At 35.9% G+C, this 288,358-nt stretch overlaps 11 protein-coding genes and 1 long non-coding RNA gene across 13 annotated transcripts in view; 6 read left to right on the top strand and 6 right to left on the bottom strand.

Annotated features, from left to right (window-relative positions):
• Positions 1–46,512, bottom strand: part of LOC6054206 (relaxin receptor 2) — a 108,896-nt gene extending 62,384 nt beyond the window's left edge. The window contains exons 1-2 of one of the 2 annotated variants that reach the window (XM_038264669.1): positions 45,523–46,512; positions 28,705–29,221 (exon numbers count right to left, since the gene is read on the bottom strand). In XM_038264669.1, the coding sequence (XP_038120597.1) occupies positions 28,705–28,789 (85 nt within the window). In that variant the 5' untranslated portion in view covers positions 28,790–29,221; positions 45,523–46,512. Of the gene's footprint in view, positions 1–28,704; positions 29,222–45,353; positions 45,379–45,522 lie in introns of those variants that run through there. The other variant, XM_038264670.1, reaches the window with a different exon arrangement.
• Positions 46,513–76,752: 30,240 nt separating this feature from the next.
• LOC6052121 (intraflagellar transport protein 56) lies at positions 76,753–78,624 on the bottom strand. The gene is made up of 2 exons (XM_001868404.2): positions 78,573–78,624; positions 76,753–78,514 (listed from the first exon to the last, which is right to left on the bottom strand). Exons 1-2 carry the CDS (start codon positions 78,573–78,575, stop codon positions 76,859–76,861), a joined length of 1,659 nt encoding a protein of 552 aa, XP_001868439.2. The 5' UTR covers positions 78,576–78,624; the 3' UTR covers positions 76,753–76,858.
• Positions 78,625–144,950: 66,326 nt separating this feature from the next.
• LOC6049023 (centrobin) lies at positions 144,951–147,354 on the bottom strand. Its single transcript, XM_001865819.2, has 2 exons — positions 146,449–147,354; positions 144,951–146,391 (listed from the first exon to the last, which is right to left on the bottom strand). Exons 1-2 carry the CDS (start codon positions 147,222–147,224, stop codon positions 145,065–145,067), a joined length of 2,103 nt encoding a protein of 700 aa, XP_001865854.2. The 5' UTR covers positions 147,225–147,354; the 3' UTR covers positions 144,951–145,064.
• Positions 147,355–152,073: 4,719 nt separating this feature from the next.
• Positions 152,074–162,062, top strand: LOC6052122 (isopentenyl-diphosphate Delta-isomerase 1). The gene is made up of 3 exons (XM_001868403.2): positions 152,074–152,534; positions 153,027–153,173; positions 161,567–162,062. Exons 1-3 carry the CDS (start codon positions 152,241–152,243, stop codon positions 161,873–161,875), a joined length of 750 nt encoding a protein of 249 aa, XP_001868438.1. The 5' UTR covers positions 152,074–152,240; the 3' UTR covers positions 161,876–162,062.
• Positions 162,063–185,169: 23,107 nt separating this feature from the next.
• Positions 185,170–248,395, top strand: LOC6049016. Its single transcript, XM_038259800.1, has 5 exons — positions 185,170–185,806; positions 213,136–213,204; positions 241,547–241,939; positions 242,004–242,179; positions 247,461–248,395. The coding sequence occupies exons 3-5, from the start codon at positions 241,578–241,580 to the stop codon at positions 248,084–248,086; spliced, it is 1,164 nt and encodes a 387-aa protein (XP_038115728.1). The 5' UTR covers positions 185,170–185,806; positions 213,136–213,204; positions 241,547–241,577; the 3' UTR covers positions 248,087–248,395.
• Positions 248,396–252,220: 3,825 nt separating this feature from the next.
• Positions 252,221–252,583, bottom strand: LOC119768762. Its single transcript, XR_005278214.1, has 2 exons — positions 252,446–252,583; positions 252,221–252,371 (listed from the first exon to the last, which is right to left on the bottom strand). It is a non-coding gene; the product is annotated as an uncharacterized LOC119768762 (long non-coding RNA).
• A 327-nt stretch (positions 252,584–252,910) lies between these two features.
• LOC6049017 (toll-like receptor 6) lies at positions 252,911–267,862 on the top strand. The gene is made up of 2 exons (XM_038259799.1): positions 252,911–253,447; positions 266,052–267,862. The coding sequence occupies exons 1-2, from the start codon at positions 253,434–253,436 to the stop codon at positions 267,772–267,774; spliced, it is 1,737 nt and encodes a 578-aa protein (XP_038115727.1). The 5' UTR covers positions 252,911–253,433; the 3' UTR covers positions 267,775–267,862.
• Positions 259,794–261,934, bottom strand: LOC6049018 (serine protease gd). Its single transcript, XM_001865813.2, has 3 exons — positions 261,226–261,934; positions 260,814–261,169; positions 259,794–260,757 (listed from the first exon to the last, which is right to left on the bottom strand). Exons 1-3 carry the CDS (start codon positions 261,463–261,465, stop codon positions 259,950–259,952), a joined length of 1,404 nt encoding a protein of 467 aa, XP_001865848.2. The 5' UTR covers positions 261,466–261,934; the 3' UTR covers positions 259,794–259,949.
• LOC6049015 (serine protease gd) lies at positions 263,959–266,045 on the bottom strand. The gene is made up of 3 exons (XM_001865812.2): positions 265,268–266,045; positions 264,856–265,205; positions 263,959–264,795 (listed from the first exon to the last, which is right to left on the bottom strand). The coding sequence occupies exons 1-3, from the start codon at positions 265,517–265,519 to the stop codon at positions 264,009–264,011; spliced, it is 1,389 nt and encodes a 462-aa protein (XP_001865847.2). The 5' UTR covers positions 265,520–266,045; the 3' UTR covers positions 263,959–264,008.
• A 2,764-nt stretch (positions 267,863–270,626) lies between the features above and the next one.
• Positions 270,627–273,447, top strand: LOC6049029 (CLIP domain-containing serine protease B15). The gene is made up of 3 exons (XM_001865810.2): positions 270,627–271,347; positions 271,952–272,433; positions 272,498–273,447. The coding sequence occupies exons 1-3, from the start codon at positions 271,108–271,110 to the stop codon at positions 273,288–273,290; spliced, it is 1,515 nt and encodes a 504-aa protein (XP_001865845.2). The 5' UTR covers positions 270,627–271,107; the 3' UTR covers positions 273,291–273,447.
• A 4,879-nt stretch (positions 273,448–278,326) lies between these two features.
• Positions 278,327–280,464, top strand: LOC119770684 (coagulation factor IX-like). Its single transcript, XM_038266011.1, has 3 exons — positions 278,327–278,834; positions 279,099–279,556; positions 279,616–280,464. Exons 1-3 carry the CDS (start codon positions 278,610–278,612, stop codon positions 280,406–280,408), a joined length of 1,476 nt encoding a protein of 491 aa, XP_038121939.1. The 5' UTR covers positions 278,327–278,609; the 3' UTR covers positions 280,409–280,464.
• A 2,460-nt stretch (positions 280,465–282,924) lies between these two features.
• LOC119770580 (transmembrane protease serine 12-like) lies at positions 282,925–285,318 on the top strand. Its single transcript, XM_038265750.1, has 3 exons — positions 282,925–283,444; positions 283,653–284,254; positions 284,321–285,318. Exons 1-3 carry the CDS (start codon positions 283,223–283,225, stop codon positions 285,108–285,110), a joined length of 1,614 nt encoding a protein of 537 aa, XP_038121678.1. The 5' UTR covers positions 282,925–283,222; the 3' UTR covers positions 285,111–285,318.
• Positions 285,319–288,358: the final 3,040 nt, after the last annotated feature.

The following is a 288,358-nucleotide window of genomic DNA, read 5'->3' as shown; positions in this document are numbered from 1 at the left end:
GTTGATTGAAAGGCACGGCGTCGGGTAATGATATGATCGAAAGACGCGCTAACATTTTGAATCGTCGAGATAATAGTGGAGTAAAATAACTGTGTGTGAGTGATTTTGTGTGTTAACCAGAAAGACCTTCCCATAGCGTCGTTGCTCGGAAGTCATCGAAAAGCCAATACCTTATCCTACTAACCCAAAAAAATATTTATCACGTAATGCTTGAAGGAGATGTTGTGGATTCAACGGTCTCATGCGGTATCAACAGGTATATAGCGAAAAACTATGTGCTTGATGAGTCTGCAACTTCAACTATCGGACTAACATTCCTCCCTTTCGTTGAACTGCAGGCTTCTTGGGAGGGCGCCGGTATTGACTAATAAAGTAGGGATCTTCAGAGGTTAAACAGTGAACGGATGGTTGGCTCCCACTGATCATTTTTGATTCATTGTTTAACTTCAGCTGATCTATCAATAACGGAGTAGCAGCTCATTGGCAGTCAACCATGCTCATGCTCATGCAAAATGATCAAAAGTGGGTAAGACTGGCACACACAATAATAATGCATAAATTACTTTTTAAGGGGTTACATACATGTACATCGACAAAAATGTAGGAGGTTGGTGTGGGCACACACTAAAACTTTTTTAAATCTGTTTTAAGGGCATTAAAATATATATATTCAACTATTATCAAAATGAATTTGAAGATATTTTGTTGTATCATTGCCGAGAATTAGCCATTTCAAGTTAGTGGTTTCAAAAAACGGGTGCCACGATATCTCCACACTGATTTGACCAAATCGGCTCAAAATTTTGGTGAAGTAGCTACGTCATGCACACATGATATGTCTTGCAAGTCTTCATCTCAAATTTCAGCCAATTTGGTCCATCCCATCTCTAAATATCGTGGCACCCGTAAATCAACTTGGTGTTCGGAGAAAAACGCTCAGAAAGTTCGACAGTTCGCTTTGCGCATGGCAAAATTTTGAAAGTAAATTGTCTCGTACTCAGTATAATCATGAAACTTTCAAGAGTGATAGTAAATCATGTTTTGAGTGGATTTATTAAATTTTCTGAAATTTGAAATTATTGATTTTGTACATGTATGTAACCCCTTAAGAAAAAAATAAGTTTCGACTTTTGAAATAAAATATTTGTGCGTTTAGTTTTATTATTAGATTTTCTTTACTTAAAACACTTTTTTAATGTAATCACAGCCCAAAGTTTACTAAAACATATTTGGAACGAGTTTTTGAAATATGTTAGAATTTTTTGTGCACCTTTCAATCAAAAAGTAGTTTTTGATATTGATTTTTTAATTATGTTATGGTTTCTGTGACATGGTGTTAGACTAAATTAATGTTGAAATTATTTTTCATACCGCAAAAAAAAAAATGTTTAAAATCAGTTAACATAATTCTACAATTAGCCTTCAATTTTGTTCATATCAAACCTCCCAATGCCTAAAATGTTTACTTCAGGATGAAATTTCTCTTAAATCATAAAACGAATTGTACTACTTATTTTTGTAAAGTACTATTTAAGATATTTAGTGATAACATTTCAAATTTTATTATTTGATAATTGTAAACAAATGCATAATAAATCTCGATTTTCGCTTGATGGGAAAGGGTTATCTTTTACTTAAATTACATAACATCAATTATTCTTTTAAAACTCATGTTCATTAATTTACGTGTAATTTTGCGTATTCCTGGGACGCGAAATTGAATGCTCTAGCATTTTGGAAATTTAACCGTTAGTGAAGTGAAAAAAACGGATTTTCAAACTTTTATACCTTTTTTCTGAAAAAAGCCCTTATCATAACCAATCGTAACATAGAATAACCAATGAATCATAGATCTTCCAATTCATATGTCGTTTCTGTAGTACATTTTGTATTATATCGAGACTTGTATGAAAAAAAAACCTTATCATATAAAATGAATTGTTTTGACTTAGGGAATAAATCGGCTATGTTTCATCAAATTTAAAAAAATACAAAATTTAAATTCTACAAAATTGCGAAATTAAAGAATTTTTTTTGAAAACTCCACTGTTGAAAATTGCTGCCTTTCTTCATATGAAAGAAATTTCAATCATATCGTGCTATCTTGAGACAAACCTGAAAATTGCTATGAGTGCTACAATTAGTCAAAGGGATTTCTGGTCAGAACGCGTTTGCCACACGTACATGCCCGACTACCGTTAACTTTTGTAGTCGTAACTCGGGGTTCCGTTATCCAAATCCAACCAAACTTCGAAACAATGCACAGAATTGTCAGCCAAACAAAACGTGTTTGTTATTGTTTACATTGCATTCTCTTTTTTTTTGTCTATACACGGAAAAACGTATTTCCTCGGAACGTCTAAAAGCGACGTGCCATAAGATAGCACGACAGTGTCGATTAATTCGTACTGTCTATATCTTCTTTGCCTGTATGAGAAAAAAACGCATAATGTTGAAATTTCACAAATTTTCAAACAGTTTTGTAGTGCACAATACCAATTTCAGTAACCCTGCCCGGCACCAGCCAATATTTCCGCGTTTATTTGTTCCGGAATTTTCCAACCAATTTCCAACTATATTTGCGTAGCGAATGCCAATTTCAACAATCTATTCTCGAAATCGGGAAAGCAGAGGATTTGAAATTGATTGGATTATGGTTTTGGTAAACATTTACCCAAAGATTTTGTGTTGATTTGGATTGCGTTTTAAATCTTTTTTTTATTTTTAAACAGACATGATTTTTTCTATAAATTGTCTGCATTTTTCCCCCCACAGGAATGGGCGAAAAAATGCACTTTTATTCCCACTGCTTCATTCCATTTCAGCAGGACATTTTGCCATTAAATATTCACCAAGCCCGGAAAATAACAGCCAATTTAATGTGAATTATTATCATCAATTATAAACACCATCGAACTAAATCAAAGCATCCGACAATAGTGCCACCACAAATCCACAGGTTCATTCCACCAGTAATTGCGATACTGTTACTAACACTGCACTTCAGCAAGAGGAAATGTGAGTTCGAGTGAATGTGTGTGTGTGCTTTCGATGTGTCACTACTAACTAATGTTGCATGCCTTCCGGTGTTCCGTTGTCTGCATGCTGACCGGGGAAAAATGAAAGCGATAGTCATATGACACCACCCGCCTCTCAATACTAACAATCCCTACCCCATCCCACCACCCACCTTTTAAGCACTGATTGTGCTGGTTGGATTAGGTTAGTTATCGTTCCGACTGGGCCGACCAGGCGTCGCGTAATTTTGTAATTGGACAGCCGGGTGCACACATACACTGCTGGTAACACACTAGTTACACACAGTAACAGAGAGCGAGTGCAATGATTACATTAAACCGGTGCCACTTCACTAGCGGCTCGAAAACCAAGTGTGGTGTGTTGGTTCTGGCAGAGGGCGTGAATCCTGGTCACACACCCTGGAAATGGTTTACTGCCCCTTGGTGATGGTCCAGGGTTTGAAACAGCGTGGACCGGAAGTTGAATAATATCCTGCAGGAACCTTCTTTCAATTTAATAGTTTAATTCTGAACTTTTCAATTACCGTAAACCGGGGTGACATTGATAGGATTTCGAATTATTTTAGAAATATTTTTCAACTGGTAAGCTCCGTATAAAAAAAAAAACAATACAGTTTAAAATAGATGTTCATGCAACAAGTTCAACTTTTCAGCATCCATTTCAGTGCTGAAAAGTAAAACTTTTCAGCATTTATTTTGAAAAGTGCTAAAATTCGATTCTGTAATTTTTTGTACAGAAAAGTAGGCTTTTTCGTCGTTCAACAATAACAGAAAATGTAAGCAGTTTCACGACGGAATTGCAAAGCAGTAGTTTATGCAACAAGTTGCAAAAAAAGAATTTTTTCAGCACGAGTCGTACATTTTCCCAACGAGGTTCACCGAGTTGGATAAATACGAAGAGTGATTAGTTTAAATCAAAAAAATGTTGAAAAGTACAACTTTTCCTGACAAGTGCTGAAAAGTTCTACTTTTCAGCATTTGTTTCAGTGTTGAAAAGTAGAACATTTCAGCATTTGTTTGGAAAAGGGTTACTTTTCGATTATGTTTTTTCGTTCGTCGTTTAAGAATGACAGAAAAAGTAAGCAGTTTCACGACGAAATTGCAAAAAAAAATAGTTTCGTTGTCAATTTTTGTTTTAAATTCGGGGTAACTTTGATAGTCATAGTTTTTCTTGATTAAATCAAATCAACTAATTGTTAAATTTTATTTTAACGTCATATGTACGAAATGAATGTATGACAGAAGGTCGAAAGACATGAGATGGAATAAACAAAAGGTCGAATGCCAAAAGGTCGAATAGACAAATAGTTGAATGGACAAAATATCTAAAGTGGACAAATGGTCGAAAGGACAAAAGGACGAATTTTTTAAATATTTTTTTCACCGCAAAAAAACATTTGATGTGAATGATGTGATGTGATGTGAAACGCAGCTATGGAAATTTGTTTTGAACGGTTCTCATTATTTCACTTCTATATTTTTTTAAAACTTAGAGCTCTTCTGAAGAAAAACTTGCCCTCGGATTGTTGAAGGCTTTTTAAAATACGATCGAATGTTTTATGTATACACATATTCTTTTGAAGTCACATGACCATGAAGGATAGATTGGAAAAGGATAGACAACTTGCAACAATATTTAAGAAGCAAACTTTTGCATTTTTCGAAACTGTTTATAATTAGAAGAGTCACAAAAGCCACTAAAATATTCTAGCGATTATTTTTATTATAGAATGAATTAAAACTTACAAAATATTTTAAAGTAGTATTTAAAAAAACCGCTAGTATTTAAAAGAATGAAAAAAACAATCACAAAAATATTACGGCTGTCAAGAATAGATTTCCAAAAATTAAATAAAAGCTTAACCGCTCAATTTTAAGAATGGAAGGTCACAAAAAAATACGACAGTGAAGAACACGTTGTTAAAAAACCTTTAATAATATTTTAGAGGTCGAACCTTTTTTTTATAGAACTGTTCATGTTTGAAAGAGTGGAAAAACTTTCAAAAATATTACGACAATCAAGAAAACGTTTTTTTTTTTATTGAAGAAAAACTAAAAAAAATATTTTAGAAGCTGATTCAATGGAATGGATGAAAAAAACTTTTAAAATATTTGAGAAGTCAAACATTTCTTTAAATGCTCATGTTACTCACAAATATATTATGAGAATCAATAATAGGTTGTTTTAAAAAATAAAAATAAATATCCAAAATATTGTGTAGGTAATGTTTGAAAAAGTGGAAAAACTCACAAAAAAATAGCAAGAAAAGGTTTTTGCCTTCCTCACTGAGAAAAGGCTATAAAATCCCTCGGAAAATGCCCTTTTCAATTTGACCTCCTAGACCCACCTTCATTTATATTTATCGACTCAGAATCAAATTCCGGGATACGGGAATCGGTCGGCGGTTTACTTCGAGCAGGGCGAGCAGCAGATTGCCGCTGGCCGTTCGAAGGTTCCAAGTCCGCGGATGGTTATTAATGTGGACATCAAGCCCTCCTGGCCAAAAGAATAAGGTTTGATCACCGGAGAATCCTGGTCGCCGAATAGGACTTCAATCCGGGGACGTGATTATGTGCGGAACCGCTGCTGACGGTGATTGACTTCAAGCTGTGCTACGAAAACTGCGGAGTCAAGTTCAGCAACAGCTTGATTCCTTGCCCGGGCTGCGTCTTCTTCATGTACTGCGGCGAGGAGTGTCGGCAGAAGAGCTGGAATCTGTGGCATCAATTTGAATGTCCGGTAGCCCCGAAGCTGCGCAATTTCTCCAACTTTAATCTGCTGAGCACTCCACGTCAGTTTTTCTACGATCTTTTCCTGTTCGATGACAATGGATTTGATGAATCGATTGATTATCAAAACACAAAAGTGTAGGTGTAAAATCTAAAGTGCAAGAGGAAAATATTCAGTTTATAAAGAAAATTAGCAAAAGCTTGGAATAGCTTATTGAAAAGTCTGCTAAAAGTGTTTACGGTGATATAAATGTGAACGCGTTGAGCAGTACAGATTGTGTGAGAACATGTGTTGTGGTAAACAGTTTGAATCGATAAAAGTGTTGTTATTTTGTTTTCTTGGGGGTGGTGTAAGGTTTGATCGGGTTGTGAATTATTAAAAACTTAAATGAATAGTGTTAATCGGGAAATTGTTGCTGTAGCTGTAGATTTAAGAGATGCTTGTTGAAACACAAGTGTCTATCCTTCTTAGTTTTGAATCTTAGTCAATGCTTTTGTAATTTTTAAGTACGATTTATTGGTAAAGTAACAAAATGGGGGGAATTGGAAATAGTTGTATTGCTTGATAAAGTTAGAAAAAATTTTACCTCGTGAACTTTTGAAGCCAACGGCACGATGCTTAAGTGTGGACAAGCGTATAATTGCTACATGTTTTTAGTGGTATGAGTTTAAGAGCTACTACTTTACAATGAATGTCGACGCATAGTGCAGCAGAGGAAGTCAATCTCAAAGCATTCGGGAGCTATGGTGTGGTGTTATTAACGGGCGATAACGGAAAGCTCATGCAAACGTTGGTGTTTTAGACGGAAAAGCATACCTTGGTGAGTGTCTTATAACTGGAGAGGTCAGCGTGTTTTATGCGACACTGGGAACCCTGGGTGAGTTTGCTTGTGTGCATGTATGTGTGAGTCGAGTGATGTGGGTGCATGAATAGTTTTGTGAAGAGTCATTTGTGAGTTTCCACAATTGGTGAACTCTATCATTTGGCTCATGTATGGATGGATGTTATTATAATTTTTTTTATTGACCAATTTATTTTAATGTATCAATTTATTTTAACTTATTCATTTCAATCTATCTATTTACTTTAATTTATCCTTGTATGTATCTTAAATTTTACATATTTTTGCCCTCTTTCCCTCTTCTTTTTCTTCTTGCCTTCTTTCAAGTCGAGTAAAAAATAATATACCGGTCGTTAAACGAGAATGTATAACTCGAGTTCATGCGTCGTTTTTACGGATTCGTTCTCCTCTTACTCCGATCTTATTTTTGCCGAGAACTATAAATATAACGTAAAAGATATAACTACCTATAACGACTTTGGCTTAAAAATGCACCATTCGTAAAAATGTACCATTCGTGATAGTGTCACTTTATTAATAACTGCTCGAAACGAAAACTTTCAGTTACTATTTTTCGCAATTCTGTCGGTCTCGTAGATTACTATTTTCGGATCATTTCGTCTTAAAATCCTGCAACACGATGAAATCATTGCAAACCTCACTATAAAGTTTTGATATAATTCATTTGGAAATAACAGAAAACACAATTTAATATATTGCTTGAATAGTAAAAGGAGGAGCCCTTCTCACAGCGTCGTTGCTCGGAAGGCACGCCGACGGGGGAATGAATGATAATTTGGCGCCGCGTTCGAATTAAAACTATTTCTAAATCAATGATTGTGTATCTTTCCGCAGCCGGCTGCCTAAGATTTTTAAAATTTCAAAAGATAAACAAATTGCTTATGATCGCATCACCTACCACAGTGAATCCTGACCTCATACCCATCTTACTAACCCCTCAAAACTCATGTGATACTTTGTCGGAGACGCAGTCGATTTGGCGGTCCCATCACTCAAGTATTGGACTAACATTCCCATCCACTTCCCCGTGTCTTACCACTGGTCGTGGCCGGCGTCGGTATTGATCAGCATGATAGGGATCTTTGAAAATTGCGAAGGGGTGATGATTGGTTCCTACTTTTCATCTGTGGTCCACGGAGCAATGTTTGGGGGTCCTGGTCAATAACGAAGTAGCAGCTACGGGTAGACACCAATGCTATGCTATACTATGCTAGAATCAAATTCCGAACAAATGTCTGTGCGTGAATGGGGATGTTGATATAAAAAATATGCTCTTGATTTTCGCGGCTTTGGCTGAAAGAATATTGTCCAGATGTGGTCCACTCGGTTCATTTTAAGGTCTTACAGCTTGGTATTGAGAACCGTACAGTTTCATTTCGTCAGTGAAAAATTATGATAAAAAAGCTATTTGGACAACTACAAAAAAGGGTGATTTTCAACATAACCTCAAATGGCCGGGTCTGATCGCCACGAAAAAGTCATGTGCAGGGTTGCCATTTTATTCATAGGCGGTGTCTGTATATTCATGACAAGAAGTCTGTATGAAGATTGACTTTTTTTTATTCATAACTTATTTTGATTAGGACCATTTAGGTGAGAGGAAGAAACTAACCAGTAATGGATTAAGTAATGTTTTTTTTTAAGAAACGCTCATATTTAAAAGAATGAAAAAATCACAAAAACATTACGAAAATCAAGAACACATTGTTCTGTTTTTTGAATGAACTGCAATGGAACCATGGAATGGAAAAACTGAGAAAAATATTATGACAATCAAGAAAGGTTATTTTTAAACGTAAAAATAAACTCCGAAAATATTTTGGAAGTTGAACTTATTTTTCAAAGAACTGCTCATGTCTGAAAGAAAAGGAAAAAGTCACATAAATATTGCGACAAGCAAGAATAAGTTGTTTATATTTCAGATTATTCGGTTTATTTGGAATAAACTATGAATACTTAAAGGATGGATAAACTCACAGAAAAAAAAACCCTTTTTCAAAAATATTCAAAAAGTTTATAATAATTATTATTTGTTTCATTTTTTTACATTCGACCTTCTGTCCACCTTCGACCTTTTGTTCATTCTACCTTATGTCTTTCGATCATTAGGCAATCGACTTTTTGTCGCACATCCCATCACTAAGGTTGTTCCTTTGGGTTTTCATAAAGAAATAAAGGTTTTTATTTATTTAGTTGAGTTTATAAGCTTTTTAACTCAACACATATAGTTTTATATGAGTATAAGCAACATTCCAAGAGTTTTCACATTTTATATAAAGTTTGTACTACAGTTGATGTCAAATCATCGGGGTTTAGTGTAAGTACTTCCCAAATCGAACAATTGAGTAAATCTGGTCAACTGGTGTATGTAAAATAACATCTTTTTCGAAATATTTAACTTTAAAATTATTATAATTCGGGAAAAATGCAAGCCAAGTTCTTTTGCTTCTTATTTTTGACTGCTCTTTAACTTTGTAGAACATTGCTACACTCTCATTAAATAACTCTGCAAAGTTATAATAACCCGACACTTCTAATTGAGAAAGTTTGTTGCAAATGAAAATTTGATCTCACTTGGTTTTTGTAAATTTTGAAAAACATGAAACAGCGGGAACGGAAAATGGCAGCTAATTAAAATACTTCCTTTGATTTTTATTACAAAATAATTAAAATATTACAATTGTCAAAGTTGTAACTTTAACAAATAAAATTTCAAAACCTATAATAGTCTGAAAATTCAGTACTTTAGACTCTAAAGTTTAGAGCTCTTCATTCTAAAGATTCTAATGATTTTTGAAGTGTTACGCGAATTATAAGATTCAAGAAAGGTTAATTAATTTAGTTAATTTAGATTAGGTGGAGTAGAAACGAATAAATACAAAATAAGATTCAAAATTTTTCAAGCCAAAAAAAATGTCAACCACGAAATGATTTTGCAGAGGTCGCATAATTCTCATAGAATTAGACAAAAGTACATAGCAAAAAACGCACCGAGTTTCCAAACTCATTTCAACTTCTTGGAGGTGCCGTCTGTTCCGTCTCCGCTCTGCGGTTACAATAACCATCTTCACACTCACACACACATACACGCACTGCTCAGTCTGCAAAAAGGCTGGAAACCGGAATGCAATTGCCACATATTCATTCTGTGTCTGTGCAACATCAGTAGAAAACTCGTGGACCGACGCCGAGTCTGCTGCAACTTTACCCCGGAAGGCAACCCAAAACGAGCTACCCAATGCACAATCATTTGATTTATGTGACTTCTATGCGCCCCATTTATAATCCTTCGCACCAAATCACACACACACTCAAACATTAGGCTTTGAAGGACACAGTTAAAATATCATGATTTTCATGTAAATTTTATAAATGCAAAATGAAATTGTAGGTCATCATGGTCAAATAGTAATTATTATTTGAATATAATTTTATTTTTAATTTCCTCTGTGACTATTTTTCCTCCAAGCAATTAAGGCCCACCATCAGCTCCACTGATAATATGGTACCGGAAATTTGCCATCTCTCGGCATCAGCTCAAAAATGAGATGAATTGAGTGTTCAACGTTTTGGACGTTGCTGGTCCTCGGGCTCGTGACCCCAAGCAGGGCAATGAATTTTGCCTGGAAGTGATTTCCTAGCAGCAGGACCGTCAGCTACACACCCAGACGGACCAACAGTTTCCAGGCCAATCCTTTCACACTTTTCCTAGGGTAGTCGGGAAGGCATAACTGTCCCATTTTAAACTTTGTATTTTTTTTTAATTGTCAAATTTCCACTCATCGAAATTGAAATCAGTAAAAATTGTCTTGTATCAAAATAAAAAACGTTGACGTAGGACAGTTATAACTTCACGACCAACAGAGCCTCAGATGCACCAGCAACAGCCTGTGCACCCTCTCGCTGATGTAGCTGGCGCTGGTGCTGCTGTTCGGGAAGTTTTATGAGCTTTCTGGGTTGCACCAAGGACGGTTGACCCGGGTCCGGGTCAGTTCAAGGCCTCTTGCACTCCACTAACCGGGATTGGGTTGTAAGTGTAACCATAAGACTTACGACACTCCGTTATGGAAAAAGTGCTCTGACGATTTTTTAGTTGTTGGTTAGCTACACATTAAAATTTCAAGGTAAAAGGCGATTTTCGAAAATGTTTTAAGCTCAAAAAAAAAATGTTAAAAAATTCAAAAATGAATTGAAATACAGTCGACTCTCTGGCTGTCGATCTTCTCGATATCAATATTGCTCCATCTATCGATGAATTCGCCAGTCCCTTCAAACTGCATACTTCGATTGGCTTTATTCCTTGATATTTTCTCTTGCTTGAAGGATCTCTTCCTCGACGGTCCCTTGGATTCTGTTTGCTTTAAAAATCTCTTCCGGGTGTCAATATTGTCACTATCTCATGGCTTGCATGGACATTTTTCTTTGCGAAACGAAGCTTTGAAGGGTGTTTGACATTAGTTTGTTTTTGTTTGCTGGACGTTGCCATGATTATCTCCCATAGCTGGGTACCAAGAAAAACATATTTTCAATCGAGTCTTCATTTTGCATCGTTCTATAAACTGATGATTCTCTTCCTCGACGGTCCCTTGGATATTGACAACCAGAGAGTCGACTGTAATTAAAATTCTTTAAATTCTTCAAATTCAAATTCTTTAAAATTCTTGAAATTTTTGAAATTCTTGAAATTCTTGAAATTCTTGAAATTCTTGAAATTCTTGAAATTCTTGAAATTCTTGAAATCCTTAAAATTCTTGAAATTCTTGAAATTCTTGAAATTCGTGAAATTCTTGAAATTCGTGAAATTCTTGAAATTCTTGAAATTCTTGAAATTCTTTAAATTCTTGAAATTCTTGAAATTCTTGAAATTCTTGAAATTCTTGAAATTCTTGAAATTCTTGAAATTCTTGAAATTCTTGAAATTCTTGAAATTCTTGAAATTCTTGAAATTCTTGAAATTCTTGAAATTCTTGAAATTCTTGAAATTCTTGAAATTCTTGAAATTCTTGAAATTCTTGAAATTCTTGAAATTCTTGAAATTCTTGAAATTCTTGAAATTCTTGAAATTCCTGAGATTCTTAAAAATTTTGAAATTCTTGAAATTCTTAAAATTCTTGAAATTCTTGAAATTCTTGAAATTCTTGAAATTCTTGAAATTCTTGAAATTCTTGAAATTCTTGAAATTCTTGAAATTCTTGAAATTCTTGAAATTCTTGAAATTCTTGAAATTCTTGAAATTCTTGAAATTCTTGAAATTCTTGAAATTCTTGAAATTCTTGAAATTCTTGAAATTCGTGAAATTCTTGAAATTCGTGAAATTCTTGAAATTCTTAAAGTTCTTAAAATTCTTGAAATTCTTGAAATTCTTGAAATTCTTAAAATTCTTGAAATTCTTGAAATTCTTGAAATTCTTGAAATTCTTGAAATTCTTGAAATTCTTGAAATTCTTGAAATTCTTGAAATTCTTGAAATTCTTGAAATTCTTGAAATTCTTGAAATTCTTGAAATTCTTGAAATTCTTGAAATTCTTGAAATTCTTAAATTTCTTGAAATTCTTAAAATTCTTAAAATTCTTGAAATTCTTGAAATTCTTGAAATTCTTAAAATTCTTGAAATTCTTGAAATTCTTGAAATTCTTGAAATTCTTGAAATTTTTGAAATTCTTGAAATTCTTGATATTCTTAAAATTCTTGAAATTCTTGAAATTCTTGAAATTCTTGAAATTCTTGAAATTCTTGAAATTCTTGAAATTCTTGAAATTCTTGAAATTCTTAAATTTCTTGAAATTCTTAAAATTCTTAAAATTCTTGAAATTCTTGAAATTCTTGAAATTCTTGAAATTCTTGAAATTCTTGAAATTCTTAAAATTCTTGAAATTCTTGAAATTCTTGAAATTCTTGAAATTCTTGAAATTCTTGAAATTCTTGAAATTCTTGAAATTCTTGATATTCTTGAAATTCTTGAAATTCTTGAAATTCTTGAAATTCTTGAAACTCTTGAAATTCTTGAAATTCTTGAAATCTTGAAATTCTTGAAATTCTTGAAATTCTTGAAATTCTTGAAATTCTTAAAATTTTTGAAATTCTTGAAATTCTTGAAATTCTTGATATTCTTAAAATTCTTGAAATTCTTGAAGTTCTTGAAATTCTTGAAATTCTTGAAATTCTTGAAATTCTTGATATTCTTAAAATTCTTGAAATTCTTGAAATTCTTGAAATTCTTGAAATTCTTGAAATTCTTGAAATTCTTGAAATTCTTGAAATTCTTAAAATTCTTAAAATTCTTGAAATTCTTGAAATTCTTGAAATTCTTGAAATTCTTGAAATTCTTGAAATTCTTGAAATTCTTGAAATTCTTGAAATTCTTGAAATTCTTGAAATTCTTGAAATTCTTGAAATTCTTGAAATTCTTGAAATTCTTGAAATTCTTGAAATTCTTGAAATTCTTGAAATTCTTGAAATTCTTGAAATTCTTGAAATTCTTGAAATTCCTGAGATTCTTAAAATTTTGAAATTCTTGAAATTCTTAAAATTCTTGAAATTCTTGAAATTCTTGAAATTCTTGAAATTCTTGAAATTCTTGAAATTCTTGAAATTCTTGAAATTCTTGAAATTCTTGAAATTCTTGAAATTCTTGAAATTCTTGAAATTCTTGAAATTCTTGAAATTCTTGAAATTCGTGAAATTCTTGAAATTCGTGAAATTCTTGAAATTCTTAAAGTTCTTAAAATTCTTGAAATTCTTGAAATTCTTGAAATTCTTAAAATTCTTGAAATTCTTGAAATTCTTGAAATTCTTGAAATTCTTGAAATTCTTGAAATTCGTGAAATTCTTGAAATTCTTAAAGTTCTTAAAATTCTTGAAATTCTTGAAATTCTTGAAATTCTTGAAATTCTTGAAATTCTTAAAATTCTTAAAATTCTTGAAATTCTTGAAATTCTTGAAATTCTTGAAATTCTTGAAATTCTTAAAATTTTTGAAATTCTTGAAATTCTTGAAATTCTTGATATTCTTAAAATTCTTGAAATTCTTGAAGTTCTTGAAATTCTTGAAATTCTTGAAATTCTTGAAATTCTTGATATTCTTAAAATTCTTGAAATTCTTGAAATTCTTGAAATTCTTGAAATTCTTGAAATTCTTGAAATTCTTGAAATTCTTGAAATTCTTAAAATTCTTAAAATTCTTGAAATTCTTGAAATTCTTGAAATTCTTGAAATTCTTGAAATTCTTGAAATTCTTGAAATTCTTGAAATTCTTGAAATTCTTGAAATTCTTGAAATTCTTGAAATTCTTGAAATTCTTGAAATTCTTGAAATTCTTGAAATTCTTGAAATTCTTGAAATTCTTGAAATTCTTGAAATTCTTGAAATTCTTGAAATTCCTGAGATTCTTAAAAATTTTGAAATTCTTGAAATTCTTAAAATTCTTGAAATTCTTGAAATTCTTGAAATTCTTGAAATTCTTGAAATTCTTGAAATTCTTGAAATTCTTGAAATTCTTGAAATTCTTGAAATTCTTGAAATTCTTGAAATTCTTGAAATTCTTAAATTTCTTGAAATTCTTAAAATTCTTAAAATTCTTGAAATTCTTGAAATTCTTGAAATTCTTGAAATTCTTGAAATTCTTGAAATTCTTAAAATTCTTGAAATTCTTGAAATTCTTGAAATTCTTGAAATTCTTGAAATTCTTGAAATTCTTGAAATTCTTGAAATTCTTGATATTCTTGAAATTCTTGAAATTCTTGAAATTCTTGAAATTCTTGAAACTCTTGAAATTCTTGAAATTCTTGAAATCTTGAAATTCTTGAAATTCTTGAAATTCTTGAAATTCTTGAAATTCTTAAAATTTTTGAAATTCTTGAAATTCTTGAAATTCTTGATATTCTTAAAATTCTTGAAATTCTTGAAGTTCTTGAAATTCTTGAAATTCTTGAAATTCTTGAAATTCTTGATATTCTTAAAATTCTTGAAATTCTTGAAATTCTTGAAATTCTTGAAATTCTTGAAATTCTTGAAATTCTTGAAATTCTTGAAATTCTTAAAATTCTTAAAATTCTTGAAATTCTTGAAATTCTTGAAATTCTTGAAATTCTTGAAATTCTTGAAATTCTTGAAATTCTTGAAATTCTTGAAATTCTTGAAATTCTTGAAATTCTTGAAATTCTTGAAATTCTTGAAATTCTTGAAATTCTTGAAATTCTTGAAATTCTTGAAATTCTTGAAATTCTTGAAATTCTTGAAATTCTTGAAATTCTTGAAATTCCTGAGATTCTTAAAAATTTTGAAATTCTTGAAATTCTTAAAATTCTTGAAATTCTTGAAATTCTTGAAATTCTTGAAATTCTTGAAATTCTTGAAATTCTTGAAATTCTTGAAATTCTTGAAATTCTTGAAATTCTTGAAATTCTTGAAATTCTTGAAATTCTTGAAATTCTTGAAATTCTTGAAATTCTTGAAATTCGTGAAATTCTTGAAATTCGTGAAATTCTTGAAATTCTTAAAGTTCTTAAAATTCTTGAAATTCTTGAAATTCTTGAAATTCTTAAAATTCTTGAAATTCTTGAAATTCTTGAAATTCTTGAAATTCTTGAAATTCTTGAAATTCTTGAAATTCTTGAAATTCTTGAAATTCTTGAAATTCTTGAAATTCTTGAAATTCTTGAAATTCTTGAAATTCTTGAAATTCTTGAAATTCTTAAATTTCTTGAAATTCTTAAAATTCTTAAAATTCTTGAAATTCTTGAAATTCTTGAAATTCTTAAAATTCTTGAAATTCTTGAAATTCTTGAAATTCTTGAAATTCTTGAAATTCTTGAAATTTTTGAAATTCTTGAAATTCTTGATATTCTTAAAATTCTTGAAATTCTTGAAATTCTTGAAATTCTTGAAATTCTTGAAATTCTTGAAATTCTTGAAATTCTTGAAATTCTTAAATTTCTTGAAATTCTTAAAATTCTTAAAATTCTTGAAATTCTTGAAATTCTTGAAATTCTTGAAATTCTTGAAATTCTTGAAATTCTTAAAATTCTTGAAATTCTTGAAATTCTTGAAATTCTTGAAATTCTTGAAATTCTTGAAATTCTTGAAATTCTTGATATTCTTGAAATTCTTGAAATTCTTGAAATTCTTGAAATTCTTGAAACTCTTGAAATTCTTGAAATTCTTGAAATCTTGAAATTCTTGAAATTCTTGAAATTCTTGAAATTCTTGAAATTCTTAAAATTTTTGAAATTCTTGAAATTCTTGAAATTCTTGATATTCTTAAAATTCTTGAAATTCTTGAAGTTCTTGAAATTCTTGAAATTCTTGAAATTCTTGAAATTCTTGATATTCTTAAAATTCTTGAAATTCTTGAAATTCTTGAAATTCTTGAAATTCTTGAAATTCTTGAAATTCTTGAAATTCTTGAAATTCTTAAAATTCTTAAAATTCTTGAAATTCTTGAAATTCTTGAAATTCTTGAAATTCTTGAAATTCTTGAAATTCTTGAAATTCTTGAAATTCTTGAAATTCTTGAAATTCTTGAAATTCTTGAAATTCTTGAAATTCTTGAAATTCTTGAAATTCTTGAAATTCTTGAAATTCTTGAAATTCTTGAAATTCTTGAAATTCTTAAAATTTTTGAAATTCTTGAAATTCTTGAAATTCTTGATATTCTTAAAATTCTTGAAATTCTTAAAATTCTTGAAATTCTTAAAATTCTTGAAATTCTTAAAATTCTTGAAATTCTTGAAATTCTTGAAATTCTTGAAATTCTTGAAATTCTTGAAATTCTTGAAATTCTTGAAATTCTTGAAAATCCTGAGATTCTTAAAATTTTTGAAATTCTTGAAATTCTTAAAATTCTTGAAATTCTTGAAATTCTTGAAATTCTTGAAAATCTTGAAATTCTTGAAATTCTTGAAATTCTTAAAATTCTTGAAATTCTTGAAATTCTTGAAATTCTTGAAATTCTTGAATTCTTGAATTCTTAAATTCTTGAAATTCTTGAAATTCTTGAAATTTTCAAAATTCTTGAAGTACTTAAATCTTGAATACTTAAATAATTCTGAAAATTCTTGAAATATTTTAAATCCTCAAAATTCTTAAAATTTTTAAAATTCATGAATTTCTTTAAATTTCTGAGATTGTTGGAATTCTTGAAATACATTTAATACTTTTAATACTTGAAATGCTTGAACTGTCAAAAAATACCACATTGTTGATATTACAAAACAAAAATATAACTGCGAAACAAAACTATTTAAATTATCGATTTTTAGTGTATTTAAGATGAGTAGTAAGTTGTAGTGTTTTGTAATATTTTAGGCAGAATGCAATACAAATTCTTGTGTTGCAGCTAAAACAAAGATACAAAATATGAAAATATAAAAAACATTATTTCAAGGAAATTGCCTCATTGTATTCCTTGTTTCCCAAAAAATAAATAAATAAATAAATGCTTTGCTGCTACTTTTGCATGACTGAGGAAAAAATGTAATAAGGCTTGAAAGTCAAACATAATTTTGCAAAATGGCTTGTGTTGACTCAATTAAACCGAAATATGACAGAACTTTCTAGGAAGAAGATGAGAATGGTTTAATATCTACACAGAAAATTCATACAGCCTCAAAACTGAAAGAAAAAAAATTATCAAGCATGTTTGCCAAATTATATTAATCTCAAGAAATCGTTCTACTTTGTTATTGACTAAGTTCTACAGTCAAGAATGCGAGCACATTATTGAGTTAATTACTTCCAGATAAAACATAGTTTTGAACTATACATAGCCTTCCACGGTATGAATCCCATCCGTAGCTGGCAGGGCAGTCTTTAGGAAGTTTCGCATTTCCCAGATTGAGTTTAACTTGGACAAACTGGCGCGGAAACTTGAGCAAACTCTGCTCTCGCCAAGGCTGAACCCTTCATTCACTGGCTCATAATGTAGGGTTATCAAATATTGAAGTCTTCCTAGTCTACGCTGGTACGAACATGGACAAAATGGAGCCCAAAACAAGTCCCTCCGCCCTACAGTTGAACCACCCTTCTCGGCTGTCAAGTTAACAAACGTTGAGCTGCCTGGCCCAACAGCTGGCGGCCTTTTGCCACATCGGTCATCGTTAGAGCTCATCATCGTTCGTGCCAGAACCCTGCAACCCCTTGGACCTTCAACTTCCGGTGGTCCATTCTCGCTTCCAGAGTTATTGCCGAGATATATTCATATTCTGGGTGGACCACGTGACGCACGACGACGACGACGACGACGTGCTGTTTATTGTTGCCCCTTGGTTGTGCTGCATTGTAGTGTGTGTAGTGGTTTCGGGCTATTCTGAGCTGGCAAGTGGAAGGAAGCTTTTGACAACACGCGGATATGAGAATAAGCTGGCAGCCCTTCCGGACATTACGGTGATGAGATTATACCGCACCCCCCGCACGAACAAACCCTCATAGACACTGTTCATCGTGCGGGGCGTGAAGAGAATAAGCTGCCCGGGAGATGATGCTGGAACTTGTGTGTTTGTGGTTAGGATAAACATCATCGAGAGCTGATTTGGGTTAGAGAGCAATATCCTTGGGCAAGTCTTTAGGTTAAATTGCTCAAGTTGAAAAACAATTGTACTAAATTGATTTCTTTTCTTTCCAAAAGTCAAATTACGAAGCAAAAAAAATCTTCTACCGCGCATCCAATTTACAATAAAAACACATTTCCTATAGCTATAAACGACAGCATATGTTCCAATTACGACCCTCAAGTGCCCTGAAAATGAATGCATCGTTTAACATAGAATTATCTAATTACCCGAACAGACGGTAATAACTTAATTCATGCCATTTCAATAACAAATACTGTTAAAATAACAGAAAGTGTTATGGAATAATCATGAAAAATCCATTTTTGCATAAGAGTTCAATAACAGTTTATGTTATCATTACAAAAATTGTTATTGGTCTGATATTGATTGACAGCAAAAACAACTTGAGAATAACATTTTTTGTTATGGAAGAATAACTCCAAACGTTATTGGGATGATCGGATTAGTTGTTAAAATAACAAAAAATAATAACAAAGATTTGTTCGAAAAATAACGTAAAATGTTATTAGTCTGTTATTACAATAACAATCCAATAACAAAAAAATCATAACGGCGAATAACAAATCTTGTTATAAATAACATAAAATGTTATTGGCCTAGTATTTTCAAATAACAAAGAATGTTATTCCCAAGTTATTTCCGTCTGCTCGGGTAGTGTCGGGCTGCCACTCAGTCGCTCGATGGGGAACATTAATTTTATGACAATATGTTTCACAGGCTATTTTTCTAAATTAATTTGTGCACCCTGCTGGCACATTGTGAAGGACAATGCAAATGAGGCGGTTTTTGCACTGATTAATAGTAAACAATTGACCTGGAAAGAATTCCATTTCACGAGTCAATTTGAGCAACACTGATGCGAATTTCTGTTGAAGTGATTTGCAAATGTTTGCAGTACAAGCTTATCTAGTTTTATGTGATTTGCGCCATCTCCATCATTTCGAAGCGATCGCTCTATCTTCACAGAAAAAAAATGATGGTAATATTCATCAGGAAATGGTGACAGATTTTGTGGCAAAATAAATGATAAATTTTGAATTTTCAACAGTTTTTGATGAATATTCAACAGGTTCACATTTTTACTAATTTTTTATGTAATATTACACAAATAAAGAGGTAATATTCAACCTACCAAATTTTTAACATTCCAAAATTCAACTTTTTTTTCTGTGTTGTCAAACTCTTTATTCAAATATAAATTTTAAATTTTAATTTTTTTTAAACAGCAAATTTTGCCCTTTGGACACTTTTCTACAAAGAAGAAATGAAAAAAGTTGTAAGGTGACCAGCATCCAATTTGCAATTTTGACTAATTGATTCCTCTGTGCTAAGCTTACTGGTTTTCCGATATAGTTAGCATACGAAAGCACAGAGGCATCTTAGGAATAAAAAAAATATCAAAAAATAATTGTTTAAGAAAAGCTGATTTTTTTTATTATTATTGTTTTCAGAAAGATCAAAAAATCAAGTTTAATCTCTTAACATAGAAAATCAAATAAATAGGATGTTTTTTTAAATTTTTTGCAGCGTTTTTTAAATTTGTAATAGTTGCTGGCGGTTTTAAGTTGATAATTAGGGGAAAACCAAAAAAAAATCTGTATCTTTTTTTAAAGCTCAGAATTCAGATATCCGATTCTCTCTGATATTTTAAAAAAAAAAAGATTTTTTTTAACATTCCCAAAGATAAATTCAAAGGTGTCAACCATGGGCACTTTTTGAAAATGTCAAATCCAATGTTTATCTCCAAATCAAAATTCATTTTTCGACTGTTTTTTCAATACTTGCTATTTGTGCCCTTAATTAAATAAGTTATTTTTGTTTAAAGTAGTTTTTTTTATCTTTATTGATCCATTGGCTGTATTTCAAAAACTTCTGTCTTCCTCCTTCAATATACAACCAATTGGTATCATTGCATAAATGTCATAATTTTGATTATGTTTTTTACAACATTAATTGTTTCTCACTCGCAACAATTTACATTTTTTTAATAACCTGCTCATAATTAAAGGAATGCAAAACCTCACGAACATATTTGTTTAATAATCTTCTTACAAATGTTCCTGTATCTAGCAAATGCAAAAAGTCGCAGTTTTATTTTTTTATCAATCACAGACAGATATTTTTTTGGGAAAAAAGTTAAAAAAGTAAAATGTCAAATAACTTTTAAAAGACATTTTATTTGACACTCGATTATTTTTCAAAGTAATATAAGGTGGGGCCAAAAAAAAATTTTTTTTCCAAAAACTTCAAATTTTTAACGGAATTGTGAGTGTAATAAGCTTTAATTATGCTAAATTAAGCTTTATTTATGCATTTCCCTGTGTTTATTAACATTTTTAACATGTTCAGATTTGTTTAACAATATTTAAATCTTTTTGTGAAATTCCGTTGTACAACGCGGCGGGAAAAAAATGCCAACATATACTTAGATATTTTGAAAACTAATAATTGCAAAACATTAGGGCTGACGTAAATAGTAGTTTATGCAACAAGTTGCAAAAATAGGATTTTTTCAGCACGAGTCGTACATTTATCCAACGAAGTTCACCGAGTTGGATAAATACGAAGAGTGCTGAAAAAATCAAGTTTTGCAACGAGTTCCATACAACATTTTTTTGCAATTCCGAAAAATACCCATTGAGTGAAATTTTAAGTAAAATTTTCATGTATTTTATCAATAAATCGTTTAAATCAAAAAAATGTTGAAAAGTGTTGCTTTTCGAAACAAGTGCTGAAAAGTTCAACTTTTCAGCACCCATTTGAGTGCTGAAAAGTTCAACTTTTCAGCACCCATTTGAGTGCTGAAAAGTAGAACTTTTCAGCATTTATTTTGAAAAGTGTTGCTATTCGATTCTGTTATTTTTGGTACAGAAAAGTAGGCTTTTTCGTCGTTCAAGAATGACAGGAAAAGTAAGTAGTTTCACGACGGAATTGCAAAAATGTATTTTAAAACACTTTTTTCAATTAAATGTTGGCTTGTGAAATTCAATCAAATTTTGGCTTGTGATTTAAATTTTTAAACTTTTTTTATTTAATTTACGGAACCTCCCATTTTTTTTTCGACAAATATCTATGAATTTTAGTTTTTATCAACTATATTTTTAAAACACCTACAAAGATTAAATCCAAGAATAAGAGAATTGCTGTTTTATCTTATAAAATTAATTTACATATACTCAAATAAACTGGCATGCCACGGTTCAGGACCGCATATGGTGGTGGACTGAAGCACAGAGCTTATGGGATTTGGGCTAAATGGGAGACATTGGCTATAAATCTATGGAAAATCATCCAAACTTTGAAAAATTATAGTGTTTTGGAATCGGGATAATGTCAGCTATCCATTGCAATTATAATTATATGAATATTTTAACAAAAATATTTATTTTTTCAGTATTTGAAAAAAGTAATATTTTCGTGAAAAAAACGTAAAAGTTATAGTAATTTCAATATGGGTATGAAATACAGTATTTTACAATTTGAATAAGAAATGATCAGGATTTTTTCAAACATTTGAAATCAATAACACACATTTTTGGAAATACTGAAATTTTTCACAATATTACGCATTTTTGAAAACATATTAAAATATTTTAAAATATGGATATCGAATGATCGGAAATTTTCCCTACATTCCGATAGAAATAATGTTTTTTTTGTAAAATGCTCAAACTTTTTACAAAACAACGTGATTTTTTCAAATAAGTATACAAAAAACTTTGATAATTATATTTAACACTCAATAATTTTGCAGAACTACTTGGTTTTGAAAAAATATCAAACTTTTAGTTGTATAGGCATCAATTTTTTTTGTTAAAAAACTGAAATTTGAAGAATTATTTTTTAACGTAGTTTTGAGAAAATTTTGAGTGTTTAAAAAAAATGTGTTATTTCTTTTGAAATGTAGCAAAAATCACAACTATTTGATACCCATATTATAAAAAACTTGTAGTTTTACTTTATTTTAAAGAAAATATGTAGTTTTGTGATTTCTCAAACTATTTTCAAAAATTTTCGTCTTCAAATTTTGAATGTTTCAAAAATCCCAATCATTTGATACCCTTACTGTAAAAATCTAAAATATTAAATCTCTTTCAAAAATACGTAGTTTTATGATTTTTTTTAGTTTTTCACAAAAAAATAATTATTAGTATCGAAATGTATGAACAAATCCAGAGCATTTGATACCAAAGCAAAGAACTCAGATTTTTAGTACTGGGTAATTCTCTACCTACTCACACGAAATCGGGAAAAGTTGCCCCGACCCCTCTTCGATTTGCGTGAAACTTTGTCCTAAGGGGTAACTTTTGTCCCTGATCACGAATCCGAGGTCCGTTTTTTGATATCTCGTGACGGAGGGGCGGTACGACCCCTGCCATTTTTGAACATGCTAAAAAAGAGGTGTTTTTCAATAATTTGCAGCCTAAAACGGTGATAAGATAGAAATTTGGTGTCAAAGGGACTTTTATGTAAGATTAGACGCCCGAGTTGATGGCGTACTCAGAATTCCGAAAAAACGTATTTTTCATCGAAAAAAACAATAAAAAAGTTTTAAAAATTCTCCCATTTTCCGTTACTTGACTGTAAAAATTTTTGGAACATGTCATTTTATGGGAAATTTAATGTACTTTTCGAATCTACATTGTCCCAGAAGGGTCATTTTTTCATTTAGAACAAAATTTTTCATTTTAAAATTTCGTGTTTTTTTTTAACTTTGCAGGGTTATTTTTTAGAGTGTAACAATGTTGTACAAAGTTGTAGAGCAGACAATTAAAAAAATTTTGATATATAGACATAAGGGGTTTGCTTATAAACATCACGAGTTATCGCGATTTTACAAAAAAAAAGTTTTGAAAAAGTTACTTTTTGCGTTTCTCTTTGTTTCGTCGTCCGTGTCTGTCGCGGGTGACCATGAATGGCCATGATCGATGACGACCAACTTTTTCAAAACTTTGTAGAACATTGTTACACTCTAAAAAATAACCCTGCAAAGTTAGAAAAAACACGAAATTTTAAAATGAAAAATTTTGTTCTAAATGAAAAAATGACCCCTCTGGGACAATGTAGATTCGAAAAGAACATTAAATTTCCCATAAAATGAGATGTTCCAAAATTTTTTACAGTCGAGTAACGGAAAATGGGAGAATTTTTAAAACTTTTTTAGTGTTTTTTTCGATGAAAAAATACGTTTATTCGGAATTCTGAGTACGCCATCAAATCGGGCGTCTAATTTTACACAAAAGTCCCTTTGACACCAAATTTCTATCTCATCACCGTTTCAGGCTGCAAATTATTGAAAAACACCTCTTTTTTCACATGTTCAAAAATGGAAGGGGTCGTACCGCCCCTCCGTCACGAGATATCAAAAAACGGACCTCGGATTCGTGGTCAGGGACAAAAGTTACCCATTAGGACAAAGTTTCACGCAAATCGAAGAGGGGTCGGGGCAACTGCTGTGTGAGTTGGAGGAGAATTACCCTACTTTTTTTTTCAAAAATACATAGTTTGTTTTTTATTTTGTAGTTTTGTGAAAATTAAGAGTATTTTCAACAATGTGTTTTATAACTCTCCATATGCTCCCCTCCCACTAACATTCACACACAAGATCCTTTGTAATTATTAAGTCAAATGTAATTACAAAGCCGACTCGGTCCTAACCAGGTCCCAGTACCGAAAAGGACCTAATATAAATAATTTTATGAAAAAAAAATAACTCTCCATATGTGTTAAAAATTTCGATAGAATAATTTTGGAATTTTTTTCGAAATTCTGGGAAAATACGCATTTTTCAAAGTTTGGATGATTTTTCATGGTCAGTGTGTTTCAGTTAAGCACTGGGCCGTGCTAAACCGAGGCAGCTGAACGAATCATAACCAGGGCATGACTGTATTGTGAGTTTTAAGAAGTTGAAAAAAGTCCTGCTAAAGTAATTCCAGTAGAAAACAAATTCATACCAATGTCACTCCAGTTTACGGTGTGACGAATTTTGTTAGGTTTTGTTGACTAGAAAATAGAATTAAAGTCAATGGGCTGAAATCTGCATTTGAGCAGTTCTCTAGGATTTCGGTCATTCGATTTTTTTTGTATTTTTTAATCCGACTGAAACTTTTTTGGTGCCTTCGGTATGCCCAAAGAAGCCATTTTGCATCATTAGTTTGTCCATATAATTTTCCATACAAATTCGGCAGCTGTCCATACAAAAATGATGTATGAAAATTCAAAAATCTGTATCTTTTGAAGGAATTTTTGATCGATTTGGTGTCTTCGGCAAAGTTGTAGGTATGGATACGGACTACACTGGAAAAAATAATACACGGTAAAAAAAATTTGGTGATTTTTTTATTTAACTTTTTATCACTAAAACTTGATTTACAAAAAAACACTATTTTTAATTTTTTTTATTTTTTGATATGTTTTAGAAGACATAAAATGCCAACTTTTCAGAAATTTCCAGGTTGTGCAAAATATCACTGACCGAGTTATGAATTTTTTTATCAATACTGATTTTTTCAAAAAATCGAAATTTTGGTCGTAAAAATTTTTCAACTTCATTTTTCGATGTAAAATCAAATTTGCAATCATAAAGTACTTTACTGAAATTTTGATAAAGTGCACCGTTTTCAAGTTATAGCCATATTTAAGTGACTTTTTGAAAATAGTCGCAGTTTTCATTTTTAAATTAGTGCACATGTTTGCCCAGTTTTGAAAAAATATTTTTGAAAAGCTGAGAAAATTCTCTATATTTTGCTTATTTGGACTTTGTTGATACGACCTTTAGTTGCTGAGATATTGCAATGCAAAGGTTTAAAAACAGGAAAATTGATGATTTCTAAGTTTCACCCAAACAACCCACCATTTTCTATCGTCAATATCTCAGCAACTAATGGTCCGATTTTCAATGTTAATATATGAAACAATTGTGAAATTTTCCGATCTTTTCGAAAAAAATATTTTTGGAATTTTCAAATCAAGACAAACATTTTAAAAGGGCGTAATATTGAATGTTTGGCCTTTGTGAAATGTTAGTCTTGATTTGAAAATTCCAAAAATAATTTTTTCGAAGAGATCGGAAAATTTCACAAATGTTTCATATATTAACATTGAAAATCGGACCATTAGTTGCTGAGATATTGACGATAGAAAATGGTGGGTTGTTTGGGTGAAACTTAGAAATCATCAATTTTCCTGTTTTTAAACCTTTGCATTGCAATATCTCAGCAACTAAAGGTCGTATCAACATAGTCCGAATAAGCAAAATATAGAGAATTTTCTCAGCTTTTCAAAAATATTTTTTTTCAAAACTGGGCAAACATGTGCACTAATTTAAAAAAATGAAAAACTGCGACTATTTTCAAAAAAGTCACTTAAATATGGCTATAACTTGAAAAAGGTGCACTTTATCAAAATTTTAGTAAAGTACTTTATGATTGGGGTAATTCTCCGCCAACTCACACAGCAGTTGCCCCGACCCCTCTTCGATTTGCGTGAAACTTTGTCCTAAGGGGTAACTTTTGTCCCTGATCACGAATCCGAGGTCCATTTTTTGATATCTCGTGACGGAGGGGCGGTACGACCCCTTCCATTTTGCACATGCGAAAAAGAGGTGTTTTTCAATAATTTGCAGCCTGAAACGGTGATGAGATAGAAATTTGGTGTCAAAGGGACTTTTATGTAAAATTAGACGCCCGATTTGATGGCGTACTCAGAATTCCGAAAAAACGTATTTTCATCGAAAAAACACTAAAAGTTTTAAAATTCTCCCATTTTCCGTTACTCGACTGTAAAAATTTTGGAACATGTCATTTTATGGGAAATTTAATTTACTTTTCGAATCTACATTGTCCCAGAAGGGTCATTTTTCATTTAGAACAAAATTTTCATTTTAAAATTTCGTGTTTTTCTAACTTTACAGGGTTATTTTTAGAGTGTAACAGTGTTCTACAAAGTTGTAGAGCAGACAATTACAAAATTTTGATATATATACATAAGGGGTTTGCTTATAAACATCACAAGTTATCACGATTTTACGAAAAAAGTTTCAAAAAGTTGGTCGTCATCGATCATGGCCGTTCATGGTCACCCGCGACAGACACGGACGACGAAACAAAGAGAAACGCAAAAGTAACTTTTTCAAAACTTTTTTCGTAAAATCGCGATAACTTGTGATGTTTATAAGCAAACCCCTTATGTCTATATATCAAAATTTTGTAATTGTCTGTTCTACAACTTTGTAGAACATTGTTACACTCTAAAAAATAACCCTGCAAAGTTAGAAAAACACGAAATTTTAAAATGAAAAATTTTGTTCTAAATGAAAAATGACCCTTCTGGGACAATGTAGATTCGAAAAGTACATTAAATTTCCCATAAAATGACATGTTCCAAAATTTTACAGTCGAGTAACGGAAAATGGGAGAATTTTAAAACTTTTTAGTGTTTTTTCGATGAAAATACATTTTTTCGGAATTCTGAGTACGCCATCAAATCGGGCGTCTAATTTTACATAAAAGTCCCTTTGACACCAAATTTCTATCTCATCACCGTTTCAGGCTGCAAATTATTGAAAAACACCTCTTTTTCGCATGTTCAAAATGGAAGGGGTCGTACCGCCCCTCCGTCACGAGATATCAAAAAACGGACCTCGGATTCGTGATCAGGGACAAAAGTTACCCCTTAGGACAAAGTTTCACGCAAATCGAAGAGGGGTCGGGGCAACTTTTCCCGATTTCGTGTGAGTTGGTAGAGAATTACCCATTGCAAATTTGATTTTACATCGAAAAATGAAGTTGAAAAATTTTTACGACCAAAATTTCGATTTTTTGAAAAAATCAGTATTGATTAAAAAATTCATAACTCGGTCAGTGATTTTTTGCACAACCTGGAAATTTCTGAAAAGTTGGCATTTTATGTCTTCTAAAACATATCAAAAATAAAAAAATTAAAAATAGTGTTTTTGTAAATCAAGTTTTAGTGATAAAAGTTAAATAAAAAATCACCAAATTTTTTTACCGTGTATTATTTTTCCAGTGTAGTCCGTATCCATACCTACAACTTTGCCGAAGACACCAAATCGATCAAAAATTCCTTCAAAAGATACAGATTTTTGAATTTTCATACATCATTTTTGTATGGACAGCTGCCGAATTTGTATGGAAAATTATATGGACAAACTAATGATGCAAAATGGCTTCTTTGGGCATACCGAAGGCACCAAAAAAGTTTCAGCCGGATTAAAAAATACAAAAATTAAAATTGAAGAAAAAAGACCGATTTCGTAGAGAATTGCTCATTTTTTTTAATATCTAAAAATATGTGATTCTTGTTAGTGTGAGACAATTTCCTACAAGACAATATTATTTTCAAACTCATGGAATATGGTAATTGCAACCATTTAGTGATATTTGAAAGTGGATTTTGAAAAAAAAATCCATTTAATTTAACTTACCCCGAGCAGACGGAAATAACGTGGGAATAACATTTTCTGTTATTTGAAAATACTAGGCCAATAACATTTTATGTTATTTATAACAGGATTTGTTATTCGTTGTTATGATTTTTGTTATTGGATTGTTATTGTAATAACGGACTAATAACATTTTTAGTTATTCTTCGAACAAAACTTTGTTATTATTTTATGTGATTTTAACAACTAATCCGATCATCCCAATAACAGTTTGAGGTATTCTTCCATAACACAAAATGTTATTCCCAAGTTGTTTTGGCTTTTAACCAATATCAGACCAATAACAAATTTTGTTATGATAACATAAACTGTTTTTCAACCCTTATGCAAAAATGGATTTTTCAAGAAGATTCCATAACATTTTCTGTTATTTTAACAGTATTTGTTATTGAAATGGCATGAATTTAGTTATTACCGTCTGCCCGGGACAGTCAAAATATTGTCAAACGGCTTTATTTTCTTATGAAGTTTACTTTTCGAATTCATGATAAAAAAAAAACATGATTTGAGATCTCAATTAATTTCAAAATGCTCAAAACAATTTAATTATTTTTTCTTGGTCGATATTCAATCCAGTTTGCTCACAAAACTTTGAACTTGTAGTTTGAAGAGTGATTGAAAGTGGCAAGTGCAAATAAAACAAGATTGATGAGACATCATTCCAACCCAACGTTTTATTACAAACAACCATGCGTCTCCCCCCAATATGAGTTGGACCTGTGGTTTCCAAGCATCACTCTTGAATAAACGAGCAGTATATGCCAGTAAACCAAAACGCCGGGTATATTTATTGCACAAACTAATCGTGTACGATAAACACTACAGGAATCCCTTCTGGAAAGCAATTTACATTCCAGCTGGGCCGGCCTTTTTACGGACATCGTTTCAGATAACTTTATTTCGTTGTTGATGCAAAAGAAATCGATTTGTAATTTTCTATTTATAAATTTAACTATTAAAAAAATAGATGAAAATTCGCAAGTCAAAAATATTTGTTTTTTTTTACCGTGACAACCATTAATATTCGTTTACTTGCACTTACCGCGAAATACGCAGACCACCAGCAGTAGCCAGAACCCAATCACGGCGTCCATCATTTGCCAATTCCGTTCGATTCTCGCCATCATCGAGATTGATCGCCCGGAACGGTTCAGAGATGAAAACTTGCTTCCTCACAGCTGATTTTCATCGACTTCGTCATTCGACCACATAATCTTCCCTTGTAGGTAATGAAGTTTTCAACTTTTCTCACTGTTGTCACACAAACTGCACTTTTTCCACTTTTTCCAACCACTTGAACATTTCCTCTTTGTTAATTAATTGAATTCGCCACACGTTTCTGGCCGCAGAAAATTAGCCGCTGAAGCTCGTTAACTTAATCCACAGAAGAGGGGAGGGGGGGAAATCCCATTTCACCTGGAAAAAGGACCCGTTCCACTAATCGAGCTCGATGGTGTAATCCAATTAGTTGGCTTTACTTCCTCTGCGCTCGGGTGAAGTTGTAGATCTGCTTTTCACAATTAATTTGTCATCAATTGTAGTGACGTCAGAACAGTTTTCTGAAATTGAAAGCGAGAAAAATTGATACAAAATGAGAATTTGATCTGACTTATAGAGATTATTTCTAAATAATTTTCTCGAATTGCTTTGAGGGACCAAAATTCTAACACCCCCTAATTATTTCGTAGTTTGTCACTCTAAGCAAAGTTACTTTCAAACAACGAAAACGTCCAAGAAACTTCTCCATCACGTAGGACGACGTTTTCGCAGGAAAACTTGCCGGTTCCAAAGATAGAAGCACCCACGCCTTTATCGTCACCTGTGGCTTTAAGAGCTCACGCTACAAAAAGTTTACCCCAAATCTGCATTACTGTCAATGTCACGGCGAAAGTCAAAGTCACGGTTTTCTGTCATAATAGATAAGCTCCCTGAATCAGGAGTTGTCGCAAAAAGTTAAAGTTTTTAACGCTGCTTTGTTTGAGCTGTGCACGTGGAGCTCTCCAGCGAAAGTGTTGTTTTTGTCTCGAGGAGCAAATTAAGCTAATCTAACGTAACACCGTCACGTTTAAGAGAAGGATCATTTGGGAGATTAAAATAACAACAATAGAAGTTAGTTATTACAACGCAGGGCAACATTTCATCACGAGTCGCTCTATTCTGCAGCTCACGTTACCTGTTTTCCATGAGAAAATTGGATTTTCATGGAATGTATTGATAGGATTTGGCTCGACGCACGGTCCACTCTGGGATGGATGGTGGTCCGAAAGCAAACACCTCAGCCACTCTGACCACCGGCATCAGTGACTGATTAGCTTACCACATGGACTCAATGAGGTGGTGCACAGAGTGGTTACATCATAAAGGGAAACTATCGTGTTTTAAAAATGAGAAATAAGGAAACAATCTTTTTTTGATCTCAAATAAACACATGTAAAGAAACATATTTTTCACAAAACCATAAGTTTACTAAACACTATTCTCTCCTATGTTTTTTGTTTATTGGGCATGTCTGCGTTACGGAGAAGACTCAATCCAATTAATTAATAAAGCCTAGCTGAAAATCACATCTAAGATTCTGGGATGCCTAAGAGATCGAAGATTCGGTAACAGTGGAATCCTATATTCCAATAAACTGGAGTATTTTTCTGAGAAACACAGCAAAACAACTTGAATTTTGGAATGTTGAAAATTTTGTAGGTTGAATATTACCTCTATTTTGAGTAATATTACCGAAAAATGTGTAAAAATTTGATCCTAATGAATATTCAACAGAAATTGATAATATTCCTCATTTTCTGATGTAATATAACACATTTTTTTAACACAAAATCTGTCACCATTTCGTCGCCGTCGTGCTAACTTGTCGTGCATTTTGAACCAAATTGATCTTCACAGATCCCCAAAATTCGATTTCAATCCTGAGATATTCAACGAAATTCGAAAAAACTCTGTGCATTTTTGTCACTTTGAATATGAAAGTAGTTTCAATCTTGTCGCGACAACTGGCCAAAGGGATATTAAGTCAGAACGCGTTTGACGCACGTACAAGTGAGACTACCGTAAACATTTGTACTTATAACTCAGGACTGCAGCAACCAACTTCAACCAACTTATAGACAATGCACATTATGGTGAGCCAAATAAAACATGTTTGTTATTGTTTACATTGCGTGATTTCGTTTCTGTTTATTCAAGGTCAAAAATTAAAACGCGTTTTTCTCGGAACGTCGAAATGGCGGGTGCGACAAGATAGAACGACGACGTCGATTTCCTGGTAAATATTGCCATCATTTTTTTCAGTGAAAACTGATTTTTGTAGACTCCCCCTTCCCCCTTCAAAATCGGTACGAAAAACCAGTATTCATAAAAATGTTTTTTCTTCAATACTTTAAATTTTGTATGAAAATAGAAGTAAATTCAATTGCAAACATGTTAAAGTCCATTTTCCTGCGTTGATAATCATATGAATAGGCTTAGTGATTTTTCACGCTCGAAAATTGCAAATTTCACGGGGACCTCAATTTCAAAACACCAAATTTTACGCAAATTTCGCGGAACGTGAAAAATGTTAAAATAACTCTAAAAGTCTTATGTTTCAATCACAGAAACTACTTTTCATGCTTCATTAAATACTATTCTTCAATAAACAAAAAAATCTTTCATAAATTTGAACAAAAAAATCTCCTTATTTTCAAAAAAGATTCCAACTAGTTTATGGATGGGCTCTAAATATATTCTGAAACAAAATGTAAGGGAAACGTATTCTCATTTATTGTTCTGCTTTTTTAATATTCGACTTATAAAGATAATAAAATTTCGCTGATTTGCTTCATTTAATTGAATTTCATATCAAAGCAAGATTTAACAATCTTGTCCAGCAAAACTGAGTGAAATAATTTGAATGTTTTTTGCAAATTAAGCAAATTAACATTTTTGAAAGGTTTTTATTTCCGTTTACAAAATTTAAATTTTAAATCAAAGGTAAAAAATAACTTAATTTTTAACGAAATCAAATTTTTTATACAATACATGCCATACCCGACACACTTAGGACAAACTTCGTTCTGCCTTTTTTACGTTTGTTGAGGTTTTTTTGCATTTTTGCTTATTGAGTCTCCTGTGATCAAAATTAGATTTTAAGTAACTTTCTCCATACAATTTGCCGATGCTTCGGAATAGGATTCGGAATCGGATTCCAGAGTGGCCAAAATTTTCACTTTTTTACGTAAGAACATTCCTTGGACTCTTATATAAACCCAACGCAACAAAGAGCGCTCCGATCTGACTTTCCGTTACCAACTGATGCGCGTTCGAACAAATTCGTCGAAATTTATATATATATAGATGAAAACATATCAAGCTTTCAAATGAAATTTAATAAAATTTACTTAAATAGTCTGTATAGATGAAATAAGTATTATGTTGTTATTTAGAATAACAAACATGAATTGAGAAAATTGATAAATTTCATGAATTTCATCCAATGTTAGTAATTGAACAAGAGTATTTACTCACTTAATTCTACAGTAGTTCATAAGATTATGTTTATTCCTATTTGAGTTAGATAAATCATTTGGAGAAAAATCGTTACAGTTTCACACAAACATACAATTTCACGGGATTTCGCGGAAAAAGTCAAATTTCACGGATTTCACGCTGTCCGCGAAATCGTGAAATTTCATTAACCCTTCATATGACGCATGATTGAGTTTGTTTTAAGAGATTTGAAATTTTTGTAAAATTTGGTGATTTTTTTTCCTCAATACTCAATTTAATGAGGAAAAAAAAAATTTTTTTTTTCCTCAATACTTAATTTAATTGTCCGAGCCACGTAGCCTAGTGGTAACGCTTCCGCCTCGTAAGCGGTAGATCGGGGATCAAATACCGGCTCGGACCAACACAACTGGTGATCTTTTTCCCTTCTGGATTCGATTGCTTAGTAAAGGGAAGGTAGTGTATCGTCACAAACTGGACCTTATCACGACACCTTAGGGAGGCGACCTATGGAATGTTAACATTAACCTTACCATGTTAACATTACGTTGAGAAAGAAACTGCCACTGAATCCGCTTTGTAAATGCCGGCCCCGATACTCTTCAAGGGTGTTCCCCTCAGGAACTGGGAAAGATTTACTTTTTACTTAATTTAATTGAAAACTGATGTGTGTGATAAAACCAGACTGGTGTAAAATCCATTTTAGAAAACTTTTTTTCATTGAAATGTTGATACTATGGGTTCTCATAAGCATTTTGACAGCTGCAACTATTTTGCAAAATCAAAAACAACAAGTTACTATTTAACAAACTGTTGTTCAGAGGTAACTTGGCAGAACAGCTTCTGTTTTGAACTTTGAATTTTGCGAAAAAGTGTAATGAAGCTTGAGAATTAGCCAAAAGTTCAAATTGCCAAAATGCTAATTCGGCAATATATCGTGTTGCTCCTGAACTGTTAAATTCAAACAACACTATTTTTCAATTAAAAAAATCATGAGTGCATTCCATTAAAAGATCGCATATGATAGTCCAGTGTTTCTCAACCGGTGAGGAATTCCCCCCTGAGGGAGAATTTGGCCATTCTAGGGGGGGGGGGATAAGGATCAATTGTAATCTTGTGCATTTGAGCATGAGCATGAGCATGAGCATGGTTGACTGCCAATGAGCTGCTACTCCGTTATTGACAGATCAGCTGAAGTTAAACAATGAATCAAAAATGATCAGTGGGAGCCAACCATCCGTTCACTGTTTAACCCCTGAAGACCCCGACTTTATTAGTCAATACCGGCGCCCTCCCAAGAAGCCTGCAGTTCAACGAAAGGGAGGAATGTTAGTCCGATAGTTGAAGTTGCAGACTCATCAAGCACATAGTTTTTCGCTATATACTTGTTGATACCGCTTGAGACCGTTGAATCCACAGCATCTCCTTCAAGCATCACGTGATTATTTTTTTGGGTTAGTAGGATAAGGTATTGGCTTTTCGATGCCTCCCGAGCTACGACGCTATGGGGAGGACTTTCATAACAGACCCGTCGGCGAGCCTTCCGAGCAACGATGCTATGGGAAGGTCTTTCTGGTTTACACACAAAATCACACACACAGTAATTTTGCTCCACTATTAACTCAACGATCCAAATTGTCAGTGCGTCTTTCGTTCATTATATAGAATTGGCTTTTTCACCGCAAAAAAAATTAAACCTTATTCGAAAAATTTAAACACAATCCACCCGACGCCGTGCCTTCCGATCAACGATGATATAGGAAGGGATTTGAAAATCACAAAATAAATCACTTTTCACTCCGCATATTTTTTACGACCATGCGCTCCCTTTGTCAATTATGCACTCTGCACTCGAACAGCGACACAAAAGAGATGGAAAATAACACGAAAAAACAGGACTGCGCGTCCCACAAGCACCGCACTACTCAATTGTAATCTTGTGCATTTAATTGACGAAAACATCAATATATAATCCAATGCCATTAAATGTGTCTGAAACCCTTAATTCGTATCTAACAATTTCTTTGGAACATTCATTTTGAATTTTCATATTTTCTCATACGCGAGCAGTTGTTCCTTTTTTCTTGCTTTGGATGAAAAATGAGTACCTATTCCTACATTTTTTAAAGCAAGTATTTTCAATAACTCCTACGAGTTTTCACATTACTCCATAGTTCAAGAAATCATAAACAAGATTTCCAAATATTTTCTTGATTTTTTTTTAATTTGTTGAAATATTTAAAAATGTTGAGACAGTTTGTTTATTTTATGAATGAGATATTTTTTATTTATCTGTATTTTGATTTGATGTTGAACAAATATTTAAAATAGATTTTGCATTATAATAATTATGTGCATAGCATATGCATATTTGTTATAATATTTGCATTGTTTAGTTTGGCATGCAAGCTGCATAATTATATGTTTCAAATGTCTGTAATCATGAAATTTATGCATTGATACTTATTTTGTAAGAAGGGGGTAATGTGGTTCCTGAAAATTAGTCAAGGGGGGAATGGGACGTACAAGGTTGAGAATCACTGTGATAGTTGCATGGACTTTTTGAGGAAAAATGGTTTGCGGGGACTTTTTTTTTCCTTAATATTTTGAAGTTTTTTTGAAAAAATATTGTTTTGCCCTCTAATTTTTCAGATAGGGGTGACATAATCTTTGAAAAATATTTGTAATGGCCTTATGCAAAAGGGGGTTTAATGGAATATTGATAAAGAACGAACTGAACGAAAAATATGATTTTTTGACCTGACAAAAGATAGACCTGGCTGAAGTTATCCTGGACGGTTATCCTACGGCCGCTAACGGCGGCCATCTTTATGGCATCCAGGATAACTTCTGGTTATCCTACGGCCGATTATAACAAATAAAAATGATTAAAGGAAGTAAACATTATTTAAACAATTGCAAGGTTCAGTGTTAAAAAAATATAAAAATGAAAAACAAACAAATGATGCAAAATTTGAATTTACAAAAAAAAAAATCTGAAAAACGTAAACGCTCCCAAAAAGAAAAATGAATGAATGAAAATAAAAATTCAAATCCTCGTTAGGCCAGCTATGAGAGGTTAATACAATTATTTCAATAATGCAGAACATTATGACCTAGTTCTACAAGCATGTTTTTCAATTCGGCATGCTGGCCAAGTAATTTTAAAAATGTTTTCTGAACATATTATAATAAAATTTGGAATAAATTCAAAGAAATTCTCAAAGAACCTCGTAGGGCCAGCTATGGGAAGTTGATAAAATTATTCTAAAAATGTAGAACATTATTTCCAAGTCCTACAAGCATGTTTTTCAATTCGGCATGCTTGCCAAATAATTTTAAAAATGTTTTCAGAACATATTATAATAAAATTTGGAATAAATTCAAAGAAATTCTCAAAGAACCTCGTAGGGCCAGCTATGGGAAGTTGATAAAATTATTCTAAAAATGTAGAACATTATTTCCGAGTCCTACAAGCATGTTTTTCAATTCGGCATGCTCGCCAAGTAATTTTAAAAATGTTTTCAGAACATATTATAATAAAATTTGGAATAAATTCAAAGAAATTCTCAAAGAACCTCGTAGGGCCAGCTATGGGGAGTTGATAAAATTATTCTAAAAATGTAGAACATTATTTCCAAGTCCTACAAGCATGTTTTTCAATTCGGCATGCTTGCCAAGTAATTTTCAAAATGTTTCCTGAACATATTTTAATAAAATTTGGAATAAATTCAAAGAAATTCTCAAAGAACCTCGTAGGGCCAGCTATGGGGAGTTGATAAAATTATTCTAAAAATGTAGAACATTATTTCCGAGTCCTACAAGCATGTTTTTCAATTCGGCATGCTTGCCAAGTAATTTTAAAAATGTTTTCAGAACATATTATAATAAAATTTGGAATAAATTCAAAGAAATTCTCAAAGAACCTTGTAGGGCCAGCTATGGGGAGTTGATAAAATTATTCTAAAAATGTAGAACATTATTTCCAAGTCCTACAAGCATGTTTTTCAATTCGGCATGCTTGCCAAGTAATTTTAAAAATGTTTTCAGAACATATTACAATAAAATTTGGAATAAATTCAAAGAAATTCTCAAAGAACCTCGTAGGGCCAGCTATGGGGAGTTGATAAAATTATTCTAAAAATGTAGAACATTATTTCCGAGTCCTACAAGCATGTTTGTCAATTCGGCATGCTCGCCAAGTAATTTTAAAAATGTTTTCAGAACATATTATAATAAAATTTGGAATAAATTCAAAGAAATTCTCAAAGAACCTCGTAGGGCCAGCTATGGGGAGTTGATAAAATTATTCTAAAAATGTAGAACATTATTTCCAAGTCCTACAAGCATGTTTTTCAATTCGGCATGCTTGCCAAGTAATTTTAAAAATGTTTTCAGAACATATTATAATAAAATTTGGAATAAATTCAAAGAAATTATCAAAGAACCTCGTAGGGCCAGCTATGGGGAGTTGATAAAATTATTCTAAAATGTAGAACATTATTTCCAAGTCCTACAAGCATGTTTTTCAATTCAGCATGCTTGCCAAGTAATTTTCAAAATGTTTTCAGAACATATTATAATAAAATTTGGAATAAATTCAAAGAAATTATCAAAGAACCTTGTAGGGCCAGCTATGGGGAGTTGATAAAATTATTCTAAAATGTAGAACATTATTTCCAAGTCCTACAAGCATGTTTTTCAATTCGGCATGCTTGCCAAGTAATTTTAAAAATGTTTCCTGAACATATTTTAATAAAATTTGGAATAAATTCAAAGAAATTCTCAAAGAACCTCGTAGGGCCAGCTATGGGGAGTTGATAAAATTATTCTAAAAATGTAGAACATTATTTCCGAGTCCTACAAGCATGTTTTTCGGCATGCTTGCCAAGTAATTTTAAAAATGTTTCCTGAACATATTTTAATAAAATTTGGAATAAATTCAAAGAAATTCTCAAAGAACCTCGTAGGGCCAGCTATGGGGAGTTGATAAAATTATTCTAAAAATGTAGAACATTATTTCCAAGTCCTACAAGCATGTTTTTCAATTCGGCATGCTTGCCAAGTAATTTTAAAAATGTTTTCAGAACATATTTTAAAATGTTGAATAAATTCAATGAAATTCAAAAAAAACTCGTGGGACCAGCTATAAGAAATTGATAACTTTATTCTAAAAATGAAGAACATAAATAATTTTTCTAAAAATATTTTTCAATTTACTTGGCAATTAAGCATGCCGAATAAAAGTACATGCTAATAGAACTTAAACATTGTGTTCTGCATTTTAAAATAATTTTATCAACTCCTCATAGCTGGCCCTACGAGGTTCTTTGAGAATTTCTTTGAATTTATTCCAAATTTTATTATAATATGTTCTGAAAACATTTTTAAAATTACTTGGAAAGCATGCCGAATTGAAAAACATGCTTGTAGGACTTGGAAATAATGTTCTACATTTTTAGAATAATTTTATCAACTCCCCATAGCTGGCCCTACGAGGTTCTTTGAGAATTTCTTTGAATTTATTCCAAATTTTATTATAATATGTTCTGAAACATTTTTAAATTACTTGGCAAGCATGCCGAATTGAAAACATGCTTGTAGGACTTGGAAATAATGTTCTACATTTTTAGAATAATTTTATCAACTCCTCATAGCTGGCCCTACGAGGTTCTTTGAGAATTTCTTTGAATTTATTCCAAATTTTATTATAATATGTTCTGAAAACATTTTTAAAATTACTTGGCAAGCATGCCGAATTGAAAAACATGCTTGTAGGACTTGGAAATAATGTTTTACATTTTTAGAATAATTTTATCAACTCCGCATAGCTGGCCCTAGGAGGTTTTGACTGTTTAGTTAAATCCTTTCATTTATTTCTGAGGAGCCTTGGGATTTTTCAGAATGTTTGAATTTATTTAATTTTGAATCCGTTATCCAAATTATTCACCTTTTTTAAGATTTTGGAAAACCAAACTTTGTTATTGTTTAAACAGTGTTTAATTTCTTGAATCATATTTATTTTTCATAATCTGCCGTAGGATAACCTAAAGTTATCCTGGATGCCATAAAGATGGCTGCCGTTTTTAGCCGTAGGATAACCTCCCAGGATAACTTCCCATCTAAGAGGAAGATGGGAAGTTATCCTTTGACAGTTATCCTACGGCCTGCGGCCGCCATTTTTATGGCGTCCAGGATAACTTCCCCGGGATAACTTCCACGATCTAAAAGATAGATTGATTTATGGTTTAAGTTATTATTTGCATTTGCATATTTTTAGAAATAACTATTCAATTTATGCTTTCAAAGTATTACGTGGCCAAAAATATCAAATTAATTTGAACGTTGACAAAATCGGGAAAAGTTGAAAAAATTCTTGTCAAGTCGGGTTTGGTCAAAAATGGGATGGCACTGTATTTCTAAACAATATATTTAAAAAAATAAGGAATCTGATGAAAATATTTTCAGACAGCTAAATTTTTGAAACTTCTTACAATTTTTCCCAAATAGCCAAACTAATCCCTTTTTCTTGTGCGTCTAAGACAGCTAAAATCGGATGAAATGGCACGGAGGTATTATTTTTGAAACAATTGCAATTTTTCGAACCACCGTAGCACGATGTTGGTCAAACTAATGACCAAACAAAAAACGGGTCTAATTATTTTGGCCATGAGCCCGATCGGAGAATTTTTTTTTGGTTTAGGCTCTTTTCAAATATATATAGATTTGAATTTTTAAATGATAAAATATAAAATATATAAAAATATAAAAAGATACATTTTATTATTTTTCGTAATTTGCCCTATTCCACTTTTTTCAAATGATTCCTTGCTTGAATCCGAAATAAAATACAAATTTAGTCTCCTTAGATTTGATTTTAATGCCAAATTTTATGAAACATGTAATCTACAAGGGAAATTTATTTTATCATTTCTAAGCCAAACCAACTCAAAAGGCCTTTCTTCATTCAACACAGACATATTCATTTCCAAATTAGTGTTTGTTTGTAAAAAATATAACTTTCAAGCAGAGTTGCCAGGTTGCCAGAAATATGGGGGGATGCCAGATTTTTCAAGTGTCAGCCAGAATAAAGATTCTTCTTGTCAGTGCCAGATTTTGTTGGATTTGTAATAAAAACAAATTTTAATTAATTATTAATTATTAATATTAATATTTTTTTTTTTTATTTGTTGAAAACAAAAATTTTCCTGAATAAGCCAAATTTATGCTTATATGTGCGCATAATACAAAAAATAGTGCTTTAACATCCTGTCGTTTGTCGTTGATTGAATTGATCAATAAAGCAGGAGATTTTTTAGAGTGAGTAAAAATCCACAATGTTTATTTAATCAAAATCATAAGCCAATATATTTACGGCATCACACTTTTGTAAGCCCAGCAATAACATTACTTTGTTAGCTATTCAACAGCAGCTGTACTCAATCAAGTGTCACGATGAAAATATTTGCATATCCAAATTTGTTTGTACCATGCTTACTCGAAGGTGATGCGTTGTTTTGATTGAGTAAATATTGAGTAAAACATCAGAATGAGACGCATTGGCAATGAGAGTCATGGATCATGAAAAAATTAACATTTTTTGTGACTATATGGCGTTCTTGAAGATAAACTTTAAGATAGTAAATATGGCAAATCTTCATGCTTATTGTTATGATTCAGCTTATCCATATGATTTCACACCAATAACCTCACTTCACCATCTTGTTTCCAACAGAAATCCATTAATTTTCCCCACTTACTTGAAAATTTTCCTCCATTACTTTTTATGAAGCCAACGTCTGTTTTTCGTTTCTCCTCGCTTTCCCCATAAATGCTAATAACTATTCAATTTATGCTTTCAAAGTATTACGTGGCCAAAAATATCAAATTAATTTGAACGTTGACAAAATCGGGAAAAGTTGAAAAAATTCTTGTCAAGTCGGGTTTGGTCAAAAATGGGATGGCACTGTATTTCTAAACAATATATTTAAAAAAATAAGGAATCTGATGAAAATATTTTCAGACAGCTAAATTTTTGAAACTTCTTACAATTTTTCCCAAATAGCCAAACTAATCCCTTTTTCTTGTGCGTCTAAGACAGCTAAAATCGGATGAAATGGCACGGAGGTATTATTTTTGAAACAATTGCAATTTTTCGAACCACCGTAGCACGATGTTGGTCAAACTAATGACCAAACAAAAAACGGGTCTAATTATTTTGGCCATGAGCCCGATCGGAGAATTTTTTTTTGGTTTAGGCTCTTTTCAAATATATATAGATTTGAATTTTTAAATGATAAAATATAAAATATATAAAAATATAAAAAGATACATTTTATTATTTTTCGTAATTTGCCCTATTCCACTTTTTCAAATGATTCCTTGCTTGAATCCGAAATAAAATACAAATTTAGTCTCCTTAGATTTGATTTTAATGCCAAATTTTATGAAACATGTAATCTACAAGGGAAATTTATTTTATCATTTCTAAGCCAAACCAACTCAAAAGGCCTTTCTTCATTCAACACAGACATATTCATTTCCAAATTAGTGTTTGTTTGTAAAAAATATAACTTTCAAGCAGAGTTGCCAGGTTGCCAGAAATATGGGGGGATGCCAGATTTTTCAAGTGTCAGCCAGAATAAAGATTCTTCTTGTCAGTGCCAGATTTTGTTGGATTTGTAATAAAAACAAATTTTAATTAATTATTAATTATTAATATTAATATTTTTTTTTTTTATTTGTTGAAAACAAAAATTTTCCTGAATAAGCCAAATTTATGCTTATATGTGCGCATAATACAAAAAATAGTGCTTTAACATCCTGTCGTTTGTCGTTGATTGAATTGATCAATAAAGCAGGAGATTTTTTAGAGTGAGTAAAAATCCACAATGTTTATTTAATCAAAAATCATAAGCCAATATATTTACGGCATCACACTTTTGTAAGCCCAGCAATAACATTACTTTGTTAGCTATTCAACAGCAGCTGTACTCAATCAAGTGTCACGATGAAAATATTTGCATATCCAAATTTGTTTGTACCATGCTTACTCGAAGGTGATGCGTTGTTTTGATTGAGTAAATATTGAGTAAAACATCAGAATGAGACGCATTGGCAATGAGAGTCATGGATCATGAAAAAATTAACATTTTTTGTGACTATATGGCGTTCTTGAAGATAAACTTTAAGATAGTAAATATGGCAAATCTTCATGCTTATTGTTATGATTCAGCTTATCCATATGATTTCACACCAATAACCTCACTTCACCATCTTGTTTCCAACAGAAATCCATTAATTTTCCCCACTTACTTGAAAATTTTCCTCCATTACTTTTTATGAAGCCAACGTCTGTTTTTCGTTTCTCCTCGCTTTCCCCATAAATGCTAAAGTTTTGATTTGTGCAAATCATATCAGCAGATTTTCCCGTCTGTTTGGTAACTCACCCACCCACCATATGGAGAGTGTTTTTCACCCCTATCATTTTAGGAAATTGGTGTTCCAACCAATAAAAAAACCAAACTGTTTGCGAATAACGCAGCCGACATGGGAATCGGTATCTGTGGTCTATAATGAGATAAGATAAACAACAACACAGCCTCTCCAGACTGAAGGTGCACGAAGGCATTCCGACATTAACCTGTCAAAATGAACACCGAAAAGTGACAGTTGCCAAACGTGCCTCCAGATAAGGGCACGCTATCGCGTAATTGCTTCGTGAGCCTCGGAATACCACCTACGACGAGGTATGCTCAGTTTTACACAGTTACAAAGATCCTTCTATTATAATTATAAGAAAAGTCTTTAAAACTTTTTATGTATTTCATTCTTTTCCGAATTGTCAAAACTTTTTGCCAATATCAAGTAGGCTGTCAATTTTCTAACTGTGCTTAGCTAAAAATGTCAATCATCCATTAGCGATTCGCAGCGAACGTTGAGCGATGACAATTTATGACAGCCATCGCTGATGGCGATAAAAATGGCCATCGATTTTGAATTGACCAATAACTCTATTTTGATAATTCGATTATCGCCGACGTAGATGTCGTTTCGAAAGAGCTTCAGGTCTGGTAGGTCCAGAAGTTGAAATAAATCTTTTCCGCGGAACAAAGAACAATCAGCAGTATTAGCTTTTCGGTGATGATTATTGTAAACCAATCGTTCCATCATTCACAGTTTTGTTTACAATGAATCACGTGTGAAAATAGAATAAAAATTATACACTATATATTGATGCAAAGGGAAAAACCATTGTTGACCATTGGATGGAGAGTAAACAATCGGATATTGATGCCTTGCAGAAATTGCTTCTGGTTTCCGTCTTGGCGTAGTCCGCAGACATCAAACATCTGGATATTTTTGCTTCTTTCGAACTCTGCTATTTCTCCGTGACCAACCTGTTAGAAGGTTGTCTAAACAGAGACAAAATCAATTACCCGTCCTTGGAGCGATTTGTTTAGTTTAAGTGCGATTTGAATTCTGTTTGTTCCTACCGCTCTCGCTCACTCGTCTTAGTATTATGACGAGCTTTTAGCGATTCTTCTTAGCCAAATAAGACTTCCAGAGCATTGGAATATTCAAATGTTGGTCGTAATGAAGCTTTAAAATTATTAATGCTTTGAAACTAGTTTAAAATGAGATTTCTGGTAATATTTGAGCAACTCTGTACAAAGTCGGCCGATTTCGACCATTTTTATTTTTTGTATTTTTTATTTAGCTCAAACTTTGTGGGGACCTTCCCTATGACCAAATAAGCTATTTTGTGTCATTGATTCACCCATACCTACAAGTCTCCATACAATTTTGGCAGCTGTCCATACAAAAATGATACGTAAATATTCAAACAGCTGTAACTTTTGAGTGAATTTTCGGATCAATTTGGTGTCTTCGGCAAAGTTGTAGGTATTGTTGAGGACTACTGAGAAAAAAAACACGGAAAAAATTTTTTCCACAAAAACTAAATTTCACAAAATACAAAATACATTTTCGAGATTTTTTTATATGTTTTAGAGGACAAAAACCCCCAACTTTTGAGCCATAGAGAAACATGGTCAAAAAATCTTCCACCAAGTTATGAATTTTTGATTTTTTCGAAGAGATCCGAAAATTTTACGAATGTCTCATATTTTGACATTGAAAATCGGACCATTAGTTGCTGAGATATCGACATTAGAAAATGGTGTTATGGTGAGACTTAAAAACTTCCATTTTTCTGTTTGTTTTTCTTTAAGCGGCTGCATTTCAGCAACCCGAGGTCCAATCTTCAATGTCTCTTAGTCAATTTTATAGCAACATTTCTGAAATTTTCAAAAAAAAAATGGTTAGGAATGGTCACGCATGGCCACTTTTTAAAAATCGAAAAACTGCAAATTCGCTGATATCAAACTTTCGGTGGCTATATCACGTCAAATGTGTTTTTGAATAAAATTTCTATTTTTTTCAAAAATCACATTTTTTTCAAAAATTTATAACTCGTCGGCAGATTTTTTGACCATGTTTGGCTCGAAAGTTGCAAGTTTTTGTCCCCATATCATATATACATATCAAAAAAATCTCGAAAATAAAAAAAATACGTATTTTGGGAAATTGAGTTATTGTGAAAAAAAAGTTGATTTAAAAAATCTGCAATTTTTTCCGTGTACCTTATTTTTTTCTCAAATTAACACCAAATTGATCAGAAAATTCTCTCAAAAATTACAGCTGTTTGAATATTTACGTACAATTTTTGTATGGACAGTAGCCAAAATTGTATGGAGACTTGTATGGGTGAACCAATGACGCAAAATAGCTTATTTGGTCATAGGGAAGGCCCCCACAAAGTTTGAGCCAAATAAAAAATACAAATAAAATCCATTTCCGGTTTTGGTAGAGAATTGCTCATTTTTTCAAAAGTGGTACGAAAAATCAGGAGGCAAAAAATGTGTTTTCTGAAAACTGTTTTTTTTAAATTGAAATCTTGTCAAGGAACCATCCATAAACCACGTGGACACTTTTTGGATATCTCAGACCACAAACTCACAGCCCCCACCCCCCTCCCCCTCCCTCCTCCCTCATACCTTAGTGTGCAATTTCCAAACAAAACCATTTTTTTGTATAGAGTGTGGACAAACGTTGACTACTAAAATGTTGAGTAATTGTAATATGGATATCAAATGATCGGGAATTTTTGAATATACCAAAAAATAACAAAACTAAGCATTTCTGAAAAAAATCTTTAATAGTTTTTGTCAGAATGGATATAAGATGATAGGTAATTTTGCGTACATTTCAATAGTTATATTATTTGGTGAAATACCTTTACTACTTACTTTTGAAAAAAAAAAATATGTTTACAACATGGCTATCAAATGATCCATATTATTTTTATGCATTTCGATGTTTTTTTTTAATATTCTTAAATGTTTACAAAGTTACTTATTCAAAAAAAATGCTGAAATTGTGGTTCAAAATATTGAAATTTTCGTCATTCTTCGCAATTTTTTTTGTTATGTCATGTTTCCGAGGAATCCAATAAAAATCTTTTAGACGTAGGCGCTTTGGTCCAGACACGGTCAAAACGCCATTTTAAGTTTTCATACGACTTTTTCAAATGTTAAGGTAGATTGTTCAAGCTTCTTATTTTTTTCCCAACAGCTCAAATCGGATGAAATTGCGCGAAAAATGAAAAAAAATGCAGTTTTTCGAACCACCCTTGCACGGTGTATATCACCCTAATGGCCAAACTAAAATATACGTATAACATGCTGTTTCCTTTGCCCGTTTTCAGCACGTTCGATCCTCTGTGATTTTTTGACAGCATTCAATTGCCAAAAAAAGGAATAGCTGGCCAAAATCGAGATTTGTCATTATCAGAGCATTCCTTTATAATTATATTAGGGTTTCAAAAACGGATTCGCACTATTTTTAGGTGTCAAGTTTCGCGATGATTACAGATACAAAAAAGATTTTTTTTACAATTGATAACGATGCATGGCAAACATTATAAAAGAAATGCATTCGAAAAAAATGAATTGCCGAGTCATTTGCCAATCGCAAAACATGTTCAGAACCGATAAATAACACCCAACATGATCAATGCATGCGGCATTCTCCCTTTTTCACTCTTGTTCGACATTGCAGTTGTACAACAACTGTTCCGCATAAACTACAATTTCCCTCATTATCCACGCAACAATATTTTCGCATTAAACTCACGTGTGATAGCTTCAAACCCATCAGCCCGAGCATCTTGATTTGTGGTCTACCAGTTTCTGGCAGTCGCGCCAAAACGCCAAGTTTCCGAACCTCAATTAATTATCATATTGCACACACACACCAATTTCGCAAACAAGTGCTGGCACCGATTTGATAAGACGATCCTCACCTCACCGTCCAAACTGTGTTGGCTCTGCTCTCCGGTTTCTTCGTGACCAGGATTGCCACTTTAATTAATTGAAATTTGTTGTTTTTCCCTCCTCGGGCACCGATTCACCCACAATCACACCAAATGCACGCCAAATATTACAGTTATTGAACTTTATTTTCTGCTTCTTGCTACTCGGTTGGTGTTTTTTCTCCCCCGTGTGGAAGAAATGATGTGTAAATCCTCTAATTAAAAGCTTTATTTATCACAACGACTCACAGCACTGGGAAAACTTTTTTCCCAGAAAAGGGGAAAACTTTCGTTTTGGACGAAAAACAATTGCAACAATACTCTTTCTTTAGATGGTGACGGAGGATTCGAGGAAAAATTGCGGTTTGTTTTTCTTTCTCTTTGGGAAATTAAATTTTCCTCGCTCGATGATTTTCTTCGGACGTTGCTCCTAATCCAACACTGCGATGTTACCGGCCTCAAAAGTGGTCATAAAAATCTAGCACTTTGTAAACACTTAACACACTTCATCGACCATTGAACCGCTCTTCACTTTATTTTTATCCAATTAATGCTTTTTTCCACTGTATCAGATTTCCACCACGGTGATGATGGACCACACTGAAATTCTAGATTACACTAAGGATAGACGGTGACTCACAGCACAGCAACAGGGAATAAGATTTGCGGCCTCGATCTTCACGTTCACAGAGTGATATTCCGTTGGTGAAGAAGACTACTAGACACTACCAGAGTTGAAAGTTTTGGAGAAAAATACGACGCTTATCTTAGAACAACGACAAAGCTTTGTACAGTTAGCTCGTGAAAAACACTAAGTACACACACTAAAAACACTACAGAGAGAAGAGAGGGTGACGTGGGCTAAGAATTCCCACCCAAAAAAAAAACAGTAAGAATTTCCCGGACTTTGCTGCCACTACCGGTGGAACTGGGTGGAACACTCCCGGAAGAGGAAAAGGCGCAGAAAGCGAACCGACAGATTCCACGGTCACGGCTAGACTGAAGCAAACGGATGTGGGAGCTCAAACTTGAACCCAAACAGACCAGCCACAGCCACCGTGTACCTTCCTCACTGTGTCTAGCTGTGTCGTTGCATAGGCCACGCGAGATACTGTGCTGGAATGCTTTGAGCACTTGGTCTACTGGAAATTAGGACATAGAGTTTAATGTTGTCAAAATGACAAAATCAAAGGAAGCAAAAAGGTATTAAGAGGCAGTATTTGTAGATTCTGCTCGGTTTGTTCTAGAGGTCGTATCGAGGTGCTCCGATTTGGATGAAACTTTCAGGGTTTGTTTGTCTATACATGAGATGAACTCATGCCAAATATGAGCCCTCTACGACAAAGGGAAGTGGGGTAAAACGGGCATTGAAATTTGAGGTCCAAAAAACATGAAAAATCTTAAAATTGCTCGCATTTCCGTAAAACTTGATCAATTCCAACTCTCTTAGATGCATTCGAATGGTCTTTCGAAGCCCTTCAAAATGTGCTATAGACATCCAGGATTGGTTTAACTTTTTCTCATAGCTTTTGCAAATTGCTGTTAAAATTTGATTTTTTTAAAACCATAATATCTTTTTGCAACAGCCTCCAACACCCATACTCCCATAGGTCAAAAGATAGGTAATTTCATGGACTATAAGCTTACGGTATTAACTTTTTGGCCAATCGCAGTTTTTCTCATAGTTTTACGATTTTTCTAGAACAAACATTTTACAACGTTGGTTTTTGCCCTGTAGGCCAAGAAACCGGCACTTTTTGGTCTCAATTTTGTCATTTTCGGAATCCTTGGTCAATTTTACGTAAGTTAGAAGTATTGGAGTTGTAATTTTGATTTAAAAAATAATTAAATAAAACATTTTTGAAAAAAGAAATAGAACTTATTTACCCTAAGATCAATACGTCATATGCTGTATCAAGTAGGCGAAAACTTGTTTTACAAAGTTTTATCCGACAAAATTCTAAATAATATTTTAATTAATTCTAAATGGCATTTTTTCCAATCAAATTCAAAATTACAACACTTCAATCTAATGTAAAATTTTCTGAGGATTCCGAATATGACAAAATTGAGACTAAAAAGTGCCGTCTTCTTAGCATACAGGGCAAAAACTAACGTTGTAAAATGTTTGTTCTAGAAAAATCGTAAAACTATGAGAAAAACTGCGATTGGCCAAAAAGTTAATACCATAGGCTTATAGTCCATGAAATTTCCTAACTTTTGACCTATGGGAGTATGGGTGTTGGAGGCTGTTGCCAAAAGTTATTAAGGTTTTAAAAAAATCCATTTTTAACAGTAATTTGCAAAAGCTATGAGAAAAAGTCAAACCAATCCTGGATGTCTATAGCACATTTTGAAGGGCTTCAAAAGACTATTCGAATGCATCTAAGAGAGTTGGAATTGAGAAGTTTTACGGAAATGCGAGCAATTTAAAGATTTTTCGTGTGTTTTGGACCTCAAACTTCAATGCCCGTTTTACCCCACTTCCCTTTGTCGTAGAGGGCTCATATTTGGCATGAGTTCATCTCATGTATAGGCAAACAAACCCTGAAAGTTTCATCCAAATCGGAGCACCTCGATACGACCTGTTTCACATCGGTGAAAAACTCGCTCTTAACTTTCTAAACGAAAGTAATTCTATAAAAATATCAGCTTTGTAGAAACTTTTTGGAAACATCGAAAAAATACAATTTCTGAATATTTAAAAAAACCCAACGTAGTATAAATTGTATTAAATTTGTATTCAAATCCCGGGCAGACGGTAATAGAGCAGTTCTCTAGGATTTCGGCCATTCGAATTTTTTTTTGTATTTTCTAATCGGACTGAAACTTTTTTGGTGCCTTCGGTATGCCCAAAGAAGCCATTTTGCATCATTAGTTTGTCCATATAATTTTCCATACAAATTTCGCAGCTGTCCATACAAAAATGATGTATGAAAATTCAAAAATCGTATCTTTTTAAGGAATTTTTTGATCGATTTGGTGTCTTCGGCAAAGTTGTAGGTATGGATACGGACTACACTGGAAAAAATAATACACGGTAAAAAAAATGGTAATTTTTTTATTTAACTTTTTATCACTAAAACTTGATTTGCAAAAAAAAACTATTTTTAATTTATTTTATTTTTTGATATAATTTAGAGGACATAAAATGCCAACTTTTCAGAAATTTCCAGGTTGTGCAAAAAATCATTGATCGAGTTATGATTTTTTTAATCAATACTTATTTTTTCAAAAAATCGAAATATTGGTCGCAAAATTTTTTCAACTTCATTTTTCAATGTAAAATTAAAATTGCAATCAAAAAGTACTTTACTGAAATTTTGATAAAGTGCACCGTTTTCAAGTTAAATCCATATTTAGGTGACTTTTTTGAAAATAGTCGCAGTTTTTCATTTTTTTAAATTAGTGCACATGTTTGCACACTTTTGGAAAAAATATTTTTGAAAAGCTGAGAAAATTCTCTATATTTTGCTTCTTCGGACTTTGTTGATACGACCTTTAGTTGCTGAGATATTGAAATGCAAAGGTGCAATGCAAAGGAAAATTTATGTTTTCTAAGTCTCACCCAAACAGCCCACCATTTTTTAATGTCGATATCTCAGCAACTAATGGTCCGATTTTCAATGTTAATACATGAAACATTTGTGAAATTTTCCGATCTTTTCGAAAACATTATTTTCAAAATTTTCAAATCAAGACTAACATTTTAAAAAGGCGTAATATTGAATGTTTGGCCCTTTTGAAATGTTAGTCTTGATTTGAAAATTTTGAAAATAATGTTTTCGAAAAGATTGGAAAATTTCACAACTGTTTTATATATTAACATTGAAAATCGGACCATTAGTTGCTGAGATATCGACATTAAATAATGGTGGGCTGTTTGGGTGAGACTTAGAAAACATCAATTTTCCTGTTTTTAAACCTTTGCATTTCAATATCTCAGCAACTAAAGGTCGTATCAACAAAGTCCGAAGAAGCAAAATATAGAGAATTTTCTCAGCTTTTCAAAAATATTTTTTCCAAAAGTGTGCAAACATGTGCACTAATTTAAAAAAATGAAAAACTGCGACTATATTCAAAAAAGTCACCTAAAAATTGATTTAACTTGAAAACGGTGCACTTTATCAAAATTTCAGTAAAGTACTTTTTGATTGCAAATTTGATTTTATATCGAAAATGCAGTTGAAAAAATTTTACGACCAAAATTTCGATTTTTTGAAAAAATCAGTATTGATTAAAAAATTCATAACTCGATCAATGATTTTTTGCACAACCTGGAAATTTCTGAAAAGTTGGAATTTTATGTCCTTTAAAACATATCAAAAATAAAAAAAATTAAAAATAGTGTTTTTTTGCAAATCAAGTTTTATTGATAAAAATTTAAATAAAAAAATCACAAAATTTTTTTTTACCGTGTATAATTTTTTTCCAGTGTAGTCCGTATCCATACCTACAACTTTGCCGAAGACACCAAATCGATCAAAAAATTCCTTAAAAAGATACGATTTTTGAATTTTCATACATCATTTTTGTATGGACAGCTGCGAAAATTATATGGACAAACTAATGATGCCAAATGGGTTCTTTGGGCATACCGAAGGCACCAAAAAAGTTTCAGTCGGATTAAAAAATACAAAAATTAAAATTGAAGAAAAAAGACCGATTTCGTGGAGAATTGGTCAATAACAAAATTCGTGCCATTTCAATAACAAATACTGTTAAAATAACAAAAAGTGTTATGGAATATTCTTGCAAAATCCATTTTTTTCCATAAGAGTTTAATCATAGTTTATGTTATTATAACACAATTTGTTATTGGTCTGATATTGGTTGAAAGCCAAAACAACTTGGGAATAACATTTTTTTTGTTATGGGAAAATAACTCCAACTGTAATTGGGATGATCGGATTTGTTGTTAAAATAACAAAACAGAATAACAAAGATTTGTTCGAAGAATAACTCAAAATGTTATTGGTTTGTTATTACAATAACAATCCAATAAAGAAAAAAAATCTCAACGGAGAATAACAAAACTTGTTATAAATAACATAAAATGTTATTGGTCTAGTATTTTCAAATATCGCAAAATGTTATTCCCAAGTTATTTCCGTCTGCTCGGGATATCAAGGCTAACGTTTGAAAAAGCATAATTAACTTTTTAAATACCAATCTCGATTTTAAAATTCATCAATATTTTGTGAACACGTTTGAAAAAAAGCACAATTTTAAAAAATATCGGTCTTTTAAATGTTTCTAAAACATAACTTTAAATTTTAGCCAGATTTTAAAAATTTCAAAGCAAAAAGTTTCGTACGAAAAATACGTTATAAATCATTACAGCTATGCTACCATCAATAACATGCAAAATATCTATTAATTCCTAAAAATATATGTTTTTCCAAAATTGTTACTTTTACTGATCTGTGGTTAAAAAATTCAAACTTTGATGAAATATCAAAAGTCATTTTTGATTGAAAATGCAGAAATAAGCGTTGCACACTCCATTCTGAATAGTTTGCAATCTATTTTGCAATAATTATTTCAATTTCAGTGGATATTTATTTTTTGACTCCTGATTTTTTTAAGGAAATATTGAAGAGGAAGGGGGGGGGGGGGTTTCTTAAATTAAATTTGTATTGGCCTTAACAATCGAAGAAAGACGAAACACCTAGGGATTTTATTTTAAATTTATTCTTTTTTTTCAATGATTTTATGATACTTTTTATTACAATACTTTGAAAATAAGGATTCAAATTTGAAATTTCGTTTCTTTTACATGTTTTTCAACCTTTTTTCTTCCTTATTTCTCGACCACTCCAGAGCTGAGGGACAACAACTTTGAATAAAATTCCCTCTCCACCCCCCCATCTCCCCCTGCATAATTTCTCAAAAATTCAGGGCCAAATAAAATAATTTTAAACTAAAATTGACATTTTCATTGAAAAAACTTGTAAAATAATTTGTGCATTTCAAATAAAACAAAACTAATAATAATTTTAATCATTCTACAAACTTTCAATTTTGGAACAAAAACGAAAAAAAAATATTAATAAGCATAATTTTGATGATGTAAGAAGCATTGTGTGACACTTTTCGTTATTTTATTTTTTTATCAGGCTTAAAATTTGCAATAAGAGTTTTCTTAATTTAACATTTTCGTAAAAGAAAATCCCGTAAATGATGTTTTTTTCTAAATATAGTTAAGACACAATTATCCGAAGAATAATCGAAGCACGAAAAAAATAATTTTCGATGTCTTATTTTTAATTGTAAAACTTAAGTATGTCCCACAATTTACTTTAAAATAATTCAGAATTTTTAATTCAAGATGCCAAAATGGCGGTGATAACATGTTGAAAAAATGCAGTTTATAATTTAAAAATCAATAAAAATGCACAAATTCACAAATTTTTGCGCGCCCAAAATGTGATGTTCATCATTGTAAAGCAAAATTTTTTTCTCGTCTTTTACAACCATTAAGATCATTGAGATTGATGCAGAGAATTATGAGAAATAATGGATTTTGTACTTCAACCCGGCAAAAAGGCATACGTATTTTGGCAAGTACCTCACAAGTGGCACCGACTAAATTTGAAACACAGTCACACTGCAGAACATCAATTAAAACATGTTTTTGTTAAGAATTGGTATAAAATTTTTAGAAGCATACAGTCATCCCTCATATTCGGAACAGTTTACAGATCAGCCAATGTTCGAAAAATCATAGAAAATCGATAATTGATCATAATAACTAGCTTCTACCTGCATGTGACAGCTTTTCTTGCAATCTATCGATTGATGTATTGACCGGCTGTACATTTTCACATTTTATATCAAGTTTTCAAAGAAAAACATTGACCCTTGAAATCCACAAATTCGGAACACTTTTTTCTTGCAAATGTAAACAAACTTTGATTCTCTCCAGGAGTACATATTTTCTACAAAATAATGACTTCATACACTGGAACCAATGAAACTCAAGCATAGTAATGTTTTATGAATGGTCTTATAACTTTTTTGAGAAAATATCTGTTAAATTCAGGTGTTCCACAATTGTGGGAGGCACAATAACATCCCACAGTTATGGAACAGGCAATTTGGAGGTTTTGCAACTCTGAATAAAATAGTCTTAAAATGCAGTTTTTGTTCAAAAAGAACTGTTTTTGCTAGTGAAATAGCAAGAGAATGTCCAAGTAAAGGTCCTAAAAATAGAAGGGTCGCCAAGAAAGATGCATTTGGCATTCTATTGACAAATTAACACAAAAGTGTTCCGAATTTGTGGGTGTTCCGAATAGGGGAAGGTGGGGCAAGACGACCATATGGGGCAAGAGGAACAATCGCTCCTACGGCCGTAATTTGTACAATTTTGATTATTTCCAGTATGAGGAATTGTTGCTAGCAATGCAATTAATTGATTCTACTACCACATAACCGCCAAAATGACGTAAACGCCACGGGGCATAAGATTTAATGAAGTTTTATTCGAAACCTTTGTTTTCTTATAATATTTGGAAAGTACAAAATAAGGCTTAGGGTTCGTTTTAAGGCTCATTTTATCAAAATGGTATTTTTTCTAGATCAGTAGTGTCCCTACAAATGACATGCACCTATTACAAAGTATGATTTAACTTTTGGTTATTTTTGTTGAGAGCTTTTAAAAAATCTTGTTCAGGTGGGGCAAGTGTACCATATGGATTTTTAGTATGGAAAAAATTACGAATTGCTGCAACAACATATTTTATTGGGAAATAAATACATGAAAGTACTTAAAAACTGATAAACAATCGTTAAAAAAATTGTACATACAAAGTATAGTGATATTATGAAAATTTACTATTTATCATCGAAGTAGTATTTTTTTTTTCGTAAAAACGATAAAATTTTTAGTAAAATATTATTATTCAATCTAAAAATGGAAGAAACCATTCAAATACATTCTAATCTGATGTATCTAAGTGATAACAGTTCAATTGTTAGCAAATTACCATATTTTTTTCATGCATTGTTCCTCTTGCCCCAACGGGTTGTTCGTCTTGCCCCACTAGTTGAGTAGAAAATACAGAAAATCAAAAATTTTAAAATCAATTTTTTACACTAAAAAACAGGATTTTTAAAAAACTAGTTCTAACAAAGTCTTAGTCAAGACCTAGAATAAGATGATTATAATAAAATCCGACAGATTTTTTAACTTTTTAATGGGTTATAACGAGCATTTCCTAAGCTTGTTACACTTGCCCCACTTTCCCCTATGTGGGATGACTGTACTAATTTTAACAACTTTTTGACAACATCCAGATTTGCATGAGCAATCTTTAGAATTCATCGTGTAGAGATTCAAAATTCGCGCCAAACACATTTTGCTCTATTCCTTCTACTCGAGAGAGATCGTGTAGAGATTCTCTTTCCAGCTGAAAAGTTATGCTCTCGCTCTCTCCAAATTCTCCCCGTTTGAAAATCCATCCAAACAAGCCGGTTTGTTTGGGCTGTGGCACGTGGTTTGGTTCGCGATGTTTGTTTACAACGCCACCTTCACTCTCTCTAGAGAAAACTCTACCCTTTCTCATTGCCTCTCCCAATTCCCCACCCTCACCCAACACCGCCGATGGTGGAAAAGGAAAACAAACGGTCGTTGTGACGCCGCCGCGACGACCGGAATTTGCTGCTGCGGAGGGAAGAGAAGAGTAGGTCAGGATACCGACTGCCAGGTGCACCTGTTCCTCTACCTGTATGCAGCTGGGCTGGAGTTACATCGTGTCGGATGACCCTTCAGGTAATCTAGATGGTGATGATTTTGCTGGCGTAGCACAATTTTGAGTGCACTTTAAGGGAAAAAGAAGATTTTATTGCACTCAATATTCAATTTTAAACCTCTCTTGAAAAAATATATCAAACGTTCAGCAAAGAAATAGAGGTAAGAAATAATAAATATTTTTACTGTGCACACTTGCTCATATGAAGCACCATTGTTCTGATGGCATTATCCAGAGGTTACGGATGGAGAATCAGAATGGTACATTATGGTGAAGTTGGATAAAGTGATACAACGAGAGCTTAGAGTGTAGCACAATGAATCGCAATTATCGTGCATTATATCTACAATCTACATCCATGCTCGTTTACATGATGCTTGTGATTGAGAAACAACAATCAATAGTAAAAGACCATCTGGTAATACCTGAGGCTACTAACTGTACGGAGGAGGACGAGGAGGAGTCAAACACCCTTCACATTTGTTACGCTTCTTTTACGAAGGGAGACGGAAAAAGTTGGGGAACAGCATCTAATTCCAGCGTGCCTCTAATGTTGGCAGGTCAGAGCTTTGACATTCAATTAAAGCTAATTAAAAGCGTTTTCAACTAACATCGAGTGATAAATAGCTCAATAAGAAGTGCCCAAGCAAGTTTCTATCCAAAGTCTTGCAAAATTATTTGTTTAAATAGTGAAAACCAGCAAATTGGACGGAGTTACACACTACGAAAAAAATCGTGTAATTTTCCGTTAAATTAGATGCACATAACTGTAGCATCAAATGAGACATAAAATTACGTCAAATTTTAAATTCCACGATCCAACCCACCAATCGAGGTCGTGTAAAATTACATCCCACGCAATTTTGGTGGGACGATATTCTTATTGGAAATTACAGTTTCTTATAAGACGAATAAACACATGTTTAGCTTGACCAAAACCGATGTTTTATTTGACCTCATTATTATTAAATTCACATTTTGTTAATTCACAACCACAACAATTCTTTCCGGCTTTTTTTCCTTATTTGTTTGAAATCACTTTGTATTTTATTGCGTCCATTCACCAGATATTGTTGGTCACCCTGCTGAAGGAATCCGCTGTTCATGGGAATCTGCTTCTATCATCACTTTTCACTGAATCTTTCACTTTGCGAGACATTAAATTCTTCGACCGGATAGTCTGCTTTAAAAACCGAGATCCACGGCGTCCAGAACTTGGTTCCTGGTCAACCGGCTTTCTGGAAGATGTCTGAAAGAAAGTAAACAAAGCACCACCTGTAATGAGAACCCGAGTTACCTAATTGAGGTTTAATTGATCCGATTTATACAGAAATAAAGTATATTTACCTTTGCTGACTGCTTGAAAAAGCCTCCGTTGGTCGTTTGATGCAAATTCCGTCACAATACCGGCAAATAGGGTAGAGGACCCAGAAATCGCCCACTTTATAGTGGCAATCTAGGAAATTTGATGAGAATTTGATGAAAATTTATGGTTTTTGGTTCTATTTGTTGTAGAACGTTGATAAACAATTTGATTTTAAGTTTCCACAAGGTTTTTATCATTGATGGCCTATCTACAATCACTTAGCTTAGAATAGTTAAGTAAAGTAAAACTTAGAAAATGTACACAACTTACGGCCGTCATCCACAATCAACTTAGAAAATTTGCTGGGCTGATATACGTTGCTATGCAGTTGTTTGTTTACCTTTGATATGGAAACGTCAACTTACCGTAGATTTTGAAATTTTCCAAACCATACGTCAAGTTTCTAATTTTATTCCTTTTCATTGTAGAAGATCAGATTCATTTCCATTGATTCAAACTCCTAAGCTAAGTGATATTTTCTAAGTTAAGTGATTGTAGATAGGCCATGACATGTTCATTTTTGATAAAATTTTGCGTTTTAATAAAGTGCTCTTAAGAGCCTATTTTCGCCCCCCTGAATCCAATTTTCGCCCACCCTTGGAACCAGTTTTCGCCCACGACAAAAATCAAGAAATCAAATGAAATGATGACACAAAATTAAGCAAATATGGTCTCCTATTGATATACAACATGTTCCCGAAGCTAAATTTCATTGATGTGCACATATTTTGTCATACATATTATAAATTGAGGTTCAAAAAATCCTAGGAGTTTTTTTTTCAGATACCCTACTTATTTTGAGATTCTCAGTCTATTATAACTAAAACCAAAAAATGTTCTCACTCTCACAAAAAAATATGACTGAATCAAAATTTGTTATAGAACTCATGTGTCCCTGTTCACCCAAGATAAGGGCACACAGTTACAATTAGCTCCATGTTGTTGTTGATTTTGTTAGGGGAGCTTTAACCCTATGGGTCATTTGCTCCCGAATTGACTCAATATAAAACATCGAGTACCTCTTAATAAAAATATTAAAGCACATGTGTAACTACTTCTCCATCTTCTGCTTAATTTGTTCTCCTATGTACCAGTAAACTTTTACAACATTTGAACCAGAACCCCTTATAATGAAAGTAATTAAAATGATTATTTAGCCTTTAAAAATAATCTAGAATGTTCCAAATATATTTTCAAGCACATTTCGCTGCGATTAGAAAAGTTTTTATGGTAAACGAAAACTGGTTCTAGATAATATCTTAAAACACAATACTAGATTTCGCCCTGGTCGAAAATTGGATCGCATGTTTTTTCATGACCCCAGAAATCGCCCACTTTATTTTATTGAAATAACATTTGGTTAACGTTTAAAACAGGTAAATAACTAGATTTTCATGAAATTCAGACATACAGTGAACTAATGAATTATTCATTTACATTATTTTCGGACAAAATGAGTTGTTTTCCTTCATTAACATTATTACCCGCTGTAGTCTAAATTGACAAAAATATGGCGGCTGCAGTAAGGCTTTTTTTGAAAAGCTTATAAAAACTTAATAAACAATAGAAATTCATCAGGAAAGTTTCAATTAGTACTAGAAATGAATGAAATTGTGAACCTGCATAATAAATTCAACCAAAAAGTGGTATAAGTTAGCTAAATATAGATTAAATCCAGTCGATGGGCGAAAACTGGAGCAGGGCGAAAACTGGGTCCTCTACCCTATTGAGGGGAAAATCTCCAGTCACAGCTACTTCCACGATTTTCAATATGGCTGTCACTTTTTTACACAACACATTCGGCACAAGTGGAATGAAAAAAGTGCGTGATATTCTGTTTTATCTGATGTAAGATTACATCTTAAACACGCTCCAATTATGTGTATCAAATTTAATGTAATATTAGGTTAAACTTAATGCTTTATTAGATTTCGCATAATGTAATATTTGGCAAAGGCATGACAGAGTAAATTTGGGCTGATTACGTCAAAACAAACCTAATTTCACATCAAATTCTCATTTACATGAACAAATATTACGTCAAATGAGCGGTTCCATTAAATGTAATATTCCAAATTTTTTAGTGTGTAGGAGCGAGAGCTTAACCTGCCAAACATACGAGAATTTCCCCTATAAACGAAATTGAAAACAGTCGATAATATCGATTTTATTACAATTTGATTTTTCGGACAGAATTTCTATCCATGTACAAGTACAAAACCCTGAAAAATTTCATTTTTTCATCTTTCTCGAGAAAGATTGTGAAATTTTAGATAACTATTATATTTCACAGAAAAAAATCGATTCCCGTAATCGTGAATTAAGTTCACGAATGTGAGATCCACGAAGGAATTTATTCATGAGTATGGTGCATTTGCACCATAAACGTGAATATATTCCTTTGTGGGTCTCATAATCGTGAACAGGCTTCACGGTTTCGAGAATTGTTTTTTTCTGTGTTATGTAAACTGCTTCAAAGATGATTTCGAAAGAAATTTTGAAAAGTTTTTTGTTTAAATTTGGAATAAATTCTCCCAGGCTGTATGTTAAGATTTTTTATGAAAACTAGTTCGTAATCATGAAAATTTTATCAAAAACACTTCAAACTAATTATGAAAATTCAAAATTTAAATCTCAAGCCATGTTTCCAATAATCCAAAGAAAAACGTGTTGTAAAATTTTGTATAAACCAGTTCAGTTGTTAAAAAGTTATTAGCTTTCGAAAAAAAACAAGTCAATGTAAGAAATGATAACCAACGCAGACACATTAATTTTAAATTGTTATCCGTTGATTTCACTTCTATTTTGAGCGTTCAAAAACAACATATGGGGTCGACATAAATTTGAAAAAAAAACAACAGGGTCAAGCCATAGCTTTTTAATAATATTACTTCTCAAAATGGTCAGAAAAAATCCGTTCCTACATTTTAGGAACTTTTCTATGATTTTGGCAGAAGCACAAACAAAACCAGCTTTGAAAAATTATTTGAACATTTGGCCTTTTTTGCCTTTATGTTTTTTTATTTTTTTTTTTTTTATAAATACGAAAATCACTTTTTACATTGAAATCTTCCCTTTTATCACAAGTTAACACCGGCAGCCGAAACCCATAAAGTTATCAGCCCGCATTCAGCATAACCGGACATCCACCCAAAATAATATCCTCTACAATAAATTTGGGTCAGCTTGCAAATAAAATTGATTTTTGATCCTTCCCTCCCAAAGGGAGGTCCGCCAGTCAACGCGTTCGTTACGGCCAACGGTCATAACTTTCCGTGTTGGTGTCGCCAAATCGATTTCGGGAGTAAAACCATCGCGTGAAAAAGCCCATAAAACTTACGTTCGACCGGAAAAATCGTTTCGTGTGCATGTCCTGTTGAAATTTCCGGAAGGAGGTAGCAGGCAAATAACAAAAAACTGCACAAGAATGGCAAATTTATGATAAACTTTGAATGAGAAATTTTGGTGGGGGTGTGAAAACCCCAGTCGGTGAATGTTTTCTTTTTTCTGGTTGAGTTATTACTTAACTGTTTGGCGCGGTACACAACTCCACACGATGGTGAAGTCGCGGTGAAAAATGGATTCTGGCAGCAAGGTCGTGTTTGATTGTGAGAGGGGTAAAGAACACAATTCGAGTATCTTTGGGTCGGAATCAGTTGTAATCAGAGGTTGTAAGCTGGGTGTAATACTTTTCGGTACCCAAAAACTCCCTGATGAGTTTAAGTTGTTGTAATTTGTTTTTCTTTCCAAGAAATATCGAAAAAGTTTTAAAGGTTTATGATAAAACAAAATACAAAGCATAAACAGTTGAGTACGAAACCTACATTTGTTTGAAGCAAACTAAAAATATATTTTAAATCCTGTTTAAATTTAATCCCTATTACATTTTCTTAAACATTTTACCCATCAAGCAACTGACTGCAGAAGCAATTCTCCAACAATCTTTTCCTGAAAAAACATTCGAAATGAAACTACTCAACCTCTTCCTGTTTCATTACGAGCAAAAAATATGTACCGTTGAAAATACATCTTGACCCAGCAGACTGGTTGCGGGAAAACGCAACCAAACACCCAAGAGCTCTTGATTTGAAGTTCCATCGTTTTGGTGCCTCCAAAATCCTAGACCTTCTACAAAAACTGCACCGTAAACAATCGATTTCGAGCCGGGAAGCGATGTCTTCAAGCTACGGGAAGAGTGTGATTTATTGCTTTTCCGCAACAGATTGATTTTTTGCAGCATTTCGTTTTTTTTTTTTTTTTGGTTGAAGCAGATGCCAAATCTTAAGAGGGAGTGTAACGAGAAGAGAATTTATTTAAATAAGACATTTCGGTTGTCTTGGTGAACTTAATTTTGAAGAAAAACTGCTACTGATCTGTAGCTTTCACTTAAAAGGCAACCAAGACGAATGTTTTTAAGGATTACGAATGAAATGTCTCCATGATTACAATGCTTGCTTTGAAAGCAACCTTTTTGTGTAATCGGATTGTGTTGGAAAATAACCCCTTCATAGCTTTTGAGAAATACGGTATGGTCACAGATAAAAAATAACGGAAGGTTTATCATGGTTTTTTTTTTTTTTTTTTCATTATATGTAGGGTTAGTGAAATTTCACGATTTCGCGGACAGCGTGAAATCCGCGAAATTTAACTTTTTTCCGCGAAATCCCGTGAAATTGTATATTTGTGTGAAACTGCAACGATTTTTCTCAAAATATTTTATCAAACTCAAATAGGAATGAAAATAATCTTAAGAACTAGAGTAGAATTAAGCAAGTGGATACCCTTGTTCAATTACTAATATAGGGTTATTGAATTTTGACGATTTCGTGGACGGTGTAAAATTCTTGAAATTTATCAATTTTCAGAAATTTTATTTTTCAAATGTGATCATAATAAATATTTTTACCACAGAGGTTATTTATGTAATTGACAAGCTTACTTTGAACCATTTGAAGAATTATTCAGATTTTTCAGTTTTTTAGAAACTAACTAAATTTAGTTTTATTTTTATTCGCTGTAGTAAAAATGTTACTACTATTTTATTTGAAAAGTATAATTTAAAAATCCACAGCACCTAAAAGGACAATAGAAGAAAAATAATTTCAAAAGAAATCAAAAGATTAAAGCTTTGTTTTACTAAAAATAAAATGTAGAGTATTTTTTAACTATAAAATCACATTTGAAAAACATTCAGATTTTTTTTAGTGTCCTGTTAAATTTTAACGTTATTTGATTGTTTGGGTGGATGATTCCCGTGGAAGTTGAAAAATTCCACCTTTTTTGTTTTCTGTTCTCATTCTGATTACAAATTTCGATTTCGTCACAAATTATAGTATTTTTGCCTATTGATTTTAAATTAACTTTTTGAAATGAGATAAAAACCTTCAAAATTATTTTGAATGAGTTAAATGTCGTAGAAAATTCAAACTATTTTATTCATTTTGGCTGGACAAGATTGTCAAATATTGCTTTGATATGAAATTCATAAAATGTAAACTGATAAAACAAAAGCAAATCAGCTTAAATTTTCTTATTCGTCGAATATTTAAAAAACAGTTCAATAAATGAGAATAGTTACGCATGCCCTACATTTTGTTTCAAAATATAAAAAGAGCCATAAACTAGTTGAAAACTTTTTTGAAAATTGGGAGATTTTTTTGAGGCACGTTCAAATTTTGTGAAGATTTTTTAGTTAAGTTAAGAATAATGTATAATGAAGCTTAAAGAGTAGTTTCTGTGATATAAACCTATGATTTTCAGAGTTATTTTAAAAATGTTCACGTTCCGCGAAATTTGCGTGAAATTTGGTGTTATGAAATTGAGGTCCCCGTGAAATTTGCTATTTTCAAGCGTGAAAAATCACTAAGCCTAATTAAATGGTATCAAATATCAAGTTTTTCGAACGGTCAAAAACTTACAGATGTGTATAAAAAAATAACATTACAAATTTACTTGAATAGTAAACTTTCGATTCCAATAGATTTCAAATAAAGATTAGAGTGGTTCAAATTCAACTTTTCATCGTCCATCACAGTGCAAAATTTTTAGGATGTAGGTACTGTGCCTAAATCCCAAATGTGAGCACAATTCAACAAAAACTCGACCATCCCACATGGATAAAATCGCCAAAACACGAAATTCAAGCATTCAAGGATATTTTTATGATTTGTTTTTCAAAGCGTGAACAATTCACGATTTCATGATAACAGTTCATGATATCATGAATAAATTTCAATACGAAAAAATACTAAAATACTAAAATACTAAAATTCTAAAATACTAAAATACTAAAATACTAAAATACTTAAATACTAAAATACTAAAATATTAAAAAAAAAACAAAAACACTTAAGATTTAAGATCCCAATAAAGTGTCCGTTGGAGAAGTTCAGTCTGTTTGCGAGTGCAAAATAAAGTTTGTGTTTTACGAACTCCGCGGTGTTTGATTTCCTCCGGAACTCTCCAGAGTGATCCGGCCCCATCCGGTTCTGTACATTTTGGTATGTGATGGCGTACTCAGGATTTCGAAAAAACGTATTTTTCATCGAAAAAAACAATAAAAAAGTTTAAAAAATTCTCCCATTTTCCACTGTAAAATTTTTTGGAACATAGGAACTCAGAAGGGTCACACATTGGAACCCAGAAGGGTCATTTTTTCATTTAAAAAAAATATATTTTAAAATTTCGTATTTTTTCTAACTTTGCAGGGTTAATGTGTTAAAATGTAATGCAAAGTTGTATAGCAGAAAATTACAAAAAAATTGATTTATAAACATAAGTGGTTTTTGCTTATAAACATTACGAGCTATCGCGATTTTACGAAAAGAAAACCTTTTTGCAATTCCGTCGTGAAACTACTTACTTTTCCTGTCATTCTTGAACGACGAAATAGCCTACTTTTCTGTACCAAAAATAACAGAATCGAATAGCAACACTTTTCAAAATAAATGCTGAAAATTTGAGTGCTGAAAAGTTGAACTTTTCAGCACTTGTTTCGAAAAGTAACACTTTTCAGTATTTTTTTATTTAAACGATGTTTTGACAAAATACATAAAATTTCACTAAGTGAGTGTTTTTTGGAATTGCAAAAAATGTTGTATGGAACTCGTTGCAAAACTTGAATTTTTCAGCACTCTTCGTTTTTATCCAACTCGGTGAACCTTATTGGATAAATGTACGACTCGTGCTGAAAAAATCCTCTTTTTGCAACTTGTTGCATAAACTACTATTTCATACTCTTTTTCATTAACCCTTTCAGGCCTGATGGGTCATATATGACCCATACCGAAATTCGGTTGTATAAAATCACACAGTGCTCAAAACATATAACATTGTTCAGCAAAGTTGTAATTTATGAGTTTCTCTACCTGGGAAAAAAAATTTTGAGTGGTTGTTGATGGCCTTTTTGACGACCTAGAATATCCTGAAAACCTGAAATTTGGAAACTTCAGAAAATGTTGAAGATAATTCAGGGTTACAACGATTTTTCAAGGCAAATGAAGTTTAGTTATTACCAGTCACATCCTCACGACCACTTGGGAACACTTCGATCCCTTTGGATCTCTTTTGGGATGATCTAGGTCCTCCAAAGTGTCCTGGAATACAGATCTTGGAGTCTACCGCCGCAACAACACGATTCTACCAAGTTTCCTATTATGGTTCATATTCAGTGATGTCCCTGGGACCCTTTGGCAACCTTCTGAGCTATGTGGCTTGGTATTTCGATTTTTATATTTTTTTGTTAAAATAATTTTTCAAATGTGCTCCCATATTTCTGGAGCTTAGATGAGTGACCAGAAATCGAATAATGTGTTATCCTCAAAAAAAAATTGTTAGGTAATGGTTAAATCACAGAGTAACTCTGTGGTTTTATCTCCGTAATGAGTCATCAGTCAAAGAAAGTAACGTTTTTAACAAAAGAAACCCGCGTATCTCAAATTGAAATTAGTTAGCAAGTCACGCTAATGTTGTTATGATATTGGAAAATATTTTTCTAGAAAGCTTTAAATAACCTTAGATAATCAGCTCCAACGTGTAACCAATTGTTGAACAATCAAAAAACAATCATAATTTGCACACATTAATACTCCAGTTTCGGCACAATCGTCGGTCAGTTCGAAATGACACGCTGGACAAAAAAGTTCAACCTCGGATGGCCTCTGCTGCTGGGGCTAGTTGGTTCAGTTCTAGTATCTCTTTCTCAAATAATTGTTTTCAAAGAAAATTGCTCAAACCAGTCGATTTCAGGCCTCAATGGAAGTGCTCGAGAGTCCCAACAGTTTGGATGGCGAAACGTACTCGGAGGCACCCATAACGCTCAACGCAACTTTGAGCACGGGGCAGTTCGTGGAAGATCCGGAGACAACGATTAGCGGAGATTTGATGAACTATACGGAGCCATTTGCTAATCAAACTGAGATTTTGGGAAACGAAACCGTAACGACCGATGGAAGTGAAAGCGAAACTGTAGTGGAACCCATTACGGAGATTGTTGATTCCCAAACATACGGTGGCAGCTTGAACATTTCACCTGATTTGCTACGATTGGCCACCGAAGACCCTTTGTGGACCCCCGGAAATAGCACCGAACAGGAGTCTCACAGTGACAGTACGACGGCCAGTGTGCAGAATGCAACCATGCTAGCCGGGGAAAATTCGACCGACTGGCAGAAATCAATGCCCGTTATCATCCCCGTGGGAGAATTTCATGTCAACAGCAACGATTCTTCATCAATTCCAGATGGTGCGCAATTCGCTCCCCCTATGGTCCTCAACTCGGATTTGGAGTTCATTCCAATGTTACGGGTAGCCACATATAGGTTTAGTTCAGTGCAGGATTCATCAGTGTTAGGAAACGTCTCGCTTACTACAGATGATACTCAAGGCAAGGAATTCGTAACCTCCTGTAACACAACAAAAACCCCTTTGAAAACGGATAGAAATCCTATAAGCAAATCCGGTAACACTGTGTTGTTGAATTCGACAACATGGAAATGTTTTCAAAATCGTTTTCAAGATCCCACGTCGATACTTTAGGTGGGGGAGGGGGATGTATGACGATTGTCTACGATCCGTTAAAAAAACCCACGAAGTGGAGATGTTAGAAATTTCCCAAAAAGTGTCCACGTGGTTTCTGGATGGTCCCTAAAATTGTTATTGAAAAGAGAAAAATACGTTGACGATTTTGGAAACATTTCCATGCAGTCGAATTCAACAACACAGTGTTACCGGATTTGCTTACAGGATTTCTATCCGTGATGAGGGTTAGCTCCAAGCTAGTGGCCAACACAGCGAATCTTTTTTTCCAGACCAATGGACACACATGGCCCCTCGTGGTTTGAGTTCTGTGCAGGATTCAACAGTATCAGCAAACGTCACGTCAACTACAGTTGATAACCACAGCTCGGAATTTGGAACCTCCCGTAACACAACAACAACCCCTTTGAATTAAGGGGTTTAGCTCCAAGAAAGTGGCCAACATAACAAACCTTTTTTTCCAGACCGAATGTATAGCCCATGGGCACGAATGGTCCCTCGTGGTTCGAGTTCTGTGCAGGATTCAACAGTATCAGCAAACGTCACGTCTACTACAGTTGATACCCACAGCTCGGAATTCGGAACCTCGACGCGTGATCCAAGGATACAGCTATTGTTTTTTGCAAACGTTCCCAAAGTAACAGTACCGACAACCTCAACACCAAAAACAACAACTCGAAAGAAGACCAGCTTCCGGTCCAAAACACCGCCCAAGAAACCATCAGCAAAAATCACCCAAAAGCCAAAGGTTCGCAAGGTGGTCAAAAGCAAAGGCAAAGCTGCCACCACTAGCAAGCCAAAAGCCAAAGGATTTCGATCGGTACGGAAGGTTAAATCCGTAGTCAAGCGCAGGTTCCGGCAGGTGGTGCGAAGACGTCGCGCCACAACCACCAGGCTGGCGGTTAGGCGCCGCCGCAGGACGACCCGACTGGTGAGGAAGACGACGATGGCGACTGCGGCCGCGTTGACGGTGGAATGAGATCTTTAAACTCCTTTTACTAAATAAACATTAACATCTGTAAATATTAACTACTAAGGCATGTTCTCCTGGAAAGGCCGAAGCAAAGTTGTTTTTGCTTTTTGCTTTTTGCTTTTTGCTTTTTGCTTTTTGCTTTTTGCTTTTTGCTTTTTGCTTTTTGCTTTTTGCTTTTTGCTTTTTGCTTTTTGCTTTTTGCTTTTTGCTTTTTGCTTTTTGCTTTTTGCTTTTTGCTTTTTGCTTTTGCTTTTGCTTTTGCTTTTTGCTTTTGCTTTTTGCTTTTGCTTTTTGCTTTTGCTTTTGCTTTTTGCTTTTGCTTTTGCTTTTGCTTTTGCTTTTTGCTTTTGCTTTTTGCTTTTGCTTTTGCTTTTGCTTTTGCTTTTGCTTTTTGCTTTTTGCTTTTGCTTTTGCTTTTTGCTTTTTGCTTTTTGCTTTTTGCTTTTTGCTTTTTGCTTTTTGCTTTTTGCTTTTTGCTTTTTGCTTTTTGCTTTTTGCTTTTTGCTTTTTGCTTTTTGCTTTTTGCTTTTTGCTACTTAAATATACTATTTTTCTATTAAAAAAACACAAACCGCTCGAAAAAAAAACCAGCAATAAGCTGTGTCCCATAAAAAATCCCTTTAAATTGTCATTTTAATACTACAGTTGATGTCGCGCGATTACACGCTGCGAATTGTCCGGAATAATCGTTAAAACATCTCCACATTAATGCAGTGTGTGTGTCCGAATAATCACCGGTTGACCCGAGCCCTGACGGTTGGCCTCTGGCCAACACAATCCCCCATTCCAGAAGACCTCCCCAGCATTTGCCCAGGTCAGATAAAGGGTCTCCCGCGCTCGTAATTGGAATGTCACGGTGAACCAGGTAACTCCGGAGTGATTCCCGCAGGCCGTTCCCGCCACCATCCCCGAACTGATTTCACTTTTGATGTAATTATTTCGGAGCGGGGTAACGAGGGACAACCGCGGAAGGTCCCCGGGGATCAAGGATGGGAGGAGCAGGACGACAATATCGACGACACTCTGTCAGGGCCCATTGTTGCGTGAAATTTATTGGGTGGGGACGCCGTGGCTCGGCCGGTCGGGTGTGAAAAAGGATGTCCCGGTGGGACTGATTTTTGGCTGTGTGGACCCACGGGTATAAGGTGGCGTCGAACAAATGGGACTATTTTTATGGCACGAAGGAAAGAAACAAAGAAAACGGGCTTCATTTGGAGCAGTTTGGAGGCAAATTGATTGAAAATATTTTAATTGAGTGCAAAAAATCAGCAGCCTGTGAACAATCGCGATTGAGGTTTTTATCGAGCTAAAATCAATATGTGTGATTATCTATTGACAATTAAATGGATTGACAAAAATAAAAAATGAAAAATATGTTTGATATAACACAGACAATAAGGCTCATCAAAATGACCTTGAATAGACAGAAACTAGAGTGCGCAATGTAAACAATAACAAACTCGTTTTGTTTGGTTCCGTGCATTGTTCTGAAGTTTGGTTATGATTAAAAATGTTTACAGAAGTTGAGCTCGTACATGTGTCAAACGCGTTCTGACCTGAAAACCCTTTGCCGTTTGTCGCACCTACATCAATTTTCAAGATTAAAACTTCTTTTTTGCAATTCCGTCGTGAAACTACTTACTTTTCCTGTCATTCTTGAACGACGAAATAGCCTACTTTTCTGTACCAAAAATAACAGAATCGAATAGCAACAATTTTCAAAATAAATGCTGAAAGTTATACTTTTCAGCACTGAAATGGGTGCTGAAAAGTTGAACTTTTCAGCACTTGTTTCGAAAAGTAACACTTTTCAACATTTTTTTGATTTAAACGATTTATTGACAAATACATGAAAATTTGACTTATAATGTCACTCAATGGGTGTTTTTCGGAATTGCAAAAAATGTTGTATGGAACTCGTTGCAAAACTTGATTTTTTCAGCACTCGTCGTATTTATCCAACTCGGTGAACCTCGTTGGATAAATGTACGACTCGTGCTGAAAAAATCCTCTTTTTGCAACTTGTTGCATAAACTACTATTTTATGAAAAGTGACAACAATGCACGGAGTTTTTCGGTTTTTATTGAACATCTCAGGATTGCAATCCAATTTTGAGGCATTGTGAGCTGCACAAAATGGCGTTAACGTTAACTCAATTTGACCCAAAATGCACGTGCGACAAGTTAGCACGGCAGCGACAGAATCACGAAACAGTATTATTTTCAGCATCCACTTGAGTGCTAAAAGTTCAAGTTTTCTGCTCACTTTTCGATACTGTTTTGGAGCTGAACACTTATCTTGACGGCACATAACATTCAAGCATGAAATAATAGATTCACTGACCAAATTCCATTAAAAGCGTATTTTCCAAAAAAAATGAAACTCTTGGCAAAACTCGATTTTTCCAACACTTAACGTATTTATCCAACTCGGTAAACCTAGTTTGTAAATGCAAGACTTGTGCTTAAAAACAACAACTTGCAACTTGTTTCAAAAAGACTGTATCAAAACGAAGTGTCAAACAAGGAAATCTGTAGCAAAATAAAAAAAACGGTATTTTTTATTCCTTATGAAAGCATTTTATTGATCAAGTTATGCTTGAAAATTGGACACATCGGAAGCATTTTAATAAAGTTTAACATCATCTTACGTCTCAATCCAATGCGTCTTTCTATCTCTCTCTCTCTCTCTCTCTCTCTCTCTCTCTCTCTCTCTCTCTCTCTCTCTCTCTCTCATCTCCACCGCGCCTCAGGAACGAGGGAAGGGATCTGGAAGACGGGAAGTATTGATGCTCCACTTTTTTAAGAGGACAAGGGAAAATATCCACGGTGTCCCCAAGTAAGTTCCGCTTGGAGTTGGACGGTTTTTGGAAAGGTAGAAGGTCTAGGATACGCTCCAAGCAAGCGTTGCGACCATTGGCATAACGTGTTTAAAGTGTTATAGTTTTATTCTCAAGGCAAGCAATCGGCTGCTGCGCTTTGCAATAAAACAACAAAACAGACAATTTTACCAGCAATCAAAAGGGCGAAATCAATAAAAAAAAAACCAACCGCATCCACCTACGTAGTTGGTGCCTTCTTCACTTGGAGAAAACGAGTTCCCAAATTCGTGAACATGCGTTCATGAAAATGGGAACCACGAACAAAGTGTTTAAATTGCATGGTACGTTTTTCATGTTCACGATTTTGGGAGCTCTTTTTTCTCCGTGCACAGCTTATCAAATATGGGCCACACGAAAGGTTTGGAAGTAATTTTCATCTGTATTCAAAGTTTTTTGATTGTGCGCAAAAAAACAAGGTTTTAGTTAAGTTAAATTAAGGTCTAGTAACTAAATGTATTGCCACAGTTGCCATTCCTACGATATTTTGGACTCATTTGTACGGTCTTTCGATTACCTAACCAACGATAAGTAGGATGCTGGATCCGAACTTAATTTTCGTACAGATAAGTGAGATTTTGCTTCAGAAAGGTACATAAATATTACTGGTTATAACTTGAGACAGGGTTGTCTGATCTTCAATCTTTTGAACTCGTTTGAAGGTCTTTTGATTACCTATCCTCCTCATCGAAGAGTGTCACCTTGATCGGGATCGTTGCTCGAGTGTTGTTTTTATCCTTGGGGAACAGCCGCTTCGCCTCCTTAATAGCTCCCTCTGGCAGGTTATATCCCACTGAGGTGGCAACCTTGCGCACCAGATCACCCACATCCTCGTCCTTCGTAGACGCGTAAGCCAAGAATAACCATATTGTTGGTTAGTCCAGCTCTGACGAGGCGGTCCACCTCAAGCTCAAGCTGACTAACCTTGGTGTTTACAGTTTGGTGTTTTCCATAAAGGTCGCCAACATTTTTAGTTAAATTGTTATGATCCTTCTTCAGGACGACCATCTACTTCATGAGCTTGTCGAATTCACCAGAAATGAATGTTTGTGATTTTTCGATTTCTGTGACAGTGTTTTTAATGCCCTTCACCTCCGACATCAGCTCATTCATACGATTCAACAGCTCTGCATCCACAGCTGAACTGCGCGGTACACTTTCGGCTTCGATCGTAATTTTGGGATTGCCTTCTCCAAAACATTTATTCATTTGAAGTGCTCCACATCCAATTTCTTTTTTTTTGGGTCACAATTCTTCTTTTCGCAGCGAGCACAAATGATTTCTTCCTCGTCAGACATAGCGAACAGATCAACAACACCGCCGAGCACCAACAACAGCAAATCGGCAGAGTGACGGCACGGGTTACGATTTTTTAGTGACAGTAGGCTAGTAGGCAAGCACAACAGTAACGGCTGAATGCAGTTTAAATGCAACAGGCTATTATAGCACCAGCTCGGACCAGTCTTTCCTCTGGTCTATATACAAATTTCAGATCAGATTTATTACCTGATTTTTGGTAGGGTTGCCGGGATAACATCACCACATCCAGGTTGCGTTGTCTCCTCTCCGCTGGCAGGTGATTTGGGTGTAAAGAAATCCTAGTTTCGTTGTAATTTCACAATTTCCACAGAGCTTATAGAGGTTGTTTGTATATCACAACACAGTCGGCTATCTAACCGTCTTATTTAAACCTGGTTCAACGCCAAATAGGTTTCTCGTACGTCGTTTAAGGAATTTGCTGTAATACGGTGTATGGGAAACATACACGTACATCGGTGTTGATCAAGTCAATTTCATAGCGGCGAGATAGCCGAGAGGGTTGGGGGGCGGACTTGGTAATCTGGAGATGACTATCACCGGATTGATGATATTTTTGGGGCGTGCGAAATCTTTTTTTATCCTTGCGTACATGCTTTTTGTGTACACGTTTTCTCATGCAATATTACATGCTTTTGCTCACAAAGGTGATGTGCATGCTTGTAGATGCGATTTTACACGGAAATTTGTTGCTGTGTGCTCATTTATCTAGTATCCGAATATTTGCAAAAAACACATTTGTATACATAACTTTTGAACTCCTTATCAAAACTTAAATTTTGGTTGGAACTCATTCAATGTGACTCTAAACTAAGTCAAATGAGACCGGTTTGGCCTAAATTGGTTCAGCCAGTGCCGCGAAAACTAAGTGTTAATTTTAAGGTGGGTTGGGTAAAAAGTTCATTTAGAGAGCAGGAACCTCAGTGAGGAAGGCAAAATATACTTACAGAAAAGTAATGATCAAACATTATCAAATGAAAAACGTTACTTAATCCACCGATGGTGATTGGTGCCTTCCTCACAATTATGTACATATTTGTTTCTGTAGTAAGAATGTCAAACCTACAAATTTTATCTAAATTTTACTTCTTATAACATATCTACATGGAGTATGGGTCTAGAATCCCAAAAATCGTTGGACGTAATATTAGAACAACACCTACGGGGCTGTTTCATGAAAATTGTTCACTTTCAATAGTTATATTATTTTAAAGTTTTTAAGCCTTAAGGCAGTAAAAAACTATATCTGTTCATTATTCCCGGGAGTTTCAAATCAACAAAATCCCGGAAGCCAGATCTCCGGATAGATCCGAACAACTTTTTCATCAAAATATTTGAGATCCGGCCTCTAAAATGTGTACAAATGACACTTAGGTGCTCATAACTTTTGATAGGGTTATCAGATCTTCAATCTTTTGGGCTTGTTGGAAAGGTCTTTTGATTACCTATCCAACGATGCGTCGCATGATAGATCCGGACAACTTTTTCATCAACATATTTGAGATCCGGCCTCTAAAATGTGTACAAATGACACTAAAGTGCTCATAACTTTTGATAGGGTTATCAGATCTTCAATGTTTTGGGCTCATTAGAAAGGTCTTTCAAATATCTCTCTAAAAATGTATGAAAAAAAATGTGTGTACGGGTTTGCTAACAAAAACCATCCTTTTTACAATCTTTCAAACTTTAGCCAGAATCGTTTTTTTAGCATAACTTTTGAAGTACTTATCAAAACTTCAAAATATTAACTAGGAACTTGTGGGACCCCAAGACGGATCAAATGAGACCAGAACGGTCCAAATCGGTTCTGCCAGTCCGGAGATAATCGAGTGCATATTTTTCGGTGCACGGACTTACAGACACGCACAGACATTTGCTCAGAATTTGATTCTGAGTCTATAGGTATACGTGAAGGTAGGTCTACGAGGTCGAATTAAGAAGTTCATTTTTCGAGTGATTTTATAGCTTTTCCTCAATAAGGTGAGGAAGGCAAAATCTTTTATAACTTGCAACTATTGTCGCCGTCAACTGAAGAAGCTGACAGAACAACTCATGATACTTACCGTAAACGGATCGGTTGTTTTGCAACCGAACCGATGTGCTCCTGCCACTTCATTTTACGACCCAACCGGAGCAGCAGTTTTCAAAAATGGGAAAAGTTTCCTAGTTTGCAATGTACACAAGAGAATGATTGGCAGGAGGGAAAGCAAAAGTCAAGAAGTCGTTTATTTGGAGAAACAATGCGGTGTTATTTGTAACTTTGAACGCAATTGAATTGCATTTGGTCGTACATGTAACTTTTAATTCAACGGCACGCGAAACACACGGAAAAAACACTTTTAAACTATTTTTTGCACTTGCTCAACGAAAACGCTGTAAAAGTTCATTAAATTAAAGCTAATGCGATGCAAACGGGCCTGGAAAAGCATGTTCTCTCTGCCACGGAAGAAAAGAGGTGGGAGCGACTGTACGCGCAGTAAGCAAGTTTAGATCTTAAATTTTCACGCTATCCGTGTTTATGTGTGGCTTCTGGTATAAACACACAGACACAGACACACACACGCGTGCAAATACTTTCGGAACATATGCTGGTGGCGGGAAAAACAACCGGAAAAACTGCACTCCGCAAAACATAATAAACTATGGCCGCGAGACGGGTTGTAGCGAGAATTTGAGTTGGGATGCCACAGTTTCTTTTATTTATGAGTATTTAAAAAATACATTTTAATTTTTTTACTAAGAAATTTGAGTAAATGTTTTGAAAAAGTATTACAACAGACAGGAGGACACCCCCAATTTCCTCATGAAAAAAAAAGAAAAACTTCCGCCCCAGACCAGCGCCTGGTGATGCTCTTTGGTCTGAGTGATGTTGACAGTCGAAACCTTCGCCGGAGCCGGAAAGTCTCATCCGCGTGGAGAGACCGCTTCTTCACTTAACCGTCTGCACCACCGTTGAGTGAGTTTGGAAAATAAATAAGGATGAGCACGTTATTGGTGGGGTTTGCATGTGGTGTGGAAGTTATGAGTGAACTGCACGCGCAAGGTGTGTAGCCTTCCTTAAATTAGATTTGCAAGAGTAGAGCAATACTCTGAGATTTCGGTCAATCTTTTGGTGCCTTCGGTATGCCCAAAGAAGCCATTTTGCATCATTAGTTTGTTTATAAAAATGATGTATGAAAATTCCAAAATCTGTATCTTTTCATAGAATTTTTGATCGATTTCATGTCTTTGACAAAGTTGTAGGTATGAATAAGGACTACACTGGAGAAAAAAAATGATACACGGTAAAAAAAATTGGTGACTTTTGTTTTACTTTTTGTCACTGAAACTTGATTTGCAAAAAAACACTATCTTTATTTTTTTTCTGATATGTTTCAGGGGACATCGAATGCCAACTATACATAAATTTCCAGAACAGGCAAAACATCTTTGACCGAGTTATGCATTTTTGAATCAATACCGATTTTTTTCAAAAATCAAAAAACCGGTCGCAAAAATTTTTCAATTTCATTTTTCAATGTAAAATTGTAATATAACTCTAGTGAAATTAAGATAAAGTGCACCAGTCATTTTTAGGTAACTTTTTGCCTTTCTTACTAAAGAAAGGTATAGGTTTTACTTTAAGGCTGGACGTGATTTCCTGCTTCGTAAATATGTCGATTCAGCATGAATTTTAATCCGAAAAATCGCTAAAAAATCACACTGCATCGATTTTTGACGCTCTATCGATTCAACTTGACAGCACTCGTCTATCTCGAACCCTCGAATTTTGAGAAAATAAATTCCGTGGAGGTTGAGTGATGTTCGTATGTGGTAAAATTTTGCAAAATTTTGTGTCGCGCCGTTCTCAGCTCCCATAAATCCGATTTCGATTCTACTAAATGCAGATGAAAGCTAGTGTGCTGAACCTGGGCGAGTTGTCGCGCAAATTTAGAATTATCCATCTGTTTTCGGATGCGGCCAGACTTTTCAACAAAATACACAGTTTTCAAATGAAAATATGGTCCATTTTTTTCTTTTTCATATCTTTTATTTATCTCAAATATTGCATTTTTCGAGCTCTACAACCTCCCAAATTTTCATCCAGATTCATAATATGGTTCTGGAGTTAGAGCCGTTTGATTGACGTACCATAAGAAAAAAAATCCCTAAAAAAAGGTAAAAGCCCACCTGGTGACATTCGCCAACATTTTTCATTTCTGATTTTATCCAAAATTTCTTCCTACATTCATAGTACAGACCATGAGTGAGCATCTGAAACAAATTCGACACCGATCGGCAATTCCGATCAATTTTTAGAACGATTTACTTTTTGCCTTTCTTACTAAAGTCAAGTTGAACTTCGAATACTGGCGCGAGAATGCTGGCGCATTTATGTTTTGGCTCGACTTATTCTCGTTTGTAGTAGCTTGTCTACCGATGTTTCCTTTAACTTGTAAGATATCGTAGCTTTTCGGTTTCTTTTGCTCTGTCCGTTTTTGCATAACTGTCCAATGTTTATGCAAAAACTTTTTTGAAATAGGACATTCATCCGGGTACAAACAATTTGTTTCCCGTGTGCTCCTTAAATCGCCTTTAAGTAGGCTTCATTTGTCGTGTCGTTTTATTTATCAGAGTTCATTGGATTCCAATAGGAGCTTTCGAAGCTTCTAAGCTTTATATCGTTTTCAAAGTTTTCAATGTACGCGACGCTAATGGCTATCTACCTAAGGTATTGCGATTGAGTGTGTAGTGGTGCTGTTGTAAAAATATCTATCTCTGACTCTCTCACTTTCGTAGACGCTGAATGGCAAGCTTCCCACTGTGCGGTTAACTCGGTTTTGCTTTGCGCCTGCTTTGTTCGGTTTTGGGCTCGTACCAAAACTAGAAAACCAAAACCGCGGTGTGTGTCGTCACTTGCGCATTGGAAGCTAGCTATGCTAGCGTTTGTCATAAACGCTTGTTTGATTAAGAATTTGTACGATTAAAAATATTCTATTGGTGAAAATTGCGTTTTCAATTTCTTTTAGAATACACATCATTAATAATACCTTGCTTTCATCATAAGATTTTTTGTATCAAGTCGATGTTGTGAATTGAAAGAAGTTATATTCTTTAGTAAGAAAGGCTCTATCTCACCCCTGGTGGGATTATCGGGTTTTTGAAAATAGTCGCAGTTATTCATTTTTAAAATTCGTGCACATGTTTGCCACTTTTGAAAAAAATATTTTTGAAAGGCTGAGAAAATTCTCTATATTTAGCTTTTTTGAACTTTGTTAATACGACATATTAGTTGCTGAGATATCGCCATGCAAAGGTTTAAAAATATGAAAATTGATGTTTTCTAAGTCTCATCCAAACAACCCACCATTTTCTAATGTCGATATCTCAGCAACTAATGGTTCTATTTTCAATGTTAAAACATGAAACACTTGCGAAATTTTCCGATCTTTTCAAAAACAATATTTTCAAGAAAAAATAAATCAAATCTAACAAATCCAAAGGGCGTAATATTGAATGTTGTCTTGATTTAAAATGTTTGAAAATATTGTTTTCGAAAAGATCGGAAAATGTCAAAACTTTTTTTTGTAAAATCGCGATATTTCAGGTTGTTTATATATCATATATTGTTTGCTCTACAACTTTGTAAAATACTGTTACACTCTTAAAAATAACCCTGCAAAGTTAGAAAAAACACGAAATTTTAAAACGAAAAATTTTGTTCTAAATGAAAAAATGACCCTTCTGGGTTAATGTAGATTCGAAAAGTATCTACATTAAATTTCCCTTAAAATTACATGTTTCAATTTTTTAACAATTGAGTAGCGGAAAATGGCAAAGTTTTTAAAACTTTTTTTTATTGTTTTTTTTTCAATGAAAAAAAGTTTTTTTCGGGATCGGGCATATAATTTTATAGAAAAAACTCTTTGACAACAAATTTCTATCTCATCACCGTTTCAAGCTGCAAATTATTGGAAAAAAACTAATTTTTCGAATGTCCAAAAATGAAAGGGGTCGTACCACCCCTCCGTCACGAGATATCAAAAAACGTACCTTGGATTCGTGATCAGGGACAAAAGCTACTCCTGAGGACAAAGTTTCACGCAAATCAATGTTTTTAAGGTTTATAAGTGTTCTGGATTTGTGAAAAAAAAAAACAGTTTTTTAAAGGAAGTGCCTCGCATCTTTCGCATTTTTTTATATTATTACAGTCCAGACTCGATTATCCGAAGTAATTTTTTGAATCAAATTCAAGTTTTTCGACCCCATTTCAGTCAAATTTAACTGGTTGATTGTGTTAAGAATTACCAAATGCATTTCCTCAACAATTCTTCACCACCATTTTGGCCGCCATCTTGGATTTAAGAATTATGAATCACTTAAGTTTAGTTTAGTGGAGAAGGTCGAGTGCAAACGATTCCCTACACGAATAGAAATCCTGTAAGCTGATCCGGTAACTCTGTGTTGTCGAATTTTATAATATGAAAAGTTTCCAAAATCATCAACATTATTTCCGATTTTGAACACATTTACAGCGAAATCGAGAAAAATGTTGACGATTTTGAAAGCATACCCATGTTGTCGAAATCGACAACATAAAGTTACCGAATTAGCTTACAAGATTTCTATCCGTGTAATTGTCATAAAATTGCTTTAATTGTAAAAATCCCTTACCAATTTCGAGAAAAAAGTGCAAATGAAAACAAGAAAATTAAAAGAGATTAAGTTTAATTCCGTCTTAATTGGCAAATGCTCGCTCAGGAAACTGACCAACATAAATCCCGATTTAATTGTAAAGAATTGCACCCCGGTAAAACGAAGCTGTTAAGCTGATTTCGAAAGGTAAATCGAGTCGAAGGATGATACACTGCTATGGCAACTGAAATTTAATTTTCGTTTTCGTTCCAGAGCACAAACTTTCCCAATTTCACGGCAAATCAAAGTGAAAAACTTTATTAAGAGTCATGCGAGATGTGTACCACAATCGATAGGAAACTTTTGCTCATTAATCTCTCCTTCGCGTTCATTTGATACTGCTGGCAAATCGTCTAATCGTCCGCAGCATACTCTCCGCCTGGCTGTTGGTTGAGTCCCGCAGTAGGGCAATCACCTCGGCAACGCCACCCGGTGGAGCACCACTTGACCGCTTGGCCAGGATTGCCTGCACGGCTCCGGCACAGGCGCCCCGCTTTCCCTCCCAGTACTCGGGGTTGGGGTCCAGCTTTTCAAGGGTATCGAACGCCTTGGCCGCCACCCAGAACTCCCCGACGCGGTAGCTATCGTTCGCGATCAGTTGGAGCAGGTTGAACGCCTCCGGGGTTGAATCTTTCGTGAGGAATATGTTCCAAGCCTGGTCAGCGTGCCCCGAGTGGATGTGGCACTTGGCCAGGACCATGGCGTACGTGTGGTCGGTTTTGATTCCGATGTCGTGGATTTGAAGAAGCAGCTCTTCGGCCTCTTTGTAATATCCGGTGGCGGCCTTTGCTTGGGCGTAATTGTAGTTGAAGGTGTCGTCGTTGACGAAATAGCTGCGTATCGAGTTCAGATATACGAGCACTTCTTCAAATTGTCCGTACAGGAAGAAAGCGGAGGCCATGCTTTGACGACCGGGAATTGTGTCGCACTCGGAGGCGGATCCACCCACTAGGTGAAGACACTGCTGTGCATTCTTCATGTGCTCTTTTGAACCGGTTTCTTGTCCTAAGGCGGCATGAACCACCCCCTTTAAAATGTATTCCTGTGGAACGGATGGTTGAACTTCCTTCATCAGTTGGTGTGCCTCTTGGATCTCTCCACGACGCAGATAATGAATAGCCAGATTTAAACGAGCTTCCGGTACAATATCGATCAGATGCGGTAGTATTTGAAGAGCACCTTCACCATTCCGGAACACCACCAGGTTGTGCTTGATCAAATCCGCTCCAAACGTTCCGTTGTCCACGATGTTCTTAATCTCCTGCTCGGCAGCTCGACCGTTAAACAGCCGGAACCTATTACAAGCCTTCAAATTGATCGCGATTGTACTGTCCGGATGGTGGTTCAAGTACAAATCCAGCACTTCCTGCGAGATGTCGTAATAATCCAACTTGTAGTAACAAATCGCAATGTAAACATTCAACGCCAGCAAATCCTTATTATCCAGCAAGACTCGCTTATAAATATCGATCGCCTCCTGGTAGTGCGATCGCAGATAGTGCATCCCAGCCAAACTCAACTGATCCTCGACCACATCGCGCAGCGATCCGTGCAGCTCCATCAACCGATCCTCCTCGCTAAGCTTGTGCGCCAGATGAAACAACAGCCGAATCTTCAGCGGACTCTCCGGCAACTCTTCGACCAACTTTTGCGCCTCCTCGTACATTCCAAGGTAGAACTGGCAAACGCAGATATTCAACGCCACCTCCTTCTCGGTGCGATCCTTTGCGTGCATGGCCTCGTACTGCTGCAGTGCCTCCTTGTAGTCCCCGATGTGGAAGTTGCAGAACGCAACCCACAGCTCCTTGAGCGGATCCGGCACTTCATCGTAGTCCTTGGAGCACTGCAGGACCGTTTTCGCCCCCACGTAATCCCGCTTGACCAGGAAGTCCTCGAAGCTCGGTATGGCGGCGGTCTTGGCGCTGCTCGAACCCGCAGAATTGCGGTTGCCCTTTGCCGACTCGGATTTGGTGCGGGAGAGAATCTGCGGAAAATGTTTGTGAAATTACAATAAATTTAAGAAGAAAATACGATTTTCCTACCATTTTGATGCAAGAAACAAACTGAATTGCGGTGTTCTGGCCAAATGTTTGTTCTGGCGATGCCGCTTAGCAACGGGACACCGTCGGAGCGCACGCGCACTCGTTCAACCGGAACCGGTGTTGAACATTGTTGCATTGCTTAGTTGGTTAGTTATTACATACTGGGGTAATTGAGACAGTTTTTTTATAAATAACACAAAAACAAAAACAAAAACAAAAACAAAAACAAAAACAAAAACAAAAACAAAAACAAAAACAAAAACAAAAACAAAAACAAAAACAAAAACAAAAACAAAAACAAAAACAAAAACAAAAACAAAAACAAAAACAAAAACAAAAACAAAAACAAAAACAAAAACAAAAACAAAAACAAAAACAAAAACAAAAACAAAAACAAAAACAAAAACAAAAACAAAAACAAAAACAAAAACAAAAACAAAAACAAAAACAAAAACAAAAATTAAAATTTTAATAAATTTTTGCTGATTTTAGCGTGACGTACTTCATGGATGAAGCCTAAATATGGTCGTACAATTCCAAACTTGAAATTTTTTTAATGAGAATTGTTATTTTTTTAAAAAATAATATCTTTGTTATTTTCCAGAGTAAAAATATATACAAAATTAGAAATTAGGACAAATATTTTGAAAGGGTTAAAACACTAATATTTCAACAGCCACATTTGTAAGAAGACTAGTACGGAATAAAACCAGAAAAAACTAGTCATGTTGTGAGGGAATGAAAAAAAAAACAAAATTTTATACAAAGAAAATAAAGCTTATCTAAAATTAAACGGCTAAATTCCAGTAAATTGCTCATAAAGCTATTTCTTCAACACAACCATCTTCATTCACCTCAAATGTACCTCCGTAACGAAAATAAATTGCTACCGAAAAAGTTAAAACCCCGTCTTCCCGATGGTCACCATGGCTTCGGTCGTAAATAGTCTTCCACGAAGAGGTTTTCCCTTTTTAAACTCCTTTTCCCGCCACCGGCACACATAATTTCGATCGCTCCGAGCGGAAAATTGTCATCCTTCTCGAAGAAGGGCGGGTGCAAATGCGCTGCCGCGTCTAGCTACTTAAATGTCAATTTATCACTCTGGCAACACTGCCAGGGCTGCTGCTACCCATGGGATGGAACGGGAATAAGAACGAAACACTAAACGGTTTGTGGTCGCGGCGGTTTTTTTTCCGCTGGAGAGCACTTTTCACCGAAAACCACAATACTTTACAGGAGTGCAGGATGGTTTTTTTTTTGTGCGCGACCACAAACGCTTGCTGGAGGAGGCACTTTCCTTGAGTGGAGAACACTTGGCGGGGAAATGAGTGCTGGGGCAACTTGATTTTGGGAGCGATTTTTATTAATTTGATCAAGAGTGTGGTTTGGTTGAGAGTGTTACATTTTTATTATTTGTATTTTATACATACTTGATGTTTGGTAGAAATATACATTTTGTTTCGTGTGCATGCTTTTCAAAACTGTACACAGCTAAAAAAGTAGTAATCCAGCTGCGTGTAAAAGGCCTGGGTGTAAAATAAACATTGCATTATTTTATGAAATTCTGTGTAATATTACACCCTGAAATATGCAGCCCATCAGTATGGAAAACCTACTTGACCGAAATGTCAAGCTCATATATGCGTTCATCCTTACAGCTTTACATCGGTCTGATGGCCTAGTGGGCTAAGGCGCCAATCCTTACTGTTGGTGCTGGGTTTGAATCCCGTCGGTTGCAACTTTTTTTTGTGTTTTCAAAAATTGTACATGCAGTGTGTAATATTAAGTGTTTATTTTGACGAAGGTGATGTGCATGCTTTTGCATGCAATTTTACCATCGGATTTTTTGCTGTGTATGCTAAACTTTTTGGCATTGTGCTGCTATTTTGATGTTTAGAAAGGATGGAAAATTGTTCAAGCCGAAGGGAACAAAGATAGTCAAAAGCCCGGCAGTTGAAGAGAAAGAAGTTTGCCTTTCTCACCAAGAAAAATAATCAATAAAAAAAATTAACAATTTTATTGTGTATCGATTTACATTTACATTCTTGAATCACTTTGTGAATTCAGTTTGGCTGCTTCAATATAAATTGTTCAACAATATACTCTATTTTAATATTTTGAACGGTGCACAAACAACATTTTCCTAAATGGACCAGAAAAAGAAGAGCAGACTGCATTTAGCGATAAGCCCATAAAATGGCAGCATATTTGGAGTCTTGACAAAAAGCAAGCTTTTCCAAGAATTTCCATGGCAGAAATCTGGACTTTCACTGTCACGGCTCTGCTCCGTGGGCGCCATCGGAGGCCATCCTTTCCAGATATGTTCCGCTTCTGTGGCTATTTCAAGAATTTGAATCGTCTTCCATTCTTGGCGGCCCAGATAGAGTTCTGTGGGAAGAAAAGTTTTTGTGCAAAGAAAGGCAGAGTTTGCAATGTTGGGCAAGGGTACATATTGTATCCACTGAGTAGAATACATTTAACATTGCTGAGAAAAGATGCAATTAACAAAGAAATGGTTCTCAGCTTTACAGTTTTTTAAGCATTTCACCAAGTTTTATTGAATTACTCTAACGTACAAATATGTCTGCAATTCATTGCCATAAAAAGACCCTCTAACTAGCTAAAAGTCTAAAAATATTCCAACAGCTTTAAGAAATACTTCCTGTACCCAGAATATCCCTTAAATTGGCCCTTGAAAAAAGCAATTCAAAGTTCCCAAGACAAAAACCCCGTGAAAAAGAAACTATACCGAAAGTAAGAGCACTTGTGGCACCAATTGGCTGCTATAATAAAACTTTTCCCCCTTTCTTCACCTTTCTGCGCCGTAACGATAGCTGGCGAGTCAGCACCAGGTGCCAAATGCAGTTTGAAGTGGGTTTCCGTGCAGGTTGGACGGTTGTTTTGGTTTCCCTCGATTCTCTGGAAATCCTTCGCCGAGAGTTGCTCCAAGTTCTTGGCGAAAAGAAACAAAAAGTTCCATATACCTACTTATGGGGGGAAGTTGAACAATTGAATTCCGAAGCCACTTAAAATTCAAATCGAGTCATAACGATAAACTAGGTGCTGACGGAAGGTGCAATAAGATGCGAGGAAGCGATGGGCTGAAGGTGATTATTTTTGGAGTTGGCTGTAAGGTTTATGGGACAAAGTAGTTAAATTATAAAATTGTTTTTAAAAAATAAGCCATGAAATACAAGTTAACATTGGGTCCTAAAATGAAGCTTAGATTTGTGATATTATTGTTCACAATGATAAAGCTTATTTTTCTGAGTACAATGAGGACCGAAAAGGATTTAAAATGGATTTTAAATCAATTTTGAAAAATAACTTCACGGCCCTTCTTTGTATCTAACTCTATTATGTATTTAGAGCCGGTCTACCAAAGTGTCATGGTGGAACTGTCAGTCAGAGCAGTGCTGCCAACAATGTCCAAGTCTATTAAACGACCATGCGTCTACATGTCGCTCTCTTTCATCCACGGACCGTGGAGGTGCAGTCTTGTCTAGTTCTAACCTAGAAGTCGTAATAAATTGTAAATTCTAACCAAGTGAGTTCTTCAATTGCGCAAGTCCAGAACACTTCATTCTTGACAGAAAACAGGGGGATGCCAAAGGCCTTGGGTGATTGAGATTGATAACGCGCGCAAATTTTTTATTAATAATTCAATTTTGTTTATAAGAATTACTGTGGTAAAAGTCAAATTACACAGTAGTTAAGTTAAACGTTTCATGTGATAAAAGTACAACTTTGAATGAGGCCATCGGCCTGATGAGTGCTTAATAATCCCAACTTTGGTGGTTTATTTTGCAAATAAATTGATAAAAATCACCTCAAAAACATACACTAACTTTTAAACGTACATTGCGGTAAAATTTTTCATAAAAACAAAAATTACTTTATTTCTATTTTAGGCCTGCAGTTTTTGTACTTTTTTTACAGTGCACAGTTGCTTTGTTTTGGTTCCGTAACGAACAGCTGTTTTTTGTGCTGGCGCCGTAATTGACAGCTCCCTTTTATTAGGTTTTACAGCGTGACGTCACGAGTGCACACGCACACGCATTTTTACTGAGACACACGTGCAAAAAAAGTAAACAGTGCAGCCAAGCTGTCAAATTTCTAACCTAAAAACCGAGTCGGCGTAAAACCTAATTCTGGTACCGAAGTTGACAGTTTGTGTTGGCTGCGGGCGAGCTGCCTGTAGTGAGATATAGATGTCGCCCCCCTGACAGAAAAGGTCCTACTTGACAGCTCGCTCCAAGGGGACATTTTTTTATTTGCATTAAAATTTACAAAAGTGATCAGAAATGGTTTCTAACAGTTTTTCTACCGTTGTATATAAAAAATTTAAAATTTACTGAATTTAATTTAAAATTTAATGCAGGGCTTACGAAACTTCCAAGGGAATGATGGGTATAGAGAAATTTCAAATCCTCATAACCAGCGATGGAATAATCATCATCAAAAGAAAATCATTGGACGTTCATCAAGAGAAAAAATCCGAAGGGAGCATGGCTCTCCTCTCTCGCGCACGAAAGATCGGTAAAAGGAATCTTAAAAAATCATCATCTTGATTGTTCGGCAGAGCATCTTATTCACTGCTAAACTTGCAAGTGTGACGTCACACGTCGAAAAACGATCTGTCACATTTTGTAGATGGGCAATGTGTGTAAATAAAGTGAAATAAATACTTTTAAGTGGTGCTGACATGGAAATTCACAAAAAATCATCAGCAGATTGATTTTCTTGAAGAATTTCGGGAGCGATTTTCTTTTGCGTGATTTGCCTCCTCTCCCTTTCGCGGGTGAAGAAAGTTCGCTAGCGAAATTGATTTTTTTGCGATTATTCCATCCCTGCTCATAACTAATTTCAAGATTGTTCAGGTGAACACCAAAAACGCCACCAAAAATTAAACTGCACGAATAAGGTTCCTAACTGCTATATTCAAATGGTTTTGTACAGGACGCCGAATTATTGAATCATATTCTGGCGTAAAATGAATTTTGTCGCTTAAAACCAGTTAAAGAAATGAAATAAAATATTTTTGCTAAAAATTTCCTTCACCTGATTTGTGAGTACCTACGTTAAAAACCAAGATTGTTTATTTTTTACTCTTTGGTCTGACAGCTTTATCATGGATTTTGGTCTGGACAAGGCGAGGGATAGGTAGAGCGTCCAATTTCCCGGGGTTACAGAAATCCCGGGAAACGGGAAATTTTTAACAAATTTCCCGGGAAATCCCGGGAATTCCCGGGAAATTTTAAATTCATCGAAAATTGTTCTTCAACAAAATTGTATAAAATATCAGTTTAATGATCATAATTAGTGCGCTTGCAAATTTTTTTTTAAGAAAATATATACATATTCTAAATTTATAGGCTTGCAATTCGTAAAACAGTGTTGTAAAAAAAATAATCATTAGTATTTTTTGAGCAGTATTATTTTTCTAATCACAGTGTTTGGACAGCGAGTGAAATCAATCCATGCTTCAAAACCATAAATATGCAATTAATTATGGAGTTGTAAACAGTTTGAGAGAACATGATAATGAATAATATTGAGATGACGTTGAAATGAAAAAAAATCATGTAGAAAATATGGATTTGTTGACAAATCTTTTTTCCCATAACAAATCATACGCATTGAATTCACCTTAAAACTGCCTTTTCACTAAAAATATTTCTTTTATGAAATCACAACTCAAAGTTTTTAAATATTTGGAGCTAGATTTTTAAATATGTTTGCATTTTTTGTACACCTTCTATACAATACGAAGTAGTTTTATAATGATTCAGCTTAAAAAATGAATTCGGCTCAAAGAATTTTCAAAGCAATAAAAGTAGTTTAGACGCTGTTTCATATTAATTCCGCTAACGGTCTGTTAGCTCAAGTGTAAATTCATTATATTAAACTGTAAACACTTAAACAAATTAACCAAATTCTTCTTGCACAACTCTCTTTGAAACATCAAATGATATTTTTTTCAATTTTCATTCAATTTGGCTATGGTAAACATAATCGTGAAAAAAAACTTAATTTTGATCTTGGCAAAAAGAGGTTCCATATTTTTAGATGATATAACAACAATTTTCGTTTAAAAAACTAACCAGAATTATAATTGTTAATTTTCATTCCAAAATATCGTAATTTTTGTTGCTTCACGAATAAACAAGATCCCAGTTGTAAAAGCTTCAGAAACCAAGTCAGAAACTAATATTATCTGAAATATTCCTTGACGTGAATTTTCAGACGAACTGATAAGTTATAAGAACATGAAATTGAATTTAACAAAATAAAATTGAGTGTTTTCATTTTTTATTTTTTTTTGTAAATTAAAAAAAAATGTGCCAAGAAGTTAGGAAAATTTATACTTCCGCTTGAATTTCGGGAATTCCCGGGAAATTTACAAATTTCCCGGGAAACGGGAAATATTTTTTTCCGGGAAATCCCGGGAATTCCCGGGAAATTTTTTCCCGGGACAGGAAATTGGACGCTCTAGGGATAGGACATGGAAATTTCGACTTTGTTCGTGATATTATCCGCGCACCACCAAACCGAAGTGCGCATCTCTTCTGTTGCGCGAAAAATCTATTGCGCCGTTCAAAAATTGAGTGGTTTGTCGTAAGCGTGTACATCATCCTGTGGCGCAACAGGCTTTGACAGGTTGCGGACGTATTTTGATTTTTGTCTGCCTTCACAATAACCTCATGATTCGAATTCCCGGATGCTTCGAAACCCAGACATCTCATCTTGTTTTATCAATTGACTGGATATAAGTTCGCATTATGAATGTCAAAACTGTGTTGTTTGATAAATTTTAACATCAACTTTCATTTCAAGTTCTTTTGGACGCAGCAGTTAATGCCAAAACAATAAAATAAAATAAAATTATAAGTTTACTAAAACTATGAAACATTTCACTGAAATATTTCATACGCATCCGAAGCACCTGGAAGGCAAAGCAGAAATTTATGGTTTGATTTCCTTAAATTCTAGCAAATTTTTATATGAACTATCGGTTATTTTCATGTTAACAGCTTATTTTTGATTCATTTCAGTCCAAATTTGTGCGATTCATAAGCAAAATCGAGTGTACGGAATTCAAGCAAAAGTTTCCGGATTTCGAATCAGCTTTTAGCAGTGTCCGGGATTCGAAGCACAACAAGTCATTTTAATTTTAAAATTCTGTTAAAAAAAATGTTGGAAAAGACATCCTTACATGCATTCTCTTAAAACTGACTTTTTATACCACATCCTGATGATGTTTCTACATTTCCAACTTATTACATGATTTTTTGCCAGCTATAACAAAAATGATATGCTACTATTTAAGTTCCCGGATTTCGAATCATGACGTTAGGTGATTCCAATCGTCTTTACCACGACAACCAGATTTTGACATTCTACCTTCGTTCGTTTCACACACACAATCGAATGAATGCTACGCAAAGTCACTCCTACAGCAATTGACTTCCCTCGAGAAATACATTCGCTCAGAGAATGGTCGTTTGACATTCTGCGAGATTCCGAACATCTCCACCACACAGCAAACACAAGGAAGAGAGAGAGAGTCGAATATCGTTTGGGCAGCTGCTTGAGTGGTGCTCATTTTTCGTTAGTTTCGTCTTTGTGTTTACAATCTTCGACCGTCTTCGACGCTCTGACGATCATGATAGGTGCTTGGTGTGAACGATTAAATCTCGTTTTCGGAAATGATCGCTGACAGATAGTTCTTCAAAATATCGAGCAATCCAATCCAGTGACAGATCCCTTTTCAAGCATTGGTTATATCTCAGTTGATTCTAGTCCAATGTGCCGTTTAGTTGTTTATTGATTAATTTGTTAGGATATTTACGTCTGTTTGTATGTAGTACTACATACAAAAAACATTTCAATATATTTTTTTAAACTCCAAGTTTGCTCAATTTGCAAGTATTCTTTTTTAATTCAGTGCTATCCCCTTTGAAATATTGATATTTTCAATGCAATGAAAGTCCCACAGATTTTTTTGTTTTATAAAGTTTCCTCATTTTACTACAAATTATGCGGTCGCTGCATAGTTTCCCAATTTAATCGCTCATTTCCACCTCATCACTCAGCTGGACACAGATAATTTCTGACAGTCCTGGACCAACTCGTGGACCAACCCAGCGACCTCGCCATCATCAGCGTGGCCCAAGTGGATTACCACTGGCCCTTACCACAATCGAGGGAGAGGCGAGCCAACACGGTGGCCACCAATTCGTCGCTGTCGTGCTAACTTGTCGTACGTGCATTTTGGGCCAAATTGAGTTAGGAACGCCATTTTGTGCAGTTCACAATGCCTCACCTTTTGACCTTCAAAATTAGATTTCAATCCTGAGATATGCAATAAAACCGAATAAAACTCCGTTCATTTTTGTCACTATTCATATGGATGAAATTTCAATCTTGTCGTGCTATCTTGACATAGCCTAAAAATTGGTGTAAGTGCGACATTTGGCCAAAGGGATTTCAGGTCAGAACGCGTTTGACACAGGTACGAGCTCGACTACCGTAAACATTTTTAATTATAACTCGGGACTCCAGCAACCAAATTCAACCAAACTTCAGGACGATGCACAGTCTGATCAACCTCACAAAATGTATTTGTTATTGTTACATTGCGTGATCTCGTTTTTGACGTACGACAAGTTAGCACGACGGCGTCGAATTGAGTTCGGGGCGCGGGATATAATAAACGGTTGGTCGTGTCCGTATCGATTAAACGACCTACGAAACGTGATTCCACACCGGTCATAAATTATGTGCGCCGTCCACAAATAGCCGTTTATCATCCTAAAGTCTATTCCGGTAAGCTGGGCCGGCCAGAGATTAGCGAAGTGGTGGCTGGAATTAAGCTTAATGAACTTTAAGGGATGTTTGCAAGGATGGTAATTGGACATTTTGATCCTGACCTGTTTTCGGAACGAAGTCTCATTTTACCATTGAACACAGTCATCAATCCCGTTCAAAGGAATTTTCAATTAGCAATCAGTTTCCGACAATCGCTGCAGGTTCATCGAATATGACTCAACGCATCCAATTGGCGATTTTAAAGACTAACCTCAATTCAAAAAAAAATCGAACACGCAACAGTAGGAGGGAATGTTTCACGGAATCACCGTACAAACAACAACAAAAAGCGCCACATAATTTATCTTGCTTCAATTACGGCGCCATCGGAAAACAGCACGAAACTGAAAATCGACGTCACGTGGCACACCCACCACCACAAAGCCGGTTGGGAAACGGTATCGCATTTCCCGAGACCTACCGGCCACACGTGCCTTGAGTCAGATTTTTCGTGGAATCGCGGAACTGAGCTGGCTGAGGATGATTTTTGGTTGCTTGTAATAGTTTTAAAAATTACCGCAGTGAATGCAAAATTTTGGTTGAAATTGGTTTGTTTTGAAATTGAAAAATATACCAAGAAGAGGAACCGAGTAATATTTCCCAAGGACTCTAAGCACGTTGTCAGCCTTTATTGACCTAGGACCTACGGCTGCACCCTAGTAGATAGATCCTAAAATGATATCTTGCCAATTTAATTTGTTTGCATTGAAATGAAAAAAAAATAATGTTTTTTACCGTTTTACATAGAAAATTGGTATAGATTTTTAAGGCCATATTGGAAAAAATCTATTAAACGTAAGGAATTCAGCAGATTTGATAAATATTTTTGCTTAGCCAAAAACAAGCCATGTAAAATTATCATAAACTCAAAATAGGGGAAATATACCCATTTTAATCACTCTAAGCCATTCGACCAATTCTCATCACTTTTTTTGTTTTCCGCTATTGAATCAACATTTTCAGATGTATCAACAATGGAAAGTTGCTTGCTCACTTTTATTTGAGCTATTTATTACTTTGGAACAGTCAAAAACCCTTTATGAAAGCTGTAATTCGTGTTCAAAGTGCTGATAGGCCGATAATAGAAACAGGCTGATAAAGGGTATAGTCCCGAGCATGGGTAAATAACAAGGGAAATGCATAATAATACCTTTCTCTGGTATCAATACCAAATTTTGGTGTTCCTGGACCCTTTAAAATTTGTCTTGAGGATTATGCAAGAGCAAAGTGTGGTATCATACCAATTTAAGGTATTGTTTTGATATTGCAAAATTGCAGAATTTGTCAATGGTCGAACACCACATTTTGGTATTATTTTGTTATTACAGTGTTTTATCAAATTCCTTTGAAACTATGAGAAAATTTTGACAAATTTTGACAAAATAATTAATTTTGCGCTAAAATGATGTCTCAAAGCGAATGCTTTCATTGAAAACCGGAAATTTCAAACTTGATTTTAAACATTTTTGATATAAGGCTTTCTAGTCAGAAATTTACCAACACATTCAAAGTATGTTTACATGACAGCTGGACATTTGTTTGCATCAGGTTTCCTATCTCTTTCTAGCAAAAGTTTTTTGTCAGGCGACTTCTAGCTGGTTTTTTTGACTGACTGCCCGATATGTCAGCCAACATACTTCGCAGGGCTGTGACAGCTACAGCTCGATTATTGTTTGCATCAGGACACTGTGACGAGGAGTTCGTCATTTTTGAGTTAAATTATATTTTTTACACTGGGCCTAGAAAGCCTTATACCCCCTAAAGAAATGACTTGACATTGTGGAAAAATTTCGAAGTCAGGATGCCACATTTTGGTATTATTTTGGTATTGAAAGGTTTCATCAAATTCTTCTGAAACTATGGGATTTTTTTATAAATTTTGATGAGATAATTAATTTTGCGCTAAAATGACTTGAAACCCAAAAATGTTAAAGCTGATTTTCAATTTTTTTTATATACCCACTAAGATTTTTTTAAAACCTTGAAATTTCTCTAAGTTGGGTTAACTAAATACTTTGAAAAACAAGTTAATCGACAGATTATAGAATGTTTGGGAGTAGCGTCCACCCTTGGATGTACCCCTGGTCAAACTTATATTCACCACTTTTGATACCTTCGATCCTCTCTGGAGAGATCAATGACGTCACCTAGGATTAGCTCATTATCTCCGGATTTTGGTGCTAATATGCGTGATATGGATCGACTTGTGGGTTGAAGATGATCTGTAGGAGATTTAGGTTTAAACACACACAGTCCAATATACCAAGTTGAGCCGATAGGAGATCGCCAACAGGAGGGCCTCTGGCCCGCGCTGCGAGCGCAATTTACTTGTACTTTGTTAGATGTTAAGTGTTAATAAAGTGACGATTTTTACACGGTTATTTTAATCTAAAACCCGCGAGTTGTTACTGTGCGATATCCGGTGCGATCTAACGAGTTCTCGGTGGACTCTGGGAAGAATTGGCCGCTGCTGTTCCTGGGAAACCGACTCCGAGTGTACACTGGACTTGTACACCCCCTACCTGCCGCACCTACCGGTTCGTGTTGGGGTCTGGTAAACGCTGCTCAGGTTCTATCGAAGGAGGATTTCAAGGTGAGAAGGACCAACCCCAACATTTGGTCCTTCGAGCCGGATGGTGCATGGCCTACGGACAGTCTGGACATGGTGAGGGTACGGATACCCGCGGAAAGGATTCGCGCCAAGTTGGAGAGTCGGTGCAGCAGCGATGGTGAAGGTCGCCATCTTCTCGCGGAAGGACAAAGGTCAAAAGGACAAAAGGACCTTTGGGAATGGTCGCCATCATTGGAGGTTGGCGTACTTCAGGACTGGACATCGGTACCGGGAATGGTTCGCCAGGTTAGTAGAACCAAGAACAATATGTCCAGCCGAAGCATTACATCCAGTCGCTTTACTAACACCCACACCTTTTCCGAATTCACTTGGACGGCAATCAATCAACCCATCGTCAACGGTGACGGTAACGGACCACTGGGAGTGGTGGTCATGGACATCTACGGTGCGAAACGGGAACATCGCACTTCCGGAAATCGTTTGGTTCGTTTTTGGATATTCGAACCACCGACCAATCAATGGAAAATGGACTCGCCATTCATCGGTAATCTACAATGGACATCCGCCATTGTCCGTGTGAGAGTAACCACGTGTGGAACGGTTGCTACCTGGTACGAGATTCGACGGCTCGGTCTCAACAATCACCAACGACCTGGAGCGTCGTGAAAGGAGCGTACGGATTGGCAAGCTCGGATTTCATCAATTAACTTCACCCGGAACGACTGATCCAGTGAGGATTCCTGTTCTCTCAGGTAATTTGGAATAGATCAGTATATGTTTCCGCCGAAGCTTGGGCAATTACCGCATACTCACACAAATATTCGTTCTACAACTCATTCCGAACGCGAACGACCTGAACAATTCCATCTTCCTCGGGCGAGGAATCGATGACGTCAATGGAGCACTACCACGTGGTGAACCGCTTGGTTCAGCGGTGGACGGGGCCTACCTGAGGTTACCTGTTATCATCAATACACACCCCATCACGTGGACAACACCACCTAATTCACCACCCCACGGAAGGCTGCGAAATGGTTCGCGCTGACGAATCCACCACGCGATCGTCACCCGACAGGGTCACCACAACAACCCCACGAAGGATGAGACTAAAACCTGCCAGACCACCCACTCTGGCAACCCACTCAACTCGAGGTCACCAACCATGCATCGGAGCCGAAGAGGTGGCACCATGGACTTTTCTTTAAGGTAAATAGCACGTTGCACGGTATATGCCTTGCCGAGGCATTACACTCTGGATATTACACCAAATCCTCTTCTCTCGATTGCATCATCAACCAATTTGGAGGCACGTCTCGGATCGGAGATTCCCGAGATGACGAAACAACTCGCTGATGACGTCAACCCCATCGTGTCAGCTGATCGCGGTTAACAAAGGGATCGCCAGCCAGGGCAGCGAGGACAAAAGGCTACCACTCCGTGGAAAAGCAGTGGAGCAATCAAAAATGGTTCGTCTAGACCATGACGTCATCAACGATCGGGTTGTTTTGAGGCAGTAGGAAAGGTAGTCGCAAAAGGCACTAACACACTTGTAAGCTGTAACATTTACACTTGGGATCAAACTCTGGCATGCTTACACAAACCAAAACCAACTGTCGATTGCTACCAACACACATGAGAGTTGATGGGGATACAACCACACACCAAAGCGTGACGTCACGGGACGTCGCCAACCATCTCGAACCTTCGAATGGTCGCCGAGTGTTGCGTCATCGGGGCGAGACACACCTACCACAGCGTGACGAGGGATGTTACGTTGGTAACCAAGGAAGGATGCAGTCAACGGAACTCCACGAAGCACGGGCTTCGGTACTCAACTGTCGACAGACATGGTCTCCTAATCCAACGAGCAGCCTTGGATCTTGCAACTTCCGTCTGGGACGACGGAGCAATGGTTTTTATGAAGGAAGCAGTCTCGGATGCACTGCGGGTTACAACAAGGCATCACTGGGACGTCTGACCTACGGAACGGTCACCCTAACCAAGGATCTTCAACACTTTTCGGAGCGGTGACGTGCATGCATGTTCAACACCCATTTGGATCAATCTACCACCCCAAGGCCGGAGCAACGGGCTCCATCCACGGCCTATCCGGAGCAGGGCTCCAAGGAATCATAGGGACCGAAGCATAGGGCTTCAATCATGGTCAAGCTGGAGCAGAGCTTCACATTCCCACCCAAGGCCGGAGCAACGGGCTCCACCCATGGCCAAGCTGAAGCAAACCTCCACACATCCCAATCCAAGGCCGGAGCATAGGGCTCCACCTACGGCCAAGCCGGAGCAGGGCTCCCCATGGACTATCCAAGGTCGAAGCATCGTTCTTCTTCCACGTCAACCCAAGGTCGGAGCATCGGGCTCCTTCCACGGTCAACAGCGAAGGAAATCACCAGCTGGAGAAGGTCTCCACATTTCCAACCAAGGTCGGGGCAACGGGCTCCACGTACGCACAACCAGAAAGCTGAAGCAGGGCTTCACAAGGGACCCACGGGCGGTCACACGGAGGTGCAGAGATTGTGCACAGTCTCACACCTAGCGGACGATACAAATCGTCACAAGCACTCACTTTGAGTCAACATAATTGGTTTTTATTTTTAATCCACTCGGGAAGCTGAACACCAAGATCATCCAGGTGGACGATCAGGCAAGGTTGGGTATAGACAGCAAGACGTCATCACTCCAAGATCGACGTGGCTCAGTCACGCAGGAATCGCGGCAGATGTGCAGGTGCACAATTCTAGGACGGTCTGTTTCCAATGTTTAATCCGATCACAATAACTGCGGGGCAATTACGAACGATCGGCAAGACCATTTCAACGCAACTCACAACCACATAGGATCGAATTACAACGACATCGACAGCGGTTTGTCGATGGTGGGTGAGCTGGTATGCACACCACAGGAACGGTTTGGACAAGATCGCAACGATCAACACGACGGTTTTCACGACTGCTGTTTGCAGTTTGGGTTCGCCATGGGCACGCTCACATCCAGGATCGAGTACGGCGAACTGGACTTCTTTGTGTAGGATACATGCAGAAGTACTAGGCGATGGTCAACGGTGGGTGAGGTTCGGAAACACTCACACTCACGCAGGACACGAATCCAACCAGGAAGACCAACTCAGCGTGGACACGATCTGCTGGAGCTGGTCAGCAGTACAAGGAAACAACAACATCCCGGGCAAGCAGGCAGCACATCACCATTTGGTTTGGTTTGGTCAACAATTGGTATTGGTTTCGGGGTAACCCTTAAGCTGCCATGGTACGGAATTTACACAACGACACATGGTTAGGAAAACACCAGATTCGGGAGTTTTGGGTACTTGGCTTGTCGTGGTCCCCAATCACGACAGTCAGTACATGGGAATTTTGGTTGTTCAGAAATTTTAGAAATTTCAGGGTGGGTGAGGATGTTTGGGAGTAGCGTCCACCCTTGGATGTACCCCTGGTCAAACTTATATTCACCACTTTTGATACCTTCGATCCTCTCTGGAGAGATCAATGACGTCACCTAGGATTAGCTCATTATCTCCGGATTTTGGTGCTAATATGCGTGATATGGATCGACTTGTGGGTTGAAGATGATCTGTAGGAGATTTAGGTTTAAACACACACAGTCCAATATACCAAGTTGAGCCGATAGGAGATCGCCAACAGGAGGGCCTCTGGCCCGCGCTGCGAGCGCAATTTACTTGTACTTTGTTAGATGTTAAGTGTTAATAAAGTGACGATTTTTACACGGTTATTTTACTTAATTCCCGCGAGTTATTACTGTGCGATATCCGGTGCGATCTAACGAGTCCTCGGTGGACTCTGGGAAGAATTGGCCGCTGCTGTTCCTGGGAAACCGACTCCGAGTGTACACTGGACTTGTACACCCCCCCCCCCCCTACCTGCCGCACCTACCGGTTCGTGTTGGGGTCTGGTAAACGCTGCTCAGGTTCTATCGAAGGAGGATTTCAAGGTGAGAAGGACCAACCCCAACATAGAATTTTGATGAATTTCAATCCAGTTTCATTTTAATAACAATTATTTTTCAATCTTGTTATTTTTCAGAATCTTCAAGAACTGACAAATGCATTCAATGTGGTGAAGAATTTCACTAAGAACAACATGGAATCATCAGGTGAGTAGATTTGGCTGTTGCATATGGATCATTTCAGTTTTTTTCACTAACTGCAACTGTTGCACTAAAAATGGTATGAAAATACCAAATTTTGGTATTACTTGGGCAAATAACAGGGACCAAAATGTGCCCCTGGTTGCCCAGTAATAGATGGTAAAATACCATGAAATCATACCAAAGTCTTGTATGTAGAAGGGCACAACAATACCAAAATCTGATTTTCCAAGGGCGCGGGAATACCTAAAAATAAAACCATGGCAATACCAGGTTATGGTATTCAAGCAATGTTCAAAAATCCAGAAGACCTCATCTTGGTATTGAAAAGGTTTTATTTTGAGGTATTATTTTACCCTTGGAATAACATGGTTTGGTATTGTTGTGCCCTTTTACATACAAGACTTTGGTATGATTTTATGGTATTTTACCATCTATTACTGGGCAACCAAGGGCACATTTTGGTCCCTGTTATTTGCCCAAGTAATACCAAAATTTGGTATTCCCGTGTTATTTACCCCTGCTCGGGGTTCCCCTATAACCAAAAATCGATATTTTGACACATCGTCTCAATTCTGAGGGCAGATTCGGGGGCAAAATCACTTGGAAAAACAAATAGTTGGACAATTTTTAAATTGGCTATGGTGGTCCCAAACACTTTTCCCTAGAAAATTAAACATTTTCAAAAGAACATATCTAGAGTTTTTTTTTAAAAAAAGGTCCTATAAACCAAATTTTGAATTTTTGCTTTTTGGGTGTTTTTAGAACCGCCTTGAGTCAGTGGTATTCAAAAACACCCAAAAAGCAAAAAATAAAAATTTGGTTTATCTGGATATCTCGAGTTTTAAAAAAAACACCCCTGAGATTGTTTCAACGCTGTAGTGCGACGCTTAAAATTTGGTCTGTTTCTTTTTGAGATATTTATGTTTTAAATTTGTATCTTTTTGACCTCAACTTTTTCCTCTTAAGTCAAAATTTACTTGTTAAAAAAAACGAGGTTTACTGAGTTGGATAAATACGTAGTTTAACTTTTCAGCACCTAATTCAGTGCTGAAAAGTAGAACTTTTCAGCACTGGTATTGAAAGGTATTAAATTTCCATTCAGTTATTTTAAGTAGGGAAAAGTAGGCCGTTTCATTTCTCCAGAAGGACAGGAAAAGTTGACATTTTCACAGCGGAATTGCAAAAATAATCTTTTTTGCAATTCCGTCGTGAAACTACTTACTTTTCCTGTCATTCTTGAACGACGAAATAGCCTACTTTTCTGTACCAAAAATAACAGATTCGAATAGCAACACTTTTCAAAATAAATGCTGAAAAGTTCTACTTTTCAGCACTCAAATGGGTGCTGAAAAGTTGAACTTTTCAGCACTTGTTTCGAAAAGTAACACTTTTCAACATTTTTTTTATTTAAACGATTTATTGACAAAATACATGAAAATTTGACATAAAATTTCATTCAGTGTGTGTTTTTTGGAATTGCAAAAAATGTTGTATGGAACTCGTTGCAAAACTTGATTTTTTCAGCACTCTTCGGTGCTGAACCTCGGTGCTCGGTGAACCTCGTTGGATAAATGTACGACTCATGCTGAAAAAATCCTCTTTTTGCAACTTGTTGCATAAACTACTATTTAGGTTTTTAAATATTTAAACTTAATATATTTTGAACAAAAACAAAATGCCGGTACAAAATATTTTTTTAACGGATTCATGTGATTAAAAACCCTTAGGCCGATGTAAATATTTTTCAAAGTATTTGTCTCTTGGCTCTGGCCGGGGTCAAGGAGGGGGGGAGCAGTAAAATAAGAAATATAAAAATTGAAATAACAAGCTATAATCTCAACATTTAAATGCAAAAAGCGTTTTAAAATGCATTTTACACTTGTTCAGTTGTTTTGCAATCATTAGTTTTCAAAAAAAAAGTAAGATTTGACGAAAACAAAAAAAAAGCGAAAAACAAACTTTTTGTGATACTAAACATCGAAAATTTTCAAAAATTCAATAGATGTTTAAATCCACCCAAACATGATAAAAATTATTTTAAACGCAGGGGAATGCCATTTAAATTAATTTTAGCAGATTGCACTTAAATTTCCATTGAAATTTTTAAGTTTTTTGAAATTTTTTTTTTTGCTTCCCAATTTTTGAGGCCATTTTTGGGAAGGGGGGGATGACAAAAACTTTAAATAAAATTTGTACCAATCTTATCAGCCAAACATAGTTGGATGTTTAGCTTACAATTCATGCAACAAGTTCATAGTTTTGTGAGAAATTAAGAGAATTCTGTGTAATACAAAAAAGGGGATCAAGTCTCCCCATTCTCCCCTTCTGATTCAAAATGATTCGTTTCATTTTCATAGATCGACCTTTCTTTTTTTTATTTGGATGAAAATCTCCCTACAAAAAGCCGAACGAAATGGGCATGTGAATAGTTTTTCGTGACTTTAATGTTCTATTTTTTTCATTTTTCGACGAAAAAAAAATATTTCTCTAAAATCTGAATTATGTTCAAACTGGTACAACCATGGTATCAGTGATTATAAAAAAAAAGTTTTATAGTTTCAATTGATTTTATTTTTATTTTTTTTTTCTTATATTTGGATAATTTCTTAGTTACAAGCAATAAATATTCCAAAACATAAATAATTGTATCTTGATTAATCACCAATAAAACCTAATTGAAAATTTATCACTAATTTGAATACAAAATTTATGTTTTAATTTTGATTTTTTTATGTTTTAGGGGATCAACAAAGACATCTTCTACACTTGATGTGATGATAGTTTAAAATCTGAAACTGGAGTTGAAATATTCCGAAATAATGACGAAAAGCACTTTTTGATAGCAAATTAGATTTCACATCGAAAAATGAATTTGAAAAATGTTTGCGGCCAATATTTCGTTTTTTTTAAATCAGTGTTGATTCAAACATTTATAACTCGGTCAGATATTTTTTGCCCATTTTAGAAATTTCGGGAAAGTTGGCATTTGATGTCCCCTAAAAAATATAAAAAAGAGTTTTTTGCAAATCAAGTTTAAGTAACAAAAAGTGAAATAAAAAATTACCAAATTTTTTTTTTCACTTTGTATATTTTTTTCAGTGTAGTCTTTATCCATACCTACAACTTTGTCGAAGACACCAAATCGATCAAAAAATTCCTTCAAAGATACAGATTTTTGAATTCATATATCATTTTTGTATGGGCATTCGCCAAATTTGTATGGAAAAAATGCTCAACTTTAAAGTATTTTACGAATGACAATTCAATTTTGCCTTAAAAAAAATTTTCAATATGTTTTTGTCCAGGTTTTCGATACTTCCAACAATCACGTTTATTAAAAAAAACATATCTTTTAAACAAGATTGTGCACCATAACGCACTATGACTCAGAGGATGTCTTTTTTAGTCCCCTAAAACTTATCAAAATATCTCGAATATTAAAAAATACGTATTTTAGTAATTTTAACTTTTATAGTAATGATAAATTATAATTTCAAAAATCAGATTGATTTTCTTGGCCCTAATTCAAGTTTGAATAAAAATAATTCAAAATACAACTTCATTTGTCTTTTAAATTTTAACACGTTTGCAGCTGCCCCCAAACATTTGATTTGTAGCGGGTTATACACCAAAATAGTTTTGTGGAGTATGATTGATCAACTGAACAGTACTAGCATTCCTTCTTCAAGGAATGCACTCGTACCCCCACGAAAGATCATTCCCAGCGTCAGACATAAACAAACACTCCACCGGGACGGAAAATAGTTTACGACTTATTAATTCGTCCCCGCAGAACGGTTCAAGTTTATCTTTTTAACGGCAGCCACAGTCCAAATCGATTGGCCCAACCAAGCATTCCTCCCGCACTTTCCACTGCCAAAGAGAAGTCGTTCAGAAAATCCCGGAAACCCCCGGCCGGTGTCTTGTCAAGTCTCGCAGCCAGATAAATATTTTTTATTTCCTTCACGAATGCGTTGGCCATCCTCAAACGGAGTTCGTGTGTGAGTTCCACCAACCCCCCCGAGCAAACATTTAAGTCCGAAAGAGTTATTGATAGTGAAGACCAACAATTGACCATTTTTTTCGGAAGCTTAGCATTGACAAGATTTGATAGTGTTGGGATGGCTGAATTTAAAAATATTTGCTGGAATTTTAAATTGACAATTTTAGTTCTAAAAATTTACAGTTTTTCGATTTTCAAACGCTCATTTAACATTATATTAAATAAATGAGCATTCCTAACAACAGAATCGACGATTTTCTTTTTTTTCGGTCAAAGTTTATGAGCGTTATAAGAGTTATGATTGCGGTGCACATTGTAGCTGTTGGAGGGTTTATCAAATGGCCCGGGATGGGCCACTGTGTCTACCGGATATACTTCGCTATCATCTTTTCCGATTTTGTTTCCAAAAGGCAAGAGAAACTGTTATAAAGATGTATTGTGTCAGTATGTCAACTGATCCAGCGCTGTTTATTGCTATATTTGTCGAGCGAGTCTATCATCATCTTGGGTTATTACACTTTTGTTGAGTGTTTTGAGATTTTTGCTTTGTTGCTAGTTCTACCTCCAGACATTTTTCATTTTAATTAAAGTTATCATAAAATATTTCAATTACGGTACCAAAAGCTACCGAACTAATTTAAAATTTTCTCATTGTCAACGTGAAATTCAATTATAGCCTAGCCTGTATCTCGTCAGCATGTGGGTTATAACATTAGCTTTGTTGTAGAAAGTTGTTCGAAATTGTCTAACACTCATTGTAAGAAAACAATTAATTGTATGATTAACTTATCAACTCCAAAACTCATAAGCATTTGACGTTAAATTTATCGTCATACTATTTTATAATCAATTGTTTAAAAAAGTACGTTTAGGGATACTTGATCACTGCATTTTTACAGTCACTGGAATTAGCCTCAAGCTTAATTAATTGGACTGGATTTTCGTACATAGTTTCCTTTTTGAATTTATAAGCAATTTCAGTTGAACAAATTTCATGTAAAATGTGAAAACTTGTGATTCGTGCTTCGAATTCTGTATAAAATGCAATATAAATCGAAAATTTTACAATCAAAACTAGTTTTAACAAATTTAAGGCAAAATTCTGACTTTTTAACCATTTTACCTAGAATTTAAATGTATTTTTTAAAAGCTTATAAACTTAGTTAACTAAATAAAAACATTGATTTTTTTCTTAAAAACTATTTCAGCTACTTTAGTGATGGTAAATATAACGTACAAATAAAGTTTGAACATCTTAAATATAATTTCAAAAAGAAAAACTATGACCATCAAAGTCACCCCGGAATTTAAACCAAGAATTTTTAACGTAACTATTTTTCTAAACACCACTGAAAAAACTTGTTTTCCACAATAACGTCATGATTCGAATTCCCGGACGCTTCGAAACCCGGACACTTCATCTTGTTTTATCAATTATTTGGATATAAGTTCGCATTATGAATGTCAAAACTGTGTTATTTGATGAATTCTAACATCAACTATCATTTAAAATTTGTTTGTACGCTGTTGTTAATGCCAAAACAACTAAATTAAATAAAATTATAAGTTTACCAAAAATGCGAAACATTTCAACGGAAATATTTCATAGCACCGGGAAGGCAAATTTTTTTTTTTTTGATTTCCTTACATTCTAGCCAATTTTTATATAAACTATTTATTGTTTTGATGTTAACAGCTTATTTGAGACCTAAAAAATGCCATTCACTAACATTTCATTCCAAATTTGTGAAATTCATAAGCAAAATCGAGTGTCCGGAATTCGAAGCAAAAGTGTCCGGATTTCGAATCAGCTTTTAATAACGTCATGATTCGAAATCCGGACACTTAGTAGCATATCATTTTTGTTATAGCTGACAAAACATCATGTAACAAGTTGGAAATGAAGAAATATCATCAGGATGTAGTATTAACAGTCAGTTTCAAGAAAATGCGTGTAAAAAAGGTCTTTTCTAACAATTTTTCATCAGAATTTTAAAATTAAAATGGCTTGTTGTGCTTCGAATTCCGGACACTCGTTTTTACTTATTAATCGCACAAATTTGGACTGAAATGTTAGTGAATGGCATTCTTAAGGTCTCAAATAAGCTGTTAACATTAAAACAATCGATATTTTATATACAAATTTGATAGAATTTAACGAAATCGAAACCATAAATTTCTGATTTGCCTTCCCGGTGCTTCGAACGCCTATGAAGTATTTCAAGTGAAATGTTTCGCATTTTTTGTAAACATATAATTTAATTTTATTTAATTGTTTTGGCATTAACTACAGCGTTCAAACAAACTTTAAATGAAAGTTGATGTTGGAATTCATCCAATAGCACAGTTTTGACATTCATAAGGCGAACTTATATCCAAATAATTGATAAAACAAGATGAAGTGTCCGGGTTTCGAAGCGTCCGGGAATTCGAATCATGACGTTAGTGTCTGGGATTCGAAGCACAACAAGTCATTTTAATTTTCAAATTCTGATGAAAAATTGTTAGAAAAGACATATTTTGCATGCATTCTCTTAAAACTGACTGTTTATACTAAATCCTGATGATATTTCAACATTTCCAAATTATAACATAATTTTTGCCAGCCATAACAAAACTAATATGGTACTAAGTGTCCGGATTTCGAATCATGACGTTAGTGCATGGACTTTGTGTGGCCTACCCCAGTAACGTCATGATTCAAAATCCGGACACTAAGTAGCTGGCAAAAAAATCATGTAATAAGTTGGAAATGTAGAAATATCATTAGGATGTAGTATAAACAGTCAGTTTCAAGGAAAAGCATGCAACATATGTCTTTTCTAACATTTTTTCATCAGAATTTTAAAATTAAAATGACTTGTTGTGCTTCGAATTCCGGACACTGATAAAAGCTGATTCGAAATCCGGACACTTTTGCTTCGAATTCCGGACACTCGATTTTACTTATTAATCGCACAAATTTGGACTGAAATGTTAGTGAATGGCATTCTTTAGGTCTCAAATAAGCTGTTAACATCAAAACAATCGATAGTTTACATAAAAATTTGCAAGAATTTAAGGAAATCGAAACCATAAATTTCTGCTTTGCCTTCCCGGTACTTCGAACGCCTATGAAATATTTCAAGTGAAATGTTTCGCATTTTCGGTAAACTTATAATTGATTATATTTTTATTTTTTTTATTTTATCGCCATCGTGTTCCCCGGACAATTTTACATTATAATCAATATAGACTTCAAACTAAAATGAACTATTGACGAGATACAGCGATTTTACTGAAAAAAGTTTGATTTTGCACTGCACTCTGTCCTATGAATTCAAATCCGAAATAAGTTTCTCACATATAAAAACCGAATTATGCGAGATTCATTCCTTTTTGATGAAAAGTACACCATGAACTTCCGAGTGCTGCGCAAAATCAAACTTTTTTCAGTAAAATCGCTGTATCTCGTCAATAGTTCATTTTAGTTTGAAGTCTATATTGATTATAATGTAAAATTGTCCGGGGAACACGATGGTGATAAAATGAAACAAATAAAAATATAATCAATTGGTCAAAACTGAATTTTTATACTTAAAACGATAAAATATAATATTTCATATTTCATATTTATTTTATTTTATGCTTATCATTGTACATTTTTTTGTTTAACTAATTACATAATGTAGTGTTTTGGTGATCCTTTCATCTACGGCTTAATACAATAATCGAATGATTTCTTTTATTTCAATGGTAATGGGGTCAGCAAGTGCAGAAAAAGTTCACAAAAAACTGCAACAGTTACTAAGGAAGGGGGATAGGGGAAGGGAAAGCTTAGAACTATATCACAGTAAATAAAGTCAGCATTATGTTGACGGCGTGGACCGATGTGTCGTTGAGATCTCAAACGATGCAGACATATTTCATCATGAGCTCCGATAGAGCCATGAATTGTTGCTGCTTATTACGGCAGCTACTCAGACGGTGAAACATGTCCCTCGCGAGGATGAGGAACTCCGAAAGCGAGAACAGGTCGCCATCGGCAGAATCGACCTGCGCCGGGGCAGGTTCTAGGTTGGCTGCTGCTACACTTGCGTACGTTCGCGACCATCCGGGAGGATGCGCCGTACTGCGGTCAGCTGCGGGTGTGGTCGGTGAACTGGCAGGCAGCTTCCTTTTCTTCTCCTGCTGCTCGATGTACGACTTCCGGGACGTGCACCCACGGAAGTTGGCAGTGTGGTTGCCACCGCAATTAGCGCATTTCACGCTAGGCTTGTGCTGCTCAGCGTTTCCGGTATCCTTCAGCGTCGCCTTCCGGGGTAGAGGGCAGCCTTCGGTGAGGTGATCCTTGCCACACTTGACGCATCGCGGGGGCAGGTTACAGTTGCGGGATCCGTGGCCAAATTTCTGGCAACGGTGGCATTGTGCGGCGTCGGTTGGCCGCTTGGTGAAGAACCTCCACCTCACCAAGTATCCAGAAAGGCACTTCACCAGTCGGAGGTCCTGGATTTTTACACTGCCTTTGTCGAAATACAACAGGTACAACACATGTGTACCTGTTGATGTGGTCTTCTTCGACAAAACTTTTACCTCTCGGGGCGTGATGTCGAGTTCCTGCAGCTCCATCGTGACCTCGGAAATGTCCATCTCCGCCAGTCCCTGGAGCACAACCTTGACCATTTTTTGGTCACGGCGGTCGTACGTGAAATATTTCACGTTATTGGCCTTGAAAACATCCAAAGCCTTGGCATAGTCCGCTTGGCCAACCGCGAGCACTTGCACGGCGACTTTGGTCACTTTGATGAAGTATTGTACGTTTGACGGTACCAATAAATCATCAATAGTGGACGGCAAAGTATCGACGACATGTATCATCGGTGGCCTGTCTCTCACCCTAGGCAAAGAACACGCGAGCATTTTTGCCTTCTTTGCTTCTGCTGCGAGGTTATTGTCCTCCAACTGATGTGTACTTTCGTCGTCGTCGCCACTATCAGACAACATCTCGAACGAGTTTTTTGTTGGAATTGTAATTCCAGAGTTGTTGGAGGATGGACCAGGTCCATTGTCTCCCGACGGTTTTTGCGGCTTTCCGGAAGTCGATTCGGACTGCTGGACCTTCTTGCCGGATGCTCTGGTTCTGACGGGGCTACGTGGCAGTAGCGGAATCGTCGTCTGGTCAGCAGCCGTAAGGTGAATAGCTGGGGTTTTTGCCGCTGACGAGGAGTTCTTCTGGATGCGGTGCAGAGAGCTGCTTTGGCCGCGTCCACGAGCCGAACTCGAGTGGCCACGGCCACGGCCTCTGTTACGCATCGCGTAGGCGCACACTCGCGGTTAACTAACGACCGTAAATCGTAGAAAATCGGTGAAAAAACGCGGAGCACAAAAACTAGGTGTTATTGGCTAGGATGTTGCTAACCCGATGTAAAATATAATATAAGTGGGCATTTAAGGGTTAAAAATTTTATTTTTATCGAATTCCTTGGACAATTTTCTATAAAATGCAACCTGTAGAAAGTCTTTTGCTCAAATAGTTGCAAAGCTATGATTAAAAGAAAAAAAAGTTTTTTAGAAAATCGCCAAAAAAGAGGGCGGTGCCAAAAAGATAGGGATGGTCCAATAAGCACCAAACTTGGGATTTCTGTTAACTATCGATAGATAAACGTTCTCTCCAAGTTTGATCCAAATCGGTGAAGGTCGAGTCCAAAAGTATACTCAGTTGACCTGGAATGACCCGTATTTAATTTGTTTGGCATCAACTACAGCGTTCACACAAACTTCAAATGAAAGTTGATGTTGGAATTCATCAAATAACACAGTTTTGACATTCATAATGCAAACTTATATCCAAATAATTGATAAAACAAGATGAAGTGTTCGGGTTTCGAAGCGTCCGGGAATTCGAATAATGACGATACATGTTTTAAAAATAATAATCTTGAGAAAAACATTACCTGTTGAAAAATATTCCAAAAACAAATTGAAATCCTGTCAAAGTCAACCCGGTTTACGGTAAATGTGTAAGAGGTCTATTTGTCGTTCAATAGCTGTTTTTTTGCAATTCCGTCGTGAAACTACTTACTTTTCCTGTCAATCTTGAACGACGAAATTGCCTACTTTTCTGTACCAAAAATAACAGAATCGAATAGCACAACTTTTCAAAATAAATGCTGAAAAGTTCTACTCAACATTTTTTGATTTAAACGATTTATTGACAAAATACATGAAAATTCGACTTTAAATTTCACTCAATGGGTGTTTTTCGGAATTGCAAAAAATGTTGTATGGAACTCGTTGCAAAACTTGATTTTTTCAGCACTCTTCGTATTTATCCAACTCGGTGAACCTCGTTGGATAAATGTACGACTCGTGCTGAAAAAATCCTCTTTTTGCAACTTGTTGCATAAACTACTATTTTAAGGCTGATGAAGGCAACTTCCACAATAAAAAGAAGAAAGGCTCACTTGGATTCCTATCAAATGTTTACTGGATTGTAAAATTTAAAAATAAGAGTTTAAGATTCTCTTAAAATCTGGTAAGAAATTATTCATTTACGATTAAAGTCCTATAATCCGAACAGGATCCCTCAAAAGAAGAAAATATGTAAATTAAGATCTTACTTCAACTAAGATATCATAACACAAGACTTGCAACATAAGACAGCTGTCACCATTCAAACATTAATGTCATTGCCTTAACGCCCTCTGTTTAGCTGCTCATGACTCCCACTTCTTGTCAACAAAGTATAAAAAGTCAACACGACGATGGCGGATTCATTCCGAACGTGACCCTTGCCGTCCACGTGCCCGACCTTATAGGCCACCGACGCGGCAGTAAGTTTGAACCCTAAAAGTGCACATAAAAAAATTAAAATTAACGTTTAACTAGATTTTTTTCTTTTTTTTTTTTCTTAAATAATTGACTAAAATTACAGCTTATAAAATCTTCCAGTAAAATTTCCCTCTGTGATTTGTAAACTGCTGCAACAGCAGTACACAGTAATCGAAGGAAGGACAACACTTTCCCAGCTGCCTTCCGTCGCCTTCGGGTGTCCAAAGCGACGCAAAGCTAACTCATACCCGGCAATGGTCTTCCAATGTTCCTAAATAGCCCCATCAACATCGAGCAGATAGTACCCAGTCTGACAACGGAACGGCTCATAAGCTATTCCGTGACAGTACTAAATAGCAAACAATAAGCCACTTACTAACCAACTGATAATATGAATGGTTAGGTGCCTTCCGGGCATGTTTGCAGTACAATCCGTAATAGGGTGGCCATAATTTAAAAAAAAAATCTTTTTTTAAATTGCTGTTCTTACAATCATCAGCATTTCAAAATTATATTTTTGATTCCTAAAGAAATTAATACTAAAATTGATAACCCTATTCTCAACCTTCCCCACAGCAAAACCATCTCCACAGATTAAACAAAATGTGTTGTTTGCCCCCAACCTTAAAATCTCAACCAACATCACCCGAAATCCTCCCTTGACGGGCGACAACTTGAGGCGAATTAGTGCCAACTTCCGAGTGCGAGCAACGGGAACCGATCAGGCCGATCCGGAGCAGTGACTCTACCGCCCCCTCCGAAAAACGCTGTTTCCCGTCCGACGGCGTCGAGCAGAACATTTTTCAAACCAAGCTCCGGAAAATCCCCACCCTGGCGGGCTCGAATTTTGGCACCGGGATCAGTGTACGTACAGTTCAAATTTATAAGTTCGTGCAAGCCTTTTAGCTTTACGGGGATGCGATTATGGTACATCATCACCACTTTTGCGGGCAGGTTTGGGTTGGAATTAGTGGGAACTGTTCTTAGCCTTGCAGATTTGAGGTCTTGGGTCAAATTAAATTGTTCAAAAATTTTAATTTTGATTTTATTACATTTGTTTTCTATAATAAAAATTTATATTTTAATTTCCCTCCCCAAATCTAACTCAAAAGTCCAAGATAGCCCAACCACCCCTCATATTGCAATGTCTATCACCAAAGTTGGCACCTCTGGAGAGTCTCAAGAGCATAAAACGTTTACGGATATCACATTTTGGCATGTTTGCTGTCAGAGCACCGGCAGACACTTTGAAGCACTTTTCGCATGGACGACAACGAGCCATCAGCAGACAATACCGTAGAGTTCATAATGCTTTGAGCTAAATCAACTGGTGCCATGTTTCTAAAAGCATAATTTCTCATAGGCTAATGCTTCTACCTAGGAAGGGAAATTTTGTTACATATCGACGTCGTCGTGCTATCTTGTCGCACCCGCCATTTCGACGTTTCGAGAAAAACGCGTTTTAATGTTTGACCTTGAATATACAAAAACGAGAGCACGCAATGTAAACAATAACAAACACGTTTTGTTTGGCTGACCATTCTGTGCATTGTCCTAAAGTTTGGTTAAAGTTGGTTGCTGGAGTCCCGAGTTATAATTACAAATGTTTACGGTAGTTTAGCTTGTACGTGCGACAAACGCATCCTGACTTTCCTGACCTGAAATCCCTTTGGCCTTTTGTCACACCTACATCAATTTTCATGGAGTGACAAGATAGCACGACAAGATTGAAACTACTTTCATATGTAAAGTGACAAAAATGCACGGAGTTTTTTCGGTTTTTGTTGAATATCTCAGGATTGAAATCGAATTTTGGGGATCTGTGAAGGTCAAAAGGTGAGGCATTGTGAGCTGCACAAAATGGCGTTCTTAACTCAATTTGGCCCAAAATGCACGTACGACAAGTTAGCCCGATGGCGACGATTTTTAATAACCGATATTTTAATTTCAATGCAAAGGTGCAAAACAACACCTAAATAAACAAAATATCTCGATTGATAAACGCCATCGAGCAATTCTCTACCAAAACCGGAAATGGAATTTATTTGTAAGACAGCTGTCATTATTCAAACATTAATGCCTTTCGGCTCAAACTTTGTGGGGGCCTTCCCTATGACCTAAGATACTATTTTGTGTCATTGGTTTACCCATACAAGTCTCCATACATTTTTGCCAGGCCATACAAAAATAATACGTAAATAATCAAACAGCTGTAACTGTTGAGTGAATTTTCTGACGTATTTTGGAAAATTAAGTTTTTTAATTTAAAATCGACAATTTTTTCCGTGTACCGTAAACTAGGGTCAATCAGGACACATGGGGCGAATTGGGACAGCAGTTTTAACCATGTTGGAGCACAATATTTAGATTTTTCTGGTTGGTTTCGGTTAGAACAGGCTCAGGCCAACAAAATGTGTACATCCATTTCCAAATTTTAAAGCTTGCTCTAAAATCTGCTGTCCCTATTCAGACTGTAGTCTCGATTCACCCCAGATTACGGTACCTATTTTTGCCTTCCTCACCTTACTGAGGAAAGGCTATAAAATCACTCGAAAACTGAACTTCTCAATTAGACCTCCTAGACCCACCTTCATGTATACCTATCGACTCAGAATCGAATTCTGAGCAAATGTCTGTGTGTGTGTGTGTGTGTGTGTGTGTGTGTAGGGATGTGGGTCTGTGCACCAATAAATATGCACTCGATTATCTCAGCACTGGCTTAACCGATTTGGACCGTTTTGGTCTCATTCGATTCGTCTTGGGGTCCCATAAGTCCCTATTGAAAATTATGAAGTTTAGTAAAGTACTTCAAAAGTTATGCTAAAAAAACGTTTTTGACTAATGTCCGGAAGATTGTAAAAAGGGTGGTTTTTGTAAGAAACCCCAGCATGTTATACATTTTTAGAAAGGTATTTAAAAGACCTTTCCAACGCGACCAATACATTGAAGATCTGACAACCCTATCAAAATTTATTAGCAATTAAGTGTTATTTATGCACTTTTTGGAAGCCGGATCTCAGATATCACGATGAAAACGTAGTCCGGATCTATCATGCAACCCGTCGTTGAACAGGTAATCAAAAGACCTTTCCAACGCGTCCAAAACATTGAAGATCTGACAACCCTATCAAAAGTTATAAGCACTTAAGAGTTATTTATACACTTTTTGGAGGCTAGTTCTCAGATATTTAGATGAAAACGTATTCCAAATATATCATGCGACCTATCTTTGGATAGGTAATTTAAAGACCTTCCCACGAGCGTGTCTATTTTGGATAGCATTACCCTTTGAATGAGAGGAAGGCACCAACCACCTAAGGGTGGATTAAGTAACGTTTTTTCTATAGTCCTCAATTATACCTACAACTTTGCGAAAGACACCAAAGTTTGAGCCAAATAAAAAATAACAAAAAAATTAAATGGTCGCACAGCCGTATAGTATAGAATTGCTCCATTGTAAAATTTATTTCAAAGTTTTTGGTTGTAGATCCCAGTGGAGGTTGAGGAAGCAAATATAAATGTTTAAGTTAAAAGTATCATGAAATGGTATGGTAATTTCATTCAGACTGGTCAGTAATCCTTGATGCTGGAAACCCCTTGCTCAATTTAACATCATTTGGAAAATCCAGGGTTGTTACGGGAGAGTCGAAAAAAAATCCGCGCCAAATCCGCGCCGACCTAAATTCCGAAACCGCGCGAAATCCGCGCCATATAAAAAAATATCGCGATCAACATTAAAGAAATTTTATTTTTTAATGAGGAAAAACTAATACAGAAAGTATTTGATAAAAAAAAACTCGGTTTATGTTTAAAAGCTCCAAAAGAATGAATACAATAAATCCATTTTTAAAAATACCTAAAGAGACGGTAGAAGCAAAGGTCATGAAAAAATCTTCAAAATAGAAAATACAATATTTAAAAACTTAAAAATTTAACTTCAAAAATATAAGCTCAAAAATAAATCCAAATCTAAAATTATAAGTAGATAAAATTTTAAATTTCGATAGTCTAAAATTCAAAATCTACGAACTTTTATACAGTTTTCAATCCAGAATCCTCGCTAAAATTTCACTACGAAAGAAATTTAATTTCCGATATTTAAAATATTGTCTTCTCATCATTTCAAAATCTCTAACAGAAAAAATGACTTCAAAAATTGTGGCATTCAAGAATTTAAGAATTTAATTAAAAGCTTAAGAATACTAAAATTAGATTTTTTTGTTGTTTTCTATATTGTTTTGAATTTGTTATTTTTAGTTTTTAAATTTCAACTTTTTAATTTTGATTTTTTAATCTTCAAATTTTTGGTATTTTGAGTTTCAGATTTCTAAAATTTTGAATTTAGAAATTTCAGATTTTTAAATTGAAATTTTAGAAATTTCGAACAAAAATTAATATGTATTTTGATTTTTTTGTTAAAATCGAAAGAACTTCAAAATTTTAATGAAAATAAAAGTCAAAGCAACTAAAAACAATCTAAAACGCATTTTCTGCATGTTTGTCAATACTTAGGTATTTTGGAAACTAATGATTGCAAAACAACTGGACAGGTGTATAATGCATTTTTAAACACTTTTTTCATTCAAATGTTCAAATCGTGGCTCGTAAATTCAATTTTAATTTCCCATTTTTTTTTTGCCTCCCCCCTCGACTTTGGTCAGAGTTGAGGGACATAAACTTCAAAAAATAATTGCAACGGCCTAAAAAGTATTAAAACAAAAAAAGTTTCGATTGTTTGAATTTCAGAAGCTTTGAATGTTCTCTCAATTAATTTATTTATCAAAATTGCCATCCGCGCGAAATCCGCGCCTGAGCAAAATTAGCCAGCAAATCCGCGCCAGATCCGCGCTATCCGCGCGAAACGCGCCATCCGCGCGATCCGCGCCGTCCGTAACAACCCTGAAAATCCTTTTTGAGGATTGAAAGTACCCTTTTGAGGGATACTTCTCACTTTGAGTGTAAGTTTTTCGCTTCTACTTCATAGGATGAAACTAGCGACAACAACATACGTCAATGCGACATCGCCGACATCGGCTATGCAACAAAGCGTGTTGTTGTGTCGCGTACAAACGCGTTGAAACTTGTGCCAACATGTTGCCACCAGTTAAAACGCAAGAAATATTTTCGAGATATATTATTCGAGGGAAAACCAGTTGAAACGCTTTCTTGGAATAGGGGCTGGATTGTATTTTGTGCCGGACCGTTAACATGCCTAACTGAATAATCAGCAAAGCTCTAATGATTATTTCTGTGTATTTAAGTCAAGCGCTAAAAAACATCAGTGCCAGGAATGCCAATCTAACGTGATCGTGCTACGCAATAAAATATGTAGGGGGAGAGGGGGTAATATGCACCCCCGGGGCAAAATGCATCCCCTGCTTTTCTCGGTATTTGGAAGAATTTTCCGGGGAAAAAATCATAGAAATTGGAGGCTAAACATTGCTAAACCATGCTGGAAAAATTTGAGCATCGCATTATAAAGAGGGCTTAAGTTATTTGCAAAACTTTATAACGCTGTGTTTTCATCTAATTTTCATTGAACTTTCATTATGATTTTTTGACAATATAAAAAGCATTTATTGATATTGTAAGTGTTGAGGTTTATAGTTTTTGCCATAATCTTCATTATTCTGTATATAGATAAGTTCAAAAACATCAAAAATGCATTTTTAATTAAATTTTCTGCAAAAAGCGTGGTCGGGGCAAAATGCACCGCTATGAAGCTCAAGGTGAAGGTGAAGGTCAAAGGATGAGGCATTGTGAGCTGCACAAAATGGCGTTCTTAGCTCACTTTGGCCCAAAATGCACGTACGACAAGTTAGCACGACGGCAATGAATTCAGATAATGAAACCACAAAAAAAAAATTTTTGTTGGTTGCTTGTTTTGGTTTATTGTGCCATGACTCTAAATATTCTCTAACATGATTTGAAAATTTTAAATCGGAGGTCGTGGCCAAAATGGCGATGATGATGAATCTTTGAGAAAATGCGTTTGGTAACGTAAATACAAACAATCAACCGTAAACCGGGGTGATATTTCTGAAATATTTTCCAACTGGTAAGGTTTGTCTTAACATTAATATTTTTAAAACATGTACTAGGGTAGGCCACACAAGGTGCATGCACTATTTTTGATAAAAAGTTTTTTCAATAGTTTTTACAAAAATAGTTGCATTGAAAATTCTTACTTTTAATTCCCGGGGTGACTTTGATAGTCATAGTTATTCTTGTAAAAATAAGGTTTAATGTGTTCAAATTTTATGTTTGCGTCAAATGTACCATCACTTAGGTGTCTGATACAGCTTCTAAGAAAAAAAATTAAAGTTTATAAATAGTTAACTAAGTTTACAAGCTTTTTAACAAAATACATATAAATTTAAGGTAAAATTGCTAAAAAGTCAAAATTTTGCCTAAAATTCGTTAAAACTAGTTTTGTTTATAAATTATCGAATCATATTACACTATAAACTGAAATCAAAGCAAGAATCAAAAGTTTTCACATTTTATATGACATTTGTTCTACTGAAAATGCCTATAAATTTGGAGATTTTTTTTCAATCAAATCAAATTATTCGCTCTACAGCATTGCCTTGGCGTTCTCGATTGCGAGATTCCTACTCGAAAGTAGGTGTTCGAAGGCTTGATTGTTGAGGCAATTGCAAACCTCTTTTTACACCTTAGCTTCCATCCACCCCGGGATTCGAACTGACGACCTTTGGATTGTTAGTCCAACTGCCTACCAGCGACTCCACCGAGGCAGGACCCAGGGAGACGACTCCTACACCTGGACTGAGCTAACGACCAAACCTTTTTTTTAAGGTTAGTCCGGGGCTAACATTTACTTCCCTTCCGACGGAAGGCGTGATCAGACAAATCTCGTCTCGAAAAATGCCACCGGGACCGTCTGGGATCGAACCCAGGCCGACTGGGTGAGAGGCAATCACGCTTACCCCTACACCACGGTCGGAGATTTTTTTAATTATGTTTCAAAAACACATAATATCAATTATTTACAAACTTATTTTACCTTCGTCTATCGAGAAATTAAAAGTGCGAGTGTGTGCGTGCAACATGGAGTTAAACTTTTCAAAGGGCCATGGTAATCTTCACAGCAACTTCATAGAAAGTTTAACTTCATGTTGCACACACTCTCACTTTTAATTTCTCGATAGTGAAAAATTGTCCAAATAATCCGAAATGCATTTCATTTTCCGATTTGAGATCATGTTCATTGAGAAAATCATGACACTTTCAGAATATTAAAATAATGCTATTTATCAACATTTTCTTAGTTATAGTTAACTCACTTTTTATACTTTTCAAAATTTTATGAAAACTTCTTCCAAGAGTTTTTTGAACACTTTTCTATCACGGTCAGAATGATTCCATACGATTCTGAACGTATTTTAATTGTACTCTTCATTTTGCGGAAAAATCTCAAAACTTACAAAGTCACCCGGCTATCAAAGTCACACCGAACCAAGTTTTTGGCGCGTGGCGTTTGAAAAGGTCGCATGCGCATCGAAGTGATTAGCCCCTAATAGGTTGTATTGCTTGAATAGAGCTTTATGACGTTTCGCGCACGCACACTAGCGCACCATTTGATTTTGCTAGCTGACCAAATTTAACCTCACTTTATTTTCATGTACGTACACGCAATACATACGCACGTAGATTACTCTATGTTCAAGTAGAACTTTGTAATATTCTGATCTAATAGATGACAAATGTTGAAACATTTACGTAAAAGATAGTGAAAGCTTTCAAAAATATACTTGGAAATAATAATGCATGTTTTTTATACGACTTTTTCAAAAACCACACGTAAACATTATTGACAGTGCTTCTGGCGGTGACTTCAGTAAACTGCATGTGTGTCAAATCCTTGCGCAAATTTGATGTTAAAAGAGAGAAAATAAAAAAATACTGAAAAATATATATTCACGAATCGATTATTTAAAGTTCATAAGAAACCTCAGAATGAATGATTATGAATTTAATTTAAATTCATAGTAAAAAACGATGTTTTATTACTTTAAGCATGAACTTAAAATAAACCTATAGCCAACATCAATGTCTTGCGACGGTTTGTATCGAAACTTTTAAAACGACTTGCGAAGAATTTGAGGATATGCATGTCACTAAGAAATAATTCAAAACATTAGAATAACTTGACATGATTTTGAGTTGATGCCATTCCGTTGCATCTATCATACATATACCTATAGTAGCGCAACATTTATTGTGTTGCTTGAAATATCCAAAAGCGATTCTCAACAGCAACGTGAGAAAACGCGTGCCAACATGTTTAAACGTGGGAATATAAGCAATGCGTACCTATTACACTCGTTTCTACGAGGGTACACGCGCAAACAAGTTGGACCATATTTTGTTGTATAAAAGCAGACAAAATAAGATTGTGTCTCATACGTAATCGAACCTCGTGTTTGAAAAACGCGCCTAAAACTTTTTGTGTGAGAGGTATGCAAACACTTTCAACTGTACAAATTGTGTTCCCTAGAGGGGTTGTGATTGTGACTAGTATATATTTTTATACAAAATAAAGCATATAAGGTACCCTCATCTTGGGCGAAACGGGGCCGCTATTCAAGCCTTGTTACTGCACAGTATTCGGGTGCGTTTGATTAGTTTAGTTAGTTTAGAACATCTACAGAACCACAAACATAGTTCATCGCTGCTGTCCCAATTCAGACTGTAGTTTCGATTCGCCCCAGTTCACGGTAATGCCTTTTCTTAGAACTTATCTAAAAGTTTTCTTCTACAAGTTGTTTGGAATGCTTTGCGAGTGCTCGTCACGATAGGATTCATTTGGTATTGATTTTCTTAGGTAAATTTTTATGTACTACGGTAAAAATAACGATTTAAAGCCATTTCTGATCACTTTTTTCATTTTAATGCAAAAAAAATAATTTGACAAGACAACATTTTTTCGATGGATCAACTATGGTCCCCTTGGAACTAGCTGTCAAGAAGGACCTTTTCTGTCAGGAAGAGCTGAGAAGTAATATTTTTTTAATTGATTTAAAAATCCATTTTAAATCCTATGCGCTCGTACAAAGGGTCGTTGTACTCAGAAAAATAAGCTTTATCGTGAATACAAAGAGACGAGTTGTTCCTTTTAATTCCGCTATATATTTTTAATATCTTGACAGATACGTATTTCGTCTACTACTTGCAGACTTCATCAGTGTTCTGTTCTCGACTGAAGGTTCATCGCTGGTGTATCCGTATTTGTAGTTACTGTAGGTACTACCTCCTCGTTCTTCTTTTGTGCCTGTATAGGTAACAGCTTAAACAGCCACGTTGAGCCGTTACCTGAATCCTTGTTGAGTAAACGTTTGTTGCCTGCCTTGAAGATTTCCAAACTTTCGGCGACAGCCAGCTTCGATGGGTTTGTTATGTGTCTTAAGATGACCGCGTCGCTAGTTGTGATGTTATGTTTTTCCTCGATGATGTGTTCGGTTACTGCTGACTTGAAATGGGGGACAAATCCTTTCCGTATTTCCTCCTTGGCAATTCTGACATATGTGTTTATATGCTCATCCAACCTGGTTTGCAGCAATCTCTTAGTTTGTCCAATGTAGCTCATATCACAGTGGCCGCAGGATACCTCGTAGATGCCGGGTTTGCCTAAAGTCGGTATGGGGTCTTTCGTTGAACCTAAGATGGATTCCAACTGGCTGTTTCTACTGCTGAACACTAAATCGATGCCAAATTTAGCCAGTTTTTGTCGTAATGGGCGTGTTATCCTGTAGTCGAATTCTACTGCTGCTCTTCGTAGTGGCTCTACTGATGGCGTAAGGGTTGTGAGTGAGGTTCTGTGGAGTTTTCTTTCCTTCTTATCGATGATTGCTTGGATAGTTGTTCTGCTGTAACCGTTGATTTCCGCTGTTTCAAATATGTACTCCAATTCTTTCTGTTTTCCTGCTTCGCTGAGGGGTAAAGTTGTCATCCTATGTATGAAATAATGATATGCTGCCATCTTATGTTGGAATGAATGGTTTGACGTGGCTGGGATTGTTCTTCTGGTGTTTGTTGGCTTCCTGTAGATCTCGAAAGAAAACGAAGATGGGCAACCTGGTTCTCTTAAGATCAGGATGTCTAAGAAAGGTAACTTTCCTTCGACTTCCATTTCGTAAGTGAACTTGATGCTCCTGCGTGCACTGTTTATGGTGTCCAGTACCGTTGTTAGTGAATCCTTTTGATGATGCAGAAGACGTCATCTACGTATCTCCACCAACGTTCTGGTAGTAGGTTTTGGTTTGTAGTTCGTGTTCCAAAGCTGCCATATAAACATCGCTCAGGAACGGTGACAGTGGGTTTCCCATCGATGCTCCCATCTTCTGTTGATAGATGCAATCCCTGAACTGGAAGTAGCTCTGTTCCATGCATAATTTGACGAATGTTATATACTGGATCGTTTTTGTCTCCATGGTTCTCCCTCGTATTGTGATTGCAGCCAATCCCGTAAAATTCCTATTGCGTTGTTTACTGGTATGCTTGGGAACAATGCTGTTACGTCGAAGGAAACCATTATTTCATCCTCGGCTATCGGTCCCGACTCTAAGAGCTCCTTTGTGAACATCTGCGAACTGATGATCGAACGGCTCGGGAAGGGTTTCGGCATACTCTTGAATTCCTCGACAAGCCACTTTGCGATCCGACTGGTTGGGGCATCCACTGCTGAAATGATTTCTCGCATCTCGTTGCCTGGTTTATGCACTTTAGGTAGTGCTTTAATCCTTGGTAGAGTTGGGTTCGGTACTCTCAACGATTTTGCAGTTTTCCCAACCGATTTCAAAAGCCTGCACATTCTTTGATGGTGTTCTCTACTTTGTTGACCATATCTTTTAGCTGGTATCCTCGTTGTAGTGAATATTTTCCCTGTTTCCGAGTTTCTCAAGTTCCTTGTCGTATTCGTCCCGGTCCATGATTACTACCCGGTTTCCCTTGTCCGCTTTTAGGTAGTACACGGGTTTCTCCTTGAGTTCCTTTACTACTCGTACTTCGGCGTTGTCCTGGTGTTTTGTTGTTGCTTCTCGTATTAATTTGGATACCGTCATCCTGACGCTGTTGATTTGTGCTGGAAGGAGCGGTGGAGGTTTTGTCTGTTTTTCGTCGATGCTTTTAGCATTGATAACAGTTTCGATGTCGATAACAATGTTTTCCAGGTTTGGTTTTGATGATACCGCGTACTTAAGACCTTTGTTGAGTAAAGTTAACTGTTCTTCTGAAAAGTTTCAGAAGAACGATTAACAACGAACTCTTCTAAGGGTTTAACTACTGGTTTTGTTGTTGGGGCAATGTGAAATCAGTTGTCGGAATTTGTTGTCCAGTATCTTGCGTTTCCTTTCCGATTCGCACTTCTCGGCTACCTTCACTTTCGTCAAAAGGCTTCGAACTCGATGGGAATTCTTTGGCTAGTTTCAGATGGAGTGAATAGCATTCGAGAGTTTTTATACTCAGTCTACCGTAGAGTTTTTTGATGCTCTCTTTGACAAGCTCTAACTCCACCCTCCGGATGATCTTGCTGTCCGTATGACCCTTCGTCCTAATCCTGTGGCTAGTTGGATTAGGACGAAGGGTCATACGGACAGCAAGATCATCCGGAGGGTGGAGTTAGAGCTTGTCAAAGAGAGCATCAAAAAACTCTACGGTAGACTGAGTATAAAAACTCTCGAATGCTATTCACTCCATCTGAAACTAGCCAAAGAATTCCCCATCGAGTTCGAAGCCTTTGACGAAAGTGAAGGTAGCCGAGAAGTGCGAATCGGAAAGGAAACGCAAGATACTGGACAACAAATTCCGACAACTGATTTCCCACATTGCCCCAACAACAAAACCAGTAGTTAAACCCTTAGAAGAGTTCGTTGTTAATCGTTCTTCTGAAACTTTTTCAGAAGAACAGTTAACTTTACTCAACAAAGGTCTTAAGTACGCGGTATCATCAAAACCAAACCTGGAAAACATTGTTATCGACATCGAAACTGTTATCAATGCTAAAAGCATCGACGAAAAACAGACAAAACCTCCACCGCTCCTTCCAGCACAAATCAACAGCGTCAGGATGACGGTATCCAAATTAATACGAGAAGCAACAACAAAACACCAGGACAACGCCGAAGTACGAGTAGTAAAGGAACTCAAGGAGAAACCCGTGTACTACCTAAAAGCGGACAAGGGAAACCGGGTAGTAATCATGGACCGGGACGAATACGACAAGGAACTTCTTGAGAAACTCGAAACAGGGAAAATATTCACTACAACGAGGATACCAGCTAAAAGATATGGTCAACAAAGTAGAGAACACCATCAAAGAATGTGCAGGCTTTTGAAATCGGTTGGGAAAACTGCAAAATCGTTGAGAGTACCGAACCCAACTCTACCAAGGATTAAAGCACTACCTAAAGTGCATAAACCAGGCAACGAGATGCGAGAAATCATTTCAGCAGTGGATGCCCCAACTAGTCGGATCGCAAAGTGGCTTGTCGAGGAATTCAAGAGTATGCCGAAACCCTTCCCGAGCCGTTCGATCATCAGTTCGCAGATGTTCACAAAGGAGCTCTTAGAGTCGGGACCGATAGCCGAGGATGAAATAATGGTTTCCTTCGACGTAACAGCATTGTTCCCAAGCATACCAGTAAACAACGCAATAGGAATTTTACGGGATTGGCTGCAATCACAATACGAGGGAGAACCATGGAGACAAAAACGATCCAGTATATAACATTCGTCAAATTATGCATGGAACAGAGCTACTTCCAGTTCAGGGATTGCATCTATCAACAGAAGATGGGAGCATCGATGGGAAACCCACTGTCACCGTTCCTGAGCGATGTTTATATGGCAGCTTTGGAACACGAACTACAAACCAAAAACCTACTACCAGAACGTTGGTGGAGATACGTAGATGACGTCTTCTGCATCATCAAAAAGGATTCACTAACAACGGTACTGGACACCATAAACAGTGCACGCAGGAGCATCAAGTTCACTTACGAAATGGAAGTCGAAGGAAAGTTACCTTCTTAGACATCCTGATCTTAAGAGAACCAGGTTGCCCATCTTCGTTTTCTTTCGAGATCTACAGGAAGCCAACAAACACCAGAAGAACAATCCCAGCCACGTCAAACCATTCATTCCAACATAAGATGGCAGCATATCATTATTTCATACATAGGATGACAACTTTACCCTCAGCGAAGCAGGAAAACAGAAAGAATTGGAGTACATATTTGAAACAGCGGAAATCAACGGTTACAGCAGAACAACTATCCAAGCAATCATCGATAAGAAGGAATGAAAACTCCACAGAACCTCACTCACAACCCTTACGCCATCAGTAGAGCCACTACGAAGAGCAGCAGTAGAATTCGACTACAGGATAACACGCCCATTACGACAAAAACTGGCTAAATTTGGCATCGATTTAGTGTTCAGCAGTAGAAACAGCCAGTTGGAATCCATCTTAGGTTCAACGAAAGACCCCATACCGACTTTAGGCAAACCCGGCATCTACGAGGTATCCTGCGGCCACTGTGATATGAGCTACATTGACAAACTAAGAGATTGCTGCAAACCAGGTTGGATGAGCATATAAACACATATGTCAGAATTGCCAAGGAGGAAATACGGAAAGGATTTGTCCCCATTTCAAGTCAGCAGTAACCGAACACATCATCGAGGAAAACATAACATCACAACTAGCGACGCGGTCATCTTAAGACACATAACAAACCCATCGAAGCTGGCTGTCGCCGAAAGTTTGGAAATCTTCAAGGCAGGCAACAAACGTTTACTCAACAAGGATTCAGGTAACGGCTCAACGTGGCTGTTTAAGCTGTTACCTATACAGGCACAAAAGAAGAACGAGGAGGTAGTACCTACAGTAACTACAAATACGGATACACCAGCGATGAACCTTCAGTCGAGAACAGAACACTGATGAAGTCTGCAAGTAGTAGACGAAATACGTATCTGTCAAGATATTAAAAATATATAGCGGAATTAAAAGGAACAACTCGTCTCTTTGTATTCACAGTAATGCATTCTGCTAAAACGCTCAACCAAACCACAATAAGCTTTATCGTTGTGAACAATAATATCACAAATGTAAGCTTAATTTTAGGACCCAAGTCCTTGTTTTGATATGAATATCTATATCAATCAATGACCGCCATCTCAGCATCAATGCACACTGCAGTGGTCATCGTAAAATTAAGTGGAAAATGGATTTTCCCAAACATTAATCTTCACCATGTTTGGAGCTAAGATATCTTGATTTGTAAATGTATAATTTTCAAGGGAAAACTGTATGGGACCACCCCTGAGAACTGTTACTAATAAATATAATAAAGGTATTATTTTATGAATCACCAGTTTATTTGTTTTCTCTTGCAGATAACATTAACCAAAGAAAATGGGAAACAGCTTATCAGCAGTAACCACGGTACCATCGAACAATTTTGGGGGAATTCGCTCCAGAGCTTCACATCTCTTCGGGCTAAACCATCTAAATATTGAAAGTAAACCTCATCTCGATACACCTGATACATCTTCCGAGCGCCTGGAAATTCAGTTGCGGATTCCCTGTCCAGAAATGACGCGGGAAATAATGTGGAAAACCATTGCTTTACTGGAAGTAACAGCCGGGGACGAAACCATAAGTACTGCTGAACGCGAACAAGCCAAGCAGTGCATTGAACTCATCCGGCGAGATAATGGTATGATTTTTTTCTTCAATAATGAACGAAAGGATTTTTAATTTACCGTTTGTTTTCAGCTGCATTATGTGAAAGCCAATGATTTTCTCAACACCAACATCCACCATCACAAACATCCCTCAAATTGTATATAATTTTAACATAAATCACCAGAAATAATTTGATAACAATCCAGAAATTGTATGCATTACGTGATAGTAGTAACGAACAGCACTAATTCCCATACAAACTTTGGAGAAAAACCATTCGGCCCTGCCTAAATATTTTTGAAACAATCGAAGTACTCTTGTTTCTGGGAACCCTAAACTTCATGCTTCACCTCGAGACCTGCGCAGAAATTTTGTTGGTCGGTGTTACCAATGCCGAATCGGTCCTATCCTGCCTCCAGTATCAAAAAGTATCTAATTGTAATTGTAATTGATTGTTTATTTGTGACGAGAGCCTGTTAGTTTACAACTTTTTATCAGGATAAGGTTAAAAATAATGTCATGAAAAACAAATATATATATATATATACAGTCGACTCTCTGGTTGTCAATATCCAAGGGAGCGTCGAGGAAGAGAAGCATCAGTTTACAGAACGCTGCAAATGAAGACTCGATTGAAATTTGTTTATTCTTGCTAACCAGCTATGGGAGAGAATCATGGCAACGTCCAGCAAACATAAACAAAGAAATGTCAAACTCCCTTCAAAGCTTCGTTTCTCAAAAAACAATAGGTCTATTCCCGTACTGCAGAATTCTGCAATTCTGCACAAAAACGGCAGCAGAGCGTTCCCGTACTTTTCTGCAACAAAAGCAACTTTTCTCTCAGGCAGAACTTCTGCAGTGAGAGAGGTAGAAGTTGCAGCAAAACCGTTCCCGTACTTTTCTGCAAGCTCTCTCTTCTCTTTCTTGTTGAAAAGTTACTGCAATTTGGTGTGATGGATGTTGACTACACGCTTACATAAAATCTGCAAGTTGGGTGAAATTAAGCATTTTATTATCATTGTTATCCGAGCATTCGTTGGTGAAGGTTGTCTGAATCAACATGACTCGTCGCGTCCCGGCGCAAAACGCCGGCAATATCGCCCTACCTGCGGCTCAAGCAGGCAAAAAAGTGGGAATTTCCAAAAGGAAGGTTGAGGCCTCAACTGATGGCCAAAAACCGGGAATTTCCAAAAGGAAGGTGCTTTTGGAAGTGACATCGAACAGCAAAAAGACGAAAAAGAGCGACGGTACTGTACCGATGGATGAGGAGGAGGAGAACTCTTCATCGCACGAGGAGCAGCTTTTGAAGAACAACAAGTTCGCTGGACTGCCTGACGAGGACCAGGTAGCGGAAGCAAAGGAGAATGAAGTGAAACAGCGAAAGGAGAAACTGCCTCCTTTTTATGTGAGGCAATCAGCAGCAACGATCGACTTTCGTGCGGGGCTGGTTGAACTCATCAAGTCTGGGAAAGTCCTAGGCAACATTCGTCTGTGTCAGGACGGATTTAAGGTGCTGGTGCAATCCAGGCAGCACTATCAACTGGTCAAGGATTACTTGACCGAAAACGAGGCGGAGTACTTTACCCATGATGTCGTCATGGATAAGCCGTACAAAATCGTCGTCAGAGGTCTGTACGACATGCCAGTGGAGGAATTAGCTGCCGAGCTAAAAGTTTTGAAACTGGATGTGTTGGCCGTGCACAAAATGAGCCGACGCAACAAAGACATCAAGTACCGTGACCAGCTCTACCTGCTGCATTTGGCTAAGGGATCGACGACGCTTCCTGAGCTGAAGGCAATCCGAGCGGTTTTCAACATTATCGTGTCGTGGGAGCGATACCGACCAGTGCATCGTGACGTCACACAATGCTTCAACTGCCTGGGCTTCGGGCACGGAGGTAAGAACTGCCACCTAAAGCGTCGTTGCGCCAAATGTGGTACCGATGCGCACATCACATCCCAGTGCATCCAAGATTCGCTGGTGAAGTGCCTCAACTGCAACGGTGAGCACTCGTCAACCGACCGAAAGTGCCCCAAGAGAGCTGAGTTCGTGAAAATTCGGCAGCAAGCATCGACGAAGAATCAGCCTCAGCGTCGTAGAACTCCTCCAGCCCTGGTGGAGCAAAATTTTCCACCTCTTCAACCGCGACGCCAGGTCCCGAACTTGGCACCGTTGCCGTTGGATCCCAGGAAGAGAGCTGAGATGAATCATCCACGGCCGGGTTCCAGCCAGGAGCCGAGACCGCCACCACCGGGCTTCAGCCAGGAGCCAAGACCAACCCAAGAACCAGCAGTTGAGGAAAATGGTAATGATCTTTACACCTCAACCGAACTCCTCAATATTTTCAAACAGATGTCCGCTGCACTGCGTGGATGCAAAACCAAGACCCAGCAGATTGAAGTGCTGACCTCGTTCGTCATCCAGTATGGATCGTAGGTCCCTCAAGCTGCTGAATTGGAACGCTTGCTCCATTAGGAGGAAGAACTTAGAGCTGGTGGATTTTCTTCGCGAGAAGGAGATCGACGTAGCTGCCATCACGGAAACTCATCTGAAGCCCGGTGAAAAAGTTTATCTGCAAAACTACAAGATCGCGACGCAGCTCGACAGGACCACCTCTGGAGGAGGAGGTGTGCTTGTCGCTGTTCATCGTGATCTCAAGCCACGCCGGCTGCCACACTTCAAGCTGGACATCATCGAGGCCGTTGGGGTGGAAATTCCCACTTCGGTTGGCCCAGTACTCTTCATTGCTGCATACTGCCCACGTCAGGTGAATTCCAGAGATGGTTCAGCAGCAAAACTGAAGAGCGATATCCAGAAGCTGACACGGCGGAGCGCAAAGTACATCATCGCTGGTGACCTCAACGCGAAGCATGAAGTTTGGGGCAACAGCAGGAGGAATCGGAACGGAGTGATTCTGCACAACGATCTGCAAAACGGATACTACAACGTTGTGAGTCCGGATCGTCCAACGAGGGTGGCTCGGTCTGGGAATCACTCAATCATCGACTTCTTCATTACCAATATGGCTGAGAACGTGGCTCATCCTGAGGTGTTTGAAGAGTTGAGTTCTGATCACTATCCGGTGGTTGTGGAGGTTGGAGCTTCCGTTACTCCGCAGCGGCAACCAACCCGGAAAGATTACCACAACGTTGACTGGCAGCAGTTTCAGCAAGTGGTCGACAGCAACATCGACTATGATCAACACCCGGAAACTTCTGCCGATATTGATCGTTCGCTGGAGGTGATCCAGCAGGCTATCAACCAAGCAGAGGCTGCCAACGTTCGGGAGGTTCCTGTTAATTTTAAGGTAACTGATATTGACGTAGATACTAAACACTTGATTAGACTTAGGAATGTTTATAGGAGACAATATCAACGGACTGGGGACTATGACAAAAGATTTCAGTTAACAATTTGAACAAAATCATACAAGACCGACTTGACAATATCAGAAATCAAGAATTTTCAAAACATGTAAGCCAGCTTGGGAATTATTCAAAACCATTTTGGAAACTTTCAAAAGTTCTTAAAAACAAACCAAAGCCTATTCCTCCTCTTATTGTTGAGGATTCTCCTTTGATTACATCCGAGGAAAAGGCAAATGCACTTGGGCTTCATTTTGTTAGTTCACATAATCTTGGCGCTTCCATGACCAGCCGTAAAGAAACATCAGTTGCCAATAGTATTTCAACAATCAATGACTCTACCTTTGAATTTCCTGCAGATTCCCATGTTTCTGGTGAGGAAGTCAAAGTTGCAGTAAAACAAATGAAAAATATGAAAGCTCCTGGCTTTGATAACATTTTTAATCTGGTGTTGAAAAAACAGAGTGATCAGTTCTTTCAACATCTAGCCAATATTTTCAATAAATGTTTGCAACTTGGTTACTTCCCCACCAATTGGAAGCTGGGCAAAGTCATACCAATTTTGAAGCCTCAAAAGATCCAACATCGCCAACAAGTTATCGTCCCATTAGTCTTTTGAGTAGTCTGTCCAAACTCTTTGAGAAGGTCATCTATTCAAGGCTTTTGGATTTTACCAACGATAATAATATAATTTTGAATGAGCAGTTTGGCTTCCGAAAGGGACATAATACTGCTCATCAGCTTACGAGAGTAACTAAAATCATCAAGCAGAACAAGCTTGAGTCTAAATCAACTGCTATGGCTTTGTTGGATGTTGAGAAGGCTTTTGACAATGTTTGGCATGATGGTTTGATACATAAACTGTATTTATACGGTTTTCCAATGTATCTTATCAAAATTATCCAGCACTATCTTTCGGAGAGATCGTTCAGGGTTTTTCTGAATGGGATTGCTTCTGGATTATTCAACATTGATGCTGGGGTTCCCCAAGGAAGTATTCTTGGCCCACTTCTGTACAATATTTTTACATCTGATTTGCCTACTCTTCCTGGTAATGGTGTGTTGTCACTTTTTGCTGATGACACTGCCGTTATTTATAAGGGTAAAATAACCAGATATTTAGTTGGCCGTCTTCAGAAGGGTCTTGACGTTCTTTCCGAATACTTTGGCGACTGGAAAATTCGCATAAATGCAGCCAAAACTCAAACCATCATTTTTCCACTTTCCAAATCGGCCCGATTTGTCCCAAAGGATGATGTTTTGATTAAAATGAATGATGTTTCAATACCCTGGTCAAAGGAAGTTGTCTATTTAGGTCTCATACTTGACTCGAAACTTTTGTTTCGACAGCATGTAGACAAAATATTGAACAAGTGCAGCATTCTCATCAGGTGTTTGTATCCTTTAATTAACAGAAAATCAAAGCTATCTTTGAAAAATAAGCTAGCAGTTTACAAACAAATAATTTACCCCGTTATTGAGTATGCAGTACCTGTTTGGGAGTGTTGCGCTAGAACTCATAAATTGAAGCTCCAGCGTGTCCAAAACAAGGTACTCAAAATGGTTTTGAATGTTCCTGGCTGGACAAGATCAAGTGAGGTTCATGAATTAGCAGAAGTAAAAATGTTGGATCAGAAGATTCAAGAAAAATGTTTGAAATTCAGGGAAAAATGTGCTATTTCTGAATACCCCTTGATTCAAGGATTGGTTTAGTTTATGGTAAGATTAAGTTAGTTTTAGGTTAGGTTATGTTTTCTTAAATTTTTTTCCTCATTGTACCTAGTGTTACAAAAATGATAAATCATATACTTTTAAAGTCAAGAAAATGAACAGTGTTTAAATCACGAAAAGCAAACTAAAGCTGAAGAGCCACAGCTGACCACTTATTATGTAAACCAAATGTAATTATTATAAGAAAGATTCAATAAAGTATATTTAATTCAAAAAAAAAAAAAAAAGCATTTTATTATAAGTTGTAATAATAAATGATTTTGGGGTAGTTTTTTTTATGTCTGGTTTTATTGAGACCGATTTTTTTATGTTAACGATTTCAGACTTAGTTCAATTATGTAAATGATATAGCGATTTTTTTCAGTGTTAATATTTTTACCTGATAAAAAATTGATAACTTAAGCCACATTATTAGAGCACGGCTAGTACCCCAACAAAAATTGTACTATAAACACAAATTGTTTTTAAAAACTTTTAAAAGACACATTTCTTTTGAGTTTCATAATTTCAAATAGATATTTGTTTAGGAACGAGTTTGCGAATAATTTTTGATCTTCAATTGTTTTCGGATATATCTTAAATTCTTAAATTCTTAAATTCCTAAATTCTTAAATTCTTAAATTGGAAATGAGATTGGAAATTTTGACTGTTTCTATTTTATTTATATTTGAGTTTTAAAAATTTTAATTTACAGAATTTTTTAATTTTACTTGTATTTGAAATTATAATTTCTTTAAGTTTCTACCTTATTATTTTTAATTGTAGGTTTTGAATTTGTTGTGTTCTGAGCTCATAAATATTAAAAAAAAAAATTATTTTATTTCGAATTTTTTTCAACCTTTTTTTTATTTTGATTTTTTAAATTAAGATTTTTTTTGAACTTTAATCATTAGTTTTAAATTATTTGATTTTTGAGCTCAAAGCTCAATTTATTGTTTTTTATTTTTCTGATACAATTATTTGCATTTTTAAATTTCTCAAATATCTGATTTAATTTTTTTTAGTTTCTTGATGTGGAAATATTAGTTTTTTATATTTTTAATTGTGGATTTCTTAATTTCCAGATTGCTTTATTTATGTGTATCAAAATTTTTGAGTTTTTGATCATTTTTTTTATTTGTCAATTTTACTGCATCACCGTTGTTCTTTCATGTGACATCCAGTCATAATTTATTTATGTTATACTGAATAATCTTTTAAACATTCTGCTATTAAACATGTATTTATGGTCCCTTCTATATAAAACCTTTGTTTGTCTTTTTTATCATATTTATTGAACGTACCTGCCACTCTCATTTGTAAAATTGTTTACCTAATGGAAATTTTTTAAGTTGTTTCTAATATATGATTTCTACCTAAGCATAATTAATTTCTAGTTACTTAATAAATAATACATCCTTGATTTATTAAATAAAATGTTGTGCTGCATAAAACAATAGAGCAATTCTCTACGAAATCGGTCTTTTTTCTTCAATTTTAATTTTTGTATTTTTTTAATCCGACTGAAACTTTTTTGGTGCCTTCGGTATGCCCAAAGAAGCCATTTTGCATCATTAGTTTGTCCATATAATTTTCCATACAAATTTGGCAGCTGTCCATACAAAAATGATGTATGAAAATTCAAAAATCTGTATCTTTTGAAGGAATTTTTGATCGATTTGGTGTCTTCGGCAAAGTTGTAGGTATGGATACGGACTACACTGGAAAAAAATACACGGTAAAAAAATTTGGTGATTTTTTATTTAACTTTTATCACTAAAACTTGATTTACAAAAAACACTATTTTTAATTTTTTAATTTTTGATATGTTTTAGAGGACATAAAATGCCAACTTTTCAGAAATTTCAGGTTGTGCAAAATCATTGACCGAGTTATGAATTTTTAATCAATACTGATTTTTCAAAAATCGAAATTTTGGTCGTAAAATTTTCAACTTCATTTTTCGATGTAAAATCAAATTTGCAATCAAAAGTACTTTAGTGAAATTTTGATAAAGTGCACCGTTTTCAAGTTATAGCCATATTTAAGTGACTTTTTGAAAATAGTCGCAGTTTTTATTTTAAAATTAGTGCACATGTTTGCCCAGTTTTGAAAAAATATTTTTGAAAAGCTGAGAAAATTCTCTATATTTTGCTTATTCGGACTTTGTTGATACGACCTTTAGTTGCTGAGATATTGCAATGCAAAGGTTTAAAAACAGGAAAATTGATGTTTTCTAAGTTTCACCCAAACAACCCACCATTTTCTATCGTCAATATCTCAGCAACTAATGGTCCGATTTTCAATGTTAATATATGAAACAATTGTGAAATTTTCCGATCTTTTCGAAAAAAATATTTTCAAAATTTTCAAATCAAGACTAACATTTTAAAAGGGCGTAATATTGAATGTTTGGCCTTTTTGAAATGTTAGTCTTGATTTGAAAATTTTGAAAATATTTTTTTCGAAAAGATCGGAAAATTTCACAAATGTTTCATATATTAACATTGAAAATCGGACCATTAGTTGCTAAGATATTGACGATAGAAAATGGTGGGTTGTTTGGGTGAGACTTAGAAATCATCAATTTTCCTGTTTTTAAACCTTTGCATTGCAATATCTCAGCAACTAAAGGTCGTATCAACAAAGTCCGAATAAGCAAAATATAGAGAATTTTCTCAGCTTTTCAAAAATATTTTTTTGAAAACTGGGCAAACATGTGCACTAATTTTAAAAAATGAAAAACTGCGACTATTTTCAAAAAAGTCACTTAAATATGGCTATAACTTGAAAACGGTGCACTTTATCAAAATTTCACTAAAGTACTTTTTGATTGCAAATTTAATTTTACATCGAAAATGAAGTTGAAAAATTTACGACCAAAATTTCGATTTTTGAAAAATCAGTATTGATTAAAATTCATAACTCGGTCAATGATTTTTGCACAACCTGAAATTTCTGAAAAGTTGGCATTTTATGTCCTCTAAAACATATCAAAAAAAAAAAATTAAAAATAGTGTTTTTTAAATCAAGTTTTAGTGACAAAAGTTAAATAAAAATCACCAAATTTTTTTACCGTGTATTATTTTTCTAGTGTAGTCCGTATCCATACCTACAACTTTGCCGAAGACACCAAATCGATCAAAAATTCCTTCAAAAGATACAGATTTTTGAATTTTCATACATCATTTTTGTATGGACAGCTGCCAAATTTGTATGGAAAATTATATGGACAAACTAATGATGCAAAATGGCTTCTTTGGGCATACCGAAGGCACCAAAAAAGTTTCAGTCGGATTAAAAAATACAAAAAAAATCGAATGACCGAAATCCTAGAGAACTGCTCAATAATGTCCCAGCTCTAGAGCTAAACTTGTTTCAATTACTTTTTTTGTCAACCATTTTTTTTAAATATTTTGAAATAATTTAAAAAAATAATACCCAGTTTGCGTAAATCCACTCAACTGTGTACAATGTTGCAGAAAAAGTACTGGAACGCGCCACCCAGGCAAATTTTTTGCTGCTTCTCTCCTTGCAGAACTTCTGCAAAAGAGAGAGATGAAGAGAGCGACCCACTTTAACTTTTGGGGGGGGAGCGGGCGATTATCGTGGGTTGCCAGTGCCAGTTCAGACCCTTCATCCAAGACGCAATCCCTAAATCCAAGACGCAATCCCTAAAAAAAAAAAAAAATTGTGTTGCACACGCACACCACTGAACTTCTTTTTTGCCCACACGCATACACCCTCTTACGAAGCGTTACGATACCACGAACTGTCATTTTTTTTAATTTTGTCGGAACCCTCTTAGGTCGGAACGTAGGCTTCATCGTAATCTGTTCGGTTCGTACCTTTTTTTTTGCCATTTGCCAAGGATTGGACAATCCGTTGCTGTGTCCACCTGTTGCGGTGGCGCAATTGGTGGAGCGGGAAGAAACGTCCAGGAAGCGGCGGGATCACCCGCGGAGCATGATCGGAGGAATCATTCCGGAGGAAGAGGACCACACGTGGCAAACAAACCTAAGTGTCGCCCCAGATGGCGAGAACCGGCCAGTGTGACCACGATCGGATGTTTTCACGAGCAGGAGTTGGAAACTAAAAGAATATCCTCGGGGACCTTCTGGCGATGGAAGGTTCCGGCAGTTAGTGCACCAGGTTGGTTGAATGTATTATGTTTGAAATGTAAATTCTGTACGGGATTCCTTTTTAGTTGTCCACCTAGCACGGGAAAAACGGCATCGGCATCTGACAAACAACACGGTCCAAAACAAAACCATCGATATTATCAACGAGGAGGGCGGCCTCCATCGGGTCACTGGAAAAGGGGTGACGTCATCTTCCGGCAGTGCACGGCGCTGCCTTTTTCTCGCAAAAAGTCATGCCGAGGAAGCCTCGTCGTAGTGGTCGTCCTGTAGCAGAGTTGAACGTCAAGATTGCGACAAGTGCTCGGAGTTTGCTGCCCAAAACGACTTCACTGAAGAAATTCAGTTTTCGGGACGTTCCTGGATCCAGCTATCAGAAGCGGATGTAGCATCGACCGGGGCGAACCATTTGCAGTACCTGATGTAGCTGCTCACCATCAGAGCGAAATCTGGCGCCGCAAGCTCATGAAGAAAGTCATGAAAAACGTCGTAGCCGACACAAACCAACAGCAACAGCAGCCGGCAAGTCAACAGCCGCGCATTCCGGCCCCACAAGAGCTCCAGTTCCACATCCAGAGATGAACAGTTTGTCCAGTTCGTCTGCCCCAACATCCAGCGCATTATGTCGCTGCTGAGCCAAACGGTCGCCGGAGCGAAACAATTCTATGCGCCGCCACCGCAGCAGTCTGTGGCCAACTCATTGTTCCCCGGCAGTCCAACTCGCTGCAGCAGATTCAACATCTTGCAACTTCAGGGACGCCACGCCGCCGGGGCCGGCCAAGGTCGCTTCGGCAAGAGTTTCGTCAGCGTTGATTAGCTAAAGTGCTGCACATTTGTTCCTATTTTTTCTATTTTCGAGAGAGAATTGACTTCTCGCACCCTTTTGTTCCGCTTCATCTGCAGGAAAGTAGCTTTTCTTTAACTATTCAAAGTTCATTTTTTTAATTTAATTTGAATTTCACCTCAAAACAATAATTTTTCGATCCATTCTTAACTCTGTTTCGTTCCCTCTATTTTTACGACTTAAAGTTGCCATCATTACTAAATATTAAAAAATGCAAAAGTTCTTAGTTACAAAAAAAACTAAAATACAAAATCACAAATTACAAAATTTTATAATAACACAATTACAAAAAAAAAACAAAATTATTCAAAATTGCCTAAATGCAATTTTACCTAAATTTCACTATATTCATCAAAATTTTGCTTATTTTACCAAAAATGATTTGATGTTCAAAAATATTAACTATATTAATCAAAATTGAACTCAAAAAAACCTCGTTTTATTTATTTAATTTATTTAACCTCGTTTTTATTTAATTTACCATAATTAATTTAATTGTGTAACTAAATTCAGCTAGTATTAATTTTTTTCTAATTTTATACTGAATTTTAACGAAAATTTACTAATTTTTAACTTGTAGTTACTAAGTTTTACAAACTTAAACTAATTTGTACTTATCTGTTAAAATTTTACAATTTTAGACTAGTTTTATTCTATTTAAACTGAATTAAACTTATTTTAAGTAAATTGAACCAAATTTTAATTAATTTTCCTAAATTTTACTTCATTTAACTAAATAAAACAAATTTTGCCATGATTAAGTAATTTAAATCAAAATTTGCTTATTTTTAAGTTCTATTCTCTTATTTTGACTTATTTTGAACTACCGTCATTAGGGGTAACATTGAGTCTGTGGGGTGAGATTGGGTCATACAAAAATGCTGAAATTTGTATGACCCAATCTCTCAGGTGACATTGGGTCTGGGGTGAGATTGGGTCATACAAATTTCAGCATTTTTGTATGACCCAATTTCACTCCCCAGACCCAATGTCACCCCTGATGACGGTAACTAATTTGAAATTTAGAAACTAATTAATACCTAATTTAAGCTTATTTAAACTAATGTTTACTTTATTTTGACTTATTGAAACTAAATTTGATTAAAGTTAACTAAATTTAACTTAATTCAACGTAATTTAACTTAATTCAACTTAATTATACTAAATTTTGCTAAATTAAACTTGATACTCAATTAACGTAAATCATGTTCAATCAATTTAAATTAAGATAATTTAATTTAAATTCAGTTAAATTTTGTTAAATTTTGTTGAATTTATGTATTTTTTAAATAGAATTATATTTAGTTAAATTAAGTTGAAATACGTTGAACAAGGTTAAATAAAGTTGAATTATGTTAAATTTAGCTAAAAATAAAGAAACATAGATAGACTTAGTTAATTGAACATTATTTAATTTCAAATAACTTTATTTAACTTGGGTTATTTAAATTAAGCTTTATTTATCTTAATTTAGCTTTATTAAACTTAAATTACCTTAATTTAGCTTAATTTATCTTTATTTAAATTAAGTTATTTCAATATTTAGCTAGAAAAGAAACTAAGATAAACGTAGTTAATTGAACATAATATAAATTCAAATAACCAAATTTAACTTAGATTTTTAAAATATAGCTTTATTTGACCTAATTTATTTTTATTTAACCTAAATTTCCCTTATTTAGCTTAATTTAGCTTTATTAAAATTAATTTAACTCAATTCTACTAAATTTAACAAAATTTAACTTAATTAATCTATTCTGAACTAAATTTTGCTTAATTTATCTTTATTCAACTTAATTTAAATAAACTTACCTAAATTAAATTTAATTTAGTTTAACTTAATTTTACTTGATTTAACTTAATTTAACTTGATTTAACTTAATTTATTTTAATGTAACTTAATTTAATTTAATTCAACTTAGTTTAATTTAATTCAACTTAGTTTAACATAATTTAACTATATTTAACTTAATTTATCTCAATTGAACTGTATTTAACTAAATTTAACTTAACTGAATTTATTTTTATCGAATTTTATTTTACCTGATTCATCTTTATTGAACTTAATTTACCTTAATTTTACTTAGATTATTTGAATTTATCTTTTATATCTTAATTAAAATTAATAGTACCTAATTAACGTAATTCAACTTAATTTTACTGAATTTAACAAAATTTAGCTCTATTTCTCAAAAAATAACTAAATTCATCTAAATTCAATCAAACTTAATTTAATTTAACGTAATTCAACTTATTTTAACTTAATTTAACATAATTTTACTAAATTTAACTCAATATAACGTTAATTATATTCAATCAATTTGAATTAAGATAAATTTTGTTAAATTAAGTGAAATTTTAACTAAGTTTGATTAAATTTAGTTAACATTTAACAACATTTAACACAACATTTAACATAATTTTACAAAATTTAACCTAATTAAACATTAATTATGTTCAATCAATTTAAATTAAAATAAATTATCTTAATTTAAGTGAAATTAAGTTAAATTTAGTTAAGTTTGATTGAATTTAGTTGAATTCAGTAAAAAAAAATTAAATATAATTATATTTAGTTAAATGAAGTAAAATTAAGTTGAATTACGTAGAATGAAGTTAAATAAAAATGAACTATGTAAAATTTAGCCAAAAAAAAACTTAGTTAATTGAACACAATTTAACTTCAAATAACTTAATTTAACTCAAGTTATTTAAATGAAGCTTTTTTTAACCTAACAAAAATTTTCCTTATTTAGCTAAATTTAGCTTTATTCATCTTTATTTAAATTAATTTAACTAAATTTACTAAATTGAACAAAATGGAACTTAATAAATCTATTGTGAACTTAACTTTGCTTAATTCATCTTTAGTTTACTTAATTTAACTTAATTTAACTCAATTTATGTTTTTTTAACGTAATTTAAATAAATTTATCTTAATTTAATTTAACTTCATTTAATTTTATTTTATTTGATTTAGCTTGATTTAACTTAATTTAACTAAATTTTACTTAATTTAACTTAATTTAACTCAATTTAACTTAATTTAACTTAATTTATCTCATTTAACTAAATTCAACATAACTTTTTTTCACGAATTTTTTTACCTGGTATATCTTTATTGAACCTAAATTACCTTAATTGAACTTAGTTTATATGAATTGATCTTTATTTATATTAATTTAAATTAATTTAACTTAATTAACGTAATTCAATTTAATTTTACTTAATTTTATTCTATTTAACAATTCAACTGAATTCAACTCAATTCAGTCAAACTTAACTGAGTTTCACTTAATTTAACTTAATTCAATTTAATTTATCTTAATTTAAATTGATTGAACATAATTTACGTTAAATTGAGTTAAATTTAGTAAAATTATGTTAAATTAAGTATAATTTAGTTGAATAACATTAAATTTAGTTATGTTTGATTAAATTTAGTTGAATATAGTTTTTCTTATTAAATAAAATTTAATTTTTGTTAAATTTAGTAAAATAAAGTTGAATTATTTTAAATTTAGCTTCAAAAAACATAGATACACTTAGTGAATTGAACAAAATTCAACTTCGAATAACTTAATTTCACTAAGATTATTTAAATTAACTAGCATTTAACATTATTTAACCTTATTTAACTTTAATTACCCTAATTAATCTAAATTTATCTTTTTCAACTTAATTTACCTTAATTTTACTTAATTTATATCAATTTAACTTTATTTAATTTATGTTATCTCAATTTAAATAAATTTAACTTTATTATCGTGATCTACTTTATTTTTTACTAAATTGAACTCTAATTAACAAAAAATAACTAAATTCAATCAAACCTAACTAAATAAAACTTATTTTGACCTAATTTTATTTAAATGTATTTTAATTGAATTTAATTTTACCAAAAAAACACTAAATTAAGTTAAATTCTATTAAACTTTATTAAATTTAACGTATTTCATTTAAATTTAACATAATTTATCTTAAGTTAACTTAATTTATATTATTTTTTCTTTATTAAACTTAATTTACTATAATGTAGCTTAATTTAACATAATTGAAGTTTATTTAATTTAACTTAATTGATCTTAATTAATCCTAATTTATCTTTATTTAAATTTATATGACTCAATTTATCATAATTGAATTTAATTTAACTGAATTTATCTATATTTAACCGTATTTAACTTAATTAACAAACATTAAACTATTTGTTACTAAATTTGTATTAATTTAGCTGATTTTTACTAAATATTTCATAATTAAATCAAATTGACAAAATTTAACATAATTTTACTTAATTTTACTAAATTTTACTCCAATAATAATAAGTTTAGCCTAATTTAACTTTATTCAACTTTATTTAACTAAATTTAGCTAAATTCAACTGAAATTTACTCAATTTAACTTAATTTCACTAAATTCAACTGGATTTCACTACATTTAACTTAATTTACCTTAATTTTAATTAATATAATTGAATTAAATTGAATGTAACATAATTTTACAGATTTTATTAAATTTAACTAAATTCATCTACATGTCGCTAAATTTAACCATTTTCAGTTAAATTTAACTAAATTAAGTAGAATTCAGCTTTTTATTTTTCTAAATTTAAGTAAATTTTACCTAGCTAACTAACTTTAACTAAATTGAAACTAGCTGGAATTAATTTTGTTAAATTTTCACTTATTTTTACTTAATTAAACTAAATTTGCTTGTTTTAGCCTATTTTTTTTATTAATTTATTTAAATTTAACTCAATTAAACAAATTAATACTAAATTAAACTTAATTTAACGTTATTTAACTTAGTTTACTTAAATATTACTAAATTTAGCAATATTTAACATAATTTAACTTTATTATACTTTATTTAACTTGATATATCTTTATTTAACTTTACTTAACTTTATTTAACATTATTTAACTTTATTTAAGTTTATTAAAGTATATTAAACTTTATTTCACTTTATTAACCTTTATTTAACTTTATTTAACTTTATTTAACTTTATTTAACTTTATTTAACTTTATTTAACTTTATTTAACTTTAATAAACACAATTTTACCTTAATTTAACTTAGTTTATCTAAATATATCTTAATTTAACTTAACTTAACTAAATTCACTATATTAAACAATACTTAGCAAACCCAATTTAACTATAGTTTAATTTAGTTTGAAAATTAACTTAATTTATCTAAATTAAACTTAGTTTAACTAAATTTAACTAAATTTAAGAACAACTGATTCTAACTAAATTTAAAGTCAAATGATTCTAACTAAATTCAACTGAATCAAACTAAATTTAACTGAAATAAACTAAATTTAAATAAATTAAACTAATTTTACAAGGTTTAACTTGATTTAACTAAATTTTGCTGAATTTAACATGTTGTAACTAAATTTAACTTAATTTTGTTTTATTTCACTAAATTTTACCGACTTTAACTTAATTGAACTAAATTTAACAACATTTAACTAAATTCAGCCAAACTTTACTAAATTTAACTAAATTCAACTAAATTTGACTAAATTTAACTAAATTTAAATACATTTAACTAAATTTTACTATTTTTAATTATATTTAACTAAATTTTACCAAATTTAACTTTATCGAACTATATTTAGACAAATTTAACATTTTTTTTCTATATCTGTCATAGTTTAACTGAATTCAACTTAAATTAGTTTACTATAGCTGAACTTATTTAAAATTAACTAAATTTAACCAAAATTAACAAAACTTTACTAAAATCAACTAAATTGAACTAAATTTTACTAAATTTAACTTATTTAAACTTTATTTTACTGAAATTAAGTGAATTCATCTGAATTTATTTAACTTAATTTAACTTTATTTAGCTTTATTTGACTTAATTTAACTTAATTTAACATTATTTAACTTTATTTAACTTAACTTAATTTAACTTAATTTAACTTATTTTAACTTATTTTAACTTAATTTAACTTGATTTAACTTAACTTAATTTAACTTGATTTAACTTAATTTAATTTAACTTAATTTAACTTGAGTTAACTTAATTAATCTGGACTTACATTTGACTGAATTCAAATAAAATTAAGTTAATTAATATATTTTTATGAAATAAGTTTAATTATATTCAAATTAATTCAGTTAACTACATTTAACTAAATTTGTTTAAATTTTATTAAATTTAACTAAGTTTTATCAAATTTAACTAGATTTATCGAAATCTATTTCAATTTTACTTAATTTATTTAAATTGAACTGAAAAATACAATAAATTCCTTTCAATTCAACTAAATTTATCTAAATTTATCAAAATTAATCTTAATGTAACTAAATTTAACTATATTCAAATAAGTTCGACTAAATTTAATCAAATTTGACTTGATTTTACTTAATTCACATCAATTTAACTTAACTAAGCTAAATTTGACTGTAATATACTACATTAAACTGTTTTTAACTAAATTAAACTAAACTACCTAATTTCAACTAAATTTTAATAATTTCTACTAATTTTAAGTTATTAAAACTATTTTATCAATAGTTTTATCAATTTCAGTTATTTAAACCAATAGGACCAGTTTAAATTTATTTAAACTTATTAATTCAACTTTTATTTATATAAGCTAGTTTTAAATAGGTTTAGTGGCTTTTATTGTGATTTTAAGAATTCTTTGAATAAACATTTTAATCTGTTTTGTTTTTTGTCACCCTATTTGTATTGATCACCCTAACCGCTTTAAACTGAATCCGGAAATACTAAAGAAGAAGAAGCACCCCAAAATGCGCCCGTTCCGCCATCGCTTTTTGCCCGTTATCGTGGTCAAAACGGGCCCAAAAGCGTGCCACAGACGGGCGTAACACAGCGGCCAAAATGCGTAACGCCCGCCTAAATGTTGCATTCTGGCACGCAATGGGCCACAACGAGGGGAAAAAGCGTGCTGAAAATCGGGCCCGCTTTCAGGCAAAACGTCCCCGCTTTTTGGCCGTTTTCCGCCCATTTTTCTATGTGGGGAGCTGATAAGTACGGGAACGTGCTGCAAAAAAAGTGACTTATGCTGACTGCAGAATTCTGCAGAAGCTGCAGAAATTCTGCAATTCTGCAAGTACGGGAATAGACCTAATGTCTACGCAAGCCATGAGAAAAAGAAATTATTGACAACCGAAATAGATGATAGACCAAATTGAATCCAAGGGACCGTCGAGGAAGAGATCCTTCAAGCAAGAGAAAATATCGAGGAATAAAGACAATCGAAGTATGCAGTATGAAGGGACTGAAGAATTCATCGGTATATGGAGCAATATTGATATCTAGAAGATCGACAGCCAGGGAGTCGACTGTATATATATATATCCAGCTTTTTAAGCGAAAATGGCGTTCGAATGGTGAACGCCCGAAATGTCAAAGTGGTACCAACATTACGAAAAAAGTGTGCCATGGCATGACAGCCGCATTTTTTTTAAATGTTGGTGCTACTGCGCGATTTTGACATTTCGGACGTTCAACATTCGAACGCCATCTTCGCTTAAAAACCAAGATAAGATTTCTATAAAATAAGGTTATATTACCGTAATCTGGGGTGAATCGGGACTACAGTCTGAATAGGGACAGCAGTTTTTAGAGCACATTAAGCTTTTAAATTTGGAAATGGATGTACACATTTTGTTGGCCTGAGTCTGTTCTAACCGAAACCAACCAGAAAAATCAAAATATTGTGCTCCAACATGGTTAAAACTGCTGTCCCAATTCGCCCCATGTGTCCCGATTGACCCCAGTTTACGGTAATTTAAAAAAAAAACAAAACTTAAATTGTATCCTTTACCCGAATTAAATCGAATTTCAAAATGTCTTCAACTAATTCATACTCAATCATTTAAAAACATGTATGGTACGTTTGTTTGAGGGCTAGTTCCGCACTGAGTGCCGCACTCAGAGCTGTCAAAGTGTTTGATTGAAGAAACTCGCGCTAGTTCCGCACGAGTTTCGCCGCCATCTTGGAACTGAAACTCTAGTGCCGCACTCGATATTTTTTCAGTTTCATGCGAGTTCCATGCACACTGAAAAAGAATGTTCGTTTGAACCAAAACTGGCACCAACGAGTGTGGCACTCAGTGCCGCACAGGCTATTCAAACGAACGTACCATTAATCAGCTTAGTTCTTCGCCAGAAACCCAGACAATGCTCTAATTACACAATTCTAAGCGGCAGCGTGGCGACGTCTGATGGAAATTACGCACGCTAGAACCAATCCTTGGCAGAGACCTTTGTAATGAGGCGACTTGCATAATTGTTTCCCATTAGGCCTGGCCAATATCCTTAGTAGAAATTGTGGAGATGCAGCTTCTGCCGACATGAGACTGACCAACAACCACAGATGATGACGACGGGCAACGGACATTAACTCGCTTGTGAACATCGAAATCGTGCTCAATCCGTTTAATCTTCTAAGGATCATTATCTGACGGTCAAGGATTGTGTCTAACCTCAGTTACAAGGACTGAATAAATTCTTCATAATATCAAATTTAAAATGGCCCTCCCTGTAATAACAAGTTTCACTTGTAGAACGCTGACTCGTTACATAAATTATGTTGCAATGAAGGCATAAATCAGGTTTAATCGCTTGGCCGATCTTCACTCCTCATCAATCATTGCAAAATTCCGTTTTTTTTACGTCCGAAGCCGACAAATTTCCCACCCACGCGGGCCGGTCCAGCACTTAATTACTTGCCAAATCTTTTCAACCGTGAACTTCGCTGGCTCCGAACATGGTGTATTACATCGTGCTTGAACTCGGTGTACCGTCCTGCTCCCTGTAACAACAACATAAATTAATGATTTTATCGCGGACCGCATGACACACATTCGCGCGGGAATCCTTTCCCCCCTCTGGAGCCACCACCATCACCACCATTTTGGACCACAGAAGCCTCACCATTTTAGGGCGACGATGACTGTGACGACAATCATAACGATGCTGTGGTGAGTTGCAAACTCGCAAGATGAAGTAATTTCATGGTCCGCGATGGACGGCGAGCATGTCCTTACTAATTAGACATCATTTTCGAAGGGCTTTGGAAGGAGCGTTTTTGACAGATTCGCTAGACCAAGGATGAAACGGGAATGTTACGTCCGGATTACACTCAAACCCCGATGGTTTGACACCTACTGTTGTCAAACGAACGGGGTCACTTTTTAGTTTGACATCCCTTTTACACGGAGTTCACACACACTACCAAACGTTTGTTTTGATAGTGTGCGTGAGCGCCGTGTAAAAAGTGACAGTTCGTCACTTTTTAGTTTGACTTTGACCAACCAACGGGGTACAAACTAAAAAAGGGTCAAACGAAAAAGTGACCAACCACCGGGGGTTGAGTGTATCATCAGTTATTGTACGATCAGTTTCTAGCTGGACTCGGTCACTGGAAACGACCGGCGACTCTGTGACCGACGAAATAGGCGGCGGGCCAGATGCGGGCATAAAAATGTCAAAATCTCTTCCCTCTCCTCACTTCGTCTCACCGTCCAGCTGCAGCTTTGTTGACAAACAAACGGAGCACGCGGTCGCATGATGGCGGCATCGAGCCAGAATTAGGGGTGATCATGTGATTAAAAATGATAGTTTTTTCAAGAAAAATAATATTTTTCCGACCGAATAAAAAAATTGCGAGCATGTTCAAACAATTATTCCTGATGTCGGAGAAGTGATAAAAAAGCAAAATTTTAATCCATATTTTTTCTATAAATTGATTTTTTTCACTCCAACTGGGAACCCCTAGGTCTATCCACGACCGTTTCCAATGACCGTGAGAAGATGCCAGAAAATCCAGCTACGAGCTAAATCCACAATAATAATCATGCGACCGCGTGCTCCGTTTGTTTGTCAACAAAGCTGCAGCTGGACGGTGAGACGAAGTGAGGGGGGAAGAGACATTTTTATGCCCGCATCTGGCCCGCCGCCTATTTCGTCGGTCACAGAGTCGCCGGTCGTTTCCAGTGACCGAGTCCAGGAACTGATCGTACAATATTTTGTTGGCATAAGAGACAGTCTTTGGTTTTTTTTTGTCCATGCTTGCTTAATGTCAAAAGAAGCCGTTTTGCATAATCAGTTTATCTAAACAAGTCTCAATACGATTCTTCGGACTGATCATACAAAATGGGCATAGAATATTCGAGGATCTGTATATTGAGAAGCCATTGACTGTTCTAAAAAACTTTTTGACTAAATGTGGAATTTCCAATCAGTCAAGACTCGATAATCTGAAGGCCACTTCGGATAATCGATTCACAAAAAAAAATCGTTCGATTATTTTAGATTTTCGAGCTCAAGTATGGTCGTAAAACTAAGCTAAAGAGATTCAATTTTTTTTTAATCCGACGTGGCGGCCATCATGGCTGCGGTTGAACATTGATAAAAATGCATTCGAAACTATTCAAATTTGACTAAAATTGGGTCGCTGACTCACTGTATGCTAAAATTAACATAGGACTTAAGAACCCAATTGAAAAAAATTAAAGAAATTGAAAGAAAGAAATTGGAAGAAAGAAATTGAATGAAATTAAAACTAATTTAAAGAAATTGAAAACAAAATGAAAGAAATTGAAATAAATGAAAAGAAATTGAGAGAAATTGAAAGAAATTGAAAAAATGAAAGAAATTGAAAGAAATTGACCGAAATTGAAAGAAATTGAAAGAAATTGAAAGAACATGAAAGAAATTGAAAGAAATTAGGAACAAAAGAATTTAGAACCCAATTGAAAGAAAATGAAAGAAATTGAATGGTATTGAAAGAAATTGAAAAAAATGAAAGAAATAGAAAGAAAGAAATTGGAAGAAAGAAATTGAAAGAAATTAAAAGAAATTGAAAGAAATTGAAAAAAATGAAAGAAATAGAAAAAATGAAAAATATTGCAAAAAATGAAAAAAAATTCAAAGAAATTTAAGAAATTGAAAAAAAATTACAGAAATTGAAAAAATTTGAAAGAAATTAAAAGAAATTTAAAGAAATTTAAAGAAATTTAAAGAAAATTAAAGAAATTGAATGGTAATGAAAGAAATTGAAAAAATGAAAGAAATTGCAAGAAAGAAATTGGAAGAAAGAAATTGAATGAAATTAAAACTAATTGAAAGAAATTGAAAACAAAATGAAAGAAATTGTAAAAATGAAAGAAATTGAAAGAAATTGAGAGAAATTGAAAGAAATTGAAAAAATGAAAGAAATTGAAAGAAATTGACCGAAATTGAAAGAAATTGAAAGAAATTGAAAGAAATTGAAAGAAATTGAAAGAAATTGAAAGAAATTGAAAGAAATTGAAAAAACTTGAAAGAAATTGAAAGAAATTGAAAGAAATTAGGAACAAAGGAATTTAGAACCCAATTGAAAAAAAAATGAAAGAAATTGAATGGTATTGAAAGAAATTGAAAAAATAAAAGAAATAGAAAGAAAGAAATTGGAAGAAAGAAATTGAAAGAAATTAAAAGAAATTGAAAGAAATTGAAAAAAATTAAAGAAATAGAAAAAATGAAAAAAATTGCAAAAAATGAAAAGAAATTGAAAGAAATTGAAAAAATTAAAGAAATTGAAAAAAATTTACAGAAATAGAAAGAAGTTGAAAGAAATTGAAAGAAATTAAAAGAAATTTAAAGAAAATTAAAGATTTGAATGGTAATGAAAGAAATTGAAAAAATGAAAGAAATTGAAAGACAGAAATTGCAAGAAAGAAATTGAAAGAGATAAAAAGAAATTGAAAGAAATTGAAAACAAAATGAAAGAAAATGAACGAAATTGAAAAAATTAAAGAAATTATAAGAAATGAAAACAAATTGAGAGAAATTGAAAGAAATTGAAAAAATGAAAGAAATTGATAAAAATTAAAAAAATTGAAAGAAATTGAAAAAAAATTCAAAAATTTAAAGAAATAGAAAGAAATTAAAATAAATTTCAATAAATTTAAAGAAAATTAAAGAAATTGAATGGTAATGAAAGAAATTGAAAAAATGAAAGAAATTGATAAAAATTAAAAAAATTGAAAGAAATTGAAAAAAAATCAAAAATTGAAAGAAATAGAAAGAAATTAAAATAAATTTCAATAAATTTAAAGAAAATTAAAGAAATTGAATGGTAATGAAAGAAATTGAAAAAATGAATGAAATTGCACGAATCAATATGCTCTCTTCGGGAAAAGTGTTCTCCAGACCATTCCCCATAGGCCTGACCATACCAGAAGTAGGCGCGTGATTTTTCCAGACGTGTAGGAGCGTTTGAACAAAAAGTTCCAATTTCCCATAGTAATTCCCATGTAAACTTAAACCCTGATGCGCGCAGCCAGTTTACAACCAAATGAGCTGATATTTGGCATAAAAGTCCCTATGGGCATGCCCTACAAGGGGAACCCTTGGTGATGAATAGAGCGAATGCGTAACGTGATTTTCGAATGATCCCACTTTGTTTACATCTACAAAATAGGAGGATGTTCAAGCACAAGCATGACTTTTTTCTTACTAAAAAAAAAGTGAGCTGTTGTATCATCAGTAGTATTTTTTTTACATTTTTTTGCTGGAAAATTGTGTGGTGTTTAAAGTTCGATCGGTTAGAAGAGGTTTTCCTTTTTTACGGGTGACGAAGAACTGTGGCAAGAGTGTTATTCTGCGATGTTGCATATAAATTCCTTGGCTGATTCTGGAATCCTGCAGCTCTTCCTGGTCCAGCGTAAAAACATTGCTGATTCTAGCGAAGTTGATCCAACAAGCAGAGAAGATTTTCACTAATCCAGTAGGTTTTCAAACGGATTCAAATAATAAAGACAGCTTTTGGATGGATACAACCACATCGACTCAATAAACAACTTCCATTCATAATTTAAAAAAAAAAATCTTCAACTTTTTCTTGACCCTGTAGGGATTATGGGTTGCAGGATTGAATATGTAATAAATTATTAAATGAGTATTTATTATAAGATTGATATTGCGCAATTCTCACTAACTTGGACTTCGCACTAAATTATTGCTATCGATCGCACTATTGCGACCTGTCAAACTGGCTTGGGAAATTTAAATTTTCTCAAAAAAAGGAAAAAAGGATCAATATAATTCATAAATAAGAGTTAAGAGCGCAACAAAAAGTGCGCACTTTCATGAATATTGCCTTGTTAGCTAATCGTGGATTGAGTGCGAGAGCGCGCTAGCGAGCTGCGAGAGAGAACAACGAGCGAGAAAACAACGAGATGCGCGCGGCCGGCGAAAGAGAGAATGAAGATTGTCAAATCAGTTTTGTGGTTAATTTCTGTGGAATAAGACGTGTTGTCTGTTAATTGCGAAGTATCTGTGTTTTTATTATAAAAGAAAGTCCCCAATCACGACAGACCCCAACTCCAGGTCCTCAAAAGCCAAACATTTTTCATTTTTTGATATTGATAACAATACTCTCTACTTGTGGCGAACAGTAAATTGGTTCCACTTTGACAGTTCAAAATTGAGGCCGTTTTGCGAACCACTATTCAGCACCCAGGGGGAACCATACTAAAACTTGATCCTAGAACTTTTTGAAAAACGTACCCACCCTAATATTTATAGGAGCGGCCGTGGCTGACTGGTCACGGTGTTCGCTTTGTAAGCGAATGGTCCTGGGTTCGATTCCCATCTGCTCCCAACGAGAAAGTATAGGAAATAATAATCTTGAAACTCTGAACATGAACGAAAAATCCAAAGTCGCTCGAGTCGGGGTTCGATCCCCCGTCCTTTGGATTGGTAAGCAAACATGCTAACCACTGTGCCTTCTCGACTTGGTGAGCTATGACTGGAATTAGGAATACTGTTACTATCAACTATATACGCGCTGGGTCCTTGTCCATTTGACAAGGGCTCGGAAGTTCTAAATAACGTTTGAATCCGATTGGTCCAAACGTTCTTCAGGGCGGGGCTTGTCGATAAAGCTGAAGTACCTCGCGCTCGGCTAGCCAGCGTAGAAATGGGTCACCGAAGCTCGGCAGAGCTAACACCTTCCAAATGCCTATGCGAGTTATTTGCATGTATAGAATGTAGATCTAAAAATACATGGAAACAACTCAATTTGTAAGAAGCGACCGCGTGGTCCCGTTTGGTTGGTTGCACACACACGCACACACACACACACGTACCCACCCTAATATTTATACTCACAATTGAAAAAAATATGCGTTTAGGTTGATAACAACAAGCATTTATTGTATGTTTAAGAGAAACTATTGCTTAAATAAGCAGTTCATTTTTGAAGGTTTAATTAACAGGGGTCCACTTTTGGAAAAGTTTGGATTTTCGTTGTCCTATATTGGACCTCCCTTATTTTTGCTCGAAAATGAGCAAAGCTAGGGTTAGGGTTAGATTAGAAAATGAGCAGTTCATCGCTTTATTTTAGTAAAGTTACTTAAACTTACATTATTTCGACTTGCTGAAGTTAAATAATCAGTCAAAAAATGATTGGATAGTTAATTCAATCATTAAATATAAAATCAGTTTTGTTGTGAAAATGCTAGTGGCCATGGCTGATTTCAGATGTCGAACTCAAAACATTTATTTTGGTGAAAAGGACAGTTCAATATCAGTCAACATTGATTTAAATGATGCTGAACATGTCAAATAATAGATTTGTAGACAACAACACGCTTGAAATTGTGATTTTATTGATTTTTTCATCAAAAACCCTTCAGGGGGTCCATTATAGGGAAGGGGTCCACTAATGGATAACGTACCCTACACACACGCAGAAAAATTAGGCATATTTGAATCAACAAAACGTTTTGTTGATTTGAAAATCATGATTTTTGTTGAATCAACGCTAAACGTCAAAGCAGCTTTTTCAAAGCGACGAAAGACTTTTGTGGAGTTGAGAAAATCAAGGTTTGTTTCAACGCAAATTTTGTTGTTGTTTATATTCAACAAAAAAAATGTTGATTCAAACCTCGTACTGGCAGATTCTACAAAACATTTTTCTTCGTGCACGAAGGTGACACGAAGGAATGCCGAGCTCAACACCCGGGGCGACACGACGACACATGCTCTTTCTCGTTCTCTTTGTTTCCTGTCTCTTTCTTGCTAGTGCGGGTTAGTGTGGTGACAGCAATCATTTGAATGCAGTCATGGGCCACGTGATCGGAGCTCTGCGCGAATTAAAGAGATGGGTTTTGCTTCAATCGGTGGTACTTCGTGATGTATCTTTAGAAAAAAAATAACGTAGTCAAACTTGTTTCAATAAAATTTACTATATTTTGCTGTATAAACTTATTCATCTATAAATACAAATCATCGTTCGTAAAAACTTCTGAAATTAAATTAAAATATTTGTGCAGTTTCCTCTCACTTCCACGGCCTCGCCGTCTTCCCGATCGTCCTACTAAGCTGACTCAAATTCGCACTACTAGCCGTGGCCACCGTCTTCCCAGCCCCACTCGTTTGCTGCTGCTGCTGCTGCTGCTGCGGCGACACCTTCTTCCCATTACTCTGCTGCTGCGACTTCCTCCCCAACACCCCTTCCAGATCCCGCAAATCACAGGGCGATTTCTCCAGCAGCAGCTCGATGTAATTGTGCAGGAGGTCGCGCGGCAGCTGCCTGCGACCGTTGCCGACTGGCGTTTGGAACGTTTCGTTCTCGGCGACGCTCTTGAGCGTCCGCACGCCGTCCAGCTGGTCCTTGTCGATGTGGTCGACGGAGAGGCGGTTGAAGTGGGGATGGTGGTCGTTGGGGGCGGATTGTGGCGAGGGGGAGGTCAGGACTTGGAGGGCCTTTTGCCACTGGGTTTCCATGATTGTGTGGAGTTGCTCGGCGATGTCGGCGCGGCGGTTTTGGTAGGTTGAGAGTTTGTCTTCGAGCTCGTGGATGGTTTTGGACGAGTTGGTGAGTTGTAGACGGTAGAGGGCTTCCTGTTCCGAGTACTTTTCGTTGAGCAGTTTGATTTCTTGCTCGTTGGTTTCGTTGATCAGCTCGATCTGCTTGATGGCACGTTCCGCGAGGAGGCGCTCCTTCTTTTTGGCATCGGATTTGAGTTGTTCTTCGACGGTTAAAAGCTGGTGTTGGAATTCCTTCAGCTTGTCGCCCACGACGTCCTCCAGCTGAGACTGGTAGTACTTCTTGAGGGAAAGCCGCTGCACGTCCAACTCTTTTAAGAGGTTCTTCTTTTCCTCCATGTGCGTGGCGATTTGTGCTTTCAAGTCTTCAATTTGCTTCTTGAAACTCTCATTTTGCCCACTAATGTCCGCAAACTTTCTGCTCAAATTATCAGTCTTGACTTTCAAACTGGCAAAATCCGCCCTCAACTTGTTTCCTTCCTCAACCTTCTTCCGCTCTACCTCAAACTCGTCCCGCAACTGTTCGTAACTCTTGCGAACCTTCCCCAGCTGCTCCTTCAACCCGCGCTCACTTTCTCTGCTATTTCCCAGCCGAATCTCCAGGTCCTTCAGCTGGTTCTTGTGCACATCCGTAACGTCCCGACTGGCCGTGGTCAACCCCTCCAGCTTCGTCTCCAACGCATCGTTTTTGTCCTGCAGCCGACGCACCACCGAGATCGTGTCCGCCAGCTCCTTCTCCAGGAAGAGAGTTTTGTTTTTCGCCTCCAGATTCTCCTGCAGCAGCTTCTCCTGGCCGTCGGCGTGGCGCAGTTCCAGGTCTCGGCACTGCTGGGTCAACCTGAAAGGAATAAATGTTTTATTTCCAAAGCAACAATCAACCAACCGAAACTCCCACCTCAATATCTCCTCCTCCTGCCTCACTATCATCCCCTCCTTCTCCTTGTCCACGTCGATGGCCACCGCCAGCTTCTGCTCGTACTCGAGCAGCTTCGACTGCAGCGCCTGAATGTTCCGCTCGCAGTGCTGCCTCCTCAGCCGCTCCTCCTGCACCTTCGAACTCTCCTGATTAATCGCGTTGCTGTTCCAAATCTCGTTCAAGCTCAGCATCGGCGGCCGCGATCCACTCGAAGAGGTCCTGCTCGTCATCAACTCCCTCCTCGGCGGCTTCTGCGGCACGTTCGGTTTGGCGAACCCGTTGAAATCGCTCGCCGTCAGCGACGGAAAGTCGTTCAACGAGACGCTGTTCATGTCGATCAGCGACGTTTCCGCACTCTTAACCGGAACCTGCTGGCCATCCCCCTTCTCGCCTCCAACCTGAAGAAACTTGTCGATCTCGTTCAGCAAGAACTGATCCTTGGGCGGCTCGCCACCCAAATGCCCTTTAAGCGGCGTCGAGTAGTACATGTTGGCCCCGTCCGCATGTTGATACCCATATCCGTTCCCGCCCTCCCGAAAGTACCCGTTCCGTTGGTGGTGGCCACTCATCGTCACCAGCGAGCTCTTGTACGACTGGGATCCGCTGCAGCTGGGAGCGAACGAAATGTCCAGCGTACGGGGAATCCCGGCCTGCAGTTCCGGTGGAACCGGGGTGACGGATGCAGTTGCTACGCCGACGTTGAAGAAATCCGGTGGAATAAGCAGCAAAACGTCCGTGTCATCGGAATCACTCATCACATCGTTGCGAAGGAAGCGAGTGCGGAACGAAAGGGAATGCAACGGAGATTGGTTTAACTCAAAATTAACAAATTAAACAACTAAATTTAAATTTTGAAACGAAATTGCACGAGAAAACAACGCCGCCGAGCGTGGCCAGAACAAACTGATTTTTTTGGGGTGTTGTTGTTGTTGGGAGAAAAGTAACGGTAAACAAACTTAATGGCGTTACGTTACGGAGCTCGAGGGATTGGAATCAACTGGGCCATTGAAGTTGGGTTCTTTGAAAAAACAGCAGTGGCCTGATTTTACAATAGGATTTTTTTCAACTTTTTTTAAATTCTTAAATTCTTAAATTCTTAAATTCTTAAATTCTTAAATTCTTAAATTCTTAAATTCTTAAATTGTTAAATTGTTAAATTCTTAAATTCTTAAATTCTTAAATTCTTAAATTCTTAAATTCTTAAATTCTTAAATTCTTAAATTCTTAAATTCTTAAATTCTTAAATTCTTAAATTCTTAAATTCTTAAATTCTTAAATTCTTAAATTCTTAAATTCTTAAATTCTTAAATTCTTAAATTCTTAAATTCTTAAATTCTTAAATTCTTAAATTCTTAAATTCTTAAATTCTTAAATTCTTAAATTCTTAAATTCTTAAATTCTTAAAATCTTAAATTCTTAAATTCTTAAATTCTTAAATTCTTAAATTCTTAAATTCTTAAATTCTTAAATTCTTAAATTCTTAAATTCTTAAATTCTTAAATTCTTAAATTCTTAAATTCTTAAATTCTTAAATTCTTAAATTCTTAAATTCTTAAATTCTTAAATTCTTAAATTCTTAAATTCTTAAGGTTACGTTTACGCTTTTGCGCGATAAGTGCAAAGGGTAGTGAAAACTATTTTAAGATTTTTTAAAAGAAGATTGATTTTTTGGAATAAAATAAAGTTAACAGGAGGTAGGAAATAAAAAGTTCTATCGATTGACTTCTAGATTTTTTTGCTAAGTTGCCTTTTCCATTGAAAATTCTAAGATCCGGATTGAAAACGCGGAAATGAGGTTAGATTGCTAGTTTTGAAAATTATTCCAATGACCATTTTTCAAGCAGAGCGTTGCTTTTATGGCAGAAGTGACTTTAAAAAATATTTATAAACTTTAATAATCTACATTCTCAATTTATCAATTAGGTTTTGGTTGATTAAAACTTTTCCTTATTTTGAATCAGATAATGAACAGGTTAAATCGGACATCACAAGAATATTTTCGTTTATAACAATTAAGGCCCATGCCAATATTTAAAAAAGTTTTTGTCCCTCGACCCTGGCCGAGGTCAAGGGGGGGCAAAAAAATAAAAAAAATAGGGGAGTGTGGGGTAATTTGGACACCCTAAGGAAATTGCTCTGCCACGGGCTGTATGGATATTTTAAAGGAATGTTGATGACACCAGAGGATAATAGAGACCATATTTGATGGAAAAATGTCATTCATTTCGATAAATTTTGATGAAAACCCCATTTTTACCGCAAAAATTAAAAGGTGTCCAAATTACCCCCACATTTTTGTGTGGGGTAATATGAACACCCTATGGGGTAATTTGGACATGCCTTGTGGGGTAATTTGGACATGCCTTGTGGGGTAATATGGACATACCTTGTGGGGTAATATGGACATACCTTGTGGGGTAATATGGACACCTTTTGTGGGGTAATTTGGACACATGTTGAAGAATAAGTTTAACATTTGATTTTTGAGCATGTTTTTGTAATTGTTTTATATTTTGATGTGTTTATTTTGCTCACAATATTTCATCAAAGGTATAAATAATGATTTTGTGATAGAACTATATTTCAATAGGAAGATAACAAATGGTTCAGTGTTGTATACATAATTCAATCATTAACTCTGAAATGATTTAAACATTGATTCTGGATAAGGCACAAGTATAGTTTTTAGTGATTAAGGTATTGTTTAGATTTATATAAATCAATCTTTATATAAAACTAATTAACCTGAAACCATCTTTTTTTTTAATTTTACATGTAGCCCTTCAAGTTTTGATAATTTTTGTAAACCAGCATAGAAATTAGATATGTCACAGAAATTGACTAAAAGCTAAATGTGCAGTAATCAAATTTCATCCATTTGAATATTGCAATTAATTTATCTAAATTAAAAAATAGGGATTTTGTGAAAGTTCTGATTGCTCAATTCCTTTTTGAGTGTTTTGACATTTTAAATCCCTCTAAATCCCTTTAAGAAATCAACCAACCATGAAAGTTATTTTTTACCTGACAGGTAGACTTTCAGGTATGTCCAAATTACCCCACAAGCCATGTCCAAATTACCCCCATAGCATATTCTATCATAAATTGCAATTTTTGATGATAAAAATTGATAAAATGCACAATTTTTATAGGTACAAAACTACTTAACCTATTCCAACTTTTTTGATTTGTCCATACTCCTAGGCCATTACTAGTACTAGCCTTATCACTTAAATTGCCGTTTTCACTTTATATCCGAAGAAAACGTGATTTTTTAAGGGGTGTCCAAATTACCCCCACTGTCCACATTACCCCAAACTCCCTATATCAATTTAAATAACAAGCCATAGTCTTCACATTTAAATGAAAAAAGTTTTTTAAAATGCATTTTACACTAGTTCAGTTGTTTTGCAATCATTAGTTTTCAAAAAATCTAAGATCTGACAAAAACAAAAATTGTATCGAAAAAAAAGATTTTGCATCGAAAATTTTCAAAAAATCTTAAAATTTTTTAATAAACCCAAACGTGCTAAAAATGATTTTAAACGCAGAAGAATGTATTTTAATTTGATTTCAGCTGGTTGCACTTGAATTTTCGTTGAAATTTTGAAGTTTATTGTAAAAATATTTTTTTTGCCCCCTGATTTTTCGGGCCAATTTTGAAGGGGGTGACAAAAACTTTTAAAAATATTTCTTAGGGACCATCCATAAACTACGTGGACACTTTAGGGGGGGGGGGTGTATGGCGATTGTCCACGATCCATACAAAAAAGATTTTTTTGTATGGACAATTGTCCACGAAGGGGGGAGGGGGTAAAAGATTCCCAAAAAAGTGTCCACGTGGTTTATGGATGGTGTCTTACCTGGAAATTGTATATTTTGTACTAATGTCGATTTTATGATGAAATAAAATAATTTCAAATTTCAAACCAATTTACTCGCTGTTGGTTATAATGAAAACATCACCCCAAGTTTCAGCGCCCTCTAGCGGGGGGTAATTTTGACGTTTGATTGCCTATAGCGAAGGAGAAACGTGATTTTATCTTGCCATAGGGCTGGTATGCTCTTCAAAAGAAAGGGGGTCAAGAAACAGCTTTACGAACGGCAGAACAAAAGAGAGGAAAAGTTTTCTTGTGGCTTTTCTTCACCCTCTCTGACTTGCTTTCGCTACCGCTGCTGCCCATTTAAAATTTTTCTTGACCGATTCCTTCCGAAGTGCGTACCTTACGATAAGCAATATTGTTCATGCTTCAACAAGCTCTTTGTAGATTTAAACAAAACCTACAAACTGCATTTAAAAGATTGCAAAAATGTAGCGTCGTTATAGAGAATTCGACAAATTTAAAAAAAACGTAACGCATCTCGTAAAAAGAGGTTACTTTGTGTTTATAACATTTATATTTAATAAACCCAGTCATTTTAATTAGATTTTTGAAACGCAATCTAATAAGAATCGCATACACTCAACCCCCGGTGGTTGGTCACTTTTTCGTTGGACACGAGGTTGGACACTTTTTTGGTTTGTACCCCGTTGGTTGGTCAAAGTCAAACTAAAAAGTGACGATCTGTCACTTTTTACACGGCGCTCACGCACACTATCAAAACAAACGTTTGGTAGTGTGTGTGAACTCCGCGTAAAAGGGTTGTCAAACTAAAACGTGACCCCGTTCGTTTGACAACAGTTGGTGTCAAACCATCGGGGTTTGAGTGTATTTACAATTTCCGTTTCTAACGCAACAATCGTTTCCACGTTCGAACAGGTCAATATAAACGAAATGCGTGAACACTTCTAATTAGATTTCGTTTCATAATTTGAATTGGGTCCTAAAATGATGCTTAGATTGCTGATATTATTGTTTACAGCGTTAAAGCTTATTTTTCTGAGTACAATGACCCTTTGTACGAGCACAAAGAGTTTAAAATGGATTTTTAAATCAATTTTGAAAAATTAACCTCGCGGTCCTTCTTGACAGAAAAGCTCCTACTTGACAGCTCGTTCCAAGGGGACCATAGTTGATCCATCGGAAAAATGTTGTCTTGTCAAAAAAAAATTTTGCATTAAAATGAAAAAAAGTGATCAGAAATCTTGTCAGATATGGTTTTTTATCGTGTTTTTTACCGTTGTACATAAAAATTGACATAGGGCTTTAGTACCCAATTGGGTACTAAAGCCCTATGTAATTTTTTATGTACAACGGTAAAAAACACGATTAAAAACCATTTCTGATCACTTTTTTTTTCATTTTAACGCAAAAAAAAAATTTGTCAAGACAACATTTTTTCGATGGATTAACTATGGTCCCCTTGGAAAGAGCAGCTCGTTCCAAGGGGACCATAGTTGATCCATCGAAAAAATGTTGTCTTGTCAATATTTTTTTTTGCATTAAAATGAAAAAAAGTGATCAGAAATGGTTTTTAATCGTGTTTTTTACCGTTGTACATAAAAATTTACATAGGGCTTTAGTACCCAATTGAACTGACTGGAATGACCTGATTAAAGAAAATCCCTTCAGGCGTTACCACCGAATTAAAAATTTACTGAGCCTTTTGAACTGTCAAAAGTTTTGACACTAAACAAAACTGGCCGCACTGCGAGAAACGTCATCCGCGTTCAATATTTTGATAAATACAGGCCAGTATCAGTGAACGAAGCGCGCAGTAAAGTTTGTGGAATTTGTAGTGCGGAATGCGATTCTTCGTTCGAGGAGGCCAAATCACACCTAAATTTACATAAATCACGTTCGGCCTCGTCACACTCGGCACATCACACAATGTCAACGCTGCTGGCTCGCTTCCGCGGGTTCCTGCCCTCTGCGGCAGCGGCAGCCCTTCAACGGCAACCTCTCCGTTTCGGAAGTGCCACGGCGGCGGCCAAGCTGCAGGAGCTGGCCCTCGAGGAGAACTGCATCCTGGTGGACGAGTCGGACCGTGTGCTGGGAAACGCCTCCAAGCGGGACTGCCACCGGGTCGATCCGGACGGGAACATCCGGCTGCATCGGGCCTTCAGCGTGTTCCTGTTTAATTCGCGGGGCGAGATGCTGCTGCAGCGACGGTCCACGCACAAGGTAATCTTCGGTTGAAGCCAAACCCTAAAGTTAAGGCAACACACAGGCGCAGGTGAAAATCAAGGTGCGTTGGAGCGCGCAAACAGACAGACAGACGAACTCAGGTTAATTTGTATTTGCTTTCTCTTCTTTTTGGTTTATGATTGTGGAGCCGAGTCTTTGGGCTAAGCGAAATACCTGATTGTCTGGCTTAGCAGAGAGGCTTTCAACGTGACGTAAGACGTTGACGGTCACGGTCCGTTGCGCTATCGCTAGGGCGAAATCTGTCCCAGAATGTTGGAGCTTGTTTTTTTTTGAATATCATTATTTAAATTAACCATTTGCGTCAGCACTGAATAGATTTTTAAGCAAAAAGGCTAAATTTTAAGCTAAAGTCATCAAGGTTAAATCCGCTTTCTAAGAAGATTTTATTTTGTTTATTAGTTTCATGATATATCCATAATTTTGACTTCCCAGTAGATCATCCTTAAAATTAATTCACTTCCTTTGCAGATAACCTTTCCGGATTGTTACACGAACGCGTGCTGCAGCCACCCGCTGCATGACATCGAGGGCGAGCGGGAGGAATTGAACGCGCTCGGCATACGGCGAGCGGCCCAGCGCCGGCTCAACTATGAGCTCGGCATTCCACTTAGCCAGGTGAGTTATGGATTGGGTTGTGCATTTAGGAGGCGTTTTTTGAGAAATGAATAATCATTTGTATTGAGCGGTAGTACACATTGTTTGGATTTTATTTTATTTTATTTTTTTAGGATTTTTTTGCAAAAAGATTTTTTCAGTACCAGTCAAACCGTTGCCGTTTTCCGCTATTAAAACCACATTTTCAGATAGGGGAAATATGCCTATTTGCGCCATTCACCTATCTTCTGCCTATGGAGTGTTTGTTGCTCTTTTAAAGCTCCAAAATAATTGTTTAGGCCATAAACTTTCCGCCTCGAGTAGGAACATTAATATTTGCCATTTACTGGATCGCGTTTCGCGCGGATTTGGCGCGGATTTGCTGACTAATTTTGCTTAAGGGCGGATTTCGCGCGGATAGCAATTTTGAAAAATGAATATATAAATAGATAGAATTACTTTCAAGCAGGGATGGAATAATCGCGAAAAAAACAATTTCGCTTGCGAACTTTCTTCACCAATGAAAAAGAGAGGAGGCAAATCACGTAAAAGAAAATTGCTCCCGAAATTCTCCAAGAAAATCAATCTACTGATGATTTTTTGTGAATTTCCTTGTCAGCACCACTTAAAATCATTCATTTTACTCTGTTTACACACATTGCCCATCTACAAAATGTGACAGGTCATTTTTTGACGTGTGAAGTTACAATTGCAAGTCTAGTAGTGAAAAAGATGTTCCGCCGAATAATCAAGATGATGATTTTCTTAGATTCTTTTTACCGATCTTTCGTGCGCGAGAGAGAAGAGCATGCTCTCTTCGGATTTTTTCTCTTGATGAACATCCAAAGATTTTCTTTTAATGATGATTATTCCATCGCTGCTTTCAAGTTATTAAGACAAATATTATCAAGAATTACGATTTTTTTTCTCATTGAGTGCAATTTCATTTTCTTATTAATAGATTTTTTTTCTGAAAATGTTTGTTTGTATTTTCTTAATACGAACCGTCAAAAAATTAAGATGAAGGTTATGTAGAGATTATTTTTTAAATGTATGGTTGAGAATTTCTTAAATAAAATTATTACTACTCTTAACTCATTTCTTAACATATCCGGCCCTGAATATGTAATTTCTTTTGAGTTTTGAGTAATATTTTGTTAACCTTATTTATTTTTAATTTTATGGTGGATATATTCAATCTGCCTTTGAATTTTAGATGGGATTTTCCCGTAGCAAAAATTGTTCTAAATTTAAACATTCTTGGCGAAAAATAAAAAGATATGAACATTCAAATTTTAATGCTCCATCACTCAAAATTAATATTTCTGAAATTCAAAACTTTTTTTTATATTGATTTTTTTATCAATTTTGATTATTTTTAGTTTTGATTTTTTCTTTAAATTTTGAATTTTAGATTTTTAAGTTTTTTTTGTGTTTTGAATTTCAGATTTTTAAAATTCTGAATTTAGAAATTCCGATTTTTTTAATTACGATTTTATTTAGAAATTCTTAATCAAAATTTTTAAAATTCAGATTAAATAAAATCGTAATTTAAAAAATCCGAAATTTCTAAATTCAGAATTTTAAAAATCTGAAATTCAAAACACGAAAAAACTAAAAAATCAAAAATTCAGAATTTAAATAAAAAATCAAAATTAAAAATAATCAAAAAAAATTAAAAATATTAAATTTAAAACAAGTTTGAAAACAAAAAAAAAACGGAAATCTCAATAATCTCAAATAGAATTTAAATTCTTAGATTCTTCTTCCCATCCTCGAGGGTCCCGGAGCACCAAACCTTCTTAGCTCCCAACGATTAATTGCCTAAACGAACAGGAACGTGAGCGGGGGATCCCCACGTTTCTTCCTCCCCTGCAGATTCAGAATTGTATTGTGGTTTGAACATTCGTGTTCAAACTCAATCCATTTCAACGAATCATCTTCGCGGTAAACTTTACGCAGTTGGCCTGGCCGCTTTAACGTTTGTGATGTTTCAAAGCAATTTAATGCATTGGGGCACTGCACTTGTTAATAATGACAAGAGGATGCTAGGCGTTATTCAACCTAGGGCATTTTCCAGGATGCCCTCGAAAGACTGGCTGCGCTAGGGTTAGATTAGATTAGAATAGATTAGATTAGATTCTTAGGATTCTTAAATTCTTAGTTATTTGGAAGAAAATATTTCAAATATTGGAAATGCAATTTGTTTCGGAATGAAATTTTGGTGAGGAATTTGGAATACAATCTGTATTAAAAATTCATAGATTTTGAATTTTGAGAATTTCGAAATCTAAAATATAATCATATAAAAATTTTAGATTTTGTTTTTTTTGAGCTAGTATATTTTTGAAGTTAAATTTCATTCTTGAGGTATTTTTAAATGGATTTTTTGCTTTCATTACTTCAAATATAAAACGAGTTTAATTTTTTACCAAATACTTTCTGTATTACTTTTTTTGTTTGGAAATAACATTTCTTGAATGTTGGTCGCAATTTTTTTTTTATGGCGCGGTTTGAGGTTTTGGTCGGCGCGGATTTGGCGCGGATTTTTTTTTCGACTTTCCCGTAACAACCCTGCGTAGAGGAAACTATTGCATGGTGTCGATTTCTGTAAAAGTCAGGGAAAACCTGGAATTGTCAGGGAATTTTATTTGACATGGAAAAGTCAGGGAAAGTCAGGGAATTTTAAGCTGGGTCAGGGAATTTCGATGATCTTAAAAATATTACTACAACATTTCATTTCTTTTTGAAAATTCGCCCTTGATGATGTATTTGAATGTATTCCCGGCCAAACTTTGTCACATTGTGTGTAGGCCAGATCCTTGCGCATCTTTTGGTATATATAATATTGAAGTTTGGAGCATCCTGGAGCTCGGTACAGACCTTCAAAGTTTTCCAATTTTTCGAAAAATCGTCCCCGGCTAAAAAGATATGCGTCGCACCTCGCGACGCCCGAGACGCCATTTGATTTTGCTGGGACCAATTTTTCGAAAAAATGCTAAACATTGAAGGTCTGTACCGAGCTCCAGGATGCTCCAAACTTCAATATTATATATACCAAAAGCTGCGCAAGGATCTGGCCTACACGCCAGTGATGTTGAAAATAAACACTTTAGTGGTCAAAATGCCTCAAAAAGTGACATATTTGAAAAAAACTTGTTTTATGGGTTAAATCCCATTTAAAATTGAAGGGCGGAGCGCCAGCTCCTGTTACGTCCAATCAAGCTCATATTTGGGATTTGGGCTCAGTATGCCCACCGGAACAAACCCCTGAATGACCGCCAAAAAGTCATTTTTGTTAAACTCTAATAAAGATTCTAAATTTTGAAAATTCTGAATTTCTGATATTTTGGAATTGTTGATTTCTTATTTTTTCAAATTCTTAAATTCTTGAATTTTTAAATTCTTAAATTCTTAAATTCTTAAATTCTTAAATTCTTAAATTCTTAAATTCTTAAATTCTTAAATTCTTAAATTCTTAAATTCTTAAATTCTTAAATTCTTAAATTCTTAAATTCTTAAATTCTTAAATTCTTAAATTCTTAAATTCTTAAATTCTTAAATTCTTAAATTCTTAAATTCTTAAATTCTTAAATTCTTAAATTCTTAAATTCTTAAATTCTTAAATTCTTAAATTCTTAAATTCTTAAATTCTTAAATTCTTAAATTCTTAAATTCTTAAATTCTTAAATTCTTAAATTCTTAAATTCTTAAATTCTTAAATTCTTAAATTCTTAAATTCTTAAATTCTTAAATTCTTAAATTCTTAAATTCTTAAATTCTTAAATTCTTAAATTCTTAAATTCTTAAATTCTTAAATTCTTAAATTCTTAAATTCATAAATTCTTAAATTCTTAAATTCTTAAATTCTTAAATTCTTAAATTCTTAATTTCTTAAATTCTTAAATTCTTAAATTCTTAAATTCTTAAATTCTTAAATTCTTAAATTCTTAAATTCTTAAATTCTTAAATTCCTAGGTTCTTGAATGCTGCCATTCTTGTTACCATCTTAGAAAACTTGATAAAATTTGAAGTATTTTTGGAGTTATTTTTTCGTTTAGAGAAATTTTGAGAAGAAGATGTAGGAAAATTTGCTTCGATTTTTCTAAGTGACGCTTTGGTTAGATCATCGAGAATGAACTGTATCTTAAATTTAAAATCTCAAGATCGAGGATTTATTACAATTTTAAAATTTTATTATTTTTCTTCATTTAGATTTGATTCAGTTTTTAGATCTTAATTTCTAAATGTTGAATTTTTTTTTGCCAAAATGTTTGTTTTGCCTTTCCCTCTAGTTATATTTTGGTATTTTCAGCGTTTCTTGATTCTGCCTTCTGAGATTACAACATTGAATTTATTATGAAACTCTTTTGTATGTTTGTCGCAAAATTATTTTTCTTAAAATGACGCGGATTTTGCGCGGATTGGGGTGGCGCGGATTTTTTTTTCGCTTTCTCCGTAACAACCCTGAATGGAGGAATTTGAGAGTTCAAGAATTTATAAATTATGGTCTCTTCGGAAAGTTGTTTCAACTTTAATTAAGATCCAGCATCTGAGATTTCATAGGGATTAAACAACTACATTTTACATATTTTTCCTAAACAACATTCAAGGGCTTACAAGGAGGAGTTCCCGTGGTCAGATCGAGCTTAGTAATCTATTCCAAAACACCCAAATGTCTAAGTTTGATAAATAATGACTTTTTGAAAAGCTCGAGCTTTTATTTGTTTTTATTTTTATAAAATGTATTGATCGTGTGAATGATCGTCTGTAGGCTCTGGTCAAGGCAGAAAACTTTTTTTTAATTTTATAGCAAAAATATTGTTTTGTATAATTATCTAAGAAGATGTTATCTTCAAATAACCAGAAAACCGTTTACTTTGAATACAAACATTGTTGAAAAAGACCTAGATCTTTTTTTAAAACCGTAAACATGAACTTGTTTTTTCAGTTTTTTTAAATCTTTCTTAAGGTTCTGCAAAATTACATATTTATTTCAAGTTTTTGTCTCCAAAAGCATTAGTTTTTTTTAATAGAAACACAATCAAAACTAGCATCGGCCTAAATCGTTTAAAAATTCGGCAAAAGGCAAAAAAATTAAAATTAAACATAACTTCTTACTTTAATTAAAATTGTCAATTGATTTTTTTTAAACTTTTAATTTCCTTTGGGAAATGAAGTGAAATCAACTAATCGCAATTTGAAATTTGCAACAATTTTAATTATGAATTATTTCTAGAGTTTTTAAAAAGGTCCTATAAGCTATTGTGTTTTCTATTTTTATAAGACCTATTAAAAAACTCTAGATTTTTGGTAAAGGGCAACATTTAAAATGACATCACCAAATAATAAAACATAGGAAATTTTTATGGTTGCTCATTTTGGATGTTCGATAAGAAAAAAATAATTGACAAAATAAAAAAAAAAGTTTTTAAGTTTTTGCAGAATCCATCGTTAGAAAAAAATAAAATAAAATAGTCATTGAAGTTTTTAAATATCATGAATTTCCAATATTCAAAAAGAAAAATGCATGAAACCATAAAAACGCTCCAAACAATATGTTAGTAAAAAATAGAAAATAAAAAAATTGGTGGTCTGGAGAGGTCAGGGAAAAGTCAGGGAATTTTATTTTGGGATTTGGATCGACACCATGTATTGTATATTTGGTAGGTTAATTATTATGTTCTATTTCTGTTCTATTGCTTTTTCATTTGGAACCTGTCGATAGAAACTTGCATCCTTACTTTTTATTGAGATATTTATTTCATTATTTCAGTTATTTTTTTTGCATAACCTCAAAAGGCCGGGTATTTTTGTTTACGTGTGAGAGTCGCGCCAGATGCGAAACGCTCGGTTGCCACATTAGGGTGTAATATGATTGTATGGAAAAAAAATAAAGTTGTCCAAATTTAGTGAGCACAGCACTTTTTCAGTTCCTTTTGGGTCCTAAACAACTCCTCAAAGTTTGGGACCGATTGGTTTAGTCCTCACTTTGCGCAAAGCGATTCAATTTTCCATATAAATTTGTATGGGGAAACCATTTTTTGAATTGTGATATTTATCAAATCCACGTTTCATGCTATATCAAAACCGGACTCATATTCAAAGTGCAAAGTGAGTTCTAAACCAATTGGTCCCAAACTTTGGGGAGTTGTTTAGGACCCCAAAAGGAACTGAAAAAGTGCTGTGCTGGAAAATCAATTTTGATATTACACCCTATTGTCACATTGCACAGTGGTCCGAAACCGAAATCTAGCGTGACAAAATTGATAGCGGCCACACGTTAAGATTTAGAGCTTTGGTGTCTTCGGGACAAATGATCAGGGTCAATAGGGGCATCTTTTGGTATGGTGGACATTAGGGTGGTCCAAATTTTAGGGTGGTTCAGAATTTTTATTTTGGCGGGATGACGAGATAGCGCTTCGGTGTCTTCGGAAAAGTTGTAGGGAACACCATTCCGAGCATCTTTGCTCAAGGCCACAAAGCTCTTTCTCCAAACGGGAAGTTTCTAGAGCCATTTTTGTAATTAAGGTTGAGGTGTTAATGGAAAAATGAGTTTATTGAATTTATCAACTCAGGCTTATGTCGTAGCGAGATGGTGTCTTCTAGTTTTAGATGAAATATTTCAGGATTCAACAAAATAATTAAATTTATTCCTGAAATATTTCAGCTGAAACTTGTATCTTCTTTTACAACCACTAGCGCATTTTGTACATTTTTTACCCTTCTAGACAATTGTAGAGCTTGTCAAAATGAACATTTTTATTCTAGAAAAACGAATTTTGGTCAATTCTATCAAAAGTGATGGGCAAAAAACGATTTAAAAATGCTCATTTTCATATTGAGATTTAATGAGTTAAACAAAAAAGACCTCCGAGATATTTTCAGCAAATGTACTCTAGAATGTGTACATTCAGATGCTTCGTCTTTTTGTTGTATTTTGGCTATAACTTTCGTTTAGAAGGTCCGATTTTCGTTCTCTTGGAAGATAAATATGTGTTTTGATAAACTCTACAAATGTCTAGAAGACACCATCTCGCTACATTATAAGCCTGTGTTGATAAATTCAAAAAACTCATTTTTTCATTAACACCTCAATCTTAATTACAAAAATGGCTCTAGAAACTTCCCGTTTGGAGAAAGAGCTTTGTGCCCTTGAGCAAAGATGCTCGGAATGGTGTTCCCTACAACTTTTTTGAAGACACCGAAGCGCTATCTCGTCATCCCGCCAAAATAAAAATTCTGAACCACCCTAAAATTTGGACCACCCTAATGTCCACCATACCAAAAGATGCCCCTATTGACTCTGATCATTTGTCCTGAAGACACGAAAGCTCTAAATCTTAACGTGTGGCCGCTATCAATTTTGTCACGCTAGATTTAGGTTTCGGACCACTGTGCATTGCTTCAAATGAGATTCTGCATGGTTTCTGGAAAAGTCTGTATCAGGTATCCAGGTCTTTAAGCGAAGATGGCGTTCAATTAGTAAACGTCCGAACTGTCAAAATCACGCAGTAGCACCAACATTAGAGAAAAAATGTGGCCGTCATTCCATGGCAAACTTTTTTCGCAATGTTGGTACCACTGCGTGATTTTGACATTTCGGGCGTTCACCATTCGAACGCCATTTTTGCTTAAAAATCTGGATATATTTTTTCATAAACTTATTTTCATTATTACTTTGTAAATGTGAGGAAGGCACCAACCACCTAATGGTGGATTAAGAAAAGTTTTTCGTTGAAATTTTTGTTTTCGTCAAATCTTACATTTTTGAAGACTAATGATTGCAAAACAATTGAACTTGTCTAAAATGCATTTTAAAACATTTTTGAATTGAAATGTTTAGACTATGGCTTGTTATTTAAATTTTTATATATATTTTTTTTATTTTTTTGCCCGGCCAGGGGCAAATTTCACGGCTTCCGTAAAATCGCGAAAAATCACTCGCCCTTTTTTATTTATAGATGGAGAAAATATATAATCTATTAAAGTTTTTTTTTTAATGAAAATTTATTCGATTTTATAGCAATATGTTGTTTACCCGAACTGCATTATTACCTCAAAATTGCCGAAATTACATATGGGACGGACTAGCTTTGAGCGGCAGAACAGTCAATAGGGGGATGGCGTCGCTATTTTTAGACCACATTTTCCACTTTTTCTCATCGAAACCGACTACTTTATCGACTTCATTTTGCTGGGCGAGATAGGACGCCGTCTATTTTTAGACGATGACTCAGCACTTTTACACTCTTGCGCTTAAAAAAACCAGGTGGCAGCACGATGTAACGCCACGTCCCTATTTGTCTGAGAATGTTGAATTGACCATTGTGGCACCCCCTGCAGCATGCTACAGACCCGTAATACTATGCTATGCTATGCAATCTAACAAGTTTTCAAATTCCCATCCTCAGGTCCGCCCGGAGAACTTCCACTTCCTGACGCGGATCCACTACGCCGACCGGGGCGACGGCGTGTGGGGCGAGCACGAGATCGACTACATTCTGTTCCTGCAGAAGGACGTCGACCTGAAGCCGAACGAGGGCGAGGTCAGCGAGATCCGTTACATCGCGCGGAACGAGCTGGACCAGCAGATCGCCTCGCTGGAGGCCCCCCTCACACCGTGGTTCCGGCTCATTCTGGCCCACCGGCTGCCACTCTGGTGGGACAACCTGCACCGGCTGAAGAAGCACGTGAATCTCGGCGAAATTGAACGATTCTAACGAATGTTTTTGTTGTTGTGTAAAATGTGCAACCTTAATAGTGACAAATCAGGCCAGTTTTGTACAATTTCTCCTCTTTTTATGTTCTAGCAATGCTCAATTAGTCTTCCTCGTACCTTCTAAGTATTCGTGCTGGTCAAACCAAAGTATGAATAAAGTCAGATTTCCATCACATTGTAAACTGTAACTTGTTATTTTCTTTAACCTTAACCCAACTGCTCAACCGTCCAGCTGACGCATGTCATCGTGGAAATTGATAGTTTCACGGCTCATTCACTCTCGCTAATGTTACCTCATTGATTCGTTATGACGCCACCTGCACGCTGTTGTAGGCCTTTAGGTTAAACACACGAACAATTCTCATTGGGGCTCGAACCATGTCTGGAATCCATCAAAAGCCTTGCTGCAAAAGTAGTGCATTGTCTGGCACATATTTGACTTTTCGCTTGTATTTCCTCAAACTCGACACCTCTTTTCCTAGAGTCGCAACACAAAGGCGATCCAACCGAACTTTGAACAATTTCTCCTGGGAAGTAAAAAAAAAACTCTCCACAATTCACCGCAGCGCACGTGTCTTCCTACGCACCTCCTTATCATAAAGCGCGCAATGTTTGATTATGTGTCGAATGTGTTGTTGGTTTTTTCCTTACGCGTAAAAGAAGCGCTCGCAATTATGCTGCCTGAATGACGACGACGACGAAAATGCTTCAACACCACAAGTCTCATAACTTGACCACATTTTCTTCCGTCGTCGTCGGCGCCGGTTGTGTGATACCGCGTGAGTGAGTCAGTTGGACCACAGCATTCTCTGAAAAATGATCATACAACAATAACGCTATTGATCTTGATGCAGGCGCGCATTGAACGCAATCGAACTTACTATCGCTCGCAACCTCGGGAGACTTTGATTTTCATTTCATGTTTGCTTCAAAAGTTCAATACTGGCCGGCAGAGAAATTATGGGAAAGCAATCGAAAAATGCACAAAATCTGTAATCCAATACAGTCTATACTCGATTATCCGAAGGCCTAGGCAAAGTTTCACTTCGAATAATAGAAACTTAATCGAATCAAGACAATTTTTTTTTGTTCTCATATTTTCTATTGTTTAGTTTGATCCCTGAACTACGCTAAAGTGATTCAGAATTTTTAAATCCAAGATGGCGGCCAAAATGGCGTTGATGAAATATTGAAAAAAGTCACATTTGACCAAAAGTGGGCCACAGATTTCGAATTTGATGTTAAAAACAAGAAAACATTTTTGTTTTGTGTTTAGATTATCCCAAGTCCCATACAAACCATCGAATAATCGAATTTTGGATAATCGAGTCTGGATTTTTGTATTTTTTTAGGGGAGTTGCTCCATCCTGCATTTTTCGTGAGTCTTTTTGTAACATCTTAGGCTATTTTCACAAAAATTTTGAGCGAAAAAAAAATCGTGGGCTCACCTTCAAATTAGACTTTTAAACTTAAAAATCAAAAAATCTCATAAAAGTGGAGTTTATTTTTCTTTCAGTGTATTTTTTTCGGAAAACCCGTCAAATTTCCTACAAGTTTGTCTTTGACCACTTTTTGATACGATGCAACGGCTTCGAGATACAGCAATATTTAAATTACGAAATACAAAAATATTAAAAACACTTACGCCCTTCTCAAATGTCATTATCGAGTGTAACTGACTCCATATACACAAAAATGGCTTATATATGCCTAGGATAACATGTCTACAAAGTTTCATTGAAATCGGAGAGGGTCGAGAAAAAAGTACCTAAAAAATTACTGTTTTGGGCTGGAATTGCTCTTTAGCATGTTTGGTTTAATTCAAAAATCCTTTGAATTTTGTTAAATTTTTGATTTACAAAACCGCAAAACTATGTTTTTGGGCAGATCTTACATTTTTTTAAACAACTGTACGGGTGTATTGTTAATTGTCTGATGATTTTGCCTTCCTCACTGAGGTAAGGCTATAATCCTGCTCTAAAAATGAACTTTTTATTAAAAGCTCAAAGACCCACCTTCATGTATACATGTCGACTCAGAATCGAAAACTGAACAAATGTCTGTGTGTGTGTGTGTATGTGTGTGTGTGTATGTGTGTGTGTATGTGTGTGTATGTATGTATGTGACTAAAATTCTCACTGAGTTTTCTCAGCACTGGCTGAACCGATTTTGATCAAACCAGTTGCAATCGACTTGGTTTAGGGTCCCATACATCGCTATTGAATTGTTTGAAGTTTCGATAACTAGTTCAAAAGTTACGTATAAAAATGTGTTTTCACATATATCCGGATCTCATTTTAATGCATGTAAACGATGTCCGGATCCATCATCCGACCCATCGTTGGTTAGGAAAAGACCTTTCCAACGAGTCCACAACATTGAAGATCTGGCAACCCTGTCTCGAGTTATGACCACTTAAGTGATATTTATGTACTTTTTTGAAGCCGGATCTCATTTAAATGTATGTAAACGATGTCTGGATCCAACATCCAACCCATCGTTGGTTAGGTAATTGAAAGACCTTTCCAACGAGTCCGCAACATTGAAGATCTGGCATTCCTGTCTCGAGTTATGACCACTTAAGAGATATTTATGTACTTTTTTGAAGCCGGATCTCATTTAAATGTATGTAAATGATGTCCGGATCCATCATCCGACCCATCGTTGGTTAGTTAATTGAAAGACCTATCCAACGAGTCCACAACATTGAAGATCTGGCAACTCTGTCTCGAGTTATGACCACTTAAGTGATATTTATGTACTTTTTTGAAGCCGGATCTCACTTAAATGTATGTACACGATGTCTGGATCCATCGTCTGACCCATCGTTGATTAGGTTATTAGAAGACCTATCCAACGAGTCCACAACATTGATGATCTGGCAACCCTGTCTCGAGTTATGACCACTTAAGAGATATTTATGTACTTTTTTGAAGCCGGATCTCACTTAAATGTATGTAAACGATGTCTGGATCCAACATCCAACCCATCGTTGGTTAGGTAATTGAAAGACCTTTCCAACGAGTCCGCAACATTGAATATCTGGCAACCCTGTCTCGAGTTAAGACCACTTATGTGATATTTATGTACTTTTTTGAAGCCGGATCTCATTTAAATGTATGTAAACGATGTCTGGATCAATCATCCGACCCATCGTTGGTTAGGTAATTGAAAGACCTTTCCAAAGAGTCCACAACATTGAATATCTGGCAACCCTGTCTCGAGTTATGACCACTTATGTGATATTTATGTACTTTTTTGAAGCCGGATCTCACTTAAATGTATGTAAACGATGTCCGGATCCATCATCCGACCCATCGTTGGTCAGGTAATTGAAAGAACTTTCCAACGAGTCCACAACATTGAAGATCTGGCAACCCTGTCTCGAGTTATGACCACTTAAGAGATATTTATGTACTTTTTTGAAGCCGGATCTCACTTAAATGTATGTACACGATGTCTGGATCCATCGTCTGACCCATCGTTGATTAGGTTATTAGAAGACCTATCCAACGAGTCCACAACATTGATGATCTGGCAACCCTGTCTCGAGTTATGACCACTTAAGAGATATTTATGTACTTTTTTGAAGCCGGATCTCACTTAAATGTATGTAAACGATGTCTGGATCCAACATCCAACCCATCGTTGGTTAGGTAATTGAAAGACCTTTCCAACGAGTCCGCAACATTGAATATCTGGCAACCCTGTCTCGAGTTAAGACCACTTATGTGATATTTATGTACTTTTTTGAAGCCGGATCTCATTTAAATGTATGTAAACGATGTCTGGATCAATCATCCGACCCATCGTTGGTTAAGTAATTGAAAGACCTTTCCAACGAGTTCAGTATTTTTCTAGATCTAAAAAAATAGCTGAAATATTTGTCCAAACCACGCAGATTACCCATTGTTGGTAAAAAGTGAGGAAGGCATCAACCACATAGGTGGATTAAGTTAGTTTTTTTTTTTTTCATTGAAACGTAAACATTGTGGTTGTTCAATCTTCGATGTTTCTAAGACGAAATTTTGGGAAATTTGGTCACTCACTATTTTAAAAAAATGGAAAAACTGTGAATTCCAGGTTAGACTCGAGCTTTAAGCGGGCGTATCTCGCAAAATGAGTTCTTTACATGATACAGTCATCCCTCATATTCGAAACTATTTACTGATCGGCCAATGTTCAAAAAATCATGGAAAATCCATAATTGAACTTAAGGGGTTACGTATATGTAAAACGGCAAAAATGTCTGAGGTTGGTTTGAGCACAAACTTGAACTTTTTTTTCAATCTGTTTTCAGGACATTTAAATATACACGATATCTCAACACTGCTTTGACCAAATCTTGGTGAAGACTCGTAAAACCGGTCCCGTACAGCATGGTGAAAGCTGATTTTCGAAAAGTTTATTTTTAAAAAAGATAAAAATATTTTTATGTTTTTCATATAAAAAATCAAAAGTTTATGATTTTTACATTTTTTAAAAAAATGCAAAATTTCAAAATCGGGCTTCGTCATGCACACGGGATTTGTCTTGAGAGTATGCACCCCAAATTTCAGCCGATTCGATTCATCCCGTCTCGAGATATCGTGGCACCCGTAAATCAACTCGGTGTTCAGAGAAAAACGCTCGCAAAGTTTGACAGTTCGCCTTGCGCATGGCAAAATTTTCAGCTTAAATCGTCTGTAACTTACTTTAATCATAAAATATATTCATGAAACGTTCAGGAGTGATGGAAAATCATCTTTTAAGCGGATTTAATAAATTTTCTGTAGTATGATATTTTGTGATTTTCTACATATATGAAACCCCTTAATGATTCGCTTCTACCTTCATCTGCAAATTTTAACTTTTATATCAATTTTTTGAAGAAAAACATTGACCTTTGAAATCCATCAATTCGGAAATCTTTATTCTTAAGGATTGAAGCAAACTTTGGTTCTTTCCATGAGTACATATTTTTTACAAAACAATGACTTCACACTCTGAAACCATGTTTTATGAATGGCCTGATAACATTTTTGAGGTGTTCCACAATTGTGGGAGGCACAATAACATCCCACAATTATGAAACAGGCCATTTGGAGGCAATGTTTTGCTGCTCTGAATGAAATAGTCTTGAGATGCATTTTTTTGTTTTAAAGGTACTACTTATACTAGTGAAATAGCAAGAGAATGTCCGAATAAAAGTCCTTAAAAATAGAAGGGTCGACAGAAACGATGCATTTGGCATGCTATTGACATAAATTATCAGAAAAGTGTTTCAAATTTGTGGGTGTTCCGAATATGTGGGATGACTGTAATAAAAAATATAAATATTCAAATAACAAGCCACACTTTCAGCATTTCAATAAAAAAATGTTTTTGGAAAATGTATAATACAGTACAGTTGGTTTGCAATCATCCGTTTTCAAACAAATATAAGTTATGAAGAAAAAATAGCTCACGTTTGCTCGTGCTCGTGTTTGCTCATTTATTTTATGAGCGAAAATGCTAATTGCTCGCGCTCGCGTTCATTTTTGCTCATTGAGCAAAATGAGCGATATATTTTTACCTGTAACGGGTAAACGATAATAACTTTTTTTTTCAGCAGAGCTTCGAGGTTGTTTTTTTTTAAATGGAGGCTTGAATAGGCTAATCTTAATAATATTGGATGAAGTTATTTGTCATATTTTTTTTGTTTTGAAACTTGTTTTAGAGTCAGAGTTAAGGGGTTAAGGTGTTACATTAAGATCTGTACACAGTAAAAAAAAACCATAGAAATATTACATCTGGCAAGTGTTGTGATCTAGACCAAGTTTAGATCGGATAAATAACACCCAATACCAAACTACGATGGTTTCCAACTCTCTTTATTCTCCGACCGTCCGCTCCTCGCGTACCACTCACAACGTCTCCACGCTAAACCCCGTGTACCCATCTTCATACTTTTATTTACACGGTAGATCTCTACATTCCTCCCTTTCTACAAAATAGAATTTAAATTACAATACAAATTTTGAATAACAAAAAACGTTAATAGCCAACATTGAAGCTGTCAAGACTATCCAGACTTATTGCTCTTACTATGATAAATTAGTACTAGTACTTGAAAGCGACATCTATACCTCAAAACAGGCAGCTCAACCGCAGCTAACATCTGATACCGGCCACTCCGTACCCTTAATTATGTTCCAGTTAATTCAAACTCCCAGGTCATCCGGTGATCCTTTCCCTCTATTGCTAGCGTGCCTGAAAAGAGAATCTTTTTTATTTCCATGTATTTAACCTAACTCATTGTACTTCTCTTTTGTCTTCACTGAAGAATTGAAGAATCTATTTTGTCTTCCTCGTTGGTCTCAGATGTGCTTCAGTGATCCAGTTGGATCACTGGATCACGGAAAACCTTCAGTAACTATGTTTATCCTCTCGTCTCCTCCTTTTTCTATGGAGAAGAAATTAAACTTAACCAATTTCAAAAGTTCAACCTTCTTGAAAGTTCTCTCTAAGTTAATCTCAACGTATCAGTTGTTCAATTTCTAAAAACTATACGTATTTCTCGTATAAACCTTTTTTCAAAGATCACAGTGTTCTCTACAAAACTGTTAATACATCAATGCTGACATACCTCTCTTCCATAACTATACAAAATAACTATGTTTACCCTCTCGTCTTCTCCTTTTTTCTATGGAGAAGAAATTAAACTTAACCAATATCAAAAGTACAACCTTCTTGAAAGTTCTCTCTAAGTTAATCTCAACGTATCAGTTGTTCAATTTCTAAAAAACTATACGTATTTCTCGTATAAACCTTTTTTTTCAAAGATCACAGTGTTCTCTACAAAACTGTTAATACATCAATGCTGACATACCTCTCTTCCATAACTATACAAAATAAAATACTATATTTAGTTGTTCTTCTAAATTAAACAGACATGGATCATGTGGCAGTGCGTGGCCGAATGGTTACGCTGTCCGCTTTGTAAGCGGATGATTCTGGGTTCGATTCCCATCTGCTGCAACCTTCCATCGGATGAGGAAGTAAAATGTCGGTCCCGGCCTTGGTTGTTAGGCCGTTAAGTCATTCCAGGTGTAGTAGTCGTCTCCATGCCATAAGTACAAACAACACACCAAACCAAGCCTACTCCGGTGGAATCACCTCTATTGCACCCTCTTAACCCAATTTGTTTAACAGTAACTCTGTACTACACTTTCTCCTAACACACTACTTGATACATTATCCTCTTGATGGACTCTTGATGTACCCTCCACAGTTTTCCAATTACTTTTGTTGATTATTACGAAAATATTTCCACCGAACACCTCACGGTGTTGGGCAAACGTATAATTTTTCCAACGGTCTAAATCCGATAACATGTGCACCAACAAATACCTCAAGGTGTTGGACAAATATATCATTTTCCTCAAAACGGTAGAACCATTTAGTTTTGTGCAGTTGAGCAGTGAGCGTGAAGTTTTTCACGGTGTCTAACGAATATATCATTTATCCTTACGGTGTAAAACCGAAAATATGTCATCCGAAAAACCTCACGTTGATGGGCAAATATAACTCTTCTCAAAGTGTAACCCCTTTTGGTTTCGGGCACCGAGAAACCTATAATTTTATCTCAAAGTGTAAAACCCTTTTTTTTTGGGCACCGAAAAACCTCACGGTGTCTGAGAAATATATATAATTTTTTTTTACTCATGGTGTAAAACCAAAATCATGTATACCGACAACTTCACGATGTAGGACAGATATATCATTTTTCTCAAATCGTAAAATCTTTTAGTTCTGAGCACTGAAAAACCTCACGGTGTTGGACAAACATAATTTTTCTCAATGTGTAAAACCTTTTGGTCTTGGGTGCCGAAAACCCTCAGGGCGTCTGACAAATATATATTTTTTCTCACGGTGTAAAACCGAAAATATGTGCACCGAAAAACCTCACGGTGTCTGACAAATATATTTTTTCTCACGGTGTAAAACCGGAAATATGTGCACCGAAAAACCTCACGGTGTCTGACAAACATATTACTTTTTCCTCACGGTGTAAACCTGAAAATATGTGCACCGAAAAACCTCACGGTGTCTGACAAACATATTACTTTTTCCTCACGGTGTAAACCTGAAAATATCTGCACCGAAAAACCTCACGGTGTCTGACAAATATATCACTTTTTCTCACGGTGTAAAACCGAAAATATCTGCACCGAAAAACCTCACGGTGTCTGACAAACATATTACTTTTTCCTCACGGTGTAAACCTGAAAATATGTGCACCGAAAAACCTCACGGTGTCTGACAAACATATTACTTTTTCCTCACGGTGTAAACCTGAAAATATCTGCACCGAAAAACCTCACGGTGTCTGACAAATATATCACTTTTTCCTCACGGTGTAAAACCGAAAATATCTGCACCGAAAAACCTCACGGTGTCTGACAAACATATTACTTTTTCCTCACGGTGTATACCTGAAAATATGTGCACCGAAAAACCTCACGGTGTCTGATAAACATATTACTTTTTCCTCACGGTGTAAACCTGAAAATATCTGCACCGAAAAACCTCACGGTGTCTGACAAATATATCACTTTTTCTCACGGTGTAAAACCGAAAATATCTGCACCGAAAAACCTCACGGTGTCTGACAAACATATTACTTTTTCCTCACGGTGTAAACCTGAAAATATCTGCACCGAAAAACCTCACGGTGTCTGACAAATATATCACTTTTTCCTCACGGTGTAAAACCGAAAATATCTGCACCGAAAAACCTCACGGTGTCTGACAAAATATATGTTTTTTCCTCACGGTGTAAAACCGAAAATATCTGCACCGAAAAACCTCACGGTGTCTGACAAAATATATGTTTTTTCCTCACGGTGTAAAACCGAAAATATCTGCACCGAAAAACCTCACGGTGTCTGACAAATATATCACTTTTTCCTCACGGTGTAAAACCGAAAATATCTGCACCGAAAAACCTCACGGTGTCTGACAAACATATTACTTTTTCCTCACGGTGTAAACCTGAAAATATGTGCACCGAAAAACCTCACGGTGTCTGACAAAATATATGTTTTTTCCTCACGGTGTAAAACCGAAAATATGTGCACCGAAAAACCTCACGGTGTCTGACAAACATATTACTTTTTCCTCACGGTGTAAACCTGAAAATATCTGCACCGAAAAACCTCACGGTGTCTGACAAATATATCACTTTTTCTCACGGTGTAAAACCGAAAATATCTGCACCGAAAAACCTCACGGTGTCTGACAAAATATATGTTTTTTCCTCACGGTGTAAAACCGAAAATATGTGCACCGAAAAACCTCACGGTGTCTGACAAACATATTACTTTTTCCTCACGGTGTATACCTGAAAATATCTGCACCGAAAAACCTCACGTTGTCTGACAAATATATCACTTTTTCCTCACGGTGTAAAACCGAAAATATCTGCACCGAAAAACCTCACGGTGTCTGACAAACATATTACTTTTTCCTCACGGTGTAAACCAGAAAATATCTGCACCGAAAAACCTCACGGTGTCTGACAAATATATCACTTTTTCCTCACGGTGTAAAACCGAAAATATCTGCACCGAAAAACCTCACGGTGTCTGACAAAATATATGTTTTTTCCTCACGGTGTAAAACCGAAAATATCTGCACCGAAAAACCTCACGGTGTCTGACAAAATATATGTTTTTTCCTCACGGTGTAAAACCGAAAATATCTGCACCGAAAAACCTCACGGTGTCTGACAAATATATCACTTTTTCCTCACGGTGTAAAACCGAAAATATCTGCACCGAAAAACCTCACGGTGTCTGACAAACATATTACTTTTTCCTCACGGTGTAAACCAGAAAATATCTGCACCGAAAAACCTCACGGTGTCTGACAAATATATCACTTTTTCTCACGGTGTAAAACCGAAAATATCTGCACCGAAAAACCTCACGGTGTCTGACAAACATATTACTTTTTCCTCACGGTGTAAACCTGAAAATATCTGCACCGAAAAACCTCACGGTGTCTGACAAATATATCACTTTTTCTCACGGTGTAAAACCGAAAATATCTGCACCGAAAAACCTCACGGTGTCTGACAAAATATATGTTTTTTCCTCACGGTGTAAAACCGAAAATATGTGCACCGAAAAACCTCACGGTGTCTGACAAACATATTACTTTTTCCTCACGGTGTATACCTGAAAATATCTGCACCGAAAAACCTCACGTTGTCTGACAAATATATCACTTTTTCCTCACGGTGTAAAACCGAAAATATGTGCACCGAAAAACCTCACGGTGTCTGACAAACATATTACTTTTTCCTCACGGTGTAAACCAGAAAATATCTGCACCGAAAAACCTCACGGTGTCTGACAAATATATCACTTTTTCTCACGGTGTAAAACCGAAAATATCTGCACCGAAAAACCTCACGGTGTCTGACAAACATATTACTTTTTCCTCACGGTGTAAACCTGAAAATATCTGCACCGAAAAACCTCACGGTGTCTGACAAATATATCACTTTTTCCTCACGGTGTAAAACCGAAAATATCTGCACCGAAAAACCTCACGGTGTCTGACAAAATATATGTTTTTCCTCACGGTGTAAAACCGAAAATATCTGCACCGAAAAACCTCACGGTGTCTGACAAAATATATGTTTTTCCTCACGGTGTAAAACCGAAAATATCTGCACCGAAAAACCTCACGGTGTCTGACAAATATATCACTTTTTCCTCACGGTGTAAAACCGAAAATATCTGCACCGAAAAACCTCACGGTGTCTGACAAACATATTACTTTTTCCTCACGGTGTAAACCTGAAAATATGTGCACCGAAAAACCTCACGGTGTCTGACAAACATATTACTTTTTCCTCACGGTGTAAACCTGAAAATATGTGCACCGAAAAACCTCACGGTGTCTGACAAATATATCACTTTTTCCTCACGGTGTAAAACCGAAAATATCTTGAGTATATTTTCAAAACTACCTATATGCTATGGTTTCTCATGCAGATAGGACCTAATGGAAATTTAATAAAGAAATAATTAACCGCTCAGGTTACAATTCAATTCAAAATGTCCAGAGTGAACTCTACCTAATATTGAACGAAACTAGTACAGCGGATAATGCTTGTATTATTTTATAATCACTTGAAAAGCTAATGAACAACTCCAGTGAGCCCACACATTTATTTGTACATGTCAATCATTGAGAAGAACCGAATCTACTTAATTGTTACCGTAGTCTCCCCCTTTACTTAAAAGAGAATAAGAAACTTACGCTTGAGACACCCATGGCCCCTCGTTTCTGAACAGGACCGTAACATACCATCAGCACCACTGATCTTACGTTTCAACGCTCTACCCCAAAAAGAAATCACCAACAAATCTCAACTTTGAAACTACTCCAAATTATTTAACAAACCACATCTTTTCCGAGATGAAATTCTCCTAAAAGTCACTTGCACATCCCCCTTTCACAACAAAAATATTTGAACCACTTCATAGCTTTTTAGAATTGCCTGTTTCACAATAATATTCTATGCAATTTTGAGTATCTAGACTAAAATGTATCTGAAATTGAGTAAGACTGGCAAAGCGTGTACTTTCCATCAATGACAGCTCCAGGATTGCTGATTAAACCGGGCCCTCGAGATAGCGAAACAAAACATTAAACATGCTCAAATTCACTCTTAGTTCTAATAAATATTATACTTAACTTTCACCTCGTCGCCAAATGTTGTGATCTAGACCAAGTTTAGATCGGATAAATAACACCCAATACCAAACTACGATGGTTTCCAACTCTCTTTATTCTCCGACCGTCCGCTCCTCGCGTACCACTCACAACGTCTCCACGCTAAACCCCGTGTACCCATCTTCATACTTTTATTTACACGGTAGATCTCTACAGCAAGTACGTAATTTATGTTAGAAAAATGCGTAATTTTACTTCTGAATATGTGTAACTTTTCTGGTGTAATGCAACTTTTTCAGTCAAAATCGAGGAAAAATTATAACATTCAAGAGGTAATATTCAACCTTACAAAATTACAACTTCCAAATGTGCACTTTTTTACTGTGTAGAAATAATTCGATTTATAAAAAAAGTTGATAATAGAGTGACACGTGCAAGTGAACTATTTAATAAAGCTGAAAAGTATATTTTAAGGAATACAAATATGTTTTCTTGGTAATACGTTTAGTCATGTTTTAATTCCTGGGCACCTCGTCTTGTTTTGTCAATTATTTGTAAATAATTTTGTATAATAAATGTCAAATCTGTGTCTTAGATAATTTTCACATCAATTATCTTATTTATATGCTCGAGTCGATCCAAATAAATAAATGAGAAATGAGCGTGCTCACAAGTAAAAACTTGTTTTAATATAAAAAATCGATTACCATCCTATTTACAGCTTATTTAAGACCTAAATATTCCGTTCCTTGACAGTTTACTCTAAATTTGAAAGTGAAATAAGCTAAAAAGAGTGTCTGGAATTCTTAGCAAATTAAGACACTTTACTTGCTTGTCAGCCATTTTACATTTATCGGGAAATTAATCAAAACTAGTTTTCTAAATTATCAAACTCTGAAAAAAATATATAGACTGACAACCAGCGCCGTACCTAGAGGTTGGCGCGGTTGGCGACCGCCAAGGGCGCCAGCCCTTGGGGGGCGCCGAAATCGGTGATTGTACAAAATTTTCATTTCATCCTCATTAAATATTTGAAACAAAAAGGGCGCAAATAAACAAATAACTAGATAATTTGGCTTAAAATATATATAAAAAAAAATATTTAGGGGCGACAAAGTATGAATATTTCTACTGAAGTATTTTTGAAAATTCATACTTAATACAAAATTTATGTTTTTCATCAAAGAATGGGGCGTTCAAGCTGCAGAAGTTTAAAAGAGTTCTACAAGAGCTTTTCAAAATAAATACACGTTAAAGTTTGGACCGTTGTATAATGATGTTTAAGTTATACCTTTCAGACCAAAAAAATGTCCAACTATTCGTTATTTTCACGTTAACTTGGCTGAGAATCACAATCAGCCAAATTGTGAAAAAATTTTGGTCATATTTTAAGCTTCTTTGAAACAGGAATCATTTTAACATTAAAACAAATGTTTTATTTTGAAATTTTTCATTCTCGAGTTGAAAAAAATTGGCCTTTGATATATTTTTAGCTCGATTTCCCTTTTATAATCAACTTCGTGCATTGAAATTTGCAATAGTAGTTTATGCAACAAGTTGCAAAAAGAGGATTTTTTCAGCACGAGGTTCACCGAGTTGGATAAATACGAAGAGTGCTGAAAAAATTAAGTTTTGCAATGAGTTCCATACAGCATTTTTGCAATTCCGAAAAATACCCATTAAGTGAAATTTGAAGTAAAATTTTCATGTATTTTGTCAATAAATCGTTTAAATCAAAAAATTTTTGAAAAGTGTTACTTTTCGAAACAAGTGCTGTAAAGTTCAACTTTTCAGCACCCATTTGAGTGCTGAAAAGTAGAACTTTTCAGTATTTATTTTGAAAAGTGTTGTTATTCGATTCTGTTATTTTGGTACAGAAAAGTAGGCTATTTCCACAGACAAACAGACATGAAAGTTCGAACAAATTTTAGATCAAAACGTGGGACCAGTTGAAATTTGAATTTTGTATGCTCACTAGCGACATCTATAGGCGATTCCCAAAATCTCCCCTTCCTAAATGACAGTAGGGCATGTTTATGTGTGTTTGCGCAGATGTCAACGTGTCTGCAGAAAAAGACAAACCAAACCAAAACATTGAAATTGAATTGTTGCCGGCTACAAGACAAATGTTACCCTTCCGACGGAATGTCCGCTTGCCGTTACTCGAACGCCCAAGGCGGCCTCAAAGTCAGCGTCTTCTTTTTCTAGATGGTGGAGAGCGGACATTTGCTCAACGAAACATGCTTCATTTTGGGGACAACAGCGGTGACGACCGTCCCTAGCCGCGGTGCTTCGGATGTTGTCCAAATCGAAAAAAGAGACGTGAAAAAACTGCAATCGGTGCGGCAGCCGGTTCTATTATGTTGGGGCATGTTGGCTATCGGTTCTACATGTTTTGAAAAGGGGCGATGACGCCAATGGCATCGATTCATCTGCACAACCTTTGCGGTGGAAGGGGGTTTAAGATTCTTAATTTTGGCACCCGTCAGCACCGGTGCCAACTGCTACACCTGGCAAGAAGGCTAAGATTTCCGCGTGTAAAAAACACCACAGGGCTAACGTTTTTGAAGCGGCTCAAATAGCCGGACGGAACCACATCAAAGCTCTGCCTGTTGGACTGCAACACATACAGATTTATCCGACGGGAGCGGCCCAGAAATGCGTTTTTTGGACGTAATCTTCAAAAGAAATTCTATTTCAGATAAAATAAACACACGTGTTGTGGCGGCAATCAAAACAAGATGAATATGAAAGCTGTCATTTGCTACTCAACACAAAAGCTCCTCTAGCGGCGAATCCGAAAAGTAGAAACCATGCTTTCCGATTTTTGAAAAAAGTCCGTTACACTTTTGGGACAAGCTGGTGACCTGGACTTTCATGTCTGTTTGTCTGTGCTATTTCGTCGTTCAAGAATGACAGGAAAAGTAAATAGTTTCACGACGGAATTGCAAAAACTCTTTTTCAAAATCCTAGAGTTTTGAAATTGGAAAACTGCTTTAAATTTATACTATTAAGACCAACATTATTTGTTCAAGAAAAAAATGTTTTTCAGAGTATATAACTTTTTCAGTTTTAACTTAACGGGTGTTGTTTACTTTTTAAATCGTCTAAAAAGCTTTGGTAATGAAAAACAATTTAATTTAATTTTTTCAGTTAAAAACAAAAAAATTATATGTTATCAAGGTTTTAAAACATTTGTATAGTTTTGTGCAAAATTTTTTTTTTTCTAGAATAAAAATTTTTATTTTACGAATTAAAAATAAACAACTGATAAATATAAAAATCAATACAAAACATAATTTAAAAAAATTAAATTATGAAAACTAATCTCAAATATCGTGTGAGCATGAGCATGAGCATGGTTGACTGCCAATGAGCTGCTACTCCGTTATTGACGGATCAGCTGAAGTTACACAATGAACCAACAGATGAATAGTGGGAGCTAATCATCCTCACTGTATAACCCCTGAAGATCTAATCTAATCTAATCTAATCGAACACAAGCGCAGCCAGTCCGAAGAAAGCATCCTGGAAGAACTTGGGGTTAGATTACGCCCTAAGTTCTTTCTTGTCAATATTAATTATTGCAGTACACTTGAGTAACCCCGAAGATGTATTGCATAAATTAAAGCGGCTAGGCCTACTGCGTTGCATTAACCGCAGAGACAGATTCTGTGAACGGAGCACATTTCACAGAATCTACAGGGGAGGAAGGATGCGTGGACTTACCGTACCAAACGCTCCTGTTTACAGTTTCATATGTGTTTTGTATAATGTGTTAAGTGTAAAATATAGTGTGGTTATATAATCAATTAAATATAATAATGCAATATAATGATCATTTAATAAAATCCCTTCACCTATATATAATAACCACGCACCCAAGCACACAAACAGCGACACAAAAGAAATGAAAATGAGCATGCAAAAACACAAGAAATAGAAGAATAATAATTTCAATAAGAAATTTTGGAATCATATGATTGCAAAACAACTGGACAGGTGTAAAACTATTTAAAAAAATATTTAATAATTTAAATTTTGAAGCCGTTACGTGTAATTTAATTTTTTTAAATATTTTTTATTTTTTTTTGGTCAGAGTCAAGCGACATAAACTTAAAAAAAAAATATTTGCAAAGGCCTAAATTGATTTTGACGAAATTTTGTTCTGTTGCTGCATGTTGAAAAATTATGCTTTGATGCCGGTGTGTTCTTTTGAACTAAGCTTGTTGGGATTCCTATCTACATAGGACAAGAGAGCACACGGGCATCGAATTATATTTTTTTTTTAATTTTGAGGAAGGATTTTTTCTTTTTTCGATGTAATTAACGAAATGGAATCCAAAGCGAATTAACTAATTATTTTACTTATCCGGGAAAGTTCTTTTCTTATATAATCAAATTAATACTAGATCAGATCAAATTATGCAGGCTTAAAATTATAAAATTAGCTAATAAGTTATAGCTAAATTTATCATGATTGATCATTTAATTCTGTGCATTTTTCTTAAAATAAATAAAAAAAACAAAAACCTTCTATCATTATCGATTTTATGAAATCCAAAAAACATTCACCCAACTTAACTCCTATTATAAATTTTCAATTCAACCTATCTTATATTATTTGTAAAATAAAACATAAAATGACTGTGTTTCTGAATTAAACCTTATTAAGGTCTCGAATTGCAATTATAAAATCAAAACTCGTATTAGAGCAATCATTGAAAATTAATATCAATTTATCAAAATGCTTGTAAATTTGGGAGGGGCGCCAAATTGATAGTTCGCCAAGGGCGCCGTGGACCCAAGGTACGGCTCTGCTGACAACATTAAAGTTTCATAACCATTTCATTACCACATTGATCACACAAAAAACTGGGGTAGAAAAGTATCCCCCGCAATCCACCGCGATCAATTTTTGACAGTTCGACGCCAACGAATAATTTGATGAATTTACCGCGGTTAACCAAAATTAAATTACCAATGCAACTTTGATGAGTTCATGTCCCTTTTTCGCGATGAAATTATCTTCAAAAGTGGCAATCCAATTGGCCTGTGCCAGATTCATAAACAATACTAAAAATCTACCTGATTTGCTGATGAGCGCTCATTGAGCGCGAGCGCATGCGTTGAGCATGAGCGAGCACGAGCTACCTGTTAAGTCCTCATGCTCATGAATGAGCGAGCACGGATTCTGGCTCGCTCGGTCATTCGCAACCCGAACGCTGTGAAACACACTTAAATAGAAAATATGTATTTTTAAAACGAACTTAAAAATGTTTAAAAATAACTTTATAAATTACAACAGCCTAATTGAGTGTTGAAAAAGTTATTTGGCCATAACAAAATGAGATTCCACAGTTTTCAAATGATTTTGAGGGCAATAATTAAAATTAAATGCAGTAGTTCGCTTTCGCACATTATGGTCTTAATCAATTTGTTTCTAAGCTTAGCGAATCATTTTCCCTTTCAAACTATGCTCATACTGAACAACTTTTCGAAAACCAACAGTTCGACTTCATTCACACCCTTTCAACTTTTTACCATCTCCACCTCACAAGTGAGCTCTACACGTGACTCTTTTCTTCTCGACTTTCGCGTGAAATGAAGTCTTTGCGGTGCCCCTTTCATTATCTTTAACCTACAATTTTTGATATCATGATGTCGTAATTTTTTGTTTCTGTCTCTGTTGGCAAGGTGGACCTTGGACTGGTCAGCGGTGAAAGATCCGGAGAAAATTTCGATTACGTAATGTAACCAGGTTTGTCAAGTTAAAGTTTTGTGACACTTTCTCCAGAATGTCAACCGGATGTCCTCCGAGCTGTCATAACGGAGACGCCGGGTAATTTTCGTTTGAACGACAATTTCTTGGTTCTTTAACGGCTTTCATGGTCAATTACCTCATCAGACATCGACATCTGGCCGCCGTCTGTTGGTCTAAAAAAGGTAATCATCTGAAACTAGTCTAGTTCTTTTTTGTTCACTTTTGTCATTAAACCACCAATACTCAGCCAAGACTTGCAGCTTCGTTTGTACCGGTTTGCCCAGAACCCAATTACGAGGTGCCCTTTTGCAGCAAAAAGCTGACAATGCTGAACCAACCGAAAGCCCAAGAAGCTTTTGAGGCTCGGTTGGAACATGATCGCGCGCTGCTTCTTGACTTCTCGGCCCCAAGAAATAGAAAGAAGAAGAAGAAGAAAAAACTCTGGTTGCCGATCTCGATAAAAAAAACACAACCAAAGAGCAAAACAATAATAAAACAAAATTAAAACACAAACAACCAAACGAGAAACGGTTAGGAGCCGAAGGAAGGTGAGAAAAAAGCTTTAGGAGTCAATCCGGCAGCAGTGTGGAAAGTTTTCTTAACTCTTAACGGAGATTTTTTTTAAATGAGCCCTCAGGCTATGGGATTCCCTATGTTTACAGGACCTATTTAAATAAAATTTCTGAAATGAAAATATTTCTTTTTTTCGAATTTCAAGCTTGATTTTTGCAATTTCACAAAAAAAGTGTTAAAAATTCAAAATACTTCATTAGAGTTATGTGACTGTCTAAAACTTGCAGCATATCAATGAATCAATGAAAATATTTTATTTCTTAAGTTGTTCCTCTTTAACCGATCCGTAGCACCAAAATTCCAAATTGGGTACTAAAGCCCTATGTCAATTTTCATGTACAACGGTAAAAAACACGATTAAAAACAATTTCTGATCATTTTTTTTTTTCATTTTAACGCAATTTTTTTTGACTAGACAACATTTTTACGATGGATCAACTATGGTCCCCTTGGAACGAGCTGTCAAGTAGAAGCTTTTTTGTCATGCAGGACCGCGAGGTTAATTTTTCAAAATTGATTTAAAAATCCATTTTAAACTCTTTGTGGTCGTACAACAGGTTATTGCACTCAGAAAAATAAGCTTTATCGCTGTAAACAATAATATCAGCAATCTAAGCTTCATTTTAGGACATACATTTGAACAAAATTTAATAAATCAGTGTTATACAATCGATTTAAATAGTTTTTCCCGTGAAAATGTTTTTTTGACAAAAAGGCCCTTTCCCACGTGGACACCTTAGGGGAGGGAGGGGGGATTGGCGAATTGGCGATTGTCCACGCACCATACAAAAAAAGATTTTATTTGTATGGAAATGGACGATGGAGGGGGAGGGGGTGGGATTTCCAGAAAAGTGTTCACGTGGTTTGTGGATGGTCCCTTGATTAATAGCCCAAAAAAAACGAGGGCGAAAAAAATGCTGAAAATTACTTTTTTTTAAAGAGAGAGTTTTGAGAACTATTTCAAACAAATAGTTCAGCGTTTATTTTTTTTATTGGTTCCTAAATAGACTTCTTGCAATTTTTTTATTTTGGAAATAACTTTTTTTCATCGATTTTTTACAAAAAAAAAATCGGTAGTAGCATAATTTTAACAAAGTATAAAACATATTCCCTTTTGCTTAAAATTTTTGAAAGTTAGACTTTTTGAAATTAAGTTTTTTTTTCTATTTGACTATTTTTATTTTTAAATTTAAATCTACATTAAAATAACCTAAATTCGATCTTTTTGCAATTGGTTATCGATTTTTCGAAAAAAGTAAATAAAAAATATTTACATTGGCCATATAGGGTACGTTATCCATTAGTGGACCCCTTTCCTATAGTGGACCCTCTGAAGGGTTTTTGATGAAAAATTCAATAAAATCACAATTTCAAGCGTGTTGTTGTCTACAAATCATTTATTTGGCATGTTCATCATCATTTAAAACAATGTTGACTGACATTGAATTGTCCTTTTCACCAAAATAAGTGTTTTGGGTTCGACATCTGAAATCAGCCATGGCCACTAGCATTTTCACAACAAAACTGCATTGATATTTTATGATTGAATTAACTATCCAATCATTTTTTGACTGCTTATTTAACTTCAGCAAGTCGAAATAATCTAAGTTTAAGGACCTTTACTAAAATAAAGCGAAGAACTGCTCATTTTCGAGCAAAAATTAGGGGGGTCCAATATAGGACAACGAAATCCAAACTTTTCCAAAAGTGGGCCTCTGTTAATTTAACCTTCAAAAATGAAGTAAACTGTGTATTCAAGCAAAAGTTTCTCTAAAACATACAATAAATGCTTGTTGTTATCTACCTAAACGCATATTTTTTCAATAATGGGTATAAATATAGCTGTTTTCCAAAAGCCGTAAGAATTTATAATCTATCAAAACTATAGTTAATTGTACTGAACTGAAGCATCATAATTGCAGTTTGAAATGTTATTTTATAATAATAAATCAATAACAAAACATTTTTTTAATTAAACATGCGTGGTTTTATAGGCAACTGTAAACAAATCTATTATTTAGTTCTGTCAACCATTTATGTAATTAATATGGAAAAAAAATGCATCAAGATGACTTTTTTAAATTATTTTTATGTTTATAGTGGTTTTTGAAACGTTTTCTCTGATCTTTTTCGGAAATAAATGTGTTTAAATGTCTGTTAGGTTTTTTGTTGTTTAAAGCCAAATTTGTTAACAAAACATATTTGTTTATAATGAAAAGTGAGCAAAATCCATCTTTTATTCATTATATCTATCATTAGACCTACTCCATGCATCAAAACATCAAATATCGACTAAATTTGGTATCAAAATAACAGTTTGCCTATAGTGGACCCGAGTCACTATAGGAAAAGGGGTTCCATAACAGGAAAAAAACTTTTTTTTTCAAATGGCTATTTTTCTGCTCAAAGATAAATAAACTGATGAAACAAATAGTCAACATTGTTCAAAAGACTTCAGTTTTCATTGTTTTGTACAAAGGGTTATGAAAAAGTGCTTAAAATAATACAAAATTGTGAAAAATGTGCTTCGGCTCTACTAGGGGGTCCACTAATGGTTAAAATACCCTATTTTAAGTTTGAAAAAGTACAATGTAATTTGTGCTATGTCCCAGACAATGTCTTTTGGCATTTAGTTTTGCAACTTTTAAGGTTGTGGTGTTAGTTTTATAGCAACAAATCGATACCCTGGATGCGCTTGTTCGATTTAGACAGGAATCTCAACAAGCTTAGTACAAAATAGCACACCGACATCAAAATGTGAAAAAATGCTACAATTTGAAACTAAGATATCTAGGAAGAAATTAAACAGGCAAAAAATTAGGCCTTTTACTATGCTAAACTGAACAAAAGAAATGTGAATTCCGTTAAAATGAAAAAAAGAGATATATTTGTTTACGGAAAATAAAAGGTGCTCACCAAATTACCACAAAATACCCGTCAAAAAATACTTGACTTGCCATCCATATTTTCAAATCAAACTTTTAAAGCATTTATAACAAAATTTCCTGGCAACATAGATAACTCATAAATTGTTCGTGTAAATTTAAATTAAAAAAAAAGATTTTTGACGTTCTTGTGCCATTACATATAAGTGTAGACATATTTTTACTCCATGATTTTGATTTTAATTTTCTAAAATAACAATTGAGTTAAATAAAAAAATCCTGATTTTTTTGAACAGCCATTAAGTTTTATTTGCTAAGGTCTTTGATAGGAAACTCTTGGTTGGAAGGAGATAATGTGTGAGTGAAATCTGGGTGCTGAATAGTGTTTCGCAAAACGGCCTCAATTTTGAACTGCCAAAGTGGAACCAATTTACTGTTCGCCAAAAGTAGAGAGTAGTGTTATCGATCATTAAAAATTGTTATTTTTTCAAGAATAAGAAATGTGTGGCTTTTGGAACCTGGAGGTGAAGTCAAGAAATCTTAAGAACATTAAAGGCGAGATCGTCTTTTTTATAATTATGAATGGAAGTTTTTTTTTATAAAGTCGATGCGGTTGTACTATCCAGAAGTTGTCTTAATTGTTTGATTCTGTTTTCAAACTTACTGATTTAGTGAAAATCTTTTCTGTTTGGTGGATCAGCTTTGCTAGAATTAGCGATGATTTTTCGCTGGACCAGGAAGAGCTGCAGGATTCCAAAATAGGCCAAGGTATTTATCTTCGACATTGCAGAATGACCCTCTCGTCGCAGTTCTTCGTCACCCGTAAAAAAGAAAAACCTCTTCTAACCAAATGAAACTTGAAAGCACACATAATTTTCCAGCAAAATAATGTAGAAAACAAGACAAAATAAAGCGTATACCACTGATTATAAAACAGCTCATCTACCAGTAAGAAAAAAGTCATGCTTGTGCTTGAACAGCCTCCTAGTTTGTAGATGTAAACAAAGTGGGATCATTCGAAAATCACGTTACGCATTCTCTCTATTCATCACCCAGAGTGAAATGTTTGTTTGTTTTATAATAGAGCATTCTACGTGCGTATGTATTGCGTGTACGTACACGAAAATAAATTGAGGTTAAATTTTGTCAGCCAGCAAAACCAAATGGTGCGCTAGTGTGCGTACGCGAAACGTCATAAAGCTCTATTGCCGTTCAAAAGCCAAACGACATGCGACACCTAGTGTTGAGTAGCAGAACAGAGCGAAGAATGTCTATTGAAATTTCCGACCTTTGAGGTTATGCATGCGAATTCTGTTTTGTTAAATTCCAGCGTTCAAAACAACTTTTGAGCAAAAATTTGAGCTGATACTTTGTTAACTTTTGATGCTCTATAATTTTAAACAATACTATTTTTTCAAAATTATTTTTTTTCGAATTTTTTTTTATTGCGTTAATTTATAGAGGGCAAAAAGCTTACACTCGTACTACATACTTGAATTTTTTCTCAAAAGTTGTTCTAAGAGCTGTAAATTCAATTTTAAATTTGCATTCTTATTTAACCGAACAGAGAAATTTGGATCGTCATTCTTCGATGCTTTGCGCCATCTCTCGGAATTTTTGAGCTTTTAATCGTGAATTGACCTCTGCAAACTTGAATGATTTTGCAATCGGCAGTGGTTTGCTCAAAACTATTTAATTTTATAGTTTTATAAGTTTCCACAACTACATTTTTTATCAAATAAAATGTTAAAAAAATTTGCGAGATTCATAGCTAATTGTAATGATTTAAAAGTGTTCTAAGATTTAAAGTTGTCACAATCCACTGATTTTGCGATTTTTTTCAAAACGTCAAAGTGTTTGAAACATCATATAGTCTAGTTTCTCACAACATTGTATTTATTCTCCAATGCGTTTGGACCTAAATTTAAATCTTAAAACAAATTAATGTAGAATAACTCCCTGCTGGGTAAAAATGCTACAATATTTTTGAAATTTTGAATGAATAGTAGTTTTGAACTTAAAAAAACGTGAACGAAAAAGTAGCTAAATTTAAATTTGGACAAATATGTCTTGATGACCTTGTCTTTTGAAAAAAATTGAAAATTACAACTTCAATACCCATTCCAGCAGCTTCCCAACAACAACCCCATAATATTCCCTCTTCAATAAACCATTCACCTTTTTCAACGTTCCTTTTTTTCTGCACGACACATAATCGTTTCGCGATCGCGACTTCTCGGCTTCGTCGTCGTGCGTTGGTCTGCCCAACTTCGGCCCCAACCGCACCAGAGTGTTGTGGCTTCGGAGCTTTTCTTCTGGTCTGGTTCGCTGCAGCAACTAACGACGGTGGGCTCCAGCTCAGTCAGTCAGTTCCACCTGAGACTCGGCCCAGGTACGACGCGTTTTTAGACCGTGAGTGCGTGCTCGCTGGTCGTTTGGCGTGTAAGACCAACGCGTGTGTGAAAGTCCTTTTACCCCGTAAGAAATTGAAAAAAAAACGAGCGGAAAAAGTGATTTGAAAAGTAGTTTGTACTAAGGGGTGTGACTAACTGTTGAGTTAGGGGAACCTTACAAGTTAAGCTCAGTGTTTTATGCTTGTTTGATCCAGTTTTGGTGTGAATTTGAGGGGGGTTGCCAAAAGTTCATAACAGAGGAAACGCAGAGTTGTAGAGCGATTTTTGACTCCCCAAGATCGTCTCTGACGGTGGCCTCCACAGGCGAAGCTATGCAGCTTCACCGGAGAGTGCTTATTTGAATAATTTAGTGCCCCCTGCTCTCCAGTAGAAGCTACAGCCGTACACCAAAAAGAGCAGCAAATTACCGTCTCGATTCGGTGGTCAGGCTGAGGAATTCCACCCAACTGCAGAGTAGCAGCGAAAAAGTTTCGCAACGCATCGCACCGAAAGCTGCAGCAGCTGCAAGCTCTGTTTGTAAGATCAACACTTTTTCGGTAGATCAACTAGAGAAGTAGAGCAGCAGGAGGAGAGCTTCAAGTTCGGTAAGTAGAACATTGTGTTTTTAAAAATTTTATAAAAATGTTTTGTTCTTAAATTTCATTTCGTCTTATCAATTAACATGATTTTTTTTTGCTATTCATAAAACAGTTTAAAAGTTAAAAATAAAATTTATTTTGAAAGGTAAAAATGTGACAATAAAAAATAAACATCCGGGATACTCCTTGATTCGATTCCTTAAGCAAAAATAAATGGGTAATTCTCTACAAACTCACACGAAATCGGGAAAAGTTTCCCCGACCCCTCTCTCTTCGAACGGTTCTATCTCATTCCCCAGAATCCCACTCCCCAGAATAGCCCATTCCCCAGAATGATCAATTCCCCAGAATGACCCGTTCCCCAGAAATATTTAGGAACTTGAAAAACATGTAAAGTTTCCCATTTGGTATAATTCCATTTAGTATGACGCCGTTTGGCATAACGTAATTTGGCATAATGACCCATAATAGTCAATTGGCATAATAATATAAAATTTTCAACATTAATTCAATATTAGAATCGCTTTAAAGAAGACATCGTGACTTGTGACAACTGCTGACACTAATTTTTTTCCATTCTTTAAGTACGGAAAACTCTCTTTACTATGGATAACTGCTAAAGGAAAATTCAACTTGTGTCAGCATGCTGCAGTTATCACAAGTCAAGGGAGTTGTCCCTTCCTTAAAGAAGGCAAAATTCAACTTTAAAGGGAAATTTCAACTTTTGCCCGCAGTTTGACAGTCACGAGAGTTTTCCCTTCTTTAAAGAAGGCAAAATTCAACTTTAAAGGGAATATTAAACTTTTGTCAGCATTTATCACAATAAAGGCGAAATCCGAACACTCCACACTTTAAAATTGTTCACTTTTCGAAATAAAGTACATTCATAATAAAAATAAAACATTTCTGGGGAATGGCATTCTGAGGAATGGGATAGAACCGCGTAAAACTTTGTCCTAAGGGGTAACTTTTGTCCCTGATCACGAATCCAATGTCCATTTTTTTTATGACTCGTGGCGGAGGGGCGGTACGACCCCTTCCATTTTTTAACATGTGAAAAAAGAGTTGTTTTTTAATAATTTGCAGCCTGAAACGGTGATGAGACAGAAATGTGGTGTCAAAAGCACTTTTATGTAAAATAAGACGCACAATTTGATGGCGTACTCAGAATTCCAAAATAACGTATTATCCATCGAAAAAAACACATAAAATTTTTAAAAAATTCTCCCATTTTCCGTTACTCGACTGAAAATTTTTTTGAAACATGTCATTTTATAGGAAATTTAATGTCCTTTTCGAATCTACATTGACCAAGAAGGGTCATATTTTCATGTAGAACAAAATTTTTCATTTTAAAATTTTATGTTTTTTTTCTAACTTTACAGGGTTATTTTTTAGAGTGTAACAATGTTCTACAAAGTTGTAGAAGAGAAAATTGCAAACATTTTGACAATTACAAAAATTTTAATATATATACATTATCGCGATTTTACGAAAAAAAAAGTTTTGAAAAAGTTACTTTTTGCGTTTCTCTATGTTTCGTCGTCCGTGTCTGTTGTGGGTGACCATGAACGGCCATTATCAACGTCGACCAAAATTTTCATAACTTTTTTTTTCGTAAAATCGCAATAACTCGTGATGTTTATAAGCAACCCCCTTATGTTTCTATATTAAAATTTTTGTAATTGTCTGCTCTACAACTTTATACACTCTTAAAAATAACCCTGCAAAGTTAGAAAAACACAAAATTTTAAAATGAAAAATTTGGTTCTTAATGAAAAAAATGACCCTTTTGGATCAATGTAGATTCGAAAAGAACATTGAATTTCCCATAAAATGACATGTTCAAAAAAAAATTACAGTCGAGTAACGGAAAATGGGAGAATTTTTAAAACTTTAATAGTGTTTTTTCCGATGAAAAAATAGTTTTTCGGATTTCTGAGTACGCCATCAAATTGTGCGTCTTATTTTACATAAATGTCTCTTTGACACCAAATGTCTATCTCATCACCGTTTCAGGCTGAAAATTATTGAAAAACACCTCTTTTTTCGCCTGTTCAACAATGGAAGAGGTCGTACCGCCCCTCCGTCAGGAGATATAAAAAAATGGACCTTGGATTCGTGATCAGGGACAAAAGTTACCCCTTAGGACAAAGTTTCACGCAAATCGAAGAGGGGTCGGGGCAACTGCTGTGTGAGTTGGCGGAGAATTAAGAAAAGCGTCCAGGTGGTTTATGGATGGTTCCTAACCGATTTGGCTCAAAATTGGCACAGTTACTTATTTTTACCTAAAGAATCAAATCAGGGGGTATCACTTACGATTTTTCAAAACTTTAATTTTTTTATTGTGGGTCGATTTAATTAATTTTGCAGTAACGATTTGACGCAATTATTAAAGTTATTTTTGGTTTCCCCAGAAATGCTTATTTTTGTTGTTTTATTTAAAAGAATGGTAGATTTTTATGAGGATAGTGACATTTATAGAGATTTAGTCTTCTTTTTATGAATAAGATATGAAGATATTAATATATTTAAAAGAAGAATAAATTCTTATATTTATTATCTTAAAAAATATGTAAACATTTACGGAGAATGATTCATTCTGGTTAATTGAATTTACCGGAATAGTTTTCTGAAGCATGGGATAGAACCTTTTTTTTTGATAAAATCTCTTAATCTGAATTAGTTTATATCTCGTGAAATTAAATGATTTGCAGAATAATTATACAAACCTCATGCATGGTGATTTTCCTTATATTTTATGAAGACCTGATAAAAAAAATCTAAAAAAAATCCAAAATAAAACGATTCAAAATTTCAGTCAACCCAACACATTTTTTCTACTGTAAATGAAAGATACTCACACCACCACCACCTGTTGATTACGAGCGGGCTTGGAATCTAGTGGGAGGAAGCCGCACACCGCCACGATAAGGTGGCGGTTATTTACATTTTTTTTCACTTCTGCAAGACTCTCACTCTCTTTCGAGTGTACGTACCTGCCAGGACTGGGCAATGAGCCGAGCTTTGGTGGCGGCGCCGACGACGACGAAACGAAAGAGAGAAAAGAAAGTGATTGCGCGGTATTCATAAAAGTGTTGTGGTCAAGTCTCTGGACTTTTGGCCTGCTGCGAAGTCGATTGTAGGTTGATCAGTTGAGATTTTATTTGTTATGATTTTACATAAATTATGGGATAAATTTTAATACATTGATCCGACCTATCGTTGGATTGGTAATCGAAAAATCTTCCAAAACATTAAAAACTTTGAACATCTGGCAACCCTGTTTTAAGTAAAGACCACTTAAGAAGCCGGGTCTCACTCATTTGTATGATAACTATATCCGGATCAATTATTGGACATATCATTGGATAGGTATTTGAAATAATTTCAAAGCGAGTCTAAAAATTTGAAGATCTGGCAACCCTGTCTTAGACTATGATTTTTTTAAAGTGATATCTGGAGTTTTTTTTTATAAAATGTCCAATAAACCAAAATTCTAGTTTTTGCTTTTTGGGTGTTTTTGAAACCGCCGATATTAAAAAACACCCAAAAAGCAAAAACTGAAAATTTTGTAATGTAATGTTGATGTTTTTTTATCAAAGAGTGAGAAAGGCACCAACCACATTGATGGAATAAGTTAGACAAATACCAAGAAAAAAACTAAGAAAACCTACCGATATAAAAAAATTAAACATGTTAAATATTTGGTTAATTGAAACATCATCGTTTCTACCATGATTTTTTGTTTGTCCAAGCAATTTTAATAACATTTTCAATTATCACTACTAAAATCAACTCTTCTAAAATCAGCTCCCTGACTCTAAATCTCAAATAAAACACTGCTCACTTCCATCAGACTACACGCTGCTACAAACTGTTTGATTAATCTATTTACCGTTTCAACTTGATTGTTCGTCTCCTACCTCTGGCGAACTCTCGCGTACAAAACCGCAGCCACTAATCAGCTGATCAATTCACACCTTTTTTCAACCTTCATTCAATTCCTCAAACCCTGTGGTGAGGCTTTTTCTTCATTTCGCTTTCAATCTATGTGCTCAGCTCCATTTGAACTGACTGCAAAAAATGCATCGGAAGAAAATTACTTTACGATCATCGCCGTGACCTGCATAAAATCTGCATTTCTCCGCCGCCGAGGCAACTTTCCCACAAACGAAAGCCCACTCCGGGAAGATCAAATGCGTTGATCCTGTGCAACGGGACTCAAACGTGATCAACGCTTTGGAAAATGCTTCCACCAATTGGGCCAAACCGTTTGACGCCGGAGGAAGGAAAAACCCGTTGTCCACCCATTGCAAACTTGTTTTTGCGATCGGAAAAGATTGAGGTTAGGTATCTCGGTACAGACTGGCAACCGTGTGGAAACCGGTGCGGCAAGAACCAAACGAAAGTGGTCTACTTTTGCAACGCGGAATAGGTAGTGTGGCACACTGCAGCCGGTGATCTGGTCACTCTACAGGCATGGGATATATGGGCTCAAAATTGCAGGCAGTGTGCAACTGGCAGTAATTACAAGTATTGCACCGGCTACACTGGGAAGCAAGTTTTTGCTTTGAATATGGGTTAGTGATGCAGAGCATAAATCTAGAGGAATGTCTCTGATAACAGATTCCTATAAGAAAATACAGTCGACTCTCTGGCTGTCGATCTTCTCGATATCAATAATTCTCCATCTATCGATGAATTCTTCAGTCCCTTCAATCTGCATACTTCAATTATCTTCATTCCTCGATATTTTCCCTTGCTTGAAGGATCTCTTCCTCGACGGTCCCTTGGATTCTGTTTGCTTTAAAAATCTTTCTCATGGCTTGCGTAGACATTTTTCTTTGAGAAACGAAGCTTTGAAGGGTGTTTGACATTAGTTTGTTTTTGTTTGATGGACGTTGCCATGATTCTCTCCCATAGTTGAGAATCAAGAAAAAATATTTTCAATCGAGTCTTCATTTTGCATCGTTCTGTAAACTGATGATTCTCTTCCTCGACGGTCCCTTGGATATTGACAACCAGAGAGTCGACTGTAATTACAAACGATGAAGAAATTGAAGATTTGATTATGATATTAATGAATAAAATTTACCAATAAGTTTGAAGAAGGCCTAGATTAATTAATTCTTCATTTTTAGCTCATATTACAGTCATCCTACATATTCGGAACACCCACAAATCCGGAACACTTTTGTGATAATTTGTCAATAGCATGCCATGGTCTGCGGTCCGGGCCCCCTAGCTGCAGCCGTTGTTGGAGTGGAAATATTCGGAGCTAAGGAACACTTCCACCTCATCCGATCGGTCTGTTTTTTTTTTCACCAAGAATTTGGGATCTTTTGAAGATTTGCTGTTCCTTGGTGAGAGCTTTCCATCATTATTTGCTATTTGACTATATTCCCGTTTATTGTAATATAATATTATAAATTCAATAACCCTCCTACCCCTTTCTCACTATACCATTCCCCAATCCCAATTTCCCCAACCCAAATTTTCCCATTTCCACTTCCCCCCTAAAAATATAAATAATTGCCAATTTACACTAACACACCACACCCAACTTATTCGGAGCGTTTGGTACGGTATGTCCACGCATCCTTCCTCCCCTGTTGATTCTGTGAAATGTGGTCCGTTCACAGAATCTGTCTCTGCGGTTAATGCAACGCAGTAGGCCTGGCCGCTTTGATTTTTGCAATACATTTTCGGGGTAACTCGGATGTACTGCAATTATTACTATTGACAAGAAAGAACTTGGGGCGTAATCTAACCACAAGTTCTTCCAGGATGCTTTCTTCGGACTGGCTGCGCTTGTGTTCGATTAGATTAGATTAGATTAGATTAGATTAATAGCATGCCAAATGCATCTTTTCTGGCGACCCTTCTATTTTTAGGACCTTTAATTGGTCATTCTCTTGCTGTTTCGCCAGTAAAAGTATTTCTTTTTGAACAAAAAACTGCATTTCGAGACTATTTTATTCAGAGCAGCAAAACACTGCCTCCAAATTTCCTGTTCCATAATTGTGGGATGCTATTGTGCCTCCCACAATTGTGGAACAGCTGAATTTAACTGATATTTTCACAAAAAAGTTATCAGACCATTCATAAAACATTACAGCTTAAGTTTCGATGGTTTCAGTAAAGTAAATCTTTCCCAGTTCCTGAGGGGAACACCAGTGAAGAGTATCGGGGCTGGCATTTACAAAGCGGATTCAGTGACAGTTTATTAATCAACTTAATGTTAACATGTAAAGGTTAATGTTAACATGTTAAGGTTAATGTTAACATTCCATAGGTTGTGTTCCTAAGGTGTCTTGATGAGGTCCAGTTTGTGACGATACTTTCTTCCCTTTACTAAGCAAACGAATCCAGAAGAGAAACGATCACCAGTTGTGTTGGTCCGAGAAGGCGGAAGTGTAATGACTAGGCTACATGACTCGGTTTCAGTGCTTGAAGTCATTATTGACGTAGACTTACGTCTTTGTCGAAGGTACTGGGGTGTCATTCCAAAAAACCCGGGCTGAAGGCCCTGGATTACTGCGTCATCCGTCAAACGCTTATATCTTCCTTCCCTCTAATCGAATCGACACGATTTATGTGCCATTCGATTCGAAAATTATTCAGCAATTTGCTATAAAACTTTCATTGTTGGCAAAATAGTTTAACTATTGAAACAATTGAATGTTTTAAAATGTTTTCAAAATGCAGAGATTTTGCAAGCAAAATGAGCGCTTCCCACTCACGGACGGGAATGTCAAGTACCTATTTTGAGGGAAAATCATCCGAGCAACGCGACCGAGTGTCGGTCGCGAAAAAGGAGGGGAAGTAGCGGGCCGAAATCATACATAAGAAAGTGCGCCAGTCTCCAGAAAATCATTCACGTCTCAGACGTCGGACCGGCAGCAGCAGCAAGAGGAAAGCTCAGCCCAGAGCAGCAGCAGCAGGAGAGAGACCAGAGCAGCAGCAGGAGAGAGGGACCAGAACTGGAAAAGAAGTGCGCATCGCCTTCTCGTCGTCACCTTCAGCCAGTTGCCTCTCGATGGCCGGACCGTTTGGATCTTTCGTGGTTGCTGTGGTTCAGAGGTGCCTCAATCCCCATCATCCCTCGTCCCACCCGGGACGAGGCATCAACAAGATGAGGCGCGCCTGCTGCCTTCCGCCGAAAAGCCTCTCGTGGGTCAAGCCTTGGTTGTGAAACAATCAGGACATCCAACTAGCTCATCGCATTCGCGGCGAGCGCTTCTGAAAGATTTACGTCTCATCCAATTCTAAAGTTTTGAAAGAGTTGCCCTCGTCCCACCCGGGGCGAGGCAGCGAGCTAATTTGAATTTAAATTTCAAGAACAAATTTTGGTCTTCGGGGGCGACGAAATGCACAGCTTTCTGAGGCTGCTCTCGCCCCCAACCCCATTCGGCTCGCTAAAATTCCTTCGCATTCGCGGCGAGCGCTTCTGAAAGTGTTACGTCGTATCCAATTCCAAACTGTTGAAAGAGTTGTCCTCATCCCCCGTCCCACCCGGGACGAGGCAGCGAACTGCAATAATTTGAATTTAAATTTCAGGAACAAATTTTAGTCTTCAGGGGCGACGGAATGAACAGCATCCTGAGGCTGCTCTTGCCCCCAACCTCTCTGTCCTCTCCCCAATCTTCTCTTAGCATTCTTGCAAAAATTCATCCAATCAGGGCATCTGCAAAGCTGGAGTGCAAATCAAAATTTGCATCCGGCTTAAGAATACCGAGATCAAATTTGCCACCTTGAATAAACTCCGTCATCGCCACCGCTAGGGTAGCAAATTTGCCACTGAAACAAGCCCTCCCCACCGCGAGGGGCAAATATGGCTTTTATCATCTTTTGCTCTCGTTTTCCTTCAAAATCAATAATTATGTATTGATTCATGCCAAGAAATGCTAAAAATTTATTAATCTTTTTAATCCTATTGAAAATTTCTAAGAATTTCATTTTTTCGAAAGTGTCGAAAGTTAAACATTTTGCTACCCGATTTGATTCTCACCAAACCCACACATCTAAACTTTACGTAGTCTACGCCATTCCGGTTATGTCTGTGACATAACTACTTTGACTTTTTTGTATAAAATTTGTACTCGTGGAGAGAACCAAAGTTTGTTTACATCCGTAAGAAAAAAGTGTTCCGAATTTGTGGATTTCAAGGGTCAAAGTTTTTCGTCAAAAACTTGATATAAAAGTTAAAATTTGCAGTTGTTTGATACAGCATTCGAAAGATCGCAAGAATAACTTTCAAATGAAGGTTAAAGCGTATCATTAAGTTCAGTTATCGATTTGCTATTATTTTTTGAACATTGGCCGATCTGTGGACTACTCCGAATATGAGGGATGACTGTAATAGAACATTGCTTGGAACAATGCATATTTCGTTGATTTCCATTCTCTATCCTATTAAAAGGAAGATATGAGTCCATACAACGTACGCCAACCCATTTTGGCCTTGACATTCGAATATGGATTCATCTCCAACAAATTGCATAATTACCTACCACAAAACGGAGCTAATTGTGGCTCCCCTCAGCCAGCAACAACAAACAGCTTTGAACGATGTTATTATTCACCCAGCAGCAGCTTCAACTCTTTAAACAAAAAAAAACTCTATAAACGAAAAGTTAAACTGCACATTTTCAGAAACAAAAAAACGCAACAATGATCGATTCAACGACCATTAGTGATTATGCTCTCGGCGGTGAGGTAGCCTCAATCATAACAATTGGGTAGAATTGGGCAATTAGAATACAAATAGATGGTTGGATTTGGGATCCTGCTTAAACGCAAGAACAATGACCCGATAATGATTCTTGCTTAGCAAGTTTTAATTTTGCAAATTAACCTTGTACGAAAAGTTTTTGTTGTGTTATCATTTAACCTCGCCAAAACGAGATGTTCCCCGAACCATGCAGGCTAAACGCTCAAGCTTTAACACCCCCATTATTATGCTCATCAACTCGTTAAAGACCTCTTTTTTATCAGCATCACATTACCCTCACAAATTACTAAATCACGAAATAAAAGATTCGGCTACCATAACACCATCATTCAAAGTAGAAAAAAATCGTTAGACCACGCATAATGAACACTACCAACTCTGCAATCCAAGTTACTTCCGAAGCTCGTACGTCTGGATCATCATCATAAATGCTGGCCCGCCACACTCGTATGATATGATGCTCGTGATCCGAATGATGATGGCGGCGCACATCACGACGAGGCCAGTGAACGTTTAGTCGAGAGTGACTCTTTTGGAAGTTTAACTCATTATCGCTAACTGTGGACATTCAAATTTAAGGTGCCTTTGTAAATTCCAAAATCTTAATTTAAAAAAAATCTTAACTAACTCAATTAAGTTTTCTTTGAAACTTTTATTGAAAACTTTACAAAAAACATTACAAAATTAGAAAGTAGGGTAGAGTAGTCATCAATGAGACACGGGGAACAATGATAAAATGGCTCTCACAAGTCGTAGTTTCAACTAATCAGGCTCATATTTGGGGGAAAGGTGTGTCTACCTGATACACGTCTGCCATTATAGTGGCTTTGGTTATGGACGCTCCCTTGAAAAGTTATTCATAAATGTTTGATTCTGGGGTGTAAAAGTAAATTATGGACAAAAATTACTTTTTCGCTCGTAGGCTGCCATTAACACCAAAACTAATATTTCTCCAAATTTCTTTCGACGTTCCATAGGGATTGAGTTGGGGTACAATGTCCTTTCACTAGGTTTGGACAAAATTTAGAATATACCCAGTATCCAGGACTGTCTCATTGTTCCCCACTCAATTCAGCTCATGGGTAACAATGAGACACTTTGATTTTTCTTCATTAAACTTTTCAATATCTATGGAAATCTTTCAAAACATGAATTATAAGTGATTTTTGGCATATTTATAGAGTTTTAACTTCATTTAACCAAAAATACAAAGTTATTTGGTATAAATATACGAATTTTACAAAATTTAAATACTTTTTAGTATGACTTTTGTTAATTAAAGTTTCATGTTGGCAAAATTGCTCCAAAATGTTCAAGGCAAGTTACCTGCAATGGAACAATACAAAAACATGATGTTTTACTAGAAAAATCTTGATTTTCGTAGTGTGTCTCATTGTTCCCCAGCTGTCTCATTGTTCCTGCCAAGTGCGTATACAATGAGACAGTTGAATAACTCTGGCTGTAGATGTCGGATCGATCTCATATTTTGGTCAATGTTAGAACACATTAAAAGAAAGAAAATGCAACAAAAAGCTCATTAAAACATGCTGATGAAAAAATGAGAAAAATCTTTGAAAGTTGAAAACCAAAAGTGTCTCATTGATGACTACCCTACCCTAAAACATTTTTTTAAGGATTTTTGGTGGTTGGGCATGTGAGGGTTAAACTATCTTTCAAGTCCACTTAGTATGTTCCTGCTAAAACATCCTAGATCAGGTTTCGCCAATCTATCTAGCACCCTGACTTCTAATTAGTCAAACACGTCCTCGTGAGTAATAGGTGGGATCATTTTTGATGATAGGGAAGTGTGGGTAATAAAACTGATGAATTCATCGTTCTTTTTGGATAACTGTTTATTGATATGAGTTCATGGATTGAATTATAATATTTTACAAACCCAACCAAGTCTTTTGATGGGTTTCAATATAATATTTGACTGAAACAATTTTTCGACATTTGTTTGATTTTCAATGCTCTCAAAATGTTTTTTTTTTTTTAAACAATCGAAGACCCACCTTATACATATTGACTCCTTGACATATGCGACCGAAATTTTACTCAGTCTGCTCAGCACTGACTGAACCGATTTTGCTCAAATTTTGGAATTCAATTCGATTTAAGGTCCCATAAGTAGTTCAAAAGTTATGTGTAGAAATGTGATTTCGAATTTATCCGGACATTCGATAAGTGATCTAAAACCCACACGATTGAAAAATGTGTGAAAATCTGGCAACCCTGCCTCGAGCCATGGCCACTTTGATGATATTTATGTACTTTTTTAAAGCCGGATCTCACTTAACCCTCTACAACCCGACCCTGCCTTTAGACGGGCTTCGATTAAAAAAAATCAAATTTTCAACCAATTTTTGATCTTTCAAAAGCATTGGAAAGAAGAACACGGAAAAAATAAAATATTTAAAAAAAAGTTTGGGCAGTAGAGGGTGAAATCTGGAGTTTTTTTAAAAGGTCCAATAAACCAAATTTTCAGTTTTTGCTTTTTGGGTGTTTTTTAATATCCCTGACTCAAGGCGGTTTCTGTATGTAACTAGAGGTGGGCAAAAAAAGAGCGAGCCGCTCAAAGAGCCGTTTCAAGATGGAATGATTTTTAAACTGTTGTCTATTTTAAAGTTTACAAATATCATTAATTGGAATTTCCAACAAATTGTAGCATAAAATTTGTTTTTGAGGATTGAATTTTTTTTTCAATGCTTATAAATTATATCACATTTGTCAGAATTAAGCACACGGTCAACTTTTTCATGTACTTAAATAACTTCAAAAGTGAAACAAAATAAAAAGCTTTTCATTGCACAACTGACCGGAAGACACATTAAAAAATTTCCGGAGTACAAATTTGAGCATTTCAAAATGCTTCACTTGGAAAATTTTGTAACCAAATAACCATATCCTAACTCCTCTTGCCCGATTTTTAGCAAAACATTGTAATTTCCTAATGTAAACATCAACTGACGTGAGCAAGACAGACTCTTTGTTTACACTTCGGACACGGCCATATTATAATGTTTTGCTTAATTTCACTTTGGCATTTATAGACTTTTCGATTAAATAAGAATTTAGAAAAGAGTTCACAGGACATTTTCTCATAATAAAAATTGTTGAATTTTTGCAGAAATAATCGCAATTTTGTAAAATTAATAGCAATTTTCTCCAAATTCTAGATTTAAGTTTTGGGAAAGCATCCTCATTCAATCATTGGAACGATTAGATTTATAGTTTTTAAGCGAATCTTCTCGTTTTTTTAATAATGTCTAATGGAGTCTAATAAAAATTATCAAAGTCATATAATTCTTAGAAATAGTATTTCCAACATTTTGTTATAAAAAAGAGAGAAAGAGCCGTTCAAAAGCCGTAAAAAAGCAAGCAAAAAGAGTGGCTCCTAAAAATGAGCGGTTTTGTCCACCTCTAGTTTATAAATCAGAATGTAAAAAGAGATCACAGAATATTTTCTCCAAATAAAATATTAGCATTAGTTCAATTCTTAATAAATATCAAATAAAATATCAGCATAAGTTCAAGTCTTGCAGAAATAAACGCAATTTTAAAATTTATAGCAATTTTTCCAACATCCATGATTTAAGTTTGGATGTCATTCAATTACTCGAAAGTTTACGTTCTAGTAGAAATATTGACATAAAGACCACCAAAACCTATGGTTTTTCAAGGGCATGATCTGGTTTTCAGTTTTATTTTTATCAAATAATTTATAAAAATCCATTGCAAAGTTCTTTATAAAATCACACGATACTCAGAAAAAAAACTTTTCATCAAAATTTTGAAAAAAGAAAGCCGTTTAAAAGAGTGTCTCTTTTAAATGAGCGAACGAAAATGAGCGGTTCCTAAAAAAGAGCGGGTTTGCCCACCTCTAATGTAAACGATGTCCGGATCCATCATCAAACCCAACGTTGGTTAGGTAATCGAAAGTCGTCGACAAAATTGAAGATCTGGCAACACTACACGGAGAAAAAAGAGTTCCCAAAATCGTGAACAAGCGTTCATGAAAATGGGAACCACGAACAAAGTGTTCAAATTTCATGGTACGATTTTGAAAAACGTACCATGAAATTTGAACACTTTGTTCGTGGTTCCCATTTTCATGAACGCTTGTTCACGATTTTGGGAACTCTTTTTTCTCCGTGTATCTCATGTTATGACCAATTAAGTGGTATTTATTTGCTCTCATCTATTTGTATGAAAATTGGATAGGTTTTTATACCTTCAAAACGAATCAAAAAAGTTTGATGATCTGGCAACCCTGTCTCAAGCTATGAACCATTTCAAGTGATTTGTTTCTTTGCTGAAGCTTGATCTTACACTTTATTGGTAAAAAATGTGAAAGTCACCAACCACATTGGTTGATTAAGCAATGTTTTTTTTTTCGTAAAATAATGATTTTTCCTTCATTGGCAACACTGCCAAGTACCCTTAACCCAGCAAATGTCAAACTTTTACGCAAAAAAAAATCCCAAGAAAGTGTCCGGAATTGCCCCTTTGACCAAAAGTAGAAAGCGACGTTCAACGACCGCCGGTTTCCTTAACTCGCGGAAACAAATAACAGCACTTTATAAATTTCTCAAGTCTCAGCTCAGTTCCTCTGTGTATGGATGGTGGGCGGACGGTATGAATAAAGATTAATCCATTCGTCATGTGAGGGTAGCGCGCTGACTTGTTGACAAGCATTTTAAAAAAGGCGTAATTTTTGTTTGATTTTTTAAGAAACATTTTTTGAAGCAAAAATATCACCAATCTCTTGCTATTTTTGTTATTTTTTCAACAATTTTGAAAGATTATTCAAGGAAGGTAGGAGTTAGCTTTGTTTATTCTTTTTTGAAAGTGTGACTTTGAACTTGCAAAAAAAAAGCGGGGAAATTTCGATGTGACTGCCAAGAAAAGTTACCCCAAATGCTTCGTAATTGTTGTGAAGACGACGTCGAATTACTTCCATACCATATTTCATTTCAATTATTTGAATTCGAAAAAGTCTATGAGATGCGTGATGGAACGAAATTAGACCGCCAATTAAAGTGGTAAAATTAGGGTGGTTCCATCTGCATAATTTTTTTCGAAAAATCAAATATTTTATCACTGGCAAAAGTTACAAATTGTAACCCTTAAAAACAGTCTGCAAAAAAAATCGGATGAAGTTTCAAATTCAACCAAACACCCCCCAATTCCACACCAGATGGTCATTTCTAGTGCAGTGTGCCACTTTGCTTCAGGAAGAAAGTCACCACCACAAAATTTGTTTTTCTCCGTTTTGTTGTTTTCCACGACGAAAACCAGTCTTCTCTCAACATTGCGTGCCACAGCCCACACAGGTGGAGGCAATTTTCTTCCCATACACAACCAATCGCAAATGACATGAGAGTGTGGTGGAAGGAGAAAAGTTGGGCGATCACTTTTCGGAAGGGAGCATCACTAACTTTTTTTTTAATTAACATTTAATTCTTTAGAAAATAACATTAATTACATTTTGAAATGAACCCCCGAAAAAAAATGCTATTAAAATTTTGAAAACACTCCTCCTTTTCACCATTTTGTAATCTTATTTTCCAATGCTTGCTTGGACGCATTCCATGCAAGGCCAACTCTAACCCGTAAGCGTTTTCTTTCAAATTGGGTTAAACTAAAACATGAAGCGTTAACATGACATGCTCGAAGCTCAATTTTCAAGGTTTGGCCGGAAATGGGGTCACTTACAGTTGACTGGTGAAAGACTTTCTGACACCAGTTCGTGAGATACATTATCTATGTAATAAAATAATAACGGTGTACTCATTTCACCGCGGGGACTTTCTACACAATTTTAATGAATTTAACTACCGATCTCGGAACAGGTTTTCCTTTCCCGAGAAATCGATAACAAGCCGGGTCGCTGAAGTTACGGTGCAAACTTTTGCAACTCCCGTTTCCCAAAAAAAAAAACAAAAACATCAACAATTACGTCATCGTCAGTCTCGTAAAACCCCCCAAAAATAAAGCGCAATTATCTTCTCAATTTCACATCGGCAGGCACATTTGACAGATCAATTTTTCACCCGATGAACTACTTCTTGTTTTTGTTTGCTTTGCTCCTTTCACCTCTACGCGTCCACCATCTTGGCTCGCCCCAGCGATAGTGAGAGTTTGTGGCTCGCGAGTGAGAGCAAAACTCGATGATAATGATTTGGAGTTTGATCGTAACGCGCGTCGCTAATTGGTCGCCGCCACCAACGACTTTTCTGGTTACGATCAAGGTAATTAACGGGTGGGATTGATCCGCGGGCTTGGAACTAATTTTATGCAATCGATTCGGTTCATTTAGGTACGGGAAGTTGGTGAGATTAATTGCGATTTTGAGGGGTGAATGAGCAGTGGGTGAAATTGATTCTCACGGTCAATGTTTACGAAGGGGATTGAAATAAATTGAATAAATATTTAAAAAGCTGTAAAAATACATAAAAAACAATGCTTATTTGGCAGAAAACATTTTTTTACTGGAATAATATAACTGAATTTGGTAGAATTCAGTTTTGACAACTTGTCATACAAAAAAATTCGAAATTATACAAAAATCTCTCTCGTTTACCAAGGTTGTCAAACGATAAAATTATCGTTGATAATATTAGCATCTGTCGAGAACGATAATCTATCATTAGCTCGTTTCTTTTCTTAACCCTCTACTGCCAAAATTTTTTTTACGGATATTTTTATTTTTCCCGTGTTCAGGAGGTCATTTTGAGCAACTTTTGTTCTACGAAAAACTTAACTTCTCTTGTTTTATGTTTTTCTTATTTCATTTTTAGTATTTTCATTTGCATTTATCTTGTTTAGTTTTTGTTTGTTTTTGGTAGTATTTGGCTTATTCTACCACCTCCTATTATTACATTTTGCCCATCTATTTTTTTATGTTTTTACAGTAAATTTTTCAATCTTTTGCTTGTTTTTCGCATTTTCTGCTATGAAATAGTACCATTATTTTTAAAATTGTAAAAAAAAATTGCTTAGAGGCATAATCTGGGACACTAGAAAAATTACTGCATACTTCTTTTTACTTAAGATATAGGAAATGTTAGTTAAAACCACAGCCGAATTTGACCCCTACAAACAATTCATTTTTAAAAACATTGGCAAAGTCATATAAAACAAGTAAAACTTCCAACCCATAAATTTTCAAAAATTTTAAGAGTTCTTCTTTACAATGCTTTTTAAAGATCAAAAATTGGTTTAAATTGAAAATTAGCATTTTTTGACATAATTCAGCCATTAAAAAAAATAATCCAACCATATCATGTTAAACATTCAAAGCTTCCACAAATGTACTAAGTTTTAAAGTACCAATGATTGGAAAAAACAAAATGACGGATATTTTGAATGCTTTTGGACTGTATTGAAGTTTTTTTTTGTAAAATACTTTGATTTCAGTATGTTTTAAAAATAATCATATTAAAAAATCAAGCGAAGCAAAATTCTAGATGCATTTTCACTTTATCAAAGTTTTTTTTTAATACTCAATTTTTCACAAATTAATGTGTGCTTTCGAAAACACTAAAATTTTTACAATTCACAATATGGATATCAAAAGAAATAAATTGAATGCATTTTGAAGTTATTCAATTCCTGAGTTTTTTTTTTTTTTTTGATAAGGTCCTATAAACGTATGAAAGACAAATGGTTATAGGACCTTTAAAAAAAACTCTAGAATTGTTTTTTTGTACAATACTCAAATTTCCCCAACACCTGTATTTTTTTAAATCAAATGTTATAAGATTTTTTTATTGATCAAATGAAGCGAAATTCCGTATGTGTTTTTACTTAATTTTAAGTCTTTTTGACAAAACTCAAGTTTTTTATATAATAACATAAGTGTTTAAATACAGTATTTTTCATTAATATTTGATTATTGGTATTTCAAGCGAAGCAAAAATCTAGATACATTTTCACTTTATCACAGTATTTTTTAAACACAAAATTTTCACAAAATAATGTTTGTTTTCGAAAAAATATTTTTTTTACAATTCGCAATATGGGTATCAAAAGTAAAGACATTTTGAATGCATTTTCAATTTATTGAAGTGTTTTTATGCAAAATACTAAAATTATCCCAAATACTGTTTTTATTTTCAAAAAAAAAAACAAATGTTTTAAGATTTTTACTATGGGTATAAAATGAAGCCTATTTTTCCATGTATTTTTATTTAATTTTATTTTTTTAAACAAAACTCAAGTTTTCATAAAAGAACATATTGTTTGAATACAATATTTTTAATTAATATTTGATTATTTTTTAAAAACATATATGTATATATAATATATTGTATTTTGAGAAAACTTTACTATTTTACAAGCAAAACTCTAATAAAGTGAACTGTAATTTTTTAAATTTAGGAATTTTACAAAAAAAAAACTCTTAAAAAATGGAAACCGATGAAAAATTTCACTTTATTTACCCATATTGCGAATTATGAAAATTTGAGTACAGTCCAGACTCTATTATCTGAAGCCTCGATTACCCGGAATTCGATAATCTGAATATTTGTGATGAACTTCAAATAATCGAATCATGACAAATTTTTTTTTTCGTATTATTATATTTTTCTACTAAATATTATCATGAAATTAGAGTTCTGCGACCCCATTGTAGTCAAATTTGAATGGTTAATTGCCTATTAAATTACAGAATGTTTTTTTTTTTTCAGTATTTCATCACCGCCATTTTGGCCGCCATCTTGGATTTAAAATTGAATTTTTTTCAAGGCCTTCAGATAATCGAGGCTGAACAGTATTTTGTTATACAAATAAATTAAGTATTATCAAAAAATATATTCTAAGTGGATAAGGATAGAACTATTTTATCGTTACCAACCATGTATTTCACTTGATGATTGTTCTTCTTTACACCACAATGATCATGCTTTTGTACTACAAACATAAATGACACAATTTTTATGTAAACCAAATTAATTATGTTCAAATAAGGTGCAAATTCGGATAAAAACGACAGGTCTACAAATTTCAAACTTGTTTCTTATGTAAAACAACTTGCTAACTTAATACACCCAAAAAAAACAAAATTTTAACCGATTTTGGGTCGTTTTCCGTGACATAACCCCTGCCTTTCCTCCACCACATCAATCCGGTGACACCATTTCCACCACACCCTCTCTCGCACAAACTTCTTCTCAGCATGACATCCAAGTGAAAGGTGAACCTTACACAAAAACTAGCCCCCCAAAACCGCTCCATCCGGTCCACGTTAATGATTTTTTAATTCGGCGGTTGGTTGTGTCATTACGGCCGAATCTCATAATCTCTGCTGCTCTTGAGAAGTAGCGGAACTTGACTTTATCCAACCCGTTATCAACTCGCAACACGTAGTGTGTGAGACTGTGCAAAATTTAGCCCATATGCGGAACGACTTATGCCATCAAGTTCATCACCATTGCTAATTTAACGCCAAGGTTGGTTACCTGATGATCGCTACCGTAATCAGCTCTACCTACACCTTGTACGGGAGTTGGCTTTCGCCGAAGGTTTGGGACGGTGTGTTTGAGAAAAAAATCTTTTTAATTATTTAATAAATTAATCAAACTGAGAGATTTTCAAGAACAAAAATTTATTTGAAAATCTGATTTAAAAAGCAAACCTTTAAGCACACCGTGCCATTAAACCATTTGATAAGGTAATCCATCTACATTTCCTCACTTCACCACGACCATTACAGGCAGCAATTCATTATGCCAACATTGCACCACCACCTAATGCCTCAATTAGACAAACCTTGGCCAACGTAGAAATTGAGATCCGTTCGATTCGATCTTCAATTGAATCTTTTCAAGCCGATAATCGAATTGCACCTCTTTATCTCTGCCCATCTCTGCGCGGAGTTAACGATCGCTGCGGTCCGACTTTAGTTTGGGAAGTGTGATTTTATGCAAATTTACCTTCATTTTGTAATTGAACGCTGACTTATGAAATAAATCGTTCAGAGTTAAGACGTGGTGCAAGGTTAACCTCCTCCTGAGCTCACAATCATGGGGATTGGTTTCTACCAACCTGATCAGTGTGTCTCAAGGAGACAAAGCCAGTCTAGCTGGGTGGTTCAAGTCAGCGAGAGAACGTTCTGAACACGCTCCAGCTGAGTCGTGGTTTCTGGAGAGCTGAGCCCCTGCAGCTAGGGAGGGGCAAATTATACCGGAAATTGACTGTGGTTTTGTAGGGTAAAAGGGTTTTGTTGGATATGTACTCTTTAAAAATATTTTTTTTAATGCCGAAATTCTATAAGGATTGTTACATTTCAAGAGTCAATTCTTCGGTCAAAGGTGGAAGAAAAATAAAAAAAATATTATTATGAAGCAAATTCACATGGTGTAAAGTATGAAAATATATAATTGATGAAATCCATGACACACTGACTTCTATTATTCCGTTTTTTGTCATATTTTAATTTTATTTTTATGTTAACGAAGTAAGAGTAAGAGTATTTTTTTGCGGTGCTAAATAAAACATTTCAAGTTATAGCTGCTTTGAGATGAATATTCTTGGTTTATTCTAGTGCTTCCATCCCGGGAATTCCCGGGACAAAAATCCCGGGATTTTTCCTGAACCGGGAATTCCCGAATCCCGGGATTTTTTATAATTTTTCCTGGGAATTCCCGAAAAAAAACAAATTTTGGTCTGGAAATTCTGATTTGGTTGTGGAAATATATGAACAGTTGAATACCTCAGAATCGATAAAAATTTTAAAGCATTATAATTTGTATTCGGCGTATATCAGCATTAATTTAGTTTATTAGGGCAAACTGTTTAAATTTTAGTTTACCGATCTGCAAAATGCCGAGCGCTTTAAATATTTCATATTTGATTTTATATATTTTTAAAAGATTGATATATCTACTTATATTTATGATTTAAAAGTTAAGAATAAAAATCAAATCAAATTATATTTCATCAAGCACTGGTATGTGGAGCAAATCAGGACAAATGAAACGAATTAAGACAGCTATTTAGTATTTTTTTGCATGATGTTTTGAATTACTTCGGGTAAAACAGGAACAGAACAAAACAATTTCACAGAACACCGATTTTTTTATTTACTGTTCTAAAATCTTCTTACCTATTTAGACTGTTTTTTCTAGTTGGCAATAGCAACTTAAAAAAATTTTGTAAAATATGTTTTTGCAAATGTTTTTTTGTAAAAGTTAAACATTTTAGCACTTTCAAATTATATTTTAATTTTAACGGTGTATTTATTTAACACATGGATGTTTGCAAAAATTTCATTCGAATGGCGTTTATTCGGGATTGCAAAAGATGTTGTAAGCAACTTGTTGTAAAACTTGATTTTTCCAGCACTTCTCGTATTTCTAGATAACTTTTTCAAAACAACAAATATACCGGCTCCGTGGCTTAATGGTTGCGGCTTCTGCCTCGAATGCAGAAGGTTCAGGGATCAAATCCCGGTCGGTTCCCTTGAAATTTGGAATCAGGAATTGAACTTTAAATATGAACAAAAAACCTTTAGGTGGGTGGGATTCGAACTCACACCCTTTGGATTGATGGTCTGGGACGCTAACCAGTCGGCCATCATGGAGTTAATGCTCTAGAACTGAATTGATCCGTAGTGGCGAAATAATGTCACAAGGTATAACATAGCAATCCATTATATAACTACTAACACCGTCTCAAAACAGCCCAGGGCCATCTCATATACTCATGAACTGGACGAGGGAGTCGTGGATTGCCTGGCCCGAGTCATCTGCACTACCGATCTTTGTCCGTACAATTTCAGAAGAAATCGTTAGCCAGAGAAAGGTATTCGCTTCAAAGGTTCTTGAGATATATGGTGGTTACTAACCGAACCGTCTCAGTTGAAATATACTGTGGTCATGGCCAAGTCCTGCCAAGGCGGGGGTTCAAATACATACATACATACATACATACATAACTTTTTCAAAACAACAAATGCGCCAAGAGTTTCCTATGTACATAGGACCTTTTGAAAAAGTAATCGAGATTTATCCGATAAATGTACGACTCGTGCTGAATTTTTTTTCTTTTTGCCACTTGTTGCATACATTTTTATTATGTAAAACATGAAATTCAAAACTTATCTTAAATTTTACATTGGTTGGTGTCATTTAATTTGTTGTCGCCTCTTGTTTTTTAAAGATAATTTCAAAGAAATTTTTCAAGCTTTTCTGATCATGTCAAATAAAAAAGAAATATATGTTTATTAATTTGAAGTTTATTTAATTTGAATCGCACAACAAAGAACAAAAAAACTTATTTTAATTTTATATAGGCTTTTTAAAAACTGTCGTCCTTGTATAGATTAAAGTGTAGATTATCAGCAATTTATATGATTGAGCTAATTCTATGATTTTATGCTTGAAAACATAACAAATATAATGAAAACTTAGATTTTATTACCGTTTAAAAAAAAATCCCGGGATTCCAAAAATATTTTTCCCGTTTCCCGGGAAATTCAAAACCCGGGAAATTTGGACGCCCTAGTTTATTCTCATTTTCATTGTTTTTTTTTATAAATAAAAAAATATCAACCTCCAAATTGTTTGCCTATTTTATGTTTTTAATAATTTTGAATGGTTCTCTAAAATTTCGCTAACCAACTTTTCTTTATATTTTATTATTTGGAAAAAAAACTTCGTCCATGCATTCCATATTTCAAAAGACTTCATTTGGTATGGTATGGTATCATTTTACATTATTTGGCAAAGTTGTAGATTATGAATCTGGATTTTTTTTAAAAGGTGCAATAATCCAAATATTCTGTTTTTACTTTTTAGGTGTTTTTGAAACCACCTTGAGTCAGGGGTATTAAAAAACACCCAAAAAGCGAAAAACTGAAAATTTGGTTTATCGGACCTTTCCAAAAAAAATCCAGATATGAACTTTACGGGAAAAATAGGTACCTACACGAAAAAAATCCGTTTTTATATTAAAAATATTTTTTTAAATCAAAACTAAATTCCAATCAAAAAGAAGCTTACAATTTTTTATCGATAAATTGTACCGTTTTTAAGTTATAGCTTCTTTCAAGATATACATTCTCGATTTCTTTTCGCTTTTTCATGCATACTAAAAATATATTTTTTAAGCTGGGAAAATTTCCTGCAAAATTTTAAATTTTAAAAATGTTTTTTTTTAAAACATCAGAAAATTTCATCAAGTGTCAAGCTTTATTACCCGATTTTCAAAGTTCAGAGAGAAAACTGTAGGAAATTTTCTTAGATTTTCAAAAATATTATTGTAAGTTGTGCTTTAACATAAAAACTTTTACTTATCACCGCAAAAATGCTCTCACCCGATTTTTTTGCAAATATTGATTGAAAAATAAAAATATTTTGAAGAGGGGTCTAGAATAGTTTTGATAACATAATTTTAAATAGTTAAAGCCTTTTTATTAATTTTGGAGTTTAAAAATATAATAGATTAAAAAAACTCAACTGAAGTAAAACGTGAATGCCTTGAAAATTATAATATTCAAAAAACTCAAAACTTGATAGCATTATTTTTATGAAATATAAGTACAATCCCGATTTTCCGAAACCCCAAGTTTCAATTGAAAATATAAGAATCGAATAATATATTTTAAAAGTTGTAACTTAAGTTTAGTTAAAAGTTTATGTTACATTACGAAATAAAATCTTACAGTAATCAAGTAACGCCACTTTTGTCGCTATATAAGATTACTCAAAATCAGAACACTTTAGAGCACTGTTAGAGACATGGTTTAGGTCAGAGACACACAATATTTTTTTAATCGGTTATCCGAATTGAAATTTTGGTAAGGACCTCACGAGTACGAACGATATTCGATTTTTTAAAACATCAATTTTCGATTTGTTTCAATTTATAATAGATTGTTACATTCTATTTTTTTTGTTGCATTAGGCTGATACAAATATAAAAAAAAAATCGATAAAATTAAAGTTTTTGGCAAACCTCATATTTTCTGAGAACTAATGATTGCAATACAACTGAATTAGTGTAAAGTGCATTTTAACACACTTTTTCCATGCAAATTATGAGAAGGACTTTTAAAAATATTTGCATCGGCCTTAGATAATTATTTAATTAATGAATTATTGATTTTTTGAATTTTATTATTTTGTATTTTTTCCCTCAGTAGTTTGAGATTTACTCGATTCTTTAAGGTGAAGCCGTTGATCATTTTGGAAGAAAATTGATCATCACTCTGAAATGCTCTGTGTCGAATTCAATTTAACGAATTTCTACACCAAAATGAATCGACATGTGCCGGTTGTTGCTTTCTTGAAGCTAAAGAAGGAATATTGGTCTAAATCAAATGTGTTTCAAAAGGTCAGTAACTTCCAACAAGTTATGCTCAAGCTTGGCTCAAGCAACGAAATGAATTAAATAAAAAAGCAATAAATGAAATGAAATGACTTTTTGATTTTTAATTTTTTTAATGTGGATTTTTACATATTGAAATTTCAAATTATTGATTTTGTTTATTTTTCAATTTTTCCGCAAAATTTACTATTGTTTTTTTAAGTCTTTATGTTTCTAATTTTCTTAATGTTGACTGACAAATTTTGTTATGCTTTTGCTAGATTATAGCTCAAAAGTTGTCTTTTTATCCATTCAAAAATATCGCAAATCATTTTTTGTGTGGATAAAAAATAAGTATTTTTTAAAGAATATAACTAGCTTTTGTTTAACTGTTCATACTTTTACCTACAACTTTGCTAAAGATACCAAATTGATTTAAATGTCCGTTCTCAGGGTAAGGATTCCCGACAATTTAGATATATAACAAAAATTCTACAGAATTGCTCAATTGCAAAATGAAATGTTTAGAAACTTGTTGCAAACTCATTTTCAATCGCCCTGATTTTTTTCTTCTGCATATTTTAAAATACACATAAATAAACTTGTTCCAAAATGAACCCTTTACCCGACAACGAATGCATGCGAAAAAGGAAGAATGGTTCCTGAGAGATCTACAATAAAACTTGAGCAAAAACTTGCCAATGATTCGCTCCATCGAGGTTGATGATTCATTGTTCAGAACCACTAGCTAGAATGTCCGTTCTGGATATGTTTAATCGATATTACATTCGATTTCTTAGAATGAATTCTGAACATATTATCGATTTTCTCCCTAACTATCATGAGTCATTAATATTTTGAAGAAATCGAAATTTATTCCCACAAAACAACCTTAATCAGCTACGGGTGTTGATACCTATTCGTCTGACAAATTTACAGCCCTTAGCGAGAAGCAAAACAAATCTCATGCGTCACGACGTTCGTCGTCTGTCGGCCGGTTGAAGTCGGCGCGCGCGTCTCGAATCAGTTCGGAAGTGAGCATTTTTCCAGCCCGCTGGTGACCGTGAGAGGCTTTTGTTATGTTATACTGTTATTATTACACGCTCACTCACTGTGATCACTGGCCGGTCTAGCCACTCGGTGGAGTTTGTCTCTGGGGGGTGACTCGTCAGAGATTTGTGGTGGCACGCACTTTCAATCACTTACTAGTGTAGAAAATTGAGAGTGAATCACAAAATAATTAAATCTATAGGGGAGAACAAAACAAAATCTTCGTGTTGCTAAGGTTTAATGAAATTTATATTTTAAATAATTCCTCCCTTGACTTGATGAAAGGTGTACACTACAAGTTATCTTATCCAATAAAGCAACAAATTACAACAAAAAATAATAACCTTGAAAGTACAAACAAAGTATGCACCCTTTCTTTAGTATACCTGATCATTACCGGCGCTGGCCTTGTCGATCTGCAGATCTCATGTAGCTGCCTTTAAATTTTAATAAAAGCTAGCTATACTTTAATAATTTCTTACAAAATAAACGATTTCAGCTTCTCCTAGACAGTTAAGGCCAGCATAACACCTAATTCACTCTACAGCCCATGAAGCTTCGCATGGCACAGACTGTAAAATAAGATGCACCACCACCCCACACTTTTGCCGGCTCATCAACTCGCAACATAATTGCCCTGCCACGCTGTGTGTGTGCTGTGCTGTGCATACTTAACACCAACGCCGAAGACGATTACTTTTCTAGTCACCTTGCCACAGATTAAGCTCACAGCCAGACACATTCCGGCAAATGGTGTGGGGGTTGTGTAATTCAGCGGACTTTTGAAGGCGAAAAAAAGCTTTCCTTTTTCCTGAACTTGAAGGGTGGTGCAATGAACCGCTTATGCTTTTTTTATGAGAAATCCCTTAAGGCAGGGGGCATTGCCATCAGTGTTACCACATGCTCGTCTGTATCAGAGGGTCCAAAAATCTGTCTTATCTGCACCAAGCATGGCGAATATCTGTACCATTATCTGTACGGTATATTTTTTGTAAAAAACTTTTTTTTAACATGCATTTTGAACAATCTAATGACAACACTAAATGCTTATATGCAGCTCGGAAGGAACGCAAAACTCCATATAAAAAACACCCAAGAAACGGTCAAGGAAAGACGTTTATTCGCGTGACGTTCCTTCGCGCAATGTTTGTTTGCAAAATGTTCTAGTGAAAAAACTTAAATATTCAGAATTTGTTTATTTTATTGCAACTGAAAGTTATAAATGTATCGATAATTTTGTAATCGATATTATAATATTGAAAATTCCGAATTGCCTTATGATGCCGAATCTCAAAAAGCAAAATCTTGAAATAAAAAGGAAGGATTTTGTATTTTGCTTGAAAAGAAGTAAACCAAAGGGAAAATCCATAAACACACAGATTTAAAAATACAAATATTAAAAATAAAAAAAATCTAAGATTAAAAAAATAAAAAGAAATATGTATACAAAAAAAAATAAAAATAACAAATTCAAAAATTCTAATAAAAATAAAAAATGTAATTTAATAATTCATATATTCAAAATCCTTAAAATAAAAAAATATAATCCAAAAAATCTAAAATTCTAAATAAAAATCTAGAATTCAAAATCATACCCAGATTTAAAATTTAAAAATATCAAAGAACCTAGAAAATTAATAATTTAAGAATTTAGGAATTTAAGAATTTAAGAATTTAAGAATTTAAGAATTTAAGAATTTAAGAATTTAAGAATTTAAGAATTTAAGAATTTAAGAATTTAAGAATTTAAGAATTTAAGAATTTAAGAATTTAAGAATTTAAGAATTTAAGAATTTAAGAATTTAAGAATTTAAATTTAAGAATTTAAGAATTTAAGAATTTAAGAATTTAAGAATTTAAGAATTTAAGAATTTAAGAATTTAAGAATTTAAGAATTTAAGAATTTAAGAATTTAAGAATTTAAGAATTTAAGAATTTAAGAATTTAAGAATTTAAGAATTTAAGAATTTAAGAATTTAAGAATTTAAGAATTTAAGAATTTAAGAATTTAAGAATTTAAGAATTTAAGAATTTAAGAATTTAAGAATTTCAGAATTTCAGAATTTCAGAATTTCAGAATTTCAGAATTTCAGAATTTCAGAATTTAAGAGCTTCAGAATTTCAGAATTTAGGAATTTAATAATTTAAGTTAGACTGTAATCCATATTCATACAGACTGCAGTCCCGATTGACCCAGTGGACGGTACAAAACATAATTTATAGAAAACTTTCAATAAAATTTACTTTGACCAGATTCCATTTATTAAATAGATGAATGTGACATAATGGCGTTACCTTTCAAGAAACAAATAATAATGTTTTGAAAAACGAGGATTAATTTTTCTTAATATTCAGGCAACTACAAGGCGTTAATATAATTTAAAAATATATTCAAATTAATAAAAAAAAATACAATAAACTTTATGACTCATTATTTGCTGTATGATTCAGTACAACTTTTATTAAATTTTTTGAAGTATTTTAGACTTTATTTTACCTGTGTTTTCCTTCATTTCAAGATCATTTTTGAGAAAAATGGGAAATGCTGGAAATTATGTTATAATTTTATTAGAACGAAATGCTATAAATTATTTTTATTAGGTCCTTGTCGGTACTGAAATCTGGTTAGCAATGAGTTTGCTATTGTAAATGCAGTTTTCTTAAACCTAAGAAAACCTAAAACTACAGAGGATCTTGTGTGTAAATGTTAGTGGGAGGGAGCCAATTACCCGCGGCGTACTGGCATAAATGGATCTAAGATCGTAAAAAAATATAAGCATGATCCATTTCTAAACGTTTCAAAAGTTAAACTAGATTTAATCAATGAAAAGTTCTTAAATGTTGTGATAATTGCAATTACTTAACTATTCAATAATATCATTTTGAGTAAGAATCTGTTTTATCTGAAAACCTGTAAAAATCAGTACGGTGACCCAAATATCTGTCATCTGTACGTACAGATTCTGTACTCAGATCTTTGCTGAAAATCTGTACCATGACAGATAAATCTGTACATGTGGCAACGCTGATTGCCATTTAACCTGGGCCCGTTTTTTTTGGGAGAAAGGGCTTGGCCTTTGATCTGTTTGTGTGGCATGGAGAAAGGGCTGGATATTGAATGTTGCTTTCTCTGAAATTAGCTTCAAGGTGTTTTTTTGTATTTTTATGACTCGAGAAATAAGAGAAAACTGTAACTGATAATAAACAATTAAATTTTATCTTTTCTTTTCAGGACTGTGATATAGCACCGCTTTCTTTAAACCTCAAAGTTGACAACTCTTCAAGTCTGGATAAATTTTAGGTAAGTGTATTGATTCAATTGAGGCAATAATTGACGGTTATCGATCTAAAAATGTTACCAAAAATCAGTTTTTAACTGTGCATTCCCTGAAGTACTGTCTTATTTACAACAGTATTTGACTGTTTTTAGGATCCGATTGTTGCAGGATTGGGTTCGTATATTTGGTAGTTTTGAAGTAAGAAGACAACAACTTCAATTTATATTCTTCAAAAAGCATTGGAAAGAAGAACGTTTAAGAAAATTATGGGTTTTATGATTTTACTTGTTTCACAAGAAGGCTTTGCCAATATTTTGAAAAATATTTATTTTTCTCTGGTGAACTTTGTCCGCATTTTAACTAATATCCCTTACTTTTTGTGTCAAAAAGTATGCAGTAATTTTTGTTATATCGAAAACTATATTTTGACACACTTTAGCGAATAAAAAGCTAATGGTTAAAAATGTGTAAAACACACACAAATTTAAAATTGATTAAATTACGATAGGCAGAAGATAAGGACGCAGGTTAAAACAAAAAAATTAAAAATAAGAAAAACAAGAGAAGTTTTTTTTCGTAGAACAAAAGTAGTAAAAATCGAAAAAAAAACTGGGCGGTACAGACAAATTTTAAGATCGATTTTGAAAATAAATTTTAAAAATAAGATTTCTTAAAATCTTTTATCTCCTTAAGAGAAGCTCAAAATTCTACTGTTTCTACAGAAAATATTTTGCATTACTCAAGCTTCAATACTAAAAGCTTTGCATTTTTTTTAATTTAAACTGTTTTTTTTTTTCAAAAATAATTGGATTGACTTTTAGGAAAAAAAAAAAACAATATATAGTGGAAATTGGAAAATTGTGAAGTTTTGGAGCGTCGATGTCTTCAAAAGAGTTGTTACTCGATCACTGTTGAAAATGAGAAGGGGTAAGCTTTGGCTTGATTGTAAATTAGAGTGGTTTATGTTTAGGATGTTCAAGAAAATCAAACCTTCTAGTAATATTTTTGAGATTTATTTTTCTAGAAAGTTGTCAAAAATAACAATCGAGGCAACTTAGTCCAAAGCACCAAAAAATTATCTTCAAACCTACGCCTTCTACGACTTTATTTCATTAATATCATCAGAAAATACACTCAAACATTAGTTTTGTTGAACGTTATAGAGAGAGTGATAAAAATGATGTAAAGAGCACTTTTAAAGCGCTAAAACACAAAAAATATGTTGGAATTGAGAGTTAAAAGTTAGAGTCATTCTAAGGTAAAAAAGATTATCAAGCTCAAGTTTATCGAAAAGCACAATCCAAATTGTATGCGCCAGTGGAAGACCTCAAAAGCTAAAAAAATCTCCCGGGGTTTTTTTTCTCAAAACTCAAGATATCTTCATTTGAAAATGTCTTATTTTCAATGGAAAGTTGTATGGGTCTCACCTAACAAAGTTCAAAAATTTACCAATTATATTTCTTCCATGAAATTTTGCCACAAGAATTGAGAGGAAATTTGGTTTTCTAAGGATTTTAATGGTTATTTACAAAGAAAACAATGCATATTCACTTAACAAAAAATAAACCTTTGAATGATGTGATCATTTCCTCAAATTATTTGGATACATTATGATTTTTAAAGAATTCGGATTATTAATCAAAGTCTTTCCACTTATAAACTTAATTTTCTGCTGAAATTAGTCTTTTTCATAACATCATAAATCTTGCGATTGAAATCAAATACTATTTATTTTAAGTAGATCATTTTGTAAAGAATTTCATTCCAGTTTTGAGTTCATTTTAATAGAAACAATATAAAACGCTGACGGCTTAACATTATGTCATGTTCTTAGATTCGGTTTAACAATTACACAAATAACCAAAAAAAAGTTTGACGACAATGCTTTTCCGGGTACTGCACTTTTCTCAAATCTTCACTTTATAAAATATAAATAAAAATGAAGACTTTTGAGAAAAAAATAGGCGTCAACTTTTTTTTTACTATAACTCAATTTCCCAAAATACGTATTTTTTGATTTTCGAGATTTTTTGATATGTTTTAGGGGACAAAAATCCGCAACTTTTGAGCCATATTAAAAGGTCCAAACATCGAACATTACGCCCATTTAAAATGCTAGTCTTTATTTAAAAATTTTCAAAATATTTTTTTCGAAAAGATCGAATTTTCATGTATTAACATTGAAAATCGGACCATTAGTTGCTGAGATATGGTCACTAGAAAATGGTGGGTTGTTTTGATGAGACTTAGAAAACTTCAATTTTCGTGCTTCTTTTTCTTAAAGCGGCTCTATCTCAGCAACCCGAGGTCCAATCTTCAATGTATCTTTAACAATTTTATAGGGGTAATTCTCCGCCAACTCACACAGCAGTTGCCCCGACCCCTCTTCGATTTGCGTGAAACTTTGTCCTAAGGGGTAACTTTTGTCCCTGATCACGAAACCGAGGTCCGTTTTTTGATATCTCTTGACGGAGGAGCGGTACGACCCCTTCCATTTTTGAACATGTGAAAAAAGAGGTGTTTTTCAATAATTTGCAGCCTGAAACGGTGATGAGATAGAAATTTGGTGTCAAAGGGACTTTTGTGTAAAATTAGACGCCCGATTTGATGGCGTACTCAGAATTCCGAATAAACGTATTTTTCATCGAAAAAAACACTAAAAAAGTTTTAAAAATTCTCCCATTTTTCGTTACTCGTCTGTAAAAATTTTTGGAACATGTCATTTTATGGGAAATTTAATGTACTTTTCGAATCTACATTGTCCCAGAAGGGTCATTTTTTCATTTAGAACAAAATTTTTCATTTTAAAATTTCGTGTTTTTTATAACTTTGCAGGGTTATTTTTTAGAGTGTAATAATGTTCTACAAAATTGTAGAGCAGACAATTACAAAAATTTTGATATATAGACATAAGGGGTTTGCTTATAAACATCACGAGTTATCGCGATTTTACGAAAAAAAAGTTTTGAAAAAGTTGGTCGTCATCGATCATGGCCATTCATGGTCACCCGTGACAGACACGGACGACGAAACAAAGAGAAACGCAAAAAGTAACTTTTTCAAAACTTTTTTTCGTAAAATCGCGATAACTCGTGATGTTTATAAGCAAACCCCTTATGTCTATATATCAACATTTTTGTAATTGTCTGCTCTACAACTTTGTAGAACATTGTTACACTCTAAAAAATAACCCTGCAAAGTTAGAAAAAACACGAAATTTTAAAAAGAAAAATTTTGTTCTAAATGAAAAAATGACCCTTCTGGGACAATGTTCCAAAATTTTATACAGTCGAGTAACGGAAAATGGGACAATTTTAAAAAAAAATTTAGTGTTTTTTTCGTTGAAAAATACGTTTATTCGGAATTCTGAGTACGCCATCAAATCGGGCGTCTAATTTTACATAAAAGTCCCTTTGACACCAAATTTCTATCTCATCACCGTTTCAGGCTGCAAATTGTTGAAAAACACCTCTTTTTTCGCATGTTAAAAAATGGAAGGGGTCGTACCGCCCCTCCGTCACGAGATATAAAAAAACGGACCTCGGATTCGTAATCAGGGACAAAAGTTACCCCTTAGGACAAAGTTTCACGCAAATCGAAGAGGGGTCGGGGCAACTTTTCCCGATTTCGTGTGAGTTGGTAGAGAATTACCCATAGCAAATTTTCTGAACTTTTCAAAAAATATATTTTTAGGAATGGTCACTCATGGTCACTTTTTTTTTTTAAATTGGAAAATTGCAAATATTTCGCTAAAATCAAACTTTCGGTTTCTTTATCTTGAAAACGGAGCCCTTTGTCAAAAAATCTGTAAAGTACTTTTCGATTGCAAATTCAATTTTGCATTAAAAAATAATGTCAAACTTGTGTTTGCATAAAACTTCGATTTTTTCCAAAAATCTACCGCGGAGTTATGATTTTTTGACCATGTTTCTCTATGGCTCAAAAGTTGCGGATTTTTGTCCCCTAAAACATATTAAAAAATCTCGAAAATCATAAAATACGTATTTTGGGAAATTGAGTTTTAGTGAATAAAAAGTTGATAAAAAAATCTGCAATTTTTTTTCCGTGTACCTATTTTTTTCTCAAAAGTCCTCAACAATACCTACAACTTTGCCGAAGACACCAAATTGATCAGAAAATTCACTCAAAAGTTACAGCTGTTTGAATATTTACATACCATTTTTGTATGGACAGCTGCCAAAATTGTATGGAGACTTGTATGGGTGAACCAATGACACAAAATAGCTTATTTGGTCATAGGGAAGGCCCCCACAAAGTTTGAGCCAAATCAAAAAATACAAATAAAATCCATTTCCGGTTTTGGTAGAGAATTGCTCAACAGTTCTGTTGATTGAGCTTATATTTGGTTTTATTTAAATCAGGAAAAGTTGAAATAAAAGAAAAAATCTAATAGTCATTGTTTTAATAATTATTTCTCATTGGCATTCAGAGACAGTTAACAGTTTAGTTTTCAATTTGTGACGAATACGAAAACATTCTAATAATTGTTTATGATTTACTTACAAATTTCATTGCTCTTTCAGAATACTACCTATTGTGGACCATTTTTTAAAGATCTCAGATTTGTTTGCCATAACAAAAAAAAAAACTATTCAAGAAACCCACTTCCTGTCATGCATTCAAATCATTACTGGTGCGGCATTTGCTTTGAACATCAACAATTCAAATCGTCACAAAAAGTAAGCAACCATCGAAGCGTCACCGACCCTGGTCGCTTATTTTCCGTTGCTTCGAATGAAGATAGTGGAAAAGAACTGTCATTTCCGTCTCAAGCCCCAGCTTAAGACTCAGCTCAAGACTCAGAACAAAAGCTTACCGAAACTTCTAGCGCAACCGTTTTTTGCGTGTACTCACCAATTTGTTGCAACGATCGTTTTTGTGTTGTTTTCCCCCCCCCCCCCTCATCTGCTTCAAATTTGTTACAATTTCGACAAATTTATTCTCTTTGTGTGAGCTGCGCGAAATTGAAAGTGGATGGATTGAAGCGGGCCATAAAGTCAAAGTATAGAGTTTAATTAGCCAAAATGTGAACACGCCAGCAAAAGTGTGGCTGCTTGTGTATATGCATATAATAGAGTCGGCTACACGCAGCGCGGATCGCATCGGAAAAGGTGGAAATTGTTTCAATGTTACCTCAGATGAACTGAGCAAACCGGCGGCGCGCAGGCTTTTTCCCTATCGCGCTCCATTAGTTCGGATCGTTATGGCGCACAGTGGAACTTTTTGGTGGTCATAATTTTAAATTATTATTGTTTTAAATTTTTGTTTTGTGTTTTTGAATTTCGTTTGAATATTTACTATTGTTGGAAATTGTCCACTTAAAGAATCTTCAAGTGTGCCCACTTCATCAAATCTCACAAGCTCTTTTCGCGCAGAAGAATGTCAGCATCACATTTGGAGAAGGTCAAATCGCGTGTAAACTTTCAAGCCTGGTTCAACTCAGAACGACAGCCAGCAGGCCCGGCTGGCAATCCATCTCGTTGGCGTGTTCACTCGAGACACCACCTCCTCAAGCCTGGAGGAGCACATTGCTGAAACGCACGTGTGGAACGGCTTGATAGTAAATCTCTGTCGAAATTGATTTTTTTTCATTGCGGCGTAATTCAAGTCCAAGTTTTGAAACCAACCCCCGGGGATGATTGCAACTGCGATACTCGAATTGTACACAGAACTGATCTTTCAGATTGGCGTAGGTGGATGAACCACCTGAGGGGAGAGAAGGTGCTTAATAATGTGAAGTGGTCGAACACGGTATACTCATCTGGCTGGAAAAGGGTATTGCGATACGCATTGAGCTGTTGTTAAAAGTGTTATTGATTGTTCATAGCTGACATTTTAATTTGCCTCATCCGTTCGACAATGCTGAAGATCCCCACTTAGCCTACAATATTGTTTATACATTTGTATTGTGTATTGTATTCAAATTTTGTAATTGTTGACACTGTTTATTTAATAGTGTGTAGACGTTTCAGAATCCCCATGTCAAAATAAGCTGTGGTCCAAATTTGTTTTAACTTAATTATAAATTTATCGCCTTGAAAAAATAAAAAAAATCAAAATAAAAAGATCAGATTTTTTCTCAGACCAACAGTAGTCGAGTTATAGTCAGTTTAATAGTGAAAGCTTATAGAGTGATAAAAAAGGTAGAACTCATGACTTCTTTTATTATGTTATTTATTACCCTCTCATAGGAATAAACTGTGAGTTCGAAAAAGTCTTGGACAAATTGCAAAATTAAGATATTCCGAACAAAAAATCTTTGTAAAATTGCTTTAAATTCAACATTTTGATCTTTGTCTAATCTAATCTAATCTAATCGAACACAAGCGCAGCCAGTCCGAAGAAAGCATCCTGGAAGAACTTGCGGTTAGATTACGCCCCAAGTCCTTTCTTGTCAGTATTAATAATTGCAGTACATCCGAGTTACCCCGAAAATGTATAGCAAAAATTAAAGCGGCCAGGCCTACTGCGTTGCATTAACCGCAGAGACAGTTTCTGTGAACGGATCACATTTCACAGAATCATCAGGGGAGGAAGGATGCGTGGACATACCGTACCAAACGCTCCGAATCAGTTAGGTGTGGTGTGTTAGTGTAAATTGGCAAATTATTATATTTTTAGGGGGAAGTGGAAATGGGAAAATTAGGGTTGGGGAAATCGGGATTGGGGAATGGAAAAGTGGTAAAGGGAAACTTCAACATTTTGATCTTTGCGAAATCAAATCGAAACAATCCTTGATTGCATCATAGAAGATGTACCTATATTTCGAAGGTTATTTTGTAACCTTTTTCCTTGCCTTGCTCAAATTGTTTTCTCATGTACCAGTAAACTCTTAACCCGTTTGAATTAGTCAGTTGTTGAAAGGTTGATGTTTTTGCCAAAACAATCCAATAAGTGAAATGAAAAGTCATAGAAGATGAATTTTTGTCCCTTGAAACTTTGCAAAACATTCAAAATCTATCGAAAAGTGCATTTTCATGTTAAAGATGCTCATATCTGAGACAACATTTGAAAAGGGTCCAGAAGCATTTTATCAGCTGGAACTGTTTGGAAAATTGCGAGACAACAGGTAACTATTTAACAAAGCCAACAGTGTTAAAAGGATAGCTGGGGAGGCCAGCTATTGGTTGACACTTCGAATTTTGTGAAAAAATTAACTGAATCCTGAGAATTTTTATAATTACTTCAAGCTGTCACAATGCTTATCCAGCTTTTTCTCGTGTTGCTTCATATATAATATCAAGGCTTAGTGATTTTTCATGCTCAAAAATTGCAATTTTCACGGGAACCATAATTCCAAAACTCCAAATTTTACGTAAATTTCGCGAAACGCAAAAAATATTAAAATAACCTTGATAAAGTTACAGAAAGTACTGTTTATACTATAATTTATGATATTTTTCATTCAGCAATAAATTTGCTTAACTTATTACACCAATATAATTTCTAAATTTCTTTGTTATTCTTAGTTTCGTACACATAAATAAAACTCATGGTAATATTACATCTGGGAAGGGGTACATCTCTTATGTCAGAAAAAATGTGTAATTTAACCTCTGAAAATAAGAAATTTTAACACCCTTCGGTTGTAATGTCGCTTTTTCAGTCTTAATTGAGGTAAAATTACATCATAAAAGAGGTAATATTCAACCTTCCAAATTTACACATTTTTTTACTGTGTACGTATGATCTTAACATGAAATTATCTACCGAGTAGAACTAAAGGAAACATTCAGTGTAAAATATGTGCAACACACTTTTCATAAGCTCTGCAAAACAAGTTATCTACCTTTAAAAGTTTCGCTAATTTCGTGAAAATTTACGGGACTCAGGAAAAATCTTAATTATTCATGAAAGGTCAGATTTTTTGAAAAAAAAAGGATTGCCTTGAATCAACCAAGTCTAGGGCAATTTATTTCTTTTGTAATTTTACCTTCAAATTAAATTGGTATACCTCTACTATAGTAGAGAAATTGTTACAGAGAATGAAATCATGATTTAATTTAGTAAGGTTTCAAAGAAAAAGGATAAATACAATCCATGCTCCGATTGCCATTTCTAAATGCTTATTTTCTATATATTTACTTTAATCTACTTTTCTCATTTACTTTATCATGTCATTTAGGGTAAATCTTGTTACAATTTTGTATAAATGTATGTTCTCCTTTCTTCAATTGTTAAAGCGTGATAAGTATCGTTTTAAAAATATTGTTAAATTTCACGGGAATTCACGGAAATTACCGAATTTCACGAATTCCACGCTGTTCGCGACATCGTGAAAATTCACTAACCCTAATAATATCGTTATTGGGTAGATCTCCGCCAACTCACACAGCAGTTGCCCAGTCATTTTTTTCGTAAAATCGCGATAACTCGTGATGTTTATAAGCAAACCCCATATGTTTGCATATCAAAATTTTTGTAATTGTCTGCTCTACAACTTTGTAGAACATTGTTACACGCTGCAAAGTTAGAAAAAACACGAAAAAATGAAAAATTTTGTTCCAAATGAAAAAAATTACCCTTCTGGGTTCATGTAGATTCGAAAAGTACTTAAAATTTCCCTTAAAATGATATGTTTCAAAATTTTGTACAGTCAAGAAACGTAAAATCGGAGAGTTTTTAAAACTTTTTTAGTGTTTTTATTTCGATGAAAAATATGTACCGCTCCTCCGTCACGAGATATCAAAAAAATGGATTCGTGATCAGGGACAAAAGTTACAAGTTTCACGCAAATCGAAGAGGAGTCGGGGCAACTGCTGTGTGAGTTGGTGGAGAATTGCCCATTTCAGAACGGTGCGTTTGATCAAAAAATGTAAAGGTTTGCAAATTGATCTTGCTTTGAAAATGATTTTTGATTTTTTTTAAAAAGTGAATTTGTTTTTTTTTTGTCTGGATTGTCCTCATCAAAACCTACAACTTTGTTCAAGACATCAAATCGGTCAAAAACTCATTCCCATATTTCGCTGTAAATTTAAAATTTAGCCCTTTTTAAGTAACTTGGTCTTTCCTGTAAGTTTTCTCCCTATTCAAAGCAAGATTTTACTATGAAGTTGCAAAATCGGATCATTCAACAGCCAACCTGCAGTCATTTTACATAACTCTCCAGAACTTTCCCGCATGACATTTCACGCCAAAACTTCAAACCCTTAAGTTGGCCCCGTTCCGTTATGCAACCGAACCCTTTTCTCACTTCCCCAGCAAACAAATCACGACTTCTTCGGCAGACGGTTCGAAGGCTTCCACAAACCACACAAAAATAGCTTCCTTTCATCTACCTCCTCCGCCGCCACCGAACGAAGGCATCAAATTCCTCGATCGAAAAGGGCAAAAGTGGCGCTCAACCGGTAATTGTGGTTTTATTGGTTTATAACAAACAAAACGTTCGGCACCGAGGCATAATGCCGAATTTAATGGCGTTGAAAAATGCTGCCTCTGGCAGGTTCCTGGTTGGTCATTTTGAGAAAGTTCAGTGAATGATTTGTACTCTGAAATGAGTCGTCATGGGGGCAAATTTGTCAAATTAGGAAACAAAACGTGCAATATTTTGGTTGTTTTCAGTGAAGGATAATAACAAATAGCTGAGGATTTACTTCTAATGGTGTACACTTAAGGGACCAATCAAACACACAATAACCAATCATCTGCGACCCTTGAAATGCCAAAGTCAGCCTTTGCTGACCTGTGATGATCTCGTCCCTTGTGAAACGTGCCTCCGACCGGCGTCCAATTTGCAGCCCATGCGAACGCCACGAATGTTGTGATTCACGACAGAGTGCCACTTAAAAACAAATGATTTATGCTCAAGTGCAGTGCACTTCTCTCGCGCCGGCAATGCACTCTTCATAATGCCGTGTTATGCAAACAAGCCCGGAGAAGAGACCCATGAGAACGCGCGTTAAGTTCAAAGGGATTGTTTGGTTTATGCTTTTGTTTCACTACAATTATGCTTTATTTTTATGCCCATCGGAAAGCCAAGCATCCGTAGAAAGTGTGCAGCGAACTTATGCAATTAAGCTTGTTGAGGCTTTTTTTTTATCAAGATTACGCACGAAACTTTAAACACGTGGCTGGCAACGATCAGAATCGGCGACAAGAGACAGTGACAACATAATACGACGTACAGGTGACAACTTTCGCAACAATAAAATGTTTCTGGGAATGTTATATGTTAAACCTAGCTAAGATCTTTCTCGAACAGCAAACTTTTATGCAAACCATGCACCTGCTGTCATGCATTTTAATAATAAATTTTAAACCCGTAGCACTCACTCACAACTTAACCCAAACTCTTAACAGCTTGGTAGCAGCTTTGTTTTGCGTTAAACTTTATGTGTGAAACAAATGCGCGCGCCACCCCCGGCATAACGTGGCGACCAGCTTAAGCCGTACTAACCACCATAAATAAAAACAATGTCTAAACAGCGTAAACGTACTACACATATCGGACTTGGTCAAGGTTCTGGCGGGTGTCGGCGAGGCACACACGTGTGGTGACATTAATTTCATGGCAATTTTTGTATTTTTTGCTTATACTTCAAAGGTACTAGACAGGTTACGTAACTTTGTCGCGATTGTGCGTGCTGATTGTGAATGCACCAGTTGAAAAATGTTTTGATCAAAACTAATAAAAAAAGGACATGTTTGGAGAACGGTCCTTGAATGAAGGTTAAGGATTGATTTTGTGAGGACATTTGACAATAAATTTCATAATTCCCGGGCAGACGGTACCAACAAAGTTAATAATATTTCAATAACAAATCCTGTTAAAATAACAAAAAGTGTTATTATTTTATCCTGAAGTTCAACTTTAAGAAGAAAAAATAATAACAGTTTCTAATAAAATAACAAAATTTGGTATTGAAGTGAAATTATATTGAAAATGTTTAATAACACGCTAATAAGAGGAAATGTTATACATTTCAAAAACTCTCCTAATAACAAAATTTGTTATTCGTTCGGTATACTGACTTAGAAATAAAATTACCATAAATCGCACAAATGGAAAAGTTTCTAAGTGTCCATAACACAATCTGTTATTATTTTTTCTTTTGTTAAATATTTTTAGATCTTTGGGATAATTTTGTTTAATTTCGTCGGGGTCATTATTTTGGCCATGAAATGGGGTCCTTAAGCTAAAATTATTCTCAAAAGTTGAAATTTTGAAAGTTGATTTTTCTTAATTATTTGATACACCCCCTAAGGGACTTTGTTTAAAATGGTTAAAATTATGGGATAATTTTGATCAATTTCGTCAGGGTCATTATTTTGGCCATGAAATGGGGTCCTTAAGCTAAAATTATTCTAAAAAGTTGAAATTTTGGAAGTTGATTTTTTTTAATTATTTGATACACCCCCTAAGGGACTTTGTTAAAAATTGGCTAGAACTATGGGATAATTTTGACCAATTTCGGCCGGATCATTATTTTGGCCATGAAATGGGGTCCTTAAGCTAAAATTATTCTGAAAAGTTGAAATTTTGAAAGTTGATTTTTTTTTTTGATTTGATATACCCCCTAAGGGATTTTACTAAAATTGGTTAGAACTATGAAATAATTTTGACCAATTTCATCGGGGTCATTTATTTCACCATGAAATGGGGTTTCAAGCTAAAATTAATCCGATAAAATTAACTTTTTAGAGTTCATTTTTTTTAATTTGGTTATGTTCTCTATTTATTGAGAATTTTTGATGTGTGAATAACAAAAACTGTTAATATTTTCACAGAGCCAGGAAGTCGGAGCTGACGTTAAAGTTCGAGCTGGAGTGAGACCTCGGAGACTGCATCGGATTCAGCAAATTTTCAGCAACTTTTACTTGGAGTCGGAATCTGTGAAGTCGGGTATTTTTGGAGAGCTGAAGTCGACCTTAACGTCATATCCTGCATCCACAGTCGGAGTTGTCTTCAAAGTATGGATTCAAAGTCGCTTGGAGGTACCCGACTCTGCAGCTCTGACTAGTACAGAGGAGTTATGGCAACTGCAGGTTTATTTGCAAATTACAAATAAACCAAAACAATAACTTTTTTTTGTTATGGAGACATACCAGATGAATAACATTTTTTGTTATTATGCTGCTCCACCTCTCCGCACAAAATAACAAATCTTGTTATTCCTTCATGATTCCTTCTGTGTTATTGGTTTGTTATTGCAATAACAACATAATAACAGTTTAAGTTATTCTTCGAACAAATCTTTGTTATTGTTTTTTGTTATTTTAACAACTAATCCGATCATCCCAATAACATATTTCGATCTTCTCACAATATCAAAAATTGACCTTCCCAAGTTATTTCCGTCTGCTCGGGTTGGTTATCCAAAGAACTGTTCAGAAAAAAATCTCGGAGTGTTCGGATTGTTTTAACCACATGTTTACACGGAGAAAAATGTGTTCCGAAAATCGTGAAAAAGCGTTCCTGAAAATGTTTTTTCCAAAACGCTTGTTCACGATTTTTGAAACTATTTTTTCTCCGTGTAAGAGCCATATTCACTGCTTTGTTCTGGAGGTCCATATCGGTGGGAACCGATTTTGATGAAACTTTCAGCGTTTGTTGGTCTACACAAAACTCATCCCAAACTCATCCTAAATATTAGATCAATTTTAAATGAATTCCCCTACGTATAGAATCATTTTAGCATGTTTGATATGATTTAAAACTACTTTAAATTTTTGAAAATTTTCGATGTACAGTACCGCAAAAAGTTTTTTTTACATTTTTGAATGCTAATGATTGCAAACAACGAAATTAGTGTAAAATGCATTTTAAAACACTTTTTTTAAATGCTGAGACTATGGCTTGTTATTTAATTTTTATTATTTCTTTTTTTTGCGAGCTTTTACTTGTGTCAAACGCGTTCTGGCCTGGAATCCCTTCGTATAGTTGTCGCACTTACAGGATTTTTTAGGGTGTGTCAAGTTATCACTACAAGATTGAAACTTGCATATGAAAAGTGATATAAATGCACGGAGTGTTTTTTCGGTTTTTATGGAATATCACAGGATTGAAGTCGATTTTTGTGGATCTGTGAAAGTCAAAGGGTTAGGTATTGAGTGCTACACAAAATGGCGCTCTTAACTTCTAATTTGGCCCAAAATGCTCGTGCGATAAGATAAGATAAGAATTCATCCATAAAATACGTCACGCTAAAATCACCCAAAATTTACCCCCCTTCTGTCACGCTTTTCCTATACTTATAACATGTAATGTCACACTTTCTCAGACTCCCCCCCCCCCCCTCCCCTTTCTCCCCATAGAGCGTGACATATTTTATGGATGACGCTTAAGAGCACGATAACGACAATTTGTTAACATGTTGAATATGTTACCATTGTTTGTTTGCATAACTACTGAATATCGCAAAAATGTAAAGCGAAAAACATTGCTGCAGAATTTTGGCCCGCATGCTGCAGGTTTCGCCCAAATTTGTCTACACGGAGAGACCAGCTGGGGCAAATCTAAGAAAATCTTGGTTAATTTAACTTAAAGTATGGGTTATTTTTTTACACAGCTTTTTTTCAACAATCGATTGTTGATTTTGTTAACCCGAATTTTTTTTTTTTGTACGATGCCACTATCCACTGCGACCAGGAATTAGATCTATTGCGGACTTGCAATTCTATTTATAGAATCACAAAGGCTTCTTCTGTTATTAGGCAGATGGGACACGCACACACGCTATTGTTGAGCGAGTGTGTCGAGCGATCCACTGCCGTAACTTCGCCGCCGAAGAGGTTTGAATGTTTTTCAATCCTCTTTGGCTCTGCCTTTCCACTCTGTACTGTCCAAATGTATCGCTAGAACCGAAGTGCACATTTTACGTTTACTTATACCCAGCTAGCCCTTAAATTCTGGTTTCTGAAAAACTCGTCCCTTCAAAGCTCTTTTTGCGATCGGGCCGTGGAGCTCTGCAGGGCAATTATACAGAGAACAGTTGGTCCTTATACATGTGAAGAGTACAGGGGAAAGGATGTGCCGAGCCATGTGGGTTTGAAACCACGACCTTCCGCTCATAAAGCGAAACCTGTAACCATTAGACCACAGGAGCTCGGCACCCGAAATTGCTGACCACCAGTAACTAAAATTAACTTAAAAAAATTAGAATTGCCATTTTTGTTGGTTAAATGGCCGGAAAAAATTCTAGCAGTCGACTGCTGAAAAAAAACTAACTTAATCCACCTATGTGCTTGATGCCTTCCTCACTTTTTACCAACAATGGGTAATATTAGTGGTTTAAACACATATTTCAGCTATTTTTTTAGATCCAGAAAAATAAGCACACAGATATAACATAAGTGGTCATAACTCGAGGCAGGGTTGCCAGATAATCAATGTTGTGGACTCGTTGGAAAGGTCTCTCGATTACCTAACCAACGATGGGTCGGATGGTGGATCCGGACATCGTTTGCATACATTTGATTTAATTGAGATCCGGCTTCAAAAAAGTACATAAATATCACTTAAGTGGTCATAACTCGAGACAGGGTTGCCAGTTCTTCAATGTTGTGGACTCATTGGAAAGGTCTCTCGATTACCTAACCAACGATGGGTCGGGTGATGGATCCGGACATCGTTTGCATACATTTAATTGAGATCCGGCTTCAAAAAAGTACATAAATATCACTTAAGTGGTCATAACTCGAGACAGGGTTGCCAGATCGTCAATGTTGTGGACTCGTTGGAAAGGTCTTTTGATTACCTAACCAACGATGGGTCGGATGGTAGATTCGGACATCGTTTGCATACATTTAAGTGAGATCCGGCTTCAAAAAAGTACATAAATATCACTTAAGTGGTCATAACTCGAGACAGGGTTGCCAGATCGTCAATGTTGTGGACTCGTTGGAAAGGTCTTTCGATTACCTTACCAACGATGGGTCGGATGGTGGATCCAGACATCGTTTGCATACATTTAATTGAGATCCGGCTTCAAAAAAGTACATAAATATCACTTAAGTGGTCATAACTCGAGACAGGGTTGCCAGTTCTTCAATGTTGTGGACTCATTGGAAAGGTCTCTCGATTACCTAACCAACGATGGGTCAGGTGATGGATCCGGACATCGTTTGCATACATTTAATTGAGATCCGGCTTCAAAAAAGTACATAAATATCACTTAAGTGGTCATAACTCGAGACAGGGTTGCCAGATCTTCAATGTTGTGGACTCATTGGAAAGGTCTCTCGATTACCTAACCAACGATGGGTCGGGTGATGGATCCGGACATCGTTTGCATACATTTAATTGAGATCCGGCTTCAAAAAAGTACATAAATATCACTTAAGTGGTCATAACTCGAGACAGGGTTGCCAGTTCTTCAATGTTGTGGACTCATTGGAAAGGTCTCTCGATTACCTAACTAACGATGGGTCGGGTGATGGATCCGGACATCGTTTGCATACATTTAATTGAGATCCGGCTTCAAAAAAGTACATAAATATCACTTAAGTGGTCATAACTCGAGACAGGGTTGCCAGATCTTCAATGTTGTGGACTCATTGGAAAGGTCTCTCGATTACCTAACCAACGATGGGTCGGGTGATGGATCCGGACATCGTTTGCATACATTTAATTGAGATCCGGCTTCAAAAAAGTACATAAATATCACTTAAGTGGTCGTAACTCGAGACAGGGTTGCCAGATCTTCAATGTTGTGGACTTGTTGGAAAGGTCTTTCGATAACCTAACCAACGATGGGTTAGATGATGGATCCGGACATCGTTTACATGCATATAAATGAGATCCGGATATATGTGAAAACACATTTTTATACATAACTTTTGAACTAGTTATCGAAACTTCAAACAATTCAATAGCGATGTATGGGACCCTATACCAAGTCGATTGCAACTGGTTTGGTCAAAATCGGTTCAGCCACTGCTGAGAAAACTCAGTGAGAATTTTGGTCACATACATACATACACACACATACACACACACATACACACACACATACACACACACAGACATTTGTTCAGTTTTCGATTCTGAGTCGATATGTATACATGAAGGTGGGTCTTCGAGCTTTTAATAAAAAGTTCATTTTTAGAGCAGGATTATAGCCTTACCTCAGTGAGGAAGGCAAAAAATTCTGAAAATTTACTAAACATTTCTTATTTTCAGCTGAAATATTGAGGAATATTCTGTTAAAACTGGCTGGGAAATATTTTTCAACTATTTTTCACCTTTTTTTTGTTGAATCAACAGAAATATTTTACGATACAGGCTGGGCCGAATTTCTAGTTATATTTTAACTAATGTCTTACTTGTATACAGAAAAATATTTGTACATGTAGTCAATAACCAGCAGTTGTTAGCAATATTTTTATTGAATTTGCAGTAAATTTTGTAATAATGCCTCACAAATTAATGCTGAGTGTTTTTATATTCCTATTTATTCTGCCTAAAAATTTAAAGCTTTGTACTAATTTGTTTTTTTGTTTTGCATGAAGTTGCTAAATTACTGTTAAGAAGCATCAAAACAAAACTTTTATTTAACTGTTGTTATAAAACATGTAAAGTTTGATAAATGTTTTCAAAAATTACGTTGCATTAAACTAAAAAATAATAAAAAAGCATATTACAAATTTTGTTATACATATCTCGGATTAGTTTTCAAAAAGCCGTAAGAGCCATTGGTAAACAAAGTCCTTTTTGCATCGGTACTCGACCTACTTACGAAAAACCAAAATCAAAAATGCTCTAGATTGTTCATCTACATGTCCTTCAAGTGCCCCAAACTAAAAATAAATGAAATTTTGTTTCATTTTCGAGAAAAACGAAAATTAGTGTCAGAGGTCACGGTGGCTCTTACGGCTTTTTGAAAACTCAACCGAGATATTTAAAAAAGATGTTTAATTTCACGTGAATTCCTTAAAAATGGAAACCGAACAAAATTTTCACCAAGTTTTAAGCTTATATCTTTATTATGTTGTATAAAATTAAATCATCCGATAAGTCATCATCATCTACAATGGTCTCGGGTTTAGTTATTTTTCTTGTGGTTGGACACAGATTTTTCACTAAAGTGAACCTTTTGCTGCAAATAGACATGTGAAATGTATTAGTAATTTAATACAAAATTCTTAATTTCGGCAATAAACTGAAAAAAGGAACGTAAATAAATGTTGAGGAAAGAAGAAAAATCAATAATGCTACTTACCAAGCTTGCATTAATTTAACAATTACTTTTTGCAACAACTTTCATTGCATTTAATTCAATTTATTCAACGTACTCCGATTCCTGAAAACAATATTAAGAGTTTTACTTACCAGTTTATTGAGCAGACGTATTGCAACAAAACTTTCAAGATAATAATTATCTTCTTTTATATATATTATTTTTTAATATTTTACTTCATCTCTATTTTTTATGTTGTCATGTGTACGCATTTCTATGTATTTTATAATTGATGATTCTGAAAAAAAGAATGGTTCATTAAAATTTTATCCGTCGTAAGCACGAAGCTTTTAAATGATTCAGTTTTCTAATAAGAACCACATTATCTAATCTAATCTAATCTAATCGAACACAAGCGCAGCCAGTCCGAAGAAAGCATCCGGGAAGAACTTACGCTTCAAGTTCCTTCTTGTCATTATTAATGATTGCAATACTTTCGAGAACCCCCGAAGTGTATTACACTCAATAAAGCGGCCCGGCCTACTGCGTTGCATTAACCGCATGAGACAGATTCTATGAACAGATCCCACATTTCATAGAACCATCAGGGGAAGAAGAAGAAGCCGGGGACATACCGTACCAACCAGTTCGAATTATTTATAGATTATAATGGTGTGTGGTGTGTAGGGGAATCGTTGGGGAAGGGATTGTTGTATTATATAGTAAATGACCTTGTGACATTATTTCACCACTACGGATTAATTCACTCAAGGAGTATAAATCCTTTGGTGGCCGAATGGCTAGAGCATCCGACTTCCAATCCAAAGGTGTGAGTTCGAATCCCACCTGATTCTATGCGTTTTTTGTTCTTAAAGTTCATTTACTGTCGAAAAATTTCAAGGAGACCGGTCGGGAATCGAACTCTGAACCTTCCGCTTATGAGGCGGGAGCCGTAGCCATTAAGACACGGGCCGGTCTCGTAATTATAATAACCACGCACCCAAGCACAAAAACAGCGACACAAAAGAAATGAAAATGAGCATGCGAAAACAAGACAGCGCGTCCCCGTGGTCAGCGAACTAATTCAGTTTTCTAATGAGAATCACATTAGATAAATTATTGTGCACAAATAAATCTATACTTACTTGGATTAACCAACATTTTGTTAAATTTGCCCGGGCTACTCTATCCGCGAAGAGTTGGTCCGCATCTCTCTTCTACTGCCCTCTCTTTCTATCAAACATTCTTATTACGTGTTCAACTCACTCGCATTAGAGGTCCTCATGGCGAAGGTCGTCCTCTTGCTCTTCATAGTTTATCGCCTGCAAAGAAATCATCAACAAAGCTACTCACCAATTCCACCTCCCCAGTTGCAACATTTTGATTTGCCACTTCAACATTAGCCAAATCAAGCAAAACAATTTAAATAGGCCAAACCCGAAGTGTACACAAACAGTCTGTCCTGCTTCCGTCAGTGAATGTTTACATTAGGAACGAGCAGGACAGACTCTTTGTTTACACTTCGGCTTTGGCCTATTTACATTGTTTTGCTTGAAATAGTGTAATTATCAGCTATCACATCCTCTCACTTCATCATTAACAACACAAGCTCAACAAATCGACCGCTCTCGTTCGAATCCTGACTTCAAATGACAGACGTAAACAAACCCAAGTCAAAAAAATCAAACCATCCACATTAACGACCCCCGGGTCTTTTGTGGTCTCTATTGCAAGTTTCTGCTCGAACCTAGGAGTCCGAAGGCTTGAATGGGGAGAGCACCCAAACCTCTTTTACTCCAAGGAACCTTCCACCCCAGTGTTTGAACTGACGACCTTTGGATTGCGAGTCCAACCGCCGCCAGCGATTCCACCGGAGTAGGCTTGGTTTGGTGTGTTGTTTGTACTTATGGCATGGAGACGACTCCTAAACCTGGAATGACTTAACGGCCTAACAACCAAGGCCGGGACAAACAAACCCAAGTTTATCTTTTAAATATTCAACCAAATGTAAATTATACTCAATTTTTGATTTTTCTAAAACCAAAGCTAACAGTCGAGCACGTTCATTTGAGTTCGGGAAATCTGTTAGCTTTTCGGCTTTAGCATTTTCAACAAACAGGTTATTAAATCAATACTGCATTTTGATTCATTTAACTGAAAATTGGCAGTGACAAGTACGTTAAAGTTAAAATTTACGAAAGTAAAATCAACAATTTTAATTGTTAAAATTTCTGGGCACGGTCTCTCCGTGTAAGTTTGAGATTCTTGTAGCAAATTCACTTCCCTACAACTTTGTTAAAGGGTGAAGCAGATCCCTTATGTTTATTATTTTATCGCCCTAATGACTATCCAGTCGACATGGCTTCTTTCATATAAGAAATGTATGGTTTCAGCTTCATCCCAATTTATAAAAATTAAAAATTTGAAAATCACAAAAATTCAAATTTGGATTGAACATCATCCAGTCAAGCCGAATTTCATTACCAAATTTAATCACCATCAGTGTTGAGCACCAGTGCCATAGCTGACAACCACCACCATCATACACAAATGCATCCAACCCGGCTGACCAAATCCAAATCCGTTTTCTGCATCGCTCCAACTAGGAGATGCCGACAAGTTCAAATTTATTAATTTTGATGCCCGTCAATCAAGCAGGTCCCATAAAGCAAACCATTGTTTCCGTGGTAAAACACAGAGCTCCACCAAGACTAAAAAAGAAAAGCAAAGACCGTGGCCGACCCCCGGGGATCGGATCCAGCTCGGTTTCGTGGCCAAACCCGGCTTAAACTTGAGGTGCTGGGAACCGGGTCAAACCTATTTCCTTCGTGCTTTCGCGCGCTATTTTTAGGTTTCTTTCTACTAGATGGGTGATTTGCCAGAGCTTGACAGGTTAATGCAGCGGTCATCACTGGCGTGCTGTACTCACGAATCGACTTAATTGTTGGACTTAAACGTGGTACTCCAAATAGCGCGAGGGCTTGGCACCGTTAGCACCGCGTCGATATTGACAGGCTGGAGTAAATGATGGTCTTTTGGTTGTAAGTGAAGCCGGCTAACAAATGGCTCTATTTATTATGGGTTTTCAATTTTGCGTAACTTGCTCTAAGTAAAGTAGACACAAAATGAGATGCTCCAGTTCCAGGTTGAAGACTCATGCAAACACGAGCCTGAACAAGTCCGTTTAGTGCGACAAGTGTGTCTAATAAAACAACAATCAACTAGACGCATAGCAAAATGTGGTGCTCAACAATGGTCGATTACCTTGTGAGGAGTATGCTTGTGTGTGACAAATCGCGAATCCAAATTGCATAATCCCCCGGTTACTATCACTCACCACCCCAAGACCGGGTGGTGTGTGACATGTGAATAACGAATGAGATTTTCTTCCTGGATTTGTGCGTGATGTGATGATACAACCAGCACCACATTGTGTGTGGCATAATGTTGGGTGACAGAAAAAAACAACAACAACCGATAGCATCGCGTCAAAAAGGGGTTGAGTTGATGAAGGTATGGGAAATGCAGAGTGTTATGCTGACGCAGTTATTGGGAAAGGGAAAGTTCTTTGGCTTTGCAGCGTAATAGGCAGTGACTTCAACGGGGGAATTAGCGACGAAACAGTTACACCGTTGAAAAGCAAAAATGTGTATTGATTAATGTGTTTCAAATCCTTTTCAAATATGAATAACACCGTTAAGAATAAACAAACTTAAAAATTTAACAAAAAAATATTGTCTTTTTCAAGATTGTTGTTCTGCTTTTCCCCACGAAAACAGCATGATTCGAAAAAAAGCTGTCCGATTGGGCTCCAAATTTTTTTGGGGGTTCCTTGGCCGAAATAATTGGACCTTATCTTTTTATTTGGTCACTAGGGTGACCTACGCCGTGTTAAGGTGGTCCGACAAATTGTTATTTTCGTAGATATTCAAAAAATCAAAATTCCGCGCCAATTCAACCGATTTAAGCAAACGAAAGGACATTAGAAAAGATGATTTTTTTTAAGTTGCTTAAATTAAGCATAACATTTGAAAAGGTCGCATCAAAACTTAAAATGCCGCTCTTTGGTCCCGAGACCTTCAAAATAGCAATTGGGTCATTCCATCTGAAGCGGAACAGCATTTGAAAATTACCCTCTCCGATCCTGCTCAAATTTGGCAGGGCTGTTGATACTATCAAAACATGCAAGAATCCCGAATTTCATCCAAATCGGACCACCCCTCCATTTTTGTACCTCCCCAAAAAATCGAATTTTTGACGATTTTTGACCAAACCTCCTAGTTTGAAACGACGATAACTCAGGAACCACAAATCTTAGAGGGTCGGTCTTAGACTCAATTTTGAAGGAAATTGGACGTAGAATCCATTTCCGTGATCAAAATTTAGATTAATTTATTTTTTCTACCTGTATTGCGCAATTGAAAACTTTAAACGGCCGTATCTCAAAACACCCCAACTTATTTTTTTTATTTGACCTCGCCATCGTGTTCCCCGGCCAATTTTACATAAGAATCACTTATCGACAGAAATGAATATGTTTTGTTCCAGAGATATCGAATTTTAAAGTTTTGTGTTTTCGAGATTACCTACATTAGCTTCATTCGCCGCATCTGCTAGAAGCACACAGGCGGGCTGATCAATAACTGCTACCTGGTCATTTATTGAAATAATATTTCATCATAAATAATCTTTATCAAATTGGGCAAAAATTAACTGTATAACACTGTAGGAAACTGGAGTTTAATCGCGAATGTTTATCTGTTAAAAACAATGAATGAAGTGAATTTCTGTGCTAACCCACAGGACAGAGCAATAACGACACACAGTAAAGGGCAGAATTGGATTCCGATGCAAAATGCAATTAATCTTGTTAGTAACACTGAACAATAAGTGCACGATACATTATTGAGTTAAAAATATGAATTAAAATGAATAAAATTTGTTGATTTGTTGTACTCTAGTGAAGGACGATCACAAGGAGTAGGAAAAGGATTTCTGTAAAGTATAAAACTGAAAAATGTAAGAAAATCACAAAGCTTTATCTGCTGCAAAGCGGCTAATTCCCCAAATTTTGTTGCGATGATTTCGACATCGTCCGAACAACAGTGTTTTTTTTTCTTCTGTCATTCTTGGATTCTTGGAACACAATCCGGCTGCTGTCCTCACGTATAAAGGATTTTTTTTAAATAAAATGTACCTTGACCAAAATCATCTTTTAATCAAATGGAGCAGGCTCACAATATAAAAATTGATTTAATATGATCAATCTTTTAACCCATAAATGAGATTTGCCAAATTATGGTAAAGTGTCAATAATAAACTATAATAATAATAATAATAAAGCAGGTTTTGGGGTTTTTGCTGAATGGTACTATTTTGCTACCGCCCATGATAAAGGCCCTAGTCATGGCCTCGGAGGTTCTCTAAAACGGTTAGCAACACGTAAATAAACGGTGCATTCAAAATAACCCAATAAATATTTTTTCACAAAAATAGATTGATCAAGGTAGGGAACAGCATCTAATTCCAGCGTTCTTCTAATGTTGCCATATCAGCGCTTTGGCATTCAATTACAGCTGATTAAAAGCGTTTTCAACTGAAATCGAGTGATAAATAGCTCAATAAGAAAGAAGTGAACAAGCAAGTTTCTATCAAAAGTTTTGCAAAATTTGTTGTTTAAATAGTGAAAATCTCGGGTGAGTTTTCAAAAAGCCGTAAGAGCCACCGTGACCTCCGACACTAATATTTGTTTTTCTCCCAATTGTAACAAAATTTCATTTTTTTCAGTTTGGGGCACTTGAGAGACGAGTTGATGAACAATCTTAAGCATTTTTGAAATTTGTTTTTTTCGTAAGTAGGTCGGATACCGATGCAAAATAGGCTTTTTTTACCATTGGCAATTACGGCTTTTTGACTTTACCTGCCAAACATACGAGAATTTCCCCTATTAGCCATTTGAATAAATATTTGCGTAAAATTATAAAAAGATAAATTAAATTAACTATCTCCCAGAACACCAGGTAGCAGTTATTGATCAGCCCGCCTGTGTGCTTCTAGCAGATGCGGCGAATGAAGCTGTTGTAGGTAATCTCGAAAACACAAAACTTTAAAATTCGATATCTCTGGAACAAAACATATTCATTTCTGTCGATAAGTGATTCTTATGTAAAATTGGCCGGGGAACACGATGGTGAGGTCAAATAAAAAAAATAAGTTGAGGTGTTTTGAGATACGGCCGTTTAAAGTTTTCAATTGCGCAATACAGGTAGAAAAAATAAATTAATCTAAATTTTGATCACGGAAATGGATTCTACGTCTAATTTCCTTCAAAATTGAGTCTAAGACCGACCCTCTAAGATTTGTGGTTCCTGAGCTATCGCCGTTTGAAACTAGGAGGTTTGGTCAAAAATCGCCAAAAAGTCGATTTTTTGGGGAGGTACAAAAATGGAGGGGGTGGTCCGATTTGGATGAAATTCGGGATTCTTACATGTTTTGATAGTATCAACAGCTCTCTGCGAAATTTGAGCAGGATCGGAGAGGGTAATTTTCAAATTTGCACTTTTTCGTGCACAGTTGAGATGGAATGACCCAATTTAAGTTTTCATACGACCTTTTCAAATGATAGGCTTGATTTTTAATCTTTTAACTATTTTTCTTAAAAGAACAACTAATCAAGACAACTTAAATCGGTTGAAATGGCGTGGAGTTATGATTGTTTGAAAAAGTTGGTTTTTGCGAAAATCGATGAAAATGGCGATTTTTTTGGACCTCCCTAATATGGCGAAGGTCACTCTCATAGCCTAACAAAAAACGGGTCTAATTATTTTGGCCTAGTAACCCCCAGAATTTTTTTTGAGCCCGATTGGATTTTTTTTCTAATTATCTATGAAGAAAAATCTATGAAGAAAAAAAACAGTTTTTTTTATGATCATGATAATAAATGTCTTGCAATTATTATTTAGAACAAATCTGGAGTTTCTTTTTTTTTTTTGAAAGGTCGAATAAACCAAATTTTCAGTTTTTGTTTTTTGGGTGTTTTTAATACCCCTGACTCAAGGTGGTTTCAAAAACACCCTAAAAGCAAAAAGTAGAAATTTGGTTTATTGGACCTTTTCAAAAAAAAACTCCAATCTTGTTTGGAGAGAAAAAAAAATCTCGAGGGAAAAAAGGTGTAGGGGAGTGTAGGGTACTTTGGACACCCTAATGAAATAGCTCTGCCACGGGCTGTATGGATATTTTTAAGGAATGTGGATGACACCAGAGGATAATAGAGACCATATTTGATGGAAAAATTTCATTCTTTTCGATAAATTTTGAAGAAAAACGCATTTTTATCGCAAAAATTAAAAGGTTAATTTGGACATGCCTTGTGGGGTAATTTGGACATGCCTTGTGGGGTAATATGGACATACCTTATGGGGTAATATGGACACCTTTTGTGGAGTAATTTGGACACATGTTGAAAAATAAGTTTAACATTTGATTTTTTGAGCATGTTTTTTAACCTTCAATCTGGTTTTGCAACTGCTTTATATTTTTAAGTGTTTTTTTGCTCACAATATTTCATCAAAAGTTTAAATAATGATTTTGTGGTAGAACTATAATTCAATAGGAAGATAACAAATAGTTCAGTGTAGTATACATAATTTAATCATTCATTCTGTAATGATTTAAACATTGATTGTGGATTAGGCACAAGTTTAGTTTTTAGTGATTATAGGTATCGTTTAGGTTTATCTAAATCAATCTTTATTTGGAACTCATTAACTTGAAACCATTCATTTTTTAATTTTACATTCAAATGGTCGTTCAAATTTAAATATTATTGTAGACCAGCAAAGAAATTAGAAATGTCAAAGAAATTAGTTAAAAACAATCAACATTAAAGTCTAGTTGAACGCCAAATGTACAGTAGTCAGATTTTCATCCATTCAAATATTGAGGGGTCCATTCAAATAATAGGGGTTTTGTAAAAGTCTCATTGCCCACATTCCTTTTTGATTGTTTTAATATTTTAAATCCCTCTAAATTGAATTAAATCCCTTCAAAAACTCAATCGACAATCAAAGTCACTTTTTTTGCCTGTCAGGTAGACTTTCAGGTATGTCCGAATTACCCCACAAGCCATGTCCAAATTACCCCCATAGCATGTTCTATCAAAAATTGCAATATTTAATGATAAAAATTGATAAAATGCACAATATTTATACGTACATATCTCAGGCATCGTCCAAGCAACCCCCTTAAACAAATATTGTCCACTTTTTTGCTATATAATCCCTGCAAAACCTTATTTCCCAACCCTCAAATATTAGAACTTAAGGCAGTGCCAACCAGCCTTTGGATACTTTTTCATATTATAACAAAATTACTCAACCTATTCCAACTTTTTTGTTTTGTCCATACTCCTAGGCCATTACTAGTACTAGCCTTATCACTTAAATTGCCATTTTAACTTTATATCCGAAGAAAAGGTGATTTTTAAAGGGGTGTCCAAATTACCCCCACTGTCCATATTACCCCAAACCCCCCTACTGTTGTTTATAAAGGAGTTACAACACTAGGGCCTCGTGACGCGGTGGTTAGCGGCTTCGGCTGCCGATCCCTAAGTTGATGTGGGGCGCGGGTTCGATTCCCGCCTTATCCTCCTGGCCTTCTATCGGATGGGGAAGTAGAACGTCGGTCCATTTGCGTAAAAGAGGTTTTGGGTGACTCACCACACAACCTTCGGACGCCTAGAAATGAGCAGAAATTTGCAATAGAGACCACAAAAGACCCGGGGGTCGTTAAAGTGGATTGATTTGCTTTTTACACTACTGCAAACAAACCACAAACTCGCAAGGTAGGGGAAATCTACCCTTTCCAATCAAACACCTATCTTCGTCATATGGAGAGTTTGATGCTCGATTAAAGCTCCAAAAATACTATTTGGGCTATAAACTTACCAGCAACAGCACCGCCTCGAGTAAGCACGCAAATGTATGCCACTTACTGGCCAAAAAGATCACATTTAATGCACTTTTGATCATAATTTGTATTTTGCGAGACCACTTCTCATCATTTTGTTGGCACACACAGTGACACACACGAGAATCCTCAAACGCTTAATGAATATCGCCAAAATTAACTTTTCACTTTCGCTTACTTTTTCACGGCGCTTAAGATATGAAATTGCTTCCAACTACCGGCAACATGTTCTTTTGACCGTTACTTAGTCACTCATTTGAAGAATAATCCCGAAAAATGTAATAAATTAGCAAGCGCCATCAAAAAAACAAACGCGCCAAGTCGTTTGACGTTTCAATTTTCAATTTGCATTCCACTCGAAGGCTGAAGAAAACCGAGCGAGAGACGAAGGCAAAAAGAACAAAGGCTGGCGTCAACACCACCAGCAGCACAGCCAGCGATGCCAGGAAACTTTCCTATAAATTCCACTTTTCGTGAGTGTTCGTTTGAACTGTCAGCGCAAATGGCAACACTCGACAGAGTGTTGGAAGAAAAAGAACTAAGCCGATATTAGAAAAATGGGCGTGGCCCAATGCATTCGCCTCGATTAGAATACCCTTGGGAATTTTTTTGTTAAATGCTTGGTAAAGAAATAGAATAACTTTTAGTGAAAGTGAAAATAAACAGAAATGTTCACAAAAACTTGCTCTACTCGTTGGTGCACTTGGTTTTAGTAAAATTCAAGGGAGACTCTAGATTATCCAGCATCATTCAAACACGACCGCTTATTAGGATTAAAATGGGTAGATTTCCCCTATGTAGATTAGCGTGGTTCACGTTTCTATGAAAAAGACAAAAGTTGTTATTTTGTCTCGCATCAACCGGAATTTCGTTCTTTTATGTCCCCAGAAGCACTCCTGAAAATTTGAGCCCATTTGGTAAGGTCTAGGAGCTCCAGTTTTAATTTGAAATTTATATGGGATTTTGATTTATTTTCCATGGGAAACTACCTTTTTTTACATTGTATTAGGATTTTTTTTTTATAAATCGATGAAATGACTTGATTCTTATAGTAGGAGATAGGTTTTGAACTGGGAAACAACTTTGTAGAACATACCAACATGCTAGGAAGTGACCCTTTAAAGATACAGATACTTTTAGATGGTGGCTTTTGAAGTAAAGCCCCTTCAAAAGCCACCATCTAAAAGCATCATTATCTTTAAAGGGTCACTTCCTAGCATGTTGGTATGTTCTACAAAGTTGTTTCCCAGTTCAAAACCTATCTCCTACTATAAGAATCAAGTCATTTCATCGATTTATAAAAAAAAATCCTAATACAATGTAAAAAAAGGTAGTTTCCCATGGAAAATAAATCAAAATCCCATATAAATTTCAAATTAAAACTGGAGCTCCTATACCTTACCAAATGGGCTCAAACTTTCAGGAGTGCTTCTGAGGACATAAAAGAACGAAATTCCGGTTGATGCAAGACAAAATAACAACTTTTGTCTTTTTCATAGAAACGTGAACCACGCTAATGTAGATTAAATAAGGTAAGGCGGGTTTCAAGCTGTCAAAATAGTTAGTTAGCACGAAACCCGGATTTTATATGGAGATTTTCAGAAAAGTGAAAATTTGACCATTTGCCGGGCAAATTTCACCGGATTTTTTTCTGTGGGCTGAACCCCAAGCTGAACCCCAGCCAAGCAAATTCAATTGCATCACCCAACAACTAAGCTGTTGCACCCTGAATTCATCTACCGATGTCAAAATCTACGTGCATCACGTGAAAACGCGTGCGCCCTCGAAAACACAACATAAACCTGTCTTCCAGCCGCACGACAACAAACGCACGTGACGACACGTGTGCGGCGCAGCTATAACCGACCAATTTTCCCATTGTTGCACTTTTTTCGCCACTCACCACCCTGTTAGCTCCTAGTTTGCATTTCTGCACCAGTTACGACCGCCGCCGGCCCATTGTTTCTGTACCCCGAGCTGCATCTTCCGTATCAAATTCTTCACGCTTCTTGCAATTTCCCAGCCCCTTTCGTACGTAACTCTCGCAGGTATCCATTGCATGCCTGCTGGTGGTGGCCTCACCCATTAGAGGTGGGCTCCCAATTATCAAATTATTTCCCCCTTTTTTCGGAGTGGGGGCACTTGATTAATTTCCAGCTCGTTTGCGAAAAGAAGGCAGCCCCCTAACCAGTCGTTATCGAGTTTTCGCCAGGGCCACAGTGTCTAATTTGCCCACTTCTCTTGCCGGTTTTCGTTGCAGGTAGCGCACAGAGGGTGAACCACCTGGGAAGATGACTGGGCGCGGAGCAAACGCTGCCTGGTCAGTGGCAGGGTCACTGCTGCTCCTGCTGGGTCTGGTCAGCCTGTGCAGTGGCCACGGACGCCTCATAGAACCACCGAGTCGAGCGTCGGCCTGGAGGTACGGATTCTCGACGCCACCGAACTACAACGACCACGAGCTGTACTGCGGCGGGTTCAACCGGCAGTGGCAGAAGAACGACGGCAAGTGCGGTGAATGTGGGGACGCTTTCGACGTCCCGCGGCCACGACCTCACGAGTTTGGCGGCAAGTGGGGCCAGGGAGTGATCGTGCGGCGGTACAAACCGGGATCGGTCATCACGTTGCGGGTCGAGCTGACCGCTAGCCATATGGGGTAAGATCGATCTGTTACGCTCCAAATCAACCACAATCCTAATCACCTTGATATTGATTTGTAGATACTTTGAGTTCCGGATGTGCGACAGCGTAAAGGCCCAGCAGGACTGTTTGGACAAGCATCTGTTGAAGATCATCAGCGGCACGCCCAGCATACCGAACCCGAGCGATCTGGGCACGCGGTTCTATCCCCGCAACGGCAGCCGCATCTACGACATGAAGGCCGAACTGCCTAAAGGTACGTAGCTAATAAGATATTTTTTTTCTGAGGACTTCATTTGGTGAAAATTACATATTGATCAATAATCGATTTTGAGCGGGAAAATTCTATTCTTAGTCAGCAAAATACAGAATCTAGTTGAATTGAGTACATTGGCGACAGAGTATTTTGTGGTGATCGTGATGATCAATTTTCCATGGTAGTGATGCCTGGCTACACTTAAAAAAATTACAGAAAAAAATACAAATTGGTTAGCCTTAACTTCTTTATAAAGCATTTCACGTGATCTTGCGATTGGTGAATAAACCAACAATTTTTTTAACGTTTTTGTTAACATATTGAAGAAAGGCATTGGTCACTGATATCCACCAGTTCGAATTCGAAACACATTTTTTTGAAGTTTTGTTTGAAATTAAAATTATCATTGAAACAAACTTCTAAAATCGATTGTAAACTATTCAGAATATATCTACAACGGTTATCTATGCATTTGTAATCAAATTGAGGCTTTTTGATCTTTTCACAAATTTGGTATGTTGGGACCACAGAAAAAGATTAGAAATGCACTGATATTGGGCAAATTTGTGACAGTAGCTATACTTTATTAATGTATTAAGCATTTTGTGATTCCGGACACTCGATTTTACTTATGAATCGCTCAAAATAGGACTGAAATGTATTCTTTAGAGGGCTTATGTTAATTTGATAATTCGAACTGTCAAAAATCCACCAAAGCATCTAACGTCATGATTCGAATTCCCGGACGCTTCGAAACCCGGACACTTCATCTTGTTTTATCAATTATTTGGATATAAGTTCGCATTATGATTGTCAAAACTGTGTTATTTGATGAATTCCAACATCAACTTTCATTTAAAGTTTGTTTGAACGCTGTAATTAATGCCAAAACAATTAAATACAATAAAATTATAAGTTTACCAAAAATGCGAAACATTTCACTTGAAATATTTCATAGGCGTTCGAAGCACCGGAAAGGCAAAGCAGAAATTTATGGTTTCAATTCCCTTAAATTCTAGCAAATTTTTATAAAAACTTTCAATTGTTTTAATGTTAACAACTAATTTGAGACCTAAGGGCTTTTGTTAATTTGATTGATCGCACAAAAATCTGTAATAGAAAAGTATCCACCGGTAGATGCTTTGGTGGATTTTTGACAGTTCGAATTATTTCAAGAATATCTACCGCGGTTAACCAAATCAAATTAACAAAAGCCCTGGGATGAGGTGTCCGGGTTTCGAAGCGTACGGGAATTCAAAACATGACGTTATGTTGCTGTATTTTCATGACTTGAGTTGCATTGCTAATTTGATTTGGTTAACCGCGGTAGATTTTCTTAAAATAATTGGAACTATCAAAAATTCACCAAAGCATCTACCTGTGGATACTTTTCTACCACAGTTTTTGGTGTGATCAATGTGGTACAGTCAGGCCCCGGTTTTACACGCCTCGGTTTTGCACTGCCCCAGTTTTGATTCGTACAGCTGCCTCGGTTAAGCAGGTTAAGCACGGCCCAGTGCTTTACTAAAGCACAGAGCTTATGGGATTTTGGCTACATGGGAGACATTGGCTTTAAACGTATGAAAAATCATGTAAACATAAAAAATATATAGTATTTTGGAATCGGGATGATGTCAGCTTTCCATAAAAATTATAATTTCATGAAAATTTTCACAAAAATACGTATTTTTCCTGTATTTGAAAATGCAATGTTTCTCGTTTGCAAAATTATTGTTATTGCAATATGGATATCAAATGGCTGGAATTTTTTCATACATTTCGAATGTAAAAACATTTTTTTAAAAACACTCAAAATTTTCACAAATCTACGTATTTTCGAAAAAAAATACTCAAAATTTCAGTTTTTAAAATATGGGTATCAAATGATCGGGATTTTTTCATACATTTCAAATGTAATAACAACGTATTTTGAAAACAATAAAAATTACAAAACTACGTATTTTCGAAAAAATACTCAAAATTTCAGTATTTACAATATGGGTATCAAACGATTAGGATTTTTTCATACATTTCATAATTTTTTTTTGAAAATACCCTAAATTTTCACGAAGCTTCGTATTTTCGAAAAAATACTCAAAATTTCAGTTTTACAATATGGTAATAAAACGATCTGGATTTTTTCATACATTTCGAATGTAATAACATTTTTTTTTTGAAAATAATTAAAACTTTCACAAAACATGCATGCATGAAAAAAATTCCGATCGTTCGATACCCATATTGTTAAAACTGAAATTTTGAGCTTTTTTTCAAAAATACGTAGTTTTGTGAAAATGTTGAGTATTTTCAAAAAATGTTGTTATTATATTCGAAATGTATGAAAAAATTCTGATCGTTTGATACCCATATTGTAAAAAGTTAAATTTTAGGTATTTTTTTCAAAAAAACGTAGTTTTGTGAAAATTTAGGCTATTTTCAAAAAATATTTTTATTACATTCGAAATGTATGAAAAATCCTGATCTTTTGAAACTGAAATTTTGGGTATTTTTCCGAAAAACGTAAATTTGGGAAAATTTTGAGTATTTTCTTAAAATGTTGTTATTACATCCAAAATGTATGAAAAAACCTGATCATTTGATACCCATATTGCAATAACAATATATTTTTGGATTCTTTAGAGAAAAAAATGCATTTTCGAAATACAGAAAAATACGTATTTTTGTGAAAATTTTCATGAAATAATTATTTTGATGGATACCTGACATCATCCCGATTTCAAAACACTATGATTTTTTGATGTTTGCATGAATTTTCGTACGATTAAAGCCAATATCTCCCATATAGCCAAAATCCCATAAGCTCTGTGCCTCGGTTATGCACGCCTCGGTTTTGCATCCCCCATATGCGGTCCCGCCCGTGTGGATCAATCGGACCGCGCACTGGACTCACAATCCAGAGGCCGCCGGTTCGAATCCCGCGGCGGGTGCTCTAAAATTCTTTGTGTAAATATGGGTATTCGGCGCCGTCGCTCCGTGCCATACTTTCATACACTTAGGAGCCCAGGGCGGCGAAGTCCTTGTAGATAAAAGGAAGACACTAGTGGTTGGTACTAGCAATGGTGGCCGACAGCTATAAAGTCAACTTCGTTTTCGTTATATGCGGTGCTAAACCGAGGCATGACTGTAGATGCTTTGGTGGATTTTTGACAGTTCGAATTATTTAATAAAATCCACCGCGGCTAACAAAAATCAAATTAACAATACAACTTTAGTTTTTCCAGTTTTGATATTATGGCAATTAAAAAAAAGTTTGAAATCTGGTAAATTTGGTTTGAAACTTGTTTGATTAGAGGTATTGATTAAATGTGTAATTTAAAGTCTTTCGAGGCATTTTCAAAATAATTTGATAGATATGTAGGGGAGAGTGGGGAGACTTGATCCCAAGCCTGTATCTCGTCAGCATGTGGGTAAAAAAATTAGCTTTGTTCTAGAAAGTTGTGCGAAATTGACTAAAACTCATTGTAGAAAACAAGGAAAAAAAAATTAAAAAAAGTTTGGATTGAGTTACACACATTTTTCTAAGAAGTGCTGCAAAAAACTTCCAAGAGATCTTTTTTCTTTGTTTTGATAAGTATAGAAAACACTCAAAAATTATTCAAAAAAATATTTTTTATGCATGAATTGTTTGATAAACATATCAACTCCAAAACCCTTACGCATTTGACGTTAAATTTATCGTCATACTATTTTTACAATCAATTGTTTAAAAAAGTGCGTTAAGGGAGACTTGATCCCTGCATTTTTACAGTCACTGGAATCAGCCTCAAGATTAAATAATTTGGCTGGGTTTTCGTACATAGTTTCCTTTAGTATAGTTGTACATAACTAACTGCAGTTTGAACCATTTTTCAAAAGTTTTGTAAACAAAAATTACCAGCTTTTGTAAACATGCTTAATTTTGGTCTAAAAAAGAAAATTTTAAGTTTTTTAATATTTTACATGCTAAACTTGTTATATTTTGAACACAAACGTACAGGCACGGACGAACGGACATGACACGGGGTTCCAAAAGGTGAAGCAGGTTTTCTTTTACTTCTTCTTGGCAAAAACTAGCGCAAGCGAGATCGCTTATGTCAAAATCTTCGCGCCACGTGGTTTAAAACGTAAACAAAGCCAGCTGATGAAGCAAACTCATGGGCATTTTTTGAAATGGTCGTATGAATTTATATTAAAAATACCATTTCTATAATTTTTTCGGCAATCTCTAAAACATGATAAATTACATAGAATCATAAAGACAAACTTAATGCCAAAAAAACTGTTTCTAGCACCATACTAATGCTAAATGTTTTAATTAATTATTGCATAAGACATTTTGAGAAATCATGATTAATCGCGCGATGCTACTTCGACAACTTGAATGGAGATGGCGCAAGTGATAGTTTGCTTCAGAAATTTGAAGAAAATTTGTTCCTGGTGTCATGTCCGTTCGTCCGTGGTACAGGTTTAATGTGAAATTGCTGTATCTTAAAGAAAATTAAATGTTTGGATGAATAAGAAACATTTTGCTTAAGATTTCTTCAAAATGTTGAAAGGGGGATCAAATTACCCCCGACATTTTGAAAATGCCGGTTTAAAATATTTTTTTAAAAAGCTTGGCATTATTCGAAGAGTTTATCTGATGAAATATCCTTATCAGCCAAACATAGTTGAATGTTTAAGCTTTCAATTCATGCAAAAAGATCATAGTTTTGTAAGAAATTGACAGAGTTATGTGCGATACAAAAAAGGGGATCAAGTCTCCCCACTCTCCCCTACATAAATTTGTTGACTTGTCTGTCTGACTTGACTTGACTTGTCTGAATAAATATTCTTGAAAAATGAAAAAAAAATCATTAAAAAAAAGTTGTTTACTCCTCCGAATTATGTCAATGTCGGGATAAAGTTTGTTTTTTTTATTTTTTAATATTATCGGATAAATACACCGTGCAAAAGTTAGCAAATGAAGAACACGTGCAAGATCTCTTTTGCCAATTTAATTATTCACAAAGTCATCTTAAATTTTAGACTAAATAGGGGTTTCGGTAATTTTATGTAAACAATAAGTGTCTACAGTTTTATGTTAAGCTCCTGAAAATGATTATTACGCACGGCGTGACTTTTAACATGTAGAGTTGTGAAAACTAATCGTTAAAATTTATCAAGTTTAAAAACAGGCTACTCAACAAAAACATTCTGGAAAACGTTTAAAGAATAATATTAACATAAATTCCTCTGAAAAACATAATAAAAAAGATAAAAAAAATTCCTCCTCTTCCAGACTTACAATGCACCAACTGCGTGATCCAGTGGAAGTACATTGCCGGCAACAACTGGGGCGTCTGCCCGGACGGGAACGGTGCCGTCGGATGCGGCCCACAGGAGGAGTTCCGCGCCTGTGCGGACGTGTCCGTGGGCGATACCAACGACAACCGCACGCCGCTGCGCCCAGGCCAACGGCCATCCCCAACGCGAGTTCCACCGTCCAAACCCGAGTCCGGAACGGCGTCGAACGCGGACGAGTCCGAAGGCGAAGAGACCACCGAGGTTCCACCGGTCAAGTACATGGGACCGCTGGTCTCGATTCTGTCGCTTTTTCTGGTCCTATGTGGATTTGCTGCGCTCTATATTTACCACTATCATGGGCTTCGGATAAAGGCACTGATGCGTTGGAACCGGGACAAAAATCAGAAGAACGCCAGCCACCACCTGGAGACGAGCTCGCAAAGTTCGGCGGATTCTGTCAGCCTGCCACCGGTTCCACCGCCCCGGACCAAGCGCCTCTCGCAGCAGATTCGTGACATCGAGGCGGAAGAGTCGAGCATCCTCACCGGAAGCACTAAATCGCCCAAACTCACCATTCCGGATCTGGTCGACGCGAGCAGCAAATCGGAACGGGCTCAGTGATTCAATCCCCAGAACGAAATGTTTTGTTTTATTTATTTTATAATGTATAGATTAGCGAAAATGCAAGCAACTAGTGGTGACTAGCGCCAACACTGACTGATGATATCACACAAAAATAAAACACGAAACAAAAAAAAATGGTTGGAAAGACAGTATTTGGTTCCGCAGATTCACGCAGAGACACGTGCGAGTAATACAAAAATACTATCGAAAAAAAATGTGGCTCTTAGGCTTGGGTCGTCACGACACGTGAGGGCCAGATCTAAGCAAAATAAGCGAAATAAAGTAAACGTGATAGAGAGAATAAAACAAGTGCGCCTTTGTGTATGCAACAGAGAAATTTCCAGTGCGAGAGGGGTGTGAACCAAGAAGTTGGACTCTGACTGATGAGTGTTTAGTATTTAGTTACTCTTAGGGGAAAGTGGGGCAAGTGTAACAAGCTAAGGAAATGCTCGTTATAACCCATTAAAAAGTTAAAAAATCTGTCGGATTTTATTATAATCATCTTTTTCTAGGTCTTGACTAAGACTTTGTAAGAAACAGTTTTTAAAAAATCCAGTTTTTTAATGTAAAAAAATGATTTTAAAATTTTTGATTTTCCGTACGTTCTACTCAGCTAGTGGGGCAAGACGAACAATGCATGAAAAAACATGTTAATTTGCTAACAATTGAACTGTAATCACTTAGATACATCAGATTAGAATGTATTTGAAAGGTTTCTTCCATTTTTAGATAAAATAATAATATTTTACTAAGAATTTTATCGTTTTTACGAAAAAAAATATTACTTAGATGATAAATAGTAAATTTTCATATTATCACTTTATTTTGTATGGAAATTTTTTTTAACAATTGTTTATCAATTTTTAAGTACTATCAAGTATTTATTTCCCAATATAAAATGTTGTTGCAGCAATTCGCATTTTTTTTCCATACTAAAAACCCATATGGTACACTTGCCCCACCTGAACAAGATTTTTTAAAAGCTCTCAACAAAAATAACCAAAAGTTAAATCATACTTCGTAATAGGTGCATGTCATTGGTAGGGACACTACTGATCTAGGAAAAATAGCATTTTGATAAAATGAGCTTTAAAACGAATCCTAAGCCTTATTTTGCAATTTCCAAATATTATAAGAAAACAAACTTCACTAAATCGCATGCCCCGTGGCGTTTACGTCGTTTTGGCGGTTATGTGGTAGTAGAATCAGCTAATTGCATTGCTAGCAACAATTCCTCATGCTGGAAATAATCCAAATGGTAAAAATTACTGCCGTACGAGCAATTGTTCCTCTTGCCCCATATGATCGTCTTGCCCCACCTTCCCCTATATCAATGCTGAGTTTTTTTTGTGGGCATTCTCACCATCAATGGGTTTTCGTTCACTTTTGCTATTTTTTTTACGTTTATTAACAACGTCAACCTATTGCATATCTAAGTTCCAAAAGCAAAACTGTTTTTAATACTTGGGTGATAATGAAAATATGAGTAGAAGAGAAAAAATGAATTATTGAAGCACACATTTGAAATTGAATTATTCATAAACCTCACTCCTATACAAACATTTTTCAACATTGAAAACTGGATCATTAGTTGCTGTGATATTTGGCAAATTAGGGGCTGTTTGGGTGAGACTTAGACATTTATCTTTTCTTTTTTTATCCGCTGTATTTCTAATCCGTAAACGTTTTAGTTGTAATTCAACTTCATCGACGCAATTTATGAACATTTTTGTAGAGTTTTTTTTTTCGATATCGTGCGGAGGAGAGCACGGGCAATCGCGATCGCCGCGGCTAGTTACAGCTCGAGACTCGCGGCGAGAACTGGAGAGAGAGAAATATTTCTCGCGAGAGCGAGAATCCCAACACTGCCAAAAACACATTTTTTACAAAAAAAAACGTAACTCAGCGGCTCAAAAGTTGTGGTATTTTGTCTAAAACATGAAACATATCAAAAATAAAAGTACTGATTTTGAAAATAATCATTGTTGAAAAAAAAGTTAATTTAAAAATCGGCCCTTTTCTCGTGCATCTTTTTTATTTTAAAGTTCTCATCAAAACCTACAATTTTGCCAAAAAAAAAAATACTGATTTTGAAAATTAATCTTTGTTAAATAAAGTTAATTTAAAAATCTGCCATTTTTTCGTGCATTTTAAAGTTCTTATCAAAACCTGCAAATTTTATCAAATCGATTAGAAAATTCAGATTTTCGAATAGTTACCTACAATTTTTGGTATGGATAGCTGCCGAAATTGCCAAAAAAAATGCCAAATCATTTGCATACTATGATACAAATAATTAAAAGAAAAAAACCTTAGAGATATTTACAGCAAATTTACTCTACACAGTAAAAATTTTTGTAAATTTGAAAGTTTTGATATTACCTCTTTTATGTAATTTTACCTCAATTTAAACTGAAAAAGCGACATTACACTAGAAAAGTGGTAAAATTACACGTTTTTAGAGGTAAAATTACCCATTTTTCTGATATAAAAAATGTGCCTCTTCAAAGATTTTTTTAACTGTGTAAAATATGTCTAGAATGTGTGAACATGTTTCAAAGAGCGAGGTCCCACTTCATCACAATTTCATGTTATAAAATTCCACATATTTACAAATGTCTACCCACTGCGACATTAGCATGAATTGAGGAAGAAAAAACACATTTCTTAAGAATCACCTTATCCTGAATCACAAAAATGGCTCTTTAAACATCAAGCTTAAAGATAGAGCTTTGCACCCTTCAGCCAAGTTGCTCAGAATGGCGTTTCCTACAACTGTTGGGATTCCACTTAGTTTTATTTCAATGTCTGTAAAAAGTATTTTAAAATTTAAATATATTTATTTACAGTTATGGGAATCCATCAGAAATTGTGTTTTTAAGTATTTAAAGACTAACATAATAATTTTCGGTCGATAGTGCTACAAAAAAAAAATATCAATTTAATGATGTTTTGAAAAAGTCTGTGCACCTCAAAAATGTCTGCTCATCTCAAAATAAGAACCACCCTAGTGTCCACCATACCTAAAGTTGAACTTGCTTTGCGTTTCTTCGGGGTTTTAAAAGTTGAAATGTTATCCATAAACCATATTATTAAGGACACTTCGGGGACAAATAGTTTTTTTTTGTGTGGACAACAGCGATGTAATGATCATCATCATCAAAAGAAAATCATTGGACGTTCATCAAGAGAAAAAATCCGAAGGGAGTATGGCTCTTCTCTCTCGCGCACGAAAGATCGGTAAAAAGAATCTAAAAAAATCATCATCTTGATTATTCGGCGGAATATCTTTTTCACTACTACACTAGCAAGTGTAACGGCACACGTCGAAATATGACCTGTCACATTTTGTAGATGGGCAATGTGTGTAAACAATGTGAAATAAATATTTTTAAGTGGCGCTGACAAGGAAATTTACAAAAAATCATCAGCAGATTGATTTTTTTGGAGAAGTTCGGGAGCGATTTTCTTCTCCGTGATCTGCCTCCTCTCTCTTTCGCGGGTGAAGAAAGTTCGCAAGCGAAATTGATTTTTTTTGCGATTATTCCATCCCTGGTGGACAATAAGGCTTTCTAGTCAAAAATTTACCAACACATTCAAATTATGTTTACATGACAGCTGAGAATTTGTTTGCTTCAGATGTGATCTCTCTATCTAGCAATAGTTTTTTTTTGTCAGGCGACTTCCAGCTGGTTTTTTTGACTAACCGCTCGATATGTCAGCCAACATATTTCGTAGGGCTGTGACAGTTCGAGCTCGATCATTGTTTGCAGAAATTATATTTTGATTTTTTTCATTCAATGGGCCTAGAAAGCCTTATTGTCCATAAACCACGTGAACACACCCTCACGGTGTCTGAAAATGTGTTCACGGGGTTTATGGATTATCCCTTACAAGAATAATTTTGAAATTTTAAGAATCAGTATGAGAAACCTACTGGAGCAAAATAACAAGCTCATATTAGCTCAATCTTCATCGCCCTGGTAACCGTGCGGGCTAAGGCGCAGTCTTTTCCGTGTAAGCTGAGGTTTAATCCCGCACGTTTATTTTTTTGTGTGTAGCTAAATTGTTCATTTAGCGTGTAATATTAAATTACTTTTCTTACGAAGGGCTGTTTTGTTGTTTGTGTGATTCAGACATTTTAAAACGAAGTTCATTTTTATACCAGGTACTGTAACAGTTTACAAACTCCTGTTTTAATCACCACCCATAACCATACCAGGAACTCGCCAACCTTACGCCGTATCACCCTAGTCCGGCAGGTCGCAGTTATTCGCGCGCCCTAAATGCAAAACACAACACTATTTCGTTATCAAAACTACGTGTACTTATTTTGGCAAACAGTTTCACACCTACCCCGCTGCTGCTTAGTTACTTGTCTGTACAGGTAAAACAAAACAAAAAATCAAAGCTGTTGTTATTTACGGTACGATTAGCTTCCGAGCAGATTGGTCTGCGCGTCTTGGCGAAGAATCACGTACGACACCGACGACGTCGAGCTCACCTTTTGCGCACAGTTGTGAGTCCATCCCTCTCCATAATGTTGATTATTTTAGGGGTTGTTATCCAAACCGCGCTGATCGTCAATCGATCGCTCCTGATTTGAAGTGCGCAATGAACTACGAGGGATGCTCGAAAAGCTTTATTCTAAAGTGTCGTGCGGGATGCCTACCTTGGGGGGTTTCTCCGTTACAGCTGGAACTTAGGTTGCATAACGTTGGGCGTTTTAGTGTTAACTTGCTTGGGCATCCCTATGCCGCCGTCGAACGATGATAAAACGTTTGTTTCACGATAGTCCAGTATATTTGTTCAGAACGCCCGGTAAGGCACGATCAGTGCCGTTCTGCTGGCCCAACAGTGTGGCGCCGCGTCCAGTCGTCGAGAACCTGGCCACCTGAGCGGTCGCGATCGTCGGTCATCCGTGGGAAATCCGTGTGTGTGTGTATGTTGTAGAGTCCGGTAGTGCAGTCAAGTTACGTCAGTCATCGATATCTGAGGGAAACACTGTGCGGTTGTTTCAGGGAATTAGTAGCAGGCAAACCGCGACGCAGCCAGCTCGTGTGCATCATCAGCTACTCTTCTCACGTTGAGTTGGAAATCACCTGCCGCCAATCGTTGCGCATTATCATTCTACAGCTGCAGTGAAAAGTGTGGTCCATGTTTGTTTTTCTGCCGTGGAGAGACAAACAGAAAGCTTGGCGTGATATCAAACCGGCAACTGGTGTGGATCGTGAACTCTTCACAAGTGGGCATTGGTGATCTATGTCGCTCCAGATCACCGGTTGAGAACACGCGAGGGTGGATTGAGCATCCAGCGGACCAGCCGTACCGAAGAACCTCAGGAATGCATCGAACCAGGTATGAAGATCCGCCGACGTGAGGTGAATAATTAATGTGTATCACTGTGGTAGGGTAATGACGCAGAATTAGCTCTATCGCGCCCGTAGAATCTTCCCTCTGGTACAGTAGCACGCCGGTCGTACGACACACTGTAAACGAAATATGTGTGAATCCCCACAAATTCAACCAGCGATGTTCTACCGTAGTCTGGGGACGATCGCTGGCGATGACGATGACGCCCAACTAGTCAGTCAGTCAGTCGGTTGGTCGGTACTTAGTTGATGACTATAAAATATTAGTTTCAGCTGGTCGACCTTGACCACGCGCTGGGCTCGGGAGTGTGTGCAGAGAGATGAGCTTTTTTTGTCATGTCGGGCGAAAACAGATGCAAAACAGGAAGTGGTCGGCGGGCATTAGCTGGGAAAGTCGGAACTGGAGAGTTGCGAATCTCTTTTCCGTATCATGGTTGACATACTAGTGATGCAGTTGGTGGGGTTATTCAAAGATTATTTTGGGAATTTTCTGTACACGCGATAATGATTTTGCAAATTTGTTTAAACTTTTAGATCTTTGAAACAAACAGACCAAATGAAGCGAGACACTGAGCAATCATAAAAACCTGACATCAGCTGATGACGAGAGCAGAACCTTTATTTTTCTTAGCAGGCTCATCAGAAATTTACTTTTATCTTTATTTGGTACGATAAAATAGTTGTAAAAGGCAGTAAAAAAGAAGATGAATTTAACATAAATGACATAACCGGTATCGCAATAAAATATGCAGCGTCTAATTAAATGTAGATGTAATTAGATTTGATATCAACACTATTGTGATTCCCGTTTGTTGTGAGCGATTCCCGATTTGTGAGTACGGTGATTGATCATCAAGTTAAGCTGCGTCAGTGGAAAACATTACACATAAGACATCTTGTGTAATGTCAGGTCGCCGAGGGTCATTTCGCCGAGGGTCATTTCGCCGAATGTCGTTTCGCCGAATGGGACGTTTCGCCGAAAAGGAAAAAAAATGAAAAAAATATATGAAAAGGACAAAAAAATATTAAACTATTAAACTTACTCCAAAAAAAAATCAAGATAACTCAGCGGAACAGTTGTCAATAAATAAGACTACTTTGTTTATGCAAACTTTTGCGACAAAATGAAAAATCATATAAAAATAAAAAGTATGAAAACGAATTTATCATAATCTAATTTGATTTGGCAAAAAAAACTTTTCATAGAATCATCAATAGTATTGTTTTTTTGTGCTTTCACATACTTTTTAAAAAAGAGCAGTTGTTTTGATGGTTTTAAGTATAGTTGTCAGTCTAGATCAGAACATGTTTGGAAAAACATCAATTCTTTGAGACATCTTTATCTATGTAAACATTTTTGTTTGTGTTTTTCCATTCTTTAAAACATGAGCAGTTCTTATCATAGTATTTAATTCGAAATTTTATGACTTCAACAAAAAAGTTTCTGGAAATTGTCTACTCTTTTTTTTAATAATGTTGTGCTTCCACATTCTTTTAAAAAAGAGGAGTTCTTTTGATGGTTTTTAATGCGAAGTTAACTTTCTTGATCATGTTTTTGAATTTCTTTAAAACATGAGCAGTTCTTTAAAAAATCTGACTTCAATGTACATGGCTGTGGAAAAATTATCCACTGTTTTAAAATATTTTTTTTTGTTTCACTCTTTTTCAAACAAATAATTTTGAATATTTTCCGTGAATTTATGCAGCAGTTTTTTAAACAAAAAAAAAAGAGCATAAACAACAACAAAAAAACTAAAAAAGAGCATTTTTAAAATACCTGAAATTAAAAACACTTTCTTTTAAATAGCGTAAGAGACCATCTCTCAACCATTTATACAATGTCGAAATCTTAACCATAAAACAACCCACACACAACCCCCTCAGCGTCTACGTGATTTTTGGATGACCCCCAAACAGTACCTAAAAATCGGCAAAATGTCCATTCGGCGAAATGTACCAGATCCGTTTCGAAGGTTATTTTGTAAATTTTTCCCTTCCCCTGCTCAATTCGTTCTCCCATTGTATCAGTAAACTCTGGGTCGAATCGGTACTTCAGTCTCAATAGGGACAGCAGTTTTAGAGCACTTAATGCTTTTAAATTTGGAAATAGATGTACCCATTTTGTTGGTCTGAGCCTGTTCTGACCAACCAGAACAATCAAAATATTGTGCTCCAACATAATTTAAACTGCTGTCCCAATTCGCCCCATGTGTCCCGATTGTCCCCAGTTTACGGTACCTCGCTTGAATTAGACAGCTGTAGAAAAGTACCCCAAATCTCAGCTTTGGTTAATTACTGCACCACTATTTTAACCATTATTATTTTCCACGAAAACATTACTTCTCTCTGTTCTTGTTTCAAGTTTCGAATTTAAATTCGGGAGAAAACAAATTAATAAAAAATATATTTCAAATTTCAAGTTTGTTTTTCTTTTTGACGGAAAGTATCACAAAATGCTTTATACATCATTACAGTTATGCTACTATCTACAATTAGCAAAAAATCAAAGAATTTATGATATAGTCTTTGACCGATCTGTGCTCCAAAAACTCTTTATTTGATACAAAATATATAAATATCCATTCCTCATTCCTCATTTTGAACTTGTGGCTGACGGAGCTGTTTTATCTGGAGAAAGCCCGGTGTAATAATTATAGAATATATTCCGAAAACACCCAAACCCCGATGGTTTGACATCAACTGTAGCCAAACGAACGGGGTCACTTTTTAGTTTGATACCCCTTTTACACGGAGTTCACACAAATTACCAAACGTTTGTTTTGATAGTGTGCGTGAGCGCCCTGTAAAAAATGACAGTTCGTCACCTTTTAGTTTGACTTTGACCAACCAACGTGGTACAAACTTAAAAAAGTGTCAAACGAAAAAGTGATCAACCACCGGGGATTGAGTGTAGCTTACAATCGATTTTAAAAATTTGTACTAATAAAGATTCAGCTTTAGTCTTAATTATTTTTCTTGCCCCCTAATTTTTAGGGTTTTTAAATGTTTTTTTTTTTTTTAAGGAAGATTCGGACAAAAACTAGAACTTAAATTTGCTTAATTAGAAACAAATTTCAGCCATCATTAGAAACAAAATATGGTTACGTATTTTTAGTCGATATTAGCTTATTACCTTATTATTTTATTAAAATTTTTCTGTTTAATTTTCAAAAATTCAAATTGAACATTTTCACAAATTTTCAAAATATGTATAGCATTGAAAACAAAAACAATAAAAAAAAGCATTTTATTTTTTTAAGCTGAATGAAGTTTTGAAACTGAAAAAAAATATCGTATGATATAACATCATGTCTTTGAGTTTTTGTTTTCTTTTCACATAAGCAGATAATTTGCATTAGTATGATAAGGCCGATGCAAATATTTAAAAAAGTTTTTGTCCCTCGGCCCTGGCCGAGGTCAAGGGGGGAGCAAAAAATAAAAAAAAATAAAAATTTAAATAACAAGCCATAGTCTTCACATTTCAATGAAAAAAGTGTTTTAAAATGCATTTTACACTAGTTCAGTTGTTTTGCAATCATTAGTTTTCAAAAAATCTAAGATCTGACAAAAACAAAAATTGTATCGAAAAAAAAGATTTTGCATCGAAAATTTTCAAAAAATCATAAGATTTTTTTAATAAACCCAAACATGCTAAATATAATTTTAAACGCAGAAGAATGTATTTTAATTTGATTTCAGCTGGTTGCACTTGAATTTTCATTGAAATTTTGAAGTTTATTGTAAAAATATTTTTTTTTGCCCCCTGATTTTTCGGGCCATTTTTGAAGGGGGGGGTGACAAAAACTTTTAAAAATATTTGTACCAGCCTAATGATTGTATGGAAAAAAAAATAAAGGTGTCCAAATTTAGTGCGCACAGCAACTTTTCAGTTCCTTTTGGGGTACTAAACAATTTCCTGAGGTTTGGGAACGATTGGTTAATTCTTCACTTTGCGTATAGCGATTCAATTCATTTTTTGGATTTTCATATGTCAGAAACCCACGTTTCATGCTATAGTGAAACCGGATGCATATTCGGATGCTCTGGAAGGTGCTCTACAACTTTTCCGAAGCGAGTATGGTGCTAACTTGTTCCTATAAAATGATGCAGCTTGCATCACGTTTTAGGCGAGTTTTGAGGACGCTGTAAAGCAACTCTCTACGAAATCGGCCGACTTCGACCATTTTTATTTTTTGTATTTTTTTTTTTTATTTGACTCAAACTTTGTGGGGGCCGATTTTCAATTTTAATACATGACAAATTCGTGAAATTTTCTGATCTTTTCGAAAAAAATATTTTGATTTTTTTTTAATCAAGACTAGCATTTTAAATGGGCGTAATATTCAATGTTTGGTCCATTTAAAATTTTAGTCTTGATTTAAAAATTTTCAAAATTATTTTTTTCGAAAAGATCGGAAAATTTCACGAATGTTTCATGTGTTAACATTGATAATCGGAGAGAAATATCGAGATATCGTCATTAGAAAATGGTGCGTTATTTTGGTGAGATTAAGAAAACTTCAATTTTCGTGTTTCTTTTTCTTAAAGCGGCTCTATCTCAGCAACCCGAGGTCCAATCTTCAATGTCTCTTATACAATTTTACAGCAAATTTTCTGAATTTTTCAAAAAAAAATATTTTTAGAAGTGGTCACTTATGGTTACTATTTTTAAAAAATGAAAAACTGCAAATATTTCGCTAAAATCAAACATTCGGTGGCGATATCTTGAAAACGGAGCCCTTTAACAAACAATCTGTAAAGTACTTTTCGATTGCAAATTCAATTTTGCATTAAAAAATAATGTCAAACTTGTTTTTGCATGAAACTTCGATTTTTTTTTCCAAAAATCACTATTTTTCAAAAATTCATAACTCGGCGACAGATTTTTTGACCATGTTTCTCTATGGCTCAAAAGTTGCGGATTATTTGTCCCCTAAAACATATCAAAAAATCTCGAAAATCAAAAAATACTTATTTTGGGAAATTGAGTTTTAGTGAAAAAAAAGTTGATTAAAAAATCTGCAATTTTTTTTCCGTGTACCTATTTTTTCTCAAAAGTCCTCAACAATACCTACAACTTTGCCAAAGACACCAAATTGATCAGAAAATTAACTCAAAAGTTACAGCTGTTTGAATATTTACATACCATTTTTGTATGGACAGCAGCCAAAATTGTATGGAGACTTGTATGGGTGAACCAATGACGCAAAATAGCTTATTTGGTCATAGGGAAGGCCCCCACAAAGTTTGAGCCAAATCAAAAAATACCAAAAAAAACCATTTTCGGTTTTTGGTAGAGAATTGCTCTGTATCTTCTTTCAGGAGCAAATTAGCACCATACTCTCTTTGAGAAAATTGTAGAGCACCTTCCAGAGCATCCGAATATGATTCGATTTTGATTAAGTGTGAAATGTGTATTTTTTGAATATCAAAATTTAAAAAATGATTTTTCTCAGACAGATTTATACGGAAAATTGAAGCGCTTTGCGCATAGCGAGGACTAAACCAATCGTTCTCAAACTTTGGAGGGTTGTTTAGTACCCCAAAAGGAACTGAAAAATTACTGTGCTGGAAAATCGATTTTGTTATTACACCCTAATGTAGTAGGCAGATTCCCAAAAGAGAAAGCTTTTGTGCATCGACCGTCATCCCTCATACAGTGCAGGCAATTCCGAAAAACGCTTTTTGAATAAAATTGTATGTCAATCATCCATGTTTTATGTAAATATACCGTTCAAAACAAAAAAAAATATTAAAAAATGTTACTTTTTGATAAAAGTGTTGAAAGTTCTACTTTTCAGCACTGAAATGGATGCCTGAGTTCTTTTCAGGAGTGCATTTTTTTACAAAATAATGAAACTCGTGTTTCATTATGCTGTTTGAAATTGTACGAAATTTTTGTGAAATTTTCAGGAAAATTCCATAATTGTGGGCATAGAAATAACATCTCACAATTATAAAACAATATGAACAATATAAAGCAAAATGACAACAGTGTTATGCTGTCTGGTATTATTAAATATTTTGAAGTATTTTGTTAAAACAGATGTTCTTTTACTAAAAATATTGAAAAGAATGGGCTAAACAAGGTCCTAAAAATAGTAGGGTAAAAGATATAGTTTCATTTTGAATCCTATGAATAAACTACCACAAAAGTGTTCCGAGTTCGTGGGAAGACTGTGTCTAATATTTTTCTTTATCCAGGAAGTTATCGATTTTTTTCACTTTCCTTTAACATTTTATTTTATTTTTTTTCAATGAACTTTTGTAATGTTAATTTGCACCTTTTTGTGCAATCGACCTTTTTTCTCTTTAAGTCAAATATCCCCCTTTTTGGCTTCAGTAAGCAAGTTTATTCTGTAAAGCTAATTTCATTCGGTTTAAAGTTAATTCTATTTTAACCTTATAAAGTAAATTTTTCATAAACACGAACAAACACTGTTATTTCACAATCACTTGATAGCTTCAAATGGTTTCAGAAACCCCTCTCAACCAAAGTTAGGAATCTCAATGGTATCTCTCAACCAAAACCGGAACGGCGCAATGTCGGTGTAAATTCCGTACTTTTTGATGTCACACTTCAACGTATCATGCTCAACCCTCCCCCGCGATACCAACCCCCGCAAATAGTAATGATCACCTCGGCGCATCACGAATCCCGACCCCGAATCACCGTTGCAAGGTCCCGCACCAAGCCCGTCGGCACAGAAGATCTTCGTATTGTGGGAGTACGTCCGGCCCAAATTTTCACTACACTGCCGCTTGCTGACGATCCGCGCCCGGAAGTAATTTGGAATTACGGTGGTGCCCTTCTCGGTAACGCCCCAACCCGCAACCAGACCATCCATGTTGACCACCTTATCCAGGCTGTCGTCGCCTTTCCAGAGGCAAATTGGAAGTATGTACGGGGTGTAGACGAGGGTTTTAACCAGGCGTATCACGGCAATGTCGGCTTCGTTCAGCGAATCTTCATCGATGTACGCCGGATGTGGGAAGATCTGCTTCACGTTGGAGAACACGGCCGTTTCCTCGAAAAAGTTGTCAATGTTGTGGATTCCGACCGCCGTGAGCAATCGCTCCGGCCGGATCAGCTCATCCGCCAGGAAGACACAGTGCCCAGCGGTTACGAGATGACGCGGGTTGATGATTGTGGCGCCACAGATGTAGATCGGCTTTTCGCCCCGGTGCGGACTTCTGTAGTAGATTGCCGCTATCCAGGGGAACTGTCCCGGCTCGCAACGCTTCCCGTTGATTGCCAACGAAACGGAAATATCGGTCACTGCCTTGCCACAAACCCTGAAGAGACGACCTCTGTTGAACTCATCTTAATAACCTGAGAGAATAAAACTCACCTATTATTGACTGGAAGCGTCACTGGAGTCTGTTGAATCCTCGTAAGAGCATCAAACTGATTCGACACGGTTCCGATTTGCGGAACCTGACGCTCCCCGTTGATGACCCGTTGGGTAACGATGCTCGCCGTTTTGAACTTGATCTGCAGGGTGTGCGCCAAGCGGACCGTGGTCACCAACCGACCCTGGGCACGATACCCACTGCAAATGATCTTGTCGTTCAGTTTGATCATCTTCATCGATGGAATTACATCTCTCCGTGGGAAGTTTATCCGGTACTGAGCCGGCAGTCCCTTCAGGATGTCTTTGCCCGTTTGTTCACGCGTTTTGATCAGCGCTATGGAACCGTAGTTGTTCTGCAAAGTAGATTATCTTCAGGACTATTCCCAACCTAATTTGACTCGTTACTCACTTTCGTCAGTTCGGCTGCAATCGAAAGTTCCACATTGAGCTTGGCCACATCGCCGACGCGAAGATCCGGAATTTCGACGTAGCCAAATATTTCCCTCGAAGACGGATCCAGCTGATAGGTGAAGATGTTCGGACATGGTGACTGCAGGTACTGACCGTTGACTCCCAGTCCTAGAAGGCCCAAAATGTGCACACATAAGCTCACTATAGAAACTTCTAGATCGAATCCTTTGTGCTTCATTTTTGAAAATCTCAAATATCATACGTTGTGCGTGCAACGCCGGACCGTGCCAGACTAGACTTGCTAGAAACTAAAACCTTCCGCCAAAGTTAGTATTCCAAAAACTTTACCCGAAAACTGGTTTTGGCAGTCCCACGGGTGTTGGACTGTATAAATTACGGTTTCTGCATAGTTTGCGGAGGAAAATTATGTTTTTCTTAACAAATGTGGTCAACGGATTTGGTCTATCAAACTATACCCAATCAAAGTGCGAAAATTTGAATACTCTCAGCAAAGTCAACGAATTTTATTTCCTGAAGGAAAGGTCAAATGATAAAGATGTTTTTGATTGACTTTGAAGAATCTTTGAGAGATGGTTTTGTATTTTTTTTACTTGAAAAGTTGTGAGTCAGAGGTTGGGGTACATAATAAAATAATTTATTGATTTTTCAATTTAAATCATGACACTAAAATTCCTTTAAATGCTGAATCTGGCTCCACCAGTTCTATAAAATCAAGTTTTTTTTTTCAATGTTATTTTAAGATTCGTGAGTGAAGTTGATCTTTAATTTTTTTTATCTTTAAAATGCATTGGAAAGAAGAACTCTTTAAATTTCAGAAAATTTATGGATTGGAAGTTTTACTTGTTTCATGTGACTTTAACAATGTTTAAAAAAAATGACATTTTTTTAGGGGTCAACTTTGGCCGTGTTTTTTACTAACTTTCCCTGTATTTTAAGTAAAATGAAGTATGTAGTAATTTTTATATTGCCCCAGACTATGCCTATACGATTTTTTAAACAATTTAAATGATGATGGTGAAAATTTATCGCAGAAAATGTGAAAAACAAGCAAAAAATTATTAGATAGGAAAAATGTAATGATAGAAGGTGTTAGAATAGGCTAAATACTACCAAAAACAAACATAAACTAAACAAGATAAATGCAAATTATAATACTTAAAATGAAACAAGAAAAACATAAATCAAGAAAAGCAAAGTTTTTCGTAGAACAATAATTGCTCAAAATGACCTCCTAAACACGGGAAAAATAAAAATTTTCGTAAAAAAATTGGGCTGTAGAGGATTAATAAACTCTTTCCATTTATTACGTAAAATTACCTGAGGAATCTGATCAGACATTGTCAAAACGACATTTTAAAGATTCATACAACCTTTTTCAAATGTTAGGCTGGATTTAATTTTTTAAATTTTTTTTCTGTGAAAAATCAACTAATCATTTGCGTCCAAAAAAGCTTAAAACGAGTAAAATGGCTAGGAGTTAAGATTTTTTGAAAACTGTGATTTTCACGAAAATCTACGAAAATGGAAATTTTTCGGCCACCCTAAAACGGTATAGGACATTCTAATGAACGAACAAAAAATACGGGTCTAGTTATTTCACCTAGAAAACCCCCAGAACGATTTTTAGACCGATTCGAGCACTTTTGTTTAAATGAAATCAAGCCGTAATGTTAAAGGTTTCCAAATATATGCCCACCCGACCCTGTTATGTTGAATTCACGGCTTGTAACCGTTTTTGGGGGAATTATGACTGAGCGCTTCGCTCACTTCACAACGTCAACCTGACTATTATATTCTCGTTTCAAAATTTTCATTTTTAGAACACCTTAGAATCCCCATGACTCCAGGCAGTTTCAACATTAGCACAGAGCATGTGAGATTGATATTCCAACGAAATTCAGATCACCTTTTCCACGACTGCATTCAAATCATTGCTGTAACCACGCATCCTCGGACGAACAGAAAAGAGAGCGAGAGAGAGAGAGAGAGAGAGAGAGAGAGAGAGAGAGAGAGAGAGAGAGAGAGAGAGAGCGAGAGAGAGAGAGAAATACAGCATGTGCCTTGCGGCAGTTTGAGTGCCGACCACGATTTCATTTGTTTCAACTTCGTGTGCGTTCACTAACGGTCACTTCGAAAAGACGATCATGGCAGGCGCTTTTTGTATGCATTCAAGTTTCGTTGACATTGATGAAGACTTACTGAAGGCACTTTCAAAGTCGCTAAGGTTCAGCTGATGAGCATTCCCCGTTTAAGCACTGTTTTGGACAAAATACAGTAGTTGTTCGGTAACTGGGCGCTCGATAACTGCCCAGTTAAAAAGCAGACAAACGACAAAAACAAACCGAAATGACCAAGGGGTTAATGGATGCAAAAATCATTTTCAAAAAATGCAAAAACTTGTTCAAAACATTTATTTAATTTCAAGTCACAATTGAAGAAATATGAATAGTAAGCATTGTAAATAAATTTAAGTAACTTTTATTTTAATCATTCAGCAGAAAAACATTATGCATCGGTGGTCCCCTTGTAATTTTTCGTTTAGCCCAGTTAGCAAGTAGCATTCGCTGACTGGGCCACGTTCAACGGTTATAAGTACTGTATATTCTATTTCTGTAGTACACACTGTAGTACAAATTTCTACTTTGAGATTTCTATTTAAATCAGATTTTTTTCGAAATAAAACAAAATAAAAGCAATATCGATTAGTGGAAATAATTTATTGACGATTTTTTAGTCTATTCATCATTCTGAAATTCAACATTACCCAATGATGGTCCTCAGCCAAAACCGATACGGCGCAATATCGGTATAAATTCCATAACTCCTGATATTACACTGCAGCGTGCTGCCGTCCACCTGCCCCTTGGACACCAACCCACGCAAGTAGTACCGATCACCTTGCCACACCACCATCCCACTGCCGGAATCTCCGGTGCACGGGTTCGCACCCATTCCGTCGGCGCAGAACACCTTATTGTTCAGGGCCCGTCGCGTAACGGCACTGCATTGACCGCGGGACACTATCCGAGCTTGGAAAAAGCGCGGACTGCCGGAGGTTCCCTGCTCCGTAAGACCCCATCCGGCAACCACTCCGACCAGGTTGACGGCGCGGTCCAGGTTGTCGTCACCCTTCCACAGACAGATTGGGACGATGAAGGGCGTGTAGGGAAGGGTTTTCGCTAGTTTTAGGACGGCCACGTCCGCCTCGTTCTGGACGTCACTTTCCACGTAATTTGGGTGAGGGATTACAGATTGGACCCGGGAGAAGACGGCATCTTCGTCGAAAAAGTTGTCAATGTTGTGCATTCCGGCGGCCACCAGAAGTCGATGTGGTTTGATCAGTTCATCCGCCAGAAACACACAATGACCGGCGGTTAGAACGTGGTTGGCGGTTATGATGGTACTTGCGCAGATGTAGATTGGCTTCTCTCCTCGAACCAAATTTGCGATGAAAATTGGGGCAATCCATGGAAATTGACCCTTCGATGCACGTTTTCCGTTTGTTGACAGGGGGATTGTGAAATTAACAATCTTTTTCCCACAAATGCTGAAAGGTAACGACACAAATTAACACCTATGAACAAACCTTTGACCGACCAACGATTACTCATTATTAAACGGCAGCGGAGCGTGCATCTGTTGAACCTTGGGCAATAGATCAAACTGTTTCACAGCTGGCTTCACCTTTGTCGATCGATCAATAACCCGCAGGGTTTCGACACTGCTGGGCGATTTAAGCTTAGTCTTCAGGACATGCGCCAACCGGATCGCGGTCAAAACCCTTCCCTGGGCGCGTGTCCCGTTGCAGACTGACTTTCCGTTGACGCTGATCGATTTCACCGTTGGAATGATGTCCTTTCTCGGGAAAACAATCTTGTACTGCGCTGGCAGTCCCTTCTGGATATCCTTGCCGGTTTCTTCGCGAGTTTTGATCAGTGCCAGCGAGCCGAAATTATTCTACAAAAAAAGAAACAAACATTTTTACTACAAATTCAATTTGAGAACAAAATCGCACTTACGGCAGCCACCTGGGCAGCTATCGACAGCTCAACGTCCACTTTCGCAACACTACCCACGCGTAGATTTGGGATCTCGATGTATCCGTAGATCTGCTGGCTGGTCGGATCCAGCTGGTAGGTGAAAATATTCGGACAGGGCGATTGCAGCAATTGGCCGGAGATGGCACAAAACCAGAATAGCAGTGCAACTATTGTCTTCACAGTGTGGAAATGAGCGCTTGGAACGAATTTTGGAACGGCCATGCTGATCATCTTCTACACTTAAACAGAACTAAAACGATTGAGCTGCACGACTGAATTGTGGGCAAAACCAAGCCACGAACAGGTTTGACTCGAATTTGAATATCAAAACGGTCCCGCAGAGGGGATCTCGTGAGATCTTCAACGATGTAGAAACCGTTAGCTAAACTTTTAAAATATTGAAAAATATTAAAATATTGAATTTAACCTTCAACTAATTAGACGATAGCACATCAGGATCAATAAATCAAACAAGGCGTAAATCCTCATTATTCGCCCGTTTGAGATGGCTTTGTTAAGTGCCCAACCCCCCTACATTGAATTCAAATCAAAAAGTCACGTCCCGATCATCACTCGCTGTCATGTGCTGTGTATTGCAGCACACCTGGAAAGTTTGAACACGTCGTCCATACCGGGCCCACAACTGGCCATGTAATCACTGGGCACGTGTTAGAATTTTCTACGAAGCAACAAACTTTTCCACCCATATCGTACTACCGCAATGTATTCTACAATGTTGTTTTTGTGTCTCTTCCGGTTCCAGGTTACGGGTTTTTGCGGCGTTGCTGTCGCTGCTGACGATCGGGACGTGGTGGCACGTGCGCGCAGACGAGTGCGTAGGATCGAAGAGCGATCGCCACAGGACGTGGATGGAACAGTTCCGGGCGACTTCGCACAACTGGGACGGCATCCTGACCGAGGATGCACTGCACCTGATGGACAACAAAACCGAGGTGGATCTGTCCCGGCAGGGCTACCGGGAGGTCCACTGGCATTTGAGCAGCATCGTTGGGGACGGGTACGAAATCTACGAGCTGGATCTTTCCTACAACAACATTGAAGCGTTGAACGAACTGACGTTCTTGAAGTTCTACTCGCTGGAAATGCTGAATCTGTCGTACAATCGAATCATGAGCGTGGGTAATTTGACGTTCGGATCGCTGATACGGCTAATGGACCTGGATCTGTCGTACAACCTGATACATTCCATCGAGAGGGAAGCTTTCAATCGACTGTATGCGCTGGAATCGCTGAATCTGCGGGAGAATTGTCTGATCACGATAAATGAACATCAGTTTCACTTTAACGATCACCTGTCGTCTCTGCTAATGGATCACAACCAGATATCGTTCCTCCCGTCAGCCATTTTCGATTCACTCTCGATGGTGGAGGAAGTGTTTGAAATTGACCTATCATTCAACAACCTGCGTAAAATGCCCTACATCGAGGCCAAAGAAATTGGGCTGCTAAAGGTTGACAACAACCACATCAACATTCTGTTCGTCAATCGAACATACAACGTACGAGCGCTGGAAGCGCATCACAATGACATCCAGGATGCCGATTTGTTCCAGTTTGGCTCCGCTGAACACATCGACCTGTCGCACAACCATTTGGACAACATTGTTGGTCTTCATGAAATGGGTCAGCTCGAGTATCTGGATCTTTCATCCAACAACGTTTCCAAGTTCGACTACAACCTCAAATATTCCATCCAGAACATTCCAACCCTCGCTACACTCCGCCTGCAAAACTGCAGTCTCAACGAACACAACATGGAAGGTCTACTCAAATCCGACTCCGTCCTAAACCTTGACCTGTCCCAGAACGATTTCGTCCGACTCAACATTTCCCACCTCTCGAAACTAAAAACCCTCCAGTACATGAGCCTAAACTTCAACTACCTGCAAGAACTGATCGACTACGAACACATGTCCCACAACTTCCCGTACCTCGAAATGATATCCCTGTCCTTCAATCGCTGGAACTGCTCCTACTTCGACAAGCTCTACGCGTATCTCAACAGCACCCACATTACGACCACCACCGACCCACGGGACTGCTACATCAACGGCAGCCACGTGGCCGACTCGGACATCAACGAAAACTTCGAGCCCGAGTACACGCTGAACCAGGTCAAGCGCGACATGAACGTGGTCAAGAACCTGGGCCGCAGCATGACGTACTTTATGTACGGCCTGTACTACAACATGCGTGGCCTCAACAACCACACCCAGTTCCTGCTGCTCCGGAGTGACCGCAAGATCCAGGCCATGCAGGCGGAAATGGGCCACCTAGTCGGCATGGTAGCCTTCCTGGTGGCCATCTTTGCCGTTGTCCTGCTGCTGGCGCTCGCCTTCGGGCTGCATTTGGGCTACAAAAAGTGGCGCCGAAATCAGTCGGTGAAGGTCGTCACGTACAGCAAGCGGGGCAACGAGTTCAGCAACGGCGTTACCGTCAACGAAGTCATCAGCGATAATGTCTGACGTGTCGCGAAACATGTACCAAAATGTAAAGAATTTCCTAGTTTTAAACTGTAACTGTATATTGGAATAAACTTAATCTTAAATTTAATTCTGCATGATCAATGGATGACAGCACGAGAAGCCTAACGCGAGGCGTATTTTATTTTTTCCCGACGAGTGTAATCAAAAACGATGCAAAGCTCACATGATAGCAACTAATAAATTTAAACAGATTCAGTAGTTACACGCGTGAGAACAGAATAATAATCGATTGTGATCAATTTAATCATCACACTTGATTCGTTAAGGTTGCAGCAGAAAGTGTGGAAGCATTTTTGTTTCTTCCAAGATATTCAAAATCATTGAAAATCACTGTTTTGCCTTCCTCACCTCAATGAGGAAAGGCTATAAAATCACTCGAAAAATGAACTTCTTTATTTGATCTCGTAGACCCACCTTCGCGTATACCTATCGGCAAAAAACACATATTTTTTCAAAAAAAAACTTTATAATTTTAAAAGAAACAAAGGTCTAATCCTTAATTGATAAAAAAAGTTTTTGCGGCATTTCATAAAAATCAAATAGTAGTTTATGTGTTGAAAAAAGCAAGTTTTGCAACGAGTTCCACACAACATTTTTTCTAATTCCGAAAAATAGCCTTTGAGTGGAATTATAGGTCAAATGTTCATGTATTTTGTCAATAAACCGTTAAAATAAAAACAAATGTTTAAAAGTATTAATGTTGGAAACAAGTGCTGAAAAGTTCAACTTTTCAGCATCCATTTCAGTGCTGAAAAATAGAACTTTTAAGCATTTATTTTGAAAAGTGTTACACTCAACCCCCGGTGGTTGGTCACTTTTTCGTTTGACACTTTTTTAGTCATTTTTTACACGGCGCTAACGCACACTATCAAAACACACGTTTGATAGTGAGTGTGAACTCCGTGTAAAAGAGGTATCAAACTAAAAAGTGATCCCGTTCGTTTGACAACAGTCGGTGTCAAACCATCGGAGTTTGGGTGTAGTAATCCAGCTGCGTGTAAAATGCCTGGGTGTAAACAAAATGGTGCATTATTTTATGAAATTCTATGTAATATTACACACTAAAAAATGTAGCAGTATGGCTACCAAACATACCTGACCGGAATTTCAAGCTCATATATGCGTTTATCCTTTCTGCTCTTCATCGGTTTGTTGGCCGAGCGGGCTAAGGCGCCTGTCCTTACTGATGATGCTGGGTTTGAATCTCGTCGGTTGCAACTTTTTTTCGTGTTTACAAAAATTGTACATGCAGTGCGTAATATTAACCCTCCATCGCCCATGGTTGCACCAGAGCACCACTAATTTTTCACTTCAAATTTAAATTTCTCGAACACTAATTAATAACATGATCTCATTCTCACGGATAGTGTTATTTAAGATGTTTATTGCCTACAATTCAAATTCCATCCAATTTGGTCAATTGAGTAGAAAATGGCAAGGAAAATCGTAAAAAATCTCGATTTTGTTCTGGGCGGGAAGGGGTTAAATATATTTGTTGACGAAGGTAATGTGCATGCTTTTGCATGCACTTTACCAAACGTTTTTTTTTTTTTTTTGCTGTGTATCTTTTAATGGCTTTTTAACAGTTCTATTCATTCAACAAAAAAGCAACAAAATAATAAATATATTGAGAAAAACAAAGTTGAAACAGCTGTCCTAATTGGGTACTAAAGTCCTATGTCAATTTTTATGTACAACGGTAAAAAACACGATTAAAAACCATTTCTGATCACTTTTTTTCCTTTTAATACAAAATTTTTTTTTGACAAGACAACATTTTTTCGATGGATCAACTATGGTCCCCTTGGAACGAGCTGTCAAGTAGGAGCTTTTCTGTCAAGAAGGACCGCGAGGTTAATTTTTCAAAATTGATTTAAAAATCCATTTTAAACTCTTTGTGCTCGTACAAAGGGTCATTGTACTCAGAAAAATAAGCTTTATCGCTGTAAACAATAATATCAGCAATCTAAGCTCCATTTTAGGACCCAATTCAACGATTTGCCCTGTTTAAATTGATAGCTCTGACGGTTGGTGCGAGGAATATTATAATGCTAGCAAAAAATAAATCATTATCAAACAAATTAAATTATTTTTTATTATTAAACCGTTAATTAGATTAATTAGTAAATAGACATAATAACACAGCTGGACATTTTTGAAATCTATGTCAGTAAAAGCTTTAGTTTTGTCAAGTTATGTTAGATTTGGGCGCCCTTCACACGCTCCAATCAAAAGAATTGACTTTTTAAAAGTGAATATCCGGCGAAATAAAATAAAATTATGATTTTCGGGAAAAAATGCTATAAAATCATTTTAATCAATCATGCGCACACAGGTGTATGTATGCGCTATGAAGGTTAAATATTTAACGTTTATGTTAGTTTTGATAAACTTTTAATAAACTAAAATAGAGAAATAAACGGAAACTATGATGTTGATGTATGTATGATGACCATTTAATATTCTCAGTATCATCGTAGCTGATTAAAAATCAAAATGATTCAGAAAACTATAGTATTTTTGACATTCTCCGGGAACTACCACTCCTTCCGTGACCCCCATAACCACGCATGACTCCAAGGGAAACGACCAATCGTTCGCAAGAAAGCTAGGATTTCCCCAGCTAGCTGGACATTTTCTGCACTTTTATTGTCCCAACCAAACAGGTTTGGTCTCGGCTCATCAATCTATCGCGCGCGCCAACTTAAGTCGCACGACGACGGCGCCTCACTAAGCCATCTAGGATCGGATCGAAAATCGCCGGAGAGTGAGAGCGCGAACTCCGGATCAGCTGCACTCTAGGAGGAGCGATCGCGAGAGAATCGCTTAGCGACGCTCAACGCCCGTCGACTTGAGTTAGTGAACGCGTAGATCTGCTTGCGTGAGGATCGTTTCAAAGTTGTCGGGTGTTGGGCGTCGTACATTGGAAGCGTCGCGGGTGTGGGTTACATCTTTGCATACGAGGGAGATTAAACGCGCGTGGGAGAGAGAGAGATGCTGCTACACCTGTGAACTTGAATTGGAGGAACAATAATTAAGAAAAATGTTGATTGGATCAGCGTTCACATGCTATGCTTAATTAGCGTATATGGAGATAGTGTAACACGACACGGTTGGATTGGCTTGCGGTTTGGCGGACTGCTCAGGCCTTCGGGACCTGCGAATTGTTTGGATAAACAGACGTCCCCGGGTGGGGAAGAAGCATCCGCTACCAACTAAACCGGTTCCTCAACAACAACAACAAAACGGTCATCTTGAGTGAGGAGCTTGGCTAGGACAAAAACTTCTCCGAAAGTTCCAGGAAATAGCACAATGAGTCAATATCTAAAGAGTCGCAGCCCAGTAGCAGATTCCCTGTGCTTCGTCATTTGGCTTATCGTACTACATGTTGCCCACTGTCAGTATCTGCAGTCTCCGTGTCCGGACACCTTTACCTACCAGGCGGACCCCAGCACAAACCAAATCTTTGGCTACATCGAGATCAACAACATCCAGGTCGGCCAGGTGGCAAAACTCAACGTTGATCTGTCCATCGGAACGCAGCTTCCGTCGGTGAGTTGTTAAGATCTACGCATTGCACAAACATAAGCTACGAATTCGCAGTACTAACAAAACAGAAAAAAAAATCCCCTGATTAACAAGACGAATGACTGTTGGAGGGGATATTTTGCTTTATCTCTACAAATGGACGGAAAATCCACTGTACGTAACGTAGAACATTTAAGTTGACCTAGCAATCAAATGCTGATAACGCCAAGAATGGTAGATTCTTAAGAGTTCATTCTCGTTATCAAATTCTGACTAAAGACGTTATTTCAAATTGAACCTTCACGATTTACGCCTCAACATTACCAAATATACCATGGAGACGCAAGGTATTTAAACCAAACGACGTTAACCAAACCCAAAATAAATGCAAATTAAACAAAGATGGCACTCTTAAATCACACCGGTTGACAAAAATCTGCGCAGAACCGGTTCTCCTTAACAGTAGCCTTGGGGAAGGTTTAGCAGACAAATATTCAACAAATAAAATTTTCCTGTCCAGCTTCCAGAACCGGTTTTGCACTCGACCAAGAACCAAAGCATCTTCTTCATTTATTTAATCACACTCCTCATGCCACGAGTCACTTGAAACTGAATTTTATATTTTCAGCAAAATGTCGGTTCCATCACGCTGATCAAATCCCGTGAAGCCACGTTCAACGACATTGTCCGCGGAGAACCGGCCCAGTATCGGGTAAACTTCCCGCTACAGAACATTCTTCCCACCGTCCTGAACATCGCCCTCAACGGACAGACCATCTGCACAGGCCATCGTGCCCAGGGCAGGATTGTAACAACTATAAACTTGGAGCACACGTTGTACACCCAACTCGCCAACAATGGTCAAAACGGCGGGGGATTCCAAATGTTCCCACAACGTCCTATTTACCAACCTCAACCTCAATCCCAACCCCAGCAGCCATTCCCAGCACAAACGAGACCAACCTGGAACAACGAGCCGCAAACCACTCCTCCGCGGGTCGTACAACCCCGGCCAACGCAACCACAACGTCCCCGAACGACGCAAGCGTTCCGACCACAACCCGTCGCCACGACCGATACACCACCGGCCCAGCAATCATCGGGCAGCTTGTAAGTTTCAAAACCATGTTTTGATCCCAAAACCTCCATTCTAATCCCTTGCTTTCATCAACAGCACATGTGGTCGTCCCTCGAGTGCGTTCCTGAACCGCCTCACAATCAACGGGGAGCTTGTGGAAAAGGGTCAGTTCCCGTGGATAGTGCCCCTGTTCGATCAGATCCAACCGCGCAATCCCAAGTACACTTGCGGCAGCACGATCATCACCAATCGGTACCTCATCACGGCCGCTCACTGCGTGTACGAAATCGACGAATTCATACGGCCCGAGCGTCTGATAGCGGTGCCCGGGATGTACAACAAGGACAACTTCTTCGACGAGAACGCCAAGATCGTCAACATTGAGAAGATCATCCCGAACGACGAGTACGTCCAGGAAGACGACCTGAACGATGCGGACGTAGCCGTGCTACGGATGGCGATCACCCTGACCTTTACCGACTTCATCATCCCGGTGTGCCCGTGGCAGGGAGAAAACGATCTGAGCAAAATCGTCGGACAGCAAGGTCTGGTGGCCGGCTGGGGTGTAACGGAACTGGGCAGCACGACATCCACGCCAACCTACATCAAGTCGAAGATCGTGGATAAGCGCCAGTGCGTCAACAACCTGCAGCGGATGTACTCGAGCAATGCGAGGATATTCTGCGGCGACGGGGAAGGTTCCGTACCGTGCAACGGGGATTCCGGCAGCGGGCTAGTCATCAAGCGGGGCAATCAGTACTACCTGCGGGGGGTCGTTTCCAAGGGTCTGGTGGATCCAAACACGCTCAAGTGTGACGCCAGCAAGTACGCGATCTACACCGATATTGCGCTGTTCCGATTCTGGCTACGGCAAGTTACGCAGAACTAGTCCAGTGCGATTTGAAGGAGAATTACCGAACAAGACTTTCCGCTGCAATCTCGTGTAAGACACTCTGCTGTTTTCCGGTTGGCACTTTTCAATGTAAGCTTAACTTATTAGATCGAATAAACCAATATTATTTACAATTCTGGCCCAGTGTTGTAAATGAGTGAAAAAAGTATCATTTGATGGTTCGAGACTTGGGCTGCATGGTTGGTGTTGGTGTTCGTGCTCGGTGTGCCTTCGGTAGATGCTGGTCGTGGCCACACGGGTAACCGGCGTAATCGTCATAGTCGATGATCGCGCGCTTCGCGCTCCAGAGGTCCGGGCGAGATTTCGTGGCAAAAACGACCGGTGCGACACAGTCGAGCGCATTCGGCCGATGGCGATGACGAGCCTTCAATCGAACACCTTCGCCTGCCAGCTCCGACTCTACGGAAACCACCGCGACTTCGTGGCCTCCTCTGCCCGCCTACAGTAGAGAAGATAAGAAGGTGGTTAGGTAAGTTTTGAAAAAGTTGGATTTTGAATGTTTGATAAACTTACGCCACTGCTGCTGGTGGCTCATCGATTCTGCCGCTGACTTGGGCTGCATGGTTGGTGTTGGTGTTCGTGCTCGGTTTGCCTTCGGTAGATGCTGGTCGTGGCCGCACTGGTAACCAGCGTAATCGTCGTAGTCGATGAACGCGCGCTTCGCGCTCCAGAGGTCCGAGCGGGTTGGCAAATTCGTCGTTGTCAATGGTCTGTTGAACGGGAGTGGCCAGCTGTTGATTTTGTACGACGTAAGACAAGTACACGGAGGATGATATTGATCTTTTTGTGAAAATCAACTGCCTATCCGCAAAGAAAGTGTTTGCGCCGTCCTTGTTCTTCGATAAACACAAATTTGTCAGATTGTCTGCAGCTAGTGTGGTAATCCACCAGTACGGCTTTCATTTGGCGACGCGACGGACTACAGCGAGGTCCAGAAAACGCTGCTGAGGCCAGCACAGACCGATCGAGCCAGAGCCGCCGACAATGTCGCCATCTCGGACATTGTTGTTCAGTTGAAAAAGCGTTTCAGTCAGCATTTCAAAGCGCTCAAAATCATAATGAACCAACAGATGAATAGTGTTTTTGTGTTTGGAAAGGGGTAGTGATATTGACAAAGAATTTTACAATTCAGCCAACTATACTTACGGTTACTGTTGGCGCCCAGGAATCCTGCCGGGACCGGCGTATAGGCCCCTCCAATGACCTGGCCTTCTGCACGCAGCAGGCGACGACGTCCCAAATGAAGTCAGGCAGGCCACGTACAACTCGAACGCCGAATGCATATCCGTCGCTCCACGCGGACAAGCGTCTCCAGTCGCGGACTTCCGGGACACGCGTGTCGGCACGGACGGAGTAGTGAAACCCACCCAGAACGATTTCTAAAAAAGTAAAGAGAAAATGTGTTAGAGGAACTACCCTGCCACAAAAAAAAAACAAACAGGTTGCACTTTTTCGTGTTTGACAGTTTGCCAAACCAGAAAACTTGTTTGCGGCAAACTCGCAAACAAGGCTCAACGCACAACAGATGCATAGTGTGTTTGTGTTTGGAAAGGGGGGTGATATGAACAAAGAATTTTACAATTCAGCCAACTATACTTACGGTTACTGTTGGCACCTAGGAATCCTGCCGGGACCGGCGTATAGGCCCCTCCGATGACTTGGGTTTCTGCACGCAGGCGACGACGTCCCAAATGAAGTTCTGCCACGTACAACTCGAGACCAGCGTGTCGGCACCAACGGCGTATTGAAACGATTGAAACCCGCCCATAACGATTGCTAAAAAAGTTAAGAGAAAATGTGTGAGACGAATTACCCTACCACAAACAAACAAGTTGCGCTTTTTCGTGTTTGACGCAAACAGGGCACAATGTAATGCAGTAAAGTTGTGATATGTGGATACCCCCGACACGGACATCAATACAGAACATACACACCTAGTAAACTAATACTGTAAAGTAACACCCAAACGGTTTAGTGAACAAATATAAACAAAAAAGTGACTGATTCCTCTTGAGAGTTTCCGACGATCCTTCTTTCTTCCAGCACGAAGATTACAGGAGGTAATGTAAAGCGCTGCTAAGAAGACCTCAAAATGACGGAGATGCGAGATTTGCACTGCACAGTTCAGGAAAATTTAGCGATTTCTATTTTCAGGATTTCGACGAAAAAAAAACTCTCGCCAATTGGTCCGCGAATACTGTCCACCAGCAATAATCCGGCACCCCAGAACTTGTCCTCCCCCCTGCTGCTGACCCACCATTTTAAAAAGTTACTTTCAACCATTCCAAATGGAACAGGAGAAAGGAAAACCGATAAAAATCAGAATTTTGATATGAAATTCCACTTTTTAGTAAACTTACCTTACCGAACGTACTCCAACAAAAAAAAGACGCGGTCTAAAATGTCCAAACTGGACTGAAATTCAGAAATTCGAAAAAAACACAAGGGAACGAAACAAAGCGCGACTTTCCATGCGAGGCTTTCCAAAGATTGTGACCAAATGAACGTCACTTGCAGAAAGGGTTCATCCCGTTTATCGAACCAGTCATTCAAACCGTATGCGTTACTTGCGTAACGCCTACGGGGCGCCACCTACTTTTCAACATTGACAGTTCAATAGGGCCGGCTCTTGAGCGCAATGTTAATTAATAATTGGGTTGTAAAATTAGGCTTAAATTGCTTTTACTTTTGTTCACAACGATAAAGCTTATTTTTCTAGGTCTATTCCTGTTATTAAAAACGTTACTTAATCCACCTTAAGGTGGTTGGTGCCTTCCTCACATTCATAAAGTCAATTTATTCAGTAAAAATAGTAACAGTCCCCCTTAACATATTGAACAAATCTGGAGTTTTTTTTTTTAAAGGTCCAATAAACCAAATTTCCAGTTTTTGCTTTTTTGGTGTTTTTGAAACCGCCTTGAGTCAGGGGTATTAAAAAACACCCAAAAAGCAAAAACTGAAAATTTGGTTTTTGGTCTCCAGAAATCAACTTTATTACTCTTTTCTTTTGATAGGGTTCGCAGACCTTCAATATTTCTGGCTCTACGGCAAGGTCTGATAAAAAAAACCTATCCAACGATAGTTCGCATGGAAGATTCAGACAATATTTCTATCACAATATCTGAAATCCGGCCTCCAAAAAGTATAAATAACACTTCAGTCAGGGGTGACCAAAGTATGGCACGCGGGCCAAACGTGGCCCGCAAGGTATTTTTTTGTGGCCCGCGGATCATTACAATGAATGATCATGAAAAATGGTCCTTTGACCATTTGTAAAGTGATTTTATATTTTATTGAAATGAAGGTATTTTAAACATTTGTATTCCTTGTTTTTTGTTAAATGACAATTTTCTGATTGAAATGTTGAGACTTTTTTCAATAAATATATGCAGAGGCAACGATTTTCACGATTTTTACGCTCAATTTAAAGACATGTGTACCAAATCGATGTCACTGGAATATTTCGTCGCAGGCTCAACCGATTTTGGCCGGAATGGTTTTAATCGATCCGTCTTAACGTCCCCTAAGTTGCAATTTAAATCCATGCAGTTTTATCATGTATTTAAAAAGTTATGTTAAAAAACCGTTTCATATTAAGTTAAAATTATGGTAAAAAGAGTGTTTTTTTTTTCATGAAACCCTCACATGTTACATATTTTTAGAAAGCATATAAGAAGACCTTTTAGGTGGAGTAGGAATTTCCAAGATCTGACTTACCTATAGGGCAGCGAATGACCAAGAAGGTTAAAGCTGCCAGAAAAAAATAAATTAACAACAACAACAACGACTTACCTATATTAAATTACAAGCGTTTTAAAAAATGGTCTGAATTCACATAACCTCAACTGGTCGGGTCTGATCGCCACGAAAAAGCCGTGTAGAGGGATGCCATTTTCCTCAAAGGCCGTGTCTGTATAATCTTGACAAAAAGTCTGTAGGTAGTCTGTTTTTTTACTCATCACTTATTTTTATAAGGACCTCTTACCCAGTCAACTCAATCGGAATTTTGAAACGGAATCCAATTCGAATCGTTTCCGTATTCCGTTTCAAACGCAACAACCGGTACGTACACGGAATCGGTTGTTGCGTTTGAAACGGAATACGTAAACGATTCGAATTGAATTCCGTTTCATGATTCCGATTGAGTTAACTGGGTAGGTGCTGCGAACGTTAGGGGAGATTCATAAACATGTGGACACTTTAGGGGGGTTGTAATCACTTTAAATGAGAGGAAGGCATCAACCACCTATAGGTGGATATCTAAACGTTTTTTTTTTTTTTCAAATATCTGTTATTTTTTAAACACAATACATTTTGTTTCATTAAAAATTACAAAATCACAGTTTTTTTAGTTATGTTGATTTTATTATTTAAGATATTTGAAAAGAATGGTATTTAGATGAATGTTCTTTTTTAATCATTGAAATCTTAAAATATCTTAAGTAAATAATAAAATCAACATAAACATAAAAAACTGTGATATTATTTTTTTATAAAATAAAATTACGAAAGTGTTCAAAATAATAGATTGTTTTTTGTACATCTGGCCCGCAAGCTCATTTGGGCTTCAAATTTGGCCCAGGATCCAAAAACTTTGAGCACCAATGAATTAAGTGTTAATAATTTTTGATAGGTTTGTCAGATTCTAGATGTTATAGCCTTATTTGAAAGGTCTTTTGATTTTCTAACTAACGATGGGTCGCTGAGGTTTGTGACAGCCAGCCCGGGAGCATGTTGACAGCCCCCATACAAACTGAGCGTACCCCTTTTTGTGGGCCCAGTGGGCCTAAGATGGTGGCCTTCGATATTATCTAGCAAAACTTTTGAAAATGGCGAATAGTTCAAATAAAAATAGTTTTTGACTTCTTTCGGTTTGCAACGAAAAATAAGCAGTTTGGAATCATTTTCTTAAAAATCTTGTTCAGAGATACGCCACGTTCAAATATTAGTCTAGAACAGTTGAAGTGAGCGTGCCGCGAAAGCCGTCACGAAAAACAAGTTTCCCATGCAAATTTTGAGATGCGTTTTTAATAGACGGACTCTGAAATTCCCAAAATCATTGGACGTAATATTTGAACAAACCCCTATGTTTTACTTCCGTCTGTGAATTACCATAATCTAACAGAACATATCGGGTTTGGTCGCCAAACTCATGCGAAGATCCTGAACTATAGCAAACCAGACGTCAAATTCATTGTGTGTGAAGTGATCAGTGCGAGAAGATCACTCCTTCTAGAATACCTTTAAATTCTGTAGTGTTCATTTTAAGTAGTGTTTTTTAAGCTGCACTCTTCTATGGCACAGCCATCGTCAATAAAAAGATATTTTCTAGGTATAGCAGTCTATTTTCTGGTACTGAAACTAGCACAATCTCAAAAGTCGCCATGTCCAAACATATTTACCTACACGATTTACCCAGGCACCGATCAGGTGGTGGGCTTCTTGAAAATTCGCAACATACAGGTTGGCCAGGTGGCCCAGATCAACCTTCTCATGACCATCCAGGCGAAACTTCCGACGGTAAGTTTCATCGTCGTCAATGCCATCTACCACCGAAATATCACTCCACGGTTGAACTTTGATCAGTTGAGTGTGAGACTCGATTATGTCCGAAAAAAATCCCCGTTTTGAATCTTCTCGAAAAGTCAAACCGGAATATTTTTAATATATGTAGATGATAGAAATTGATCTCAACCTATACGCGATTTCAAAACGCGGTTAAGCATTTCATTCTGGAATAGTCTACAACAGATCATGAATTATTTATCACTACTTATTCAACAGAAAAATGTCGGATCCATCTTCCTCATCAAGTCCCGCGAAGCAACGTTCAACGACATCGTTCGCGGTGAGCCCGCCAAATTCCTGGTCAACTTCCCCCTGAAAAACATCTTGCCAACGGTGGTGGGTATCAAGCTCAACGGACGAACCATTTGCCAGGGCCGCAGTACGATCAAACGGAGAGGAACCGTAACGACCATCAACCTGGAGCACAAGTTGTTTACTCAGCTAGCTTCCCCGAAGGTGTCCAAAACGGCAGTCGTACCGTACAAGCCACGTACTGTCACGCTGAACAGCTTGGCTCGTCAACCACAGTCTTCTACAAGTAAAAAGACTAAGTCACGAGCGAAACCTAAAACATCGTCAACTTCTTCAGTTAGGCGGGTTGTTCAAAGCAGACCTACAACTCCGCGACCGAAATTCTACTCGAATGTCGTGAAGTCACCGACTACCTCTAGCTTGTATGTTCTGTAATCCATAAAAACTGTTGAATCTCACTCACATTTCGTTCCACTTCCAGCACTTGTGGCCGAGCGTCGAGCGCATATCTCAACAAACTCTCGATCAACGGCCTAACCGTGGACAAGGGCCAATTCCCATGGATCGTGCCACTGTTTGATCGAACCCACCCTCGATCACCGCAGTTCTTCTGCGGCAGCACGATCATCTCGGACCGGTTCCTCATCACGGCGGCTCACTGCGTGTTCGACGGAGAGGAATTCTTCCAAGCTCAGCGGATCATGGCAGTGCCGGGCATGTACAACATCGACAACTTCTTCGACGACCACGCTCAAATTGTCGACATTGACCGGATCATCCCGAACGAGGAGTACATCCACGAGGACGACACTAACGACGCGGACATTGCCGTGCTACGGCTGAAGAGTACGCTGGAGTTTACCGAGTACATCATTCCGATTTGTCCCTGGCAGGGAGAGAACGACCTGCAGAAGATCGTCGGCCAGGAAGGAATCGTAGCCGGCTGGGGACTGACTCAATTTGGGGCCGCATCGACAAATCCGACCTACGTTAGGTCGCGGGTAGTCGACCGATGGAGTTGCATTCGGAACCTCAACCGGATGTATCCGAAGTACGCGAGGATCTTCTGCGGTGACGGAGAGGGATCGGTGCCGTGCAACGGAGATTCCGGAAGTGGGTTGGTGATCAAGCGGGGTAATCAGTACTACCTGCGAGGGGTGGTGTCGAAAGGACTGCTGGATCCGAACACGCTCAAGTGTGACGCGAAAAAGTTTGCCATTTTTACCGATATAGCACCCTTTCGGTTCTGGCTGAGGTCAGTTACGAAAGGATAATATGCAGTCCCATTTGGCCAGGTTTATTTACAAATAAATATAAAAAACATTGACTTCCGTTTTTAATTTCCTTGTCTTTTTTCGATTCGTTGTGCTCAACCATGACTCCAAAAATGCTCCAGAGATCTGAGAGATCTGGAAATTCGTAATCCAAGATGGCGGCCAATATGGCGGCGATGGACTACTAAGAATATTTATTTGGTGACGAAATAAACAATCAAATACCATTTCACTGCTTAACGAGCCCGTTGATCTCATAGTTTGACTTTGAAAATGAAATAAAAATCCAGATATTGCTTTTATCGAAATATCTGTGCTCCGATGTCTAGAAGGTGTAAAACGAGCTTAATTGCTTATAACTTTTGATAGGGTAATCAGATCTTCGATGTTTTAGGCTCATCCCACTTTGTTTACACTTTGTTACAAATCAGGAAGCTGTTCAAGCACAAGCATGACTTTTCCTTACTGATAAATGAGCTGTTTTATGTTTAGTTGTTTGTGTTTCATTTTGGCTAGTTTTTGATATTTTTTGCTGGATAATTGTGTTTGTGTTAATCAAATCAAGATTAAGATAGCTTCTGGCTGGATATAACCGCATCGACACCATAAACAATTTCAATTCATAATTATAAAAAATTACGATCTCGCCTTCAACTTTGTAAAGATTTCTTAACATCAACTTCAGGTCCTCAAAAGCCAAAAAAACATTCTTGAACAAATAAACTTTTTTTTTAAATGATCGATGACAATACTCTCTACTTCTAGCGAACATTAAATTGGTTCCACTTTGACAGTTCAAAATTGAGGCCATTTTGCGAACCACTATTCAGCACCCAGGGTATACGTGAAGGTGGGTCTACATTCTACAAGGTCGAATTAAGAAGTTAATTTCTCGAGTGATTTTCAGCCTTTCCTCAGTAAGGTGAGGAAGGCAAAAAGAAATGAAGAGAATAATAGCATTTTTTCCATGCAAGTAAGCAAGTAAAGTAAATTATAAAGCCATCAGAATCACGTGCATCAAAATCAGTGCTAGATTTAGGACCGAATGGTTTAACTCCAAAGTTTGTTTTGAAATAAGTGTGGTTCAGTGCAGTCAAACCTATAAAAATTAGAGAGCCTGGACCAGCTCCAGGCTCTCTAATAAAAATGTCCAAAAAATATATAGGTAATTATCCACCAACTCACACAAGCTCGAAAAAAGTTTCCCCGACACCTCTTCAATTTAGTAAACCTTTGTCTTTATGGGTAATTTCTGTCTCTGATCACGCATCCGTGCTCCATTTTTGACATCTCGTGACGGAGTGGTGGTACAACCCCGTTTAGTTTTGATTATTCGAAAAGACGTGTTTTTTTTTCAAATTTGCAGTCTAAAATGGTGGCGGTTTGGAATTTTGGTGTCTTTGGGACTTTAATGTAAAATTGGACGCCCAATTTGTTTCAATTAGATCGCGATAGTTCGCAACGGTTACAAGCAACCCCCTTATGTTTATACATCATTTTGTAATTGTCTGCTCAACAACTTTGTAGAACATTGCGATACTGTCAAAAATAACTCTGCAAAGTTAGAAAAAAAAACACAAAATTTTAATATGACAACATTTTGTTCTGTATGAAAAAAGATGCATAATTTACTATTGGGCGTTGCTGAAAAAAATCTAAATGTGCTACTAAAATAAGCATGATGCAGTATGAAATGAACAATATGCGACAATATATAAAAGATCAACTTTATTCTGATATAAATATAAAACATAAAAATATAAAAACATTGAAGACTCTTGTTCAAAAACAAGGTATAATGGAATTATTTACTTATATTTTCTTAAATTATTAATTTTTCTGTAATTGATCAATTAAACCAAAATCTTGCATCAATTAATCATCCAACGATCAGAGTGTTTGCGGAAATATTATCTGCAAACACAATGATCATTCCCTACCTCAGGGGAAAATACCAATTCTCGGCAATCTTCGGCATATGGAAAGTTTGTTGCTTGAATAAAGCTCCAAAATAACTCTTTAGGTGATAAACTTGAAACTGGAAACGGATTTTTTTGTTAATTTAATCCTTAATATTTGTTTCAAATACATAATAACATGAACTAGCAACCACAGAAGTACGCTGAAAGGTATAAAATGTGTATGCCGATAATAGAAATTGCGTGGACAACTGGGCATTCTCGTCAGACGAGAATAGACTTTTTAAATATTTTTGTAAAATGCTTGTTAAAGAAATACAAACATTTTTTGGTGAAAGTCAAATTAAACAGAAATGTTCTAAGAATGCTGCTCTTCTGGTTGGTGTACTTGGCTTTAGTAAATTTCAAGGAATGCTCCGGCATCACACCACCGCCTAATGTGATGAGAATGGGTATATTTCCCATTAGTGCACCACTACTTAATCGCGCTTAGTTTGGGGAAGACATTTTATTATTTCAACAACATTTACTAATGAGATTCCAAAAGTAAGAGAGCGGGTTCTCAAGTCAAGCTGTTCCACAGCACCGTCCCACGACACTTGTTCACTCCCCAGTACGAGAGTAAACTTGTAGCAGTGAGGATCGTTGCTAAATTAATCTCATGTGTCGTGTAATTGCTGAGAAATTCCAGGTTGAAAACAACACTTTGTTGTAATTAATAAGACTTGTATGGAGCGATAATCGTGGAACAAGGTCGTGAAATTCGTGAATTATGAATATCACAAAACATGGCAGTTGCTCGTTACCGGAAGTATTGATAACAAATCATTCCCAAAATAAAGTTGAAGAGCCCATAATGACGACAGTACTTGAAGCTTGAAGCCCGGCTCGTATAATGACGCGCAAAAGCACTTGCTGCGGCACGATCCTCATAATTCACTTGATCGTGCTGGCTGTACCGTGTCACTCGCAGCAGTCACCCTGTCCGGACATATTTTCCTACCGGGTAGATCGAGCCACCGGCCAAGTTTTTGGCTTCGTCGAGATCCGCAACATCCTAGTGGGACAGACAGCTAAGCTAAACGTGAATTTGTTTATTGCTGCTCAGCTACCGCCGGTAAGGAGTTTAAGTTACACCTTCTCACTAAGCACACAAAAACGTGCTATTTTAAGTATAGTTTTTGCTTCAAGCGAATAAAGCGGTTTAGGTTTAAGTGCATTTCTGCAATGCAAAAAAAGGGGGAATCCCCCCGGATACAATAAATTTCCCTTTTTCAAATTAAACAAGAGAAATCACGTGTTTAATTGTGTCGTGTCTCTTTCAGAATAATGTCGGATCTATAAATCTCATCAAATCCGAAGGTTCTACCTTCAACGACATCGTTCGTGGTCAACCGGCACAGTATCGTGTCAACTTTCCTCTCCAGAACATTCTTCCGACGGTGGTGAGCGTCACCCTGAACGGACAAACCATATGCAGTGGTCATCCGCCAAACTGGAACGGACCAAGTACTACAATCTTCTTGGATCACACGCTCTGCACTTTGCTGGGATCGCCGAACGATCTTCAGTCTCGGTGTCACGCCCAAAGCAATCAAGTGTATCAAACCGTTCCAACTGGTCTTGGAAATCGCTACCCGGTTGATAATACACCGGTGCATCAAATAGAGCACGAGGTACGATTCCAGTCTGATGTCGAACCACAGCACGTGTATCGACCTCCAGATAATACTCCAAACTATCAACCTCATCCGGTAGAACCTATACAACCACAGCCAAGACCATCGTGGTCATTCCATCAGCAGACTGCACCTCCACCACGGGTCATACACCCACGTCCACAAAGTATTTATACAGAACCTGCTACAACAACGGCTACACCACCTCCACCGTCACCATTACCTCCTGTAGTTCCTTCTACCAGATAGTAAGTTCTTTAGGTCATCCCAATTGATCACACTATCCTCACACTATCTCTCAATCTCCCCCCCAGCCCATGCGGTCGAGTATCGAGCGCCTTCCTGAACCGCCTCGCCATCAAGGGCGAACTGGTCAGCAAGGGTCAGTTCCCGTGGATCGTACCGCTGTTCGACCGAAGTCACCCCCAGAACCCTATGTACATCTGCGGCAGTACGATCATCACCAACCGGTACCTCCTCACCGCAGCTCACTGCGTGTTCGACCTGGACGAAGTTTTTCGACCACAGCGAGTGCTGGCCGTGCCCGGGATGTACAACGTGGACAATTTTTTCGACGAAAACGCCCTAATCATGGACGTTGACCAGATCGTGCCCCACGACGACTACATCCCGGACGATGACACAAACGACGCGGACGTGGCCGCGCTGCGAATGAAGAACGCCCTCGAGTTCACCGACTACATCATCCCGATTTGCACCTGGCAGGGCGAGAACGACGTGTCGAGGATCGTCGGACAGGAGGGCTTCGTGGCCGGGTGGGGACACACGGAAACGGGTTCCACCGCAGTTCCGATGTTCGTGCGGACCACGGTCGTCGACCGGAAGCAGTGCAACGCGCAGCTGCAGCGGAACTATCAGTCGCATGCGCGGGTGTTCTGCGGCGATGGTCATGGAACGGTACCGTGCAATGGGGATTCTGGCAGCGGAATGATCATCCGGAGGGGTAACCAGTACTTTCTGCGGGGGGTGGTGTCGAAGGGCTTGGTGGATCCCAACACTTACAAATGCGACGCGACGAGATATTCCGTGTACGTGGACGTGGCCCTGTTTCGGTTTTGGCTGCGGAAGGTTACGCAGAATTAGGACCCGGGAAAAAGTTGTTTAAAATTTAAAGGTCTTTTTTATATTGCAGTATTAATATTTCTATAACTTTTCAATTAGTTATTATTTAAGAAAAGTTAATTTGTAACTTCATTAAACTCAGGTAATTAATATTTCACTCAAATTATTTATTTTACATTACGCATTAACAATGAGGTTTCAAAAATAAAACACAAAAAAAATCAAACTATTCGCTCTACAGCATTGCCTTGGCGTTCTCGATTGCGAGATTCCTACTCGAAACTAAATGTCCGAAGGCTTGATTGTTGAGGCAACTGCAAACCTCTGTTTACACCTTAGCTTCCATCCACCCCGGGATTCGAACTGACGACCTTTGGATTGTCAGTCCAACTGCCTACGAGCGACTCCACCGAGGCAGGACCCAGGGAGACGACTCCTACACCTGGACTGAGCTATCGACCTAACCCTTTAGGTTAGACCGGGGCCAACATAGGGACTTTTCCACTCTTGCACTTCAAAAAACCAGATGGCAGCACGATGTAACGCCACGTCCCTATGTACCTCCCCATCCGACGGAAGGCGTGGTCAGACAAATCTCGTGAATGAAAATGAAAATTCATCTTTTTTTGGGGTAAAATTTATCATTTATTTTGCCACAAAATCTGTCACGATTTCCTGATGAATATTACCATCATTTTTTTTCTGTGTATATTTGACATCCAACAAAAAGTTTCAAACCCATATTTACCAGATTTCTAGCATTCTTCGAAATAACCCCAAAATCCAAGCTGGAAACCTCAATACGACCGGATAAAAATCTTTTTTTTGTACAATTTGTTATGAAAATACAGCAACAGTTTTCCCGGATACTAATTCGAGCATAAAATACTGCTAAACTGAGAGTATTTCATTTAAAAGCTATTTAGTACCCAAAAGGTTCCCAAAATGATTTTTTAAATCCTCTGCCATATAACACTATGAAATTTTAAAATATTTTCGAATCAATCACATTGTAGAGTACAGTTTTCTGATCAATTTACATAAAAAAGTATCAATTTTGGTTCAATATAAGCAGAGATATACCCTATTTTGTAAAAAAGTGACTTTGTTCAAAATTCCTGGATTTAATTTACATTCAAATAAAAGTACAAATAAAAGATTTTTATCCGGTCGCATAAGGCTTTCTAGTCAGAAATTTACCAACACATTCAAAGTATGTTTACATGACAGCTGGACGTTTGTTTGCATCAGGTTTCCTATCTCTTTCTAGCAAAAGTTTTTTGTCAGGCGACTTCTAGCTAGTTTTTTTGACTGACTACCCGATATGTCAGCCCACATACTTCGCAGGGCTGTGACAGCTACAGCTCGATCATTGTTTGCATCAGGATACTGTGACGAGGAGTTCGTCATTTTTGAGTTAAATTATATTTTTTTCACTGGGCCTAGAAAGCCTTATTGAGGTTTCCAGCTTGGATTTTGGGGTTATTTCAAAGAAAGCTAGAAATCTGGTAAATTTGGTCACACAGAAAAAAAAGATGGTAATATTCATCAGGAAATGGTGACAGATTGTGTGTCAAAAAATGATTAATTTTACCCCAGCAAATGATGAATTTTCATCAGTATTTGATGAATATTCATCAAGTTCACATTTTTACACATTTTTTATGTAATATTACTGAAAAAGAGGTAATATTCAACCTAACATATTTTCAACATTTCAAACTTAACTTTTTTTTCTGTGCATGAAAATAAAAAATCCTATAAAATCAAAAAAAAAATCTTCAAGAAAAAAGTTGCTATAGACCCCTCGACGAAATATTTCGCCGGACCCCGCAAAATGACGGGAAAGAGCCCTGAGGGCTTTTGTTAATTTGATTTGGTTAACCGTGATGCACAGAAAAAAAAGTTGAATTTTGGAATGTTGAAAATTTGGTAGGTTGAATATTACCTCTTTTTTGAATAATATTACATAAAAAATGTGTAAAAATGTGAACCTGATGAATATTCATCAAAAACTGATGAAAATTCATCATTTTCTGGGGTAAAATTCGTCATTTTTTTAGGCACAAAATCTTTCACCATTTCCTGATGAATATTACCATATTTTTTTTTCTGTGTGAATTTTCTTGAAATAATTCGAACCGTCAAAAATCCACCAAAGCATCTACCACATTGATCGCACAAAAATCTGTGGTAGAAAAGTATCCACCGGTAGATGCTTTGGTGGATTTTTGACAGTTCGAATTATAGAGCTATCTAAGCCCGATCTCACACACACTAGCACACCATTTGTTTTGCTGGCTGGTACAAAATTTAACCTCACTTTTTTTCGTGTACGTACACGCAATACATGCGCACGTAGATAACTCTATTTCAAGAAAATCCACCGCGGTTAGCCAAATCAAATTACCAAAAGCCCTCTGCTTTCATGGTGCCAAATATCCATTGTTGGAATTCGAGCGAGAAGAAGGAAAGCATTTCTCGCTCGCGAACGAGGGAGAGAACTTGTAGGTTCTTTTCTCTTCTCGCTCGCGCTCGCATTTTCGTTCGCGTTCTCGCTCTCGCCGCGAGCGCTCGCGAGCGCCTCGTGCTAGCCGTTCGTCCCAAGCTAGCAATTTGTTTATCAGGCTTATGAATACGAACCAGGCGATGGTATAGAGGTGTAACTTTAATCGCTGTGTTGTTTTTTGTTCGTTTCTAACACGTTCAACTTCTCGCGAACGGGCAATTCTGGCTCGCGAGAAAGCCCGTTCGCGAGCGGAGGAGAGCACGGGCAATCGGTGAGTTACTCTCGGCAGCTCGAGACTCGCGGCGAGAACTCGAGAGAGAGAAAATTTTCTCGCGAGAGCGCGATAATACCAACACTGCAAATATCAGACTTGACGTATTTTTTATCTTAATGTTCTCGAAAAAAAACACCGTGAATGGACTGCAAATTTTTTATATGATGTTGTTTTTTTAGGCAATTATGGGTAGAAGTTGACGATTCTCGAGATTTTGAATTTCCCCGGAATCGAGAGTTGAGTTTGGCCATTTCCCGGGAATTCCCGGGACCCGGGAGTTTTTTTTCCGTATGCCAATAGTGCTAACAATTTAAACGGGAAAGGTCATAAATTTGTTTCTTTACAATGAATTCAGTTACAATTCATTCATACTTATTAAAAGAAAAGTTTATTTAAGTAGTCTCATTATTTCAAGGATTTATTTCAACCTTTAGATTTTTTTTCTAATCTGCAAATACAAGATCGTTTTTTGAGCTTTTTGGGATT

The sequence above is a fragment of the Culex quinquefasciatus genome, chromosome 3 (genome assembly GCF_015732765.1).
Source record: "Culex quinquefasciatus strain JHB chromosome 3, VPISU_Cqui_1.0_pri_paternal, whole genome shotgun sequence".
Lineage (NCBI taxonomy): Eukaryota > Metazoa > Arthropoda > Insecta > Diptera > Culicidae > Culex > Culex quinquefasciatus.
Note: the sequence above shows the minus strand (reverse complement) of the source record. Positions and strands in the feature narration are given on the sequence as shown.

Coding starts and splice junctions, on each gene's coding strand:
- LOC6049023 (XM_001865819.2), bottom strand. CDS start 147,224: ATGAGTGATTCCGATGACACGGACGTTTTGCTGCTTATTCCACCGGAT. Junction 146,392..146,448: donor CAGGAGGAGGAGATATTGAG/GTGGGAGTTTCG, acceptor TATTCCTTTCAG/GTTGACCCAGCAGTGCCGAG.
- LOC6052122 (XM_001868403.2), top strand. CDS start 152,241: ATGTCAACGCTGCTGGCTCGCTTCCGCGGGTTCCTGCCCTCTGCGGCA. Junction 152,535..153,026: donor AGCGACGGTCCACGCACAAG/GTAATCTTCGGT, acceptor CTTCCTTTGCAG/ATAACCTTTCCGGATTGTTA. Junction 153,174..161,566: donor TCGGCATTCCACTTAGCCAG/GTGAGTTATGGA, acceptor TCCCATCCTCAG/GTCCGCCCGGAGAACTTCCA.
- LOC6049016 (XM_038259800.1), top strand. CDS start 241,578: ATGACTGGGCGCGGAGCAAACGCTGCCTGGTCAGTGGCAGGGTCACTG. Junction 241,940..242,003: donor CTGACCGCTAGCCATATGGG/GTAAGATCGATC, acceptor ATTGATTTGTAG/ATACTTTGAGTTCCGGATGT. Junction 242,180..247,460: donor GAAGGCCGAACTGCCTAAAG/GTACGTAGCTAA, acceptor CTCCTCTTCCAG/ACTTACAATGCACCAACTGC.
- LOC6049018 (XM_001865813.2), bottom strand. CDS start 261,465: ATGAAGCACAAAGGATTCGATCTAGAAGTTTCTATAGTGAGCTTATGT. Junction 261,170..261,225: donor TTGCAGCCGAACTGACGAAA/GTGAGTAACGAG, acceptor TCTACTTTGCAG/AACAACTACGGTTCCATAGC. Junction 260,758..260,813: donor ACGCTTCCAGTCAATAATAG/GTGAGTTTTATT, acceptor TCGTCTCTTCAG/GGTTTGTGGCAAGGCAGTGA.
- LOC6049015 (XM_001865812.2), bottom strand. CDS start 265,519: ATGATCAGCATGGCCGTTCCAAAATTCGTTCCAAGCGCTCATTTCCAC. Junction 265,206..265,267: donor TAGCTGCCCAGGTGGCTGCC/GTAAGTGCGATT, acceptor CTTTTTTTGTAG/AATAATTTCGGCTCGCTGGC. Junction 264,796..264,855: donor CCGCTGCCGTTTAATAATGA/GTAATCGTTGGT, acceptor GTTACCTTTCAG/CATTTGTGGGAAAAAGATTG.
- LOC6049029 (XM_001865810.2), top strand. CDS start 271,108: ATGAGTCAATATCTAAAGAGTCGCAGCCCAGTAGCAGATTCCCTGTGC. Junction 271,348..271,951: donor TCGGAACGCAGCTTCCGTCG/GTGAGTTGTTAA, acceptor TTATATTTTCAG/CAAAATGTCGGTTCCATCAC. Junction 272,434..272,497: donor CAGCAATCATCGGGCAGCTT/GTAAGTTTCAAA, acceptor TTTCATCAACAG/CACATGTGGTCGTCCCTCGA.
- LOC119770684 (XM_038266011.1), top strand. CDS start 278,610: ATGGCACAGCCATCGTCAATAAAAAGATATTTTCTAGGTATAGCAGTC. Junction 278,835..279,098: donor TCCAGGCGAAACTTCCGACG/GTAAGTTTCATC, acceptor CTTATTCAACAG/AAAAATGTCGGATCCATCTT. Junction 279,557..279,615: donor TCACCGACTACCTCTAGCTT/GTATGTTCTGTA, acceptor TTCCACTTCCAG/CACTTGTGGCCGAGCGTCGA.
- LOC119770580 (XM_038265750.1), top strand. CDS start 283,223: ATGACGCGCAAAAGCACTTGCTGCGGCACGATCCTCATAATTCACTTG. Junction 283,445..283,652: donor TTGCTGCTCAGCTACCGCCG/GTAAGGAGTTTA, acceptor TGTCTCTTTCAG/AATAATGTCGGATCTATAAA. Junction 284,255..284,320: donor GTAGTTCCTTCTACCAGATA/GTAAGTTCTTTA, acceptor TCTCCCCCCCAG/CCCATGCGGTCGAGTATCGA.